Below are 245117 nucleotides of genomic sequence, written 5' to 3'. Positions count from 1 at the left end.
AAGATATCTGGATTAAGAGGTTGCTTTTTCTTTGCACAGCATGAAAGAAAGACCAAATGAATGTGCTGTGATTTTTAAGCAGAGGTCAATAATTTGTATGGCCCTCGGAGGATGTTGAAAACATTGAAATGGCCCTTGAGAGGAAAAAGGTTCGCCACCCCTGATCTAAATGGTCTGCTACGCGATAGACTAAGGGGTGGGACATCTCTACGCAGTTGACTAATCACAACAGATCCCGCCAGCTAACCAATCAGAGCAGACTAGGCTCTGGTTTCAGACAGAGGGTGAAAAGATGTGCTGCAGCATGAGAAAAATAAAGAGCTTTTTGAACATTAAAGCATGTAATCATGTCGCAGCAGAGGCACTGAATACACATATGAAAATGAGCATTATAGGGCCCCTTTAAGGCAATATGTGATACAAGAAGTAAAATGAAACAGGACAGCCACTTTATTCTACATCTTCAACAGATACTAAGGTTTTACACCAATAAAGTATCTATAATATACATTTGCTGGCAACTTTGATGATAAATATACAGTAGTTACCAACTGATTTGGTAACCCCATATAAATAAGAAGACTGAATTATAGCATTTTCCAATATTTCACAAAAGCAAAAACGAAAAAAAATATATACATGTGTTAAGCAATTCCTTCTCCCCTGTCACCCAGCCCACCGCTGAGGGACGTGCTCAGAGCACATGATTAAAGACACGATCTCCATACTGTCATTGGGGTCGTGTAACAAAACCCTGCAGTGTGCCCACAGCTGGCAGAGCAGAATGTGAGGGCGACGCCGACGCTGTATGAAGGACCTGGCTCAGAGTGATGTTTGTGCTGGCTTTGCTCCTCCGACCTGACTCATGCTCAGACACACACACACACACACACACACACACACACACACACACACACACACACACACACACACACACACACACACACACACAACACACACACACACACACACACACACACACACACACACACACACACACACACACACACACACACACACACACACACACCACACACAACACACACACACACACACACACACACACACACACACACACACACACACACACACACACACAATAATGACGGTAAAATAAGCTGTTAGTGGGCCGAGGAGGCGCCATCTGCAGCCGTCATTAGGACGGGCTTAAATGCAGATTCATGGCTGGAGATATTCAACAACCTGGCTGCCATAGAGATGAGGAAGATAAACAGGGTTAAGATGCACATTAATCTGTTTTTGATTTGGATAAGCGGCTTGGTGTGGATGTGTGCAGACAGAATAAATAACAAGTGCTATTTTGCCTGCAGCCGCCTCTTATGTTTATGTGCGAGATAAAGACAGGAAGTAATTCTGGATGGAAAAGAGGCAGAACGGCTTTGGGGTTAAGTAAGAGACTGTCAGGCGTAAGAAGATGCTAAACCCCTTGTTGCTTTTTCATAATCTTCTTGAACTTTGGCAGTGTCATTAGGAGATAATGCAGGATAATACCAGAGATCCCCATCGATTGGCCATGCCTGCCAGATGAGGCTGATATCGACCCGAGAACAAGGTTATGATGAGCACTCTTTCATGAGTCTAATTTATCAGCTAATCTCAAAGTTATACAAGAATCAGGACAGATTAATACTATAGTATTAATAGTATTTAAAGTAGTTTATAAGCCGTTTCGTGAGAAAGTTTTGGAAGAAGGATACTTACGTAAGCTTCATGGACTCTTCTCCACTCAGAGGGCATGCTGGTCCTCGGAGCCAAACATTTAAGAGCGCAGGCCGTAATGAATGTTGTTTTGGAGTGCTGCTGCAAGTAACACATCTGTAACTTTCGCAAAGCAACAGAGGAGAGCTGAAGGTCATCCTCAGCTGGGAGTTTAAGAGAAGCTCCAGCAGCCTTAATGAGCAGCGTCCTTGAGAATCACCGAGCTGAGCGAAAAACATCACTCAACCCGCGAGAACAGAGGAAGGAGAGGATGTAAAAGAGATGCTATATCAGGGTGATTGATTGCAGATGGAAAACAGAATCCTGGCACTGTGGATTCTTCCGGTGTTTCGGAATAATAATGAACTGAGTGAGTCACATTTCAAACGGAGACGAGAGGACACGAGAAGAGAGGGCAAGGAGATGTGTGTGTGTGTGAGTTTGTGAGAGAGAGAGATAGCTAGAGGGATTTTTGTGTTGTACAGCAGACAGAGCTGTGAGGAATGGAACCATCCATTGATAAGAGGACTCTCATATCATGCTCATCAGAAGGGAACGTTCCATGCGAAGTGAAGGTCTCCGAGGTTAGACAGTACAACAGTCAGGCGTATTCACACACTGTTTGCTGCCAAAACGAATCTCTTTCCCTCCACTCTTGTGCCCCTCTTCCCGTCTTTCCTCTTACCTGCTGATCGCCTCTCACTTACTGCTCTCCTCTTTCCTATCTGGAAATGTGAGACTATTATTCTATGTTATGATTTAACTTGGCTCTAGAAAATGTTTCCCTAATCCAAAGAGCTATGGAAACGCATCTCCTGGACCTGAACACTTGAAGGTCAGATTGTTTTCTGGCTGCAGATTCAGAAGCTTTGAGCGAGGACTGTAAGGCGGAGGATCGGATGATGGAGAGAGGAGAGGACACTTTTAAACAAACTTTTAACAAACAACTCAGATGTATGTGTGGGACTGAGGATTACTGCCCTTGGAGTTTCTTTTTCAACACCTAATCATTTCACATGGTGGGCCTTCAAGTGGGCTCCAGGTTTTAAACTTGGATCTATTTGTTGTATAAGTTAGAAAACTTTCAAGGTTTTTTTCTTACAAATAAAGTCACAACACTCATCGGCTCATTGCACACTTGCTACCTTAGCATTATCTAACTTTTCTACCTTAAAAACAATTATTGTGATTTAAAGGAAGACTTAATGACACACACACATACTTCTATACGGGCTTTACTATGAACAGAAATAATCACTCCAACAAAGACAGGTTACAGATCCAAACAAGGGTTTCTTTAATGATCATTTGTCTTGTAAAGAATATAATACAATGACAGGACTGGAATTCATAAAGAACATACATCAATAAATATGGATAAATACTTGTGGACCACCTTCACACAGCCGTAGACGGGCTCAGTTGCTGTTATATTTGTCTGGGATCACAGTCGACATGAACACACAGGAAGCTGCAGAATGTTGTGCGGGGAAAAGAGCCAAAGAAGTGAAATGTCTCTGCTGCGTGAAGCATCATCTCACTTCTGGATATCCCGCAGTGTGTGTTGAATGTCTTTGTTTTGTCTTACTGATGCAGCGGTTAAAAACAGCAGGGTGTGTGAGCAGAAGGGAGAAACTAGAGGAGGGAGATGCCTCTTTTTGGATCCACTGAGGCTGTATGAATATGGTCCACAGAGGCTATACACAAAGAACACACCCAGAGTCTAAATGGATTTCTAAAAAAGGAAAACCTCAGAGTATTTACATCACAGAGGAGAAGGAGTGGGTCATTGATTTCTGCTCTGCGTTTGTCTCTTTCATTTCTCATTCTCTCACTGAAACATCTTCCCATTCATCCATCCCAGCAGCATCTCAGCTCAATTTCAGACAGAGACGAAACAGCACTAGTACCTGTGCTTTAGATGCTGAACAGTGAAGAGGCGATGTCAACAGGTTGAACATAATTTGTTTAGTCTGATGGGATGAGGATGATGATGCAAATTAAGAAAAGGCAGCATTAGCAGTCCAGCGGACAGTCGCCGCTATTGTGCCGTCAAAGCCATCGACAGACTTAATAGAAAGACAGACAGCGTAATCATGAAATCAATAGTCTGTCTGTGTGCGACTGAGGACAGCAGCCCTCATCGCTCTTATCAGGTTGTCATTGGCGATGAGAGGAGCATTTGAATGCATCAGGTGTACAGTCACTGACAGTTGTTACAGTACATGTGGGCAACAGAGATTCTCAGTTTGATTTAACACTGTTTGCACAAAGGCCCGCACACACACACAGAAATGTTCCTGTGTCACTTATTTCTCTTGATGATAAAGATGAAAGACACAATGTAAGGAATGGGGTTTCTTTGTTCACTCAGACTTCAGATGCATTCGTTAGCATGTTCAGCTACTTCAAACTGATGGTTAGAGATTTTGCTAAAATAAGAACTAAAGAAGAAGAAGAAGAAAACCCTGTTCCCGACTGACATATCCACCATTGATTTTAGATGCTTTCTCTCTATTCCTCTTTCCTACAATTTTGCATCCCAGCTACCTTAGTTTTACATTTGCCAAACACAAAACCATTTATCTTAAACTGAAACAATTTTTAAAAATGCCAATGGTAGAACAAGAAATCGATCTTTTTGTTTGTCAGACAAAGAGCGTGGTGTTATAAGAGTAACGCCTGTCTGTACGGCTTATTTTTTCAAAGTATACACACGTTTTCAGTGGTGAATCTTCCACTATTATCAAACAGATATTTTCCCATGAGAGAAACTGAAGTTGAACTACATTGAAAACAATGAAGGGGGCTTAACCATCGATCAATTTCTACTCGCTTGCATTTCATCTATTTAAAGATGTGAATCAGGCAAAGTATCCACACACTGCATCAAGAGCCCCGAGCTTCTTGCATTGTGTTAACAGAGATCTTTGTCAGGCATTGTCAAATCACCATCACAAAGAAAATCAAGTGATATAAAAACACATTCATCACTCAGGTGATTGTGATCTCCTCTCAAGTTCTCTTCATTTATATGTCTGGAAGTACTTGTTATTCACTTGGAGGAGGTCTAATTCGTTTTTTGTTGTTGTTCTCTAATATTTAATTTCATACTGAGGTTTTAAGTCAGAGTTGTATAACCCTCTTCCAGGTTTTTCCTCTCAATATGACATTTTGTATTTGTCGTGTTGGGTTTTTCAGTGAATTATATTAATATTAATGAATGCTGCAAATACCTGCTGTTGAGACACAAGCGCACCCAAAGTAAATTCTGTCACAATGATGCAACCAGACACACATTTACAACTAATTTAAACAAGCTGTGCTCCCGTCGGTGCTATCTAGAGGGTAAAACAGTCACACAGTTATCTCCTCTCTGCTGAATACTTGAGCTGTGAGTAAGGGGAATAACCCGTTCACAGTTAGGAGAGGTGGCAGAGCCTGAGAAGAGGCCTGCTGGCTGCAGAGCCGTCCAATGGTTGGCCTGCTGCTCCCCTCAGGCTGCAGAGCTAGGGTTCAGCTGGCAGAAGCCTCCGGTAAGTCACTCATCTTCACAATTAAGACTCACAATTACAAAGCCGGTCTCTGTGTATCTGCTGCCCTCAGGGCTTCCACGAGAGAGACCGAGAGGAGAGGAGAGGGGAGCGAGCCAAGGAGATGAAAAGGAGGAAAAGCAAAGACACTTCTGAGCGCGAGTGTCAGTGTGTTTGAAGTTTGAAGAGCAGCAATGAGTGTGTGTGTTTGCATTAATTCAATGAAAAGAGTGCTGGCTAGAAGCTGTGAGGAAAAGGTTGGCATTTTGAAGAAAAACAAGAGAAAGAGAAAACAACATAGCAGTCCCAGAGGATGGGCCAAAAGCAAACAACACAACACACAGCCCACACATACATTTAGGCTCCTTTGTTGTAGAAGTCAAACTTTTTAGAGTTTAACAAAAAAAAGAATGCATCATCTGAGGGAAATCCTTTCACAACAACTTATTAAGCATAAATCTGTGTCTTTTTAGAAAGCTCGACATCTTTGCAGAAGTAGAAGGCAAGGTATAACAGCAGATTCAACTTCAGTTGCTCACTTAAACATAACCAAAGATTCATTTTTTATCTTAGCTTATTAGTTGTCCAATTGTATTATATTTTATATCCGGCCAAAATTCTGCTTTTCACTCCATAATGTTTTGGAAAGTTTTTAAACGTCACACAGCTGAACGAAATATATACACCGGCAAATATTTAATATAAATACCTTGTGTGTGTGTATAGCTATTGCTTTATCTGATTAATGTTATTTTCATATGAAAGTCCATGATTATAAGTATGCAGTATCATAACTACATCTTTGATGTTTATAAAAAACCAAACCGTTTGAAAATCGGTTGAAAATTGAGCAAGCTATGGTTATTTAAATAGTAAACCATAATGTTATGAATGAGAGCACTGCCTGTAGCAAGATGGCGGCCAAGTGGCAACGTCGGTCTCCATTGGCCAGCAGCGCGTGTGAGCCATCTAGTGTTTATATATCTATGGTGGAGGTGTCCTGAGAGTGGAGGTCTGCACCGGAACTGTCCTGAGAGTGGAGGTCTGCAGGCAGATCCCTCTCAGCGAAGTCGGCGACTGTAAAGTTTTGTTTAGCCATTTTCTCTGTTCTCTCCCCTCACAGACGTAAACTGATGGGAGACACGTGGTTTATGTTTTGTTTACTTGGTGGGTAGGTCCTTAGTGATTTCTCGATGTCCATTGGTCATTTCAGACAATGATGGCTGCCGGCCGAGATTTCCTTGACGGACACACGAATCCACCAATCCCACACAGTGTAAAGTCAAGCTGCTTGAGCGGCCATATTGGCTGCTGTGCCCTGGTTACAGTCTCAAAGGAGATACCACTGGAAAGCTACTCTTCCAGCGATTCCGCGGATATCTGAATCATATTTCTACTCCTTATATCGAAAATATATGATTAATTACGTAAAATTATGCGCACCTGGACGCGCTGGCGTGTCCACCAACTCCAGAGGGTTAAAAACTGTTGAGATTTCTGTGAGGAAAAAGGTGCCAGTTTAGCTACTATATCACACATCCTTCTGATTTAAAGAGGCCCCCTTACCCAGGGCCGGCCCTAGACTTTTGGGGGCCTTAAGCGAGCTTTGGCTTGGGGCCCCCCTTACTCTAGCGCGTTCTCACTACACACAACAATGAACCAACTTTGTCTTATGATGTTAGCATAGGCACCATATTGTAATAAATAAGCATGTTAAAAGCATCAATCTGGTGCACTTTGAGAGCAAAATGAAGAGATCTATGGATACATCTCTCAACACCCATATGAAACAGAACTGTAAACAGATTTTTCTTTATGGATATTTTACAAAACACTTATACTATATTCTTGTCATATAGTATTTCACAACTGTTTTTCATTTATTCTCTCTGGCTGTCCATCTCATAATGTTCATATAGAAACTAGCTGTCAATAGGAATATCATGCAGAAGAATTATAATTTCTTGCAAAAATCTGTCACAAAAAGAGGTTGCACATTTAAATTCAGGTGTTGTTATGGCAACGTCAGTGGCCAAACAGACACATTTACTGCTGCAAATACGTTGAAACATGCTGTTGACATGTAAAGCAGTGGCAACTATGCCACCATTTCAGCTGACTTTTTCTCAGAAATACTGTCAAATAACATCCATATATTTCAGTGCTAGGTTGATGCTTAGCTAAGCTAACTATGAAACACTTTAACTGACAGGACTCCGGATCAACTGTGTACTGTGAGGTAGCTTCTAGCTTCATGTCGAACAGTAAGTCAACATTTCCCAGAGAGCGTCACATTTCACCAGGTGACGCTAAAAAACATTACATTTAGATTGTATGACAAAGTGTTTATTTAATATATCTGGCTAGCTATAGCTACTTGCTAACGGTTTAGCTTACCCCCGCGATTCAAAGTAACGTCAACGTAGCTGTAATTTATGCTTTGCTTACATGTTCGCATAACTTGGAAGTTTACTGACATTTACATACCTTGTTTACCTGGCTCAAGTGGTGGCTCTGGGGTTGTTGTGTGAGCCACCACTTGAGAATTGTCGTATTTTTTAAGAAAATGTATTCTTATGTCCATCTTCAAAAACTGTGAGTCCGACTGACAGTTTATTTTAAACATTGTCATAGCTCACAGTATAGGTACCTGTCAGCCAATAAGACAGATGTTTATTTCCATTCAACTCTCTGGTTGGTCTGGGCTGCAGTCGGATAGTTTAAAAATCAGCTCCTAAGTTCTAACCCTATCGTCTATTCCTGCTGAGTGAAACGTCACGGGGTTAAGGGATAGTGGATAGGAGAATTCAAAAGGACTTAGGAGAAGAGACTGCGGTACTTTAGAGAATCCGAATGCACTTTCACTATCCAACGTGTTTATGATGCGCCAGCGGACGTCATTGTGTGCGTCTGCTGCTGTGGGGAAACTATGGAAACCACAGTTTTCTATACAGCGGATTACAACATGGATGTTTAATAAGAACGAGGGACTACTGTAAACTCATCTAGAGACTCTGCACCGTGCTCTGATGCTGCTGCTTTGCTTTATGAACGTGGACAACAGGGAAACATATTCTTCATGACCAAAGTTGGACTTGAAATAAAAAAGGAAAGTGAAACTTATGCTCGTCACCCTCTCCCTCCGGTCCACATTAATACAAATGATCCCAATACGTATGATTGTATGAACTAAAGATCTTAAAATCAATACAGATGTATTTATTATAAACGTTAGTCCTTAACATCTATCACTGTGTATATCACCATTCAAACATCTTTTAAAAGTTGAACAAACCCCACACAGCTCAGTAAAGACTGAAATGTTGACTTTATTTGATAATTTCAGTGAAAACTAACGTTCATATTTCTCTTTTTGATTATAATACTGATGAACGTTCAAAACAAAGCACTTTGGCAACTTACCACCTATGTTTTAAAATGCTTAATAAGCACCGTAACTTTCATGATATAATTTCTCGGTCATAATCGGTTGTTTCCGTGAACGGCCGACTGTTGAGTGACGGCAAATGCTGCGGCTGCAAGGCATTGTGGGGCAGCATTTTCGCTTCTCCTGTCGGTAGGGAGGTCCAGTGGTTCCTAAGCTAAAGGAGGTTATAAAGGAAGTTTGAAACCTCCTTTCCTATCATTCTCATTCTAGAGAATTCGAACGGCACTTATCATGGCTGCCACTGAGGGACTTCCGGGTAATTTCACTCCTTTAGGAAGGTTCCTAAGCTAATGGACTATTCGACTTCAGCCTTGGTGTCTTGCCTCTGTTGCATTCACCGAACACGGGAATTACAATCCTGCCGTCCTCTCTTGTGTCATGATGAGGTTCAGGTAAAGCCGGTTAATGTATTATATTATTGACTCAATAAATAATACATGACTTTGAGAGTAGGCAATCTAGGCATATTAACACAATTAATTAAACATACTTATTCACGGCGACGGTGTTACTGAGATTTATTTATTAAAAAAAAAAAAAAAAAAAAATTACATTATTTTTTTTGCTATGGGGCCCCTTAAAAAACTGGCCTGGCCGCTTGAGGACGGTTAAGGACGCTTAAACGGGCTACCCGCTGCAGTGGAAATGCGCCATTAGTGGCTGTGGGGCCCTAAGCGGCCGCTTATGTCGCTTGATGGGTCGGGCTGGCTCTGCCCTTACTGTAGTGTGTTTTATAGTGTGCATGCTAAATCAGGGGTGGGGAACTTCCGGTCCCCGGGCCGTATACGGCCCGCGAGACCATTTCATACGTCCCTCGAGGTAATTTATCAACACACGCAAAAAAGAAAACATTTTAAGAATCTAGACCGCAAAATAATTAAACAAGCGAGTGCCTGTTTTTCCTGGCCAAGGTCAGGGTCCTTGAACACAACACGAGCCTAACTGTCATCACGTGGTATATGTCTCGTCTGACAGGGTGCAGTTCTGATCGGTTCTGATGGAGAGCACCGGAACACCGCTCTGCCACTTCAAAAAATGCAGTACCCATAAGGAGCCGTACACATGCTGCAGTTTTTTGCGTGGCTGTGTCTTTAGTTGAAAGCCCAGTCATCTGTCATACTGATCATTCATACAGTCAATAACTTTGTTGTTATTAGCATCTGGTTAGCTAGCTATGCTAACTAATATAAGAAGCTTTTTCTACAACCAGTGAGGTAAAGGCACATCTTTATATGAACATAGTGCCACGGTCCAAACTGTGTACCTGTTTGTTCCCCTGTGTGTGGAGAGGGTGTGGTTTCCCTTGCAGGCAGCAGCCTGATTGCTCTCCCACCTGGCCGGCCGACTCAGCTGTCCCTCATCATCTAATCAGGACACAGTTTATCTACTCCAGTCTCCAGCAACTCACCGCCAGATTGTTTTCTACATCATGGTGAGTACATCCTCCTGGCTGCCCATTCAGTTATCCTGTCTGCATGTAATTCCGTACATTTTGTAACTAGTTTCTCTTGTGTTCCAGTGCAATCCCTTCGGCCATCGTCCACCAGAGCTTCCAGCCAACCTGCCTGCTTCTTCCTGCATCATACCTGCCTGCCTTGTAATCAGTCCAGCCTCTCACTGCCTACCTCCACTCCGGACCTCCATATCACCAAACCTGCCTGAGTCTCCGAAGCAATAAACTATTTAAACATCTTCAGTCCTTGCCTGCGCCTGGGTCCTGTTTAAACATAATCCTAACACATAGTTATAAAAAAACAAAGAATAAAGTAAACAGGTATAAAATACTATATGACAGTAAAAAAAAGTTGTTATTAATAAACAAGAATACAGTTTGAAAGTGGAGTGATTTGTAAAATATCCATAAAGAAAAAATAAATCTGCTTACAGTTCTGTTTCATATGAATGTTGGGAGATGTATCCATAGATCTCTTCATTTTGCTCTCAAAGTGCACCAGATTGTTGGTTTTAACTTCCCGGGGGAGCATGCCCCCCGGACCCCGCTAGAGGTGGTGAGGTCCCCCCCTCTACTTAAAATCATGTTCACATGGATAGGAAACTAAATACATTGCACACATCTTGTGTCCATATATTTCTGTTTGGGTGGTCATGCCACAACCGTGCACGTGAATGCATGAGTCATGGTAAGATATCTGGATTAAGAGGTTGCTTTTTCTTTGCACAGCATGAAAGAAAGACCAAATGAATGTGCTGTGATTTTTAAGCAGAGGTCAATAATTTGTATGGCCCTCGGAGGATGTTGAAAACATTGAAATGGCCCTTGAGAGGAAAAAGGTTCGCCACCCCTGATCTAAATGGTCTGCTACGCGATAGACTAAGGGGTGGGACATCTCTACGCAGTTGACTAATCACAACAGATCCCGCCAGCTAACCAATCAGAGCAGACTAGGCTCTGGTTTCAGACAGAGGGTGAAAAGATGTGCTGCAGCATGAGAAAAATAAAGAGCTTTTTGAACATTAAAGCATGTAATCATGTCGCAGCAGAGGCACTGAATACACATATGAAAATGACCATTATAGGGCCCCCTTTAAGGCAATATGTGATACAAGAAGTAAATGAAACAGGACAGCCACTTTATTCTACATCTTCAACAGATACTAAGGTTTTACACCAATAAGTATCTATAATATACATTTGCTGGCAACTTTGATGATAAATATACAGTAGTTACCAACTGATTTGGTAACCCCATATAAATAAGAAGACTGAATTATAGCATTTTCCAATATTTCACAAAAGCAAAAACGAAAAAAAATATATACATGTGTTAAGCAATTCCTTCTCCCCTGTCACCCAGCCCACCGCTGAGGGACGTGCTCAGAGCACATGATTAAAGACACGATCTCCATACTGTCATTGGGGTCGTGTAACAAAACCCTGCAGTGTGCCCACAGCTGGCAGAGCAGAATGTGAGGGCGACGCCGACGCTGTATGAAGGACCTGGCTCAGAGTGATGTTTGTGCTGGCTTTGCTCCTCCGACCTGACTCATGCTCAGACACACACACACACACAACACACAACACACACACACACACACCACACACACACACACACACACACACACACACACACACACACACACACACACACACACACACACACACACACACACACACACACACACACACACACACACACACACACACACACACACACACACACACACACACACACACACACACACACACACACACACACACACACACACACACACACAATAATGACGGTAAAATAAGCTGTTAGTGGGCCGAGGAGGCGCCATCTGCAGCCGTCATTAGGACGGGCTTAAATGCAGATTCATGGCTGGAGATATTCAACAACCTGGCTGCCATAGAGATGAGGAAGATAAACAGGGTTAAGATGCACATTAATCTGTTTTTGATTTGGATAAGCGGCTTGGTGTGGATGTGTGCAGACAGAATAAATAACAAGTGCTATTTTGCCTGCAGCCTCTTATGTTTATGTGCGAGATAAAGACAGGAAGTAATTCTGGATGGAAAAGAGGCAGAACGGCTTTGGGGTTAAGTAAGAGACTGTCAGGCGTAAGAAGATGCTAAACCCCTTGTTGCTTTTTCATAATCTTCTTGAACTTTGGCAGTGTCATTAGGAGATAATGCAGGATAATACCAGAGATCCCCATCGATTGGCCATGCCTGCCAGATGAGGCTGATATCGACCCGAGAACAAGGTTATGATGAGCACTCTTTCATGAGTCTAATTTATCAGCTAATCTCAAAGTTATACAAGAATCAGGACAGATTAATACTATAGTATTAATAGTATTTAAAGTAGTTTATAAGCCGTTTCGTGAGAAAGTTTTGGAAGAAGGATACTTACGTAAGCTTCATGGACTCTTCTCCACTCAGAGGGCATGCTGGTCCTCGGAGCCAAACATTTAAGAGCGCAGGCCGTAATGAAATGTTGTTTTGGAGTGCTGCTGCAAGTAACACATCTGTAACTTTCGCAAAGCAACAGAGGAGAGCTGAAGGTCATCCTCAGCTGGGAGTTTAAGAGAAGCTCCAGCAGCCTTAATGAGCAGCGTCCTTGAGAATCACCGAGCTGAGCGAAAAACATCACTCAACCCGCGAGAACAGAGGAAGGAGAGGATGTAAAAGAGATGCTATATTCAGGGTGATTGATTGCAGATGGAAAACAGAACCTGGCACTGTGGCTTCTTCCGGTGTTTCGGAATAATAATGAAATGAGTGAGTCACATTTCAAAGGAGACGAGAGGAACGAGAAAGAGAGGCAAGGAGAGTGTGTGTGTGTGTGTGTGTGAGAGAGAGAGATAGATAGAGGATGTTGTGTTTTACAGCAGACAGAGCTGTGAGGAAATGGAACCATCCATTGATAAGAGACTCTCATATTCAGCTCATCAGAGGAAGTTCATGAGAAGTGAAGGTCTCCGAGGTTAGACAGTACAACAGTAGGCGTATTCACAAACCTGTTTGCTGCCAAAACAGAATCTCTTTCCTCCCCTCTTGTGCCCTCTTCCCTTCTTTCCTCTTACCTTTGATCGCTCTCACTTACTCTCTCCTCTTTCCTATCTGGAAATGTGAGCTATTATTCATGTTATTGATACCTTGGCTCTAGAAAAATGTTTCCCCTAATCCAAAGAGCTATGGAAACGCATCTCCTGGACCTGAACACTTGAAGGTCAGATTGTTTTCTGGCTGCAGATTCAGAAGCTTTGAGCGAGACTGTAAGGCGGAGGATCGGATGATGGAGAGAGGAGAGGACACTTTTAAACAAACTTTTAACAAACAACTCAGATGTATGTGTGGACTGAGGATTACTGCCCTTGGAGTTTCTTTTTCAACACCTAATCATTTCAAATGGTTGGCCTTCAAGTGGCTCCAGGTTTTAAACTTGGATCTATTTGTTGTATAAGTTAGAAAACTTTCAAGGTTTTTTCTTACAAATAAAGTCACAACACTCATCGGTCATTGCACACTGCTACCTTAGCATTATCTAACTTTTCTACCTTAAAAACAATTATTGTGATTTAAAGGAAGACTTAATGACACACACACATACTTCTATACTGGCTTTACATGAACAGAAATAATCACTCCAACAAAGACAGGTTACAGATCCAAACAAGGGTTTCTTTAATGATCATTTGTCTTGTAAAGAATATAATACAATGACAGGACTGGAATTCATAAAGAACATACATCAATAAATATGGATAAATACTTGTGGACCACCTTCACACAGCCGTAGACGGGCTCAGTTGCTGTTATATTTGTCTGGGATCACAGTCGACATGAACACACAGGAAGCTGCAGAATGTTGTGCGGGGAAAAGAGCCAAAGAAGTGAAATGTCTCTGCTGCGTGAAGCATCATCTCACTTCTGGATATCCCGCAGTGTGTGTTGAATGTCTTTGTTTTGTCTTACTGATGCAGCGGTTAAAAACAGCAGGGTGTGTGAGCAGAAGGGAGAAACTAGAGGAGGGAGATGCCTCTTTTTGGATCCACTGAGGCTGTATGAATATGGTCCACAGAGGCTATACACAAAGAACACACCCAGAGTCTAAATGGATTTTCTAAAAAAGGAAAACCTCAGAGTATTTACATCACAGAGGAGAAGGAGTGGGTCATTGATTTCTGCTCTGCGTTTGTCTCTTTCATTTCTCATTCTCTCACTGAAACATCTTCCCATTCATCCATCCCAGCAGCATCTCAGCTCAATTTCAGACAGAGACGAAACAGCACTAGTACCTGTGCTTTAGATGCTGAACAGTGAAGAGGCGATGTCAACAGGTTGAACATAATTTTGTTTAGTCTGATGGGATGAGGATGATGATGCAAATTAAGAAAAGGCAGCATTAGCAGTCCAGCGGACAGTCGCCGCTATTGTGCCGTCAAAGCCATCGACAGACTTAATAGAAAGACAGACAGCGTAATCATGAAATCAATAGTCTGTCTGTGTGCGACTGAGGACAGCAGCCCTCATCGCTCTTATCAGGTTGTCATTGGCGATGAGAGGAGCATTTGAATGCATCAGGTGTACAGTCACTGACAGTTGTTACAGTACATGTGGGCAACAGAGATTCTCAGTTTGATTTAACACTGTTTGCACAAAGGCCCGCACACACACACAGAAATGTTCCTGTGTCACTTATTTCTCTTGATGATAAAGATGAAAGACACAATGTAAGGAATGGGGTTTCTTTGTTCACTCAGACTTCAGATGCATTCGTTAGCATGTTCAGCTACTTCAAACTGATGGTTAGAGATTTTGCTAAAATAAGAACTAAAGAAGAAGAAGAAGAAAACCCTGTTCCCGACTGACATATCCACCATTGATTTTAGATGCTTTCTCTCTATTCCTCTTTCCTACAATTTTGCATCCCAGCTACCTTAGTTTTACATTTGCCAAACACAAAACCATTTATCTTAAACTGAAACAATTTTTAAAAATGCCAATGGTAGAACAAGAAATCGATCTTTTTGTTTGTCAGACAAAGAGCGTGGTGTTATAAGAGTAACGCCTGTCTGTACGGCTTATTTTTTCAAAGTATACACACGTTTTCAGTGGTGAATCTTCCACTATTATCAAACAGATATTTTCCCATGAGAGAAACTGAAGTTGAACTACATTGAAAACAATGAAGGGGGCTTAACCATCGATCAATTTCTACTCGCTTGCATTTCATCTATTTAAAGATGTGAATCAGGCAAAGTATCCACACACTGCATCAAGAGCCCCGAGCTTCTTGCATTGTGTTAACAGAGATCTTTGTCAGGCATTGTCAAATCACCATCACAAAGAAAATCAAGTGATATAAAAACACATTCATCACTCAGGTGATTGTGATCTCCTCTCAAGTTCTCTTCATTTATATGTCTGGAAGTACTTGTTATTCACTTGGAGGAGGTCTAATTCGTTTTTTGTTGTTGTTCTCTAATATTTAATTTCATACTGAGGTTTTAAGTCAGAGTTGTATAACCCTCTTCCAGGTTTTTCCTCTCAATATGACATTTTGTATTTGTCGTGTTGGGTTTTTCAGTGAATTATATTAATATTAATGAATGCTGCAAATACCTGCTGTTGAGACACAAGCGCACCCAAAGTAAATTCTGTCACAATGATGCAACCAGACACACATTTACAACTAATTTAAACAAGCTGTGCTCCCGTCGGTGCTATCTAGAGGGTAAAACAGTCACACAGTTATCTCCTCTCTGCTGAATACTTGAGCTGTGAGTAAGGGGAATAACCCGTTCACAGTTAGGAGAGGTGGCAGAGCCTGAGAAGAGGCCTGCTGGCTGCAGAGCCGTCCAATGGTTGGCCTGCTGCTCCCCTCAGGCTGCAGAGCTAGGGTTCAGCTGGCAGAAGCCTCCGGTAAGTCACTCATCTTCACAATTAAGACTCACAATTACAAAGCCGGTCTCTGTGTATCTGCTGCCCTCAGGGCTTCCACGAGAGAGACCGAGAGGAGAGGAGAGGGGAGCGAGCCAAGGAGATGAAAAGGAGGAAAAGCAAAGACACTTCTGAGCGCGAGTGTCAGTGTGTTTGAAGTTTGAAGAGCAGCAATGAGTGTGTGTGTTTGCATTAATTCAATGAAAAGAGTGCTGGCTAGAAGCTGTGAGGAAAAGGTTGGCATTTTGAAGAAAAACAAGAGAAAGAGAAAACAACATAGCAGTCCCAGAGGATGGGCCAAAAGCAAACAACACAACACACAGCCCACACATACATTTAGGCTCCTTTGTTGTAGAAGTCAAACTTTTTAGAGTTTAACAAAAAAAAGAATGCATCATCTGAGGGAAATCCTTTCACAACAACTTATTAAGCATAAATCTGTGTCTTTTTAGAAAGCTCGACATCTTTGCAGAAGTAGAAGGCAAGGTATAACAGCAGATTCAACTTCAGTTGCTCACTTAAACATAACCAAAGATTCATTTTTTATCTTAGCTTATTAGTTGTCCAATTGTATTATATTTTATATCCGGCCAAAATTCTGCTTTTCACTCCATAATGTTTTGGAAAGTTTTAAACGTCACACAGCTGAATCTTTACACAGCAGTAATGACACTGTCTCTTGACATCTGCTCTGATTTGAATAAGTGAGAGGGGCTTCTGTATGCCCTTTCATTCAACCACCAGTGCTCCTTCCATTTTTCACGACAGATAGAAAAAAAAGGGGTCCGTTCACTCCGTTGCAGCCTGACATCTCAGACGACAGACGCTGGACGGCTGTAACGGTTCTCTGGGTCTCCTGTCCGTCACCCTAACCCTTCCCCCGTCACCACAGCTCTGCAGATAATGTAACTTGTTCATTAGGCATGCAGCAGATTAATTAACCTGATACGGAGGTGTCGGTTCACTCTTCTCCGTGAGGAGGAACGTTGTCATTGCCAAGGTGAGGAGGGACAAACAAAGGCAGGGAATTCATGCGCACAGGGTGGAATTTCTTCCCTCAAGCGGCTTTATATAACCCGATCCTGTTCTCTTTATGAGATACATGAAACGAGGCTGAACAACACCAACGTTAGTCTTACACCAATAAAGAGCTGGTAAAACTGGATTTAAGTCCTTCTGCTACTTTTCTATTGTAAAAACTCATCGACAGTGAAAAGAATGGCGAGTGGGGAAGATAAATGAAAAGCAGTAAAGCAAGAGAGGAGAAGCTGAAAAGATAAAAGTGCTGGAGTCAGTGTTTGGGACATAATCCCAGCAGCTTTAACCTCAAGTGCTGGCTTTAAAAAAACACCAATTTAACCCGCAGTGAAAAGGGAAAGAGGAGGAGAGCAAAGCGCTTGTTTTATCCGTCTGGATTCTCTCTTCAAAGCAGGACACGCAGAGGAGCGAGCAGGTGTCGGCCCCAGAAATGGGAAACCTTAATCTTTGCCGACCCTCTCTATCATCATCCTCTTGGACCTCAGCCACTGTCAACACGCTCAATCTTAAACACACACACACGCGCACACGCACACACACACACACACACACACACACACACACACACACACACACACACACACACACACACACACACACACACACACACACACACACACACACACACACACACACACACACACACACACACACACACACACACACACACACACACACACACACACACACACACACACACACTGAGATGAGAGCTTCTGCCTGATGTTCATCCTCACCTTGTGTCATCAACATTAGCTTTTAGTTTTCGTGCCAGTTACCGGTCTCATCCTGGAATAGAGGGAGGGCTCTAGTGTATCAATATACATTGTAAATAACTGAATGTCGCTACATGCCAAGCATCAAACAGAGACAGTTAGCCTGCGTACATGATGTAGCGTTTAGCAGGTACACTCTAAAACATTTCAAACAATAGAAAAAGCACTAAAACAGGGAAGTATTATCTCACTTAATTTACAGAATCAGTTTTGTTTTAGGACATTTCTTTAAGACAGCTAAACGCAATAGTTATTTTAAAAGGACATGTGTTTGTGTAGCTAAACTGTGTGCATGGGCAAGTCATATCTTGTGTTTGACTTATTGACTAGGCGGCTACTCAAATATAGTAGTAATGCTACCAGCTCTGTGTCTCTCATGCCGAGCTGGTAGCATTTATTTTTCCTTATCAGACCAAAGACGTGAAACTCTGTCAATGAGTTAGAGGAGCTTTGACCTGCCGCATCAACTTCATTAAGTCACAGCACATGTTCTTAGTGAGACACAAACTATCAGAAAAGGCAAAGCAAACATAGGATTGCTGAGCTGGGTTGAGACAAACTGACATCAAAGGTTTCAATTAACCCTCGAACATGTCGGGGATGGATGTCTGACACAACAAGAGCTCTGTGAGATCGACACTTCTGAATGCGACTGATGTTTGATGGAACTGAATTGATATGCAATGTGTTTTCCATTTTCCTCTGGGGGTTTAAGCATCTGATCTAAAGTAACTGTCTCACACTGACAAGAAGATACAACGCTAACAATCACATAATTCAATTACAACTGCCTCTGATTCAAAGAAAATCTATTACATCCGTTTCAGAAGAAGTCGCTTTAAGTCAAGTACAATGTCTTACAAAGAAGGAACCAAAAGCAGCAGAAATAAACACTGAGTATTTGTAAAAAATAACATGTGTTCAACAGACAAAAGGCTCAAAGTCAACAACACGGATGTCTCCCTTGACTCGTCTGATTCTGACACGGCATTTTCAGTGATGTCGTCCCTATTTATAGTTAAAACCATCTCTCCGAAGAATGTTCGGTGTGGATCTCAAAGGTTTTTTCCTTTTTTTCTCAAAAACAGGTCAGCGTAGCCCCATGTTTCAGGTCGTCGTTGAGCTCGGAGGGGGGGAGTGTAACTGGGTCGAGTTGGCGGAAAGGTGGGAGAAGGAAAAGGTAAGACGAGAACAGAGAAAAGAAAGTACAAAGGGATTTGATATTGTCCCGGTGACACCTCACAGCATCTCTGCAGGCCTTAGAGCTGACTATGGTACAGGCTGACTCAGAAAGCCAGGGGTGGAGCTAAAGGGGGAGGAAGGGGCAGTGCAGTGTAGGGAGGGGGCTTTGAGTTTTGAGCTGTAAGATGTAAAGTAGTGTTTGGGGAAATTGGGCAGGAGGAAAAGGACGACAGGCAAACCGCAGTTGGCAGCAGAGGAGAGAGTAGGAAAGCGGGTTTTTGGTTCAGACGTGGGCGTGGTTGTGGCCCTGCTCCCCCCCGTGGTGCCCCCCCTCTCTGTGGCCGTGCCTCTTGTGCTTCCTGCGCTCCCTCCTCCCCTTGTGGTGGTGGCGGCGGTAGCGATGGGCTCGTCGGGCTGGTGGAGCAAAACAGAGAAAGACAGAAGGGATAAAAGAAAGGGCGGATTTAGTGAAGAATTCAGAACGGGAGGTGCACTGATGTAAGAGGGAGATAAATCACTGACAAGCTTTCAGACAGATCAGGCGCGGGAAGTTGGAAGCAGGTACGACGAGGGGAAATGGATCAACAACAGGAAGGTCAAAACCGCTTGTTGTTTGCAGAAGGTTTAGCTGCTCACAAAACTCTGACAGAATCTGTTTTATCTCACATTCAGTAAACTGGGCGCCTTTAGCGAGAGCGCACTGAGCTAGCCACCCACACAGCCTCAGCTAAGCTCGATCCGGGTGTTCTGCCAAATTATGTTTCTCTGTTCCTTTCTGGATTTCCCCAACAAAGACATGTCATCTGCAATGAATGATAACAGTAACTCTGGGCCATGAAAACAACTCCGTCCAGAGATAAAGAGTCCACAGGAAAATCATTTGTTATCACTTTCAACAGAGGCTACATTATTTCAGTATTTCATCATTACTGTCACATTGTGAGTGGAGTGAAATGAAACACAAGGCTCCATTTGTTGAATATTTATATATCTCAACCCTTTATATCTACTCTGAAAGATGTAAGATATTATGCAGACAAGTGAAGATATTTATTCCCTTTATTCTGTCGAAATGATTGTGGGAATTTATTGTAAGGCACAAAGGAGCTAAGGTGTGTGAAAGTTGCATAATGAAGACTTTTTTTAGACACTAAGCTAAAATAAGAGGTTGCTTGCATGTCCTGCATTTCCAAGTGTTTTATTCTTTATGCACAAAATCTCATTTATGATATGTTTCTATTTTTACCACACTTTCTTTCTCAGTAGTAGACGGTCACCGGTTGCAAATAATTTGTGTAAAAGTTTGAAAAAAAAGAACCTACCTTAAGCATAAAGCACTTCAAAGAGAATGCTACCACTTCTAAGTAAGGCCAGGGGAAATTCATCCAGTCTGCAACCACATTCATCTTTTTGCTTGCAATTATTCATAATGAGGGAAGAAGAGCCTGAATTAGCAAGGTGACAGCAGCTCCCGAAGGCAGTGAAAGTAGGAGGTTCGTCTACTCTACCTATGGTGGTGTTTATGCTAACAACTACAAATATAAATGCAAAAAGAAACCGTCACATGGAAATACTGCTCTAAGTGTTGCTGTGTGCCGTCCAGTCGTGTAAAAACTTACATTTTGTGCAGACGATTTTGGGCTGGTCCCACTTCCCGTTGGCGCGGCACTTGGCTGTGGGCACGTGGCGCTGCAGGAAGCCGTCGGCACACTGGTAACGCGCTACTGAGTGGATGTCATAGTGGGAGCGTTTCCGACCAATCAGGAAGGCATTATCTACACTGGGCGGGAGGCCACAAAGCACTGCAAGGGGAGAGGAAGGAAACGTCATAGAATGTTAATCAGATTGTCCACTTCTGTTTATCCCTACGACATCTTGTGTAATAAAATGAAATCTCATTATAATGATTTTCTCTTAGATTCAGCTCAGAGATCGGATTATAAACACTTTATTAATCCCAAAAATAAAAGTATGTTATCAATAGAGTATCTTCTGGGTTTACATTATACAAATACACAATACAAAAATATACAGAATAATTGAGAAATCACTGTAACAGACTAGCCTATTACCAAATCAACTATAAACATAGAATATTTGTATTATAAAGTGTGCAAAGTACACACAATTGAACACAAAGAGGTCATGTTGAAGCACAATATGTACACATTTTCAGGGGTTATGGAAGGGAGGAAAACAAGAGTAAACTTTTTTTAATAAAATAAATTAAAGAAACTATGGAGCTGGGAGTTTCCTGCTCGCCAGAGGTGAGGTATTGTACAGGCTTATTGCTTTTGGAAGTCAATATTTTTTATCAGTGATCAAAACAGTTAAATGCATTTTCTGCAATCGGTGTGTAATCTTCCTCCTTCTTTTAGGGCGTTCCCATCTCTTGGAAAAGGCCTCACACAAACATCACAGAGGGGATTTAGTGTCTGCAGGACAGCGTGTCTGTCTACATCTGTGAGTGAGTGGGCCGCTGTCAGAGTCACTGTCAGACACATGAAGAGCAGAATCAGAGAAATGTTTCACAAGCTGAGAGGAGAGAAGACTGACGGCCGGTCAGAGACTGACAGGGTGGACAGCCTCGGGGATTCACTCAGACAACTTCACAGATATTGTAAATTGGAGGGAGCCTGCGGGGGAGGCAGCAGGTGAATGTGTTTCTGTCATCTTTATCAACCGCTAACACCCCGTCATGGGGAAAAGTTGTAGAAGGCAGGTGGAGTAGACAAAACATTTAACACTGCAAGTTTCTTTTGATGTACTTTCCCCTCCAAAGTGCAATAGTTTTAGCACAAATACACCGGAGTCTGCTGCCATATCTACAAGGAGCACGAGAAAAAAACAAGCGTGTTTATATTTTGGATTTGACTGATGTGTTTGTTTGATGAGCATCCCCAGGTTTATTTTCCTTCTTGTCAAAATTCTTTAGTCTAACTTATCTTGTACTTTACTTTTCTTTCTGAATACATTATGCCAACCTGAATCACCAAAGCCTTGCAAAAGCAACAGAGCACTTTGATATTGTTCCAAATATTATTATGAATCATGAAATATTTTTACTCCAGCAGATATTTTGACTTATCATAGCAGGGAGCTCTAATCATTTTAACAATGGCTGACCCTGTTCTACCTATTGCAGTGAAATACAACATTAAACCAGTTATTAGTTACACCCGTGGGGTTGCTGAACATCTGCTGTGAAAAAGCTTTCACACATATTTCCCCCTGGAAGTATTCAATCGTTGTGTAATTAGAGAGGTTTTATTAGCCTGGGTATCACCTGGTAAAACTGGGCACCAATCAACTGTATGTGCTCTTGCAAAGCTGTTAATTCATTACACCATGGATGAGAGTTAACATGCCTGTAGTTTGTTAGTCCCTTTCTCATATTTGTTTTGGTAAAATAAACAATTAGCAAGAAAGAAATTAGCAGCAACAAGTCCAGGTTTCAACGATGGCCGACAGATGCAAAGAAATATGTGCAACGTTAACGAAATCCTGCAAATACAAAACGCTTCAACAATCCCAAAATCCAACGGAACAGGGACACTAAAAAGTGATGCCCACAGCTGGGACTGTTGTGCTTTGTGTTTTGGCACATTAGTGTTTTATATCTGCATTGTTTTTGAAACTGCAGCGTGTATCTTCTAATGGAAGTGTTTTGGGGAGCACATTTGCAGCTGTCGGCCACCGTAGATTTCTGTTTGACATACTGATACATTTCTGATGTTGAGACTGCATGGTCTTATTTTTATCTTGGTTTTATGGAAATTATAGATAGACACCCCTGCGTACATTTAGAGTGAAGGGACGAGACAATCCTTGGTTTTCTGCTGAACTGTCTAGTCTCCTGCATGAGAGAAACAAGGCCTGGGCAAAGGCTAGGAAATCAGGCTCAGAGGTAGAATGGCTGCGTTTTAGGCAGCTAAGAAATAGCTTCACTTCACATGTCAAAAGTGCTAAATCTAAGTATTATCTGTCAGTTACCACAAAGAACCTGAACGACCCTAGAAAATTCTGGTGATATCCGTAATGAGCTACCTCCGTGCCTTACCACAGCATCTGGCACTATATCGGATAGGGCTACCATGTTAAATTGTTTTAATGAGCATTTTGTGTCCTGTGGCTCTCTGTTTCATTCTGTTTCTCTGCTTCTGTGAACACCACAGTCGGTGACTCAGAACAATGTGGTCTGGAAAACCCTTTCAGTTTGACTCCTTTTACTGTTGATGTTGTTCGTGAAGTCTTAACCAAGCTAGATCCTAAAAAGCCGGCTGGTCCGGACAACGTAGAACCTTTCTTTTTAAAGACAGCTGCAGATTTTATTGCTCCACCTGTTACTTCTCTTTTTAACCTCTCCCTCAGCACAAATACAATTCCAAAAGTATGGAAGTCAGCTTATGTCCTGCCACTACTAAAAGGAGGGGAGGCCACCTTATTAAACAATTATAGACCCATCTCTAAATTGTCAGTTCTGGCTAAGGTTCTTGAACGCCTAGTGAGTGAACAAGTAAAGAAGTTTTTATGTACAAATGACATCCTGTCTAAACATCAGTCAGGCTTCAGAAAGCAACACAGCACCATCACTGCCACAATGAAAGTGGTAAATGATATTAAGAGTATTTGAGATAATAAGCAGAGTTGTGCAGCTCTATTTGTTGACCTATCCAAAGCTTTTGATACCGTCAATCATCGCATTTTGAAGCAGAGGCTGGTCAGTATTGGCATATCCAGCCATGCAGTGGGGTGGTTTGTGAACTACCTCTCTGAAAGGTCCCAATGTGTTCAGTTTGATGGGCTGTCTTCTGAGTGGTTAAACATCACTAATGGTGTACCACAAGGTTCAGTTTTAGGTCCGCTATTATTCTCTATCTATATTAATAGTTTAGGTGAAAATGTCGAAGGAGCAACCTTACATTTTTATGCGGACGATACCGTTATGTACTGTGCAGGTCCCTCGATTAACGAGGCTGTTGTTAAATTACAGGCTGTTTTTAACATTATTCAGGCTCAGCTCTCTGAATTAAAGCTTCTTTTAAATGTGGATAAAACCAAGGTAATGCTCTTTTCTAAAGCTAAAGCTAAAAATACACCGGAGACTGCTTTGGATATTGTAACCACGCAAGGAATACAACTTGAAGTGGTTACCTGTTACAAATACTTGGGTATCTGGCTTGATGACTGTCTCACTTTTAAATTGCATGTAAATAACCTGCTTAAAAAGCTGAGGGTTAAGCTAGGTTTCTTTTACAGAAACAAGTCCTGTTTCTCGCTTGAGGCCAGGAAAAGGCTAGTCACTGTGACCTTTTTACCTGTGCTGGACTATGGTGATTTGTTATATATGAATGCACCTGCCAATTACCTGAGCAAGTTAGATGCTGCGTATCACAGTGCACTGAGATTTTTGACAAATTGTAAAGCACTTACGCATCACTGTAGCCTGTGTATACCAAGGCGGTTTTGCCATCACTTACTGTACGGAGGCTCAGTCACTGGTACTTTTTCATTTACAAAGCCATGTTGGATAAACTACCATCTTATATCTGCTCCCTGATCTCTCGGCAAATTGAAAGTACTTATTGCCTGAGATCGCATCCTGTGGTTTTATTAAATGTGCCAAGTGCTAGGACTGTCTTAGGGAAGAAAGCTTTTAGATGTGCAGCTCCACTAACTTGGAACAGTCTGCAAAAAGAATGGAAAATTACCAAGCTAGTACCACTACATGTTTTTAAAGCTCGGTTGGATGCTACAAAATCAGATGCTGTTGGTACCTGTACATGTGGTTAAATATGTAAATTGTAATCCCTGTACATTTTGCTGTATGATGTCCTTCTGTTGTTCTGTTGTTTATGTTTTTATGTCTTCTTGTGGAACCTACTGCTGCAGGTCTCCCTTGAAAAAGAGATCATTGACCTGGATAAATAAAGGTTTTGAATTGAATTGAATTGACTGTACATTTTCAACAAAATATCACAAGTGTTCACATTGATTATCACTCCTTACTATCTACAGTACTACATGTGTATCATCTCTATTTAAATAGTTGGGCCCCTTGATGGCGTCCAATACAAATGTAGATATAGATTACTTTATTGTCCATTAAATTAGCTAAGTTAGTACACAAAGGGCACAACGTATAGTTTACACAGAATACAGTACAATCATGGATCTTAACGTGTAAAAATGCCTAAGTGGCAGTCATAAAAGTCCTAAGTGGATTATTTTTCCACTGGCTTTTGGTCCATTAAAATATCACGCCAGAGCATGATACTCTGTAGTATTACAAATAATACAATTTGACGTTATTGTACGTTTCCAGGTTGAGCTTCTATCAGAGATGATATCTGGCTAACAGTCAGAAGGAATAAAAGTCGTGGAAATGAGTTTGAGGTAAAAACTTCTCTAATTTGCCGACACCAGAGCATTGCTTCCACCCTTGAATGTGATTTACACACTTCAGTGCTACAAGCGGTGATATGAGGTCTTAATCAGCAATCAGAAAATGTTTACAAACCCTCTTAATTCCCTTGTCCTTGTCCTAATACCTCTCAAGTTCTTAATAGGAGAAACAATGTCATTAAATCTGATGAAAGTTGTAATGCCATATATACAGTTTAATGCAATGTGGAAGAAAAGGGGGCGAAAAGCACTTTCCTTCTCACTTGAGACGATCACACACTCAACACAAATGAAAGGCTCAAAGGTAGTTTTCCATTAGCCCTCACCTACACACTGTTGAATGATTACTCGTAGCGGGGGCAGGCAAAGTCAGAAGGTATTGAAGTGGGGATAAAAGAAAATGTCACTAAACTCAGGGAAAGCAAATGGAGCGGTCCGTTTCATTAGCTCCACTGCAATGGAGTTGTGACCTTTAGTGAATACATCAGTATTTGCATACATGGATGTCAGAAGCTGTCATAAGTTGAGTTTTTATACAGTTTTAAGTCACATATTTAAGATACATTCAACATGTATATTTTCAACTTTCTTGTTTATTTCTTGTCTTTAAATTTGTATGTACAATGCCAAGTCTTTTTATGCTGCTAAATTGGGATCAATAAAGTACTATCTTATCTTATACCCATAAGATCATGGTGGTCTTTCACTCTTTAGAGAAGAGAAAAGAAGAGAGGACGCTGAAGAGGAGAGGTGACTTACTCGTGCAGAGGAAATAGGAGATGAGATTTTAGAGTTTCTTAATGTATGTATTCAAATTTAAAATCTAGAAGAAATACACTGTACGTTGCTGAATGTATCACTTACAGATGGCAAAGGTGGGTATCTTTTCATGCAGTTCATTTAAGGTGGTGTACAAGCTGAAACCCCTGCATGCAGGTTACATAAGGTGTGTGTTTTCTGTCTGCCTGTGTCTCCGTGGGTGTGTCACTGAGAGTTAGAGGCTGGTTCCTCTCAGCACTCCGCCATGGCCTCAAAGCATCCGGACACCTACTTAGGATTCTGCTACACTGAATCTGAGAGACTTGAAAGTGTGTGAGCATCTCGTTGAAACAGCTCTGGCAGCGAGGCTCACATGGAAACAGTAGATGTGGATAGATTCAGTGTTGTTTATTAAAAAAAACAACTGCGGGAGATGTTTGTGTGGATGTTTGCTGAAGACACAAAGACACACAGCCCAGACCACCTGCCAGATAAAAAAGTGGAAAATGGTGATGATATGCGATGGACCACAGCGTGTGTTTACCACAGGATATTTAACTTGTATCTCTAAACAGACGTAAGAAGTGCAACATTAAATTAAAAAAATATATCAAAGAGAAAAGCACGATTCCTATAAACTTTATTGAAATAACAGAGCAAACTAACAGACTCCAATGCCCCCAACTTAAGACTTTTCAATATTTAAAAAAATGTTTTCTTCAATATCTAGGAGTGACCATTTTCTGTTAAAGTATTTATTTACATATCTTCCTATGTACTGAATTATTAGATTAGATATACTTTATTGTTCCCAAATAGGTGAATTGTTTTGTCACAGCAGCATTATGCGTTATATACGTCCTATCTGAAGAACGCACAATATAAAATATACAGAAGAAGTTACAATACTCTACAATTGTAGAACCTATCACTAAAAAAGAAAAGCAGAGGAGGATACTACAGTATATACATTATAAAAGTATACCAATTAGTTCAGTTCTCTAAATCTCCACAGATAGTGTTTGGTCAGAGATTGCTGTGAGCCAGTGATAGCAGCTCTGTGGAGGTCGGAGGCCCATCTGTGGAGGTCCCCGCACATCTCCCTGTGGAGGATGTAACGATCTGTAGCAGCGATCAAAAGGATCCCTGAGGGGAAGACTGCTCAGGTGGGTTTGTTCAAGAGGATCTTTATCTCCTCCTTCCTGTCTGAGACTGGAGAGATTCATCGTCAGCACTGATCATAAATCAACACAAGGGCTTTTATATTACATTGGAATTATACGTGTATATTAGGTTTAATAGAGGTGCAGGAATTAGTCTTACAACCTGGAAATTAGTTCGTTTTTTGCTACTGCCAATTGCATTTGTGCTTCAAAAAACGGTGTTTATATGTGTAGAATATACTGCTGAACAAAACATCTACAAATCATAAACGTGTGCTTGCCAAAGATCTTATTTTCTGCCCAATACAAAGTTATAATGGAAAAACCCAATTGACTTTTTGTCTAGGGAACCCTTGCAATGCTTACTTCTCGGTTTGCCTAAAGAAATACATCATCACTGCACCACTCTAAAGGAGTGTTTGTACTTTTTGAGTACACACACACATACTCTCCCTCACCTGTGGCGTCCTCACACACAGGGGAACCTGTTTCCCCCCAAATCCCTTCTGAACTACAATGTCAATTGCTTTAAAGGCTGCTGCACTAGCTAAGACTGGTACAGCTCTATGCACACTCAAACACACACACACAACTGGAAGCATTCACAGTAGCTGGTTGAGTAATTCCTATATAAATAAAAATAGTTTTTCCCCTTACTTTCAAAATACATTTGAGCAATGACAGTTTTACACAAGACACTGTCTATCCAACAATGATTACATTACACACCAACAGACACATCAACTGCTAAAGGCAGAGACGACAGCCTATCATCTCCCAGAGCACTGAGCGCAGAGTCTGTCATGCAAAATTTGATTTCCTGTCTCTGTATATAATGACCCATCAAAACAATGGAACTATTTTGTAATACTTACATGTCCTCTTCTGGGAAAATTCCTTCTCCTCCTCCTCCCTCAAAGAGCTCAGAAGTCTACGTAGAACTTGGTCTGTGCCTCTTTTTGTCCTTAAATCATTTGTTCTTCTTTATAATTCTTTATACAATGTGGATTCAGCAATGAAACACTGCTGATTTTCGTAGTAAAACACTGTATTCAAAACTACAAAATGTATCGCTCATCAATATAAAAGGTCAAAAGTCACTTCAATGCATAACGTTTTCATGTATACATTTTGTGAGGTTTCTGTAATCAGAGGGCCTATAGACCTCAGGTTATGTCTTATTGATCTGGATTGTTTTTGTCCAAAAGGAGACAAAGTCAGATTACATTTTCTACATCATTATGCAGATATTTAGCCAGCTAGATAGCTCAAGATAAAGACATCTGAAGAAATCAGAAGCAGGTTTGACAAGGTTCGCTACAATGTGTGAGTAATATTTGAGGCTTGTGAGAGCGAGTTGTGTAAATACTATGTTTCATGAGTCTGGCTGTCTTTCCCTTAGATCTGACCATCGTCTCATCAGATGTCAGTCTCACCTCTTTTCACTTATATGACAAAAACATCTTCACAATCTGCATGACACATCGCACTGGGTGGCTGGTTGAGGCGTCCGATAGGCTCACACGGTGCTGTTATCGCCTCATCAGGCTGATGAGCAGAGAGAGCGCAGAGAATACTCAGCATGGAGCTCACAAACTCCACTGATAAGACAAGACATTACATGGGGTTACTTAGAGGGAAAGAAGAGGCTGAGGGGAGGCGGGGGGAGATGAAAAGATGCTGGTGATTGTAACTGACTGATTAGGGTCAGAGGTGGGCCGGATGCTGGGGACTTGTGACAGTGTTCAGCAGAGGTGGTGCAACACTGTGTTTGTGAGGGAAATACCTTCCCTTTCATACAAGAATAGAGGATCAGATATGTTCGTCGCCTGAGGCTTCAGAAGTACGCTCTTACGCTTGTATCCTCTGAAGACAAACCATCTGTTAAAGCATGAGTAATTTGCCTAAATTAACATAATGACCATCAGTAAAGCCTTTAAGGCTTTTATGTTAAGGACCATCAAATATAATAATAGAACAGGGACAATGAGGGAGGCAACTTTGTTCATTTCTACAAGTGAGTATAGATGCAACGCTGAAGATAAGCCTGAATGACTATAATTTGAGTCTGGTTAGGGCTCTTCATTATAACCCATTACTACAGACTTCACTGAGAAAGATTTGATTAAGCTTATTATTACCTGAGCAGGTAGCACCTTGTATGGCAACCACTGCCTGCGCATGAATGTGTGTAAATGTGAATGACGACCTTATATGTAAATGTTCTTTGATGGGTTGCAAAGACTGAAAAAGCGCTAAATAAATGCAGCCCATTCACCATTTAGCCGACCAGAAATCTCCTCTGTCATCCATTTTTCCCAGATCATGATGGCATTATCTTGATGATGCCACATGCGTTTATCAAAGTGAAACTTAGAGCGACATTTTGTGTCAAAGCTTCAGGCAAAGTTGTGTTTTTGTGTCCTGCTATTTCTCTAAACCTGCCTGCCTTACGCTTATATTATGTTTGTATTTTTGCCATCGGTCATTAGTCTGACCTATATTCACATGTTTGGCAAAAAGGAGCTGTAATAGGCTCTCAGAGGAGCATGAGGTGACCAACAACAGGGGACATGAAGCCGAGGTAGCAGCGTATAGAAACTTAACCATCCAATGCGTTTGTTCCCTGGTTTTGCTGAGCTAAAGTTTCCTGAGCAGAAAGTACGTTCCGCCTCAAGACGTGCTTCACCTTAGTGAAACAGAACATTTGGCAGAGGAAATGAAACCGTGATGAGAAGAACATGGAGAACTTTTCAAAGTCGTGCTGCAAGATTATGAGAGATATAAGAAGGGGCGCTGAGCTGGAGAGCAGTAATGAGTGTGCATCTGAAGCATGTGGACTGATTGAAGAGGTATGGTGCTAATCTGTTGCGCTGTGTATAATGGTAAGTATTTTATAGCCAGGGTGTTTAGAAGCCATCGATGGAACATGTCGTCTCAGAAATAGGCTGCAACACTTGTAATCCCCTTCAGATAAAAATGAAAAACGGCTTTAAGAACATCCTGTCATCTTTTCTCATTATCCATCTCACGGCTCCCCTTATAGGATTTCAGACTAAAGAACTGACAGCACAGTGAGGTTATTTCTCCTTTGCCCTTTTTTCTCCGTCTCATTGCCTCTTCTGTCCGATTCCTCGCCGTCTCACTGTTTAAATCCGATGTCTCCTCGCAGCCTTTTACAGTTTTACATCCTGCTACTCTGCCTCCTCACCTCTCTGTCAGTCATCTTAATCAGCTGTTGAAGTCTCAGCGTACTTCATGCTCCTCTCTCCTCTCCTCCATCCGCCCGTTGCTCTCACCTGTTCCCTTCTTGCAGACGTAGGGCAGATTGTAATTGCATGGCACGTCGTTCCATTTTCCGTTCTCATGAGCGATCATCACCACGCAGTCTTCTCCTCCAGCAAAGAAGTTGTCTGGCTGGTTCTCACGCCAGTTCTCATATTGCTGCACAAAAAGGAGACAAACATTTAAACAACTATATTTAGTTTTAAAATTTCAACAATTTTTTTCTCAACATCAGATACTCATCTCATGTCTAATTGGCAATGGCAATAAACTCTTTGTGGAACATGATTTATGAATCACTCCTAAATTCATGGTTACTAAATGACCTTGTGATGTTTTTTATTAATTAAACAAAAGCCTCCCGTGTCTGTGCATACTGACTATGTGTTGTCATAGGTAGATTAAGCTGTATTGCAAAATCTTTTTAATGAAATCTCAAGCTATAGGTAACAGTGAAAATGGGAACAGAAATTCATGGATTAGTTTCCCTTCAGTTAACTGCTGTTCAGGATATTTACGGCTGTGTTACTGCAAGCAAATCCAAATGATATACTTCCACTGGGATCTTAAACACTACTGGGATCATCAGCTGACTATGAGAAAAAACAACACACAGTTCCTCACCAGATCCATCTTGTCAGTCCACTGAAAGTCTTCCTCCACTGTGCGATCATTTAACCCGATCCATGTGTTGTCATGGCTTAGACCTGAGAAGAAGGTAACAGGAAATGAATACAGAGGAAATACATACAGTACACACAATTATACACACAGTACACAAACCACAGACAAAGAAATATATAACACCCATTGTTTTCATGGATACACCAACTTTTCCACCTCAGCCAGGTCTAAAAACGTTTTTTTCTGTAAACAAAATGCGTGGATAGTAAATGGAAATACACTTTTTTAAATTGGAATAGATTGGTGTCCAACCTTTGGACTGCAATGTAGTGCTCCAGGGTACAAAACAAAAGCAAGTAGGTCTGTAAAAAGGGGTTTTAATTCCCTTTAATGCATTAGAAATGTATGTTATAATGTACAGTATGGTGCTTACATCATTCAAGTAGAATAGGTCATCATTATGGGGGTTGAGGTTACAATACGGGTACAAAAAACAATAGTAAAGACGCCCTGAAATGTAGTTTCTCGTATGGATAAAGCTCTAAAAATTCTCAAAATCTTTCCCTGAAAGACAAATACTTCTCTGACATCTTCACGTTATCTTATTCATGTGTCAAAAAGGTTTTATAGCGCAGCAGAAAATATAATACAACAGTCTCCGAAGGTTCAGCAATATCCCCCCGACTGGTAAGCTGTTCTTTACTATACGTATAAAGCCACTTTAGTGCTCATTAATGTTACATATTGTGCTGCAGGGTTATTCTTTGTGCAACAGGCTCCAAACACACAGTCCTGGAGCTAAACATCAGCAGGGACCCTCCCTCAGCTGAGAGAAGAACAATAATGGAGATGCACAGTTTCTGTCTGTGGTAAACTGAGGATGAGACTTTTTTTTGTGAAAGAAAAAAATCACTAATGGTGTTTTGGGCTAATCTCATTTGTGTGTTTGGGGGGTCTGTGTGCACGATGCATTGGCGCGTGCACATGCTTGCACATATGTAATGGAATTTCAATCATGGTGTATCTGCTTAACATCATTAACAGGCCCATTAATCTTCCTAATGGCTCTGATCCTCTTATTGCAGGGGTGGAGACTTCCATTTTCGAAGCAATTAAAAACACTTTTTGGTAACCGTGCGTGTATGGAAGAAAGATGGGTGCTAGATAGATGACACTGTCCTGGCATCTGTTCAAAACAGAAGGTGGATTCATTATTAGAGAGGACTGGTGCTTGTGATATAGCCATTTTACAACATGTGGATGAAGAGCACTGCCAGGGGCCAAAAGCTAAGAATAATAAAATAAAGGATTAAGAACAGCATTGAAAATTGGCAAAAAATCGTAAATTGCATTTGGAAATAATTCAGGATAACATGCTTGAAATAGCAGGTCTGTTGATTTCGCTACACATGACAACCATTTAATCAATGAGTCATAAAATACTTTTTTCTTTTTAATACAAGCGTAGAAAAAAATCTTCTTCTGGCATGTGACAATTTAACATCTTTCCCACACAAATCCACCTTAAACTAAATTAAATCAAGCTCTTTTTTTGTCAAATTACTCGGTCTTATTTAGCTCAGTTTCAAATGAGGTTATCTGCACTGTGTGGATTTTTCACCTGTTTCAAGACAAATCGCACCCTAAGAAGGAATATGAAAGTATATTAAATGTTCTGTCACAGACAATGTATCAGAGCCTATAGTACCCATTTATTTGGCTGAACAAACTGGGCTCCTGAGGGTGTTCTTCACAGTCTGTCTGCGCAATACACTTCCTCAAAGGTCGTTCAGAGCAGAACAACACTGACATGTATCACTGGATTATGGAATACACATGAGGAAAGAGCTGCCATTGCCAAGTTATGATAATAATAATGAAGAAGAGTAGATATCACTGATGTGTTGCAGGCAGACAGCTGAAGGAGAGCTGGTTAGATTTGAAAGGATGTGTAAGTGCTATTATTTAAATTGATTGGTGGCTGTAAGAGAAGCAGATATTTTATAGAGATGTGAAGCAACACAGTCAGATCATTTCAGGAGTGTCTATGAGTATATCAGTTACAGAAATGTGCTTTGACATAGTCATTACCCAACAGGACAAGCTGCAATTGCCTTGGCTATATCGTGACTTTTCATCCATCATCAACTCAAACAATTTATATTTGTGTAATAATAAGGTTTTTAGACCAAATAGCTGAAAAATAACGTTGTTTGAGTTTAGTGCTAGTTTTCACATTTTCGTGAGAGGCCTATACAATTTTTCACAATTTGAAGCATGCTAAAATGTTAAAATCAAGCTGTTAATCATAGTTAACATTATACTTGCTAAACATGAATGTGCTACCATTGTCCTTGTGAGCATGTTGTCATGCTAGCATTAGCATTGTAGCGTTTGCTTACAGATATTACAGCCTTTCAAAGCTCCTACCATACGTTGAGACTCTTTGTATTGATCACTAAAGATTCAATTAGGTGATTTAATTGTTTTGAGAAGATTTTTATGAAAATCAAGTCTGGGAAACACTCTAACTAGACATTCCTATCAGGGTTGCCAACTCTCACGCATCTGGTGTGTGACACACGCTCTTACGCTGCCCAAACTATTCTCACGCCAAAAACAAGATGAACCGGCGATAGTTTTTGGTTGGTTATTTACAATGTTGAGTTGACAGCTGCTCAAGCTGCCGATCCGCTCCCTCCCCGCCCCCACCACTCTTAAAGGAATGGTATGCTCATGACACTCATTTTTAAATAATTATCATCCGATAAAACAGACCAGTCTCTGCCAGTCTTTTTTTTTTTTTTAATCCGATGACATTATCAGTGATTTTAAACTGATTATATACCGAAATAACATCAACACTGTGGGCGCCGCCATTTTCCGGACGTGACGTAAACCATGCGTTTGGTTTTCGAAGACACGTTGATCTCCATGTTATTTACTGTAGTTTCTCTCTTCAAATATGCCTCACTGTATCGCGAAATATTGCCACAATTCTGATAGGAACAATCCACGGAATGCTCGGTTCCATCTGTTGCCAAAAGGTAAGCGTAAGAAGTACATTCAGAGGCAGTGGCTAGCGAAATGTGGCCGGCCCGAACCGAAAGATTCACAGGCGACTACTCTGAGAGTATGATAAAACATAACATGGGATTTATGGAACAACCATTACTTAATGGAGATGCAGTACCATCGGTCTTTCTGATGTCATCACCGACCAGGACACCAGTTCGGCCAGTTGAGAAATCGCCCTCTGCAAGTGTGAAGCGACGGAGGAGCAGAAGTAGTGCTCGGAGTAAGAATAAGGTATGTTATAGCGCATTTCCATTGCAGCGGCTAGCCCCGTTTTAACGTCCTTTAGCGTCCAGGCCAGGACAGTTTTTGGTGGCCTTTCCATATAGCGTAGTACCGGCTAGTGTGTATTTCCCCCCAGTTTTTTCCGGCCCCATAAAATCGTGATTCTATGGCCAGGGACAACGAAGCTGAGTATGCTAAACTAGAGAGGGAATCGCTAGCAAGGGTGGTACTACATGCATACATATAGTATCTTATATCATCTTCCCATTATACACACATGCATTTCCAAACATTTGGACTACCTATGTTGCAAATGTATTATCTTTTCAATTTACACACGGCATCTATTGCACATCTGTCCGTCCTGGGAGAGGGATCCCTCCTCTGCTGCTCTCCCTGAGGTTTCTCCCATGTTCCCTTTAAACTGTGGGTTTTCTTCAGAAGTTTTTCCTTGTACGATGTGAGGGTCTAAGGACAGAGGGTGTCGTATTGTCATACTGATATGTATGGCTGAATTCCCCCATCCAATCTCTTCACATTGGTCAAAACTTCTTCCTCTGCTGACGAGTCCGAACTCAAATACTATAGCCATGTTTCCGTGTGTTGACAAAGTGAACGCATGGATGACGTCACGACCATCACGTGACTACTGAAAATGGCAAAAATGGCGGCGGCCAGACGGAATATACAGGTTTTGATAAAAAAGAGCTATAAAATCATTATTTACCGAGGAATATCGCTGATTTCTTCAGGGTATGGTTTAAACATAATGTTTCACTAAATACTGAAGTTTTGATTAATTATCTAATGAGTGGACCATTCCCCAACGTTAACAGACAGCAGAGCAGTGGGAGCCGGTTGGTCAATCTTCGACCTGTATTGCGCATGCGCAGATCTAAGATCCAGTGGAAATTATAACAAAGTAAAAGTCTGCTGCTTATTGTTCTACTAGGCCAAAATATAGTCAAAACGTATATGAGAGTGAGCAGGGACGTGCACAGACATTTGGAGGAGCTATTGCTCTAAACTGGAAAAAGGGCCTCCCCCCGAAAAAAACCATAAGGCATTTTGAAAACTGTAACTTGTTTTTAATGTAAAAGAAACCAAACGATTATTACATCAACTAAATTGAACAGTAATTCACATCTCAAAATAAGGCGACTACTTAATTTTAAAAATGAAAACCAGGGACATTTTTTGTTTTGCGGTCCATATCTCATTAAAATATCTAATGTTAGTAACTATTAAAGACAAAATGGGGACAATCCTGTTTTAATGTAGTTTGACCTTTGTAACTGCTGTGCAGACATTCTGATAAAATAGGGCTTCTAACTAGGCTAATTAGCTCAAATAAACTCACTAATTAATGAAACCAGTTCAATACGCATTATTCTTATTCTTATCATTCTTTACGAGCGCAGTAACGGTAAGGTAGCCTATCTAATTACTTATTTATTTAGTATTCCATAACTTAATAACAGAGATGGTCAAACTAAAGTGGTAGAGACATAGCAGACATCCTACAATGAAGCGGGACATTGAACTGTTCACCCGTGAGAGGGCGATCAAGAAAAGAGAGAGAGCGGCCCCGTTGAGGGAGTTTACAGATGAAAAGACACAGAAAGACAGAAGCACAATAACATGTATATTTAGGTGTTTTTTTTGTAAATAACCGCCGGTATCAAGAGGAAGTAAAGTCCCCTGGGTTGTCCCTTATACCCTAACTGCCATGAGACAACTCAAAATCAAGTTTCCAAAATCCGACACTGAGGTGGTCTTAACGCACCGGCAGATGACAGCGCTGACAAAGTGTGTTTCCCGCAGCGAGACGCTACAATACTAATTATGGGTTTATCATGTTGATTCGGCCACAACAGAAAAAAGAAAAACAAACTCTCGCTCTCTCCAGAGGGGCAGGTCAGCCAAAAAGGCCAAACGGGCCGTTACCCGGGCAACATTAGCCCGTACCTGTGCACGTCCCTGAGAGTGAGAGTGTGTTAATTAATATATTTGGCAGTTTGGAGTAAGTCTGTAGATTTCTCTGTGTGTGTGTGTTTCATGTAGGCCTCTCACGATAATTAATCTGGATGGATACATTTTCCCGGAAATTATTGCGATAAACGATAATATTGTCGGCACCGTTGTATGACTATTTTAGACCACTTACATAATGATAATATATAATAATAATTCAAGTACATCCTTTCAAACTGCTAGTCACATCCTCATGTAAATGGACATTTATTGAGTTCATTTTTATTTATCGTACGATAAGTTAATTAATTACTTAAAGGCACACAATAAAACAGTGGAAACAAACATGTGTTTGACTTTCATTAGTGAATGAAACATTGTGCCCTTTATAGTCTGTGTCCAATATTGTGTATTTGTATATATTGTATATATATCCTATATATATATGCTAAGGTCCCGCTGCTGACATGATAGCAGTCATTTAGTGTGCATATGTGTAATTAAACCCATGATATCAAAATCTCACTCCAGCCAGGTACCCAATGTTGGCAACCCTGTCCTAGGTAACTCTGAACACTTCTATGACTTTGCAAGACATACATTGGTCTGACTTCCTGCAGTGTAATGTATTCAGAAGAAAACATGTACACTTTCTGAGCCAATTTAATTTTCGTTATTGCTTTATACTTGACCTCCACCCACCTCTGATGAAGTTCTGCTCGGCCAGGCTGTGGACACTGGCCAGGTGTCCGCTGTGCTCCCTGCAGTCCTTCTCAGCGTCCTCCCAGGTGTGTCTCCGGCTGAAGTACCTGTAGCAGTGGCCGTGGAACTTCCTCCATGTGTGCTCGCAGCCCTCAGTGTCTGGTGGAAAGGGCAATTTGCAAAAAGAAGGGGGAGGTAATTGAAGAAGACAGCGATTAGACAACGGGAAATCCATCGTAAGAGAAATGTGGGTTTTTTCAAATCGTTAAACATCCACAGAATAACTGCTTTGCACAGGGATGGAGGATTTAGGACTAAGAGGGCAACAGCCATTGTTCTTTTGTATTTGTTTTTGTATCACCACAGCAGATTCCTAATGTCCTGCAGCACGCAAAATCTATATATTGCCTTTCCCCCTCTTTCCCTCTCCTTCTCCTTCAGCACCATCTTGCTTTTAGTGCCCTCTGTGACACTCCTCCCAGTCTCCATCTCTCTCTTCATCTCTTTGATTTGACTGTTAATCCGCAGCAGAGGCAAGCCGGCAGTGAGACAGCTTAGACCAGTGAAAGGGCGTTTTAATCTATTCAAATGACAACAATCCTTAGAAAGTGCTTCCAGTGCACAGCTCTCGCTTGGTAATTAAGCCCTGTCACAGTCCTGTCAGCACACACACTCTCCCTCCACCCATCCTCTCCTCCTCCCTTCATCTCTCTCAACTATCGCCCCTCATCTGTCAGGGGGGTTAGCTGTGTGTTATAAGCTGTACATTTCAGATGTGATGTGTGTGTGTGTGTGTGTGTGTGTGTGGCTTTCTGTTCAGCACTGGATTGTGTATGTGTGCATACGTCTGTGTACCTGAAAATGTGGAAATGAATGGTGGATTGGAGGTGGTTCAGGCTTTATCCGTCAGCTGAGCCAGTGGTTCCCAACCTGGGGGACGCAGGGGGGGTGCCAGGCCTCAGATGATTTGAGGCCAAATATCTTTGACTTTTTATTTTATTTTTTTACATATAATTGTAAAGCAATACATGATTGTCACTAAAAGCCTTGTCTCTACATTACAATAAAACATACAAAATAATTGATTTATTCATTTGAATAAAAATTCAAGTTAGTAGCTATTAAAGGCATAACAAGACAGAAATGTATAATTCTTTCTTTAATATAAATGTTTCTTCTGCCCGTAAAGTGTCCAAACCAGGCTTTTCTGGATAAGCGCATTTTTAAAACATATTGTCCATGCCGGTTTCAGTTGGATTATTTGTCACAGTTGCTCCGATCAGATCGTTCTCCTCCATTTTGTAGTTTATTTACGACTTTTGAATCCACATAAAAATCTGGCTTACTTTGAGCAACAGTTTAATGCCTTTGTGAATTGTTTCCACTTGCGCCGCCGCCGTCCTTTAATTTCTTCATACAGCGGGAATCCAAACGAATTAATCCTGAGTCCAATAACCATCAAAGTCACTCCAATAGTGCTCCTTAATTACGCTTTCATCCTCCTTTAACAAAATACTTCACATTCATCCAGTTTGTGACAGTAGTTGTAGCATTTTTGAGACTTTTACACTTTAATTACTGCTGTTGTACCCCCCCTTGTGTGTGTGTGTGTGTGTGGGAGGGGGGGGGGGCGCAACTTCCAACCGGAGTCATTTGGGGGGGCTCTTGGGAAAAAAGGTTGGGAACCACTGAGCTAAGCAACCTCCGCTCTCCCCCCCTTGTGCCCCCTACCCCTCCCTGCAGTGTGCGGATCAGGGAAAAGGCCTCAGCTTTTCCCCCACCAAATGTGAAGCGACACCAGTAAATTGTGAGGTGCAAATTGGGCCGTATGGGGCCCTGCTTAGTATGCAGAGAGATGCAGAGCAGAGAGGAGTCCATTATGAAAGCCCTTCTACAATGTAATATAAAACAAGGACCTCGAAACCTGCATACTGCATTGAGAAGGTAAGTGCTTTTAAAACCGATACGCTCTGCTCCATTCACCATGTTGTTCAGGGCTGTCTGAGGTACAATGCTGAGAAGTGCAATGACACTCTTTCCCAACATGCAATGCATCGGCTCCCAGAAAATCTGCCTCCTCGGTTCAAGGTCTCGTTGGTGTTATGTTATGTTTTGCAAAACAAACTCAGTCGGACTCGGCATGCAACTTAAATATTTCAACATATATTTATATATTCTTTCTCCCAACTCTTAATATTATCTTGCTCAGAAGATACGGTTAGTGTAAAAGTGATGAACATTGTAACTGAAAGTAATGATGATGAGCGATGTGTAAATATAAATAACCTACAGTTTATCCGACATGCAATAGCATGCTAAGATATTTGACTCTCAGAAGTGGCATGTCTTCTTCATGTCTCATTCAGCTAACATACTGTAAAGCTGAAAGGCTCAAGGTCAGACACAGATAAGTGAGTGATCATTCAAACATTCACATGTGCATGTTGGTTGCAGATAGAAAGAGAGCGATGAAGAATAGAGAGAGAAAAGTTATCTGGGAAATATATGGAGGCAAGTGTCTGTGATTATTCAGTCCTATACAGTCCGTCTGGTGTCCTATAATGTAAAGAAATGTTCTATTACCACTGTTACATTGAGTCATGGGCTGAGTAACTTCAATCAAAGCATCTGAAAACCGTAAAATACCAAAAGCTTTAGTTTTAGTTTGATCACATAATAAGTTATTCAAATCAAAATGTCACAAACTTAAAAGTGTTTTATGAAACCAAAGGTTTTGCATGGCTACTTGTTTTAAAAAATGTTTCTCTTTAAATATGTTTTTGAATTATACAGGTTAAGCCAGGTCTCCACCAAGTATTGTGGTGGTAAGAAATATGGTAATCTTTCTTTACGAAGCATATTTAAGAAATTCTATGCCCTACTAAAGTAAAAATGTGATTGACAAGGCTCGATGACTTTAAAAGAGGCGCCTGGATGTTCGCCAAATCAACTAATACTCACTCAATAATTATTTGCATTTCTTTACATATAAAATGAGGTTCATCACAGACATTTTTGGATCATAAATCCATGTCAGTAAAAAAATGACACTAAGATGCATTCCTGTCATTCTAATCTGAGTATTTACAAACAAGATTTAACATACACGCAGACTGAAGTAGTGAGTCATCACCTCAGGGTTTTGCTCCAGTCGTACTACTTTTAGAAAATGTACGGCGGGTTCTCTTAAAGTAACAAGAACGTAAATACGTGTTCTTCATGTTAATCAAAATCCAGCATGAAAGGTATGAGCTCTTATGTTGAAGCTGCACATGAAAATGATTTAGTTTAATCATTCAATACAGACGTTTAGTGCTTGAGTTCCTTTTTGGACTTCAGCTCAGTAATTGAGGAATTGTAAAATTGTAAAATGGCTACTTCTCCTACTGTATCTATTAATTTCTTCTGAGCAGTAATGCGAGTAGCTCTGACAACGATTATTGTAACTGTGGGTAATTTATCCATTACATGGCCAGCTCAAGTTTCTCATGGTTGTCTGGGGACTGGATCTGATGACCTCAAAACATGCTAATGACATGAAATCCAATTAGCCACTGTAACCTTTTACCCTCCTCTGGGTGGCTCAGTGGCTTTCTGGTTAGCCCCATTTGTTATTGAAAGATGATCCTGGGATTACTTCTTGTTCAGATTGTGCTTGTGAATATGAGTACAGTGTCTGTCTATAGCGCTCGGGTCGAATCAATCCTTGGTTTCCTTCAAATATTTCCTTTGCTTTGACATGATTGAAACCCCTTTATACAAGCTAACACGAGTAAACTCTAATGGATGTTAAAACATGTGCCTTTTTGAGAGGACAGGACAAAACGACTAGGTTAACATTGGGAATTTATCACAGCTTTACAGGACACTGGCTGCTTCAGAGTCAACATTTTGCAGCCAACATGTTCCCTGTAGCACAGACGGTTTGCTTCTGAGCAGAGAGCAGTAGATTAGCATTCGGTAGAACGATGTAACTACGGTAATCTCTGGTCTTATGAGACCAAAAATCAGACCCGGCAGCTGTGATTTGCTCTGCTGACTGCTAATTTACTCACTCCGTCATCTGACCTGGAAGCTACCTGCTCAAAATGTTTGCCCACATGGCAGCTTGTACATTGTGTTGGCATTGGGAGTGGGTCCAGTTTGGCTCATGAAGGTGGACGGTGGTTTATTATCTACAGGGACAGGAGAGTCAGGGTAGGTGTCGCTGAGACAAAACAAATTAAATATGCACACCTTCATTCGATCACACCGACTGCTGTGAATATCTGCTATGTAAGGCCAATGCTGACCACAAAAAAGACCCGACTAATAGCTTAAAACAAGAACTATAAACGACACACATGCAAGCGTGGTGTGATTTCTACTTGGGATTTACATTCATATATAATATCATTTAGTGTACAAGGAAGACAAAGTACATCTAACGCAGTGAAATGCACGGTGGGAGCACTGAAAACAGAGAGACAGACAAATAAAGCAAAGCAGTCACAGAAACAGAGACCAAGAGACGCAGAGAGAAAGAAAATCAGAGGGAAAAAGTAAATAGGCATGTTTTCTCCCCCTCAGATCTTCAACATAGTCTCTGCTGATTTCTTCTCCCACTCGCTGACAGTGAGGCTCAAAGCCCCACATCACATCAACCTCTTCAAATATTTAGACATTACTTAAGTCGTCTTCTCTTTCCTATTTCCCCTCTGTCAGGCAAAGAGAGAGGCGGGGGGTATGTTTCGGCGATTAATATTCCCACAGACTTTAGTGAGCGGCAGTTAGGAAATAAAAGTCTTATACTTCCAGATGACTGATTGGCTCGTTTATCCACATCACCGAGGGACATTTCCACGATTCCTCTTTTTTAGATCCCTGAATGACGAGAATGTGTGTACGTGTGTGTGTGTGTGTGTCATTCTGCCTCCTCCCTGTGTGAAGGCTGACAGCTCAGTGTGCCATTTGCAAGCATTCAGATGACAGCAGTTGACAGAGAGGAGTGAGAAGTGAGAGAGAGATAAATAACCAGCAACAAAAGGTGACAATTTAAGAAGAATGTAAAAAACGGACTGTGGAATAATGAATGGTTGTAACAAGTGCAATATTGATTCATGGAAAATCTTAATAGTGTGATTCTCACAACTAGGAGTTATGTATGTTACAGTAATACAGCTACAAAGCACAACATGAAGGACCAATGCCAGTCTGAAGGCTCATTCTGCATAATGAGTCGATAGATGTGTCTATGCAGATTGATGCTGATGGGGGGGGCAGAGGTAAAAGTGAGGGCAGCGCGGGCAAAAGACAACAAGTCGCTTAATACAAATACAGTGTTTAATTGGTGTAAGGTGAGGAGAGCACACACACTCGACATATGTGTATTTTTGTCTGTTTCAGTTTTGTTCTAGAGATAATACTCTATCAGTGTGCAGCTAATATAAAGCACACACAAGCGATCACACATTCTCAAAGGCAACGTGTTTAGTTATGAAATCACCAGGAGATAAGCACTACCGTTAAGCTAGCAACTGTTTTATTATATCCCTTTTCCAACCACAATTAGCATGTGCATTGGTTTGTTGGTGTCTTACATTTGGGAAAACCTGCTAAAATATTCTTCCTTCCCTTTGCAAATAGATAAGAATAGTCTAGCATAAATGTGGCGGCATCACAGAAAACCTTTTTATAACTACTCGCTGTAGTAATTTAGTAGTTTAACCATCAACTCAGCTGACTACATACAGATATATTACATTACATGTCACTTGTTAGACGCTTTTATCCAAAGCGACTTACATACTCAATACTGTACTGCAGTGGGGTTTGAACCTGTGACCCCTGATGCGAACACCTACGCACAACCCACTGCGCCACACTGTATATACATTATTCAGTACAAATTATAAATAAAATAATGCTTTTTTTCTGCTGAACTCTTATAAATATAAACAATATAAAAATAAGTTGTATAGAGACAGATGACTAGAAAGTCATCTGTCTCTATACAACTTATTTTTATATTGCTTTCTGCATGAAGTCAAGCGACAAAACTAAAACATGTTCCTGTTGTGCAAAGTTCAGGTTCCTAAGCTCCTGAAACTTTCTGTGGTGGAAATAACTGTGAGATAACAGTAAATGTAAGCCCGGCTTTATACCTTGGCCATCAGAGTACTTTTACAGTTTTCTTGGAAATATCAGAAAGCGGTAGAACAGAAGTGAACTGAACCTCCAGCACAGCCCAAAGTACTGCTTCACAGCGCTCCATCAGAAACCTTCATTAATGCACAGCAGAGGAACACTCACTGTTCTCACACTCCTTCTTTTTCTCTTTTCATCTATTGTAAGACCTGCTTCTATGCTTCCTCCCTCTTCTCTACCAGTTTCTTTCTTTTCTGCCTGAACCTCCCGCGACTCAGGAGAGAGAATGACAGTTGCTTCAGGGAAATTGTCTAATTAAGCACCTTGAATGAGAATAAAGTGCTCCTAACTTGCTGTTAGGAGGAGAGTTGGCAAGTCCTGAACACAAAAGCATAAGGAGTGAGTGAGATGCCTCGCTATTAGTCAATTTGAATAGTTTGTTGCCAGACTTAGGCAATACTTTAGGGATGTGTTGTGTGTGCATCTGCCTGAGTCAGTGTTTGTGCACCTGAGTTTCTGTCAGTGTTTGTTCTCTCTTCAGGAGACCCCCGTGTGCGAAGTAAACCAAGATGCTCCAGTTCCCTTTTCTTCTCATTCTTGGCACGTATCCTTCTCGACGTGTTATTAGAATGCATTAATCTTCATTAGCATTAATAGCCTCTAAAGACCCAGAGGACACACAAATAAATGTTGAGACAAACTTTCTGCTGAGTCACCAGTTTACACGGTGGCACTACATTCAGAGACAGAAAAGAAAAGATTAAGAAAGACTGTGAACTCAAGCTGCCTTCCTCCTCAGCCTCTCTGTCAACTCTGAGAGCCGATACTTGATCACAAAAACACCCACTCTTACAACAATGATATACAAAACAAACAAACCAGTAAACAAAGAACTATAAAACTTCACACAGCAGTTTGTAGATGACAAGTTCAGCCAAAGTACTCAGTGTAGTGAGGCTTAACAAGAGTGTAGAGCGTGTGAGGGGAGATACACTTGGAGTGACATGACTAATTGACCAATGGGATTCCAACAATAGCAACCTGTGGTCCAGAAGCAATGGCATGATGAGGGCTGAGTGACTGATACCTTTGAACGCTATATAAATCAAATAATACCTGTCTGATTCGATGTTATAGTTTTTCTTATTCTCTTGGCTTTTTTAATAACTGTTTTTAAAATGTCATTTTATAATGGGTTTCTCCTGCATAAGTTTAGCATTTTTTGTAAAGCACTTTTAAATGCCTTGTGTTGAAATGTGCTACATGAATAAAGTAGTTTATGTAACACTGTTGGACCCAGGATTGTCAGTATAAAAAAATAATAAAACATTTATGAAGCTGAACAAGAGATATCATCTTTTTTTCATGCCACGGATTCTCTTTCTCGTCAAAAGCTGCCAACGTTACACACGAACGGTCGCCAACAGTAAGCATGGAGATCAGCTATTTGATGCTCTTATCGGCTAATTTATCCTGCAGCTATAGCGTGAGCAGCAAGTTAGCGAGGTACGGTAAACTCACTTCTTTCTGACTCCACACCCTAGGATTTCTTTCATTATTAAATGTAGCACTCAAGTGACATTACGTAAAGTTATTTATCTGACTTTGCACAGCACACACCGAAGCCTCAAAATACTTCTTTACAGCTAGTATTTACACATTCAGCAGTACTCCCTTACACTCTGATGTGTCATTAGGGACAAATAATGTAGAGATAGAGTCAGGAATTTGAAACACTTGGGTAAACTGTGTGGTTACGGTGAGAAAGAGAATGTTTATGCGGGTCTGTGAGAGCAAAACTCTGTTCCCCTGCAAATTCAGACATGCCCTCATTAAGATGCACTAAGTCACAGAGATATTGAATGTTAACAAGGAAGTTTGCAATATGGAAGTAGTTCCTGTGGATAAGCTTTTTACATCAGAGGACAGTTTATATGCCAACGCATCATCATACAATCATTTATTTACAGCTAGTGACTTTACATAACAAAAACATTACCTTCACTGTAAGAACATGTATATGTGAGAGACAAGGTAGAATATGAGGTCAGATAAAAGAGAGCACAATGAAGAAGTGACAGAGCGTCTGGAGCTTTCTGAAGCGATTCCCCTCGGCCTGCTCTCCTGCTCATTAGTCTCAGAGTGTCGGCTACAGTTCATTGTCTGCTGGCTGCTTCCAATCTGCAGTTGCTGGTGTTGCTGTTGACATCGACGTACTCAAAAGCCGTCCTATCGGTCTGCCCCAGATTCACCCGCCGTCCTCTTTAGGGGGAGTTTTGCTCTACTTTTCTTTAGGTTTTCTGTAACTCTGTCTTGTTTTGTTTTTCTGTCAAATGACTACTGTGTGCATGCATTTGTATAGTGTGTGTTTGGAAGTGTGTATCATTGCCAGAAGAATGAGTTAGTCACAGGGCCTGAAACCCTATTTTACACTGGATTATATTGGTTTCAGTGGAAAGTGGCGGTATATAATGGTCTCACTGCACTTTCTAAAGCCTGCAAACATAACAATTTTATTTCTAAGCAAAACTCAGGTAAACTCGGTTGTGTTTGCCTGCTAGTGCTGATCACTGCACAACCTTATATAGTCACCTTAATATAAATGATTTGCCAAAAAAAAGCGTCTAACAAATGACACGTAATAACTAATGGTAGAAGGGCACGGAAGAGAGTAAGGGGAGAAGAAGAACAAATAAAGGGCTAGAATGCCTGCGAGTTTTGGGTGAACAGCGTAACATTTGGGATTAATTATCTAGACAATCTCTTTAACACAAGCTTTCTGTATTCAATTTGTAATTATTCGTTTTTTTAAAGGATTATTGTTTCATTTAGCTTTAGTTTATTTTGTAACCAAGAGTTATTAACACTGTAGTTTACTGCTCGGCGTCAAATGTGTTCGACTGCTGAATAAACAGCGAGAACATATTTTGATAATTGAGGACAGATTGATTCGGACATTTGCGTTCTCACATACATGTCCTGCGGTTAATGTCTAGATAAGTTCAGGGTCGCAGTGCATGTGTGAAAGGGACTACAGTGTATGCGTAGCTGTGTGACGGTCTGTTAGGTGCAATATGTCAACTTCACAGCTCGAGGAAATGTTTAAGCATCACATTTCACACACAGTCACAGGAAAACAGCAGATGCGGCCTGCACAGACTACAGGCACACTCACACACATGCAGGCACGCTCACACACAAACAGAAGCAAACACACTTACAGAGAGTGACAAAACCTTCTGCAGTGCACCAGAGATGAGAGGCACGACAAGATGCAAGGAGTGCAGGGTGTGACAGCAGAAAGGTAGGGAGAGAAAGGGAAAGGAAACAACATGAAACAGAGGTGTCTAAAGGAGAGGAATGGCAAAGTATCAAATCCGCACTCTTACACATGCACGTTATGTTGTATTTCTCCCTGGAAAGTCTGAGCGAAACGAATTTCCGAGTGAACGCAGGATGAAAAGCGAGAGTGCAGGAAAGGAGCTGATGAGAATAAACCAGCTAATTCTTCTTCTGTCACTTTTCACTTCTATCAGGCTGCGAGAAATGTGGTTTCTGCTTCCCCAGATTAGGCAGCGAGTCTAAAAGAAGGCAGGACGGACTCAACAGTCAGTTTCAGGGCTGGGAGGAGAGGAGAGTTAAACAACTGAAAGATGTCTCTATTGGTCAAATATCCATTCATTACTGATACAGAACTGTTGAAAAAATAACTGCCACAGGAGGGATTTTTTATTGTTTCCCACAGTTCACACACATTCTCCCACTGCCTGAAAAGGGTCCAAGGGAAGGGACTCCTTTGTTTACTTCCGTAACATAATTTCATCACTTTGTAACCCTCACGCTTCTATTGGCCAGCGCTCTAAGGCCCCGTCCACACGGAGACCTTAGTCGTTTTCAAAAAGGTCTTCCGTCCACACAGAAACGGCTCAAGAAACGTGTAAGTCCACACGAAAACGTTCGAAAACGCAGGAGACGCTGTAGTACATATGCCGGGCCTGTAAGTGGCGCTGTACTTCCGCCACAAAATACACCAAAAGCAGCGAATAAGACTTATTATTATTATTATTATTATTATTATTATTATATTATATTATTATTGTTGCTGATGGTTGTGGTAGAGGAGCTGTAAATGTTGCACTAAAATCTGTATCATGGTCAGTAGCACCTGTAGCATGAACGCAACCCTGTGATCCGCCATTGTTGTTGTTGTTGGCGAAACTCCTTCCGTGTCAACTCAACAGGAGTGACAGTCCGCACACACACAAGACCGCAATTATGGCAGAAGCAAAAGAGCCCAAAATATATAATTATCACTCCGAGTGAGAGGATGATTATTTTTGTATCTATTCCAATTCAAAATCCATCTGTCTTATCTGCAATGCATGCGTGGCTTTATCGAAGATGGGTAATTTAGGAGCGGCATTTCAAAACAGTGCACAAACGCTAAGAGACGGAATTCCCTCCTAATTCTGCCCTACGCTCCCAAAAGGGGAGGGGCCTGAAAGGACAGCTAAATGCACAGCAGTCCATTTTCACCAGGCCCAACAACAAGAGCAAGGCTGCTACCATAGCATTTCATCGTGTCAGTCACGTTCTTGCGAAACACATGAAGTCTTTCAAAGACGGCGAAGTTGTGAAAGAAGCATTCCTGGAGGCTGCCGACGCGCTTTTGGGGGACAGTACAAATAACAGTAGCATTTCAACAGGTTTTTGATATAATAAAAACTCAAGTTAGATACCGTTATTAATCAGCTGTAAGTTTTAGTTTGTTTGAACTTATTCATTATAATTATTGTACAAAACGGTATAAAAATGCAAACTTAAATTGATTATAGTCTATTATCAATTCAGGTTAAGAAACTAGTGTTGCTTGCATCCTATTTTAAAAGGCATTTCTTTTTATACTCTTATACTTTTATAACAAAAAAAGGGTTTGATTCTATTAATTTAGTCTCTTTTATTGCACTTTGGCAGCAGATTCCTGAGTAGCTTCAGATCTGAGTTGTCTTATTAGTAAGCCTAATTTATACTTTTGTAGCAACACTATTTTTATATAATGGCAAAGAAAGGGTTCAGAGTCTTTTCTTTTTTTCCTGTGTCATATGTGGCAGCACTGTTTAATGTTTCTTGAAAGCATTACCCACTGTAGTGACGTGTGAATAAACTCCAACTCTGTATCAACAATACTGTTGTGTAACTTCAGTTAAATACTTGTATGTGTGTAGATTAGAAAGAGGTAAGATAAAGGATAGTATTTTATGAAGTATTAATTGTACAGAGGTCAGTTTTATACAAGTAGAAGTGTGTATTTACCTGGTAGTAGGCTGTCAGTAATGGCTACGCCTCTCTATTTGGACAGGTAGATCTCGGCAGACTGGCAACTTTAAAAGTAGCTCTCAGTTCAAAAAAGGTTGGGCACCCCTGCTCTATCTATTTATTTTACCACTCAAAGCAAGGTAATTAATAAATATATAGAGAGGATAGAAATGATGGCACAACAGCAATTTGATGATGTGCCGTATATGTCTTTATTTTAACGTCACAACGGCATTCTCAAACTTTTTATTTTTTTAGACTAACAATGGTTTGGGGCCCTTTATCTGCAATATCGAGCACTGTAAAAGATAATTTAGCAAATAAAGACCAAGCATAACAACTCATATCCCAGAAAGAATGTGTTTTGAAGGAATCAGGGACGTGCACAGACATTTGGAGGGGCTATTGCTCTAAACTAGAAAAAGGGCCTCCCCCCGAAAACGTAAGAATGAAAACCAGGAAATTGTTATGTTTCGGTCCATATCTCATTAACATATCTAATGTTATTGACTATTAAAGATAACATGCGGACAATTCTGTTGTAATGTAGTTTGACCATTGTAACTGCTGTGCCTCACTAATGAATGAAACCAGTTCAATACGCAAGTAACGGTAATGTATCTAATTACTTATTTATTTAGTATTCCATAACTTAATAACAGAGATGGTCAAACTAAAGTAGAGACATGGCAGAAATCCTACAATGAAGCGGGACAGTGAAGTGTTCTCCTGCAAGAGGACGATCAAGAAAAGAGAGCGAGCGGTGAGGGAGTTTACGGAGCAGATGAAAAGACAGAGAAAGACAGAAGCACAGTAACAAGTATACAGGGTTGCCAACTCTCACGCATCTGGCGTGTGACACACGCTTTCACTCTCAATCTCACGCTCTCACGCTGCCCAAACTATTCTCATGCCAAAACAAGCAATCACAGACAGCAGTTAGTACGATTGATTTCAGCAGCCACTTGTCTGGAAATACCGAAGACTAGAAACGGTTTTGAAAACTTTTGTCAGGTAGTGATCGTCTTCTCAATAGAACATCTTTGATAATGTCTTCTGGCTAATCAGAATCAAGATAACGGCGTGGTGTTGTTGCAGGAAGTCCCGGCGGAGAATACTTTTGCTGTAGTACATCTCTATACATCGATACAACATTACGCGTTGATAGAAATCAACACGTAATGAAATAAGACCCCACGGTGTGATGATTGATAGGTGTGTGGGCTGTCTTTCATTTTGACACACAGCACAATGTGGGCAATCCACCCTTATCCACAATGTAACTTAATTCACAGCCTCTTCCCTCTTCTCTCTGTGAGGAGCAGCAGGTTCAGCTTTCAGAACAAAGTAACACAAAACTAAAATGGCATTCATTCTTTTTAAATGTGTAGTAATAGATGTATTTATTTTTCTTCTCAAGAGAGTACCAGAATGTGTATTTTATGTTAGTATTTCAAAAAAATCTCCTGGGGGAGAATCCCCCCAGACCCCCCTGCAGGGGTTGGGTTTTCAGCATGTCAACTCTTTCACTTGTGGGGAGATTGCAGGATTGGCTCCAGGTCGCCCTTTTTATTTACCAAAAGCAGCGAATAAGACTTATTATTATTATTATTATTATTATTATTATTATTATATTATATTATTATTGTTGCTGATGGTTGTGGTAGAGGAGCTGTAAATGTTGCACTAAAATCTGTATCATGGTCAGTAGCACCTGTAGCATGAACGCAACCCTGTGATCCGCCATTGTTGTTGTTGTTGGCGAAACTCCTTCCGTGTCAACTCAACAGGAGTGACAGTCCGCACACACACAAGACCGCAATTATGGCAGAAGCAAAAGAGCCCAAAATATATAATTATCACTCCGAGTGAGAGGATGATTATTTTTGTATCTATTCCAATTCAAAATCCATCTGTCTCATCTGCAATGCATGCGTGGCTTTATCGAAGATGGGTAATTTAGGAGCGGCATTTCAAAACAGTGCACAAACGCTAAGAGACGGAATTCCCTCCTAATTCTGCCCTACGCTCCCAAAAGGGGAGGGGCCTGAAAGGACAGCTAAATGCACAGCAGTCCATTTTCACCAGGCCCAACAACAAGAGCAAGGCTGCTACCATAGCATTTCATCGTGTCAGTCACGTTCTTGCGAAACACATGAAGTCTTTCAAAGACGGCGAAGTTGTGAAAGAAGCATTCCTGGAGGCTGCCGACGCGCTTTTGGGGGACAGTACAAATAACAGTAGCATTTCAACAGGTTTTTGATATAATAAAAACTCAAGTTAGATACCGTTATTAATCAGCTGTAAGTTTTAGTTTGTTTGAACTTATTCATTATAATTATTGTACAAAACGGTATAAAAATGCAAATCTCCTGGGGGAGAATCCCCCCAGACCCCCCTGCAGGGGTTGGGTTTTCAGCATGTCAACTCTTTCACTTGTGGGGAGATTGCAGGATTGGCTCCAGGTCGCCCTTTTTATTTACTTCAAGACAAATGTGCCTTTTTATTTCATACAGTTCAATTTGGATTGAGACGGAAATAATCTAAACCTCACGCGGGGCGTTTCACTGTCAAGGGGGGCGAAATAGCGTGTATGTAATTACATTGCAAATACTGACTTGAGCCCCACCACTGTATGGGTTAGCCCTACCGTAGATTACCCAACACAAATACTCTGGAGCCGCCACTGCCGACCCGTATTGCGCATGCGCAGATCTAAGATCCAGCAGAAATTATAAAAAAGTAAAAGTCTGCTGCTTATTGTTCTACTAGGCCAAAATAGAGTCAAAGAGTATATGTAAGTCTGTAGATGTGTTTGTGTCTGTGTGTTTCATGTAGGCCTCTCACGATAATTAATTTTGTTGGATACATTTTCCCGGAAATTATTGCGATAAACGATAATATTGTCGGCACCATTGTATGACCATTTTAGACCCCTGACATAATGATAATATATAATAATAATTCAAGTACATCCTTTCAAACTGCTAGTCACATCCTCATGTAAATGGCAATTTATCGAGTTCATTTTTATTTATCAAACCATAAGTCAATTAATTGCTTATCGCCACAGGCAGACAATAAAACAGTGGAAACAAACATGTGTTTGACTTTCATTAGTGAATGAAACGTTGTGCCCTTTATAGTCTGTGACCAATATTGTGTATTTGTATATATATCCTATATATGCTAAGGTCCCGCTGCTGACACGATAGCAGTCATTTCGTGTGCATATGTAATTAAACCCATGATATCAAAATCTCACTCCAGCCAGGTACCCAAAGTTGGCAACCCTGGTATATTTAGGTGGTGTTTTGTAAATAACCGACGGTATCAAGAGGAAGTAAAGTCCCCTGGTTTGTCCCCTATACTCTAACTGTCATGAGAAAACTCAAAATCAATTTAAGCATATTTAAAAACGGGAACATTTCCGGGGACAGATTGACCCGAGGATTGGCCACCAAAGCCAGGCAGGCACATGATCACCATAGCCATATGAGGCCGGACCGGACTCGGAGGGCTTCCCTTTGCTTTCCAGCTGTCAGATTGTAAACAAAGTCACGTGACTGGGGGCAGATGACAGCGCTGACAAGGTGTGTTTGCAGCGAGAATCTACAATACTAATTGTGGGCTTATCATGTTTATTCGGCCACAACAGAAAAAAAGACTTTCGCTCTCTCCAGAGGGGCAGGTCAGCCAAAAAGTTCAAAAGGGCCGTTGCCCGGGCAACATTAGCCCGTACCTGTGCACGTCCCTGGAAGGAATTATATTGGGTGTAAACAACAACGACTGATACTACAAATAAAGTGAACTATTAGTGTATGCTACCTGCAATTTATTGAAGACTTCTTTTGAAGCCAGAATTGGCAAATGGCCAGGGAACATTACAAACATATTCAGTAGTTCAGTCGAACTGAGAAACACCTTGCACATGAAATGAAACAGTTTTCCCGCTAAGATTCTCTGCAGGAACAACTAAAATAATGCCAGCCACAATTCAAATTATTTGAGTTACTGTAATCACATGGCTTTGTTTGATAGTCTTACTTGCGGACGTGTATGTTTACATCTTTATCCCTCAGGTGAGAATCTATATTGCACACATAGTCAGTGAAGGCTGTCCTGGTAGCTAGTAGGGCAGAGTGTGCGCCATTAAAGCCATTACCAAAGATGCCTCCTCTCTTTCATCCTTTCTCTCTCACTATTAAATAAAGCAGAAATGCCAAAAATAAATAAATAAATAAATAGCCATTGAATCTATTCAGCCTCTAAACACTCTCCACCTCCTCTTCAGCACATTCAAAAACATCCAGGAAATGAGACAGCCGGACCACTTCACTGAGACAGGGACCAATTGGATGACATTTAAATAGATGGAGCCTCGGTGGAACGAATGAGTTCATTTCCAGCGTTCATGTCGCGGTTCAGACCCCCCTCTGGATATCTAACTGAGATCACAACGAACTGGCAGAGCAACGCCTGCTGCAAATTGTACTTTTCACAGCTGTTTCCTATATTTCTGCAAGCGGCAAGTGGCGAGAGATAAAGCTTTGGGAAAACAGAGAATTCCGATTTACACAATCAGACCTGCTGCTCCCAATCAGGCATTAAGGCAGCGGCGCAGCAGCAAGAGAGGAAACGTACCGCAGCTCCAGTACATGTCAAATCAAAGGCACTCTGGATGGAGATGTACTTATGTACGTGCCTATTTGTGTGTTTGGAAAGGAGATGAGAGGAGGGGAGAATCAGTATATAGGGGTGTGCAATACTCGAGAAGGAAAATCCAAACTTGTGAGACACAGCAGATAAAGTATTTAATGATCTGCTTTGATTTAAAGAAGCTGTATATTTATTATAACATGTCGTGAGGCACAGTTGTAAACAGCACAACATAAAAATCCATGTACTGTAAAGTCTCTGTGGCTTTTTTACTTTCTTGTTTGTGATCTACACCACAGGAAAGGCATACATATTAAAAAAGGAAGCCATGACCCCGGGGAAATTACAAGTAAGACTTACTGAAGTTACATTTCCTGCAGTGGGAGATCAAAAAGGGCAACTACAGTAAGAGTTAACTAGTATGTGGAATACTGTTAGATTAGAGGGCCATTCGAGCTATTTACTTCATTAGTTAGTGGATTTTTCCTCTCTCCAAGCCACTTAATCCTCTTGTGACTTCTCATATTTATCTACCAACCTTTAGTGAGGTCCAGAGAAAGTTGGTAGTGCATTCATATAAGCTGAAGGAGATTTAATAAACGAGAAAAAGCACAAGGGTGACATATCACCAGTCGGTAGCTGATGTTTGTGTGTGAATGCCTGTGTATGAATTACTAGAAAATAACACACACTAAGGGTTGTGTTGAAAGTAGAATTGAAAATCTTGATGGTTTGCCAGCTACTACAATAAGCCTGCACAAACGAGGCAAAGTGAAAAGTTCATTTGGGGCCTGCCAAACACTACTGTAGTTTCTACAACATCTAGAAGGTCTGTCTGCTGCTTCTCTCTGGCTTCGCTCGGTTTACTCTCTCTTTTATTTCTTCTTTCTCCATCGATTGTTCTGCCCCGAGTCTCTCAGACCACAGAAGAGCCGTACAAACTCTTCTGAGAGTCGAGGTCGGAGGTCACACTAGACCAGTAGATATACAGTTGCTTTTATATATCTCAGAGCAGATTCCTAAATCTCTATTCCCTGTTCTCTCAACCATCTATTACATATGTCTCCTTTACTATTCTCACACTCTCTTTGCCCCTCCAACTTTTCATTCTTACATTTTTAATTGTGCTATTTTATTTCTTGTATTTCAAGGGATGTTGGGGTTTTGCATTAGTCAGAATTGTTAGTTGGGAAGCAAGCTCCAAACTCACTTGTATTCAATTCCCAAAGTATCCCTTTACACTTAAAGGAATTTGTATATCCTGGAATTCAATAATCTAAAGTTAAAAAGGCCACAACTAATAATAATTGTTTGTTTGATTTTGGTTGTTTGTAGAACCATTTCCTCACATAATCTGGCACATACTGTAAAAGGCAGCTCATGTGCACTTCTTCACCATCTCTCCAATCTATTTTTGGAAGCCTTTTCTTTACTGTGAATGTCACAACACCTTGTTAAGTCTCGGGATGTACACTCAAGCTTAAGAAATCTGGGCACTTATCCATCAAATTGTGCAAAAACTTAAATAATCAACCCTAATGTATACAGCTGCTGGTTTCCCTCATTGATGTAACATGCCGTTTGTGAGCAGCCTCCCTGCTAGCGCCCGTCTCACAGGGGAGTTCCCGTAATGAGAAAAGACACCATCTGGTCGCAGGTGTCGTGTACAGAAATGGATACATTATTCCAAAGGGCTTCCCTCCTCCTCTTTGTCTACATTCAGATCCTCTTCCTCCCACCTGCACCGCCTACTCTGTCTCCATTAACCCTGTTGTTCTCTCTCTAACTCTGTCTCCACATCTTGCTCTTATAGCATCATCTTTCTCTTAATGTGTCACCTCCTCGTTCTTCTTTAACTGCTCATCACCCTCTTTATCTTCTGCCTGCTACTTCTACTATCACATCACCTTGCTTCTTATCGACACCAATTTGAACATTTGCATAGTTGTCTGCTCTCACAAAACACACTCCCCTGTGTTGTTATTGATGAGAGAGCAGAGTTTTAGTGCAAATTGTTACCTTTCTCACAAGTCGCTCCTCCGTAGCTGGGCAGACAGAGACACACAAAGGAGTTGATCTCATCGATGCAGGTTCCTCCATTCTGGCATGGGTTAGACTGGCAGTCATCGATGTCTGGAGGGAGAGAAAAGAGGGGGAGGGGGGAGATACGGGTTGAGTCAGGTTGATGCAACACACATTCACACACAGCAAAAGCACTTTCCAACAGAACAGGTACTTTCCAAACTACCGGCAACAGTTTTGACTGAACCCTGGGAGATCAAACTTTTGGACAGATTAGAGGTGTTTTTGAGAAAGGTATAATTAAAGGGAATGGATTGAACTTCATCAGTGAGAGGTTTTGGATGCACTGAAGCGCATGATGCTAATAGCAATGTGTTGGCAGGACGTGCTGCAGTTTTGTAAACCTGAGCTGAAAGAGCAAATTGACGGAGAGGGGTGGAGGGTAGAAAGACCGAGAGACATGGAGGTTAGAGAGTGATCCATCCAACACATTCATGCACAGCGAGTTGTGTGCAAACTGTGTGCAAATCCATTGTCACACGTGCATAAGCGACCAAACAATGCAAGCAGACAGATGCCGTCTTCAAGCTTCGCAATGACCAAATCAAGTCTCGATGTCTGTGCGCATAATGTACACACTCACACAAACAATCACACACACATATTTTGCAGAGGCGTTGCATGGGTGAGAGTTCTCATCCAGTTGAAAAATGGTAACTGTATTTCTCGAGCTGATCTGTGCCGAGGGGCAAAATCATTAAAACGGCAGCTGGCATCCCACAATCCTCTGCCATCACAACATCTCGGTGAGTCCCTGGGGCCATGGCAAGAGGTCATTGGAGTAGAGGTGGAGTGAAACAAGGCGGGGGTGGCAGGAGAAGGTCGGAAGTGACGAAAGATGCAGGGAAGGAAATGCTAAAAAAAACACAGAGTGAAGGAGATGTAATGAAAACAATGGGAGAGGTGATGTAAAGCTGCGACTTTGGGAAGCTGGCAAGTTTCAGGGTTGGATTACAGGGGCTTTGCAGGCACACAGTTTGGGGCGGAGGAGTCTGTTTGGATACAACAGTGTGACAGCACCATTGCTGCTGCTCTGCTTTGGGCTGGCTGATATTAAAAGGCTGAATTTGATGCAGGAGGTACAGACCCAGCCAGAGGAGTCACAACAAGATGGCATTTGTATTGGTTTAGTGTATCGTCGCAAATCCATGTTTAATTCTCTGTCTGACTCATGATGGGGTGGAAATAAAATATAAATAGGGAATAGAACTACACAGCAGGGGCAGCAATTGAGTCACACACACTTCAAAAATCCGTTTGAAGGCAGATGATCTGACATCTAACAGGGGGCTGAGTTTAGGCTCCAGACTTTCATTTTTTTTACGACAGTCAGTCTGCATTACAAAGTAGAGGCAGAGAGGGTCTGATAAAAGATGCTGTTGGATTGCATTATGGGAATTGAATGATCCAACGTGATTTAACCTAGAGACAAAAAATCAGGATACTCATTTGGTTTATTCTAAATCTGTCTCTTTTGAGTCCCTCAACTTTGAAAAAGTTAGATGTGAAATCGCTCGTGACGACCTTTAATCTTGCCGTGTTGCGTGACTAAGGGATCTTTGTTAAGGGGTCCAAAAGTTTGGAGATGAGTAAATTGTTGTTGACAGTCTGCAACATTAATGACAGGGGAATTGCCAAAAGATGAATATTTATAAGAAACTGCATTAGGTTTTCTATGCCAGTCACGTAAGCTGTTGTAATCATATTTTTTTTATTACAGCGTGACATAATGTTATTTTAGATCATTAACGTTTCAATTCACCACTGAGACCCAGCAGTCACCACTAAGTGAAGACATTACTCCACAGGATTATTAGCTAATTGTGACAGTTAACCGCCACAAAACAATTGGCCCCACTCTCTAAAAGGTGCTCTGCAGTGAAGAGAGGCCACGCTCGCTTAATGGTGTTAAATGGTGTGATGTTGAAGTTAAAGGACAAAAAGCTGTATTTTAGTCCAACCAGGCATCAAGTGATCGAAACCCGTCTGGGGTAATTAAACCGCCTGCTGGAGTCCAGGAGTGATGACATAACAAGTACTTATGGCAGGCAGAGCAGGCATCTTCTTCTATGTTTTTTGTAGAAAATAATGTGTGGAATATAATGTTTGAGTATAAAATACTTTTGAGACCACAGCTTTAAGTACAGTATTTCCAGTGCAGATCGACAACAGAGAATGATATAATCCCAAAATATCCCTAATAAATATGACTATACAGATCCCTGAGTGAACGTTTGAGGAAATATAATTAATATAGCATGTATGATGAACGATAGATTACATTACATGTTACTTGTTAGACGCTTTTATCCAAAGCGACTTACATACTCAGTACTGTGGACAATCCCCACAGGAGCAATTTGGGGTGAAGTGTCTTGCCCAGGGACACAACAACATTGCAGTGGGGTTTGAACCTGTGAACCCCTGATGCAAACACCTACGCTCTATCCACTGCGCCACACGCCTCCCGATAGATGTTGCAAATATCCCCCCCTCCCTCTACACCAGGAACCAGATGAGCAGGTTGCCAGTACAGCTGTTCAGAAACAGCTACTGGGGGTAATACGAGCCAGCATCTGGCCTCATTAAGCACTGCAGCACTATAAGGAGTGGTGGAAGCCCCTGGATTTTAGGAGCACTGGGGTCAATAAAGTACACCTCTGAACATCGGCTATTAGAGGGGCCACAGTGGGCATGTGGACATCATCTGTTATAGCAACCAATATAGTGAAACCATCTGTAGACAGTGGCAGCTGGGGTTCACAGACCTTCATCTCGTCAAATTGAGGAAAATTCGAGCACAAAGGTGGTCAATAAATACCAATCTTATCCTTAATGACCAAACACAAGTAGCTTGATAATAGCTCTTTTTACTCTCAACCAATTAGATGGCTGTCCTCGAAAAACGTTATACTGTGGCAACAAGGGATAAACACATGAGGAACTAATCACTTCAGATTTAGTCGCAGTAGGCTTTACTGTATACTGTCTTAATGCAGATAGATATACAGAGTAGGGCTGCTCGATTATGGCAAAAATCATAATCTCGATTATTTGGGTCAATAATTGTAATTGCGATTATTAAATGCGATTATTCATTGACTTTGAAAACATCCATTTATTGGAGAAAGAAAATGTGAACAGTATGTTTTTAACAGTTGATTACCCTGAACTTTAAGTATGATTCAACTGAAAAACCAAAAAAAAAAAAAAAAAATAATTATAACAATAATCGTTTTATTTCGATTACGTTGTTTTCGTAATCGTTGCAAGCCATAATCGTAATCGCGATTAAAATACGATTAATTGAGCAGCCCTAATCCAGAGGATGATGCATCAACATATATTATCTTATTGCAAACATATTCAAATTATGTGCATGTCAGTATTGAGGTAACAAGAAAATTGCAATACAAATATACATAAGTAGCTTTTGAGCATATTTGATACCATGTCTTGATTATAAATTGTGCCTTTCCAGCTGAGAGCTAATACCTGAAAGCTTTAATGATAAAAATGGCTCACTCCAAATTTGACAAACCTTAAGGATTATCATCAGAAATGTTTACTCCTTGTGTGGATGTAGGTCTGAAAACAAAGTTGTTCTGGAATATTGTCATGGAGATGTCGTGATTTGACACAAGCATCAAACTTAAATAAGGATGAAGTTGCAGTAAAAAGTCCTGAGTAAATAAACTATATCCAAGTCAGACATGTTTGAAGATATAAAATAACAGTTTGGGTATTTTACAACATAAAGGTTTACATTTCATAAAGAATATATATCCAAACATTGCTTATTTAATCAACTACTGAACTTCCAATGTCTCCTACAATAATGAAAAGTCCATTCACAGTGTATGTGCTATAAACTGTTGATGTTAGAGAATCCTGTTCACACACACACACACACACACACACACACACACACACACACACACACACACACACACACACACACACACACACACACACACACACACACACACACACACACACACACACACACACACAACACACACACACACACACACACACACACACACACACACACACACACACACACACACACACACACACACACACACACACACACACACACACACACACACACACACACACACACACACACACACACACACACACACACACACACACACACACACACACACACACACACACACACACACACACACGTACAAATCAGATTTAACCTGAGTACACTCTTCTGCAGGATATGTGTTGATCACTCCACAAACAGTATGCCGCTTATACATCCCAATAAAGTGACATCAAGCTTAACATTTTTGTGTGGATTAGGAATTCATGTTCATGCTAAATCTACAGTAAATACTTGATGATATTGTTAAAACTGTGTGGCCGTGACAAAACACTGATCCTTGGTGTCTGTCGGTGTCAACCTCACCTTAACTCAAACAGAGCGAAGAGCGCCAGAGCGCAGCAGGCCTGTCCACTTAAAACCCTCTCAATGTTCACTCCGTCCAACTCGGCTTAATGAAAGAACCATCTAACTTCAGCAGGTGGCAGAGTGTGTGTTTGCGTGACTGTACTTGTGCATTTCTATGTGTGTGTGTGTGTGTGTGGTTGTGAGTCTCTGGCACGTTCGCCAGTACAACAAAATCAGGCCTGGGCACAAGGAAAGTCTCAAGAGAGTCGTGGAGAGCTGTGCTCCACTTATCTGCTGGCAGCTAAATGGATGGAGGGATAAACATGTGCCAGCCACTGTGGTAATTGCTGGGCACAGCTAAAACACAAGCGACGCTACCATCTTTTCTTTAAGCCAGCATTTTTCATTTCAATCTCTCAGGAGAGGCAGTAAATAAATGTGAGCAGTCGATGTGACTAACATAATGACAGAGTTGATACAAATATTAAATTGAGGATTAAATGTGGTTCACTGCTGATTGAAAAATTATGATGTTTTGATGGGAATGTTTGATTGTAGGATAAATATGGAACCAGCTAGTTGTCTATCCCCGCTTCTCTGTGTACTTCTGAGAATAGATGGTGAGGTTGGAGGAGGGGGAAATTCAGATTGAGAAATACGAGGGAGGATAGTAAGATGGCAGCGAGACAAACGGAGGGTGATGTCAGTAGACAGAATATCTGGAGGCTTACTGCAGGCATATGTCGAAAACAGGGAATGAATAATTGAAAAAGGACAGAAAGAAAGAGATGGAGAGCAAACAACATTTTGGGAGAGAAAAAGCCCAACTCATTTCCCTTTTAGGATTATTTGTCAGTTCAATATATCAGTTAAAACGCCTTTTACCTGTATACTCGATCAAAGCTTAGTCTACCTGAAGATCAACTTTATCACCTTCCCGTCCTCCCTGACTCTCTCGTCCTTCTCTAGAGGGTCTTTTTCACAGTGGGATTTATTAGTTTGTAAATGCTCAGGCCAAATAAAAAGTAAACAGCTTCTTTCGGCGTTTTATAAATGAGACCTCAACTGCAATCAGCAATTTCATGGCTTTGAATCCTTGCGGGTTTCGCCAGGAAGAGTCTAGCAGAAAGGGGGAGAGTCCACTCGGAGGGCAATAACGCCTTGGAGAGAGGAATCCATATTTCAGCCAAGGACCGGCATGCATTAAAACATGGTATATTACTTTAGTGGTCTAGTAACTCTGCTATAAAAAGAATGGCATGGTTATACAACCGGAAAAAGGTCAACATCCCAGACTGTAGCTTTCTGCTGGCAACGGGAAACTATTATATTGAAAAGGAGAAACTCTGCCAACAAGACACAAACAATACCAACTACACATTATAAACAGTCGATTCTATTTTCCTTCCACCAATTAGGAAGAAAATAAATAATGAGGCTAGATCAACCAACAAAAAGTGTCTGATTTGTAAAGATGAAAAAGGCTGAAATCAAATATCAGGGCTCTTAGTGAGATTAGAGGATCCTGAGAGGTCTATGGATTCATTAAAACCCCCCTTTAAACACAAACGACAACATAAAAGCACCACTCAAAGGATCTGAAGCCTTTCGGTCATTTCTCACAACACAAATTCCTCGTATTGAGGATGGCAACTGAGTAGAATGAGACATGATGATTTTTGACATTTTCTTAGAAGTTACACCAAGTTAAATAAACAAATCAATACATTCTGAACATTTTCTTTTTTCGGATTCTACTATGAGTGATGGGGGAACACAAACACTCACTTTTTAGTTAACTTCAAACACTTCAAGAGAGTCATATTCATATTAAAATTTTAAATCATAACTCAGAAAGTGTTTCATATTTGATTGTGGTTAATTTTATTATTCAATGTTGTAGATATATAACTGAGGACTTGGGGAACATTCACCGCTGTTTATGTGGATGTCCAATCAGTTGTAAATGTTGATGACTGAAGATATAATTTGCTCAGTTTACTGAAGACATTCACAGTCTGATATTTGTGTCTTCTTGTCTGTCCTTCACGGATTATATAAAATGAACTCTTTCAGACAGACTATTTAAATGCGAACCAGTGAGTTGTGTTGCAAATGTCCTATACTCTCCTCCAAACGCTCATAAATATTCCCCAACAGCATCAAATAAAAGGATATGTCAAAGTGAGAAGCGTTTGAGGTATTTTTGACATTTGTTGCCTTTGACAGACAAATAGCTACAATTTCCTCTGCAGTCTTAAGAGGTTCATTCTGAATGTGATTTAAAGTCATTTTTGTTCCTGTGTTTAGGAGTTGGAGAGAAAGTAAAGAGGCCGACGGCCCATTTCAAACGCCAAACAATAACTATACAACATCCACAAGATTGTATCCATTGTGCTTGTCAACCTAATTGACTGTTTGTCAGAGTGCTGGGAGCAGAGAAATGCAGTGCTAAGTTTGATTTGTATTCTTAAGAGCCATTCAATATTTGAGGGAAAACTCCCTAAAAGACTGAAAGTATCTGTAAAATGCGTGATTGCAACGTCAAAATGGTAACAACTTTGAAAAAACCCCTGTTATTTCTAGTGAAAAGATAAAGAAGGCAATGAACAAAGAAAACGTTACAGAGAGAAAGAAATGTGTTGAATACAGACATCACAACTGTTTTGATTCATTACGAGAGCACATGTGTACAGAAACACAAGTAGAAGGTGGGACGGTGAGCAAAGGAAAATCTCATTATACGCTGTATATGATTCATCCAAACTTCTGCAGGTGGTAGGCAAAGGCATTTGAAAGCCAGCCAGTTTGTTCTAACAGAGCACATGTTAAAAAACGAAATGCTAAATGCCAGGCGTACAGATCAAACCGCAGTCTGATCAATTACACAGAGAACTTTTGAACCAGTAAATGCCACGTGGAGACTTCACATCTGACAGGGTCGTATGGGGGCATGAAGGCACAACATTAATCCAATAGAAGATGTTTTTTCCATCTGTCACATGGAAGAAAACGGAAATTCATGCAAGAAAAATTCGAATCAGTCAATACGCGCAACACACACTGTAGCAAACACACTGGGTGGCAGTCTGCTCCTTTATCAACCGGCAGCAGTGACAGATCTGGTCACTCTTTCTACATTTGCCTAATTGCCTCCAAACCACAGCCGACATTATGTAAAGATAGATTGACAAGGAGTCCTGTAAAATGGACGCTTTGAAATGGAAATGTTTGTCACACAAAGGCTTTTTGCTAAAAGGCTCTTTGTGTTTGTCATCATTCATTGTGCGAGACCCTGGATGATTGACTTCCTTTAGCTAGCTGAGGGGCATTGACATTTCCAAGCCCCTCTACAAAGATGGATACCTTTCTATTGAACCGCCTGCTCGTCCAGACAGCATGCACACTCAATGGAGCGTGTTGTGTTCTGTCAATAACTGAATGCTGGTGTGCGTAAGGCAGCATTAATCAGCATTAGCAATTTTTTTGGAATGGGTTTATATGAATATATGTTTATGTTAGGATTGCGTGTGTGAAGAGTGCAGGAGGGAAAGAGTTTCTTAACCACACTCCACACATGTTTGTATTATGTGTGCATGTCAGCACTGATGTGTGGGTGTAGGTGTGTGTATGAGTGTGTATTGTAAATGTTGTATTTATTTATTTATTTATTATCATGACTTGCTCTTATCTGTATTCAGTGATATCATCTATTGTAAATATGTACAATGGTATAACAATGTTGTGGTATTTTTATTATTGCTTTTAGGATGTCTATCACCATCTGGCAAAGGGACTATCGATGAAAACTAGCCTTTTGGCAAATTCGAGTACTTTTACATGTTTTTAATATGTTGATTAATGTACACTGTCCCTTGTTTTAAATAAATCAATTCAATTCAATGTGTGAGTGTGTGTTGTGTTGGCACAACATGTTTATATTTGCAGAATGGATATCCAGAGCTGCAAGCACACATTTAATGTATGCCTGTGAATGTTGAGTCACTACAGAGAGACTTTTAGGTATAATGACAATTGATAGGTAGGATAAAGAAAAAAAGTTGGAACAGCCGAGCGCAGGGGGTTTGAGAATAAAGTCTAACAGGGGTTGATTTTAAGCTTTTCACTCTATTAACATTTTTTAATTAAATACCTTCCATATTTTGTGCATTTCAAATCTTTGGTCGCAACACGTATACTTTGGAAAGTGAAAATATATGAAAGAGGGAGGACATGGGTTCCATAATGCCTGCAGGATAACTGTTGCGGCTTTCACACCAGCGCTTTTCAGTTTCTAGCTCCGAGCGGGAGCTTTTCTGGTTCAGCTCCGGTTTCCCTTTTCAGCTAGCTCCGCTCTGTGCACACCGCCCACTGGCGCCCCCAGAGCTGCCCTTGCTGCGTCATGACGTCACCGTTTACATCGCTGATTTGCTCCCCAACGGCAGCCATTACGGCGCTCACAACAACAACAACAACAACAACAACGGGGAACTGCGTCGGGTCGATGATCGTGTTGCTTTTAATCACAGAAAGCCAGAATAAATTGAATAACGACTTCTCCAACCTTATGCTTTGCTCCAGAGTGCCGTGGTTCATTGTTTATTAATGTGTTTCTGCAGCATTTACCGACCGCTGCAGTGCTGCTCTTCCACAGGAGTGTATTCTCCGTTAGCTCCCGGTTAGCTCACACTGCAGTAGCCGCTCTAAAGTATTCACTGTCCGACTCACACAAGCAGCTGATGCATATCCCCAGTTCCCCTTAAGTGAATGTGTGTTAGTCTGAATTGACACTGTTTGGTATCACAACGCTGTTATGAAAGTTTCTCTGGTATAAAACGGGTGATGTTAGCATAGCAACCGAAGCTAAACTGACTACTTGCATCCGATAGCTGCAATAATACAAAACAACACGTCTGCCTCTCCACAATGATCGATAACAGTGAACGGATGGTCAAAGTAAGGTACAAATAAACAGAATCACACGAAGCCTGGTTAGTGTTGCCTGACTTTATAAAGTGTGGCAGGCATAACAGTCGACCCATGTTCAGGGGAGGTGGGTTTAGTTTCTTGCACGCCTCGACGTAAGAGAGACGTAAGCGACGTCGCCTCTTAGCTCCAAAGCTCTTGCCTCTGGACCGACAATTTTTTGGAGCTGGAAGTGAACCCGATTCCGGAGCTAAGAGCCGGCGCCGCTGCGGTGTGAACAGGAAAAACCGGCGCTTTTCACGCTCCAGCTCCGAGCCGGAGCTGAAAAAAGCGCTGGTGTGAAAGGGGCATGTGTGGTTTGCTGTAGAATAAGGAGAGGGGATATTATATATTTAGTGTATTACGCCTTGCAGAGTGTTGCTGTCCATGTTCTTCTTAATCGCAGAGATACATGAAGATGATGGCAGAATGTGGGTTGAATTCAGTGGCCATACAAAGAACATAATCCTACATAATGATACCATTTCACCGTACAGAATGTGATATTTCTGCCTAAGAAATAGCAGAAACTGAATCGCAAACTATGATATGTATTGCAAAATGTTTGGAGAAAAACCTCACCTTGCTTTGAGATCCATTAGCAGCTGCTCTGGAGCTTGTGGTCATATTACATTATATTAGCAGATGGATTTTACCTAGGTGTGAAAGCTTGAACCTTGATGTGGGAGTGTCCTTATCATCTGCTGTTTCCAAGAACCAGATACTCTCTCAGTCTTAACTTTTAAGACAAGACATACTCGAAGTCTTTAGAGGAATATCATTGTAATCCCTGAGCTGGGAACAGAACTGGTTTCCACAAAAGATAATGAATGCAGTATTCAAGGTTAAGAATGAATCCTGGTGCCCAACTATAACAACATTTACATTGGTTTTAGAATCAACACATGTAGTAAGTGTTATTCTAAAATACAATACATAAAGCATACATCTGTGTTTCTGCTGGCACCTGTACGTTTATCTGAATGGACAAGTGAGTTGTTTGTGTTTCTCTGTGTGTCTGTATTTAGATGAGTGTTTGTGCTAGCAGTATTCAGTAGAGTCTCGGGCCCTCAGCTGTGTTCGGGTGGGGTTTGTTTGATATAAAGGGATAAGGATCCGCGGGGAGAGAGGAAACAGACACATACAAGAGCATCTCTGGTACAGCCCAAGGCTCAGTGCAACGCTGATCAACCTATCAAAGGATCGAGCGTAGGGAGGAAAGATCACTGGGGTTGTGGTAAATATTGAGAAAATTCTGCATCTATTCCACTTGCCAACATGTTAGAATAGTACCTGAGCGCTAGGCCAGACGCAGTTACATCTTTGAGCCCTGGCGGTGTTTTGAGAGCCAAACAATGCCAAATTGTGTCTGGGTTTCCAGATTCTTTGTGTGTCGAGGGAGGCAAGCAAAGTGAGCCTTACCTTGTAGACAATTCCAAAAAAATCAGTGATATGACATACAGCAAAAGATTTGACTTAATTCATGTATTGCAACATTGCTACTGTAGTGTGGATTCATGCATTAGAGGTGTGTGTGTGCGCGCAGTTTCAGACAGGTCCCAGCTTTGGTTGACAGCACTACTTGCAACACTCATAACAGCCAGGGAAAATGTATGAGGCAAAGTGTCACAACATCTCACATGCGCTTTGCTTGCCCTCCGTTCTGACAGTCTGACTCCAATCACTGTGTGTTTCAGTAGCGTAGGCAGAAATGTACTTTAGGGTGGGCCTGTAAAAAATAGGGTGGGCTAGATTTTCTTCTGCGCATCAGAAAGCTAAACACCAATCCCCGCCGGTACGGTGGCAGATTACTTTTAGATACTTTTGGAAAACAAATAATGTTTGGTGAACAGGAGACACGTATGTTACTGTTTTAATGGCTTATCAAGAGCACAAACACACATCTTGGTGTCATTCTGACAGCTCTCTCATCTGCACCACACATAAAAAACATCACCCATACTGCATTCTTTGTACTGTCTTAAAACCTTTCCTTAGAATATGTTATCAATTGTAAGGTGTCCTTGGGTGCTTTGAAAGGCGCCCCTAAATAGAATGAATTATCATTATTATTATTATTATTATCTGAAACGATGTAATAACTTTTAAAACTTTTTCCAGTTACTTGCCCCATGCATTCAGCAGCAGCAGGCCATTCACTTTGATTTGATCCCGTTATGAAATGTAATCATTTCGACAATAAAGAAATGCATACATAAACGTTATCTTGCACATTTTATCTAACCATCTCCGTTTCTAACTTTCAATATATTTTAAAAGAGATCTCTCTCTCTCATCTGCGTGCGGGGGCGGGGCCTCACAGACACGCTGCATCTCTCTCTCGCTCACAGACATGCTGCAGCGCTGTTCATTAGTGATCTTTGAGCCATCATTTATTTTGCAGGCAGCTCTCTGCCTCTCTCACGTTATTATGGCGCGCGCCGGAACCAACAATCAGTTTTTACCGTAAATGAGTTTGGTTCAGAGGACAAAACACATACAACATTAATTAAACTCGATATTTGTTCACTTGAATTTCACTTTGAATTCTTGGATATTCTCAATGGGTGAATACATTTTTTTATAATAATAATAAAATAATATAAAAAAAAAAAAAGAAAAAAAAAAATTAAATGACACTGAAGCTTTCTCAGGGTGGGCCAATGAGTAAACTTGGCCACCCTGGCGCTATGGTGCTATGCCACTGGTGTGTGTGTGTGTGTGTGTGTGTTGCTCGTGTATTCACTGGCTCCATATTCAGTGTCTGTTTATATTTTGTGTGGAAGAGGCCAGGAAAAAGCAGCCAGGAGCAGAGAAGCCAAGCAAGCTGCCACAGAGCCACAGCGCCACCAGTATTACTACTGCCTCATCTCTTATCCTCCTTTGCCCAGTGGGTCCCACCAGGCTAATTTCTCCTTGGAGACAGCAGGGTTTGCAGGTGTCCCTTTAGGGCTCCTGGTGTTAGCAGTAGCACTTCCTCTGGCATTACATGGTTTGGCCTGTTCTTTGATAACTGTATCTGCCTGAGACAACCCAGGTGAGATCATAACACACACCTCGACTCAGCTTAAAGGAGCTAGACGTCTCCTAAAAGGGATTGTTTATGCTGCTTTTTTAATTTGTCCTTCCTTCACTCTCTATTCCTTTCCACCCGGGTTCTTTCTTCGTGTCCTTTCTCCGTTACCTTTCCTTAACTTTTACCATTAATCCTTCCATTCTCCTTACTCCATTTCCTCTTTTCTTATCTTTCGGTTCTTACTTCTGTCAGCGTACACACTTAAAAAATATATTCTACTTTTAAAGTAGAGCAGTTCCCCAGAGGGGTGAATGACAGGCTATTCTCTGCCTCCTGTCGCTATTTCTGACATATTAAAGAGGAAATAGTAGAGTGGAATTATCTATTTTTTCCTTAGTGCTGTCAGGATCATTTAATCATTGACAGAGAAATTATATAAGGATGTGTTTCTGAGTTAAAGAAGCTCTGATGTTGAATCTTTAGATCTATTTCTGAAAAGAACTGGTTCATGAACCAAACAAACGGCCTCTGGTATATCTAAGGAAAGATTTAGTTTTCTATTTTTTTTTAAGATAATTTGTGTTTGACAGTCAATCACACTCAGGCCTGGTCAAGGGCTGTATCCTTCCAGTCATCTTTTCTGTGTCTCTTTCTCTTTCATGCTATATTTATTGCATCATTTCTCTTTGTCACATTCTTGTCTCTTTTTTCAGAATCTCTGTCCGGCACTGGAAAGGAAAAATATGAAATGACTTTGTACTGTTTGGTATGGGTAGTTCACTTGAGTGTGTACAGCATGTGTACATGCTGTTGTAAATGTATGGACTGTATACATGTGTTTAGACTTCTTCGAGGATCCGTACATCCTTAAAGCCCCTGTCACACTGTCCCGAAATTGACACCCGATGGACACACGATAAAGGAAATGTTCAAATTCGGCTGTGATCGTAGCAACATCGGGCCATTGGTGAGGGCATCTAAGCCATCGTATGACCGCTGGTGGAGTTTCTCAGGCTCCGGCAGCAACTTTGTAAGGCACTCGTGAGGGCATCTTCTCAAATCGTGTCATCTTCGTGTTATCATCGGTGCATTCTCCCTCACTCTGATCGGGGCAAATGCCCGATGGCACAGAGGATAACAAGATGCCCTCACGATGGCCTTACGAAGGGCAAAATGGACACACGAATTCAACACGAAAATGAACCTTCGCAAGGTCCTTCGGCAATTTTTTGGCATGCCAAAGATTTTGCCACCGCTCACGAAGTTGCTGCCGGAGCCTGAGAAACTCCACCAGCGGTCATACGATGGCTTAAGATGCCCTCACGAATGGCCCGATGTTGCTACGATCACAGCCGAATTTGAACATTTCCTTTGTCCATCGGGTTGTTTTATTGCACAACAAAATCATGTACACAACCCAATTTGTGTTCTGTGAAACTAAAAAGGATATAATATATTATTTTGAAGGCGAGTTGACAGAAAGTTGTTGTTGCTATGGAAACAACATGACGGAGAAAACGTAATATCTTCTACATATAAAGACGGATAAAGTAAAGAACAAAGTCTGAACATATCAGTACAGTATCATAGTACTTTAACATAATTGTTTGTGTTACTTTCGTTGCAGTTGTATGTCTTAAATGTAATGTAAATGTTACCTTTGTGTGTGGTTCGGGGCCATCTTCGTGCGAAATTCACAATTCCATATTCGTGTGTCCATCAGGTGTCAATTTCGGGACAGTGTGACAGGGGCTTTAAGAGCATCATGCAAAAGGAAGAACATTTGGTCAATTTACGTTTCTGAAAGAGGCTTTCAAATAAATGGGATGTTTATTTGAGGGCTGATTCACTTGATGAAAACCTTTGATTGTAATAGCAATTATTAGACAATAATAGCATTTGTAGACTACATAACAACTTCAAGTTCTGATATAATTATGTTAATTTGTTATTTAAGTGAGTGAGTCAGATACAAGTCAAACTCAAATTGCGTTTTATAATTGAATATTTATGGATAGATCTGCTAAATAAGATTATTGTAACAACCCTTTTCGTTGCAAGCTCTGCACTGTAGCTGCTCGAGTTAATCTAAGCTAACCTTACATTCTCAGTGCATTTAAGCATCGTTTAAATCTATGTTTGCTAGCGAGCATTTTTCTTCTTCAGTGTCAAATGCAAATGGTTGTTGTTGGCATGTTATCACAAATCAACTGTTGATGTGTGGAATGGGGTGAAAACAACAGCAAGATGTGATTTGTGTTTGATAGCATGCAGAAAACAAAACATGGACACTTATACAATAACATACTGGTAGTGCTAGCAGTGGTCCACAACTCCACAGGATGCCTCTAAAGGGGCACAGGACCATTAGAGCTAGAAAATGTGTGTGCATTGTTGCATGTGTTTTTATGCCACTCATGTGAATGTAGCATTATGTGATCCAGATTCATACCAGATGATATTTGTCCCAGTGTGCAGGTGTTAGTGTGTCTGTATGTGTGGTTTGTTGTGTGAGTGTTTCAAGAACACTGATAAGGCCCCCATGTGTAAAACCCTGCTCCCTCTCTTCATGGGAAATCAATTTGCTCTGCTTTCTACGTGGCCAGCCTTTTATATGCTTCACTTGTCACCCGGTGTATACACAGTCATTGCCTCAATCCATCCAGCACGATACACACACACAGAAACACACACACACACGGGCTGAGCTAAACACACATGCATATTCATTAACTGCAGCCGATACTTCAGCTGAAGACGCAGTTACAAAGAAGAGAAGTAAAGATGAAGCAACTCAAGGTGGCAGGTGTGTGAATGTGTGTGTGTATGTGGGTGTGTGTATGGGAGCTTGGCAAAACAAAGATGAAACATGTGTGATAGCGAGAGAGAGAGAGAGAGAGAGAGAGAGAGAGAGAGAGAGAGAGAGAGAGAGAGAGAGAGAGAGGGAAAGATAAAGAGCGAGAGGTGAGTCCTGGCAACTTGGCCAGCAGCTCATTAATCTGCAGGTGTGTTTATACCAAAAAGATACTGCATGCAGCACACACACACAACACAACACACACACACACACACACACACACACACACACACACAACACACACACACACACCACACACACACACACACCACACACACACACACACAACACACACACACACACACACACACACACACACACACACACACACACACACACACACACACACACACACACACACACACACACACACACACACACACACACACACACACACACACACACACCACACACACACACACACATACATACACACACACACACACAAACAACCACACTGACACACCCGCAGTGCATTCTCATTCAACTCCGCGGGCAGTATGTCCTTTGTTTCTCATTGTCCCGAGGATTTTGGAGAGGAAGGACTCGGAGTAACCACGCTGATTAAGTACGGGGAAATGGTACAGTCCACCCATTTCTTATAAAGTGTTGTATAGAGTATAACTACACACTTGTACACAGCTGCAGGTACTTGAGGTTGCATCCATGTGTTAGCTGTTAGCTGAATGTTGAATATTTGTGTTGTGTCTAAATGTGTACATTTCTATGACTCCATTTGTCTATGTTGAGCAGTTTTGACTATGTGGTTGTGTCTATGTTTCACAGTTTGAGTTAGATTCAGTTATCCTGCTAGTATTGGCAGCATTGCAGTAATGCTGGTGGTATCTTCTGTGGTGGGGGAGGGCACAGCCAATCATAATGTTGATTGAGGAATACGATGGCGTTGATGAATTAATGAGGCATGTGAATACGGGCTGAGCCAGCCAATCATCGCCCTTTAAGAGCTCCTCAGCTGCCGACAAACTGCTGGTCATCAATCTCACCAAAGACACATACTCCGCCTCAAAGCAAACCTCTTGCATGGGTTAACAGAGTCACTGCGCTATGTTGTTATACAAATCATGTAGTTCTAATTGTTTAGAAAACCAGAATATTACACAAAAAGTTACACTTAATTAAATATAAAATCTGCAATGTGGTGTTTCTACAAATCTGTGTTTGCGCATTGCTTGAACAAATGAGATAAACCTTTGCTAATTGGGGCATATTTTGCACCATAGAGCTTTGTTGTTTTGTTATTGACAGAATTGTGTGACTGACAGAAAGAAAGTAAATAAGCACATTTTGGGAAAATAACTACATTTATCTACATAACAAACATCTCATGTTTCTACATTCTACGTTTTTAATTGGAATGAGCTGCTGCAGCTGAACATTTAAATTACTAGCAAAACAATGTTTACACTTAAGTTAAATATATTCAAGATTATGAGGAGAAGTATTTTCACTACAAAAACAAGAATGTTTATATTGTCCCAAAACCTCTGGGTCCCAGGAGGTTTATTGCAGAGAAAAGGGAACAGATTATTTACCAACAAATACCATAATTGCTATTTCCTGTATTTACCCCCACCATCTTTGTAGAGTATGTGCTGTTGTACCATATGTGAGCAGGTCTTCATTACATTATTCATCATTCTAAAGCTGCATTCTTTCACCCTCTGTCTAGCATTCAATCTCATATTGCAGGAAGATTAAAAGCCAAGAAAGGGCAGTAAAACTCTAGACTGTATTGACGTAAGCACTTGAACTTGGAGGACTTGGAGCAAAACACATAAATCCATTCCATCATTAATGAAGGACTGAATGTGATGTCCTGTGTGCTGCAGCAAGGCAGCACTGGCCCTTTCCATCCGTCTTTCTCCACATATCCTTGCAACTCACTGCAAATCTATCATCTGCATCTTTTGTACAACTTGTTTGGCTATAAGTCTGTTTATTTTACATAAATATGTCTAGCTCTCAGCATAGCATTTTCCCTTTCTGCCTAAAACTACATGATTTTGGAGGACAAATATTCGAAAAGCCTGTCTCTACAAAGCACCATTATCCTCATCCATAATCTTGTCCTTCTCATTCTATACCCTTGACCTCATCTCTCCGATCTGTGGACACACTAGTAAGGTGGGTTAGGGGCCAATGATATTAATAGCCGCAACCTCATGAATCTTTCAAGCTCAATCATGTGAGCTGATGTGAGGAGTGGGTCCCAGAGGATGAATGAGCCCAGCAGGAGCTTTTCTCTTGGCCTCTTCAAACATGAGTAATGCATTCAATCTTCATATGTTCTCAGGTAGATATACCTGGCCCAGACAGGTGTGTGTGGGAGGCTGGATCTGTGTGAGAGGAAGAGTCAACACAAAAAAAAGAGGTTAAAGGAGAATATTTTTCATGCACACCCTTGTGAGCCTATTTGGCAATTCGAGTAAGCAGGTGAGTGAGCATGTGAGCTTGAAAAAGTTTCATTTTATGCATGAGTAGAGGCATTTCTGTATGAATAATTGTATTGGCCTTTGACAGGAAAGACAGAGCAAGAGAGAGATACAGAGGGAAGGAGGAGACCGTGGAGAGAAAGAGGGAGAGAGGTTAGGGGTTGTGGGGGAGAGAGGAAGTGTGGCAGGAAATTAAATGTGTTATTTAGGAGAAATGCTGGGGGGCTACAGGCTTGTTTTCACACCCCAATATCTGCACTGCGGAGCAATTTCCAATGCAGTGCTGTAGGTCTTACCAACAGGGTGAGGAGGGGGGAGAGAGAAGGCAGGGAGATGGACTGAACATGAAAGGAGAATAAAAAAACGATTGAAGCGAGACAAAGAAAATGATAGAGAAAGGAAGACGTGGTCAGAGAAATAATGCATAAATGTTCCTATAAAAATGTACCGCACGAGGAAGGTGAGAAGTGGGAGAGAGAACTCAGATCTTATCACATGATTAGAAATGAGGCCAGAGAGAGGGGAGGTGACAAATAATAATAATATAAAAAAGGCATCAGGTGTGCTCCGTGTCGAGCAGAAAATAAACTTGAGGACATTTCTGTGTGCTCAGATAGGAGATGTTGCTATTCAATTTATTGGCTGAAATTGACCTGGGAGTTATTCGAACCACCTGTGAATCTGCCTGAATGTAGTTTGTCACGTTCTGATAGGACAGTGAAGGTGTCTCTGCCTTTTTCAGATGTGTTGCGTTGTGCCCATCTGCCCTCGAAGAGTTGTTAAAAAAAATGTATGAGTGAGAGAACGACATGGAAAAAGAATGGCAGCTCAGGTAGTTTTATGTCCTCTAACTCAAGATGATAACGACGTCGAAAATGGAGGAGGATCCACACAGGTCCCTGAGGAAGATAGTGGAGGGGGCGAGGGACATGCGATTGAAAGACAGGATGAGAGAGTGCGATTAAAAGTAATTTCCTCCTGTGAAGAGGAAGCAACTTACCACCTTGACCTCACTACGTATTCTGCATTTCTAATACAAAAACACGTGTCCTACCAGCTATTTGTTTGGAATCTGTTGCGGATTGCCAAAAATAAAACAATGCTTCTTGTTAGTTGGTCCAGATGCATTGAATGTCTCACAGAAAGTGATTTATCTGCCCTGACTGCTCGCTCCCTCTCTGCTGAATGGTTGTTCTGAAGAACAATCAGCAGTCTAACAGAAATGATTTCCCCTAACTCGTGCTCTGGTATGAATCACGGAGATTTGATTGACCGTCTTCAGCGATAGACTGTGACAGGTTAATGTATTTCCTCCACAACAAACTGCATTTGAACTAAACAAAAATAGCTGCTGCTGTCAACAAGAATGACATTTGATTTTTAAAGATCCACAAAAGAAAACAAGGCCGACAGAATTTAAACATGGCAGCTAATTTTAAATTCTGCTGCAGGCGAAAACCCAGAACCGAGAACAGAGCGCATGTCGGGCAGGATGTTGTGCTCTGGCTTCCTGTAACATTTACACATTGATTGTAAGGTTTTCCTTCTTCTATACAAAGGCCTTAATCTTTGGGACTAAGCTCTATTGCTAACTCCTTTGTTTTCACTGTTTGCCTTCAAGAACATTGCGATCATCTGCTTTGGGTTTTTTTCAGCAACAGCGGAGCAAAAAATCGGAGAAGCAGCCTTTGTCAATAACATCCAAAAACTATAGAGCACAACACCCTACCGGATATCAGAAAAACCAGCTTTCCTAAATATTTAAAGAGAAATTGAAACTCTATTGACTTCGCTATCAACTAGCTGAGGCTTTTTCTTTTTGCACTTTGCTTAGCACTAAAGCACTGCCTGCAATTATCTTCGTTATTTATTATTAATTGTTAAGTTATAATGTACCTGTTCTCATTCATAACACTCCGTTCGATGTCTCACTATGGGATGCGCCTCATCGCGGAGCAAACAGAAGCATCAATCTCATTACGCCAATCCTGATTGGCTGGTGATCTTGACGTCAGCGTCAGGGAATTCACCCCCTATAAGTAGCTTGCGCCACAACGCATGCGTCATTCAAACACCTCTTCTCGCTTCAGAGCACATCTCTACAGTAGCCGGACAAGCTTCACTGTCCACAGACTGAACCCCAAATACCCATTTCGTTCGATGGGCGCTCGCCGGCTACTACTTCTGCTTCGCAGGAAGACGGTAGTACAACGCTGTTAGTATTTAAATCGACCTCGCTCTTCTCTTACCCCGAGAAAGTAAGGTAGGTCAGATTTTTTAAGCTAGCAGCACACCTGTTGCTAGCTCGCCTCCCCTCTCTACCGACACCACGGTAGCGAGGACGTTTTTTCTATTTCTCTTCTTCCACGGAGGAACCACTGTCACACCAGTCAGTATTCTCCGGGAATAAAAGACCCACACTGTCCTTTTCTCCGGATTAAGGACAGGGTGGTAATATCTCTTTCTCCCATCCCACCGTCGGAGAGCGGGCCGCTCTCCACGCCACGAGGCGAACAAGATGGACGCCCCTCTCCCTCACACCAGAGGAGTCAGGGACTCGGTGGCTCGACTCTGCGGACTGGCGTGGTTGAAGATCTCGGGCGCAGACACACACCAGGTCTGTTCGTCCTGCCTCGGGCTGGAACACGCCCGAGGCGCTATCGACAACCCCGGCTCATGCGGACATTGTGTCCGCTTCACCGTTAAGAGCCTCCGCCGACGGTTAGCACGACAAGCTAGCCTGTCGGAACAGGACCCCCCCCATGTCCACGGACCCGCCGGCCGGCAGTCAAGGACCACGGGGGCGTCCGCCACAGAGAGTGAACCCCTCTCCGTGTTGGTCTGGGGCTCATTATCTGCGATGGCCACAGAAACCGGAATCCCGCCCCCTGGCAGGCCGGGACCCGGTGACGACAAGACACGCAGCTTTACCAAGCTGGGGCTCCCGGTTAGACCTCACCATGGTCTCACCCCGCGGAGGATGTCCTCGAGCTGGACTACGAGGAGGACGAAGAGGAGGACGCCCTGGCGTTCCTCCTGTCCGAGTCGGAAGAACAGGAAGAGGACACCTTCATGTCATCGGCCCAGGCTGCAAAGGCCTGGAGCGAGGGCTGCTCTCCCAGGTGATAGCACACCAGCTTCGCCGGTCAGGGCATTGACCTGCAGGCCGGTGCAAACGCGCTGCGGCCAGACTCAACGTCCCGTGGCCTGAAATGGCCAAGGAGACCTCCAGGGTCCCGCTACGAGGGAAAACATCTTCCCCAAGCAGCGGTCTTCCCGGAGATGTTGGATGAGGTGTCGGTACGTGGAGGAGACCGGCCCTTCAGCAACAAGGTCCCAATCCAGGGGTTGCTCCTCCCTAGAACTGCGACGGAATGGAGGAAGCTCGGCCTGCTCCGCATACGCCCAATGGAACCGCATCGGTGCGGGCCCACCTCCTACCGAAGGTGGGCCTGTCACCGAGCAGGAACCCCACGCTGCCCGCAACGTCGGACCGCTTTCAGTCGACAATGACTGAAAGTCCTACACAGCTGCCAGCGTTTGTCCCGGCCAGGGCCTGAACGTGGTCCTCGCTTGCTAACCGCTTACCAAGCGGAAGCTCTGCGAGGGACCTGCGGGTAACCCGGTTTGGGCCGCCACTCTGGACGACTGATTTAGCAGCGGTCACGGACATTTGTCTCGTGTCCAAACCGCTGCACCATCCAGGCCACGGGCAAGGTAAGGTTAATGGGGATCATGGTGGTGCAGGAAGACGCGAAGATGGCTAACCTCACCCAACTCCCTGACCGGGAAAAGGAGGATGTGCTTGATATGCCCATCGTTCCCGAGGGAATTTTCGGCTCCGCTCTCGCCTCCATGCAAAGGAGGTGTGAGACGAAGAAGAAGGAGGACGAGGCACTCCACCTCTGTCTCCCTCGAAGGATCCAGCCGCTGCCTTCGCAGCAGCAGTCCTTCAACCAAGCTGCCTCGAACTCTGCTCGGTTTAAAGCACCGGACAAGCAGAGGTCGCAGCCCACCCCGAGTCCCCAGCCCAGGCTGGAGACAAGGGCAAGCTGGCCTAAAAAATCTCCGGTTCCGGCTGCAGCTCAGGCTCAGCCAACCCGGAATTTCGGCCAGCAGTCGAGGAAGAAGAAGCGAGCGGCGTGACAGCCCCTCCTTCTCCCCTCTGTGACAGAGCTGGAAGTTCATTCCCCGGCTCTGAATGTGTTCCCGCAGCCTCGAGAGATGCCTAAACACCATCCTCAAGTCCGCACAAACACATGTCACACGTTGATTGATTCTTTTGTTATAAAACATTTGCCGCTGACGCATCCAGGCTTCAGGCCGAGGGCGCAGCTCAAACAAATGAAAAGAAAATCAATAAAACCAATAAACAGCCCGTCAATTGTTCCCCTTTTGAGAGCAGCTACGGCATCTCTCAAAAGGCGGATTACTGACGGGTCTGTGAAGGCACCACCGCCACACGCAGTGCCGGCTGGGGCTTTAAGGGCACCGCTGGAGCTGTAAAGGCACCACCGTCACGCGCATGCGCAGTGCCGGCTGGAGCCGTAAGCGTGACATCTCAGCTGGCAGGAGATACTCACGACATCTGCTTGGGCTTCTCAAAACAGTTACACACTATCTGTTTTCACAAGCCCAGAGAGAGTCAACCCATATTCTGGAGAGAGAGATTCTCTCTCTCCTAGAAAGGAGGGTTTTATCTATAATACCGCCGAGCAGAGTCAGATTACGCAGACAAATGTCCTCGTAAAGCACCTGCTCAACATGGGTCTCATAATAAAACTAAACCCCGCGCGCCACGGCGTGCGGAGAGTATTGGTTATTATGTAATGCGTAGTGGCACTACACCCGACTTTTCTAGTACGGGACGCGCCTACGGGTGCTGTCCTTTCACGGAAGGTGGTCACCACGGACGCATGTCAGACAGGCTGATAGGGTATTTACGAAGGTCGCCCGGTGAGGGGTCTCTGGAGCAGAGACCTCCAGCGGGCGCACGTAAATCACCCGGAGCTTTTAGCGGTGTTCCCCACCCTAAAACGCTTCCTGCCTTCTCTCAGAGGACACCATGTCCTCGTGAGGACAGACAACACGATATCGTGTATGAACCGCCATGGGAGGTTGCGTTGTCTCCAGTCACACACACTGGCACACAAACTGATCCCTTGGAGCGGCAGACGTCTCCTCTCTCTGAGAGCGACGCAGGTACCGGGAGTGGTGCACCTCGAGACAGAACTACTGTCCAGAGGTGCACCACTCTATGCAGACTGGACTCCACATCCAAGGATCGTGAGTCCGCTGTGGGTGCGTTACGGCAGAGCCGCGTTAAATCTGTTCGCATAAAGAAAAAATGCTCAATGACAGCTGTTCTCTTTAATGCACGATTTAAACGCACTGTTAGGCGGGGACGCACTCGTACACGATTGACCTCCGGGTCTTCTGTGCGTGTTCCAACCCCTGGCTCTGTTACCCCCAACTCTGGCCAGAGTGAAGGAGCAACGCCACACACTTATCCTGATGGCTCCGCCATAGCCCGCAACGTACGGGCTGGCGGAGATATATCAGCTGTTGTGCGGGCAGCCATGGCAGCCCCCACCACGCAGGGACAGATTGTCTCAGGCGGGGGGGGCGATCCTTCACCCACGCCCAGAGCGCGGGGCACTATGGGCCTGACCCGTGAGTGGTACAATCTGAATACAGTGGGACTCCCTCAGAAGGTGATAAACACTATTCAGAGTGCGAGAGCTTCCTCCACAAGGTCTCTCTATGACTGTAAGTGGAGGGTGTTTGAGGAGTGGTGCCTTCAAGAAGGACACATCTCTTTTAATGTCCTGTCGGGGTGATTTTATCATTTCTACAGGGACTTGATCGATAAACACAGAGCTTTTCTCCACGATCAAGGTGTACCCTGGCTGCTATTGCTGCATGCCATGTGGGCTTTGAGGGTAAGACGGCTAGCGAACAATCCCTTTGGTCTGCCGTTTTATGAAGGGAGCTCGCAGGCTCCTCCCTGTCTCCAGGTCGCTGGTGCCCTTATGGGACCTGGCAGTGGTTTTAAATGGCTCAGAATGACCCCATTTGAACCCCTGGAAGGAGCTGACATGAAACATCTGTCACTCAAGACGGTGCTGTACTGGCCCTGGCATCCGCCAAGCGGGTCAGCGATATTCATGCACTGTCTGTACATCCCTCATGCACTCAGTTCGCCCCAGGGCAAACGAGAGTGGTTGTTGAAACCCAACCCCTGCCTTTACACCAAAGGTGGTTGGTTCGTGTACCCCAATTGACATTGAGGGCATTTCCTCCGAGCTGGTTTCCTCCGGGGAGCAGCAGCAGGATCAGTTGTGTCCAGTCCGGGCTTTACACACATATATGGACAGATCAAAGGAGCTTCGTCTTAATGACCAACTCTTTGTGTCCTGGGCTAACCCTCACAAGGGCAAGCCTGTTACTAAGCAACGGCTCTCCCACTGGATTGTGGAGGCAATTGCTTTGGCCTATACGAGTCAGAGTTGCAAGCACCTTCGGGTCTGCGGGCTCCTCGACTCGGGGCCTGGCTACATCCTGGGCTTGTTCAAGGGTGTTTCCATCCAAGACATCTGTGCAGCGGCGAGCTGGTCCTCGCCGCTCACTTTTGTCCGCTTTTACAGGCTAGACGTCTCCGCTCCAAGCGTGGCCCGAGCAGTGCTGAGCACCTTGTTGAGTCGGGTCTCTACCTGTTAAGTTCTGGTTGGTTGGTGATTTTCGAGATAAGCTCGTCTGGCAATACGGGAGCTACAATTTCCCATAGTGAGACATAGAACGGAGTGTTATGAATGAGAACTATAGGTTACGTAACCCCAGTTCTCAGAGTAACATGAAGTGAGATGTCTCACCAGACGGCCCTCCTTGCTATGGTGAAGCGAGAAGAGGTGCTTATTTTGAATGACGCATGCGTTGTGGCGCAAGCTACTTATAGGGGGGTGATTTCCCCTGACGCTGACGTCAAGATCACCAGCCAATCAGGATTGACGTAATGAGATTGATGCTTCTGTTTGCTCCGCGATGAGGCGCATCCCATAGTGAGACAATCTCACTTCATGTTACTCTGAGCCCTGGGGTTACATAAGTAACCTATAGTTTTTTATCATTACTATCATGATTTTCATACTGAGAATATTAATGTATTGTTACTTTCATTACCAAGTAGTTTTTTCCCTTAAATAAATAGCAGTATATCCCTCATTTTAAGTTCATTTGGTCTATTTAATGTAAAAACAGTCAATTAAAGAATGTAGTGCATGTGTATTTCTCATTAGAGAGTCAGAGATAAATTATACAGTCTATAAAGTGCCTTTTTTTATTATGTTTACATGCCATTTGTACTTTGTATACTTATTTTGTAGAATACAACATCTGGTGGATTTGTTCAATGATGCATCACAGATAGTAAGTGACATGTTGAACTGTGTTGCATACTGTAGCTTGACTGATCTTCAGTACACTTGAAGGCCCTGGACTCCCACACAGGAAGTACATGACGTAACCAAACTCTATGTCCTTCAAATGATCACATTGTAAGTTATCCCATTATCATGAGAGAATACATACCCATACAAATATATATTCCCATAGCAACAGGACCGACTTTCGCTACAACAAGAATGATTAGAGACATTTAGATATAAATATTTGGTTATTTTATCTCAACATAATGACTAGAAGATAACAACCCCCCCAGAGGTGTTTACATCTCTATTCTGGGCTATACTTTATTCTCTCATATCTGTGAACAAATGTTTATTTCAGCTTCTGGGAAAAGAGAATATAATTCATTATTGTATCTCAACACATGGCCATCAAACTGACAGGCTGTATAGTGCCTCATTAATCACACATCCTGCAGCACTATCTAGACTTTAACAAACAATTCTGCTGATTAATGATATATAAAAACCTAAAGCTGAGATTTCGATAAAAAGTGTTACATGGTATTGTCTATGTCTTAACTGACAGCCCTGAATCAATTTAGATCAGGTAAGGAATACAGATGAAGCAAAGGACTAATCTCCGAATCTCGAGGATCTGTGGAGCTGAACACTGAAACGTCCACAGCTTTTCTCCCGTGCTCTCTCTCTCTCTCTTTCCCTCATAAATATTAACCAGAGAACTGCAGTGGAAACACAGGCCATCAATAATGCAGCTCCCTAAAACGCTTCTACCCAAATAATTGCAGCTACAAGCGAAGTCCTGGAAACAGCCTTTTAGGTGTGTTGCATCGGTAGTGCCACTGCCTCATTTCTTACTAAATAACAATTTTATGTGAAGAGCAGAACAGGAGATATTACTTTATTTGCGTCTCTATAGGCTATGACGTGGCTGTGATGTATGAATCTACACTCGTTAGGCACCTAAGGAGAACACATGTGACCTTGGGTCAACCATGAATAACGACCAGGAGAAATAGAAGCTGTAGATGTACAAATAAATGAAGGCACAGTATCGCACAGCACTGTGTTAAGTTGGTTAAATTGTGGTCAAGCATTTGCTGTAAAAAGCAATTAACCTTTTTGCCTATGGCCGTAGAAACATCAGATATGCAGCTGTTGGCAACATAATCAACATCAACACTTTAGTAACACTGGGAAAGGTAATTAAACACTCCTAGGAGAAAACGAGCTGGAGGACAAAGACGTAAGCACAGAAGTAATGAGTAAATAACAAATATTTTATGAATGTGCTTTCCTCCCGACATAACAGTACGTCCACGCGGTTCCATCGCGTTGAAGCTTGCCGGTGGGCGTGTCTGGCGCACGACTAACAACCAATCACATTCATCTCCCGCCACACAAGCACACGGTTTGATTGGCTAGAGCTTGTACTGGCATATGATTTGATTGACTTCCGTCGCCGCTTGAAAAGTTGAACTTTTCTCAACTTTCGAAGCGAGCAACGGAGGCAAAGCGACGCAACGAGAACCACAATGCAGTTCGACAAAGCTTGACGTCACCCCATTCAAAGTGAATGGGAAGGGTCTCCGTTGCGTGCTTGTGGACGTTATGTAAGGCTTAAATGTCCTAATTTATTTTCATCGCATTAGGTTTCAATAACAAACCCAAACCACATCGACTGCAGTGATTCATTAGAAACTACATGTGTGTGTAATTGATGCAGTTTACATACATTTGTCACAAGTTATTGATCCACTGGCAGATTGTTGATTGATCTCCAATGGTTTAAATGCACAGGCACACCTTAATGCTGCATAATATGTACTATTTGCTAAATAATTGAAGGTTATTGATAATCAGACCCAGGACAAAATGTTCCCATATGACCCCTGATCTATGACCTTTCTCCAACAGCATTGACCCTTAAAACCTCAGCTTGGCCTTTGTTCTGCCTACACATGAATATGGATCTCGCAGAGTTCGAGAAGTCAGGACTAGCAAAAGGTATAACATTTATTCTGGACATTTTTATTTCAGGACATCCAGGATATGGAATTCTGATGGTGCATCTGTATAATAACAGTTCACATTTAAAAACAGGAATGGCCTTTGATTTTCTGCAAGGCCTTAGATAGAGCAGATGGAGCTCAGTGCTCAAAACAAGCTTTGGAAAAGAGACAACTGCCGAAGAGAAGCTTTGAAAGCCCAAACATGTGAGACTACAGTTCCAATGGTTCCAAATTACACCACAAAAGTGGGTCGCTTGAGCACGTCATCTAATATTTACTTCAATTCAACCCATGGTTCTTTGGCCTGGACAACGAATCAATGTTCCAGACTGAACGCCGTCAACAACAACAACTTTGAACCAACTGCGATGTGTTTCAGCTCAATGACAACCTACTACCTAGGGTTTATGTCTCGTAACTAAGAAAGTCACTTGATATGTTCTGCCAATGCCACATCTACTTTATTTACAGTTTTCTTCAGCACTTTAATCAGCGGCTACATCCTTCACTGATCCTGATCATGGCTCCTTTGTGGCCAATGTGTCCTTGCGTCTCTTTGCCACACACACACACACACGCAACAAAAACAGTGCACAGCCATTTTCTGAAAGCCGCATTCTTCCCTTCACACAGCTGAGAGGAAGATGAGCTGCCAACTACTCCTGGGGCAGAAGGGGAAAACATGCGTGCACACAGAAACCACACCCACACACACACACACACACACACCACACACACACACACACACACACACACACACACACACACACACACACACACACAACACACACACACACCCACACACACCAACACACACACACACACACACCACACACACACACACACCCACACACACACACACACACACACACAACACACACCCACACACACACACACACACACACACACACACAGCTGAGCACATATAACAAGGGTTCAGCAACCTCTGTCATAACTGGCTGACTTGACGCATACGGATATTCCCAGTTCACTTTCAGTCGGGGAGCTTCAACCAAAACTACTTGGCCTGACAGGAAAATACTCATCTTGGCTTTGAGAGCATTGCATCCAGAGTCCTACCAGCACAAACAAGGAAAGAAAACCCACAAAGGGAACTAGTTGTTGCTTATCTAGAATTCACTGCACAGTCGGGTACATCTGGTAAATGTTATGCCAACATATGCATGTCTCGCTTCCCCTTATTCCACAGCGACACAGCATCCGTGTTCAGCTGCTGACCTCTGACCTCTCCCCGCTCAGCCCGACCCCGCAGTGACTCACCGATCTCGCAGCTCTCTCCAGAGAAGCCCTGAGGACAGTAGCAGCTATAGCCATCCCCCTCCTGCAGGCAGCTCCCTCCATGGAGGCACGGGTTGGTCTGGCATGGGTTATTCTCCACTGCAAAGACAGACAGAGTGGGACAAATGTGAATTATAATTGATTTCGTACAGGGAAAGAGCATTACCAAAGTGCCTCAAATGTTGACAAACTATGACAGGCAGTGAGCCAGCTCTTCAATATCCGGACTGAGCTCATCCTCGAACAGAAAAAGAGTAGAGTGGGCAGACATTATGTAGAGACACGTCCGGGAGTCCATGACTTTCTAAAAGGTGACATATTGGATGTTTTTACGTATGTTGTGCCAGTTTATCATGACGGATGCTCGCCAGGTGAAGGACAGGGTGCTGACTCCACAACCTCCAGCCTCTCATCCTGGGTCCCCCGATGAGCCAAGACCCTCATAAACTAGCTAGTCATCACCCAGCCGTGCATACTGACATGGGCATCTATTTTTATGACACATAACAGCATTGCAAAAGAGGTAATAAACAGATTTTATGTTGCATGGGCTATAACTCTATGCCTTGGTGGGAAACATTTTGCAGGATGAAGGTGGAGATTGAGGAGATTTAAGTCGTAATTATTGCTCTTATATTTTAGGATGGGACGGAGGGAGGATGAGAATTTGACAAGGACGGTTAGACCGCAGAGCGGACGTCAGGAATTTCTATTCTGTGAGCAAAAAGGACCGTAGGGAACTGGCTAGATTAAGTGTCTTTTTATTATCCATCCTGATAGGATTGCAGCCCCTGACCCAATCTGCCAGGCCATCTAATACACTGCATCTTCTCCATAATAACACCCAGACTCACGTAATGATGTATGAGCAGAGCGATGCTTTGCAGAACACAGAGTGCAGTTCCCCTGAAAGTCTGGGAACATTTCTACTTGGACATTGTTTATGCATTGTGGTACATTTGCAATTATACAGTATGTGTGTACAATTGTGGGTGTCTATGTGACCCTGACTCATTGCAACGCTGGAGAGAAATACATTGACGTGGGTGTGTGCTCAATTTCCTGTGAAACGGAGCGATAGGGCAGGGGAGATGGAAAGGCTGCCTTTGAAATGACATACTGTAAAAGGGATTCGTTGAATGAGAAAAGTCATTAGAGACATGCTCTTTTTCTAAATCAACAGCAGAAAGGAGAATGAAAAACACCCTGTGTGTGATTTGAGAACATCATAACATAAAGGGTAATCATGGAGATGGTAAAAAAGTGCTGAGCAGTGAATGACACATATGTTCAATGTATCTGCCTGGTTGGGTTCAAAATGGAAGGTAATGGAGGGGGGGGAATTGGAGAAAATAGGTGAAGGAAAGAAGCTGCTTGAGTCATTATCCATCCATCCATCTATCAATCCGTCCATCCATCAAGAGAGTAATTTATTATTTCAATAGCTAACATTTAAAAGTAGTTTGCCCAACACTGTAAACAACAATAAATCCAAATGTTAATCTGCAGCAGTGTAGACAATATAAAAAAGACTAATATCATTGCTTCAGATTGCTAGCTGTCATGCTTAAATGATTAGTTTGCTGTTGCTACATGTTAACAACCCAACAATGTGCCATATTCAGTCCGTGCATCAAGCAGGCAGGATGAAAGCATGTCACCGACAGCTCCTTCGGTGTGTTTTCATGAGGGAAAAGAGGGGAATGTGGGAGTTTATGAGCGTGAACCTGAATCTACTTTACTCTGCTGCTGACAACAGCAACTGTTCAGTTAAGTAATGTGATATGAAAACCTATTGTGAGTCAGAGTTGGCCTACGCTCACTCTCGATGACATATATAAAAATGTCAAAATGCAACCATTTTGGAAAATAAGCTTTTCAAGGTGGCTTCACGTTTACACAGAAATGGCTCACAGTACCTTCAATTTCATGCGGTCGCTTTCTCTAATCCACTGTGAAATGTAATGTCTTTGTGACATGAACTCCCAAAATTGCCATCATCAGGTGACATTTAATGGCATTTAAATAGTATATGATTGTGTTTGTGTGTGGCATTTAATACATTATAAGCCTAAAATACAGAATATCATTCTAGAAATTAGGCATGAGTATATTTAATGCAAGCAATAATGTAGGAAAAGGGGGAACTAGATAAAAGGTTTAACATTACTGCTGTTTCTAAACCAGAAATAGACTACATTTTGATTATTCATAATTAATTGTCTGAGTTTTAAGTATTTTCTTAAACAATAGATTTAAAACTATGACATATTTTACTCAAAGAAAGTGGCCCTGAAAGTAAATAAGTCTGAAGTATTCATCCTCTGGGGATAGAACATGTTAGGGCCATCCATCAGGTGGACATTAATGTTGAGATAATATTCGCACACTAAGTCTGACCTGTGGGTATCTCTACTTGCAGTTTCAGTTTTACATTTCAGCTCTGTCACAGCACAGGTGGATATGTATCTGCTGCAGTGATGCACACAGTGTGACTGACAGCTGAGGGCGGGTCATCAAGTCGCCTTAGTGAGGGGGGCTTCAGCAGCGAAAAGGCCAAACTTCTTAAGACCACTGCGAGTCAGTCACACCACAGAGGGTAATACTGCAGCTAGGGCTTAATGCTTTATAGTTTGTCGACATGAAAAATGAGAGTGACATATCTTAAAACATAATCAATAAGCTCCTTAGGATTTAAGTGGATGGCATCACCATCTGATAGGACCATTAGAGCATAGCTAGTGTGTGGCAACTGTGTGTGAGCATGCATGTGTTTAACGCCATCTAATCCTTTAGGTCTATTTCTATTGGTCCACTTTCTTAACAAAATAAACAATTTATTTATAAAAGTTAAACAGTTCCAGTAAATTGCCCTTCTAAAGAGATGAAAAGGACCTTTCCTCCAGTAGAATCTGCTCGCGCTGATAAATTGTGGCTGTGCTGTCTGTGGTTATACAGACTGAGAGCTGCAGCAGAATCGCACATTGATCCAATCTGCAGACAATTAGTTACAACTTATTACACACAAATGAGACTGTGTTCTTCACCATCTGCCCACAAACATGAGCCTGCAATCTTAGTGGTGTCATCACATGTACAGTAGACAGAGACGTAATGCATGAATGGATCAACACACGCTCGAATCAGCCCTGAACATGCAGCGCTTTACTGTTTAAATATTCACGTCAGGGCTTTAGATGACATTTTGCGTTTTCATAATTAGGAGGGTGCGCGTGTGTGCAAAGATGTGAAACAAAAAATGAATATGCAAGTGAAGAACAGATTAAAAATGCGACAGAGAGGAGAGGAGGAAGAGGGAGGAAGAACAGAGAGACCCTGGTATTAGGCAGGGAGACAAATTTAAAATGTAGTATAGAGTAGCACAAGTATAAGCGAGAGAAAAAATATCAGCTAGGGAGGGACAGAAAGTTACAGAGGGGGCTATCATACATTTCCTCCTTTCTTAATGCATGCTGCTAGCTTATGATTAATTACACACTGGTCTTAAAATAGGTCTCCTCTTCTATGCAGACGGTGTGTCTTTCTTTTTCTGCGTGAAAGACAGAAATGAAAAGAGAAATGGAGACGAAGGAGGGAAGAACAGTCTGTAGCGCTACAGTTTATTATAGACACAAAAGAGAGATATATTAGGTCTTACAATAGTTCAGCTGTCAGTTCCTTTGCAGGCATATCAAATAGATCATATAAGGTCTTTCCCCCTGACATTGAACAGATGCCACAACGTCTCTTCAATCCTGTGCACAATTTCTTAAAATATGTTCCTACTAAGCGGGAGAAGATGGATGGATGTTCCTACGTGTGACATTTCACTGCTCCATGGGATCATCTGAAGTTTTCCGAAGCCTCCTTCCTAAGAGATTATCTTAGCCTTTTGCCACATTTGGGAAGATACTCCCTGATGTCAACTCATACATGCACCCAGGATTTAGAACGGGCAATGAAAGAGGATTGGGGATAAGGAAAATGTTACGAATCCCATGAAGTACCAAGCTGAGTGGCTAGCAAATTCAACATAATGGACGCCTGCAGAAAAGGCTATTCTGACAGAAACACTGAACTCACAGATAAACGTGTTAAAAACACACACAATTGGAGCAAAACTCCACTCGCACACACTTGCATTTACTGTATATACGCCTGCTTATCAACCGCCGCGATGCTGTGCCTGGACTCACTGAACCTTGTAATAGCTTTGCTGAGAAAGAGATCATGCAATGGCCTGTTTAAGTGTTCCCCTCCATGAGCGTGATAAGACTTCACCTGCGGCCAGAGCTGCCCCGCTCAAATGTTTCCCTCTAAGCTGCTGAGGCACACAGCACAGTTAGCCATATGGATAGCTGTACTAAACTGCAAAGCATGGACTTAATACGGTCCCTGTCGTCATCACTTTGACGTAGTGTGACATATTCATATTGTCACTCGCATGATGACCGCAGTGAACATGTGTTTTATGCGTTGAGCGTTACAGTGCCATACAAGGCATACATAATGCATCAGTGTAAGTGGCTCTGTCAATGCTGAATGTCACCTATGCCTGGTCCAACTATGGAGGTAAGCCTAAATTAATAATTTTCTGCAGACAGTTCCAAATTATGCAGAATCATTATTCATTGTTTTGATGGTGACTTGCAAAAGCACATACAGAACACAGCGACATTGCTACAGCAGGGTAGCAGATAGTATTCATGCAAACAGGAAATGATGGCGAGTGTTCCAGAGATGTTATGGTAATGTGGGACTGGGTGGTTAAAGAAATGATGATACAAGTACAACCAGTACCCATAAAGTGATACTGCAAAATTAGATTTGATACCTGTCATGTCACTACTATGCAATGAAGTCTTTACTTCCAACTCCATGCAATAGACAGCACTCAACTAAACCACACAACAGCCTGTATTGGTTATAGCTGCTGTGGTTGCGGGTCGATCATGTGACTCATTAAATAGAATAACACTTGAGGTGATGTTTCAGAATGTTTGACAACCCTAGATTTCCCGTTTAGCCCCAATCCTGACAATACAAAATGGCTAATGTTGGTGTTGAACATGTGGTCTTAAAGACAATACGGGTCTATTAGTCCAAGAGGTTGCATAGTGTTTTGAAAGTAAAACCCGGATCAAGTGCAGGTATCTTTTTACTGGAGTAGTTTTGATACTCCTTGGTTCTGGTTATCTTAGGTGATGCTTGACTCTTTACCTTAACTATCTGATAAGGGACAACCATTGCAACCTGACCTTGATGAGTATGTCTGTCTTCTTTGTCCCAAACGCAATCACTGTTACCGTTCACCGTGTCATCTGCATGACCCGAGCGTCTCAAAGTTTCCATCCCTTCCCAGACAGGAAGGACTGAGGCAGACTCACAGGAAGGAATATAATCCATGTATCAACGTGTCCCCTGACAGACAAGTCACTCACTGCAGATGAGCTACAATTACTGCCATGGCAAGTTGAACACACACCAGGGGAAAATGAAACCTATTTCTGCTGAAATAGAGATAACACCTCTCTCTTGCACGAAGACGCAAACTCCAATGTGGTCTCAGATTACTTCAAAGTGATTGATTTGCGGAGGTGAGCTGCATGAGGGTTGAAATGGAGGGTGAGGAGGTGGCGGAGGAGAGAAGAAGAGATGGAGAGAGAGACACAGAGGTTAGATTTTGTTGGTGGAGCTGCTCCGGTTGGTGCTGATGATGTCAGCGCCCCAGCCGTCAGTCTGCAGAGTCAGACAATCTAATGTGAGCAGAGCCTGAGCGTCTGCAGTGAGAGCATGACAACACATCGGGGAGGGTCAGCGCGCCTCGCCTCCCTGAATGTAGGCGTCCACCCCTCTCTTTAACCCACTGTTCCAACTGTCAGTCAAAACAAGCACGACAAAAACCTCTGTTTGGAAATGACAGGACAGAAAAGAACCAAACATGGCCTTTCACACTAAAAAAACAAATAAAGGACAGTCAGGTCATTTGATGCCATATATTTTAAGATGTTATTGTTTGTTTTTAAATCTCTTAATGGGCTGGCCCCAGAGTACATCTCTGACCTCTTACAGGTGTACACCCCCTCAAGGGCTTTGAGGTCAGCTGATCAGCTGCGGCTGATAGTCCCAAAAACAAAGAAAAAGACCAGGGGAGACCGAGTGTTCTCATCGGTAGCCCCCAGGCTCTGGAACGACCTGCCCCCTCATGTAAAATTGTCGCCCACTCTTGAAGCTTTTAAGTCCCGCCTAAAGACCCACCTCTTTTCCCTCGCTTACCAGTCAGTCTGAGCTATGTCATACCTATTTGTATGCTTTTACTGTCTGACCATAGCCTTTATGTGCCTTGTATTTATTCTTATGTGTGCCTTTTATCTATTCGTGTAATATTATATTTTATTATAATGTTATGTTCATTGTGAAGCACTTTGGCAAACCCTCTGTTTTTAAACTGTGTTATATAAATAAAGTGGATTGGATGGTTGTTCTGTAAGTCTGTTTTAAGACACTGGTACTGGCCTGCTGTGGATTGATATGATTCTTACTACTTCGTGACCTTGGTTAAACCCTACATTCCAGCATATGCACTTAACTCTGCATTGGCCAATCGGTTAGCTACTGTACTATCTCACTGTGGGGGGGACCCAGTTATCGCCTTAAAAAATCCTGTCTCTTTTCTGTTGGCTCCCGAATGGCAAAATAAGCTACTCTTATATCAGGAGTGCTGAACATGTACAACTCTTTAATCTCAAATGAAAAAACCTGCCTGTTTTGACTGCACCTTGGCCATTAGAACTAACACTTATATTGCACTTATTATAAGTGGCTTTGGATGAAAGTGACAGCTAAATGTACTATAATGTAAGTAGGTTTTATCTATCCGCGGCGGTGTGTGGCGCAGTGGGTTGTGCGTAGCTGTTCGGATCAGAGTGTCACAGGTTCAAACCCCACTGCAGTCAGCATGTCGTTGTGTCCCTGGGCAAGACACTTCACCCCAAATAGCTCCTGTGGGGATTGTCCACAGTATTGAGTATGTAAGTCGCTTTGGATAAAAGCGTCTAACAAGTGACATGTCATGTAAAAAAATGTAAAAATCTACAGTCACAGGCTGTCTTTACCAGTTTAAGCTCTATATTGGCTATGTTTCAGAATGTTTGACAACCTAAGATTTCCCATTTAGCCCCTATCCTAACAATACAAAATGGCTAATGTTGGTGTTGAACATGTGGTCTTAAAGAAAACGACGGTTCTATTAGTCCAAGAGGTTGCATAGTGTTTGAAGAGTGTTGTTGTAAAGAATAATAAAGTATCACTCCATTGATCTCCTCTCCACAGGGAGATCAGAGCACCCGGCTGAGTCTTCCCTGGCTGGCAGGAAGTCAGTTCTCGAGGAAAACTGACAACTTTTAGAAACTGAATCTGGGCTTGATCCCAGCTTGACCACTTGAAAGGCTGCAGTCGCCACCCTGCATCCTCTGGGAATGAGTTCCCGTAGAGCGAGGGTTGTCGATGGAGCAGGTGTAGCTGTGTGATTACTGTCCCGAGCCCAGGCTGAGCGGCCTCTGACAAACTAGGATTGATGAGCTCTGCAGAAGAGGGAGCAGCTATTTCTGTCCGTCTGAACACATGCAGCACCCTGCGTGTGGCTGCTTATAGATGCCTTTATGTATCTGAGAAATGGGAGAGTGCAAACAACACTTGATGTAGACTGCAGTCTGTAAACACTCCATATGTAATCCATTACAGAAGCGCATCTATTATTACTGAGCACGCTGAAAGCTGCTATCAATACTGGATTACTCAAATAACAGAGTCGCTTGCCAGTTTATTTAACTGTTCCATGTTATTATTTATTCACAAAGAGCTAGGATCAGTTTAATGGTGTACATCAATCCTACAGGTGTATGTGACATAAGACATGAAAGATGCAAGAAAAAAAACATTTATAATATAGAAAATATAGTTTGTGTTTATATATAAAAACGAACTATATTTTTGTTACACACATGTATTTGTTTTTATATATAAAGACAAACTATTTCAAACTATTTCCGATTTTCGATTTAGAATCCTCAATATGTTGAGTTTCACCTCTTTTTCAGTTGATGGTTTGCTTCCCCTCGCCAAGCAAGCTCACACAAATGCGCCAATAAGCGTACGTACGTACACACACACACACACACACTGAAAAAGCATGACACTTGCAATTAGTTACTGTGCCAGAAGCCTGAGACAGCAGAAAGCAGCCGATGCGCTCCCAGTGAGTTCCTCAGAGCGTCACACTGGATCAGCCCGGAGAGGGGGGTAAACTGCCCGCAATTCAATACAAGCCAATACAGCGGGCTTGTGCGGTGAGACTTACACAGAAATTGAGGATCTATTGTTACAGGAGCGACACTTGTGGCGTCTCCATTCGTCCTAAATAAATTACATTATCTGCGCTGTCAGAGTGGCGAGAAAATAATCCATCCCGGTTTATCATCACAAACACATTCTATCCACCTTTGATTTTCCCCCCTCTTCTTTTCAATGTCTCTTCACTCTCATATTCAGGGCTTTGTGAAAGGAGAAAATGTAATCAACCGTATTCCACTTTTTTTTCTTATCTAGCAATATTGTATATGTGCTCAAGGCAGACCGTAACAATTACTGCCGGTGATGTGTCATGAATTATTCATATTCCGCCTTACATGATTACGGCATACAACATGTATTGTTACTCGTCAAGTGATGCCACAGTGCCTAATGAACAAACACACTCTTGATTAGTATGCATCCAATTAAGTGTGGGATGTGCACACAGATCAAGGCTGAGTTTCTACTTCCAGTACAATTAGACATGTACTTTACATTTTTATAATGGTGAAAAAAGTGGTGCATAAAAACAAATGGATATGTTCCTGACCTTGAAGTGCACTTTTCCCATCAGTTTGTGTTTTGCATGCCCTGCAAGGCCAGTGAGATGATCAAGTGGGAGATGAGGGGCGCATTTAAGAGAGGGATGCAAATGAATGAGTGCACACTGAGGTGTTTGTATGCTGGCTAACATTGGGTCTGAGAGTCACACAATACAAAATAATCCTGAGAAATAGACATAAACACCTTCATTAGTTACTCTCCAAACACTTTCCAGATATCGAACTAAAAAGTACAACCGTAGAGTGATCACAGCCAGAAGGTGGGTACATCTTTTTGTCATCTGCTATCTCACAACAGCAAACGGAAGCCAACCAGATAGACTGCATCTGTGTATCTGCAGCTTCTACCTGATGAAGTGCTGTGTCAAAATGCCCTAGGATCAACTGTGGGGACTGTAGCTGTATGACATCATACACTACCGACATCAGGCTAATGAAAAACAAACTGCCTCAATCAGCACAGCGTTCATTCTCGCTTTGAATCCAAATGTTTTACGATTGTTACTTGTTCCCTGTTTGTAAAGTGCCCTTGGGTGACACGAAAGGCCCTCATCTTATAATTATTAACATTATGACTGGGGGAAAAACACACAGCACAAGCGAAAAAGTCTCTAAAGATTTTTAAACTGCAGATTAAATTGCAATATATTCCAATTACAACTCTGACTGTCTGACTGGTTTGGTTCAATCTCAATCGGATGGTGCAGGAATGAAGCAGTACATGCACAGAATAGTAAGTATCGATCATTATGATTCAGAAAAAGACCACGCATCACTATGGCAACAATCTGACCAAACCTTCAATAACCCCACAAATATAAATGACACCCACGACGGTGCATCATCCGGTTTGGCAACACATCTGTGCCGCTGTGTATTTGTGTCTTGTAAGTCTGCAGCTCAAAGAAAACAACACTAGTTCCCTATTAGGAAAAGTTGTTTTGCACACTTCTCTTCTCCCTATTTTGGTGAGTCATTGTCATCCTGCCCCACTGTGATTGGCACAGCTGCTTGAAGAGGGATAAGACCACGGAAAAACAGACAATGATTAATCACCCAACCCTCCTATATATATACCTTTCTTGCACATATTATCATGCACAAATACAAACAACAAAAACAAGTATATTTTAACACAACTTTCCTGACCTTGAACACATGACCTTACACGTTGTTCAGCTTGAGCCCCAAGTCAGAAATAAATAAGCCAAACACACTCACTCACACACACATTGTGGATCTCAGACTCCTTTTTCCTGCATGTTTGTATTCCACTGTGGTTTCTATCAAGAAGTTGTTCTGACAGCAGAGCAGAGCTATTAAGAGACGCAAGCTGTTGAGGAGGGTTTTTGCCTGGAGACCAGTTTTCAGCTCAACAAAGAAGAAGTACTTTACGTGACCTCACAGTGCCCCTGCCAGCAGAAACTATGAAAATAGGCTTGCAAATCATTGAAGCAACTATAACAAATACACCCTTTAATCTTTAGAACTCGCAAATTCTATAATTTACACCTTCATATCCACACATCCCACCACCCTAAAAAAAAAGAAACATGCTCTGCTTTTTTCCAGGTCTTTGAATCCTCCCCGCAGGGACATATCTGCTGGTGTGTCTGACATGCCCTACATGAGGAGACCCCCTCAACCCCTACACCCGCTGTGGGCTGGCTGCGGCATGATGCGTTGTGACTGACGCCAGGAGCCAAAGACCCCTGACTCTGCCGTCAGTGAGGGGGAGTAGACTCAGTCAGGCAACGTGGCAGCTCCAAACCCCAGCTGGGCGCACTCATCCTCTCACTGCCATTCCTCGGTAGCTAGAAAATACCTCAATTTAAATCCACTGTTAACCTTGATGGCAGGCGGCTACGTTTTTTCGACGAGCGTGTGTGCATGCATGTGTCTGACTGCAAATGGAGAATAGAAAAATTGTATTTCAGGGACGCTGATGTTTAAATCTTGTCGGGTGAACAGGCATAAAAGCAGTTTCACATTATAATAAGTATATATCCAGATCCTTCTTGTTTAGAGGCAGTGAGAATCTGATCTGAAAGCAACATGGCTGTGTATTTCTAGCTTCCATTCTTTGACCTCTAAGTGGACCGATTTGTTTGATACAGACAGAGAAGGGAAATATCCTTTCCATAACAGGAAACAGATTCCTGACGTCTCATCTGATAGCGCCTGAATGCTCCATTGTAACGATTACCCACACAAACACAAGCAGGTAAGTCTCTCCCGCTCTGCAAAGCCACACAATGACTCCACACAGAGGATTATATTCCTTCTGACAGCCTCCTGCCAAGCTCTCTGTTTCCATCCATCCCTCCCATCATTTTCCAATTGGTGGCACACAGGGGTGATGTTGTTCGTGTCTTTATGAAACTCTATGCACCCTCAGGGGTCCTAAGTCTGTGACTGACAATAAAACTCAGATAGGAATTCATTGTGGAAGAAGTAAGAAGAACAAAAACCTTCCTCAGTGAATTCTGTCTGTGTTTTAATGGGGTGACATATGGCTCTGCACAGGACTTCTCTTATCTGGTTTACAGATAAATGAAAATGACTACAATACAATCAGAGGAGATGAGGATGCCTGAATGCTCCAACAAGCAGTATGGTTATATTTGCTGTTTGGCTGAATGTTATACTATGTAGTTATATTCCTCATTGAGCCTGTGGGTTTGACTGGGTCTTCTCTTAAAGCCAAGAGGAGTACATATTCACTATGCTGGCAGGTTTGGAAAAAGCTACGATTATTGTAAACTTCCAATCCAAAAATGCAATATTATGGAAAGTAACACGTTAGAGACCAGAAATCCTCTCGGAACAATGCTTTATTTATATGTGAGCATAAGGCATTGTCCTATCTAAACAAAGACATGATTATTACAAAGCATATGTTGTGCAGAGGGAAACAGAAATTAAAGCTAGTTAAATTAAAGCTCACAGTTACTGTGTTGCTGAAGTCAACATGGTACAGTATGATCAGCCCCCAAGTTGATCTGGGCTGGGATTAGGGCTGCTTGATTATGGCAAAAATCATAATCTCGATTATTTGGGTCAACAATTGATATCACGATTATTAAAAACGATTATCCATTTAAAAGGAAGGAGTTCAAGTATCTCGGGGTCTTGTTCTCGAGTGAGGGAACAATGGAGCGTGAGATGGGCCGGAGAATCGGAGCAGCGGGAGCGGTACTGCAGTCGCTTTACCGCACCGTTGTGACGAAAAGCGAGCTGAGCCAGAAGGCAAAGCTCTCTGTCTACCGGGCCATTTTCGTTCCTACCCTCACCTATGGTCATGAAGGATGGGTCATCACTGAAAGAACGAGATCGCAGATACAAGCGGCCGAGATGGGTTTTCTCCGCAGGGTGGCTGGTGAGAAGTTCGGTCATCAGGGAGGGACTCGGAGTTGAGCCGCTCCTCCTTCGCGTCGAAAGGAGCCAGTTGAGGTGGTTCTGGCACCTAGTTAGGATGCCACCTGGGCGCCTCCCTAGGGAGGTGTTCCAGGCACGTCCAGCTGGGAAGAGACCAAGGGGTAGACCTAGGACCAGGTGGAGGGATTATATCTCTTCGCTGGCCTGGGAGCGCCTTGGGATCCCCCAGTCAGAGCTGGTTGATGTCGCCAGGGAAAAGAAAGTTTGGGGCTCTCTGCTGGAACTGCTACCCCCGAGACCCGACCACGGATAAGCGGGAGAAGATGGATGGAGAAAAATCATTTGAACAGTATGTTTTTAACAGTTGATTACCCTGAACTTTAAGTATAATTCAACTGAAAAAAACAATTAAAAAAAAGTAATACAAATAAAATAAAAAGTAATAATAATAATAAAAAAATATTCGTTTTATTTCGATTACGTTGTTTTCGTAATCGTTGCAAGCCATAATCGTAATTGCTATTAAAATACGATTAATTGAGCAGCCCTAGCTGGGATGTTAGAAAATATTCATAAAAACTACAATAAAACTTGTTTTGCAGTTCTGCTGTGTATCTGCCAGCAGTGACAGTCAAGAGAGTCATTCATCTGCCATAATGGCAGCTCTGGGTCATACATACAGAAAATAAAATACAGCTGTCTGTGATGGGGCTCCTATAGAGGCTGAATAATCACCATGTTTTGTTGTGGCACCAAAGATAATAAACCATTTTTATCATGCCATAAAAATACCTGTTTAAGTCACCTCTTCTGTTTTTTTCAGGCTCACTGCAGAATATTAAACACAAATGTTGATGGTGCATTAGCTTTACAAACATAGCAGTTTGTTTGATTGACTTTGAATATATAAATCAACATTTTCTATTCCCCAGAACGTCAGTGAACACTGATATTTTTCTGCCGCGTTTGGCCTGCTAAAGAGACATTTCCTTACTGAATTATTTAGTCACTATCTTTAACTTTAACAGCTAAAAAACCAACAGCACTTTGTAAAGCGGCAAATATTTGCCTTTCATATCGCAGCTTGCTGTGATGTTCAGCGACCTTTTCAGGCACAGCACTTGAGTTGGTCCATGGAGAGACTGAGTATCGTATACTGCTGTGCTCACACGCGTCTGTACACAACTTCTTGAATGCTGAAAACTGCTGTGAGAACAAATTAAACATGGCAACTTCGACATTAGTGTCTAACTTCTTAAAATACATTTACACTTCCTACAGATGAATAACTTGTGTGTAACTCTTTATCTCATCCATATTCTTTAACTCTCTTCACAATCTTGATCGTCCCTCCTGTCCATGAAGGTTTTTTCACCCTGGGATTAAACTACTTTATATCAGCAAAGTTGCATTGAATATTCAAAACGATCTTTTGCCTCGAAAGGATTGCCTATGTTGTTGTTGCCATGTTAGTTTAGCTTTAAGCTTCTAGCCCAGCAAGATTAGCCTCAGGTCAAGAGAGAGAAGTGATGATAAAATATACCAGCTCTTCTCTGCCTGTTAGCGCTACTGATAATTCTGCACATAAGGCTGTATGTATCATGTCTGGTCTACAGTCACTCACGCCTGCAACAGTTCTTTGATACCAGCCCTGTTGCCCCACGACACACTCCATTTTTAGGGAACTCCATTATCCACAATATGAGATTAGCATCAGCCAGAGTACAATATTTATCAAGGACCAGGGCTTCCAATATAGAGGCTAATCTGGAGGTATTGGTTTTGCCCAGGGAGAAACAGAAAACACAACAATTCAAGCTTTAGCAACATTGTCATCCAAGTTGGTACCGATAACGTGAAGATTGAGGTGTGTGAGGTCACAAAGGTTAGTCTATCTAGCACATTTAGTTTCTCCAGTATAATTGGTTTCAAACTTGATATCTCTGTGAGATCATGATGTTTCCTGTTTTTCTGTGTTTAACTGGCCTTCTTTCTTGAGAAGCCCTGACCTGATGATAATGGACGCCCTTCACCCTACTGAGAAGGGACCACTTCTTTACCCAGGAATTTAGACAGGTGATTAGAAGAGTTTGACGTAATTAACATAAAGCAGATTCATTGGATTTTTTCTGGTGCCTTTCATTATGAACAATCACTTAATCTCTTCTCACCACAGTGTACTTAAGCTCATTTTCAACACTTAGATTGCTTCCCTTGGTTGACAGGATACAACGAGCCTGTGCTCAGTCAGCATGAGTATCGCCATTTCATCCCACACCACGATGAAGCCCAGTGTCCCTTAAGGCTCTCCTTTAACAAATCCCATTCATTTAATATGCAGCAGCCAATAGCACAGGATTATATTCAGCAGGAGTGTATGATATGGAAAAATGAAGGCATTACACCATGAAAAGAAACTTGGAGACGAGAAGCAGATAGTAGGCTGACAGATTAGGCAGAGGATTTAAGGGAGGTGAGGCTTTTCTAAAAGGTAGTGACAAGGATCCTGCTGAGGCTGAGGATCGTACAGGGGACGGATACAGTTAGATGGCAATTGACTGCTCTTGTATCACGTTGGAGTTCAAGAGGCTATCAAAACATTATGCCAGCGAGAGTCATAACAATGACCAGAGATGTAATAAAAGACATTAAGTCAGGGTGACGGGGAGCAAAGGAGAGCGAAAACAAAAAGAAGAAGCCAGGAAGGGCGAGACAGAGAAAAAGAAGGATGGAGAAAATAAAGGATGGGATACACTTGGAGGGAGAGGCAGACAAATCAATAGACTTCTATATGCAGCATGAGAATGTCTTGCTGCTCCAGACAGCCTATCCAAGGACTCCAACAGCCAAACTGAACATCTATCCAGAGACCCATGCTGATAATATGCCAACCCAGCCTGTCCCTGTCTCCATTTATCTCCTTCTTTCCCCCCTCCATCCCTGACCACCCACACACACACACACACACACACACACACACACACACACACACACACACACACACACACACACACACACACACACACACACACACACACACACACACACACACACACACACACACACACACACACACACACACACACACACACACACACACACACACACACACACACACACACACACACACACACACACACACACACACACACACACACACACGAGGATGCTGGCTGTTCTCCTCCAAATGTAACACTCTAATTTGGGTGAGCGCTGGCTGCTGTGTTATTGATGTTGCCAGAGGTCTGATCTATCTGGAGCCCAGGACAAGGCTTTAGTCAAGATGCCTATAACTCAGAGACATCGTGTTCCCTGTTTGCCAGAGTCTCAAACGGGCGCTGGTCATTAAAAGGCCGGACAGACAGCGCGCCGTACCGTATCCGCCTGCCTTGCTTCGTCACCCTGCGCTGCTGGGTACCAGTACTCTGAGGCATTCGGTGTATTTCCACTCATGTTGGGATTCTCTGCAGTTAAAGCTGCTATTGTAACTTGTTTGTGCTATTCAAACTTGTATAAGAACTGTCTTTAGGATTATACCAAATGGAAATGAAGATATGAGTAATTAAAAAACAAACAAAATGAAATGTGTTTACTTTCTGACAGCATTCACAGTGAAGGATTAAGACATATTGTAAAGTCAAACGGAGCCTAAGGCTTTAATAAATACAAGAGTAAAAACAGACTACAAGTAGTCAGAAAACAAGTCACTAATTAGTAGGTATAGTCAACAGGTTTAAACGATCGCAGGCAGTCCTGCTTCCTCTAGCAAGCTGGGTGCAATCACCCTAATCAGAGAGCCTCAGCTGCAGTAGGAAGAAGGTATTTAAATAGTTGCATTTTTTAAGCTCCAGGGAGACGGAAGCATGCAGACGGGAGGCATTTTTCTACTAAGTCAGGACAGGCAGCCGGTAAGAGCAGATCAAAATGTTGTGTAAGAGCTCCGCAGAGCCGCTGATGTTATGTTCCGTTTGGATTGTTTGCGTGTGTGTCACGTGTCACATCAAAACTCTGCGCAGCATTGCTCAGAGAGTAGGTTTCAGTGTGATGCGCTGGTTGTGGGGGGCATTCTGTGCTTGGATGCTCTGTCGGTTATCTTCGGAGGGATAGGTGGGAGAGAGAGGGATTTATATTTGAAAAGTTTAATTTTTGATTTACTTAGAATCCTGTTGTTTTGACCCACTGAAGAGTCCTGCTAAAAAAGGGGAGAAAGTTATTCATTCATGTTCATTTTGTTAGAAGCATTTGATAGTGAGGTTTATTTACATGTTTGTTTGTTTTGATCACTAAAATGCACCTTTCTTGTTTAAAGGTTTTTCACCTGAATAAAGCTGCTGAATGAAGCTGCTGAATGAAGCTGCTGAATAAAGCTGATGAAAGCTGCTGCATGATAAAAAGTCTAAAAGAAAAGCTGCGGAGTGGAATCCTGTTATTAACATCCAGTAGATGCCTCAAGTCCCTTTCAAGTGGGGAGTCTGCAAAAAACCAGCGGAACTTGGCAGTGAAAAACCGGGAGACCAGGAACTGGAAGAACTCCTGAGACGCTGGACTACAACTCAAGCAGACACCTGAGACCTGATCATCCAAGGTTCCTCGTTCTTGGATCACACCACTCCCCAGGCAAAGGGCAGAATGCCCAAAAGAGGGGACATCACGGCGGATCAAGCGAGAGGAAAGGCGGTGGAGCAACTAAAGGTGGAGAGGACGACGGCAAAGCGGTTAGCCTCTCGACTGGCCAACACCATAACCAGGACTTATAAGGACATGTCTGAAGAAGAACTCAGAGACAGTTTCAAGAAATTCACTAAAGAAGTTGAAAAAGTCATGGAAGAAAATAACGACTTGGAGGCTGGGTTCATCGCAGAGCTGGACACAGCTGAAGAAGCTGAGTTAACGAATCAGCAAAAAGACGACCTACAAGAAACTGCAGAGGAGAGTACGCGGAAGCTTGAGGAGTTGACGAGACTTATTCAAGAAGCTCTGTGGACTAACTTTGGAGAACATGAAGTGTCAGTAGCGCTTCATGCGGCGGAGGCTGAAGGTGAACGTGCTGCTGCGGCAGAGCCTGGTGGTAATCTGGAGGCCTATGACTTCACACTCAACCATCTGAAAGATCTTATGAGGACTGTAAAAGAAGTGCACAGTCGGTGGAGGCAGTGGATCCCTCCAGAAATGCGGGAGGACCTGCAAAGCCAGCTACGGGGGTTTGAACTCCATTTCCCAAGATTGTTCTCCAGGAAGGCAGACTTCATTCAGGCAAACATGAAGAAGGACACTGAAGGAATGCAGATGGCTGCTTCAGCCAGATACCCTGTGGCATCCATTAAATTAAAGCCAACCGCACTTCCCAAGTTCAGTGGCAACAGATGCGAATTCCACAGATGGAGGATGGACTGGGAGGTACTTCAGAGGCAAGGTGAGCCTACTGGATCAAGAGAGGTGAAAAATATCCAACTGCTGGACAGTCTCGAAGACAGAATGACGAGAGATCTTCGCCTCACTAGCTACAACACTGCAGATGATATCTTCCGTGTCCTAGAGAACCGCTATGGGAATCACACATCCATCGCCATCGAAATAGTGGAGGAGATACAGAAGATGCCAGCTGTCAGAGGATATCAGCCACGTAAAATTGTGGAATTGATCCAAACTGTTGAAAAAGCTCTTCAAGATTTGAGTGACCTTAGGGGCACAGGAGCTATAAAAAAATCCACTAGTAAACAAATCCATTGAGAGTAAACTCCCAGATACCCTCAAGAAAGAATGGCTTGTCTATGCCACTGAGAGAAAACGTTCTGGTCCGACACAGAATCGCTTTGACTGTCTCCTGACTTTCTTTAAAGAGCAAGAGAGCATATATGAGCAGCTCGAGCAACTGAGGGAAGAGGAACCATGCAGAATGGAAGCCAAGGCTGATCCAAGGCATACCAGGACCAAGTCTACCAAAATGATCGACGACCAGGCAGGGTGTCTAATCTGTGGAGACGAGAAACACAGGAGAAAGCTCTACTTCTGCAGAAAGTTTAGAGTGCTGGAGCTAACAGAGAAGAAGAGTGCAGTGAGGAAGCTGGGAGCATGCAGGAGATGTCTTGAGGTCCATGATGGAAGCTCATACTGCAAACCTGGCTTTCTGTGTAAGAATCAAGACTGCAGGAATGAGCGTGTTCCCGACCATCACTTCTACCTATGTTCCAACACCAAGGCCAGGAGAAGCCAAGAAAGTCCGAATAAAAGCGGAAATAAAGACAACAGGAGATGTACAGGGTACCAAGAAGACTTCCTCAACAAGCTACCTCCGGAATTGGCTAAGCAGTGTCTGGACGTGTTCTCAAATACTGCATCAAGAACCCTCAGCAATAGAAAAGACAAGTTGGGACTTCTAGAGGAGAATGGATTAGAGGAAGCACCGGTGCTGATGATGATTCTTGAAGTCACAGCCAATGGACAAAAAGTTGGGACTTTAATTGATTTGGCCTCCGACACGAACTATATAACCCACAAGGCTGCAGAGAAACTGAACCTAAGGATTGAAGAAATCACACTTGTCATCCATGGAATTGGAGGGATGAAGGTTTTTGTGGAGACCCGAAGATACCTTCTAAAAATCAGAGTGAATACTCCCAAGGGCACCCTCAAATAGTGCTGCATTATTAATCGAAAAAAGATCGTGATCTCGATTCAGACACCTATGCGATCTCATTTCTAAATTATGGCGATCCTATGACGTCAAGCTGATGACGGATATGACGGAGCTTTTTTTTTTTTTTTTTTTGATTATTTTGCTTCTGAATAATACCAACTTGCAATGTCAATCATACTTAAACGATGTAAAGTAAATATACTCTATACATTTAACATTAAAGTACCATGATCACATCCAAATGGTAGTGTTCTGTCTGTCTCTCCTCCTCTCATGCAGTGTTAACGCTGCAGCCACTAGTGTTGCCAGTTTTTGCGGAAGGAATAAGCAACCAGGTCTATGAAAACAAGCGCAAAAGAACATGAGCACTTTAAACCTATATATGTCGGGTCGGCTATTTGAAAATAACCTATATACAAGCTCACAACCGCAACAACCATTATTACTTGCTACCAAGCAACTTTACAGAAAGATAAGCCCAATGTGGCTTATAATAAGTATACCTGGCAACACTCACTGACTGCAGCACGTGAGGGCAGGATCCGGCAGTATGTTTACAGAAGCGTTAGCATTAGCACTGATTAGCAAAGAGTGACGAGAGCGACTAGTAGTACAGGAAAAACAGAAATGAGTGACACAGAAATGATTGACGAGGAGGTCGAGGACAATGACAACAACACCGATGAAAATCCCGGTGGCGAGAGTGAGAGGGAAGTTGTGCTTGTGCCGAAAAAAGTAGATGGACTGTGCTAGTAGCTAGGCAGCTAGGCTTTATTTACATTTATTCTGAAGCTGTAACTGTATGTTCTGTTCCGTTTTTATATTCAGTACTGACTGCAGTATTTAAGTTAATCCTTTTGATTCAGTGACATTACTACTCAGTGGAGTCTAGCACTTTGTTTAAGTTTATGTTTTTTTCAGTACAAGAACCTTTAAGTGCAGTAGTTGAACTGGGTGCTAGCCGGCTAGGCTTTTTTTATATTATTATTCTAAAGCTGTGACTGTTTTGTTTTTATATTCAGCACTGTGGTGAGGTATTTTGAGTAGCTTAAGTGCATTCCTCCCTGTAACAAACAGGTTGGTGTTGTTGTACAGTAGTTGGGTGTCCACTGTGGACAGGTGCTACTGCAAAGTTTACATTTTGTTATTATAAAGCTGCAAAAATTCTATTTTTTATGTTCAGCACTCAGGCAGCAGCAATATCTTTATTTTAGTTACTGTATGTTTTGTTACCAGAGAGACTTGAGTTTAAGTCAAGCACTTTGTTTAAAGCCACAGTAGTTGGCTGTCAAATTCATTTTAGTTACTCTATGTTTTTGCTACAAGAAACTGAGACTTGGATTTAAGTCAAGCACTTTGATGTTGATGGTGTCTGTTTAAAGCCACAATAGTTGTCTCCAGGTGCCACATTTTGAATGTAGTAATGTTTGTTCAGTATTCAGCAACTAGAGACTAAAGACAAAGTTATGCTTTTGTTACAAGAGAGACAAATGTTGTCTGTTTAAATTCATTGTACTCACATGACGTCTAAGAGTAAGAGTGCGATAAATATTTTCATTGAAACGATGAGAATCGTGATCTCAATTCTTATGGAGGAAAATCGTGATTCACATTTGAGCAAGAATCGTGCAGCACTACCCTCAAATCACATCATTTGGTTTGTTATGGTCTGGACAGCATAGCAGATGTTCAGGGAAGTGTAACTCCAGAGCAACTGCAAAAACTATTTCCAGACATGCCACTCTGTGAACTGAAAAGACCCAGGGAAATAAGTCTGCTGATAAGCCACAGAGAAGGTCAACTAGCACCTCAAAGAATCAGAGCTGTTGGAGACCTAGTCCTATGGGACGGACCTGTGGGGAAGACTGTTGGAGGAACTCACCCTGATCTCTTTGAGGATGTTACTGTGTCGGCTCACATGTCCAAGACACATTTTGCCAGGTCAATGAGGGCAGCTGCTGTCCAATACAAGGAGGTAATTGGAAGACAGTCCCCACCAAACAAACAGGTCGTCTGCAGGTTCTGGGAGTCATGGACTTCAACCAGCAACCAGGACTTCCTAGAGTGGTGGAAATGGGACAGCATTGGTGCAGCTTGTGAGCCAAAATGTGGAGGTTGTCGCTGTGGTAACTGCCAGCCAGGTGGAAAAGAGATGTCTTTGGCTGAGGAAAGAGAACTGGAGGTCATAAAGGACGGCCTTTCTTATATAGCATGTGATGAACACAGCAAAGAACCTCATTGGCACACCAAATATCCATGGGTGGAGGATCCTGTCTCATTGCCAAACAATAAGCGGGCAGTCGAAGCCACATTCCTCAGAACGGAGAAACAACTAGCCAAAGCACCGGACTGGAAAGAGGCCTACACTACACAAGTGCATGAAATGGTCGATCGCAAGGCTGCAATCAAGTTATTTAAGGACACGATCAGCAACTGGGAAGGGCCTGTCTGGTACGTGAGTCACCTCATCGCTCCCAACCCACACTCTGTCACAACTCCAGTAAGACTTGTGTGGAACAGCAGCCAGAGATTCAAGGGCATAAGCATGAACGACCTGCTGATGAAAGGTCCAGACGTCCTCAACCCTATCCGTGCTGTCCTCCTAAGATTTAGGTGTGGAGTTTATGCTGCTCTGGGTGATGTGCAGAGATGGGGTCGTTACTAAAAAAAAGTAATATATTACATATTACATATTACTTTAAAAAAAAGTAATATATTACACTAATTCGTTACTTTACTCGTTACTTTACTCGTTACTTTACTCGCAGGGCCGGCCCGCCCCTCCCTACAGGCAGATCACGCAGACTGCTAAAGTTTCAAATGTTCTCTTTAGTTCAGTTTCCATTGTCGCATAAGACTGATCCAGATAGCTCCTGAATGTTTTCCTATCTGACCATGGCTGTCCTCTGTCTCCTGCTATCTGACCGTGGCTGTCCTCTGTCTCCTGCTATCTGACCGTGGCTGTCCTCTGTCTCCTGCTATCTGACCGTGGCTGTCCTCTGTCTCCTGCTATCTGTATATTTTGCGCAGTCTATCTCTGCTCACGCTGTTGCGTCAGCGTGTTCTCCTGCGTGTTGGCCATGTGTTGCACTGGAGCCAGACTTCAGCCGAGCACGTACGAACTGCGCATGCGTGAGTGGCAATAACTCTCCTTACCAGCAGGCAGCGGTAGTGTGTATTCGTCATTCAAAACAAGCAACAACCGGAAAACAGAGAAGAAGAACTACGTGTGTGTGATATAAATAAACAACAGCTATGTGCGTTAGCTTCACCTAGCATGTGTTCTTTGCAGGTGTTTGTTGAGGTTTGATTATGACTGATTTTAGAAAGTAACGAAGTAACGCGTGTCGGGGCAATGTTAGTAACTGTAGTGTGATTACTGGATTATAAAAGTAGCGCGTTACACTACTCCGTTACCGACAAAGTAATATTATTACAGTAACGCGTTACACCCAACTCTGGTGATGTGAGGAAAATATATAATTCAGTGTGGTTGAAAGACAGAGAGATGCACCTACATAGGTTCCTTTGGAGAGACTCCGAAGATCAAGAGCTGGAGGAATATGCAGTCACCAGGGTAAACATCGGAGATAAACCTGCAGGGTGCATCGCACAGCTAGCCATGCGGGAGACAGCTAACCTGCCTCCTTTCACCCACCTTGAAAAGGAGCGGCAGGTACTTCATCAGGACAGCTACGTCGATGACATACTCACTTCACACAACGATCGTGAGCAGCTGTATACCATCACAGAAAATGTGAAGCAGATCCTAAAGGCCGGAGGGTTTGAGCTCAAGCCATGGGCGTTCTCTGGTCAAAGTGGGAGGAAGAAATGCGTCAACGAGTTGGAATTGGATCAGAGAAAGACCATGGTTCTACCAAACCAAATGTGTGAGGAGAACAATAAGGCGCTTGGTTTGGGATACATGGTGGAAGAGGACAAACTCCATGTCATGGTTGGAATAAACTTTTCCAGGAGAAAGAAAAAGATGCGACTAGGTCAAAACCTTCTAAAGGAGGAAATCCGAGCCTAGACACCAAACCCTCCGACGAGAAGAGAACTGCTGAGCCAAGTGTCAGGACTATATGACCCAGTTGGACTGGTAACTCCTGCTAAACAGAAAGGAGCCATTCTGGAGCGGCGGGCTTTCCAGGAGGCAAGAGGCAAAAGTTGTGCAGTAAAGAACACATGGGACATGGCACTCTCAGATGGGCTCAGGGAAGATGCAATCAAGCTTTTCGAGGAGTATGCCCAACTTGGCAAAGTCAAGTTCAGCAGGGCACTAACCCCCCCAGGCTTAGCAGAGCAACCCTGTGGAATCACACTCTGATGGAAGCGAGCATGCTTACGGAGCAGTACTGTATCTGAGATGGAACATGGACGAAGGCCCGATTGTCAGGCTGGTGGAATCCAAAGCCACACTGACTCCTTTGGACCACAAAGGTGATGCAGTCAAAGCAGAGATGTGTGGAGCCGTGTTTTCCACTCACCTGAAAAAGTACTTTGAGTTACACAGTAGTATCAAAGTGGAAAGGTGGTATCATCTAGTTGATAGCCAAACAGTCCTTGGTGCTATACAAAGGGAAAGCTATGGTTACCAGACTTTCTTTGCAAATCGGATCGGCGAAATCCAGAACAACTCAAATGTACTTGACTGGTGGTGGATTCCTGGTCCATACAACATCGCTGACATAATCACCAGAGGAGCAAGCCCTCAAGACCTGGACGAGAACTCAGAGTGGCAAAATGGGCCAAAGTTTCTGAACTTGCCAGCGAAAGAGTGGCCAATCAAATCTGCAAGGGACCTCGCTGACACTGCCAGAGAAGGCATCAACAGGCTGCAAAAGAAGGCATTTGTTGCTGCAATAACGAGGGCCAAGGCAGAGAAACAGGAACCACCGCAAGAGCAGAACCCGATCCAAACAGAGAGGACCTGCAGGGTCAGCTATCCAGAACCTGGTGAATGTCAAGCAGTTCAATGTGCTGAGCCGATTGGTTAAGACAGTTGCATGGATCTGGGTTCATCAAACCCAGTAAATCTGTGGAAAGGTAGTATCCTCTTCGGGAGTCATCTCTGTAAAGGAGCGAGAAGATGCCCTGAGAGACATTTTACTGTCAGCCCAATCAGGTGTATCATTCTCTAACACCATCACAGACAGACTCGTAGTCTACAGGGACAAGATATCTGGGCTTTTGCTTTGTGGGGGCAGATTCCAAGGTTTCAATGAAGACAAAAGTGGTGTTCCCATTTTACCTTATGATTCCTGGGTATCAATGTTGCTGACTCGAGAGGCGCACAATGCTAGACATGATGGTGTGGCTGGAACCTTGCTTAAAGTGAGAAAGAAGGCATGGATCATACGAGGAAGAAAACTTGATCAAAAGGTTGTTGATGGCTGCATAGACTGCAGAAAAGCCAAAGCAAAGATATGTCAACAAGTTATGGGAGATCTGCCAACAGAAAGAACAGAGCCTGCCTGTCCATTTGAGTTTACAACAGTAGACCTCTTTGGACCCTATCATGTGAAAGATGACGTCAAAAAAAGAACACTGAAGGTCTGGGGAGTGGTCTTCTGTTGCATGGCCAGCAGAGCAATCCACACAGAGCTAGTAAGCACAGTGTCGACTGAAGGGTTCCTCATGGCATATCAAAGATTTACTGCAATCAGAGGGCATCCAAAGAAAATCTGGTCAGACCCAGGAACCAACTTCATTGGAGCAAAGCCGATCTTGGAAGAGTTGTATAGGTTCCTTGACAGCCAGAACAAAGTTGGCCCGGAAGAAACAGCTGCAGGAAATGGAACGGAATGGATATGGAAAATCCATCCGGCTGACTCGCCACACAGGAATGGTGCCGCAGAAGCTGCTGTAAAGACTGTGAAGAGGGCACTCCAGAGTCTTGGAGGGGGAGCTGGGCTCAGCTATAGTGAGTTTCAAACAACCCTTAGCATAGCGGCTAACTTGGCGAATGAGCGCCCGATCGACGCCAGAGAGCAGAGAAGACTTTATCCGCTATGTCCAACACAATCTCACTCCCTAAGCGTCCAATAGCGACGTTTGGTCAGTGTCCGTGGCGTCCAATTGTGACGCTCCTAGGCTCCTTCAGCGTCATAAAGGGACGCAAATAGCTTTCAACTGATTGCAATGTATTCCCATCTGCGTCGGGATTTGACGCTCATGGAAGCACGGCATTCGTTTGTGTCGGCTGCCCTTAAAGGTAATGTGAGCGTCCATTCCCATTGGATAACGGAGAATTGTACACCCGGATGTAAGTATTCCTCTTACTGTCGATTGATTTTACAGTGATATCTGCACTACTCATCGACTAAAAAACACCAGATTATCCTTGTTAATTACACAACATTGATTGGTTTAAATTGTGTGCAATGCTTTTGTATTTTTCCCCTTCGATTCGGAGAAACAAATATTTGTTCTGAGTAAAGGATGGCAGAAGACACTACACTACCCAGAATCCCCAGCTATCGTTTGGACTACACCATGTGCTCTGTTTGACAAACCCCGTGATAGTCCTCAAGCTCTGTGATTGGAGAGTGTGCTCCGAGGGTTAAGCCGATTCTCGAACAGCACTTGAAATGGGATGGAACCACGGCAGACTGTCCACAACTGGATTTGAACGGGTCCACCGCGTCCCCAGAACTACACATGCTGGCTATTCTGTTTCGCAACATGTTCTCTATGGCACGTCTCTACTGGGAGTTGTAGTTTTAAAAGACGTTTTCGTATTTTCCATAATAAGAAGTTGCCAGTATTAAACTGTGTACATCCCTGGAGGTTTAGGGGACAGGAAACACTCACATTTAAAACATATAATTAATAAATGGGTGAAAATTGCTTGTGCCCATTATGGGCAGTATTAATATATATACCCACATGCCAGCTAAGGTCAGAAGAGCTTTATTTAACAGCTGTGATAACATTACATTACATTACATTAATTGATAAGCCTGAAACATGCTTCAGGTCAAGGTTCAGAGGCACATTGTGCAAATATGGCAGTAGCCATCGATCAGCTTAAGATAAGATATACTTTATTGATCCCAAGTTGGAACATTTGCGTTACATCAGCATGTGTAACAGTTAAATATGCAGTTGTGTTTATTTGAAAATCATTTAGTATAATCACACAAATTCTGTGTTTTATATTCAACAATTCTGTGTTCTTTATTTATTGATTGTTCAATACCTGACAAGGCCGGAGATGAAATATCTACATACATATTATAAGAGTATAATACATTATGTATAATATCAGTTAAAATAAGTGCTTCAACATAGTTAACATTGCTGGAGGTATGCACAAATATTGATAGATGTCTTGTAATGCACTGTTGAGGAACCTGCGACCCAAGTTTTTCATTCAGTGCAGAACTACACCACAGTTGTGTAGACCTATATGATATGTCAATAAACCTTAGAAAATCTTGAAATCTTGAAAGGGATGTGCAGAATAGTCATTATATACAGTCTTTAATTAACTATTAGTAGAGAATAACGAGTAATGAATATACTTTATATACTTTATTACATTACATTACATTACATTGCATTTAGCTGACGCTTTTATCCAAAGCGACTTACAATAAGTACATTCGACCAGGAAGACACAACCTTGAAGAAAACAGAATCATATAAGAACATCAGGTTTCAAAGAGCCAATCGTTTCAAGTGCTACTCAACTGGCTTTAGATAAGCCAGTCCTTTATTAGTATATAAGTGCTCTGTTAGCAGTTCTTTGTTAGTCATTCTATCGCTCGAAGTGGAGTCGAAAGAGATGAGTTTTCAGTCTGCGCCGGAAGGTGTGTAAGCTTTCTGCGGTCCTGATTTCAATGGGGAGCTCATTCCACCATTTTGGAGCCAGGATAGCAAACCCACGTGTTTTTGCTGATGGGAACTTGGGTCCCCCTCGCAGCGAGGGTGCAGCGAGCCGTTTGGCTGATGCAGAGCGTAGAGCACGTGCTGGGGTGTACGGTTTAACCATGTCCTGGATGTAGGAAGGGCCAGATCCATTCGCAGCATGGTACGCAAGTACCAGTGTCTTGAAGTGGATTCTAGCAGTTACCGGAAGCCAGTGGAGGGAGCGGAGGAGCGGCGTGGTGTGGGAACATTTTGGAAGGTTGAAGACCAGACGAGCCGCTGCATTCTGGATGAGCTGCAGAGGTCGGATGGCACATGCAGGTAGACCAGCCAGGAGGGAGTTGCAGTAGTCTAGGCGTGAGGTGACGAGAGTCTGGACCAGAACCTGCGTCGATTTCTGGGTCAGCTGTGGGCGTATCTTCCTGATGTTGAAAAGCGTGTATCTGCAGCAGCGGGTTGTAGCAGCGATGTTTTCAGTAAACGACAGGTTGTTATCTAGGGTCACACCCAGATTCCTTGCAGTCTGAGTCGGGGAAACAACAGAGGGGCCGATGTTGATAGTTAGGTCAAGAGAGGGACAATCTTTTCCCGGAAGGAAAAGCACTTCAGTTTTGTCAAGGTTGAGCTTGAGATGATGAGCGGACATCCACTGAGAGATGTCAGCTAAACAAGCAGAGATGCGTGCGACGACCTGGGTCTCTGAGCGGGGAAAGGACAGAATTAATTGGGTGTCGTCAGCGTAGCAGTGGTATGAAAAACCATGCGGGCTAATGACAGATCCGAGCGAGTTTGTGTACAGGGAGAAGAGGAGAGGACCAAGAACAGAGCCCTGAGGGACCCCTGTAGTTAATTGACAAGGGTCGGACTCCGACCCTCTCCAAGTAACCCTGTAGGTGCGGTCTTTGAGGTATGAGGTGAGGAGGGAAAGTGCAGAGCCTGAAACTCCAAGTTCTTGGAGAGTGTGAAGGAGGATCTGATGGTTCACCGTGTCGAATGCAGCAGACAGGTCCAACAGGATGAGGACAGAGGAGAGGGAGGCTGCTTTAGCCGTGTGCAGTTCCTCAGAGACAGCAATGAGATATATACTTTATATCCCCTTCACAGGGTTTGTCAAACCGAGCACATGGCGTAGTCCAAACGATACCTGGGGATTCTGGGTAGTGTAGTGTCTTCTGCCATCCTTTACTCCTGGGAATGGACGCTCACATTACCTTTAAGGGCAGCCGACACGAACGAATGCCATGCTTCCATGAGCGTCAAATCCCGACGCAGATGGGAATACATTGCAATCAGTTGAAAGCTATTTGCGTCCCTTTATGACGCTGAAGGAGCCTAGGAGCGTCACAATTGGACGCCACGGACACTGACCAAACGTCGCTATTGGACGCTTAGGGAGTGAGAGTGTGTTGGCAGACGGGAGGCATTTTTCTACTAAGTCAGGACAGGCAGCCAGTAAGAGCAGATCAAAATGTTGTGTAAGAGCTCCGCAGAGCCGCTGATGTTATGTTCTGTTTGGATTGTTTGTGTGTGTGTCACGTGTCTCATCATAACTCTGCGCAGCATTGCTCAGAGAGTACTAGTAGGTTTCAGTGTGGTGCGCTGGTTGTGGGGGGCATTCTGTGCTTGGATGCTATGTTGGTTATCTTCGGAGGGATAGGTGGGAGAGAGAGGGATTTATATTTGAAAAGTTTAATTTTTGATTTACTTAGAATCCTGTTGTTTTGACCCACTGAAGAGTCCTGCTAAAAAAGGGGAGAAAGTTATTCATTCATGTTCATTTTGTTAGAAGCATTTGATAGTGAGCTTTATTTACATGTTTTGTTTGTTTTGATCACTAAAATGCACCTTTCTTGTTTAAAGGTTTTTCACCTGAATGAAGCTGCTGAATGAAGCTGATTAAAGCTGCTGCATAATCTACTAAATAAAAAGTCTAAAAGAAAAGCTGCGGAGTGGAATCCTGTAGATGCCTCAAGTCCCTTTCAAGTGGGGAGCCTGCAAAAAACCAGCGGAACTTTTTGTGTTTTTGTGTGTGTGTATAATGGTGAAGCATGCGGGCTGGATTATCGAGGTTTACTCCTGAGCAAGTTTGGCATGCTGCTGCTTTTTCACATACATTTAGTTATGTGTGTTCGTGCATACATCCAAGTTCCAACCATCTGTGTGGGTTTAGCTGGAGGCCAGAGCGATGGGGAATTGGAAAGCTGGATGTGCTGTTATCAGTGGCGGCGCCAGGGTATGGCTGGGGTAGGCTACAGCCATACCAAGAAATGGCTTAGCCCCACCATGAAAAATGATGTTAAGGTAAGCAAAAATAAAGTCCGCCAAATCGCGCGGAGTAAATTGCACAGACAGCAGTTAGTAAGATTGATTTCAGTAGCCACTTGTCTGGAAACAGAAACAGTTTTGAAAACTTTTGTCACGTAGTGATCGTCTTCCCAATAGAACATCTTTGATAATGTCTTCTGGCCAATCAGAATCACGATAACGGCGTGGTGTTGTTGCAGGAAGTCCCGATACATCGATACAACATTACGTGTTGATTTCTATCAACACGTAATGAAATAAGACCCCACGGTTTGATGATTGATAGGTGTGTGGGCTGTCTTTCATTTTGACACACAGAACAATGGGGGCTGTCCTCCCTTATCCACAATGTAAAGTCATTCACAGCCTCTTCTCGCTGTGAGGAGCAGCAGGTTCAGCTTTCAGAACAAAGTAACAAAAAACTAAAATGGCATTCATTTTTTTTAAATGTGTAGTAATAGATTTATTTCTTTTTCTTCTCAAGAGAGTACCAGAATGTGTATTTTATGTTAGTATTTCAAAAAATCTCCTCCCCCTGCAGGGGTTGGGTTTTCAGCATGTCAATTGTTTCACTTGTGGGGAAATTGCAGGATTGGCTCCAGGTCGCTTTTTTTATTTAATACAAGACAAATGTGCCTTTTTATTTCATACAGTTCAATTTGGATTGAGACAGGGAAATAATCTAAAACTCATGCGTGTCGTTTCACTGTCAAGGGGAGCGTGTATGTAATTACATTGCAAATACTGACTTGAGCCCCACCACTGTATGGGTTAGCCCTACCATAGATTACCCAACACAAATACTCTGGAGCAGCCACTGGCTGTTATACAGCGGTGTCTTATCACTCTGATATATGGCCAAATAGGACACATAGGGGCTGAGACTGGCCTGATAACAAACGATGAATGAAGGTTGGATGAAGTGTACATTTTTATTTAAACTTTATTTAACCAGATAAAAAGCATTGAGATAAAAACTCATTTGCAATGCTCACCTGGCCAGAAAGATAAAGAAAGGGAGGAGGAAAGGACGGAAGGAAGGAAGGGAAATTGAGGAGGAACAACGTGCTCCCTGGAGGCCCATGCTGTGTAGAGTAGTGTGTGATCATTGATTAAAGAGGTTTATGTACTCCCAACTACAGCCTAGTAGAGGACACGCTCACCCCTCTCTCTTTCTCCCCCATTCTTCCTCCTCAGAGCTGTCTATCCTTCTGCCCTTTCCCTCCTCTCTCTCCATCTCTCCACTGTAATGGGGAGAGAACAATTGTTGTAATTTTCCCTGCACTATAACTGACAACTACAAAAGGTCATTCAGAGGGAGGAGTCTGCTTGTAGTCGCTGCAGTAAACATATTACAATTCAGCAAGTGTCACTGGGCTCCAACTACATAAACCAAATTATTTATTTCTGAAAGAAATCTGAATAATTCTCTATGTTTACGACATAAAAAGACGATATTAGTGTCACAGTCATGCTCCACAGTAAGCATTGTTTACTTTTTATTGGTTAGTGGCTGTCATTTATACCAAAACCACAGTGTTATGAGAAGATGCCCCTTCTGGTTTTACTGAACGGAAGAAGGTAACATTTCTACCAAAAATGGGGCACTTTAGGTAGAAATTACAAATCAATGGAGTTAACCAAGTGGTGATTCTTCCCAGGAGAAGATCTTTGACAAAAATGTGAAAGCAGGTAACAGAAAAGGAATACAGATTTTAAAAAAGTAATTGTGAGTAGTTTTTACAGTGAACATAGCAAGCTAACTTCTGTTCAACATATTGCAAATTGTTAATTTCCCTTTGACAGAAGCACATTCCTGTCTGAATGTTTAAGGTGTTGACTCATTACTAGGGGAACAAAAGGCTTAATGTAAGTGCAGCGACTGAATCCCTACTGGCTCTGACCACTCCATGTATTGACACATAAATAAAAGTTTTACAAATGCACTTTGCTGTGCAGGATGACGAATGATCCGAGCCAGAAGTTTGTAAATGGATTTTCAAAAAACCTGAAAATACCAGATGCACTGAGCCGAAAATGAAAGAATAACATTAGTTTTGGCAGAAACATAAAAGAAATATCGCAGTAATTGAAGACTGATACATAAAACATAAGCAAACACATTGTGTTCGTTGATATTACAAACATAGCGTTTGTTATGTTAATTTACCCTGTGGTTTACTGCCACAGCAGCAGGTCCATTAACTACCAAAATAAATCAATGCGAGCACACTCAATCAGCACATACACTGCTTATACTGTGAACAACAAGTTTGGAGTGCGAGAAGTTCAACTGGCCGCGGAAAAAAATAACAGAGTGAACACGGACAGACTTTAATAATGAGAAAGGAGAAGAGACGGCAGTCAATTACAAGTCCCATCTTGTAGTTTGTGTCTACATTGATTTGATGGGGACTAGGACCTCCGCCTCTCCCCAGTTCACCTAATTGCACTCGCTCTGACCCGCTAATTACTTCACTGGACCCAGTTGGTCTCACGTCAGTGGTCTGCCTCTCTGTCTCGAGCCGTCTCTCTAAACCAACGTGGGAGGATGAGAGAAGAGAGAACAAGCCCGGATTAAGAATGCATGATGCGTGGGAGAGAGAGGGGACATGTAGAATGAAACAACAAGAGACAGCACACGGTAAAAATAAGAGAGGTGTGCATATTTCAGGTGGTTTGCAGAGGCTGTGAACTCAGGTGGAGGATTATTATTGGAGTCAACACACTGATGTTACTGAACTGTATGTCCCCTCAGAACAGAGAGGACGTGAGGGATGATCCTTGCTATCGCTGAGCTGCATACATAATGAAATAAATCGCTACTGATTAGATAATCACTCATAATCACGAGGATAATGGTGACAGTGAAGTACATTCATCAGGAACACTGGGGAAGCTCACTTACCTGATGGGACGAGTCCGAAGGCCCAGTTGGGTATGAGCATGCCGAAAGGGTTGTTTGTGTCTTTGTTGTCTTTTGTAGTTTTATGGTCCTCTGACTTTGGGGTTTTGAAAGGTGTCCACCGACTTCCAACCACGAAGGACTCAGACACGGCAGACCTGGATTCCATTTGTGTGGCGCCAACGTTAGAGTCGGATGCAAAAGTGGTCAACTGAACAACGCCGGTAGTCGTTTGAGATCCGTCGCCGGTTGCGGGAGTCGCTGAGAGGTTGGGTGTTGTTTTCTCCCGGTCTTCCTGAACCCATGAGATGGAAATAGACGACTCCTCGGTGGTGGCGCTCTCTGAGGAGTTTGCTGTGGTGGTTGCTGTGGTGGTAGGACCCGTCCTCTGCGTGTCTCTGGTTGTCAGAAGCTCCACTGTGGTCACTTCAGAGGTTGTCAGCACCTCCATACGAGCTTCAGGTGTAGATGTCACCACCTCCTTTACGCTGGTTTCTTCGCTGTTCTTTGTAGATAAAGGAGTGAAACCTGGATTTGAACTGCTTTCTCCTCTTCGTGAAGGAGCAGAGGAGAGGTGGTCAGTGGGCCTGTGGACGTAGAGGATCTCTCCCCTGGCCTCCTCTGCTGTGTCTGAAGGTGTGGTGGTGGGCTGTGGCACCAGCTGCCAGCGGAAGAGAGTAGTGTGTTCTGCCACAGTCGCAGCCTCAGTCTGGCTGAGTGAAGTCTTGTTGGCTTTCAATCCAAACCCATCAGGAAAGTTGCTCCCCTCACCACTCCCCTCCATCTCCTTCTCCTCCCCTGATGCCACTCTGGCAGCATTAACATCTTCTGCATCCTGGTCCTTCCCCTGACCAGAATAGTTTTCAGGGATGTTCCGTCGAAGGGAGGTGGGCAGGGTCATCACCTCGACTGGCCCACTCTTTGCTTCCATAGGCTCCCAGGTGGGGCGTTTACCCAAAAACGGCGCCTTTCCAGGAGGACCTAGTTTAGAGGCATGCATGGATTTGATGGCCCACCGAAAGTGGTTGTTGGGGTCTGAAGAGAAAGCAGCGCCACCTCTGGGACCCTGAGGCCCGGATACCATGACATGTTCAGTGGGTGGCAATCTCTCGTTGGGACCTGTGGCAGTGAATCCTAAAGGGAACAAAGATACAGAATAGATTAATTAAAACAATTCCATTACAGGGGTGGAGAGCACGGGGGTGGGTTTAATTTTATGGATGTGGAATTGGCAATTAAAACTAAAGCCTGGCTTACATGAGCCCCATATTACACGTACAAGGGGATCAGTTTCCAAATAATCAGGTGGGAGCATTGTCTGGTGATGATTTTCTGTCATGTGAGGATTATGTCACTGATTTGTTTTTAAACATATTTTCTATTTTTTTAGACTTTGTAGAAATTGTGTAGAAACTTGGACCACATCCATTGGGTTTGAGTCCCATCTGTTCATAGAGCTTACCGTGAAACAGACTAGTACTACTGAAAATGAAATGCTTTTCTTTACAACATCATGTATTCTTGACTAAATAGGCAACAACTACAGTTTACGTTTGTCAAAACACAAGACATCATTGAGTTTTATAGTCATCAACAACTGCTCCTTACTACAGGGGCTGAACCTGATTAGGGGCATCTGATTCCTACAATATTTCCTGTAAAATATGTCAATCACTTCAGTTATTATTAACAAATTATACCAGATCAAACTAAATTGATAATAAATCCAAACAATAAAACATTCTTGCAGAAACCTTACTACATGGGAAACTCTACTCTCCAAATTGTCTTTTATATATTAATACAACACATTAACCAATAGCAATTTTCTCTAACATGTGCTTTTTGAAGTATGTTGAAGATATACTGTACATATGCAAATAGAGTTAAACCAAATAAATGTTTATTTTTAGGGATGCTAAATATTAGGAATTATTAGGAATTATGACGTCATCCCGATAAACCGATAACAGTATTAATACTATATAATATTAACGGCTCCTCCCGTTTTGCCAGTACTGTGAGATGGGTCTGTCTGCAGACCGCAGCAAGGAGGCGTTTCCTATAGGGGCGTTTCCTAACTTTTTTTATCCAGCTGCTTTTATAAATCCTCGCAGAAGAAGTCATTGTTCTAGTGATGGGAATTCCGGCTCTTCTTGCTGAGCCGGATCATTTGGCTCACCAAGAAGAGCCGGCTCTTTCGGCTCCCAAAGGGCTCTTCAGTTTACCACATATTATACCTTTTAATTAAATCAAATGTAGCGCTGTTTTGACTAATTATTTATATGTGTACACATATATCACTTAAATTATTCAAGACATCCTTTGTACTAAAGTATTCAAAAGTAAAAATTACATGTTTAATATAAATTATTTGCTGTGGCCAATTGTTTTCATTGCATTTACAGACCCGTGTAACTCTCTGATACCACCCAATTAATGCATTGACTTGCTTGTAGAACCACGCTACACAAAACAGATGGCAACACCTATAAAAACTATTTAAAAAAAGGGGCTACTGTATCAACCTATATAAAGTATATACATATAGTTTTTCTCCCTGCAGGAGAGGGGAGCATGCTTTGAGATCAACTGCTAGGCTGCAGCGGGGAGAAGAGGGGGACAAAAAGTAGGAAGAGAAGTAATGGGTCAGAAACCCTCCTTTTTACGCAGCGGTCCAGACATAGACATCATAGCTACGGCGACATAGTTGCCAGTTACTTTTGGCATTAGGGCAGGGATATCTTTCAAGGTTTGACATAATGAATTGTGCTACTTTTAAAGCAAGCAACGATGTTTTCAAATCTGTAATCAAAAAGCTCCTCAAAAACACTATAGAAGCAGTTCCTGCCGTTGTTACGTTAGTTCAAACAGTAACAACGGCCTACTTTTCTTAGCGGATGCATGTCAATTTAAATCAATACAAAAAACTATTTTTTAAATCAATAAAATCTTTTTCTAAATCCATAAAAGCATTTCAATTATTATTGGGAGTCATGTCGTTACTTTATTGAGAATGTGGCCATGTGTAATAAGCGGGATAATGTCCACATTGCACATTGCATAATGTGCCTTCATGCCGATCTAGATCCCTCCGCAAAAACAAAACAAAAAACGTCTCGTTCGCGGGCGAGAGCCGGCTCCCGTCGTTCACTATAGGAAACGCCCCTATAGGAAACGCCTCCTTTCTGCGGTCTGCAGACAGACTCTATTGGCGAGAGCCGGCTCCCGTCGTTCCCTATAGGAAACGCCCCTATAGGAAACGCCTCCTTGCTGCGGTCTGCAGACAGACTCTATTGAGTACTGTGGTGTTAGTGGTTTAGGAAGAGGGGAGTTCTTCACAAATCCAGCGCTCCCTAATACTTCGAACCTGATCAGTCACCTGAAACATCGCCATCGCTACGATGGTGTGTTAAAAGCGTACGAAGACAATAATACAATACTGTGTGTGTGTGTGTGTGTGTGTGTGTGTGTGTGTGTGTGTGTGTGTGTGTGTGTGTGTGTGTGTGCGTGTGTGTGTGTGTGTGTGTGTGTGTGTGTGTGTGTGTGTGTGTGTGTGTGTGTGTGTGTGCGCGCGCGCGTTGGAGCTATGTGCAACTCAAGGCATATGCTCGAACCGGAGCTGCCTGGACGCTGCAATCATGTTGCTGAGTGTGCTGACTTTTCGTACAATGTCCCGCTGTCTGCTTCCTGCATAAAGTCAAGTGCTCGGCGCAGTTGTGTGGATAGAGCGCTCCTCTGTTTTCATTTAAACAGCTCCTTATATCCGTTAGCGCAGCTAGCTAGCACCAGATGCTAACAACAACAATGCACGTAAGGTCTCTCTCTTGCTCGCTCGGACCACACGTACACACACCCTCCCGGTCCTCCAGATGGCCAGTCGGTGCCTGCCGGTGAGCGTGGAAGTGTGGTCTGCCACAAGCGGGCGGCAGGAGCGGGGCTGTCAGCATCAGCTTGTAGATGGTATTTTAAACTCGATGCGCTCTGAAGCTACGCGGCGGCCGAGGAAAAAAAATACATATGCGTTAATCGCGTTAAAATAATTAGTGGCGTAATTTTAATTTGTATTATCGGTTATCGGTATCGGTCTTGAGAAGCAGGAAGTTATCGGTATCGGTTTCAAAAAACCAATATCGTGCATCCCTATTTATTTTCCTTTTATCCTTCCATTTTTTAAAGGCTCAAGACGGACTGCACTTTTCGGTGAACTGAAAGCAGCCATTATAATTCACTGTAAAGTAGATATTTTAGGCTTCTTTCCTCACCAGTGGAGCGGATCAGTGCGGCTACAAAAGTTCCTGGAGTTTGTAGAGAAAGATGGGAGCCATCCCTCAAACACACTTGTGCACACACACTGACACAAACGCATCAAAAGCTTGGAAGGATGTATTCAAAGTAATTTCACACTTCTCTTCTCTGTCCCCGTTTTCTTATTCCCTGTGGATTCTTTTACCCCAAACCGTCTCCTGCGGGAACACACTTGCCTGTGGTGAGAGAAGCCAAGTGGAAAAACGCAGGAGCACTGGCAACAAGCTCCATCTAGACATGTTTATTTAGATGAAGTGGCCCACTGTACCTTATCAGCTTACGGCTATAAACCAGACACTGTCTACACACCATCAATAATTCATTCAGTCTGCATGTGTGACTTTTTTTTCGGGCCACAGTGCAGTCATGTCCCCGAGAGGCCCGGCTAGTGTTGCTAACATCATCATCATCACCGTTTGGCTGTCCTTAGTTCAGTTAATATGTCGGAAAAGTACAGCAATACTGAAGGGCGTGTGCTACACAACCCAGCACAACAAATTACCACGAGAGGGAGAACATACACAAATATGTCCATGCATGAAATATTAAAATGTGCGTCAATTATTCAAGAGGTCCGCTGTTGCCTTATGCCCAAGCGAGGCTTACGAGTCTGAGGTTCATTTCCATAAGAGACGTGTGGAGAGGCGTAATTGTTCTATTAATAATCCAAATAGCTAATTACATACTTTCTGCTGAAAGTAAGGATAATTAAACACATTCATTTGGTTTGATCATTCATGTAATGACCCATGTTATAAATAAAATGAAACAATTAGGCAACGGTTTGGATGGTTCGAGCACAGTTAAAGTTCAGCTCTGATTCTGTTAATCTGTTGATGGAAAAGCTGCAGCAAAACAAACTTAATAAATAAGATAAATCCTGTTCAGATGGTAATTTTATGCTTCTGCTTTGAGTGGTTCTGCTGTGTTGATTCCACTTTACTGGAGTAAACAGGCTGAGAAAAATCCCTCGGGTCAGGCAGACATGATAAATTGAGAGGATTGAGGCTGAGAATGAGAGAGACACACAGAGAGAGCTGCCACCAATGGCACCTCATCCCACCTGCACTTACTGTATGGCATCCAATAAAAGCTGAGCTGAAGATATTGCATGGCCATGGGAATAATGTCAGGAGCATCTCCACTGAGTGTCAGTGCACAGAACCCCCTGTCTTCTCTCACATGAATGCAGTCTCTGCTATTGAAGAAACTGGTTTAATGACAGAAAGTCGACCCTTAAGAGCTTATTCAAATTCTATATGCGCTCTTCGGAGGCAGATCACTCCACTAGGAGCACTACAAAATAAAACTTAATTCAATAAAATGTTCTAAATATTTTGATTAGCAGGGAAGATTATTTAAATCATTGCTCTACATGCAGAGCCCTTTTCAAAGTAATTTGATTCAACACTTAAATTCTAATCTCTCTTGGACGGGCTGTCTGCAGTGCGAAGCTTTGCACCCTCCTCAATCAAAAGAGGCAACATGGCACCATCAGTTACTGAGGAGTGTTGAGATCCAAGGGATAGCCCGAGGTGTGCAATAACCGAGTGTATTCAGCTCACTGATGCTGGTTTAAGAAGAGACATCAGTTGGGTAGCTTTCCATCATGGCAACATTAAAGACAGGAAGACTTATCCTCGCCCCCCTTTCCTCCATCTTCCCCCCTCTCCCCTCTCCCCTCTTCCTCATCCCCGTCCTGTGATGCTCGTCCTTGCTGTAGTGATCATTACCGCCTACCTTCAGAGAGCCGGGGCCTAATTGGCAGAGACAAAGATGGAGGTGAGAGGGAACGGCGGTGCAGCCCAACCTCCACGTTAATTGGATACGCTTGTGAATAATGCATGTGGAATAAAGCTTGGATTTTCCTTTATACCATGGAGGTTAGCGTTGGATTTCAGGTAGCACAGCAGCATTTATATTAATAAAGCCTGCAATTGGTAGGTGAGAAGAGCCTATCACCTTTATTAAATCATGTTGTGGGAGATACTTGTTTTAATCCTCCCCCATATCGATGTTTTATTCATTTAAAGAAAAGCTTCCTTCTTTCAATGTGTTGTTAAACTTTATTTGGCTTCTGTTTGGTACATTTCTCCACTTTCAGCCTAGGATTAGTTTGTCTGCGTTGAGGGCTCCAAAGCGTGACCATTTTGGTGAAGTGCAACAACAAAACATTGTTACAGTAGATAGGGTCAAATGGAGGATGTCTGTTATTGTTTGTGTATATGTGCATCATTATCCTTTTTGTTCTCCAGCTGCATTCTGCGTACATCCACCTCTACTCTGCAGCTGATTGGATCTGGGCCCTGAGCTCCCCCTCCATGCAAAGAACCGCTTGACCAATTTATGTGGCTTAGATATGATCAAATGGCCAACATTATGCATTGCTTTCATCGCAAGGAGTGCAATCCAAGGCATGGCTGGGATACATTTCGGCGCACCACCATTCCAAAATGAAATGTTATAAAGCACTATGTCTAAAAAAGTAAGTCCTTGAGCCATTCCTCTAATCTTTAGTCGAACTTTACCCCTGCAGTTACACATAAAGAAGTGATCTTGGGTTTGGTGCAAGGCTGGATTCAAGAAGACATGAGAGGTGACCTGGTGACCTTTTCCTTCTTTGGGTGTGTTGCACCGCACTATTCCTGAGGCTAATTCACTCACTTTAGATGTTTCAAAGGGGCTTTCAGGCTCTTCTGCCCACACACATGGACCCAAAACACAAACAATGAACCCCTTCACTTGTCAGGCGTTCTCCTAGTCCCCAGACCGTTTCTCTCTTTATGTCTGAACACAGACTTCTTAAACTTCCATCCATGTCTATTAAAGGTGGGATAGGTAAGTTTCAGAAACCGGCTCGAGATACACTTTTTGTTATATTCCATGGAATGCTCTTAACATCCCGATAGCAATGAATATCTGAAGTGCTTTGACAACAAATCCATAAAAAAATGTCATCTGTAGAAGCCGTAATACTGTAAAAAGCACGACCAATCCGTTTAGCCGGCCCGGCTAACCGGATTGGATGGCCTACCTGCCTGTCAGCCTTCCATCGGGGCACAAACTTATCTCGTGCCCTCATTGGTCATGTGCGCGTGCGTGTGTGTTGGAGGAGGGGCTCTGTAAGGAAGTGGCAGATTTTCTCCGGTTGTGTATTTTCAAATTCTAGTGATCTCGAGCCGGTTTCTCAAACTTACCTACCCCACCTTTAACATTGCTTTGTAATACATTCTCCACACCTAATACCAATCAATTCTTAAGTAAATAAATAAGATGTAATTTGTGATGCAGGTCTGCTATTCTGAACATACATTACATATGTGAGAAAACCTTTTATTGCAAATTACATTAATTCAAGTTTAGCATGTCCTCGCTATGACAGCCTGTACTATAAACAAAGCACTCTGTCGATAAACATGAGGATAAGTGAAGAACAGTCTCCACTCCAACAATTTGAATTGCATGTGGTATGATGTGGTATGCCTCTTTTGTTTGTTTGCAATTACTGTTTGATTAAATCTACAGCAGTACTTCAAATTGCCCTGCGGAGGAATACATTATAGCATACTCCAGGGGAAAGAAGAGAGGGTGGAATAGAGGGTATGATACTGTTTAAAAACCACAACATAAACAGATCCTACATTCACCATCGACGTATTAATGCAACAGGCTTCTAATTGATATAAAACAGCTTCAATTTACCCTAATTTATAATTCAATTTCATACTCAGTTATGAGTTCAAAAGGTTGAAAGGTGAAACAACAAACACACACAGATAAAATCCATTTTTCATACCGTTACTGCTGCTGGATGGAGGGCTGTTAGAAGACGTGCTGGAGGCTGTTTCTCCGGGCTGGGTAGTGGTGTCATCGTTTTGGACTGCAGGCACTAATCGAACCAGTGGCATCACCTCTTTCTCCTGCTCAGACAGACCTTCCTCTGGAGCCTGGAGTCCACTGGTGGGAGTCCTGGAGGATACACTCCTGTGCTCCAGAATAGCATTGTCCATGCTGCCCTTGTTTCCACTCGGTCTCGGTATACTCAGGTTGCTACTGGATGCTTCCCCCTGTGTCTGGTTCTCCCCTTCTTTTTCTTCAAGCACTGAAAGTCTCTTTTCCTCCACCTCCTTACCTGCTGTCAAATACCTAAAGGGCCTTACCAGAGTGTTCATAAGCTCAGCCAACACACTGTTACTAGTCTGTGACTGGGGAGTGGAAGAAGCTATGGAGGATACCGTCGGGGTGTCAGATGAACCATAATAGCCACCATCTTCTTCTTCATGAGCAGACCCCCCATGGTTCTCCTGGTCTGGAAGGCTCATGGCGCTGCTGCTCTTTGGGCCTTCAGACTCTTCCTGGCTCAGTTGACTCGCCTGTTTTTCCTCCCAAACCGCCTCCGGTCTTAAATGGATGACTACGTGCTCTTCAGAGATCTCAGAGGAGTCGTTGTTCCCAGCGATGGAGCCGACTCCTGCGCTGTCCAAGTCAACCAGGCCAGTCCAGGTGGAGGTTTTGGAGAAAGAGGCACTACGCTGGGCTTCAGTGACTGGAGAGATGGGCTCTGCTGCTGGGTCGGGTCCCTGGTACAAAGCCTGCGCCTCCACAGCCTGGACCCCCTCTGGGTGGTGGGCTGCAACACACAACAGTGGTAGTTATTCACCTGATGTACTCTATCTGCTCATCTTTACCTCTCACCTCCCTGGCATTGCTTCTCAAACCATATTAAATTCAGAGCATGCTGCACGACGCTCGGCTGATAAAGTTGTACCACATGTGGCTCTGATTTTTCTTCCATAAAATCCAAACATTTTCAAATGAACAAACATGCATATAGTGTGTTCAAGAGATTCTATTGACAATATTATTTGCATGAGCCATATTGATGCTATTAAGCAAAACATATTACCATTTTTATCTACTTTCAGCTTTCTGAAAGACAATTAGTTTTAAATATTAATGTAAATGTGCATAAAGCTTTGTTGCAATGTCGAGGTTCATCTATCAACGTTTTGTTTGGACGAATGCACTGTGGCTCCGCTCTCATGCTGTTATTGTATATTTAAAATTATTGGGTTATGCAGATGTTTTTGTTCAGTGAAAATGCCATACGCTGAATTTGTGAGAGATGGAATTGCCACCTTTATTTTCCTGTTTGTGAAAATACAAATGTCAAATATTACTCTGCTTCAATCAATAGAAGCCAGAAAAGCTAAATCAAGCAAAATCACAGAAGTGCGCTTATCTTCAAAATACCAGGAAGCCACATACTGATGCTTGGGCAGTTCAATGGGCTGGAGACCACATTGGAGATACTTGAAAGCCCATTTGCTCTCATACAGATGCCCTATTTGTCAGCTTAACTAACTCCAATACTAACCCATCTGTTTCTTCAACAGAGCCAAATCTGTAGTACTAAGAGCGCAGAATCTGCTAAGGAAGGGAGGGGTCAGGTTGCTGTTAAAATAGTCTTTCAGGACTTTCTCCCCAGGGCCAACCAGAGTGCCCTCAATATGTCATGTGACACTACAAAACTTTTTCAAAACTAACCAAGGTTTGTTTTTTGCCTGCATTAACTAATCGCAAACATTCTACGTCAACGCAAAAGCCTGCCGCCCCGGAGGAACGATATCACTGTGGAAGAATGCTGTAAATAAACAACAACAGTGAACAGAATGAGCCGTGAAGTCGATCCAAAGAGAGGATGAAACTAACTTCGTTCAGTCTCAGTTGGCACATGATAAAAGACGAGGTCAGGCACAGAGTCACTGCAAACCCCTGTTGGACTCGTTCACATTCCTGCACTGTCTATCTATCTCTTCCTCTCTGTCCCCTTTCTGTTGGTTTCCCCCTCTCTCAGGCGTCACTAAACACAACATACAGTACAAGCCTTCAAATCCATCAGGGGGGGCTCCAAATGTCAGACAATCTCTTTGCAAGTACTTCATGTGTGACACAAACGGCGTGCTAATTAAAAACCAGAATGGAAAGCAGGTCCCCAGACCCCTCTGTCGTTGCCATGGCAATTACCACAATGATGGTGCATCGTCAATTTTATCAACACAGATTGCAGCGTTACCTCGGTAGCAGTAGGCGTCGTACAGAGCTGTGGTGTCGGGGAAGCCAGTGCGGTCGGGCTTGTTGTAGACGGTCCGCACGCCGGGCTCGTCTCCGCCGCAGTTCTTCCGCGGGACGTTGATGGGGTAGCGGGCGCTGCCGTCAGCGAGCCAGCCGGGGTCACACTGGTCCAGACCGGCCTGCCAGGAGAGGTACAGCTGACCCACGGTGGCCAGCTGGGCTCCCAGGGAGTGACAGTGGGTGGAGGCTGTGGCCAGACTCAACTTCTCCGTCACAGTGGAGTGGAAGACTTCACCTGGGAGGAGAAGAAGGAGAAGAGAGAAATGTGTTAGTGTGAGACAGGAGGCATTTCAGCCGTCAGACTAACATCCAGTTTTAGTTGTGTGGTTTGTTTAGTTGTAAAACACTATGGAACAACATTCGAGTCTCTCGCTTTTTATATTATGTGTGTGCGCATGATTCAAAGTGTCTTCTTTTAGTTTAAAGGAAAAGTTCCATCCATTTACTTTTCCTCCTTATACTACTTTTCCAATGTAATAAGAGTTGGGAACTTGATGTGGTGAGATAAATGTTGCATTTGCTCAGCATAAGAATGCACTATTGTTCGGGTAAAAATCATTTTAAAAAAACATCAGTTTTTCAATGAATAGACTATATAAAGAGAGTCCTTTGAATTCAAAGCAGTTGCAAAGAAGCATCTAAGAGAAAGGCAAGTAGACTGAAGGAGCAGAAGAAAGGAGAAGGGTGGAGATGCCAGAGGCCAGAACTCAAGAGGACCACGATGTCTGTGCAGCACAAATTAAATTTTATGATCAGAAGATCCACTGGCAGCTTGTGTTGAAAATAATATGAGCTGGAGGAGTGGACAGTGGGAATGAAGAGCGGAGAACTGATTAAGCTCGACGTGAGGATCCAGGAGATTTATGCTAAGAGTTGAAAACATGGCGGCTGGTTTGTTGAACTGAGATGGGGAGGTAAAGGGTGAAGAAGCAAACAACATGAAAGAAGAAAGAGGCAGAAGCATATTATCTGAGAAGAGATGTTTGAGGAGGAAGGCTAGAAGATGACGGAGATATTTATTGGAAGGAGAAAAGTTGCTAATTTATACTCGGTCAACGGCCAGTCATGCATTTGGTTTACATCTATTTAATTGTTATCCCCACATATTTTATCCTTATTAGACATTTGTTTAAAATGGTCATATTTAACGTATTCATTTGTTTGTTATGGCAGATAATTCATTTATTTGTGTGCATACTGTATTCCTAAAACTATTTTTTTACTACATTAAAAGTCATCTCCTACAGAAAACCAAACCATGCTGAAATATAATTGGATGTAGAGATATGTAAAGTCTGCTGTAAATGGTGTGTATAGGAAAACAGAGCTTTTAAATTAAACCTCTAGTGTTGTTTTCTTTTTACAGAATAAGAGAGAAAACACCTGCTATGTATCATCTCGTAATTTGAGTTTGATTAAAGACAATTACGCGCTGATCGTTTCAATCAGGTTGCTTATCTCACTTAATTAAATTGTGAACTGCTGGATACAAAGTCAACAGGGGGTCATGCAATCTTCTTTGCTCAACATCTCAGTCACATACAGAACATTCATATCTAAAAATGTACCTCTTGTACCTTGTACCAGTCCTGCTTTTACCACTTCAACACACAAAAGAAATATCGGAAGAGGAGCGAAAGCCAACCACATAGCTGAGTGAATGGGACAATACATGGAAAACACAGTCCTTATGTGGACAGTGATTACATGAAATATACATTGTCATCCTCCTTAACCAAAAGCGGGTTTCAATACATAACAAATCAAAATAGTTTAGATTTTGAATTTGATTTTCATAATGGCTGTGCTTACCACGGATTTATATAGAGAACTGGATACAGCGTTTGAGGAGGGGGGCCAACAGACTTAGGCTAAATCTACATGTGAAAGGTAAACCAGTTGGTGATCTATGATGTACAGGAGTAGGAGACGTAGAAATGAAGAACCAGCACTGTTCCTGATGTAAGAAAATATGCCACCCCTTTACCAGTTAGCATACGAGCTAACCTTTAGCGTCTTACTTTAAAACAACTGCCTTTGGTGCTGCAAAAGTAAAGTTTAAAGGTCACCTATCATGCAACATCCACTTTGTAATGTCTTTTATACATAAACATGTGTCTCCTCTGTGTAAAGAGATTCTGAAAGTTTCAGGAAAAGAGATTCGCTCACTTTTTGTCCCGATCCATGTATATAAAACCTGTCAGATTTTGATCAGATTTTGGCCACTTTATGATGTCATAACGATCTTTTGGCTTGTGTAGCCATTAGCCAATCACCAACCAAGGTAACCTCCCCCCCACCCTTATCACCTGAATCTCCTCCTAGAGCACCATTGTGTTCTTTTTAACCAAATCTCTCTCAGAGGGGCGTGGGGAGGGGCTCCTTATTTTCATCTAAAGTAACAGACAGAGAATCAGCCCTTTTGAAACGGGGCTGAAACAGAGGGGATTATGGGATGCTGCAATGCATGATCTGTTCATGCAAAACTTCATAGACAGGTTTTTTATATATCTGAGACCTATAATATATGCTTAAAAATAGTATAATAGGGGTCCTTTAAGGATAACACAACTGACACACTCGTTGCATGTTTTGCCTAAATAAGGTTGTAACATGACATCTGGATTCAGTGTTGTCTCCCTCTGTCTTACACAAACTCTTCTCTCACGCTGCCCTTTCTCTTCTCTGTGCTAACACAGTTGTGAGTCCCGGTCGCAGCGCTCTCCTGCTTTGTGCATTCCTGCATGACTAAACCCACATGTATGGATGAAGCTCCTGCCCCTACCGTGAAGCTGTTTAGCAAAGCAGTAGACATCAAACAGCTCATCGGATGACCTATCACCGTAGTTACGGACTCCAGGTGAGTCCTCGCGATCGCCATAGCAACCGGGCCGTGGCGACTGGATGGGATACCTGCAGAGAAATCCAAGTGATGGGGACAGAGAGAGAGAGAATCATTTAGCTTGGCAAAGAAAGAGCAGCCACACACACACTTGTCTCCCTGGGGATGAGTCTGTGTTCACACGCATACACAATAAGATAAAAACTGAACAGCACTTTCATCATCTCCTGCTCTAAATACAAGGGGTTTAAGTATATCTTACTCACAGATATTACCAAAATATTTTACCCCTAAGAAAGAAGAGGAAAAATATAAATATCCTCCTGAAACTGGATGTAATGCGTGAGTTATACTGTAACATTCATTACTTGTCAAAACAACCGCAGGACAACAGTTGGAAAGCAATTCAATAAATACAGTATCCTGCTTCCTTTAATTATTCTGCCTGCAGTGAGGGGTTCACAGGGAAATTACCCTACCATTTTACTTTTAATCGTTTTGAAATGTGTTTAATAACTCTGGGAATTTCAGAATTCCAGTAACGCTACAGATAGAGAGAGAGGGAAAGGTAGGTGGAAGCTGGAAGTCAAGGAGAGGTTAAAATAATCCACCTTCAGTGGCTTGTGGGGCAGAGAAAACAGCGATCTATATTCAGGCTCCAACTGAGCAATTATTCCACAAGAACATTGATTTCAGCAGCACCAGGGCACAGGGAAAGAGGCTGATTAAAAGATTACACCGGGCATACAGGGACTATGAAGTATAAGGAACAGACATATACACAGATGCACACACACACACACGCACACACACACACACACACACACACACACACACACACACACACACACACACACACACACACACACACACACACACACACACACACACACACACACACACACACACACACACACACACACACACACACACACACACACACACACACACACACACACACACACACACACACACACACACACACACACACACACACACACACACACACACACACACACACACACATCAAATAAGACACACATGCCTGCCCTGCACATAACCATAAAGCGACCTGTTTTCAGTAAAAACAAGAGAACTAAGTCTTGTAGTTTCTCTGGCCTCAGACTCTTTCTTTCTGCTTGGTGGCTGATGAAGCGAGGCCTGATGTCTGTATTTTCTCCACCATATTAATTGGACACTTCCCTTTTGGCTGATGTGCAGTCAGAGCCTCCTGGATTTGGACCAATTAGATAACTCTTGAGTGAAAACAACAGGAGCGTAGGACGGAACGAGAGAAAGAAAGAAGGAAGCTGCGCCGCAGGAAGGTTGTGAAAAAAGTGTTTTTGCCTGGCGACTGGAGCAACAGAAATTACGATGTGGAAGTGGAGAGCAGCTCTGACTGATGATGGTGAGGGACTTTATGGACACTGGCAGGCTGAGGCACACGCAGACGCCTGACTGACAGCTCAGAGGGGGCAGATGTAGTTAACTGCATTTACAGTGTGCAAACAAGCAATTAGAGCCAATTATTTTTGCACAGCTTTGTGTTTACAGAAAAAGATCAAAATGGCATGCATGCTTTGTTCTCTGTTTTGAGACATATCTTGAGCAGCAGAGTGCATTTATTCTCGTTACGATGTTTGATCATGTGGCGAATTATCGAAAATATAAGGTTGAAATGGAGATTTTAAAATAGCAGCCTGGTCGAGTAAACAAGAGCTGCCAGCAAACCTTGTTACTTTGAGCCTAAGACGGCTAATTGCTATGTACATGTAGAGCAGGGTATTCAGATGCAGCTGCATTGTAAGGGATTGTCAGGGACTGTAGACGTTGTGTTCTGCCCACGGATCGCATCATTTGTTGTTAGCACTAAAGAAAGAAAGGAGTCATTTCACAGCATTTTGAAATTGTAGAGGCCAACATTTCTTCCGGACTTAAAATTGTTTTCAATGACGGCACTGATCTGCATTGCAGTTGTAACCATAGTGACAGTAAAGTTTGTCCTCTCAGTTATTCCAACAAAAATGAATACTTTTTTCTCATTGTTCTCATTTTCTATATAATTATATTTCATTATTGCGTTTAAGAAGAAAAATACAAACCTTTATTCATCCCCAGTTGTTCACTCAGATGTTATTACACACACACACACACACACACACACACACACACACACACACACACACACACACACACACACACACACACACACACACACACACACACACACACACACACACACACACACACACACACACACACACACACACACACACACACACACACACACACACACACACACACACACACACACACACACACACACACACACACACACACACACACACACACACACACACACACCTATACACAGTAGGTTTAAAAACATTGTTGTCTGGCGAGGCGACCCTTCGTTTCCAAGCTTCTCAAGGTTCCCTACAGACTGAGCCAATATGTAAGCACTATATATACTAAAGCTAATTCCTTGTACGTGTCAACTAACGTGGCAAATAAATCTGTTTCTGATTCTGATTCTGAACTCACCGCACAGTCTGGTCAGACAGCCAGCCTGCATCACAGTTGTCGTATCCGTCGGCAAAGGTAGCCTGCAGCTGGCCTGGTGTTGCGATGACTGCCGAGTTCTCCACGCACACTCTCTTGGCGTCAGCAAAGGACAGGGCGTAGCGGTCATGAGGGGCCCGGTAGTGAAATACAACACCTGTAACAAAGAGATACACAATGTGATAACGAGTAGGGAGGATGCTCCAGAAAAGTATTTGCGAGAATTTATGACCTGCAACCTCTGGGTCCCCGTAATATTTATGAACTACAACCTTGAAGCACTAAAACATGACGATTTACACGCTCACATGGAGCCGATCCAGACATACACATCATGCACTGGCAATGTTCCCTCTGTGTAGGAGGAAAAGAAGCATTCAAGGTTCAGCAACCTGTGTACGGGAGTCTCATTTGCATCTGACAGTCGGTCGGCTTATCACTAGAGAAAATAGATGTTGCCCTTGGATACAGCGTATTAAAAAGAGTGGTGATGTTTATTTTTCTGCTTTAACAGCACACACACAATGTCACCCTTCTGCCAGCAAAGACAGCCACCGCACTCATGATGGAAAGACAACGAAGGCAAAGATAGAAACAGAGAAACGCTGCATTCAATGAGATGCATATAGTGGATTCATCGCATATTGAACCACAGAGACAATATACAAAGGTGAGAGGGGGACAGGAATACAAATACGTGAGGGGAAAAATTGGAAGGGAAAAGAAATCAACTGGGAACAAAGTGAGATACGATTCCTTTAGCTGTGAAAGGGTCATATATTCCACTTAAATGGGAAGGGAATAGCTTTAGAAGTGTCCATCTAATGTTCCCTCACCTCCCACCTTTGCCTGTCATTCACACAGTGCTGTTCCCCCGAGGAACATCCAGTGACTTGAAAGCCAGAGGCCGTCTGGCTACTAACACGGATCCTTTATCTTCGCTGGCTTTGTATGGGAGAGTGACAGAGATTCCTGCGAGCTGGAGGCCTGCATGGAAATGTGAGCATTAGCACTCCAGGCTTTGGCCGTAGAAACACAAGCAGGGCCATGTGTGTTTGTGTCACACACAGCAGGAGACAGTTTCCTCAACGACAAAAGGCTATCAAGCCATTGTGTCGTCTTGGTCTTATTCTTCTCTTCACAAAAATGTGGAGCATACTGTAAATCCTGTGTTCTTTCCTCGGTTTCTTTTCTCCTTTTCCATCCTTTCTCCTTGGAGGCTGTGTCCAAACAGAGATGCTAACTCGCTGGCTAATACGTACACAAGAGATAGACAAATTGGTTTGCTGTCGGCTTGGAACAACCCAGACCTATTCCACATGAGGGTTGAATGCCCAATACTTCATGCCTCTATTTTTACCCTCTGCATTTTTACACATCCCCACACAGTCTCCAGAGAACAGGAAGGCACCACTTGTGGGTTGGCCCTGTGCTTTATGACTGCATGTTGCCCCATATTATAGCACCGTTGAGCAGGTGTCCCTCGGTAATATTATTTAGAACACTACACTGCATTATACAGCACAGCAATTACTTTGTTTGAAGTCAAAATGTAATTCGAATAATTCTCACGTTTTGTGTGAAAGTTGCTAATTATTAACTTTAATGATACTATAGTATTTCTCCATTTTTCAAAAGCAGATGAACCTGTTTTTGGACAGATTTGTAGTAACGTTGTCAAAACTCTGATAATGCGGCAGTGTTAGGACATCTGCTGTCAACTAGTATGATGCATAGTTTCCTAAAACATGGTCTAACATTAAAGAACCTACAAAAAAAGGTAACGTAAACACTAAGGGCAGACTTAAAATCGGTTAATATTTAAATCTGCATATGATATGATATACTTTTATTACATACACAGAGTATGATACGATTTTGTTTAAGTTGTGGTACTAATTACAGGTTTCTCTAATGTATTAACAACAGTATGAATAGTCACACATGGTTAGGGATCTACACATGTGTATGCAAACTATAGACTGCATACTGTATACTGTATTCATGACATGAATGTCTGAAACATTTTAGGTTTCAAAGATATACATTGCTATCTGATGAGGAAGTTGTTCAAACAATTAGAATGTGCTCATATTCTATCTATTGTCCTCACAGCAGGTAAAAGTGGGCATCCATATCCCACCTAAAACAACGTCGGGACACAGCCAATTGACCAGTCAATATCAAGAGAAAGAAAGAATATGGAGACTAAACAAGGAATGAGTAAGAGCGAGGCAGCAGGGGAGAAATTAAGAACAAAGATGGCAAGAGAGGAAGGACATCTCATCGGGGCTTAGGCAGGCACGCACAAATTACTCTATGAGAAGAGCACTGTGGATTAATATGATATTGATATAGCTGAGCAGCATCAATACCTGCTAATTAATACGTTAAGCACTCTAGAATTAGAGTGAGGACGGCTGTGGTCTGCCATGTAGCGTGACTGCCAATTAAGACTAAGCCCTGGAGATGGCTACTCCTCGCCAGCTATGTAATTGGTTTCTCTCTGAAGGAGTGGTTTTCATACGGTGTTAATCGATTGGCTAAGATGGGGAGGATGCACTGGTCTCCCATGCATTGTGACCGGGGTCTTGCCCACTAAATGCAGACTGCTCCTATGGAGAAAGATGAAGTGCTCTGCTAGCTTTCAAAAACAGGACAGCATCCTTGTTAATTATAAAGACATTGTGGCACACACACACACACACACACACACACACACACACACACACACACACACACACACACACACACACACACACACACACACACACACACACACACACACACACACACACACACACACACACACACAGGTTAGTGGAAAAATTATCCTTGTTACTCTCAAAGACGGTAACAGAAAAGGGCAACTTGGCCTATGAGCAGATGTTAGCAACACTAGCATGGGTTTGAAGATGAGGAAGAAAAGTGCACATGGATAATGCATCGTGTCATTCCCTGTGGTCATTATGCTAAACGATTATTATTAAAAATAGTGACCTGGAAAGAATCTGACGAAAGCTCAGCAGCTAATATACCCAGAAAAAAGTAATTATTGTTCTCCTCCAGTGAGCTACCGCGTGCCAGTCTGGTAATTCCACAAACGCCTGTGTCCTGGATACAGATCTTACTGTGAATGATCTATTTAGTTAAAGGTCACATGTCATGGTCCTTTCTACTGATCATAATACCATTGTTGAGGGATATTACAATAAAAATACTGTGCAATTTTCCAAACTCAGATTGTTTCGCATACAGCATCTCTGTAAACTACGTGTATTCACTCTCTCCACTAAACGGCTCGTTGGAGCTCTTGCCCCCCTCCCTGTGAGCCCAGTGTGCTCCGATTGACCAATCCACAGACTTCCTCACACACACGCAGCTCAGCTGATGTCTCCTCCGGGCTGCTGCTGATAACAGACAGTTGCGATCGCGGCGAAATTCTCTCTGTAGACCCATTCTCACAGCGTTTATCAACCTTTTTCTTCTCAATATCAAGCCACACTTATTGTTTTTACTTCGGCTGAGACTTTGTGTGTGCTCGGGGTGATTCACAACGTCCGATTGTTTCACGTTGTGAATCGCGCTGAGCTCCCTGGAGGTGTGATTTCCTTGTTTAGCGATACACAGCGAAACACAGCCAAACTCACCCTGAGCACACACATAGTCTCAGCCGAAGTAAAAACAATAAGTGTGGCTTGATATTGAGTAAGAAAAAGGTTGGTAAACGCTGTGAGAATGGGTCTGCAGAGAGAATTTCGCCACGATCCCAACTGTCTGTTATCAGCAGCAGCCCGGAGGAGACATCAGCTGAGCTGCGTGTGTGTGAGGAAGTCCGTGGATTGGTCAATTTGGACCAATCAGCGGGGGCTTAACGTAACGGCTCCACGGATTGGTCCATTTCGTTCCGGTTACAACATGACGTCCTGATGTACCCGGAAGAATCAAATGGATGATGACGTTTCACCAACGAGGCGTTTTGGGGAGTTCTTCTCTGTGTTAGAGTTTTACTCCCTACAGGGTGTACTTTGAGGGTTTTGACTCTGCACACCGTTTACATGCATAAAAACCTTCATAACACACAAGGGGACGGGTAATAACCGGAAAAGCATGACATGTCACCTTTAAGACCAGCGAGAGTCATTCAGAGCCGTCAGAGTAACACCATTTGACAATAGCATACACTGCTGGGTTCCTAGCATTTGGCTTTCAGTGCATGAACAGCACCTGAGTGGCCAAGGTCAGTGATGTTTAATGTGTTCGGGTTCCCTCACCTCTCCACATCATCATACATTGTACGCTAACAGTACACAACCCTGGGTGTAATGGCTGTATTAGCCTGACACAAAAAACAGGGTCATTATTATTCATAATAATGACTGGGGGGGGGCTGCACTCTGCCAAAGCGAGGAGTGTTGATTTGAGACAATTATTCGTGTGGGTGAAAACATGGACAAAACTAAGAGGGAAATAAACTCTGATAATGACTGTGTGTGTGTATATACACACTCATCACTTGATGATACTATAACATTTGCAGAGAAATTATACTGAATCACAGAAATAATGAATGATTGAAAGGTAATTAGCAGATTCTTGCTAACAGTTTAGTGGTGAGACTGTCCAGTGTAAATTCAACAGAAAAACACATTATAATATGTTGAAACAAGACCAGCTATGGGTGCCTACTTGCTAAGTAATGACAGAAAGCTGATTACACTTTCATTAACCCAGAACCCATCGGCTCAAATGTTAAAGACTGGACTAGTGATAGCTTTCACCCCATTTAACATTCTCTCTATTAAAAGGCACACTAAGTCTCCTAAAAGTACTTCAAACTTGTAGCTGGGGTTTAATTTGAATAATATAATATATAGTCGGTTATGTTGGTTTATTTGCAATGCACCTCTCTCCTCACAGTAAAGTTTAAACCTTTAAATGATTTGGTATTTGATAATTACCACAAGAGTTATTGAGCGCAGAAAATGTAACGCTTTACGACCTGTAGACGGTTTAATAGTTCTTTTGGCTTCTCTGATTCATGTAGCTAAAGAACACCTGCTGGAAAGCGGGGAAGAGTACTAGCTTGGAGCTAGGCCCATTGACTACTTATTGCATGTTTAATGAGTTATCCAGGTCCTTGAGGTAGATTTGATATCATAACATTAGTCAGATATCCTGAAGTTTGTTAAATGTGACAAGCTTACAGCTAGGTTTTCTCTATCTTGACGTAAACCACTCCATGTGTGACTTCAATTTAAAGCTTCCTTTATCAGAAAGAAAATGTATTTACCTGTGACCTCCAGGGGAACTGTGTCCTGCTCATCGTTGATGCCCACCACGACCTCACAGCGGTACAGGCCCGAGTCGCTGGAGCGCAGCCCTGACAGAGCAAGACTGGCATTGTAGCGGTTCTCATTGTAACCAGGCAACATCACACGACCCTGAAAGGCCTTCTTCACCTGCAGGGAGAGAGAGAGGGGAGTAAGAATGAGACCACTTCACACCAGATATTTCCCACATGCTTGACTGTTTACTTTACCTTGACCACATTGTCTTTAGCCACCAGGACCGACTGCTCCTTCTGCAGGCCGTCGGAGCCTCTCTGGCCCCAGACCTTGGTCCACTTGATCCGGGGGGGCTCATGGGATGAACTGGCCCCGGGGCGCAGGGTGAAGAGGCAGGGGAGGAGAACAGCTTTGGACATCTCCTCGCTAATGGTCTGATGGGTCACCTTCCGCATATTCACCATGGTGTCTGCGTCGGTTACGCCTGACAAGAGAAAAAACAGAAGAGTCAATCAATGCAGTCTTGTAAATTAAGCCACTTGACGTTGCTTCTCATTACACTGAGAAGTCGTGAGTTAATTGCTTTTTGATGGAGAAAACATGCTCTCCTTCAAGGTTCCTTTGTTCTATCCGATCTTCCAGGTTGTGGAGTAAAGGGGACAGAACAGAGGCTCACTGTGGCGCTCTGCTTATCGGACATTGATCCAACAAACCATTACTGGGCTACCTGAACAGTGGGAGGCAGGGCAGGACCGTGGAGGAGGATATCAAAAGTCCTTTCATAAGCCATACATCAAACCTGGATGTGCATTATGGGATGGATCAATACCAACCCCCTGTTTGCAGCTCAAAGCACCACCACCATAACGATATAAATATTACTTTCATCAAAACAACTGATGACAGAGAGAAACGTTGTCATTATATATACATTCAGAGTGTGGTTTCGTTTCGAAAAGCTCTGGTATCAGACGTTTCTTTCAGTAAAATATTCCACTGCATTTTCCTTTGTTGTAATTTCTTCCAATTTACACTGACGGATTCACATTATACATTATCATCGTAACCTACCCTAATCCTGTGTCACCTTGGCTGAAAAGACAGCGGTGGCTCATTTACATTAGAGAGGGGGGATGTGAATTTCCCTCAGTAAAAACAGTGATACAGGTTATCATCTCTGAGCTCTATCTGTCACGATTATCATGTCATGTCACATTTCTATGTCTAGGTTTGGGTGTTTTTGCTGTTCTCTCTGTCATGTTTTCCTCCTGGGTTATTGTCTGGTCCTTTTCCCTGTGTTTTTCCTCCTGTCGCTAGTTTCCCTGGTGTGTCTAGTTATCTGATTGTGTTCACCTGTGGCCCTTGTGTTTCTCCTCCCCTCCCCCTGTTTCTCGTCTTGTGATTACCCCTCCCTGTATCTAGTCTCTTCCTGTGTTCAGTGTTGGTGCTTCTTTTGTTTGTGACCTGGTTCACCGTAGAGTGTTTTGTCTGTCCAAGTATAATTAAGTCCTTGAAATAAAGGTGTTATCAAGTGCTATCTGCGTGTGGGTCCTACCTGCTTCACACTGCGTATCAGAAAGCACCAACCAAGAAATGGGCCCGGCAGATCCGTCCGAGCTGGAATTATTGAATTTTTCCTTTGTTTTGGCTAACTGCTCGGATCGATGGAAGAGAGCACCCGGAGTTCAGCAGCGAGAGGCTGTGTTATCAGAGGTGCGCCAGATGGCTAGAGAGAAACCAGGTTTGGTGAAATTCTTACCTGGCTGGATTTCAAAGATCCTCCCGGTGTGTGATTCCCGGCCTGCTAGCCCCAGGCATGCTAGCTCCCTGGCTCCCAATTCCAAACCTGGTACCATACGCCTCGGTGGGTTCCGTCTGAAGTCAACCCATGCTTCTGCCGCAGTTCCTGCTCCTGGCCGGGAGTCGTATTCTGGAACTCGTCTGGCTTATGGAGGTTCACGGTGTATTCAGGCGGCTGCTAGGAGAAGGAGTCGCAAGGCCAGGCTAGCAGCCCGAGCCCCAGCAGCCATGGCTCCATGCTCCAGTACCGGCCCACACAGCCATGGTTCCGTGCTCCAGTACCATCCCACACAGCCATGGATCCGTGTTCCGGTTCCGTGCCCAGCAGCCATGGTTCCGGCTACAGAACCGGCCCACACAGCCATTGTCCCGGCCCAAGTTCAGGCCCCAGCAGCCATGGTTCTGGCTACAGAACCGGCCCACACAGCCATGGTTCCAGCCCCAGTCCTAGCCCCAGCAGCCATGGTTCCGGTCCCAGCAGCCATGGTTCCGGCTTCAGTACCGGCCCCAGTAGCCATGGTCCGACTCCAGTTTCGGCTCCAGGACTGGCTTACCGGCCGACGCCAGCTCCCCGAGTCCTGTCGGCGTACCGGCCGATTCCAGCACCTCGTCTCCTGTTGACTCTCCAGCCAACGCCAGCTCCCCGAGACCTGTCGGCGTACCGGCCGACTCCAGCACATCGTCTCCTGTTGGCTCTCCAGCCGACGCCAGCTCTCCGAGTCCTGTCAGCGTACCGGCCAACGCCAGCTCCCCAAGGCCTGTCGGCGTATCGGCCGACTCCAGCACCTCGTCTCCTGCTGGCTCTCCAGCCGACGCCAGCTCCCCGTGTCCTGCCGGCGTACCGACCGACACAAGTTCCTTCTCAAGACCCTTCTCAAGACCCATCTCAAGTCCCCTCTCGACTTCCCTCTCAAGTTCCATCTCAAGTCCCCTCTCAAGTCTCCTCTCCAGTTCCCTCTCGAGTCTCCTCTCAAGTTCCTACCCGAGTCCCCTCTCAAGACACTTCTCAGGTCCCATCTCGAGTCTCTTCTCAAGTCCCATCTCGAGTCCTCTCTCGAGTCCCCTCTCAAGTTCCCTCTCGAGTTCCCTCTCAAGTCTCCCCTCGAGTTCCCTCTCAGGTCCCCTCTCAGGTCTCCTCTCGAGTCCCCTCTCGAGTCCCCTCTCAAGTCATCTCTCGAGTTCCCTCTCAAGTCCCCTATCGAGTCACCTCTCAAGTCACCTCTCGAGTCACCTCTCAAGTTCCCTCTCGAGTCCCCTCTCAAGCCCTCTCTCGAGTCCCCTCTCGAGTCACCTCTCGAGTTCCCTCTCAAGTCACCTCTCGATTCTCCGATCGAGTTCCCTCTCGAGATTCCTCTCAAGTCACCTCTCGAGTTCCCACTCAAGTCCCTACTCAAGTGTCGTTGGAGGTTCCGCTGGGGGTCCTGCCAACTCTATGTCCTGTGCCGTTGGAGGCCCCGCCGACTACTCTTCTGCCGGGGGTCCTGCCAACCCTATGTCCTGTGCCATTGGAAGCCCTGCCGACTACTCTCCTGCCGGGGGTCCTGCCAACCCTGTGTCCTGTCCCGTTGGAGGCCCCGCCGACTACTCTTCTGCCAGGGGTCCTGCTAACCCTAAGTCTTGTGCCGTTGGAGGCCCCGCCGACTACTCTTCTACCGGGGGTCCTGCCAAACCTGTGTCCTGTGCCGTTGTAGGCCCCGCAGACTACTCTTCTGCCGGGGGTCCTGCCAGCCCTATGTCCTGTGCTGTTGGAGGTCCCGCCGACTACTCTTCTGCCGGGGGTCCTGCCAACCCTATGTCCTGTGTCGTTGGAGGTCCCGCCGACTGCTCTCCTGCCGGGGGTACTGCCGGCCCTGTGTCCTGTCCCGTTCGGGGTCCCGCAGACTACTCTTCTACCGGGGGTCCTGCCAACTCTATGTCCTGTGCCGTTGTAGGTCCCGCTGACTACTCTTCCGCTGTGGGTCCTGCCAACTCCATGTCCTGTGCCGTTGGAGGTTCCGTCGACTGCTCTCCTGCCGGGGGTCCTGCCGGCCCTGTGTCCTCTTTCATGGGGAATTTTGCCGACACCTGTCCCACCGGCTCCGGATCCTGTCCGGTCGACACCGGCTCCTGCCCGGCCTCCGGAGCTGTCCGGTCTTCGCCCTCGAGCCCGGTCCCCTGAGTTCGCCCGCTGTGGTCTTCGCCCCTCCTCGGACTCTGCCTTGCCCCCGGGCCGTCCGCCCGAGAACCCCTTTTTGAACTCTGCCTTGCCCCCAGGCCGTCCGCCTGAGACCCCCTCCTCGAACTCTGCCTTGCCCCCGGGCCGTCCGCCCGAGACCCCCTCTTTGAACTCTGCCTTGCCCTGGGCTGTCAGCCAAGGCCCGTCCTCCGGACCCCCTCCACCCACCCTGCTGTACGTTGTTGGATTTTTGTTTTGGTGTTTAGGGACGTCTAGAATCCGTCCCTTGAGGAGGGGGTTCTGTCACGATTATCATGTCATGTCACATTTCTATGTCTAGGTTTGGGTGTTTTTGCTGTTCTCCCCGTCATGTTTTCCTCCTGGGTTATTGTCTGGTCCCTCTCTCTGTGTTTTTCCTCCTGTCGCTAGTTTCCCTGGTGTGTCTAGTTATCTGATTGTGTTCACCTGTGGCCCTTGTGTTTCTCCTTCCCTGCCCGGCTGTTTCTCGTCTTGTGATTACCCCTCCCTGTATTTAGTCTAGTCTCTTCCTGTGTTCAGTGTTGGTGCTTCTTTTGTTTGTGACCTAGTTCACCGTAGAGTGTTTTGTCTGTCCAAGTATAATTAAGTCCTTGAAATAAAGGTGTTATCAAGTGCTATCTGCGTTTGGGTCCTACCTGCTTCACTCTGCGTATCACTATCTGCTTCAGTGTGCACAGTATGTGAATGAGGTTTACCTGTAAAGCCTAATCTGATCCTTCTCTAACCTTATCAGTTACTACTGAAAATTCCAGCCAAAAATGTCAGTACTTTAAATCAAATATGCCTCAAAGCCCAGCATCAATGCATGGGTCTTCAAACAGCTCACCGCTTTTTAGCCACTTAAAGGTGGGGTAGGTGAGAAACCGGCTCGAGATACACTTGTTATATTCCATGGAATGCTCTTAACATCCCGATAGCAATGAATATCTTAAGTGCTTTGACAAAAAATCCATTAAAAAATGTCATCTGTGGAAGCCGTAGAACTGTAAAAAGCACGACCAATCATTTTAGCCGGCCCGGCTAAAATAACTGGATGGCCTACCTGCCTGTCAGCCTTCCATCTGTGCACAAACTTATCTCGTGCCCTCATTGGTCATGTGCGCGTTCGTGTGTGTTGGAGGAGGGGCTCTGTAAGGAAGTGGCAGATTTTTCCCGGCTGTGTATTTTCAAATTCTAGCGCACTCTAGCTGGTTTCTCCAAAATTACCTACCCCACCTTTAAGCATTGTGTGATAGCAGCGACTTTCTGTCAGTTAGTGCAAGATTTTGGTCCAGGTGGATATATTTCAGTAACTGTTAGACAGACTAGCAGGCAATTTAGTCCAGACACTCTCCAGAGGATGACTTCTACTGACTCTGGCTAGCCCCTGACCGTTTTCTCATGTGCAAACATTAGGATGACATTTGTGGTTTTGAGTGAAGCAAGACAGGATGAATAGAAGAGGGAAAAGAATGAAAGTATATAAAGAAGCTCTCCCCAAGAGGGCGGCCCAGTTAAAAGGTGGAGAAAATGTGCTGATTGATTTATTTTCAATTGTGTCAGTTCCCACTGCACAATTTGTGTGTGTCCTGCTCCCTTACTGTGTGTTTGAATGCATGTTAAAACGCTACAGGGACCACTCCTCATGTCTGTAATGAAATGGCAATATTTTTCAAGCGGTCAAATACACACCGCAGAATGAGTCACTCAACCTTTCTGTCCTTCATTCATTCATTGTCCTCCCCCCTTCTCTTTCTCCTCTTCCTCCCCCTCAGTACGACCACCTGCCAGGTTTCAGATGAACATTTCAGTTCTTCATTTATTATTCCTCATTTTGTATCCCTAGCTGTATGGTTAACTTGACTTTTGACGCAGACGTATGGATTGCTGTCATTGCTCCTGCAGCTGTTATGCCATTACAGTTGGTACAGTTAAGGGTTTGAGTGCCTCTTCACTGATAGCTTAACATCAGCCCTCCCATCCTATCTTCTCCTCCCAACAGACGCATGGACACACACACCCTCACATACCCTCTTCTTCCCCTTGCCCCAGTATCATCATCTTAGACAAGCGCTACTTGTCTAACTCCCCCGAAGACTGATCTATGTTGCTCTGCATCGCAGCATCGAAAGGATTTGTGCTCTGAAATGGCCTCTCGTTTCCCACTCGAGAGTATTTCAGCCCGCCAAGTGAGGTGACCTGAAGCAAAATGCATGAGGCTTTCAAAAACAGTGGGATAAGAGGAGAGGAGAGGAGAGGAGAGGAGAGGAGAGGAGAAGAGAAGAATAACAAGGAAAGTGATGTGGATTGGAAAAAATGTCCTTTATCCATTTTTGATTTCTTCTGAGAAAAAAGGCATACTAAAGGAATGGTTCTACATTTCTGGATAAAACTCTTGTGAGGCTGAAATGGAACGTTTTTTTGTATCAGTCTCATGTCGGTCCATCAACGATGACATGTCCCTAAACAAAATACACGTAATTGCACCTGTTTAGGTCACTGGTTGTGATTTTAGAAAAGAACAGAACAAGGTGGGCTGTTTTCACCTATGTCCAGTCTATATGCTAGGTATGCTAGATTTAGCTTCATATTTATTAAACAATCATGAGGGTTTTATCAATCTTTTCATCAAATTCTGAGCAAGAAAGTAAATAAGCATATTTCAAGAAAAGTTGAACTGTTTTCTTATGTTTCCAAGGTTACAGGTTACTGTTAACAAATCAAACTTCCCTAATACCAGTTGCATAGAATCATTATTTCTAATGATAACAGTTTATTTGTCACAATTCAGATCTTGTTGGATTACCATTTCCAGTTTTATGGCACTTCAAATACTTTAGTGCCAACATGTTAAAAAGGACAATTATGTGAGTTACACTTGTTGACCACAAACTAGTGATCTAAAGACAGCTTGTATCCCACATAATCTGCAATAGGAACAGGTGAACAGGAACATGTATTCACTTTTGAAATTGTTTAACTTGAGAGCAGTGGCATTGTATTTTTCTCTCACACTGTCAAAGGAACGCTGCCGGGAAGATAAACTAGCAAAATGGACTGCAGCATAACACAGTGAAGGATTGTGAGCTCCAAGCGATGGATGGATGGAGGTGAGGAGAAATACAAAACAAAACAAATAAAGGAAAAGGCTCAAAATGGGTGAGTAACCGGGAAATGATGAGGTGATGCGATGTGGAAAATAAGTCAAGAGGAGGTGATGGAAAGAGTAAAGATGCACTTTGTGATTCAGCGGGAGGTGTGTTAAACCTGACGTATTGACACATTCATGCTTACACACACACACACACACACACACACACACACACAACACACACACACACACACACACACACACACACACACACACACACACACACACACACACACACACACACACACACACACACACACACACACACACACACACACACACACACACACACACACACACACACACACACACACACACACACACACACACACACACACACACACACACACACACACACACACACACACAGAGCTCCTCTCTGTATCGTCTTGTTTCTGAGAGGTAACAGACCTGGCATCGGGGTCTTTCAGTGACTCAGGGCTCAGATTCTCCGGCGAAGTGATGATGAAAATGGAGCCAACCTCTCTGTCTTTCTGTGTGTTTTGTGTCTGTATGCGGAAACCCTCAGGTTACATCTGCCAGGTATTTTATGCAGCCAACTTCTGAGCGTGCATGATGACTATAGCTCACACACACACACACACACACACACACACACACACACACACACACACACACACACACACACACACACACACACACACACACACACACACACACACACACACACACACACACACACACACACACACACACACACACACACACACACACACACACACACACACACACACACACACACACACACACACACACACACACACACACACACACACACACACACCCTTTATAAAAAGCTATCTCTTTTTGCTCCCTGCTGTCACCCTCTTTGCTTTATCCCCCTTGAGGATGCAGCACTCATTTCTGTTTACCACCCACTCATGCATGTGCCCCTCCCTCTCAAACTCACACACACACACACACACACACACACACACACACACACACACACACACACACACACACACACACACACACACACACACACACACACACACACACACACACACACACACACACACACACACACACACACACACACACACACACACAACAAATACTCTGTACTAGTAAACAAACAAACTGCAATTTCCTAACCACTTTGCCGAGAGCTTGCTATAAACAAAAAGATGTATTCTCCGGCTAAGAAGCATCAATAATGTTTAATCTCCTTGCTAGTTCCTTGCAAGGTTCCACCTGGATAAGCACCATTTGGGTGACATTAAGCTGCTTATGTTGCAAATAGAAAGATAGTGCCACAAATGAAAGCAAACAAGCTCTACAATCACAGTGGCATTTATATCACCTATCCCCCTTTCACTCTTTCTGTCCACTTTATTTGGACAAATGTTCGTTTTTGTTCCTTCGCTGGTGTTGCAATTTGCAACTAAATCAAATGAAATCAATTGGAGATCCCCTTTTGAAAGCCTTCATTATATTATAAAGGAGGCCAGGTGATAAAAAACGAAACAAAAAACATTGTTCTCCTTCTCTGTGCTAATGAATGTAAACTAGCGAGGGCCCCAATGCCAGTGCTATATCAAATCTGCATTTAGATGGAAATATTATCACAAGCTTAACCCCACAGAGGCTGTCTTTTGTGTGGATGTCTATCTGTGTTTCATATTGCTTTGTGTCACCCTTTTCTAAAACAGAGATCACCAGGGTGATTCAAAAAGGGAGGAACTGCTGGAGCAAAACGTCAGTACAAAAGAACAGTGCTAAGAGAAAAAGCGAATATGTGCTCATTGGATAGTGAAATCTAAGCAAGTCTTACGGGTCCTTTTTAAATGTTAACAAGCTATCTTTTATTGACCTTGTGCTGTGTCTGTGTCTGGCTGTGTGAGTGTTGAGAAGGGCAGACTATGAGTGGACACACTTTCAACTCCTGCTATATCCAGTGTCTTTCACATAGAGCCTCGTCTCGTCTCTTTTTGTTCTGCTGGTTCACACAGTGGCATCGACTGTACGTGATCCATCCGTTGGCCCATCTGTCTTTGCTTTAGAGGTGCTCTCAAATGATTAACACAGTCGGAGAGCCTTTACTGTGCCTGGCACAGAGCTGCACACAGGCACAGGGTGGGCGGTAATGGCATTTTCACTGTAATGGAACACAATTGCAAACATCTTTCCTTGTTCTCTCCCTCGTTTTCATATTCTGTCGCCCTCTTTCTCTTCCCCAGGTGCCCGCGATGGGTTATTCTAATGATAAAGGCCTCTTATTTGTCAATTTGCCCTCATCAGACCTGTCAAACTGCCAGTCAAGAGCTACCGGGTCTGATGGAGTGCATCCTCTCCTGTCGGAGCCACTCCACTCCTGCTGCCTGTACGTCAGCTGATTATCTGTGTGTGTGTGTTTGTAGGTCATAAATCATGACAGATGAGGTGTCTGACAGAGGCTTGCTGTAGCTGATCACTATGTTAAGAAATGACAGCTGATACAAGACAAACTGTAGGTGGGTTAAGAGGATTTTGCTATTCAAGAGTTGTTTTTTAATCTAAAGAACGATAGATGCTGTTTGATGAATAAGGGAAATGCAGGGGAAGATGAGTGCATTGACTCGAAAGAGATGCTTTAACAGTTCAATCATTTTTGTATAAAAGTTTCCATAAAATAGCTAAGAGAAGGTAACGGTTAGGCTGAGTAGTCTCCAATTGTGAAACAACTATTAGCAGCTCCTTTATATTAGATGACATCCGTACAGTATAACAAAAGCAAACAATTAGGCTGTTAGAAGTAACACTTTAATTTAATTTCTATTAACAACTCATTCATCAGAAACACCACTTTCAAAATGTTCAGAGGTGGAGTTGTTTTAACTTCATATTGGGTATTTTAATCAATACAAATATGTTTTTATATGACCAGTAGGTATTTTGTGTGTACAATCTGCCATGTCACAAGCAACTACTGCAGTACAGAAACTACAGCTGTCAAATCAATGATGTAAAATAACTAAACTAAAATTGTACTTCAGTAAATAGACCTTGTCATGCTTCTTACTTCTGTCATTAAATGAAATAACAAGTGTCTGGATTTCCCATCCTTCTAACCATGTTTGTAATGCAAGTTAGTAGTCTTATTCTATCATTTAAAGAAATAGAAGAAAACCCGTTATTTTTCCCCGGTACAAACACATTGCATTTTTGTTATGGAGAGGTGTCAGAGCAGTTTTCCAGCACCAGGGAGCCGTTGGATGCTCAGTGCCTCGATCAAGGACATCTCGCTAGTGCCCACGCTCCAAGTTCACAAATCCACATAATCCCTACAGACTGAGCTACTGCCATCCCTAAGGAAATATTACAAACCAAAGATGAAAGGAAGTTGCTGTTAAACTACTTTTCCAACAATATTTCGGGGAAATCTCGGAAGCAGTTGAATCATTTGATGCCATCTGATATGAATAAAAACCACAAAGAACAGTAAGTGTGGGTTTGTTTGCGTTCGGAGCAGAGGGTCTGACAAATTGCTTGCTTTCTTTATTGTTTTGTTGGGATGGGGAAAATGCCTCCATTAAACAAGACATGGATGATGCACAAAGACATGGTGGCGGCCGCTTTCAAACTCAGATGTTCTTTTTCATTTAGAAAGAGCATGCTGAGACTCCCTTGACCAAGCCCAATAAATAACCATGGCAACAGAGGCACCACAAATTGAAGAAATGGGGAAAAGGCTTCTGATCGGGGAAGAAAACACACACACAATCTCACACACACACACACACACACACACACACACACACACACACACACACACACACACACAACACTTTAAAATAGGCTTTAGGGGCGGCGTCTTCAAAGAGCAGATCAGAGACTATGCACTGTATAATGTAAAATGAATGAGGGGGATAGTTTCCCCTTCTTTCTCCACTGTGTTTGATCAGTGTTTCCCTGCTGTGGAGACACTTCTGCCCCACAAGCAGTGCACACACTGTCAAATATGCAAAGATACACACTCTCCTAAATTAGGATAAAAAGTTACAGTTGTGCACACACCAAGATAGTCCCCACTGAAGTGTTTCTGTGACTGTGTGTGTGCGTTTGACACACTCGTGTTGGCTGACTGGGCACAGCAGGTCTGCCAGGCGGACATCACGCAGAGTTTGGAATTGATGCCGTCATGCTGACATTCACTCGCAGACAATATTTCCCCCAAAGCTCCCTTTCACTCCGAGCAGCTCCTTCTCTATTGTGCTCTATCCCTCATCTCAATGCATTCCGTTCTTTCCTTGTTTCGTTTACCTCTCATCTTCCTCTTTTTCCCAGGGTTCCCTTGCGTACATTTAATAAACCTCAAAGACGTTAACAAATAAAACTATGCATTTATTGACCTGCTTGCAACTGCAGAATCACGCTTCTTATGCTGAGCTACAGTAGCTGTAACATCATGAAGCACTGTAGATGTGGTTTAATGTGGGTTATATTTCCTGTTTATGGACTAGCTGTAGGAATTAGTGCAGGAAAAATGTCAGCCATCTAAACCTTCCCGTAATTGTTTGCCAAATGAGAATCACTGCATCAACAACATGTGACGCTTTGGGTGCAAGTTTCAAAACCGAGACATAGGTTAAAGTCTAGCCACTGAATCTCATCACAATGTAAATTCAAAAACGGTGTTTCTCGAAGCTTTATTAATCTACTTTATAACGGAAATCAATATATAAAAACTTATATATTACTATCAATGTTTTTTCTTTCAGCAAAAGGCTTATACTAAAAACGAAATCAACATAAGGGGTCACAGTAACATCTGCGCTTCACCTGGCTCTTTGATGTAGCTGTTTTCCCAATTTCTCAATTTCTTTACACTTGCTTCACACTGCAATCATCCCTTTCGACCCAAACTGCCTCCTCTTGTCTCTCCGTCCTCTCTTGATGACAAATACTAGCCATCCCCCTGCAGCTCTTTGTGTCTGAGCTGACTCCTGCACCCGGCCATGTCAGGCTTCACAGGAACTCCCCGCAGGCTGCTGCCGTGACTAATTCTGCAGCGTCTAAAGATACATTTATCTTGTGTGGCACAGCGCCACCATTTTTAAATTCATAAACAGAGATACACACACAGGAGTGCTTGTAGAAAAGTGCATCACTATCATCAAAACACACACACACACACACACACACACACACACACACACACACACACACACACACACACACACACACACACACACACACACACACACACACACACACACACACACACACACACACACACACACACACACACACACACACACACACACACGAGCAAAAAACTCATCCCTAATCTGTCCTCCTCCACCTCATCCCACCCTCTTTCCAATCTGTGGGCTGTCAAGCAAAGTGTCACAGGGTAAGCATTAGTGCCAATCCGCCCTGTAGTCCTTTACCTCCCATTGACTATATCTAGAGTCACTCAGCCGAGAAACACAAAATGAAGGAATGGAGAGAACGGCAGCAAGAACAGCAGACATTATGCCCTCAAACACTCTCCTGAAGCAGAGGCAGGGAAGGTCTATTTACATGACATATCCCCTTATTAGGCTCCTCAGAGATGCTGTGTGTGTGTGTGTGTGTGTGTGTGTGTGTGTGTGTGTGTGTGTGTGTGTGTGTGTGTGTGTGTGTGTGTGTGTGTGTGTGTGTGTGTGTGTGTGTGTGTGTGTGTGTGTGTGTGTGTGTGTGTGTGTGTGTGTGTGTGTGTGTGTGTGTGTGTGTGTGTGTGTGTGGGAGCTATAGTCATCATGCACGCTCAGAAGTTGGCTGCATAAAATACCTGGCAGATGTAACCTGAGGGTTTCCGCATACAGACACAAAACACACAGAAAGACAGAGAGGTTGGCTCCATTTTCATCATCACTTCGCCGGAGAATCTGAGCCCTGAGTCACTGAAAGACCCCGATGCCAGGTCTGTTACCTCTCAGAAACAAGACGATACAGAGAGGAGCAGACGGTTAGGGAGGCCACAAAGAACAAACAGAAGGTTGTCCAACAAACACACAAACACAGGCTTATATCCACAGATGAAAAGGCAGAAGAATATGAGGAGAGTAGAAAAGGCTACATAAGATTCAGGGATGTGAATTCTTGTATTGCATACATTTCCCTACTGAGTTTTGTAAAATAGACCAAAAAAACTACCAAATAGAAAGATACGGAGGTCGTTGAGCGACACATACAGATTACCAAGTCCTGTAAATCAATGTATGACCCTATCGTCTTAACCCCTCTCTTTTAATGAAGCCCCTTCCATCTTCCCCAGTCCTACTGTCCTTCTCTCAGCTAAATTGTGGGTTTAAAAAGGTCAGTAAAATGATTGTCCAAACAGATGCAGAATGTCACATCTCTCCCCAGAGTTTGGATAACTTGCTGAAATATAATGACAGGATTAAGATCCTAAAGTCCAGCTTATCAGCCAAATCAAAGTGATTTTTAATGAGCACTGCAAAATATACATTAGAAATAAATGTATTTATATGTTATGAAATTGAAAATGTATTTCCCTGGCTAAGAGGATGAATGTTAGCCTTGGGAGATCTCAGATTAGTTATTTGTCTTTATACTCGTGTTTTCGACTATTTTTGGAAGTGCTGTTGGGGAAATTACGAGATAAGTGGAAGAGTAAATGGGCTGGTGGATAAGCTGTGAAGGTCTGACAAGTTGTAAGATATGAGCACTGTTAAAGAGAGAAACAGAAAGAAATGACAAACGGACGGACTAAGGAATTGTCAACACGACTGAGAAGATCTAACAAGTTATTCTCACAACATTAGCTACTGCTGCGGGCTAGGCTGGCTCGGTGTTGCATTCATTCTGCTAAACTGGCTTTCACTCACTCAGGAATATAGTTTTGTTCCCCTCTATTGGACCATGTAGTGTTGGCAAGTGTTACATATAATATTGCCAGTGAGAAAGACAGAATCTGGCATGAGGAATGTTTACAGAAGTGTGGTAATTGCAGTGTTAGAAGAAGATCCTTTACTTTAGTAAGTACCACAATTAAATAGTAAAAAATACTTATTACAAGTAAAATACCTGCATTTTATATCCTACTAAAAATACTAGTATTATCCGCTCATTTAGCAGATACATTGCCACTGTGTCTAATGTATCTATTTTATATACAGTTAGAAAGTTGACTGCAGTGGTTCCCAGAATAGGGATCATGGACTTTTGGACTTTTATTATGTAATGTTTATGCTCTTTGCCTCAAACATTTATTTAAATGAAACCAGATTTGAGAGGTTCAGTGGTGAGATATCTTTGGTATGTTATCTTGTTGTATCATACGTTTCTGATGTAATAGTTTAATATGAAAAGTAGTAACTTCACCTGGCAAATTAATGTTGTGGATTAAAATGTACAATATTTCCTGAAATTGGCAAAATATGGCAATACTGCAGTTCAAGTACATACAAAATGTACACATGTGTAGTGATTCAGTAGATGAACTTCACAGTTTGTTGTCAATATTGTAATGAAAAAGACATGAGCGTTAGAACATACTGTACAGCAAGATCAGGATCTTTCTCACAACATCATCAACACTAGTGTTAATTTCGTCAGCTATTTTTTTATTTAGTTTTAGTCTTAGCCCTGTGTTAAATTTTCTTTTTAGTTTTAGTCATATTTAGTCACCTTCATCCTGTTTTTATTTAGTCAAGTTTTAGTCGACTAAAAGTCTGAGCATTTTAGTCTTATTTTAGTCGACTAAAACAGTAAACATTTTAGTCAAGATTTAGTCGACTAAAAGTCTGAGCATTTTAGTCAAAGAAAACTGTTGAGTCTTTTTTAGTCATCAGATTATATAGAACATTTCAGTCAAACTAGTCTAGCCAAAACCAATAATTTGTCATTTTAGTATATATAAATAAATAAGATTATATCTTGTCCTTATTTGATGAAAAACACAGGTTGAATGATTAAGAATGCAGCTTTGCAGAGAATATCTGGTCTGGTGAGGTGTGTGGTGTTCTCATTCATAACACTCCGTTCGATGTCTCACTATTGCGGCTTTCACACCAGCGCTTTTCAGTTTCTAGCTCCGAGCGGGAGCTTTTCTGGTTCAGCTCCAGTTTCCCTTTTCAGCTCCCGCTCTGTGCACACCGCCCACTGGCGCCCCAGAGCTGCCCTTGCTGCGTCATGACGTCACCGTTTACATCGCTGATTTGCCCACCACCGGCAGCCATTACGGCAGCTCACAACAACAACAACAACAACAACGTCGGGTCGATGATCGTGTTGCTTTTAATCACACGAAGCCAGAATAAATTGAATAACGACTTCTCCAACCTTATACTTTTCTCCAGAGTGCCGTGGTTCATTGTTTATTAATGTGTTTCTGCAGCATTTACCGACCGCTGCAGTGCTGCTCTTCCACAGGAGTTTATTCTCCCGTTAGCTCCCACTGCAGCGGCCGCTCTAAAGTATTCACTGTCCGACTCACACAAGCAGCTGATGCATATCCCCAGTGCCCTTAGCCTAAGTGAATGTGTGTCAGTCTGAATTGACACTGTTTGGTATCACAACGCTGTTATGAAAGTTTCTCTGGTATCAAACGGGTGATGTTAGCATAGCAACCGAAGCTAAACTGACTACTTGCATCCGATAGCTGCAATAATACAAAACAACACGTCTGCCTCTCTCCACAATGATCGATAACAGCGAACGGATGGTCAAAGTAAGGCACGAACAGAATCACACGAAGCCTGGTTAGTGTTGCCTGACTTTATAAAGTGTGTTTATAGGCACTACTGCTTGTAGGCAGGCATAACAGTCGACCCATGGGAGGTGGGTTTAGTTTCCTGCACGCCTCGACGTAAGAGACGTAAGCGACGTCGCTCTTAGCTCCAAAGCTCTTGCCTCTGGACCGACAATTTTCTGGAGCTGGAAATGAAGCGGATTCCGGAGCTAAGAGCCGGCGCAGCTCCGGTGTGAACTGGAAAACCCGGCGCTTTTCAGGCTCTAGCTCCGAGCCGGAGCTGAAAAGGCGCTGGTGTGAAAGGGGCATATGGGATGCGCAGGGTTGGGAGGGTTACTTTGTAAATGTAATCAGTTACTGATTACTGATTACATGGCTCTGAAAGTAAACTCGGACTTCATTTTAAGGACATTTCGGCCAGGGGTGTAGAGCTATATTTGTTTAAGCACCGGATTGGCAAAACAGGAGTGTGTGCACCAGTCTGCCTTGATCTATGAATTCATGTCCGTGACACTCACAGTATCTGCTGCCCACAGCTGTTTTATAGAAGGAAAACCTGCTTCACTTCATGAAATCTCTGCAGCACCAGGAGGCAGCGGGAGGGTTAACTCAGCCTCTGAGAAGACGAGCGCGCCGCCTTCACTGTGTATACCTTCAGAAATAATCATTAGTAAGGCTAAAGACTAAAGAGCGACCGCAGGCTGATCTGTTTTAATCACACACACATATACACACACACGCGATTTAAACGCAGACTTTTGTTCCTCCATGTTTCGTTGTTATTGTTTCACTGAGCGAGCGGACCCGCGATTTTTTTTCAACCGCTTTTTTGGTCCATCTGCGGCGGTAATAGGTTTTGTGGGCTGTGATGATTCGGCTGTACCTACTTGAATATTAAATGTTGAGAGGAAATCTTTCCACCAATAATTCCAATAAGTAATCCAAAATGTATTCACTTCAGGTTTACGAAAGTAACTGTAATCAAATTACTCGTTTTTCAAATGTAACGCGAGCTGAATACAGTTACTTGATTTTTGTATTCCGATTACGTAACGCCGTTATATGTATTCCGTTACAACCCAACCCTGGGGATGCGCCTCATCGCGGAGCAAACAGAAGCATCAATCTCATTACGCCAATCCTGATTGGCTGGTGATCTTGACGTCAACGTCAGGGAATCACCCCCTATAAGTAGCTTGCGCCACGACGCATGCATCATTCAAACACCTCTTCTCGCTTCAGAGCACATCTCTATAGTAGCCGGACAAGCTTAACAGTCGACAGACTGAACCCAAATCCAAAACATTTCGGTCGACGGGCGTTCGCCGGCTACTCCTTCTGCTTCGCAAGAAGACGGTAATACTAACGCCATTTAGTATTAAAATCGACCTCGCCGTTTCTTTCCCCGGAAAGTAAGGTAAGGTTTTGATTTTTCTCAAGCTAGCTACGCACCTGTTGCTAGCTAGCTTCCCCTTACTACCGACACCACGGTAGCGAGGACGCTTTTCTTTTTCTCTCTCATAGAGGAGAAAAGGATTAGAAGTATATTGACACACCAGTCAATATTCTTTGAGAACAAAGGACCCACACCATCCCTTTTTCTCACAACGACGTACCTGTTACGAGCGGGTCCTCTCCACGCCACGAGGCGAACAAGATGGACGCCTCTCCCCCTCACACCAGAGATGTCAGGGACTCGGAGGCTCGGTCATGCGGCTGCGGATTGAAGATAGCAGGCACAGACTCACACCAGGTCTAATCGTCCTGCCTCGGGCTGGAACACGCCCGGGAGGCTATCGACAACCCTGGCTCGTGCGGGCATTGTGCCCGTTTCACCCGAAAGAGCCTCCACCGACGGCTAGCACACCAAGCTAGCTTGTTTGAACAGGACTCCCTCATGTCCACTGATTCGCCGTTTGGCAATCAAGACACGGGGGCGTCCGCCGCAGAGACTGAGCCCCTCACTGTGTCGGTCTAGGGCTCACTAACAGTGGCAGCTGCGGAACCGGGATCCCACGCCGTGTCAGGCCGGGACCCGGTGGCGGCAAGAGACGCGGGAACGGAGCCCCACGCCTCACCAGGCGGGAGCTCCCGGCGAGACCTCACCATGGCCTCGCCCGCGGAGGATGTCCTGGAATTAGACTACATGGAGGACGAAGAGGACACCTCTGAGTCCCTCCTGTCTGATTCGGATGAGCAAGAAGAAGATATCTTCATGTCATCGGCTCAAACGGCAAAGCCGGGAGCGATGGCTGCTCTCCCGGACGATAGCACACCAGCTTCGCCCTGTCTGAGCATGGACCTGCAGGCCGCGTGTCAGCGCACTGCGTCCAGGCTAGACATCCCGTGGCCCGAAATGGCCAAGGAGACCGCCAGGTCCCGTTACGAGGGGAAACATTCTCTCCAAGCAACGAGGACAAGGAGGCAACTCCTCCCGGTCTTCCCGGAGATGTTGGATGAGGTGTCGGTCTCGTGGAGGGACCAACCCTTTAGCAACAAGGCCCCAATCCAGGGTGCCTCCTCCCTAGACTGCGACGGTATGGAGAGGCTCGGCCTGCTCCGCATACCGCCGATGGAACTGCTGGTGGCAGCCCACCTCCTACCGAGGATGGGCCCGTCCCCAAGCAGGAACCCCACGCTGCCAGCGAAGGTGGACCGTTTCCAGTCAACCATGACTGAACGGTCCTACAGCGGACAACGCCGCAGCGGGGCCGGCCCTGTTCTCACTGTAGAAAGTGTAGGTACAACGCTACATTTCCCGCCTCGCCGCAGTCATACAGTAGGCTACGGAGAGCGGCGAGAAACATTTCCTCAGGCATCGAAAAGTGGAACCGAAATTCACATTTCTAAATGATGCCGTTGGAATCGAAATGGTTCTCGGTACCCAGCCCTACTTATAGGGGGTGATTCCCTGATGTTGACGTCAAGATCACCAGCCAATCAGGATTAGCGTAATGAGATTGATGCTTCTGTTTGCTCCGCGATGAGGCGCATCCCATAAGCCACGTTCACACTGCGGTACTTTTCCCACAAAGGTTAATGCGAACTTAGTTCATGCGAACTCTTTAGTTCGCATGAACTAAGTACAGATCGCGTTCACACCAGAAAAAGTCCCTGGGGGTGGATTAGGCAAATGAAGCCGCTGACGTCACTTCTTCTTCTTCTGCTTTGGGTTTACTGGCAGGCCGCAAACCACTTCACGGCGTATACTGCCGCCCAAAGTCCCCGGCCGGAAGTCCCCGGAGTTGGGGACTGGCTTCAGTAGAAGCTGCTGGGAGTCCCAGTAGCTTCTACTGAAGCCTTCCGAGTAAATCACCAGAACGCCGACACTTCCTCATCTCCACCTCTCCCATGTTTTATTTTGTGTTGCCATAAGTTAGTCTCTCTGCGTTTCTGCGCTGGGCTAATGCTAATGCTAATAATGCTAATGCGAGGATAATAAAATGGCGGCTTCACAAAACTTTTTGGGAGTTTTACGGGGCGTGGTTTGCAATTCGCCCAGCCAATCAGGAATATAGCTCTTTTCTCCAAAAAGAGCCGCTCGAAAGTCCCTGCTCTCTAGCAGGGACTTTCGAGGGGGTAAAAAGGGTCGCATGAACTACTTTTAGTACCGGCTCTTTTTGGTGTGAACGCGATCATGAACTAAGTTCGCATGAACCTTTGTGGGAAAAGTACCGCAGTGTGAACGCGGCTATTGTGAGACATCTCACTTCATGTTACTCTGAGGCCTGGGGTTACGTAAGTAACCTATAGTCTTTACCTGTGTTATGGCCACATTTCTTCCCTTCTGATAAAACAATGCATTCGCTTTTTTTCTCCGCCTCATTGTAGCGAAAATGGGCCCAAATATCACATCGTTTCTTTATCCCAAGCAGTGGTGGCTTTAGACTTTTTTGTTGTCAGTCATTTTGACGGACAGGATCATAACATTTCCGTCATAATCCATTATTATCCGTCGAGTGCACAGTTTATCACTCACTCGCGCTGACGGGGGGGGTATTCGGTTAACGCGACTGCGACCACTGCTCCAAAGCCCTGTTGTTGCCATTTTATTTTCTGTTAAATAAGGTTAGTTAGACCATGAGTTAGACCCGAGTCTTTCACGTTAGGAGTGTGCCGCTGCCCGGTGTAATTCAAATCTACCGCCACGCGCAGCACAGACACACACAGCTGCTGCCCTGCCAGTGCCGCAGCACCGGAAATGGAACTGCTGGGAGAAAAACTAACTATCAGAGATGTAACGTTATCTTTGATAATATTTCGTCTCCTCATTTTTCGTCAACGATATTGCATGATGATTTCGTTACAGTTATTGTTTACTGCCGTCGGTGCCGTCTCGTCATCGTCTCGTTTTCGTCATGGAAAAAAAGGTCGTTGGCGAACATATTTCGTCATAGTTTTAGTCAACGAAATTAACACCAATCAACACTAATACAAAGGTGCAGGGAAAGGTGTTAGGAGGAGCAGCAAAACTTCAATGTGAGATAAAAAAAAGTGTTTCAGCTTGTGGTCTCATTAAAACACCTTGTTACCACAGCAACATTATTCTTAATCCGGTGACGGTTGCTGAAGCAGTTTTGACCTCTAAAGAGCATACCAAACTTGCAAATGGATACATGAGCCTTGAATTATTCAGCGTGAATACAATAGTTTGATAACGTTTTCACAAGATATTATAAAAAAGGTGGATTACGACTTACTGTTGGGCCTCCAGAAGGTTATTTGGCTTTTGCTTATCTTTAATTGGAAAGACACCCATGATTACCTTTATCACACATCACTCTGCCTCTCATACAGTCCCTCTGCTTCCCTACATGCTCCACAACCAGATTTTTAGGCAGATATATCCATCCCAGTTTAATTACACCGCAGACATCATTTATCACATTATGTGCATTGAAGAGGGTGTGTGACAGAAGGTGGATACAAACTCAGTGTTAACCTCAAGAGGGTGTTTTGAAGGAGAGCAACATTATGATCTGCTTTCAAATGCATAATTAAGTTTCACATGCATTTTCATTTGATTTGTAGCAGTACTTAAAAACTATGAATCATGTGGCTTATTGGCCAAATACAGAATCCGATATATCTGAGGCACTAGAGCGGTGCAGTGATGACGTAATATTGTAGGCCGACGCCAAAAGTTAGCATCTTATTGTTGAAAAAAAGATCTGTGGTGAAAACACCGTTATGATACTTACACGTTTTGTTCAGCAGGATAATCACCACAAAACAACACTTTATGATTTCTTGAGTGTAATTGCAATTGCCTGAAGTGAAACACTAATGTTGGGCTATAAACAAACTACATAACGTTTAAATGGCTGTGCATCAGCACCGCTAACCTAAACAATTAGTGTTTGTGTAATTTAGTAACTTGTAAGCACCAGCTGTTTTTATGACACATATAGAAGTGTTGGATATTCCTGAAAGGGGGTATTTACTGAAGTGTTTTTAGTCGTAAAACAAATTGGAAAATCCTTTAAAATGGTGTTAACCAAAGACCTTCTTTTAGGGATTTGACCCACACAGGTTCAAAGTACTTTTGACTTTGACATTGGGGGAACTGGTAGTAGTAACTCATTCCTGCACCACTCTTTAAAGGTGCCCTATTATATTGTTTTTCATCAATATATTAAAGGTCTCAGATACAAAACATGTCTCTGAAGTGTTTGGCTCGAAATACTAAACACATCAAGCATTGTAGCATCCCATAATCCCCTCTGTTTCAGCCCCGTTTCAGAAGTGCTGATTCTGGGTCTGTTACTTTAGATGAAAATAAGGAGCCACTCTCAACGCCCCTCTGATATTTGGTTAAGAAGAACACAATGGTGCTCTAGGAGGAGATTCAGGTGATAAGGTGTGTGGGGGGGGGGGGGGGGTTACCTTGATTGGTTATTGGCTAATGGTTACACAAGCCAAAAAATCGTTATGACATCATAAAGAGGCAAACATCTGATCAGCTCATTTTCAGACAGGTTTTTTATATAAATGGATCAGGACAGAAAGTGAGCGAATCTTTTTTCCTGAAACTCTCAGAATCTCTTTAAAAAAAACACAGGAAAAAGTGGATTTTGCACAATAGGTGACCTTTAAAACCAGAAAGTGTTAATAGGCTCCTTTGCAACAGAGAGATTGGTAAAAGGTGTGTCGGGGACTCGGTGCAGATGATTATACAGAGTTATGAGCTGTACACAGTCAGCCAGGTGACAGGACTGCCTACAGTTTGACGAGGACTCACCACAGCCCACAGTTTGAAGCAGAAGGAGGGCCAGCAGGGGCTGCAGTCCACACCCAGGCAGAGCGCCCTGCATCATGCTGCACCTGGAGACAGAGAAGAAGAGAGGGGGGGAGCGTGAGTACACAAAGGGAAGTGAAAGCAACACATTACCCTTGTGAGGCTCGCCTGACACACACAGCAGGCTCAGATGAGTCACCAGTTGCAATTCCACTTCATAGGATCTTTTTTTCTCAAAGAGAGCCTTAGGATAGCGGGCAGTCGATTCATTTTTCAGTTTAATTTACCGTTTCATAATGTGGGAGTACTAAAGTCCTCTGGAGCGCTTTGAGACTCTAGCTGTGATTAAAGGCTTGTAATGGCTATACAAACATTCTTCACTTAATGTGACCATTGTGTTTGATCTTTTTCAAGTCAAATAAAGACATTTTATCTTTACTTTAGAGACAAATACAATCCCTAATGAAACGTAATAAAGGATTCATTCGTAATGTCTGTACCACTTATTCCCTCTCAGGATCACAAGGTTAAAGCTATCCTCGCATGTACCCGAGAGAAGGCCGAGTCAAACAGACCGTGGTAGACTGGCAACTTGCCCAGTGTTTCATAGACGCAGATGTTCACTTTATACCCCTGCTGTCCAAAACCACCTGGCTCGCATGTCTTTGGACTGAGATCTACACTCACATGGAGCTCGTTGTGTTACAACACTGAGCCACTATCTTCAAAAATAAAACTTGATAAAAAAGTGTAAAGCATCTTCACTAAGGTACCGTCATTGTAAAAGTTAGATTTTGTGTAACAGAGCTCCTGCCAGTGTTTGAGACAAAATATCTGGAAGGAAAATCCAATAAAAGGTTTGCTTTTTAAATAAAAGCTTGCTTGTTGATATGCGGTGTGGTGAAAAAACAAGATTGTTTTTGGTAAAAACAACGGCACAACAGGGAAACTTACTGATGCATTTCCTCCATAGAAACAGCCCGATAAAAGCATGAGAGCCAAATCTAACAAGATGGACTTCTGATTTCCCTTGTTGCAAACAGCATGCTGAAAGCTCTGCCAAGCAGATACAAATATCAAAGCTGTATTAAAACATAGAACAATCTCACTTTGAGAGCCAGGTTGACAGGAGCCGTCTATGGTATGTCTGCATAGATTTTATTGTCATGGTCTGACACACCCACCTTGTTTTCCCTTTAATTCCCCAAAGAAAGTGACTTGTTTTCACGCGGAGCAAAACAAATAGATCTTGAAGTGACTATCTCAGTGTAAATCGTGGGGCTGAATATTTCTTAGCCGTATTGTATTCAGTGTACTTTTTTTTAATCTGCCTAGGGGTTTGGCTGCTGGTAGTAGAGATGCTGGACACAGATAGCCAGTGTCAGTTACAGCAGTGTTGGTCACTCTGATTCAATCTCAAAGGTAGCCAAGGACTAAAACACTAACCCTGTACCAGACACCTCTGATGTGTCACGCTGAATGGAAGTGTGTGCAGACTTCACATTAAGTCCCTTAGGGGTTTAATATAAATTACAACTGGTCACTTAAATGTATCTTAGTATAAGCTCTTTACATGATACATCTTCATATACAGTAAGGTAAGTATAAGTAGTGTACTTCAATATAGGGCAATTATTGTATAATGGCCCATTAAGGAGGAGATTGATTTTATGTTAGTCTGTTGTCCACGATTTATCTTTCTTTCTGTTAAGAAGATGGCGTGTGTAGTGGCACTGAGGGTGACATATTGGCCTCTTTGGTGTGACCTTTGTTTGCTACGAAAAAGGTTGCTTTATTAACAGCAGTCTTCAAACCTCAAAGAAGCACTGTTGGCCTTACTGGTGCAAGTTTTGTTCTAAGCCTTACATACGTTTTGATTTAGTAGTGTGTTTTCCTACTTTTAACCGACACTTACATTTGTTCTATTTGCCACAACAAGTGAGGCTCTTAACTGCCAACTAAGACTACTCTGACAAAGACTAAACAGGACGTCATTCAAGCACAAAAGCAGAATTCTGGCAAGAGTTTCTCATCATGGTGAAATGTACAGAAAACATTGGCTACCTCAAAGGTGTGAAAACATAGTCTACATTTAAAGCCATGTGTACAATGTACTATGGAAAACCATTGGAATTATTTGGTTTAATCAAGTTCCTGTTGACGTTTCTATAATTGTCATAACAGGGTTATTTCATGACAAAGTTCAATCTGTAAAATGTTGTAACTGTAGTCTTTCTAATGTGTTGCTTTGTGGCAGGGAATACATTATCATGGGGGTAGTCCTAATTAGTGTCAAGATGAAAAACAAGTTTAATATCACATTTGATAGTGTGTTTTTGTTGTTGCCAATATAAGGTTACATGTTGTACCACTATGACGAATTGCCATATACTGTATATTAGAATGTGTTAATACCAACTGCATAGCTTCTCTCTCTTTAGGTCAGCAGATACTCAAGGGTCAGAGTCGTGTTTACTGTGATCTTGCTCTTATACTTAATTCTCTACTCAACATCATCTTTATAGCACTCTTAACCCTGCTATTGATCGTGTCTTCTCTTTGTTTCCCTGCTTCTTTCTTCTGCCTCCTCTTACTGTACATTTGCTGTAATGTAGTGAATTGAAAATGCAACAATATAATAAGCTTTTACTGTTTTATACCTTACTCTCCCATTATCTATTTGAATTTTTCTAGCAAGTTAGCAGTTGTTTCAGCAAGTCTTGCCACTTATCTTTCCTAACACCCCTTTTTCCTGATTTAATATATAAGGTTATCGTTCAATAACTTGTGGAATCAGTTACAAGAATTCTAGGACACATTTTTAAAGTGTGTGAGGTTTACAGTACGTCATGTGACAGACAGTATGTCATGTGACAGGCAACATGCTGTGAGTGTCCTTTCAACACATCCGCTCACTTGCGTCAGACCTGACATACAAACCCACAGAGAGCCTGAATGCAGCTGCTGACACAGTAGCCTCTACAGTACGGATGGGATTTGGCATCCGCTGGACACTGTCCCTGAACAGCGATTGTCCAATCATAGCATAGCATAGCAACCGTAACTAAGCACGGCAGGCCTGTCAAGCTTTGATTTTGCTGAAGCAGTGTGCATGGTGCTGTAAAAGGAGCAATACTTGTCATTTTCAGAGTTTATATTTGTATGCAACACTTGGATGCTATTTTATAAACAAACTCCAAAGCCACACCTGCGTGACGCCTCCGACTGAGCGTCAGGAGGAGCTCTCCTGCTGTTTGTGCGATATCCGCCGGAAATATCTAGCAAGATCTCACCATGTCAGCTCAGTACACTGTTCCCTATCCAGCCTGTGTCACAGGAATGTGGCAGACAGACAGATAGACGGCTATAGACAGACAGGCAGCCTAAAAGACAGATATGCACGCTTAAAAGAATGTACAAAGCCAAGCAGATGCGTTTTTAAGTCAAAGACCTTTACACAGCCTATATCAGCGTTTATGGTAAAATCTGGTCCAGCCCATCTGTCATCTCATCCTTATCTCACCTTTTACCTCATTCTGTCTGTACCCATGACTCCAATTTCTTATGTTTGTTCTTTCCTTTCCTTTGGTCCTCTCAAATTGCCCCGTCACTCTTGCCTCACTGTGGTGCATTATTAAGAGGGATCATGAATCACTCCGGCTGCCCCGCCTGTCACTCCATCAGAGCACACGGCTGTTCCTGATGCACATGCACACATTCGATACACACAATAGCGCCGGTTCCACAGGGGGAGTTAGTCCCATCAATGTATGTGTATAAGGCCCTTAGAGTGAGACATGAGGGAAGCCTTGGAGTGACAAAAGGCTGTTTTCCTTCGGGGGGGATACAACCAGGGTTTCAGGACCTGTCACACCGTGTTATACATAAATGGCTTTCGCGGCTCACATTTCCTGCACTAACAGTTGGTCATGTGTTTGCACCGGTCTTACAGCATGGTGGTTTCTTGTGTAGCTTGGGAGTAACTATACAGAATAAAAGCAACAGCTTAATGGTTGAGCATATTCAATATTATAAATATGGACAGAGGGTGTCGTTTTTCTCATACTGATATTCTGAACAATCTGTGCTGTTGTATTTGCTGTAAAGTGTCTCTACTGTAGGCTAATTTTATTATATGTACAGCACTTTGGCTCGACCAAAAATCGTTTATAAATGTGCTATATAAATAAAACTTGATTTGATTTGATAAAACTTGTATGAGGTGGAGCAGCAGGACACCGTTGCACAAAAAAGGAAGAACAGAACAGGACATGCTATGAAAGAGATAATACTAGATGAGTCATTGCTAACTCACTGAACTACAAAAATACAGTCAAATACAGAGAAAGGAATAAGGACTGGGGATATAGAGAGAGGAAAGGTGAACACAGAGGTGGTGAGTGAAAGAATGATGGAGGTACAGTAAACAAGTGGTGGGATGTGGACAGGAAGCAGGAAATAAAGACAGGAGGGAGTAAGACAAAGAGAGTGAGATTTTAGTCACTATTCCACTTTTTTTCCTCTCACTTTTTTAAAACTATTTTTCTTTTTGTATTACTTTTAACATAGTATATTTTAATATTTTTTTAATATTGTCTGCTTATCTGTATTATTGTGTTGCATTGTTGGAGAAGTCTGTGACCTAAGATTTTCAACGACATAATTACTCTGCAGCTATGTTAGTTTGACAATAAAGAACCTTGAGAGACGGGAAGAGGTACGGGGAAAACCAAAGCTTATTTCCGCCCAACTCAAATGCCAAGCCTGAGAGGGTGGAATCTTAAGCAACCATACATTTCCCCTGATGCTTTGCTAGGCCTGCCGCTGTATGTATACGAATGGGAGCTTGTAGTCCTATGTGAAGGGATACGGCACAGATCCCAACAAGAACAAAACATCATCAGATTCAGAGACCACCGTATGTGTGAGCTAGGGACAGTTTCATTCCACACAACTCACACATTCAGGAAATAACATTTTGCTTCCTGCCTGAGAGGCTGAAGAAGATGCAGGTTATGAGGGAGGAGAACTTGCAATAGCTCTGCATTATAATGAAGTCTGCGATATTATGGAAATGGAATATTTAATGTACAAAATACCTATGGGAATGCAAATGTGCTTGTGTGAATGAAGTCTGAATGACATGGGCAGATGCTCCGTGAGCGTTGAGCACACGCATGCATGCACGTGATATAGACTCATCAGTGCAGACATCTCAACTCAAGACACACTTCAATGCTTTGTAGATGATTTGTACTTTTACTTAAGTGCTTTTATTACATAGGATTTTGGTTTTATTTGTATATTATTTCCCCTTTGTTATATTTCAATTGAAGCATTTTATTTAATTCAAAGCCCTGGGTAATTGTTATTTGGAAAGGTACAATACAAATGCAGATTATTATTAACACTCTGCTATGCCTGAATGAGAAGCTACTCGTGCTCACTTGAAAAGGTGCAGTTAATCAGGAGTTTTGCAAAGACGGATGGAGAGATGAGAGAAAGGAAGGAGAGAGGAAGGAATGGATGAGATGAGACTGTTCTCGCTCCAGCGCTATCGCCATGGAGCTGAAAAGTGCTGTCAATTACTGTGAAGTGTTTCGCTGCACAGTCTGCGCCCAAACCCACACATAGTGCATTTATTAAGTGCTTGTGTTGGTTCAGATGCTTTTTGCTTTATGTCTCCAATTTGAATAAACATGATGGTCCACATGGCAAAGGGAAAGAGAGAGAGAGAGAGAAAGAGAGACTAGCTGCTGACCAGCTCCACCACACAAAGCGGGGGTGACATTGCTGAACACCCTGATGTTGCAGAGGGGGAATACGCCTCAGGGCTGCCCAGAACTATATAGAAACCCATTACTTACAGCTGAAAGCCACCCAGGTCTCTCTCATTCATACAGCGATCCCGCCCACCAGCCAGCAGCCAGCAGCCAGCTCCCTGTATAATGGTCGGCTGGAAGCAGAGCATCACCTCTTCCTTTCTGTGAAACATATTACCTAGCTCTCTGTGGCCAGAAAGGGTGAGCTCATCCTAAATTACATGTGGATAAAAAAGGCATAAGGAAAGAGAATGATACGGAGCGAAATATTCTCCACTGAGAAAAGAAAAGGGGAAAAAAGTAAAGGGATGAAGAGAATGAGGGACGGAGAGAGAGATTCCTCTGAAAAATGAGGTTGCAGAAAGCTTTTTACGTGCAGGAAAGGGTGGCCAGGCAATTTCCAAATGTCTGAGACTTCTCATTTGCCGGGCTGCAAAGCCACTTTATACGGTGGCATGTTAAACTTGTTCTGGGAACATCACGGTCCCCTTGGCCGGCTGCATGTCGTCCCCCGGAATATAAATGTGGCTTGAGATGAGGGGACAGGAATAAAATTGTTTCGACACCTCTAGAGTTTCAAAAGTCAGAGTGGGATATCTTTAAGGTTCACACTGACAAAAGGCTGTCTTATTCCGCGCATATGTGTATGGAGATTTGGATGAAGGTAACATTTGAGAATGATTCACTGTTCAGTCTCAGTGCTGCATGCTTTTGACTGGATAAATGTTCGAGCGTGCAATCATTGTACTTATCAATCCTGTCAATTAACAAATTCATTTTTTGTAAATTTAATCTACGAATGGTTTAAAAAGCGACAAATACTCAATGCAGGTTCCCAAAGTCCAAGGTAACATGTTCAGATTGTTTCATTTCAACCCAATATCCCAAACCTGACAAAGAATTAATTTTTTTCTTGAAAAATCGTCCATTTTTTTCAACATTGTTTGACATTTTTAACATTAAAACATGTTGTCAATTTCCTATCGGCCCACTACTCAATTAAAAAGAGTGAACTCATCTGTGACCTCGACAATTCAACATTTAAAAACCTTTGTTTCAATGACTAAAAATGCTGTCTTCCTTTTTAAATTGGAACGCAGGACGTGTTTGCACTCCTGCGTTCCAATTAAATTAAAGTTGCTGTAAAAAATCATGTAAATGAATAATAAATGGTATAAAGACAGAATCCTGCAACAGTGACTATAACACATAATTGGCTAAACTCAGCTCACCCGTAAAAGGTGCACTGATGCAATTACAAGGGGCGTGACAACTGGAAGATATAATGGTACGGTCTGTATTGTGGTTTGTCCTAATCAATATTTTTCACACATAGCAAGACCACACACAGGCCATAAGTCACACAACGCAGCATGAAGACATTACATGATGATCTCCTCTGTGACCGCCCCTGGCCACTCAACACAAGACCCCTCACATCACCACACACTCCAACATAAACCATTTACAGATGTACACATTTGTGGTGAAAGGATGCTATCCATTTTTTACAGGAGGTCTGGGTGCAGGACATATGTTCTGGGACAGCTGCCAGGTTTTTCCTCTCTTCATTTCCCTCTCACTCTTATTCTCTCTTCTCTCCATTGTTTCTTTTCTTTGAATCTCTGCATTTCCACTCTCTCCCTTTGTTTTACTGTCTGGCAGGATCAAGGGACGTATACAGTAGGGTACCGTAAATCTTTGCTGCAAGGACTCCTCCGTTAATCAAAGTCGGTGGTGCGGGGATATTGAATCATGCAGGGGCAAAGGCCTGGGGGCCGGTTAGTAAAGCGTCACCATCAACCCCGCACCAGATCCCCCATCAGAATAAATAGAGTGGCAGCCTATAGATCAGCGGGATCGTACCATATGTGTAGTGTCACAAGTGTAATCGAGCTTGGCTCTTGACCTGCAAGCACACAGGCGTGTTGTTTTTGTAGCAGTACAGAGAGGGTCGAGGGATAAGTCAATACTACAGTTCATTGTCTCTCAGTGGTACTTATCACATCATACTTATCACATGCTTAACACCATTTGCTAATTGGTCAAAAGTGCAGAGTACAGCTAAGGCTTTTTCTTTTTTGCAGAGCGTACTGTATATGTGGAAAATGGTAATCTATCTAATAATTGTTACATCCTTTAACAACATTTTTTAATCCATAATATAGTTGAGATATTTTATTTCAAGATGGTGGATTGGAAAAACTCAATGCCATCTCTAGAGCCATGATGGATTCAAGAACTAGAGCGAAAAGTGTAACTATTTATCAGCTCTGCTTTGTGAAGTCACAAGGCCATGTAATAAGAACATCATGCATGGGTTAAAGAAAGGAATTTCTTCCTTTCCCATTCCTGCAAACGCCCTCAAACTACCCCCTTCATCACTCCATTCCGAGACACCAAACTAATAAACAAAGAGATGAGAGCTGCCTGTCTTTCAGAGAACTCGTCCAATCTACCCTTTTGTTTTCACCAATTAGGTTAAGAGGCCTGAATGACGAGTGAGGAGGGTCAAAAAAGAGAGATGGAATGTACGTAGAAAACTAGAGAGATATGCATTTATACTGTCGATACCTACAGAAAAGTGTTGGGGAAATATTTTCCAAGGCCCATAACTTTGACCCAGTTTATCAGTTCATGCTGTCCTGACTGAGCACACGCACTTGTAACCTTGGCTGCTGTGCTCTCAGTGTTTTGTCTCCCTGTTCCTGCCTGTTGGCGTCAGCTGATCGAGGTGTTATGATTCTATCTTGTTATGCAGCATGTTGATGATTCTCTCTGAACTAGCTAAATACACGGGTCTGGGGTAGAGTTCTTCAGAATTGACGTGGCAACTCTACCGTGAAGTCAGAACCTCTGGCTCTTGGACTTGTTGTGAATTCTCCGGCCGAAGCTTCTAAATAAACCATCAGTGTTTGACATCAGAGCTCCTGCTGTCTCCTTCCTGAGTCGGTGACTCCCACTGCATTGCTACACAGAAGTGTCTCCCACAAAAAAGTATAGTGTGTGTGTGTGTGTGTGTGTGTGTGTGTGTGTGTGTGTGTGTGTGTGTGTGTGTGCGTGCGTGCGTGCGTGTGTGTGTGTGTGTGTGTGTGTGTGTGTGTGTGTGCGCATGTGTGTGTGTGTCTGTTTTGTATTTCTGTTTCCTCCCCGTCCACAATCCCTGTTCCAATATGTTCCAAATTCAATCCATTCCACTTATATTGCTCATTAAATCATCTCACAAATCACTACACACTGAGAAGCATATGTGGCCTCAATGTGCTTGACACACACACACGCACGCACGCACGCACGCACGCACACACACACACACACACACACACACAAAGAAAATGACAACAAACGTCTATTGGCAGAGTAAAACTGCTGCTTTGAATGCCAGTGATTGATATGTATTGCACCTTGGATGACACACACACACACACACACACACACACACACACACACACACACACACACACACACACACACGGACATGAAGTGACAAGGATGCAGGCAGCCAGATGGTGTGTTTACTTAGCCTCATCCATCACTGCGGCCACCTGAGAAGCAGCTTCTGACCAATTAGGACCCAGACAACAACTCTACACTCTGCCTCCAACAACCCAGCACAAGATGGTGAGACAGTTAAAATAAGTCATGATTGATTAAACAATTGCAGGATAAATTGTAATATAGAGAGAAAAGCTCAAACAATCCTCATCAAAAGGTTTAAAACGACACTGAGGGTCTGCTGCAGTGCTGTCAGCTCTGTGAGGCTGAACTTACTCTAAGCTGCGTTCATGCTAAAAGCTAACGATAGCATGCTTACATACTACATAATTAGATCGATAACATGCAATGACAATAAAGTTGAATCTAATCTAATATTTAGAAGATTTGATGTTAACGACCTTTGATAATTGTTTTAACCTGATAGTGTCAGATGAAATGTTCGGACTTCACCAGAATGGTTACATTTCATCCTGTGGTGGGAATAAGATTGCTGTAATATTTAATATCTATTCAATCCATCCGGTATTTGTTGAGACCTTTAGTTTGGACAAAAATAAAGGACCAACAACCCACTTTTACCATCCCTAGTGCACAGCTCAAAGTACGGCTGAAAATACCCTTTGGTAAAACAATTACATTCATTTAAACAGAGAGAAAAGTAAAGACAGTTAACTGAAAGATTATGAAAAAACAAACATAAGTGTGTTTCTTTGATGAATTATCTGTAACCACTTTATCTGCACTAAAAAGTACATCATAATGCTACAGCTCTGCTTATTATTATTTTTAGAATACTACTATTCAACAACTATTGGCTTCGCCATACAATCAAAATAATAAATTGGTTAATGTATGGTAGTCAGATGCGACTGGATTTCAAGGCTGGAAAGGAAGATAGGAGATGTGTCTTAGAGACAGACAAAGAGAAAGAGGAGAGACGGTGAGATGTGTGATTACACCTTGATGCCTCAGCTCGGACAGAAAGTCAGCTTGTGGATATGAGGGAATGGAAAGGAACTGCAATTTGGGGAGGGTAAAATGACAGAACATCTGATGAGAGAGAAAGACGAGCACAATGAATAAATTAGGAGGAAGTTGGAGGGCACGGAGAAAGAAAAGAAAAAAACACATTTTGACAGAGGTGTAAGAATAGATAGAGCATGGAGTAGAAAGACACTGGGCTGTGATAACTGCGAGAATGAAAGAGGAAGAAAATGAAACGCTCAAAAGCAACAAAAAAAGAAACACTGGGGGGAAGGCAAGCACGACAATAGTGGCAGCAGCTTCAGTTTTTTCTGTGCTTAATACATAATCACACTTAGAATGGCTAATGAGTCATGAATGTCTGCAGATGTTTTTAGTATCGTGTTAGGAGCGGCAAAACAGAGAGTGTGCATCTGAAGTGTAAATAAGGAGGGGGAGGAAGGTGTGAGATGCTGTGAGTGCAGCCATAGGGCATGCAGAGAAGAGGAACGACCGTGGAGAGAGTTAACACAACTCGGGGGGAAAAAAGATAACAGATATTGAGGAGGGGGGAGGAGTGAGGATTCCGGCTATTTCCAGCTTTATAGCTAAGAGAGGCTTAGTGCGGGCAAGATTCCTTGGTAAGATTGAGACAGACTGGGATCCCCTAGGTTTATCGATTCGTAGGTACACTCATTTGGGAGAATAAGAATAGATGAGACCTGCCCAGGGCCACGGTTTATTTACTTATTCACCTGGTGCCTGTTCCGGCCTTGGCCCTATCCATCTGAGAATAAAGGGCTACCTGCTGGGGCCAAGCGGCTCCCAATGTACAGGCAAGGCAACTCATTTGTGTGGAGAGAAAGGGGGAGAGATACTAAGCATGCAGCAGGCCACCTACACGGTGCACACGCACCATAAATCAAGAGGAGGCAGCCAACACAAATTGACATTTCACAGAGGGGCATAGTTGCATTTGATGTGCACTTGATTGTTAGTTTTAGGCTGTTTTTGCAATTTCATTATGAGTCAGTCAGACTGCTACCAGAGGGATCAATCTGAATGTGCTTTACTCCCTACCGCATGTTTAGTCTTAAATAGTTTGAGATTTGTAATCAACAATGAGGATATCCAGAGGCTTCTTCTCACTTTGACATCTTTTGACACTTTGAAAGACTATTACTTGACTAGGAAAAGTGAGGTAGTTGGGTTTTTTATACTTCGGTTTTTCAATGGATTAACTGATTTGGAATAACATGTAAATTGGTGCGATTTACTGATGCTGGTAGCTCATTTCCCATGTTTCATTCTTTACGCTAAACTAAGGTTAAAGGCTTAATTAATGTATAAACATCAAAGTGGTTTCAATCACCACCTTCATCTCTCCGCCACGAAGCAAATTTCAAAAATGTTGAATTATTGCTTTAAGCCTCTGGTGACTTAAGGCAAATAAACCAAAAAGCCCCAAATAGTGTCTTAACTCATCTCTAATGAAGGTTTTCCGTCAATAATATTTCTGGTATCTCACAGCCAGACAGTGCGTTTCCACCGGTGTTGCTATCTCTCAGCCCTCCCGATTCTCCCCTTGTCGCCGCCCCAATCTTGTAAGCTACACAGACTTCCTGATAATTGGATTTTAACGGCGGCATAACATAATTAGCGACAAACCTCAGAATCAATCTCAGGCATAGCGATCATCTCTCTCTGGCCTGGCAGGTCTCAATGGGGGTGCGACGGGAAAATGCATCATATTGGTTTAACACAGTTTGAAGCTTTTTGTGCGCCTGCTGCGTGAGTGAAAAGGCGTGACTCGGGAAGCACATTTCCATGAATCTGCATTTAAGTTTGGGTGCACTAAAGTGAATGAAATGTATGTTTGCTTTGTGATCTGGACACAAATGTGTGTGTGTGTGTGTGTGTGTGTGTGTGTGTGTGTGTGTGTGTGTGTGTGTGTGTGTGTGTGTGTGTGTGTGTGTGTGTGTGTGTGTGTGTGTGTGTGTGTGTGTGTGTTGGCAGTGATGAGACGAGCTGCTCATGACTGAACCAGATGTAATAGGGCATTGATACTCCCCTTCCCCCATCCCTTGAGACGGTAACAAAGAGGCCAGAATACATCAGGCAGGCCTTTGATCCGCCCAACTCTATCGTGGTTCCTATCAGTAATTCACAACCCTCAAATCTTATGGAGGCTTCTTGCATGAAGTCTCCATGTGCTCTGATATAAGGCCTTCGTATTCCATGTAGACAACATGCAGTGGTTATGAAACAACTGCCTTTTTGTCCATGTTGTGAAGGAAATGTGGAGCATTGACGATGATGAGATATATGATGATATACTAGAGGTGTTTAGTTCCAAGACAAATGAATCACCATCCATCCTCAAGCACAGCCATTCTCAGTCCTTAAACATGGCCTGCAGTGAGCTCCTTTATCTAAAATGTGAGTCTTTTTGCCAAAAACTCAAATCTTTGTGAAAACAACACATTTATCATCACTGTCTACAACTTTCTATCTCCTTTACCTCGTCTCCCAAATAACACCAGCCAGTGACAATCTTAAGTCTTGTCAGTTTTTGGCACACAGCGTTGAATGTCTATGTTATGTGACTATGTTCGGGAGAGAAATACTTGACCCTGTGATAAATGCGACCCAAGACCTTTTTTAATGATTCCTAACATCAAATATCAAAAGTTGCAGATGTCTAATGTTTGAATATTTCAATTAAAGTACATGGATAGATAGGAATTAGCTCAAGGGTTAGGGTTAAATTACTTAACCCTCCTATTGTCTTCATTCCCCCCCCCTTACTTTGGTGTTTTAACTGCTATTACATTAACACAAAAACCATTAATCATCACCAAATTTCATTTAACACCCTTTCAAACTGTAAATATTGTATCAGTACATAAACAACTAAATATACAAAGAACAGACACTGAACATGTATTGCGTGTGCCAGGTGTGATCCATGTGGGGGGATGGGCACATAAGGGGGGGAAACACATCTAGTGTGTGTATCTATGTGTGTATGTGGATGTGTATGTGTGTGTGTGTGTGTGTGTGTGTGTGTGTGTGTGTGTGTGTGTGTGTGTGTGTGTGTGTGTGTGTGTGTGTGTGTGTGTGTGTGTGTGTGTGTGTGTGTGTGTGTGTGTGTGTGTGTGTGTGTGTGTGTGTGTGTGTGTGTGTGTGTGTGTTGCAGCATCTGATATTTAAGAAGTGTGTTACATTTGAAAAAGGCAGAAAGTCTTGTTGCAATTTCCAGATATTAAAAGAGGTCCTTTGAGTTCCTCTGGTAATTATCAAATAGTAGCAGTTAAGTGAATACTGTTCAAACAATACCTATGTTTGTGTTTTATATTGAGTTATCTGTTTCATCCTTTCATAAATGTGAGGACCAAAATGGCGGTAGACCAAGGGCTGGTAAGGGTTTTATTGCTGTGGGGGAGCTGGAACAAGACCCCACTGTGGTCTCTGGAATGTGATGGGGGGATGTGTATATGTGTAGAGGCTGCAGAAACTGGAGACAGTGAGGGTCAGAGGTGTTTGTTTGAGATGACTGGAAAAGACGACCAGTTGTCCTTAAACTCCACCCCTTCCTGTATCATTTGGTATGAAAGCCTATCCAGCTTGCTGTTCTGTCTCTCTCTCCTCGCGCCGCTCGGACTGGAACGTCGTGGCGGCCCGTGGGCAGGGGCCAGGGGTGGGCCCACTTCTGACATTATGCATATGAAATGATATGGTCTTGTATGGTAATGTATTGATTGTATTGCATTGTATATTACCATTAAAGTGGATTATTGTTTAACGGTTAATTGTATGCTCTGGATTTCCTTCATGTAAGATAACAGCTTGTTTAGGGACGCGAGGAGATTTGAGAAAGCGGACTAATTATCCATTCAAATCTCCTAACAGAGTGTGTGTGTGTGTGTGTGTGTGTGTGTGTGTGTGTGTGTGTGTGTGTGTGTGTGTGTGTGTGTGTGTGTGTGTGTGTGTGTGTGTGTGTGTGTGTGTGTGTGTGTGTGTGTGTGTGTGTGTGTGTGTGTGTGTGTGTGTGTGTGTGTGTGTGTGTGTGTGTGTGTGTGTGTGTGTGTGTGTGTGTGTTTTATCTGATCCGGATGGTTACTAATTCCTTTTCCTTGTGGCGGTCATTTTTGACCGGGAACACCATGGGTGTTACAAAGTTGACTAAATCATCCAAAATTCAATCGAAGTGGTGATCAGCAATTGTATGTTCAAATGTCTACTAGGATATCATAAAGCCTTAATGCAATCGAATGTAAAACAAAAAAGTTATAATTGATGAAAGTAGTAAATCGGTCAGATTTGACCCAAAGACAACAGGAGGGTTAAAGGGGCCCCGTGATGCACATTTTCAGGTTCATATTTGTATGTTGTGCCTCTACTGTGACATGTTTACACGCTTTAATGTTCAAAAAGCTATTTATTTGTCTCATACTGCCTGTGCTGCAGCACCTCTTTTCACCCTCTGTCTGAAACCAGAGCCCACTCTGCTCTGATTGGTCATCCAATAGAAGCGCAAGTGTTACATAGTAATATCACTATGTTACAAAAGTAAACAAAGGAGTCCAATCAAGGCATTTCAGGCAGAGTGGGAGAGAAAATCTCTCTCTCTAGGGAACTTTGGGATTTTAGCCTTTGCAAACCATTTACATGCACACAAAAACATATAACACACTAAAGAAAATAGTAAAAACCCATACAATAGTGCCCCTTATAGGGCTCATACTACATGCAACATCTTAAGGGTTTTGGGCAAAGCAGACCCCCGTATCCGCACAATTTCCCATGTGGCCTTATCGACTGAGTTAATGTATTGAAACAAATTACTACCTGCAGCTTTAAAACTTGTCCAGGGAAAATTAGAGATAGCCATAAAGTGCTTATTCATCTTCACAGAATCAGCCTTCAGAAGTAAAGGCAGGGAGTAAATGCAGGAGCTCCAACCTGAATTTAAAGTGATAAAGTGATTTAGTTTCTACTGCTGCTTTATTGGAACCAAATTAACCTGCTTTACAGAGGAGAACGGTGTTAGCCGCCTGCAAATTTGATCACATTTATTATATTTCGTCTTGCTTTGGAGAATACAAAGGGAGACTTTATCATTTTACTCTGGGAGTTGACTGCGAATGATTTCACAATCGCAGCGCTAAACCCATTCACACAGGCAAGCTGTTTCTTCTTGAAGAGTCAACAGTGTGTTTTCCCAACAAAACTTCACACCATATGACAAACACACACGCAGATAGAAGTGCACATCTGCTGGGTTCCTCAGTTATAACAATTAAAACCAAACAAATAAAAAAGATGTATTGTAAATGATAGTCACTCATTTTTAATTCAGCCTTATTACAAGCCGCCATTCAGACAAAAATGAAGCGTGTTTGATAGAAGCTTAATGGACACGATTGTTGTTGAACAGTGGAGTTGGAGTGTAAAGCTATTAGCCTGTCATACATCAAGTCCTCAGTGTCATGTGTAATGGCTTTTGAACCAACTGGCTCATGGCGGCATGAATCTTCCTGAAGGCTGGTGATTATTAACGATAGTGGCATCGCGGAGCAGCCACCTTCAATCACACTGCAGGTAAATCCTGGAAGAAACACGGAGGCAGAGAAGGGCCCTTTAATTCCTTTTTTGCCGGGAATTAATCAGCCACGTTTCTAATTTCTCACACCACCGATGTTAATGCCTTTCCTGTGTGATACTCTAAATAAGAGATTAGACGGCACATATGCACGCATACGCACACACGCCATTGAACTGGTGACAAACGAGGACGCAGCCGCTCATTTGAATATCAGAGAGAAAGAGTGCTAGCGTGCCAAAATAACCTCCTCCAGCCTGTACAGTAATTACTCTGGAACACAAGAGGAACACACGCTTCATGTAGCGTCAGAGGAGGCAGGTTTGAAGATAAATGGAGCTGAAGGTGAAGTAGCTCTAGCAGGGACGTGCAGACATTTGGAGGGGCTATTGCTCTAAACTAGAAAAAGGGCCGCCCGACCCCCTTGAACACGTAAGAACTTGTTATTAAAAAATGAAAACCAGGGGAAAAAATTGTTTGCGGTCCATATCTCATTAACATATCTAATGTTAGTAACTATTAAAGATAAAATGCGGACAATTCTGTTTTAATGTAGTTTGACCATTGTAACTGCTGTGCCTTAAATAAAATCACTAATTGATTAAACCAGTTCAATACGCATTATTCTTATTCTTATCATTCATTATGAGCGTTGTAACAGTAAGGTATATAATTACTTATGTATTTAGTATTCCATAACTTAATAACAGAGATGGTCAAACTAAAGTAGAGACATGGCAGAAATCCTACAATGAAGCGGGACAGTGAAGTGTTCTCCCGTATGTGAGAGAGGGCAATCAAGAAAAGAGAGAGAGGGAATTTACGGAGCAGATGAAAAGACACAGAAAGACAGAAACACAATAACAAGTATATTTAGTTTTTTTTTTTGTGAATAGCCGACGGTGTAAAGAGGAAGTAAAGTCCCTGGTGTGTCCCCTATACTCTAACTGCCATGAGAAAACTCAAAATCAATTTAAGCATATTTAAAAACGGGAACATTTTCGGGGACAGATTGACCCGAGGATTGGCCACCAAAGCCAGGCAGGCACATGATCACCATAGCCATATGAGGCCGGACCGGACTCGGAGGACTTCCCTTTGCTTTCCAGCTGTCAGATTGTAAACAAAGGCACGTGACTGGGGGCAGATGACAGCGCTGACAAGGTGTGTTTTATCGCAGCGAGACTCTACAATACTAATTGTGGGCTTATCATGTTTATTCGGCCACAACAGAAAAAAAAGACTTTCACTCTCTCCAGAGGGGCAGGTCAGCCAAAAAGTTCAAAAGGGCCGTTGCCCGGGCAACATTAGCCCGGGTACCTGTGCACGTCCCTGAGCTCTAGGAGCATTGTGACGGAAAGACAGGTAGGAGGAGCAGAAAACAGAGGCAGAAAGTGAATTAAAAAAGGAACAGAAGAGAAGTTAAGAACATTGGGGCTGATTTAGAGCCAGTGAGCTCAAAACATCACCATCGTTGTCTTCTTTATAGGACAGAGATGCAGGGCAGCTCCTCGGACCATCTGTAACGTGAGGACCCAATTGTACAAAATGGCCGTAGATGAAAAGCAGCCATTGCTCTGGATGACGCTTTACAGATTGGGTAGTTTAGGTATCTGTAAAAATGTACAGAAATGTCTCTCTTTCATAATCATGTTTCTGGCTTTATTTGCATTATTCTTTATTCCTGCCTTCTAGTGTACATCTCTTGTGAAGTATTTAAAGGGTTAGTGTACTGTCTGTCCAGTTTGCATCACCCAACATCCCCTTGTTGTGTGTTGTTGCCTTCAAAGATGTATCTGTATTTGGGGTTGCCATTCAGACACTATCCACAAATACCTCCTCCTTTTGGGGTGCCTAAGCTTTAATATGCTACTTGTCCCTTTGCTTGGAAAATCAATCAATTGGCTGACCATAGGTGGTAACTTGTCAAGAATGTGTTAAAAAACTAAAAGTGATGTGAAAAATGAACAAACTGCAAAGACATGGTTTTCTGGTGAGAACATTGTTCATAATAAATCACTGTAAAGACATTTGGCATCCTGTGTCTCTCTAGCAAACAGAAGGCTTTTAAAAGAGGATCTTTCAAGTAAGCCATTTGTTTTACAAATACTTTTCTTCCAATTCAGGCTGTTTACTTGAAATTGGACCTACAGAAAAAATATGACAAACTATATTGATGTATGTATGAGTGAAACAAAAAAGCATTTCCATCAGCATCATTGTGAAATTCTTTGGGCAGATTACCATTCCCATTACCCCCTCTCATGACACGTTATATACGGTTATTAATGTGGATCTACTAGTTTCGGATTTTTCTTTTTATCTTTACCTTCGTATTTCCACATTTCACTCCTCTTCTCTCTCCTCAACCCCTCTTTATCTCTCTCTCCTATTTCCGGCCAATTCCCACCTCTCTGTGGGAGCACTGATGAGAGACTTGGCAGTGAAGGTCTCACTCCAGGGGCCTGGGAGAATTTCTTCAAGGCCACGCACGCACGCGCATGCACGCACGAGCACACACACACACACACACACACACACACACACACACACACACACACACACACACACACACACACACACACACACACACACACACACACACACACACACACGTATACATCACTTCAGGGGACATTACATTGACTTACATGCATTTCCTGGAGACTTATCCTAACCTTAACCAAAACCAACACATGCCTTACCCTAACCCTAACCCTTACCCTAACCCTAATCCTAACCAAGTCTTCACCCTAAAATGAATGATTACCCTCATGGGGACCTCCAATTTGTCCCCATAAGGGAAGCCAGTCCCCACATGTGACTATGTAAACAGATGTAGGTCCCCACAAGTATAGTAATGCTAGACCACACACACACACACACACACACACACACACACACACACACACACACACACACACACACACACACACACACACACACACACACACACACACACACACACACACACACACACACACACACACACACACACACACACACACACACACACACACACCATCATACTATAGTGAGAATGGACTGTATGATAAACACATCTCACCGACTTACAGTAGTCTTACTTTTTGTTTAGCTTATCAATAATAAATTGAACAGTTTTAAACAAGAGTTGATAGCTTTCTGCCTCCCTCCTCTCTCCCTGCTGCTCACTCTTCTCTTTGCGACTCAGCAGGTGACAGCTCTCGCTTCCAACTCAACACTTAATGACTAAATTGGAGCGATTAATTACCCTGATCGGTGATGTTAACCTCCACCTCTGCCACCTGGTCTCTTGCCGATGCAAACAAAGCCGCTGATGAATACCGTAGCCTTGCCCCTGCTTGCCGCAGCAGTATTAAAAGGAACTGTTTACCCTAACATATTGACAACTACTTTGAATAACACAAATGGGAAGACATAATGTAAACAAAGGGAGGAAGTTTCACTTGAGGCCAGGAAAAGGCTAGTCACTGTGACCTTTTTACCTGTACTGGACTATGGTGATCTGATCTATATGAATGCACCTGCCCAAGTTACCTGATCAAGTTACTGTAGATGCCGCCTATCACAGTGCACTGAGATTTGTGACAAACTGTAAAGTATTAACCCATCACTGTACCCTGTATGCAAGGGCAGGTTTGCTTTCACTAACTAACGGAGGCTCAGTCACCGGTACATCTTTATATACAAAGTATTACAAGCTGGCTCTGCTTGTAACATAAGGACAACAGTTCCACACCAGAGTTGCTCAAAACAATCATTTATTTTATCCAACACAGTGGTTACAACCAACAATAAAACAGAACAAAGGAGCGGTGTCCTGCTGCACCGAGCAGGGCAGCTGAGAGAGAGCGAGAGCCTGTTCTGTAGTGATGTTACGTATTGCGCCGAGGCTTCGGACCGTGTTTCGAGTAATCCCCGAAGCTTTTTGTGAAGCATGTATCGAGGCTTGTATCGTTTTGGGCCAGTGACGTCATCGATGACAAACGAAGCCTCGCTGCCTGTCGATACCACGTGACTGCTTCAGGAAGCGATTCAGATCGGTTGAACCGTTATACCTGGATGTATAATAAGAACCATATTACCCCTCCTGTACCCGGGCCCGGTGACACGATGGAATCAAGAGAGCTCAGACCCTCACTTATATAGAGATCGGAACATGTCATAAGTATAAATAGATACAAGCATAAATAGATGTAGGAATAAAAACATGAATAAATAAATGAATAAATATGCTGCAGTGTTTTCAGTGAGATGTGACAGATGAGACAGTGTGTGTGCTGCGGCTCAGATGGAAAGCAGTTGACTCACGACCGCAGGGTCTCTGGTTCAAGGACTGGTCAATACGTATTTGTTGTTGTTTATAAAAGCTACAGCTAAATGAGATAATGTAGTTAATAAATGTATTCTTTGATATGGTTTAGCCTTTCTCCGGCTACAACATGGTTAAGTTTATTAATATTATTAAGGAATACTATACAAATCCCTCTTTGCAATGTTTACCAGCCTCCTTAGGCTTTTCAATCACAATCATTCAACTGGAATAAAAACAATATTGTTAACATGAAAATATGATTACATGTTCGTTGTTTAGAGTTATTCTAAGGCTTTACTCATTGGGAACTCGGTATGAGATACAGCACACTGTTGAGATGTCCAATCTGCCTGTTTTACACACTTTGACCAACAGGGGGGTTTGTGTTCAAATGAAGCCCATGATGAAGCCTCATGAGATGAACCCTTTTGCGAACCAATTGGCTGGAAAGCTTCAAAGCTTCATAAGGCTTCATCTCGCCATCACTACTGTTCTGCAGCCCTCTTATATCCTGGAATCAAGTGCCACAGGTAGGTCCCATCACAACAAACACACAGGTTACAGCAGCACCACCTGGTGGACAACCACAGGGTAGTCACACCCCCCCCCCATAAAAGAAGTGTCCCCAAGACACTGAAACATCCAAACCAATAACAGAGCTTATACTTACAGCTAATACATGAAACAAAGCTTACCCGGGTGTAAATATTACCCTAGTTTACCACTGCCTACTTTCCACATTCGCCAACTCAGCAACCCGGCACCCTGGAAGCAATTAAAGAGCAGGAAAACGCTGGAAAAAAGATGTGAAAACAGGAACAAAACCACCTTAAGGTACTGCTCTCGACAAAGCATCAGCCATCACATTTTCGGAACCTTTGAGATGTCGGATGTCCAAATGGAAAGGCTGTAGAAATAGGGACCATCTCATTAACCGCTGGTTTGGGTTCTGCAAAGACTGTAGAAAGGTCAGGGGATTGTGATCTGTGTATATCACTATTGGCCTATAACCACTCCCTATATACACTTCGAAGTGCTGCAATGCCCAGATCAATGCCAGTGCCTCCTTCTCTACAATCGAGTAGTTCAACTGGTAGGAGTTCAACTTGCGTGAGAAGTAACTGACCGGGAGCTCCATACCAGAGGCATCTTGCTGTAATAACACGGCACCGGCACCCGTATTACATGCATCCACTTTAAGATGAAAAAGTTCCTCAAGACGCGGGGCTCTCAGCACTGGAGCACCACTTAGAAGATCCTTAACATCCTTGAAAGCCTTCTGACACTGAACTGACCAGTTAAACTTCATCCTTGGACTTATCAGGTCAGTCAAGGGAGCAACAACCGAGGAGAAGTTTTCACAAAAACAACGGTAATAACCTACCATGCCAAGAAAACGAGCCAACTCCTTCCTGGTGGTAGGCGGAGGAAACCTCTCAACGGCTTTTGCCCTTACTGGACGCACAGTACCCTGACCAACGACCTTACCCAGATATGTCACTGTGGCCTTAGCAAAATCACACTTGGCCAAGTTCACAGTGAGATTTGCCCAGACCAGGCGATCAAACGGGGCCTGGATGCGCTGTAGGTGCCCTGACCATGTGTCACTGTACACCACCAAATCATCTAAATACATGGCACACCCTTGTAACCCAGAAACCACGCGGTTCATCAAGCGCTGGAATGTAGCCGGTGCGTTTCTAAGACCAAATTGCATGACCGTGTAAGAGTATAACCCTGTAGGCGTTATAAAGGATGCAATTTCCCTGGCCCGTGGGGTCAGTGGTACTTGCCAGTAACCTGGGACAAGAGCTCCTGCAAAGTTGGATCCTCCTGCACCACTGTAGTTAACCTTAAACGCTCCATTTCAGTTTCCTGTTCACGAGCTCTAGCCCGGTCCTCACGAGCACTTGCTCGTTCCTCACGTTCACTGTCTTGTTGGTCCCGGACGAAATGTCACAAAAGCCATGTTAGGGAAAATTCCATCCTACATCTGCTCCCTGATCTCACGGCGAATTGTAAGTGGCTCCTGCCTGAGATCGAATGCTGTGGTTTTATTAAATGTGCCAACTGCTAGGACTGTCTTAGGGAAGATAGCTTTTAGATGCGCAGCTCCTCTGTCTTGGAACAGTCTGCAAAAGGAATGGAAGCTGAGCAATTTGGTTCCACTAAATGTTTTTAAAGCAAGGATAGATGCTATCCAATCGGAAACTGTTGGAACCTGTAAATGTTACTAGCTATGTAAACTGTAGATGCTGTAAATATGCTGTATGATGTCCTTTTAGTTTTTCTGTTATGTTTATATGTATTCATGTGGAACCTACTTGCAATGGGATTCACTTGCATAAATAAAGGTTTGAAATTAAAGGAAGTTCAGATTAGCCTTGAGTAAGAGATGAAACAGAGAGATATGCATGATTGAATAGATGTGGATCAACCTTGAATTTTACAGGCTACAATAACCTCTCCTCATCTCTCCTCTCCACTGACCTCACTCCTGGCTCATCGCCCTTCATCTCGCATGCACCTGCAGCACTTTGTCAGGCTGCTTTGGCTAATTACACATCTCATCACAACCACATACAGCCAGAGGCTCTCAGCAGTCCTCATGCATTACTACTGTAGTGGGACTTTACAGGCACGATCTGAGCCTGACGGAGAAGTCACGCGTCGAATAAGAGGTCCCAGTGCAACAGCTGAGGCAAATTACAGACATGGACTGTAATTACCTCCAGGAAAAACAACCCGCTTCTCATATTTCACAGCCAATGATGGGTTTAATATCGGGATTATATTTGTGAATATTTATCAGTGCAGCCTGCTCTCTCCATCGGCTCATACCTGGTAACCTACTGTTGCCCATCAAGCGCTGATGGATGCTGTCCTGTCAGCGCAGCCAACTGTTCAAGCAATGGCTGCCTCTCTTCCCTCCATGCCCTCTCTCTCCCCAGATGCAGCACTGGCAGCCCGGGGACACATTTTGATTTTATGAGCTGCTTCGCACATGTTGAATTGATTTCTGTTAGGCTGATGTTGTAAAATATCTACTTTGGACTGGTTAAACATCTTGAAAAGACCAAACGGCAAGTTTAACACCCTTTGAATTTGCATTTCTAAAGCATGTTCTCTCTTTTCTTGCTTTGACTGTTCTGACCCAACAGTTGGTGGATAAATGAATTGGCTGGAAGAAAAGAGGATCTCAAAGGCAGAGCCCAAAGGTGTGAAGGATGCATTGACGAAAAGAATCACAGAGACATATTTTTCGGCCTGTGGTGTGGGTAATGTGTTCCTGATAGCAGTTCAATCTCAGTCTGCAGACTCTTGACGCATAATAAGTAACATCTAACAGAAAGAGGCAGGAAGCAGTTTGGAAAAAGTGTCACAATGTTGAGAGACACAAATTAAAGTAGATGACAATAATTGCTATTTCAACAAGACTGCGATTTATTAAAAAGGTAATTCAACATTTTGGCAGATACACTTTTTCGCTTGTATTTCTGAGTCAGATGAGGAAGTTGATGTTGTATCCATCCATTAAATACAAAACAATAACTTTATACTCTCTATTCAAGGAGCAGAGAGAGCATTGTGTTCCTTTTATTACAAATCTTGTTTTTATTCCTAATTTCACCTGCTTTCCAGTTCATGCCAACTCAAAACCTGCTCCTCCAACTATTCTGTGCGGCTCTCATCTCCCTGAATACAACTTGCAGGCAACTTTTCTTTCTTTCAATTTCTATCTCATTTTTAATATTAAAAAGATTTTGCAGATATGGGTCGGTCATTTTGTTTCTGAGAATATGTTTCCCCCTAGCCACTGTGACAGCTACAAGACCCAATACCTACTATCACCTGACAAGAGAGGAAGAGGAGGTACAGTTCCTGCATGTGGGGTAAAGGAAATGCTACTTCTCTGAGGAATAAACACAGAGGGAAAATGGTGTGACCGGTGGTGCGAAGTGTTCTGGTGCAGTGTGTCCGCACACATATAATACAGGTATACGTCTTGACATGTGAGATGGCATCAGTGTGTTTGAAAGTGTGGGATGAAAGACATGAGATTGGGAGTTATGGATTTTTTTTTAAAGAGTTATTTATAAGAAATGAAAGCTTTTGTTTACAGTGTCTTGTTACTGTTTTGTTGCAGACTCCCCCCTCCGGTGTGAAAGAGACTTAAACAAAGAATCAAGAAGCATTAAGACAAAAGCTTAGAACACAAGCTTCCCATGTTAATGCTTAGAGCTCCTAAGATGCTCATTTGTTGCGTATGCTTTGTGTAATTAATGACAATGAACAAAAAAAGCCAGGCTGCTCTGATATAATGAGTCACAGGAGAAGGTAGCTGCACACCGAGGCTAAATCCAGACCAAGAGAGATTGAAATATTACCTGAGGACAAAACACAGCATCACAAAAGCCACAAAGCACTGAAGTGTGAACAGTCTTAAGAATTCTCTTAAAGGTCAGCTATCATGCTATTTTTAAGGCAATAGCATCTCTGATATATAAAAAATATATATAAAAAACATGTCTATGAAGTGTTTTGCTCCATATACCAAACAGATCACCCATTCTAGCCATGCCTATTTCACTTCCTGTTTCAAAAGTGCTGATTTGGGGTATAAAGCTTTAAAAAAATAAAAGATTGATAACAAATTTAAAATAAGGGGGCTGAGCTCATGCGGGACCTGGTAGCTACTGTGTAAACTACACTGAACAAAAATATAAACGCAACACTTTGTTTTTGCTCCCATTTTTCATGAGATGAACTCAAAGATCTAAAACATTTTCTATATACACAAAATAACCATTTCTCTCAAATATTGTTCACAAATCTGAACAAATCTGTGATAGTGAGCACTTCTCCTTTGCCGAGATAATCCATCCCACCTCACAGGTGTGGCATATCAAGATGCTGATTAGACAGCATGATTATTGCACAGGTGTGCCTTAGGCTGGCCACAATAAAAGGCCACTCTAAAATGTTCAGTTTTATCACACAGCACAATGCCACAGATGTCGCAAGTTTTGAGGGAGCGTGCAATTGGCATGATGACAGCAGGAATGTCCACCAGAGCTGTTGCCCGTGAATTGAATGTTCATTTCTCTACCATAAGCCGTCTCCAAAGGCGTTTCAGAGAATTTGGCAGTACATCCAACCGGCCTCACAACCGCAGACCACGTGTAACCACACCAGCCCAGGACCAGCTCTGAGTGTTAGCGATGCTAATGTAAACACTGACCATATTACGTCCAAAACAGTCGGGCATTGTTTCTGATAGCAACGTTTCTGATAGTGCCGTGGGTCCACATTTCTGATATTACATCATATCGGACGCAAATCTGGATCAGCTCCGTTATACCCCCGTTTTAAGAGATTTGGGTACGGAGGAATGCTGCGTGAGTTCCCTGACACACCGGGGACACATATTTATGTATAAAAGACGTACAAAAGTGCATTTTGCATAATAGGTGCCCTTTAACTACAACCTCATCAAAGAAGAGACCATGAACTCCATGAATGAATCCAAAATCATCGTATTTCAGCCTCTCAAGTTACGTAGTTCTTCTCATTAAGATGCCTCCTCTTTGAAGGAGAAAGCATCGGCAAAGTTATTTCAAGTCATCAAACAGTGTTTACAGAGAGGGGAAAAATAAACGCATGCCGCTTATATAAAAATATACTTCCACACAGAGACTGAGCCGAGTGATGGGGGGGGGGGGTTGGTAAAGTAAATGATCAGCCAGAAGGTCTAATTGAAAGGAACGGAAGAGGGAGAGAACATTGGAGCTGTGGATGAATGGATGAGTGGAGGGTTGATGTAGTATGGAGGAGTAAACAAATACAAAACATCTGTTAACTGAGGGAGACCTGCAGACACAACAAAGAGATATTTTGAATGACACAAAACAAAGAAGTGAGAAAGGTTCATAGGTAGACGCAAGACCAGGCTAAGCCATGAGTAGATTTCTCCAAAAGCCCAGTTGTTTTTGTATTTTCCTAATAAAAGTGTGTGTGGAAATGCATTTGAAATCCAGTTATTCGAGACCTTTGTTGCATGTCATCCCTTTGTCAGATTTCCATATAAAAGGCCTACATGGAAAACAAAAAACAAACAACCAAATCAGTGACAGATTCATAACATCTCTCACTAATGAGTATTTATCCCATTGACATTGGTCTAACTCCTCGGTTAACAGATATATATATAATACAATGGATAAACCTATATTATTATATTTACTTATATATATGTGCTATATGTGCAATATATATATATATATATATGCCGTTAATAACTGTGTAATTTATACCTGGCTGCTAAATCCTTAGAACCGTTACAAGGTGTGTTTTTTTGCATTTTGTAAATTGTGTAACTTGCTGCTGTTCAATACCATCAAACTAGCTATATGTGCAATATATACATTATTATATACATGCCATTAATAACTGTGTAATATATACCTGTCTGCTAAATCCTATGAACTGTTACAGGATTTGTATTTTGAAAAGTATTTATTTTACTTTTATTTTTTTATTATATTTTTTATTATATCATAACTTAGTACTTTTTTTCAACATATGTAACATTAAGCTGTCTGTGGCTCTTTCCTGCTGTAACGATGCAAATGTCCCCTCTGTGGGACTAATAAAGGTATTCTGATTCTGATTATATATAACACTGCATCCACTTTATTCTAATCTTTCACAGCAAACACACATTGTATGTTACTTCATTATTACTGTCAGACTAAGTCAGACTATGCCACATAGCCTTTTAATGTCCATACATGAATAGATACTGAGCCATTTCACCCAAAACTAAAGTCAGGTTATTGTCAGAGTAATTCTGACTCGTTTTCTTAGAAGTAAATGTTGAAATAGTTCACTGATAAACTGAAAATGTTGAGCTGCTGGTGTTGATGCGTGTGCCATATTCAAGGCAACTCATACAATTACAGTCAGACTGACTGAGAAAGCCTTCTAAGGATTGAAAGCAAATATTGAAATACTCAAGCTCGCTGATAGTCAGTTTCCTAAAGCAATTATGCAGCATATGCACTTTCAATTAATGTTAGTTCGGAATGTAATTATTTCACTGAAATTCTTTGCTTTTGATAACTCTTCTTTATAATGTGTACATCTTTGTTGAACCTTCCATACATGCACAAAGGTTTTAAATATCCATTACCGTTGTACAAAAAGAGGATAATTAGATGAAATATTCACCTGATGGATTAGTCAGTGGACTTTCATCATCTAGAGCAGTGAAACCAGTGGCTGTGGGGATAGTTTGAACCCATCTACATACTTATAGACAGCTTTGGGAGATGTTTGGCACTAAGCTAAAGCATATTGGTGGGTAATGGGCTGACACATTCAGAGCTGATGGCCCTTTAAAGAGCTGAGGTTTGAGCCACATCAACAGAGCCCCCTTTCCTCAGCGAAGCCACCCTTGTTGACCTTCTGAAAGGTACCGCTCTGCCAAAGAAAAGCAAACACCTCATTTATCTTGCAGCCAATGCAAAGAGCAGATGCCACAGGAGGCCCGGGGAGCTGGCAGTATGATCCGCGGATGTGACAAGATGAGAAGCCTGAGCTCCTGGCTTTAAGAAAAGACAAAAGCCACTTGGACATAAACCGCTGCTGGATGGTACGCAGGTGGGCAGTGTAAATAAAGCTCAGCTCGGACATAAACACCACCCTGAGCAGGGGACCAACAACACTGAGAGAACAGGAGCATATCCATCTTGAAACCGTAGTTTATAAATAAATTAAATCACAATCTTGAGAATTCATTTACATCGCTAATTTCAGTCTGCTTTTAAAAAAGCGCTAATAATCCTGAGTGTCCTCTTCAACCGCAGCAGTGTAGTCGAGGGAGAAAGAGCAGCCAATTAAGGTTGTTTGTAGTAATACATAAGAAACGACAAATGCAGTGATTGCTGCGCTGTGAGGGAGTGGGCTGTTTAAGAAGCTGTCCTGTCTGAGATCCTGATTACAAATAAACAGCGCAATCAAGGGCGTGATTGCAGAGAACTGGCCTCTCTAAAGTGAAATGACCTTGATGCGTTCAGAGAGATGCATAGGAGGAGGAGGAGGAAGGAGACAGAAGAAAGAATGGGTGCTGTTTTTCTTCTATGACACATACACCAATTCATGACTTCTTTAGCAATGATCTACTGTGAATCTCAAATGGCCACTTTAAATCCACTCCAAATTGCTCTCCTGCCACCTCAGCACTGAGTGCATTGAGTCTGCACCCAAACTCTGCACCCATACAGTAGATTCTAAAGTAACAACGTGAAGGTGGGCGGTCTGAAGAAATGTTTTCCTAATAAATCACCAGGGAGCATTTAAAAACAGTGTACATTGCGGCGGGGAGTATTTCTTTCTCCATTCCCTCTGAGAACACCTGAAGCACACGCAGCTTGACTGCTAATGGCTCCGTGCTAAATCACATCACGCGCTGTGGAGCTGACTCGCTATTTGGACCATCTAGCAATGCTTGTGTATAGCACTAGCGCGCGCACGCACACACACACACACACACACACACACACACACACACACACGCACGCACGCACACTGAGTTGAGTGTGATAACACCCAGTCCAAGGCTTCAGACAGCTTTGACCCTTTTGGAAAGGGAGGCAGCTAATGGCTGCACGCACATGCCTCCTCCACGGTGGTTTGACATGGAGGGAAGGGGAGAGGAGATAACCTCGGCTTGGTGTGTTTCCCTCTGATCCCCCTTCTGTCAAAACAATAAAGGTCACGCTAAGACGAGGCCCAATTAGGGTCTGGTCTCAAACGCCTGAGGTGCCTGCAGTCCTGCAAGCCCTCAAAAGCCTTGCGTTTTTCTGTGTGTGTGTGTTTTATGAGTCATGCGGACAGTTTGTGTATGACACAATCACAAGTCATAAAGAAGAACCACTTTACAATAAGACTACCCTTATAAAGGATTCATAAAGGGTTTATAATTAGGTTATGAATTAGGTTGTAAACACTTTATTAATCATTAAGAACCATTTATGAACCAGTTCTATACATCAACACAGGCTTCAAATGGCTCTTACAATGACTCACGGCCCGTCCACACAGCGGCGTGCGCTGACGCTTGCCGGCGGGCGTGTCTGAAACTCGACCAACAACCAATCACATGAATCTCCCGCCCCTGACACACAAGCAGCGGTTTGATTGGCTAGAGCTTGTACTGGCATATGATTCGATTGGCTGACGCCTCACCGAGGCGTCAAAAGTTGAACATTGCTCAACTTTTGCAGCGAGCCACGCCAGCTACGCTCCACGTCGCTTCCCACGATGCATTTCGGCTAAAAGTGATGTCACCCCATTCAAAGTGAATGGGGAAGCATCAACGCACGCCGCTGTGTGGACGGGCCGTAAGCCTTATATTGGCTACTTAGAGAGAATCAACTCAGTGAGCAACAGATACCAAGGACGCTGGCTGATGAAGAAGACGAAGTAAGCTAAGTAGCCAATATAAGGCTTAGCAGTACAGATACATGTGGGCTCACTATTTGGCAAGCAACCGGTCACAGTTGCCCTGTTTATTTCATGTCTTGTAAAATCTTATTAACCTCTTAATGATTTATAAAGTGTTCACAACCTAATTAATAGATGAATTACAAACTATTCATAAACTCTTTATAAGGGTAGTCTTGTTGTAAAGTGGTACCAGAAGAAGTAAGCATAGAATACAATTACGCCTTAAAAAAGCTTTTTTCTGCTGCTCTTCAATTACGCCCAATGGACACTGCTAGAATGGGCAGGTAAAAACCAATAAGAACAGTCAGGGATAACCATCATTATCTATAAGGAACGCAGTGCAGCTACAGTAACCCCCAGCACTCTGACAGACAGTAGTCAGTGATCAACAGCTAAGCCAATAGTCCAGTGCAGAGACTGATCCATCACAGACAGCAATCAATCCAGCTCAGAGCTGGACACTTGGGGATAGCAATGCTCGCAGACAAGGCTCTCTATCACACACATACACAGACACACACGCCAAGTCTAAGGCAACCACAGTCACTAGAGGTGCCCTGACAACAGTTCTTAGAGCAGTTGCCAAATGTATCAAAGATGTCCGGGAGCACACCGGAGGGCACCAGCACCACACACCAAGGGTAATTATCAGGACGGACAGAAAGACAGATAGACAGACAACCTCATTTATTGAAGCCGAGAGAATGGGGGCAGAGAAAGGACGCAAGGGGACGCAGTTCATCTTGTTATGAAGGGTCCAGGGAGCTGAATGTGGGATTAAGAAAGCACACATCAGTTTAAAAGGAGATGTCTGCACTTTACATTTGATTACAAAACAAAGAGAAAAACAGTCATGCAAAACAAAGACAGTTGACCGATATCATTCTTGACTCTTGATTGAGTGTCTCTTCGTTTTCTGCATTTTCCACAACTTCTTTCTGGTCTATTAATTGTGCGCCTTGACACTTAATTACAAAACAGAACTGGTAAACAGCCCAACAGTTCATTTAGAATTAGCCAGAGCAGAGCGGAGAAGCTACTCTAAACCACTGAGGGGAATGGTGTGGGGAGCTTCTGCCACAAAAGGGTAATTGTCTAACAGTCTGGTACATTAACTTCTGTAACCTCCATATTCAGTCGGGCTATTGGCTGACGGGGTGACTGACTTGGTTTTCTTGTGATTTGAAAAGCAAACATTTAATTATATTTCTTTGCTTGCTCTATGTTGACAAAACGCAGTGAAAGCAATTTGAATGGAAATAACACCTTAAAATGCAATGTCTTGTGAACAAAGCAAGGTAAACTGGCAAAATAAATTCCCTTGCTACTAAAAGTTGTTGGTACATTGATAAAGTCTCACAATAGGCACAGTCCTTGAGCAAAGTCTCCACCCGTTATTGCTCACACATACACACCTGCGCCCTAGTCTACTGCCATCGACTCTAATGCCTCAGAGCTTTGAAGGCGGCATGCTTCACAGCTCCATGTAAAAACCACTTTGGCAATCTTATTACTGACTGCAAAACGACTAGCGACTCTACTGGCAAGACATCTGACCCGCTAAGAGTCTAACAAATTCCGTATTAAAATCAATTGGATGGTCCTGTACCTAAAGCTGTACGGAGGAGATGAAGTGAAATTTCGATGTGAAATCAAAGAATTGGCAACAAAAGAACTGAGTAACACACAATATGTTCACTTCAGCTTATTAAAGAGTGGAGACGGTGCTTACTGTACATATGAAGACAGATCTCACGTTGGCCTTTTCACCCTCTCTATAAGCTTCCTGGCTCAACGTCTTCAGCTCAGCACATCTTTGGATCGCTCTGTCCACTCTCACAACACACATGTGCACACTCAAACACTCATTAACTCACACATAACTGCACAGGGTCAAACCCTTTGAAGGAGAATATTTGCTGATATCTGTCGGGTGGCTAAACCGGCATGGACCACAAAACCAAAAAGGCTGAGTTTCGACACAATTGACCAAATCCACTGAGGGCTGCAGGTTGACCAGTGGCTGATGCTTTCTCTGTCAAACTGTGTCTGTATCTCGGTCTGTGTCTCTTCAGTTTACATCTCAAGAGATGGCTTTTTCGCCAAAGTGCTTCACTCTTTGATGTTTTTAGACATCCATGGGCTAGATTATTGGGATGGCAATGTTAAACTGGAACCAGTCTATCACTTTGGACTGGACTGAAATGTTTTAATAGCATTTAGATGGATTTCCATTCAAGTTTTTATTCACATTCTTGGTTCCCAGAGGATGAATCCTAATGTCTTTAGTGAACTCCTTACTTTCCTCCAGTGTAATACTTGTTTGTTCCGCGAAAACGGATTGGATGTGTCTGCCTTATGAGTATGTTTGAAGCGGCAATATCATGAAAACAATATTGAGTGATGTGAAAACATCAAAAGGCAGTATTACCACAAAAATAAAAACCTTTAAGACAAATGGGATTCACAGCAATGCGCCTACAGGGAGACAGACTGGAGGATCAAAGAGACCTGTTTTTTCTGGTTTGTATATGGAATAAAAGCAGAGCTGATTTTTTTCCTATCAACAAAACACACCAACAACAAACCTTTTGAAGCCACAATATTTTACAGAAATTATGCACTGAGGCATTTTGCGCTCAATGCTCTTTTGGCATTCAGTATTTGTTTGAATAACACAAAGGAGGGAAAGTCACATGATGTGTTACTTTGTGTGACCAAAATGATTAACCAATATCAACAGCAACAGAAGTCAAATACTGCACTCACTCAGTACTCAAACCCTGTACACCAGGGGTCCCCAAACTTTTTCCTGTGAGGGCCACATAACTTTTCCCTTCTCTGATGGGGCCCGGGGTCAGTTTGTAACAGAAAAAGTGTGACGATCGCAGGGGTGCCTAAACGTAAACATTTATTGTTTTCTAGAAAGCCACACATAACCAAATATTAATAACCCTTTCCGGGATCTTCACAGAAAAAAGAGTCAGGAAATAAATAATAACACTATTAATGAAATAAATAACACTATTTATGAAATAAATAATAACCAAATAACCCTCTCTGGGTTCTTCACAGAAAAAAAGTCCATTGAACATTAACTTTCTGTTGTGCCGTGTCCCATGAGACTGTTGGGCTTGAATGCGTCTTTCAGAACATCACAGTTCTGTAACTCGGCCAACTCAAACTGATAAGAAGGCTGGGCTTCATCGATGTCGGCAAGAAAGGGGTTCTGGAAAAGACGGATTTATTTTGCATTAACATGTAGTATCCAGAATCGCACACCGAACTCCGCCTTCAGCATTTCCAGTGCTTCCACACACTTTTCAGCTGGGAACGGGACCGCTGGGTTCTCTGCAGAGAGCTTTTGGGTAGCAGGGAGATGGATGAAGTTGTGCTTTTTCACTTGTTCCAAAAGCAGCGCAAGTTTCACCTCAAATGCTTTTATGTGAGAATACATGTCGCAAATGAGTTTCCCTTGGCCTTGTAGCTGCAAGTTAAGGCTGTTCAGCATTTCTGTCACGTCTGTTAAAAATGCGAGGTGCCATTTCCATTCTGGGTCGATCAGCTCTGGGACCGTTTTGTCTTTGAATGAAGAAATGCGTTAATTTCGGGTAGCAGCTCGTAAAAACGCCTCAAAACTCTGCCCCGGCTCAACCATCGGACCTCTGTGTAGTACAGCACATCGCCGTGCGCAGACTTGTTGGAACAGGAATTGTTGGAACTACCTGTGTTTAAGTCCCTTTGCTCTGATGAAGTTTATGCATGACACCACAACCTTCATGACAGAATCCCACTTCAACACTTTGCAGCACAGTGCTTGCTGGTGAATTAGGCAGTGGACTTGTAGCGGGGCGGTGAGACCCCGTTCTTCCATCTCCCGGTTCATGCGTCCTATTAGACCCCGAGACGCGCCCACCATACTAGGAGCCCCGTCAGTCGTGATGCTGGCAAGCTTTGACCCGTCTAGGTCCAACTCTTCCATGGTTTGGCATACTTTGCCGAAAATATCCTCCCCCGTTGTAGTCCCTTTGAGACTTTGGAGGGTTGCCAGCTCCTCGCACATCTCAAAGTTTGCGCTAACTCCACGAATAAAAATGAGCAGCTGCGCTGTGTCTTGCACGTCCGTGCTCTCATCCAGTGCTAATGAAAACAAGTCAAATTCTTTCGTCTTCTGCTGCAGCTGGGCATATACATTTCTTCAATGCGTCTGGTGATTGTACTTGCAGACAGACTCACGGTATTAAAGACATCTTTCTTCTCGGGACACACCTCTTCCGCGACAGCATTCAAACATTTCTTGACAAACTCTCCATCAGTGAAAAGTTTACCGCTGCTTGCTATCAGTTGAGCAACCCGAAAGCTGGCCCAAACGGATGACTGGTTCAGCTGAGCTTGGCGTACAAATGTATTCTGCTGATCTAACAGTCCACTTTTTAGCTTTGAGAGTTTGTCTGCTCACATTTGGCCTTGCAAGTTATCATACTTGGTACTTCCGGTGAGGGCAGCGCCATGTAGAGACGGAGTTTTGTTGAGCTCCTCATGAGAACGACTAATGTCAGAATATTGCTCTTTTAAAACCACTTGAACGGACTCCAAGCGACTTGATACACAAGTTATATCCATAGCCAGACGATTGCTGAGTAAATATGCCAACAAATCGCCAGGGAAACAACAAGTTGGGGCCGGCGGCGGAGGCTAGCGCTAATGCTAACCTGGCAGACGACGCAGACATCAACAACCATCACGTGGTACTTAACGCTATTGCGTCTCTTAAACAGGACCTGGTGGCGAACATTGAAGAAAAGGCCATAGCCCAATCGGCGGAACTCAAAATACAGACTACCCAGATTCGGACGGAATTACGAAGTGTGGTGGAACAAGTCAACAAAAGAATTGAAGTAACGGAGGGCCGAGTATCTGAGCTGGAGGCTGAGGTTAGCAACCACTCGGACTCAATCACCTGCATGACATCAGATGTTACTGATATGAAAAAAGAACTGGCCACACTGAGGGACCGTTGCGAGGATTTGGAGGCAAGATCACGTCGCTGTAATATCCGCATTATAGGAGTGAAGGAAGGACGGGAGCATGGGAAGCACCCATCTCAGTTTGTGGCTGATATGCTAAAAGTTTCCCTTGGTCTCGACAAGCCCCCGACCCTGGACCGGGCACACCGCGCTCTCCGCAGCAGAGCGACACAAGACGGGCTCCCACCGCGGGCTTTTATTGTGAAATTCCACTATCTCTCCGAAAAAGAATCGTTGCTAAAGAAAGCAATAGAGATGAAATCAGTGACGACCCCCGACGGTGACCAGATCCGGCTTCTGCCGGACTTCACTCAGGCGGTGAGTAAACAGCGGGCAGCCTTTACCGAGGTGAGAGGGCTGCTGCGGAGCTGCGAGGGAGTGCGCTACGGCCTGAAATACCCTGCCATACTGATGATCACAACATCGGGGGGCCACGAGGCAAGTTTCAGCGATCCAAAACTGGCAAAGGAGTTCGTTCTTAACAAGGTGGTGCGCAAGGCTTCATAATGGACATGTTTTGGTGAGTATTGGCCAAGGGCTAAAATTCCAGCTCCATATGCTGTTGATGGAGACGAGAAACAACTCGGCCGGACAATATATATGTGGTTATGTTTGGGAGATATATATATATATTTTTTTCTCCATATCTAAAATTCCGGATTTCCCATTTGATAACGTATCTTTTTTCTGTATTGTTCTTGCTGGGAATAAATGTGAGGCAAGCCACGCCACGGACAATCATATCATTGTGTAACCATATGGGACATTAACGTTTTATTTTATTGAGCCATAACATGTTCAGGGCTGTTACATTACCTAGCTGATATTTCAAACTAGGATGTAGCTCTATTCAGCATTGCCTGGTCAGCTGAAGAGAAGGAGCTATATTGAGTTAATTGTTCAGTTCTCATGGGGGGCTCGCATGGTAAGCAGTTTAGGAGAAGAGATTTACTGGAAGTGCAAGCAGTCTCCATGCGGGAGACAAGCATAACGTTTGTCGTGTTCTCATTGTGTTTTATGTTTGTGAAAATGTATGTGTATAAGTGCTCATCCTCCCCTTCCCACCCTTTTTTGTTTTGTTTTTGGTTTTTTGGCTACAACCCTTTTACCAAACTCAGGGACTCCCCAATGCAGTATCATAATATGAAGGACCATATCGATGGCTTCTGTAGATAAAGGTATAGGCAGGGCGGACACCACGGTGGTGAGTTGGAATGTAAGGGGATTGAATCACCCGGTTAAGCGAAGCAAGGTGTTTTCTCATCTAAACAAATTAAAAACTGAAATAGCATATTTACAGGAAACTCATTTATTAAATAAAGACCAGCTAATGCTTCAAAGAGCAGGATTTACACAGGTTTTCCAGAGTCAAGAGTTTGAAGAGTCAAAATTCATAAGGGACAAAAATGGTCGTTACATAATTATTCAAGGTAAACTGTTCAATAAGCCAGTAGTGCTTGCGAATGTGTATGCCCCAAATTGGGATGACGTTGATTTCTTCAGGAATCTTTTCTCACTGTTGCCAGGCCTAGACTCGCATGAATTAATATTAGGGGGGGACCTAAATGGTGTCCTAGACTCTGTGCTAGATCGTTCTGGCAGTAAGGTCACCACACCTAATAAATCCGCAAGCTGCATAAATACATTCATTCAAGCCTACGGAGTGATTGACCCCTGGAGTTTTAAATACCCGACTTCCAAACAGTTCTCTTTTTCTCCCCAGTACACCAAACCTAGTCTAGAATGTTTTTTAATAGACCAAAAATTATTGCCCATAACTACACAGGTGGAATACAACAGTATAGTCATATCAGACCATTGCCCAGTACTTTTGAAGCTCCGTTTTTCGGAAAATACACTCCGTCAACGTGTATGGCGCCTTAATCCTAGACTGCTTGCGGAAAAAAACTTTGTTGACTTTATAAACACACAAATTGATTTCTTTCTCGAAACCAATGAGTCCCCAGAGATAAGTTATTTCACACTATGGGAAACCATAAAAGCATATGTAAGGGGGCAAGTGATATCTAAAATAAAAGGAAATTGAAACGAGCTACAGAATTGATTGATAGGATTAAAGTGATTGACAGATTACATTCAGTATCGCCTTCGGAGAATCTTTACAAGGAGAGAATTTCGCTTCAGACAGAATTTGATTCTCTGTCCAATGGGGACACTGTAGATCTTCACTTAAAATCACACTTTAATTTCTACGAACATGGGGAGCGTGCCAGCAAGCTTTTGTGCCATCAGCTTAAACAGTCAGCAACAGCAGGTTTTATATCTGCAATAAAAGATGAGGAAGGTAATATTGTCACAGACCAAAAAAACATTAATGCCCAGTTCCAGTCTTTCTATGAGAATCTGTACACCTCGGGGGCAAGTAGCAAGGAATTAGTAGATGACTTCTTCAGTCAAATTGAAATGCCCTCCTTGGATGAATCAGACAAATCTGGACTGGAGAGAAATATAACTTTAACAGAGATTGACAACGCAATTAAAAAAATGAAGCCTGGAAAAGCACCAGGCCCTGATGGTTATTCAAGTGAATTTTTGAAGAAGTTTGCCCCTAAACTACTGCCGCTATTAGTAAAGGTATTCGAGGAGGTCCTGGTTAGGAAGGCTCTTCCTCCAACTATGACGCAGGCCTCTATCTCACTATTACTCAAAAAGAATAAAGATCCGTTGTTGTGTGAATCATATCGCCCGATTAGTCTTTTATGTTGCAACTATAAAATTCGAACCAAGGTCCTAGCAGGGAGAAAATTATGTCTAAATTGATACATCCATATCAGACTGGTTTCATTGTGGGTAGACAACTTTCAAGCCGTGTGTTCAATGTTATCTACCAGCCCAACAATGTCGAACCTGAACTTATTATATCCTTGGATGCACAGAAGGCATTTGATAGGATTGAATACAATTACCTGTTCACTGCGCTCGAGAAGTTCGGCTTCGGCCCTACTTTTTGTTGGCTGATCAAGATCCTTTATACAGCGCCTAAAGCTTCAATTCGAACTAATGGGATAATGTCTCATTATTTCCCACTTTTCCGTGGGACACGACAGGGTTGTCCACTGAGCCCCCAGATATTCGATATTGCTATAGAGCCCCAGAGACCGCTAGTCTAACTGGAGTGCAAAGGGGGGGAGAATTGCATAAGTTGTCGCTCTATGCGGATGATCTTCTTCTTTTTCTTTCAGATCCCCATGCCACTATACCTATTGCCTTGGAACTTATCGCCGAGTTTAGCCGGGTGTCAGGCTATAAACTAAACCTGAGTAAAAGTGTTCTATTCCCCATAAATGATAAAGCACGTCAAATCTAATGGACAATAATTTTTAAATAGTGCTTGATAAGGCTAAACTGGACATGGAGAGATGGTCGACTCTCCCCCTGTCACTAGCTGGCAGGGTTCATTCTGTTAAAATGACAATCATGCCCAGGTTCTTATTTCTGTTTCAGGCAATCCCAATCTTCATCCCTAAATCCTTCTTTAGGTAATTAAATAAATGCACTTCCACTTTCATTTGGAATAAAACTGTACCTCGAATTAGGAAGGAGTATTTGGAAAGGCCAAAGGGGGAGGGTGGTTTGTCCTTACCCAATTATTTGTATTATTATTGGGCTGCCAACATCCACAAGCTGATGTTTTGGGTTGATGTGACGGACGAATCCCCAGTTTGGTCTGCAATGGAGCAGCATTCAAGTAATCCAGTGTCACTTTGCTCTTTAATTTGCGCTCCACTACCCTTGAGTAAAAACTACTGGACGAATAACCCAGTCATCCAAGGCTCTCTAAAGATATGGACTCAGTTTAGAATTCATTTCAAACACAAACAGGCACTTGTTGCTTCCCCAATTCTGGCAAATGTACATTTTTCTCCATCTCTCACTGATCCATCTTTTCGGTTATGGCATGGGAGAGGGATTAGGTGTGTTAAAGATCTTTTTAAAAATGGACACTTTATTTCTTTTGAGCAGTTAAAGAAGGATTTCAATATCCCACGGTCATGTTTCTTCAGATATTTGCAGATACGTAGTTATGTCAGGACCCACTTCTCTCTAGCAGCCCCACAGAGTACCTGGATTGATGACTGTTTAAATATGGATCCCTGTGACAGGGGTCTGGTGTCTGTATTATATTACAATATTCAGAGGGTCGCCGCTCCGTCGCTTAATCACTTAATGAGGCAATGGGAGGAAGAGCTGGGAATAACTATATCAGATACTATTTGGCAGGCAGCAATTCGGTTTGTCCACTCATCCTCAATGTGCATTAGACATGGGCTGCTACAATTTAAGGTTTTGCATAGGTTACATCTATCTGCAAGTAAACTGGCCAGATTTTACCCAGGTCTAGACCCAACCTGCATCAGGTGCAGTCGGGACCCGGCCAGCCTAAGTCACATGTTTTGGCTCTGTCCAAAACTGGCCCCTTTTTGGACTGGTATATTTAAAACCTGTTCGTACATGTGTAACACGGCGGTGGATGCTAACCCATTGACGGCATTATTTGGCGTGGTCACACAGGAGACACGAATAACAACTGATCAGGCTGAGGCTGTGGCATTCTCTACCCTACTTGCTAGGCGTCTGATACTCTTTAGTTGGAAGAAGGCTGCACCACCGTCTCACAAGCGTTGGGTAGAGGAAGTAATGTCCCATCTGAAACTTGAGCAGCTAAAACACACTACCCGGGGCTCCATCGCAAAGTACTATAAGGTCTGGCAACCATTTCTGTCCTACTTTGAGAACGAATTCTCTAACATTGAAATAACGTAGCCAACGTAGCCCCCCCCCACACATTGTTTTTTATTCATTTATGTTTTCATTTTTACTTTTGGTTATTTAACCATGTAGTTTTTAATTTCATAATTTATGTGTACTTTTACTTTCTATATACATATTTTGTATCTCCTCTGGATGTCAATTGATATTTTGTATACTTTCTGTGTGTGCTGTATTTTTGAATGCTGAGTGCTGCTGTTTGTTATATGTGGAAAATCAATACAAATATTTGAATAATAATAAAGCATTAAAAAAAAATAAAGTTATCATACTTGTCTTTGTGACGGGATTCATAGTGTTGGCGCAGATTGTATTCTTTGAATACCGCCACCGCCTCTTGACAGATGAGACAAACAGCCTTTTCTTTGCATTGAACAAAACGTTTGACCACTGCAGGTTAAATACCCTGCATTCTGAATGCATTTTTCTCTTACCTAACCTTTTCGCCATTATTCCGTTTGTTACGTGCCAGGCAGGCTGTACTGTGTTTCTCTCTTCTCCTTGTCTTCTGCACAGCTAATCGGTATCCAGTGATGTACCTGAACGCGTTCAATGAACGATCGTTCATGAACGCGTTCATATTTTGGGCGAACGTGAACTGAACGTACTGTATTCCCGCTAGATGAACGTAATTGAGAACGCGTTCATTCTCAGCGCTGTATAACGGCGTTCAAAAGTGCGTTCATTCTCAGCACTGTATTATAACGGCGTTCAAAAGTGTGCCAGATTTCATATGCCTTTCAGCCGAAAACCCAGTTAAAACACACCGTAAACAGGCTTCAAAATAATGCGGAAAACCACCCAATTTGGCAACAGCAAGCTGCCTGTGACGCGTACGCGCCTGTCACCCCTGGCTGTCGCACTAAAATATAAATATACTAAATATATCAGACTCCTCACAACAAACAATGTGGAACCGCGGAACCGGCGAGCATTGAATGAATTAGTATGGACGAAGCCGAGAGCAGCTGCAGCAGCACTCGCTCAGAGTGAGAGTCTACGGCAGGGGTGGGGAACCTCCGGCCTCCGTATACGGCCCGCGAGACAATTTGGTACGGCCCTCGAGGTAATTTATAAACACACGCAAAAAATAAAAAAATGAAAGAAATCTAGACCGCAAACAAATTAAACAAGCGAGTGCCTGTTTTTCCTGGCCAAGATCAGGGTCCTTGAACACAACACGAGCCTAACGTGTCATCACGTGGTATATGTCTCGACTGACAGGGGTGCAGTTCTGACGGAGAGCACCAGAACGCCACTCCAGCACTTCAGAAATTGCAGAAAGTCCATACACATGCCGCAGTTTCTGCGTGTCTGTGTCTTTAGTTGAAAGCCCAGAGGCGATCTGCTCATCTGTCATACAGTCAATAACTTTGTTGTTATCATTAGCATCTGGTTAGCTAGCTATGCTAACGAATATAAGAAGCTTTGTCTACAACCAGTGAGGTAAAGGCACATCTTTATATGATCATTATAGTTATAAAAAAAATAAGAGAATAAAGTAAACAGGTATAAAATACTATATGACAGTTATTAATAAAGAAGAATACAGTTTGAAAGGGGAGTGATTTGTCAAATATCCATAAATTAAAAGTAAATCTGTACAGTTCTGTTTCATCTGGGTGTTGAGAGATGTGTCCATCGATCTCCTAATGTTGCTCTCAAAGTGCACCAGATTGATGCTTTTAACTTCAACATTTAAAAAAAATCTAAACTAAATACATTTGCACACATCTTGTGTCCAGATCTTTCTGTTTTGGTGGTCACGCCACACCCTGCACGTGCATGCATACGCGAGTCATGGTGAGATATCTGGATTAAGAGGTTGCTTTTTCTTTGCACAGAATGAAATGAATGGGCTGTGATTTTAGTTTTTTTAAGCAGAGGTCAATAACTTGTACGGCCCTCTGAGGATATTGTAAAAATTGAAATGGCCCATTAACATCGTACAGGAGACAAATAATAGTTCGCAGCAACGTATTGAAAAAATAACTATGAACTATAAATTAGTTCATTTTTGAAACCATGAACTTTAGTTCAACATTTTGAATTATGAACTATGAACTGAACTAGTTCATTTTAAAATATGTGAACTGTGAACTGAACTAGTTCATGTAGAAAGTGAACTTTCCCAACACTGTCGGTATCTGCCTGTGCACCTGAGTCTGATGGCTGATTGGATCCTCTCACCCTCAGCTGGCCTATCAGCAGCCAGGGCCGACCATAAAGGAGGCACCCAGGAAGTCTTCTCTCTCTCACTCTGGGCCTGTTGCTGATTGAGGAGCCTGCAATTGACTGCAGTGTTTAGCAACTCATGCTCCTTGTATTGTCTGACCCTTTTGAAAGTGTGTGTGTGTTGAGAGGTGGAGGAGTTAGGTAAGTCTGGGGTACCCTGTACATTTCTCACCACGTAGCTAACTAATGTTTAGACACACTAGGTTAGCGGATTGTTGCCACCCCTGTATTTTGTTTTTTCCAGCTCTGAGTAGTTTAGTTAGTGAGGGTTTTTGTTTGAGTTTTGGTTTCAAAGGATAGAGAGGCCTGGTTTTGTTATGCTTGTTTCTTTTGTTTGGCTCAATCTCCTCCTCCTCCTCCTCCTCCTCCTCCTCCTCCTCCTCCTCCTACAAAGAGTATTTCTGTTAAACTTCGGTTCAGTTAGGTTGTTCAAGGAATAAACCTTTTGTCAACCTTTACGCTGACTCCCTCATTATTATTGGTTGTGATGTGTTATTGTCTCCAGGTCCCCTAGACCTTAGTGGGGACGTAACACCGTTCTATTTGACAGGGGCTAGTCTAGGATTCGCGTGGCCAGACTGAAAAAAAATCATAATGCGTCTCTGGTATTGTTCAGGGGGCCGGGCCTTATCCGGCCCGCGGGCCTTATCCGGCCCGCGGGCCTTAGTTTGGGGACCACTGCTGTACACAAACAAAGCCATCACACAAAATATAAAGTGCATGGATAAGCCCAACCTGGGTGTAAGGGTTCTGAATGAAATTCATTATACAACTTTTATATTCTCTCCCATAAATCCATGTGATTGGTTTCTGCAACCCCAGAGCTAGTCTCTGATTAGCGAGGGGAGCTTTATAAGTATGGTGCCTCTGCTTCGTGAAAAGCCCTGCTGTGTTGAATCTAGGCAGGCAGTGTGAGCTAGAGGAAGACCGACAGAAATCCCTCTCAGTAACCATGGCTTACCTTTCTCTTCTTCTATCCACGTAGCTCTCGCTCCTATTTTTCTTAGATCCCGGGGATTCCTTTGTACCATAATAAATACAAATTGAGCACTTTCGCACACAAAATGAGTTTCTCCTTTGGGAAGTATGACACACTAGACTGGAAAACATTGGCCATCTGTAGGCTTCTCAAGCACTCTATGTATCCAGTTCATCAGAATGTGACAGACAGAGCCTGAACTAGGGCTGCTCAATTAATCGTATTTTAATCGCAATTACGATTTTGGCTTGCAAAGATTATGAAAACATCATAATCGAAATAAAACGATTATTTTTTATTTTTTTTTATTGGTTTTTCAGTTGAAGTTCAGGGTAATCAACTGTTAAAAATATACTGTTTTTTCAATAAATTGATGTTTTCAAATGAATGGATAATCGTTTTTGACCCAAATAATCGAGATTATGATTTTTGCCATAATCGAGCAGCCCTAGCCTGTACAACAATGATGCCAACATACTTGATATTGATATCCATGAGGGATGCATCTTTTAGTACCTCACTGTCTGTGAGGATGTGCCCTGTTGAGTTTTTGTTCATGAGATATGAAAAAACAACGAGGTAAAAAACAGGCGAACGCTTTAAGAGCTGTCCGGTGCTGACACCACATTCTTTTCATGAGGATTAACTCATAGGGCATCATGTTGAAACAAACAGATTTCTAGTGTTTGCTTCCACATCATGGTGATTTAAGAGGTGGATAAATGAGACGCAATCCAATTCAGATGTACTGACAAGCCAGCTGATTTTAACAAAGGAAGGAAGCATCGCACCCAACCAACCAACCAACCAACCAGAGAGACAATGGAAAGGCCAGGACAGGAAAGGTATAACTGAAAGAAAATCCACCCTTAACACCCACTCATCCAATCACTGGAAAATACTCATATGCCCTGTCATTAATTCAGCAGACAAAAACTGTAACCAGATGTCATTATTTATTTATAGTATTTAATAGGGGAAAATGCTTCCTTTGAATAATACATTTTGTGGGAGAGGGGTGTAGATCTGGGTTTGGGCAAGACAGGGGGGGTCATTGATGAATATTCAAGAGGTGCGTCTGGAGGGACTGTGGTAAACTACCTTTTTCTCTGCCTCTGTGCCTCCTGGGCTTTGTCTGCTCTGCCACTGGACCAGCTGTGCTGCTCATTTGCTTGGCTCTGGGAGCGGTGGCTAGTTCAATATGGCAAATGCCAGACTATTATATTATTAGCCAAGGCAAAGCTAACCGCGGCTCATTTAGGATCGGCTCCATCTGCTCGCCAGTGTCAGGACACAGAGCTGTCGATCAAGCAGATTGTCGTCCTTTGGTGAGCAGGATCCCTGCACCTACCAAGAGTTGAAAGCACAGACTTTCTCGATCATTAATACAGACAGAATTGAAAGTGTGTGTCGGATGCTGTGAGTGTTTTCACTGCTTAATTGGATCAGGGTTATCTGCTTCTGTAAATTCGTCTCTCTGCAGGAATCTTCAGAATCCCTCCCACTCCTTCCATCACTACAGCCAAACTAACTTCATCCATTTGTAACATATAAAGTGAGAAGACGGCACTGAACTCCCAGTTAAATCGCAAAAATAGAAATGTTTCTTTTCTACTTTAGAATTAGGAGGATTAAAGCCATTAGCCAAAAAGCAGCCACGACTCATAGCACAAGCTTCCAACAATGGGATTTGTAGCTGGAGGCCCTCACCAGTCAAACAGCATAACTGGAGCCCAGAGATCCTCTGTACTGATACGGTGCCGATACTTGGCTGCTCTCCCTTGTTTCATCTCAAAGCTGGCTTTGTCTGTTTTAGGCATAACAGAAGTTTCATTGTAGGAATATTAATGTCTTACATTTGTGAAATGTCCTATTCCTCATTCACGTGCCTGGATACTACTCAAGTGCAAAATTGAATTCTTGTCCATTCACGTCTTCCGCTACAAGTTTCTGCACTAAGCTGAGCGCAGCCAAGCACACAAGGCACATTATTGAAATATGTGCCGACGCAACCTTGTGCAAAGAGAAGATCATTCTGTCAAAGTCTCCCACCATGTCACCTCCTTCTCTTTCTTTAATTGGTTCTCTGAGATGTGATGACTGATGGTTTCTAATCTGCTGCTGGCCCTGACCAGTTGGAGTAGAGCCCCTGAGAAGCAATGCACTTCTCTCTAAAAGGCATATTGTTCATCCATTGTAATGCCTCACCACCACCACCACACAGATGATGTGAAAGTGGGGGTAGTGAAGTGGCAATACCACCGAAAGATATACCTCTTCTGAGAACAATGGTGTTAACAGTAGAGACTGCGATTCGGTGCAAGAGTGATAAAGTTGAGCAGAGCGAGGCGAGAGAAAGAAACAGACAGATGAGAAGAGAGACAGAAAGACACACATAGAGACCTTGTACAATATGCATGAGAGTGCAAGTGGCAGAAAGAAGCGACAGCCAGCAGAACAACTTAAAAGAGCAGTCAAATCTGAAGCCACATCCAATTAACATGAGCTTTATTTACCAACACAATTCAGGAGCCACACACACACACACACACACACACACACACACACACACACACACACACACACACACACACACACACACACACACACACACACACACTATATCTATAGTCATTAATGGGCAAAAATAAAGCTGGACGTGTTCTGATCTCTTCTGCAACAGAAGCTTCTGATCCATCAGCCAGCCTTTCTGCAAATTCTGGTTCACTGTGCCAACACTAAGGTCAAATGGAGGATCACATGTGTGTGGGGCGATGGGAGGGATACACTATCAGAGAACAGGAGTGTGGGATCAATTCCACCAAAGACAGCTTGTGGATATTAGAAATGGGTGTGTTTCACCCATTTATTTGCAAATACCAGACAAATACATCGAAGAAAGGGCTATCAGAGCGCAAAAGAGGGAGCGGGAGAGACTAGTAACCATTGCACAAACTGCGTGGTTGAATCTCTGCTTAATTTCCCAGGGGGTCATGAGCAGCTCCGCTACGCTACCATCCTCTATTTGACGACATGCCATCGCTCGGAAATGTGAAGACAAGCAGACGAAAAGCAAAATCCGAAGTTGTTTTCTTTTCCCCTCTCCCCAAAATCAATCATTGCAGTGGCCTGACCTCCTCCACATGAATCAAGTAGCCTAGAGATGCTAGTTCCCTTAAACAAAAACAATGGAGGGACCCATTTAAGTGTTAGTGCCATCCAAGATAAAGCTTAGGTTGCCCTCTCTGGTTCACTGACAGCCCTGCGCTGCGACTCTCAGCCAAGCCAACAGCTCCCTCTGTCCCTATCTGCCTCACCTGAAGGCTTACAGCAGGAAGACGGGGGTTTGCTACAACAGGGGGCGTGATGGTCCTACAAGTCTGGACCCTACAGTGACCTTGTTAGACTAAAAACTTTTTTGTTTCTTTAGATGCTCATCATAACTGGCTTCCCAACAGAAGAAAGAGGAAGAAGAAAAGAGGGAATCGTGTTAAGACCTGCTACAGTATATGTTAAAGGTTGCAGCATAACTGGACAGTCATTGCATGCAAAGGGGGAGAACATTTACAAAATGGTATGTTTCTAATGGAAAAGCCTTATTTACATAACAAAATGATATATTGGGGGAAAAAAGTGTCTTCCATCAAATCTAATATCTTAAATTGAATGTCCAACATGGCAAAACGGTACATCTCTCTGAAAACGAGCCTCATACGACATATAAACTGATTACAGGAATAAATGACCCATACTCTTAAACTACACACTCAAGTCTCTGAAGTGCACTTGTAATTCTGATAATAGCCATGGACTATATCTTTGTCTTAGTATTCACAAGCTCATTTCCAATTCATCAACATAAGCTGTTAACACCATATTCCTTTGGTGTATGGGAGTTCCTCAACGCTCAATTGATTACATATTCTAATTATGTCGTCAAAATGCCGAAAAGCAGCTTTTCAAAACTCGCCTTCACCTTTTTAGACGAGGTCCGGTCCACAGGAATGTAGAGCGATGCAGCAGCCTGACAGGAGCGTCGGTCTGATACGGTACGGTGCAGGTGCTATAGCGCCACAGATACGGAGAGCTGAACCATCCAACGACGCGTAAAAAGCACTTCAAGTGCGGCAGAAAACGAAGCAGATTCGCAAAACTGATCGGGTGTCACGGGGTCTCTTGTGCATGCAAGGTATGAATGTCTCGAACAGTGTCCGCGTTTCTTTCGGAGAGGAGCCGCGATGAGTGCAGAGCGCGAAGTGGTGCTCACCTCTCCAGCAGCTGAGCGCTACTGAACAAAAGAGTCCTCCGCAGGCTCTCTATTCAAATAGCAGGAGAGGGACGGGGGGGGACGGGGGGGGGGAGGAGGACCGGAGAGACGAGGAGGAAGAGGAGGGTGCTTTTTAGGTTGACGTAAAGACCCGAAGTTCCTGCATCCATCAAATCGCAAAACTTAATTCAAAAGCGCCTCTTATAACTACATTTACGCAGTCTGTGTGAGGAGGACCCGCTGATGTGTCATTGTTCGTTCAGTGTGATAAATGATCTGATGCGGGACACAACACCCACAGAGCCCGGATGCCCTGCTGTAATTTATGAGACACGAAAGGAGGGAGAGGGTTTGTTTGGACAGACATGATTTGGCATTTCAGCCACTGCAGGCACGATAATCCCGTTCTGCCTCTGTCTAAAAACGCTGTAATTAACAACCTAGAATTACCTTGTTTGGCAGTGTGGCAACGACCTGAGATTGACTAACATCGGCTTTCAAATTAGATTTACCTAATACTGAAATTGCCACGCTTTTAGTTTGCAGTTTGCATGGCAGATTACATAAAGATGATTATGGTCCTTAAAAAGTGCACTTGCAGACTGGTGCCTATAGAGTCTTTTAAAAAAGCTTGCAAAAGTGTTGTTGGTATTTGTTCATATAGGCAGTGTGAGCGACCCACCGCTTTGTTGCATACAGTATAAAGAATAATGATCCCCCAGACTCCGAGCCCCTTGCAGGCAGATTAACGCTTTGTTCAGCAGAGTTGTATAATTTAAGCAGAGCATGGGCTGCTTTCATTATTTTTTTGTTGGTTTAACATTTCTTTCTTTATGCTATAAATGTATTTTTACAAGCATTGTTATAGCTTGAGATGAGATGTTGTAATGAAGTGAGATGAGATGAGATGTTGTAATGAAGTGTAAAAAAAGAGTGCATCAGTGCAGCCTCTAAAGACTCGAGGAGCTGTCTGTGGTGCTGAACCCGCTTAGTGTAATATATATAATATATATAATATAATATATATATAATATAACAATATAAGTGTGCGTTCACATGGAAAACATGTGCCCAGGGTATACCTCGAATATATCTGTCACGATCTGTCTGTGTTGTGTTTTGTCTTGTCTAGATCTGTCTTTGGTTTCCTGTCTGTGGCCGTTTCTCAATCTCGAGGATACTGGCTTCCAAGCCAATATTTCAAAGATGCTACGTCATCGAGTGCCGCCGAAGGACTGTTCCAATCTCCATCATACTTGGAATTCCACCTGGCCGCGTCCTTGGTTTGGGGGAAATTTCGAGGCTGCACATGGGTAGACTTCGCGTCCTTAAAATCCCCACAATGCTTTTCAATTTAAAAAAAAAACTTGCGGAGAATTGCTGAACCGACGCAGCACACATTTAAATGTAAGTATGTAGTGGCGTAGAACATGTGTTGGTAAATATGTTACTTTGTTACATTTGTTATCATCAAAAATGTGTTGCAAGTTCATAATTAGATAGACATCGTGAGGTATTTATTTTCGGTATAGTTATATATAGGTAGTTCCATTCTTCTTCGTTTTCCAAAGCCGTGGCTTGGAAGCATACTTGCTTTGTTTCTGAAGGAAGTGACTTGGAAGTACGCGACTACCAAGCCAGCATCCTCAAGATTGAGAAACGGCCTGTGAGTTCCCTCCTACCTGTTTTCCTGATTGTGTTCACCTGGTGCCCCCGTGTTTTCTCCTCCCTCCTCACCTGTCTCTTGATTCCTTGATTAGTCCCGTGTGTATTTAAGTTCTGGTTTTTCGGTCTGTCTTTGTTAGATCGTTGTTTGTCTGTGTTCACATGGTAGTGTTCTGTTTTGTCACCTAAACCTTGAAATAAAGGTATTTTTCTGTTCAATCTGCATTTGGGTCCTGCCTGCATCACTCACCCAACAAGATCATCGCCATCTCACTCATAAATGTTGCATGGTGAAATGTCATCCATCATATTAGTTTCAAAAGGCTCTTTTTGACTATAAAAAGTCTTACCTGCTGGGTAAAAAACAATGTCCTTTGGTATTTAAAAATAACATTTTCTTAAGAGTCAACATGAAAAACACTTTGCATCAGTTTTCACTGTAGAACATTTTGTTCCAGAAACAAAAACATCTGACTATTTAGCATACATTATAGTAAGTAAAGCAAACACAGCACAAGTTACCCGCTCACATGGATTTATAAAATACCAAAAGTAAAACTGCACTGGTGAACTATGTGTAATAATTTACAACAATGTACTGTCTGTCCGGGTCTTTACATTTATTCTGACATAAAAAGGTTTCCTATTTAGAACACAACTCTATAAATAAACACCCAACCAGTGGAACATTTCCAGAAATGATACTAAAAACTGCAGCCTGAAAATGCACCATATAACGAGCAATAACACATTGAATTGATTGCATTTTCAATCTCACATATACAACAACATTAAAAAGGACTTTTCTTGTCAATGAGTCTGTTAAACCAGCCTAAAGCTAATGGTTATGTACCTGAACGGTGCAGCAAAAGTTGATTCCTAATGACTTTGTTCTCCTGAACTTTTGTTGGAATGTTCTCTTGATATGGTCCATGGAACTGTTTTTTTTATCTAAAACAAAAAACTACCATAAGTAAGCAATTGGAAAGCAAATATATTTGTAAAAGAACAATAAGAAATACGAACATGTGATATAAGTGCTTAATGCTGACATTGTCTGACAACATTATATTTAAGCATCTATCGTACGGCGTTATGTAAATACTTTGCTGACACATATACCTTGAAATTGTTCAAAGACGTCAGCAGGTTGTGATGACCGCAGGTTCCCTGGTTGGCTTTCCTAGAGGTGATGACCATGGCACTGAAGCCTGCTTCAACACATGCATGTAGTGCAGCCCCAGGCCACAGCTAAAAGGTCAAACACTCTGGACAGGAGATGAAGACTACTGAGACAGTGCATCCTTTCTCGCTGCTTTTCACTTCCCGGGATGACCAAAAGGCAATCATCTACAAGCAAGGGAGTAAACACAGAAGCAGCTTATATCGATCCCTGGGCTTTATAGCTCTGAGTAAATGTGTTTATCTTGTGTAGCCACTGCATTATACTCAGATTAAATACATATTTGATGTGGAGGCTGGAGCTATAACGCAATGCGCTGCTTGGAAGCATCCTCTGGCAAGAGTTTATTACATTTTGTTAATACCTTAATTAGGCACACCATAAGAGAAATTAATCCCTGGATAATTCTCTTTTAAAACATCGTCCAGCCACCCCTGAAACCCAACAGAACAATTAGACGTAGCAGAGGAATGTGTGTGTCCCCGAGAGGATTTTAGAATAAAGTTGACTCCTACCTCCTCGTCTGAGACAGAGGCTGCGCTTTTGTTTCACTCGAAGATTAAATTATGAAGGCGTAACAATCATAAAGCCCAAATCAGCTTTAATGACAACAATAGAGCATTTCACATTCCCGCTAACTTCATGAAAATAGCTCCACATACAGTATGTAGGCGAGGATCTCAAATGTAGGTGAACAAAGTCATCAAAACAATGCACAACAAAGCCATGACATTCGTTTATAATAAAATCAAATCAAGTTTTATTTATATAGCACATTTATAAACTATTTTTGGTCGAGCCAAAGTGCTGTACATATAATAAAAATAGCCTACAGTAGAGACACTTTACAGCAAATACAACAACACAGATTGTTCAGAATATCAGTATGAGAAAAACGACACCCTCTATCCTTAGACCCTCACATCGTACAAAGAAAAACTTCCAGAGAAAACCCACAGTTTAAGGAGAACATGGGAGAAACCTCGGGGAGAGCAACAGAGGAGGGATCCCTCTCCCAGGACGGACAGACGTGCAATCGATGCCGTGTGTAAATCGAAGAGATAATACATTTTACAGCATATCGACCGAATGTTAGGAAATGCATGTGTCTGTAATAAGAAGATGAATCCACGAGGATGCCAGGAAGCCATCAGGGAGGCAGCAAGACGAGACCCAAGGCAGGACCGCAGAGACAGGTTCAGCCACGACCCGAAGTCCACGACGTAATCCAGAACTCAGGATAGAGGATCCAAGACACAGGACTACAGCAAGAGGATCAGCCTCGACTCCGGATCCCGGCGTAGATATAGATACAAAACGAGAAAAAAGACAACATATTTGTTAGGAAATGGACTGTTTTTGACTTGTTTTATGTCTGTGAGGGAGTGGATAGAATAAAAACAGTCAGCTGACGTAGAGACGCCCAGCGAGACTGCTGCTCTTCAAGCTTTATTTTCACTTTTGTTAAACAAATCTCAAATGCTGTCTTCTCTGCAGCCTCAATCAAACTGTTAGCAAAATGCTAACATTAGCATACCAACATGCTCACCCGGACCATGCCATTACAGGATGTTTATCAACACTTTAGTTCGTCATCATGCTCAAATCTGCTCAATACAGTAACACTAAGAAAGAGCACACAAGTGGCTAATGGAAATGTGATAAACCAAATCATTTATAAAATGAACTTTGGGGGATTAGGGATCACCAAAAACACAACATGTCATAATAGTTAGGACCTGAGTGTGTTTACTAATGTCCATAACAATACATCAAATAGTTGTGGAGTGTTTTTAATCAACATATGTACTGCTAAGAAAAAAATGGGGTCTCCAAACGATATAAATAGTTTTGGTAATCCATTCAAAAAGGTCAATGTCAATCTCATTGTTTTGCTTGATGAAAAGTCAATGAATAACCAAAGCAGGGTTCATCCTCTGGGGACCATTAATGTCTCAGGGTATATGCAGGAATCCTGAAGTCAAATGTAATACCCTTTAAGACCTTTTTAAAGACCCTTTTTTATTTTATTTTATTTTATTTATCCTTTATTTAGTTTGAACCGGTTACATTGGCGACACACTTTACCTCACATTTACTACAGTATTGATTGTCCTTCCTCCTTATCTTCCAACCATTTGGACGCAAACTTTCATAAATTGATTTATCAACTTTTAATACTTTTTAAGACCCCGCGGACACCCTGTGTCTGGACCAGAGTGATGGAACAAAACACTAGCATGGCTCAAAAAACACTATCTGTTTTAGTGAGTTTAAATATGTGTTGTTGACACTCTGCTGCTCCCAATTACCCTAAGAAATCCTTGCATTTTGGAAACAAATGTAATAATTTACATAAGCATCCTGAGGAGCTGATGTTAATCTTTTGGAGGGCAGAAGACAGACTCACACCATCTGCCTTCATTTAAATAAAACTAAAAACATATTGATGCACATTCAGCAAGGGTAAACACACATTTAAATGGTGGAGGAGGTTATCCTTGCTTGCAATGCATTTCAATATGTGTGTGTATATATGTGAACAGACTTGATCATAACTGCCTGAATTAGACATGTGTTATTTATTTTCCATTGACACAATGAACCATTTGTTTATGATAGTTATGTTGCCTTAAGCCTATTCTCTGCTTGTACTTCTCTCTGGGCGGCTTGCCTGCTAAGTACTAAACAAGGTCAGTGGGAAAAAAGCAAACCAACCTTAACACAGAAACAGATGGAGATGTATTTTAAACGGGGCACTGAAAGGTGCATGGACTCCGTGCCAATAATTGTAGGCGTTATTTTTTTAATTATTGGCTTTTTGGAATCCTTGGAGAAACTTGTGGTTAGCAATTCAACAGAAAAATGGATTCCTGGGTTAAGGTTAAAAACTGTAAACGTGTGTAAGAGACAAAGTGAGGTATATGCGAGTATCGAACGTGAGGTTACTCATGGTGCCGATGCAGATTTTCACATCTCACGAACCCACAAATGACTGCCTTACCACTAACAGCCTATCGACAAACTGCATTCCCTCATTGGTCATCGATGAGGATGACCGACTGCATGAAGGGTTGAAATTGCCTGATGGAGAAAATAGAAAAGAAAGGATGGGGGGTGGAGAGTGGTGGATAGGATGTAAGGGGAGGCAGACAAAGAGGGGGGGAACACTGGTGGGGGTTGAGACCACGGCACGGGGAGGATCAGTGTGGAAAAAAACAAATAGTCAGCAGACCGGAGAGGCTGCAAATGAGGGAGTAATGAAGCCGTGCAGGTGGGAGCAGGTGATCTATAATGAATGAAGCTTAGAGGGGAGGAGACGCGAGGGTCTTAGCTGGGCTTTTATTGGTCTATAATAAAGAGATGACCAATCAGAGAACCCCTGGGTGACCTGGTGGAGTGGCAAGGGGCAGGGGAGGTTTGGCTTTGTGTTTAATGATGTTCTAAAGCAAATAAGCACAAAGCAGGGAGGGCTGAGAGGGTTTAAAATAATGGCCATTATCAATGTCCTGCATTTCCCTCCCAAAGCAGCTTACATCAATGTGTTATGTAGAGCAAATGAAGAGGGGTGGACATAATAATGAAATCAGCAATGAACTGTACAGCTTTATAAACATTTTTTAAAAAAAAGGGTTTTGAGTTAAATCTCAGTCTCATTTCAATTTCAATTTCAAACCTTTATTTATGCGGGTGAATCCCATTGAGATCATTGATCTCTTTTTAAAGGGTGACCTGCTGGGTCCATGTACGTGTTTTTCTCCTAACTCTCAGTTTCTACAGTCAGCTGTCAGGCCTGATATGTCCACAATTACCCACAATCAATTATAAAAGTTGGGAACATGTGCACAATTGTAACCTTTAAAATGTTAAGGCAAGGCAAGTTTATTTATATAGCACCTTTCAACACAAGGCAATTCAAAGTGCTTTACAAACATGAAAGACTTTAAGAAAATGGCATTTAAAAAGTCATTAAAAAGCAAAGATAATAAAAGAAACATTAAAAGAGAAAATACATGGATAAAAGTTTAAGATATGAATATATCAATTAAAAGCAGCGACAAAAAGAAAAGTCTTCTTGCTGGATTTAAAAGTAGTCAGAGTTGCAGCGGACCTGCAGGTTTCTGGGAGTTTGTTCCAGATATTTGGAGCATAATAACTGAACGCTGCTTCTCCAGGTTTAGTTCTGACTCTGGGGACAGAAAGCTGACCAGTCCCTGAGTGGTTCATAAATTAGCAGGAGGTCAGAAATGTATTTTGGGCCTAAACCATTCAGTGCTTTATAAACCAGCAGCAGTATTTTGAAATCTATTCTTTGACACACAGGAAGCCAGTGTAAAGACTTCATAACAGGAGTGATGTGATCCACTTTCTTAGTGTTAGTGAGGACTCGAACAGCAGCGTTCTGAATCAGCTGCAGCTTCCTAATAGATTTTTTAGTGAGACCTGTGAAGACACCATTGCAGTAGTCGAGTCTACTGAAGATAAAAGCATGGACAAGTTTTTCCAAATCCTGCTGTGACATTAGTCTTTTAATCCTAGATATATTCTTTAGGTGATAGTAGGCTGATTTAGTAACTGTTGTAATGTGACTGTTGAAACTCAGGTCAGAGTCCATGACTACACCTAGATTTCTGGCTTTATCTGTTGTTTCGAACATTGCAGACTGAAGCTCAGCGCTAACTTTTATACGTTAAGCAAGAAACTTGAATAAATGCAGTTGTCGCTGGTCTTGGTGCTACGGTATATCTAGTATTGTGACATCCCTTAATCGAGATGGTCACAAAGGAAAAAGTGTGGAAACTCCTTCAAAGTGTGTCATATATGAATAAGATCATGACCTTGTGGTTTAAAGTTTAGATTATTTTTGTTTAACTATTATTTCCAAAAAAAGAATTAAGCTTGAAGGAACACTGAATATTTTGCTGACAAATCCAAATCCAGCAATGTTATAGATGACAGACCTGTCATGTTTCAGCATATTTATCCAGATGGGTCTTATGGCATTCAAACGGTAACATCTTTCTCAATTTCGAGGGACATTTTTGTATCCACTTTACGGTTTCTATTGGCAGCCCTTTTTATAAAAACAAGCAACAGTTCTCCCCCTGTTTGTCTCGTCAGGTAAACAGATGAACAGTACGATCAGACAAAATAACACCCTGTGCTTAAAATGCTGAACTATAGAGCCGTGGAAATAGACTGTCTCATCATTGTAAGAGAAACTCAGTGATGAGAGAACAACGTGCAAACTTTTTAAATATTTTGATTCAATGTGCGCCAAGCCGATATTATCTTGTGCCCTTGTCAAAGCAATTACATGTTAATGAGGCTTAATAGCATTAGTCATACCACAATGAATGCGGCCCCATTGGAACAAGAGGATTACAAAAAATTGCGTAAGGGGTTTTACGATATATTGAAGAGTTCCATAAACAATTACACAACTCTGTAGTGACCAATTTCATAAATTACTTGTGTTTATTTGTGCTGACCAAACTCAATTTCAAAACAGCTGTGAGCAGAGAGGCAATGTCATGATCAAAGACTGCTAAAAACTAACAAGTCTAAACTAAAGAAGGAGATGCTTGTCTTCAACAGGGTTCAACAGGCTTCAACAGCCGCGACCCAGAGACCCCTTCATCATTTTATTGTTTAAAAGGGGCCTTGTCACCCAAACAACTGCCCCATTGGAGAGGGCAGGACCTCCTCATCCTCCAGCACATGGCCTTTAAATGCACATGTGCTGACTGTTACAAAGATAACAGTAAAGAGGAGAGTTCAGTGAAAAGGGCAGTAATTGTGTCGGGTCTGTCACGGTCCAGTGGCTGGGAGCTTGATGATGAATCGAGAAGGTTTGGAGAAGACAATGGAAAGACCTGGTTCCAGTGTTTCAGTTTTCCTTCAGGATATCAACACACTGGTCAAGTCCTCTTTGCGTAAGTCTAGGCTGCTGCTGCCCATAATGAAATTCTGACTATTTAATAATGTAATATATGTATGATCAGTGGGCATTTTCTGGCATTCGGTTGTACAAATTGTATCTTGAAGGGATTGCAAAGTAGCAGTAAAGTTGAAGTAAAGTCACTGCAGTAGTTTGCATAATTTAGTGCATTAAATACAACTTGCATATGTTTCACTGCTAACCATCTTCTTAAGTATTTTAAGACTGATTTCTTGCATTCCAGATGAACAGTTTCAATTGAATTTAATATGCAGATTTATTTAGGAATATAAAATTCAGAGAAATTCAACCATGCAATTTACTATGTTGTTAAATTAAAACTGCTTATTTAATCCAGATTGTTTCTTTATCAACGTCTGGTTTGAGTAGTGCCCCTCATAAGGACATGCCCACAAAGACCCAACCCATTTACAGTTCCCCTCAGATCTACAGAGCATCTTTAAGTTTATTATCTTTAGATGTATGGCCGACAACTTAAATGTTTTTGGTTCGCTCTCAATCATTTTCAACCAGATATTTCTCTCAAGAGTGGAGACCGAAACAAAGCCATGGATACAGAAAATACTGAATATATGTCGACTTAAGTGTGATGTGATTGGAAATAAACCCTGAAATGAAGGCTAATGTCTGTGGGATGTGTAAACAAATAAATGAATGTCAACTTTAAACTTTAAAAAGTGATAACATGTTAATGTTATGTTATGACTTCAGGGCCAATAGGCGCATTCACACCGCAGTACTTTTCCCACAAAAGGTTCATCAGAACTTAGTTCATGTTGAGAACTCTTTAGTTCGCATGAACTAAGTACAGATCGCATTCACACCGGAATAAGTCCCTGGGGGAGGATTAGGAAAATGAAGCCGCTGTCGTCACTTCTTCTTCTTCTGCTTTGGGTTTACTGGCAGGCCGCAAACCACTTCACGGCGTATACTGCCGCCCAAAGTCCCCGGCCGGAAGTCCCCGGAGTTGGGGACTGGCTTCAGTAGAAGCTGCTGGGACTCCCAGCAGCTTCTACTGAAGCCTTCCGAGTAAATCGCCAGAACGCCGACACCTCCTCATCTCCACCGCTCCCATGTTTTATTTTGTGTTGCCATAAATTAGTCTCTCTGCGTTTCTGCGCTGGGCTAACGCTAAAGCTAATGCGAGGATAATAAAATGGCAGCTTCACAAAACTTTTTGGGAGTTTTACGGGGCGTGGTTTGCAATCCGCCCAGCCAATCAGACATAGGAACCTTTTTCTCCCACGAAAGTCCCTGCTCTCTAGCAGGGACGGAAAAGGGGGTGAAAAGGTTCTCATGAACTAATTTTAGTTCCGGCTCTTTTTGGTGTGAACGCAACATTTCGGAACTATATCGGAACTAAAGTGGGAAAAGTACTGCAGTGTGAACGTGCCTAATGCACGCGTAGTGTCTTTATTCAAAAAGTGAAAAGACACTGTGGGTGACAGCAATCCACCTGCAGAGAAATGTAATTTAATAGAGGTAATTACCAGATTTGCATACGTTTGCCGAGGTTTGATTACTGACAACAGTGCTAATGAACGTGGTACCATTCAGTAGCTGACTATCAAATCCTGAATGTCATAGTATCCCCAAAACACCAAACACACAAAATGTGGCTGACTACATATTCTCTGTGATGGATGGCCTATCTGAAGTAGTTTCTTAAGTTATTAGTCTCTAATTTACATATGGTGCTGGATGCACAGACTGGAGAGTAGCTATTTAAAGTTATGGTTTAGAAAATGGCCAGCATTATTATTAAATCAGCCAAACCACAGTCTAGGTACTTGAGTGGTTTATTTTCATACCTTTATTATATTTCATTTTCCTAAAATAATTCTAGAATGAGAATTGCATTTGACAAAGCTTCACTGAGCCTTCCTGAAGCGGCGAGAGAGTAACGCTAACATCATGTCTTTTAATGGAGCCAACTCTCCCCCCCCCCCTACAGTCAGTCAAAAGCACTGCCCTGCTATAAAGCATTATAATGAGGCATACATCAGCATTAATTAGCATATGGGTTACGGGCACACAGTAAGATACATAACTGCATGTGACATATTCTCCATTATAGACTTGCATAGAGTAGCAGCAATCACCACCTCATCTCTCGCTCTACGCCAGCTCATCATTATCAGCAATCAGTGTACTGTGGGACTTGCAGACGATGTGTGCCGCTGTTTAGTACTGCAGAAGACTTTTTCACAAACACGGCATTGACTCTGATCAGGTAGAGGGTAAGTAAAATGTGTCTAAAAATATGTGATAAAAGGAAGTAAACACTAGACAGTATTTAGCATTGCTTACTGCACTGAACATGCTGGCAGTAGTTCAGCTAGGCTCCAGGGAAAAACTGATTTTGTTATATAAAAAGGGTGATTTTTTATACAATTCTTTAACTAAGTGTAGTATGTCCCTTTATCATAGATTTCCTGTGTGAACTTTTCTCTCTTTCTTCTTCTATCCTTTCTCCCCCATATATTTTCCCGATCCCCACAGGGAGCTCAGTCAATGTGTTTTGAGTGTCGCAGTTCTGTCAGTGACGCTTGGGTGCTGGACGGCACACACACAGCGCATAGAGGCTCAGCAGTGATCTGTCTGCTGAAGCGTCTCCAAATGCCTCTCGCAGTCTGCCACGCGGCACAATCAAGCCTCCAAACGCACCACACCCCCCTGCCGTGTGTAGATGGACCAGCGCAAAGAACAATTTGTACAGTCGGGGGCCAGAAAAAGAGTGGATATGAATTTCAGCCCCAAGGCCTGATGTCTAGCTGTAGGGCCGCTCATTCATTTGGGATTGGGAGGCGGTTGGCTCTATTCATCTGTTCACTTCAGACTATAATTACCTCCTGCATATCATTTCACTCCTACCCTCTTTCTCACTTCTCTTGCATCACACTGTACTTTTCTCTGACCTCCAGCAATTCCTGCCACTTCAGTCAGTCTCTGATTAATCATAAATTCAACCTACAAGCCATAACGTCAAACAACCTTTGTAGTTAAATGTGATGATGAATAAGTGTTGGTACAAATACAAAAACGAAAAATACAGAATTTTGTTTTTTATGAGACAGATAGATGAGATCATTATCTATCCATCCATCTATCCCTTTACTTTCCCAAATGAAGAGATTCTCCTCTACAATCAAGCTTATAGAAGCCCACTGATAACCAGCATACTAAGCTGCACATTACTTCAAACCAAATAATCGTGCTCTATTAGTTTCCATACAGAGGCAGGCATAATAATCACAGTTTCCTATGCATATTTTAGCATGAGAAGCATGCCTGGGGCTTTATGAGTTTGCCTCTTTTTCATGTTGTTCTTTCTCTTGTCTACTGGAGTTAAACAAAAACAAAAGAGCAGACAAGCTGCTATTTTAGTGGCTCCATTATGGTGATGCCACTGTTAACGGAAGGGTGATGCAGTAATGTGTCAGATGTCATACATCTGCAGAAAAGGGTGCTCAAGTGAGCTGTTCAGGCAAAAAGAGACAAAGCAAAACATGTTCTGTTTTGAAACACACTTATGGGCTGACGACTTCAGGACAAATTGCAACCTTTTTGCTTTCTTTCAGACACGAACGTCTGTGTATTGAGGACATTTTTAATAAAGGTGATGGCGCTCGCTTGCACCACTATTGCATGTCATTGTTATTCGGCTCTTGTATTTTCCTTTGTAGTGTGATGTTTTTAACTTGAAAGATATTCATTGCAAGCCATTTTGACCCCTGTTGGTGCTCAAAATACCTTGCATCTATGTTGTCACTAATATTAAACCCACAAATGAAAAAATGTTAGGAGAAAAAAAACAGTTTCCAAATTGAACTGTCACTTCGTTATATATGGCCCTCAAGTCAATGCCATGCATCCGAAACACATGGAGAAAGCCGACTGTTAGGGTCTCCCAGGATCTTTATTTAAATAATGGGCCGAGCTGAGCAGAAGTCGTGTCCATATGGCCGCCTCCAGCTCTTCCTTCTCTAATGATCTCAGTGGAGAATAGATATCAGGACTCAGATGCTCACAGGGGGAGAGGCTCAGAGATAAAGCTGTGAGCACTCTACTTTCTCAGGGAGGGATTTATGCCTCGTGGAGCTAAACAGGCTCAATCGACACCTTTAGGAAAGCAGGTGTAAGCTTAACCAAAGCCGGAAGACGACATTTGTTCTTAACTTAAACAAAAACCAAGGCAAATAAAATGATTGTGGTTTTTGTATTGAAAAAGCTCCACAGTCTCTCTCTCACACACACACACACACACACACACACACACACACACACACACACACACACACACACACACACACACACATTTCATCCCACATCTTTAGAAGTGACATTTTCTCAAATAGATGTTCCCTCTTCATCTGCCTTTTGCTAACCCGACAGCTTCTCTTATACATAACCTTTGAAATTCCCCAAGCTCGAGTTAAATGTCTCGTATATGTGAAGTGTGTCGTGAGTTACATCTCTGGGACTGACGATGGCTTATTGCAAAAGGAAACTTGATGTCATTTATGACTCTGTGCCTTGAGTATTAAATGTCATGTTTAAAGCATTATAATACTGTCCCTCGTATAATCAATGTCACAATTATTTTTAAAAAACACTGAAGAAATGCCTGAAAATCTCTCTTTAAGATATGTCGGTAATAATATGTGTGCAAATATTTGTGTTTTAAAAAAGGCATGAGCTTTTTTGTTCCACCCACTAAATCCATTTGCGGTATGGATGAAGCTGACCTTTAGTATTTCCTCAAAGTGAAAAATTATTCCAAAAAATATTTTGTACAAATGTTTGGCATGCATGATAAATGAAAAAATTGAAAACCATCTAAAGGAAAGCTTACCTCCATTTAAACTTAACAATCTCAGTAGAAACGTTTCTATTGTATTCACAGGATAAGTGACAATTTTGACCAACCACAAATATCTAAAAGTGAACGCCATTATTTGGAAAGTGTGAAAACTAAGAGACTCACAATGCAAGACGGACAGAGAGAGATAGAAAGGAGAGAAGAAGCTTGAGGGGAGCTGAAGGGGAGCAAACAAACACTGCTGGCTGGGAATAGATGGCAGAGAGAAAAGAAACAGAGTGAAGAAAGGAGATGAATAAGAGGTTAGGTGGCAGGGGACTTGGTTTGGGGTAGTGGAGGGAGAGAGAAGGGCAAAGGGCAAAGAGTTAGTGAGACAGAAGTGGCAGAAGGGAATCCACAATGTGGCTCCACTGGGACCAGCATTAGTCTTTGTAGTCCTGTCCTGAAACAGCCATACTGTTGTGGGTGTCTCCCTGACTTGTTAAACTCCAGGCAACCTCAGTTTTCTGTCAAATCAACATAGCTTTAATCTTGCGCGCAGGTCCCCTCTCACACTGTATTTCACCTCATCTTAGCATTGTGTTATAATCAGGAGAGAGGTCTGGCATGCAGTGTTTTTCAGGGCAAACCAAAATGACGTGTTTACATCACAGTTTAAATCCTTGTTCTTTTATCAACCATGGCTAGTGTGCATACCTCAAAACAATATGCGCTAAAGCCTTACAGCTTTTCACTTGAAGCGATTATTTAAATCCTTGTAAGTACCCACAATTCCTATTGTAAAATCAATCATTTTGAAAGTCACTCACTCTATTATAAGAGAGGAAGTAGAAGGTGGCCGTTCATCTATGTGCTGGATTATGCAATAGCATATTTAGAGTGGATCATATTAAACCCTGCATTTTAAGTTATTGTTGCTTCTCTTATGCATTTTCTATTCTCACACTGAACATATTTAGGTTACAATGTCAGTATGGGCAGTTGTATCCCTCTAAAGTCTAAACATTTGAAGAAACTATGATTGGAGTATTGGAGTTAGCAAACGGACAAATACCAGATTAAAGCATCAACAAAACACTCTTGGCCAGATTACCACAAAGCGTCTATTTGTGTCTCACTGTATGGCAGAGACAAGACAAGACCAAACTGGTTGCTATAGAGTAGGTTCAGCCCAATTATGAGATCACATTGTATTTAGGTATTGAGCCCCAACATAAAAGGCATGATGCATGAAAGAGAAGCGGCCATAACCAAAAACCCATTTACGGCTAGCGGTCATTAATTTGAACACAATGTGTTGCTTAGTAGTGAAATGGGCTGTTACTGTAGGTAATCCAATTGAGTTGATTAAAGGTGGTACACGGAGCAAAAGAAGCTCATTACAGAAGCTCTGCTCATGCAAGAAAATGATCATGCATAGACACACTGGCAACAGCCCTGCAGACAATTTGCCAGAAGTCCATTAGCACGGGAGTTTTTCATTAATTGGCGAAGAAAACTTGTCTGTCGCTGCCACCCTTTACTAGCATAACAACTTTGTGTCTCATTTATTATTGAAAGTGTTGGTGAAGTAGATGATTGGTACCACTTGAAATCAGCTGCTTGTAATTGCCACAAGACAGCTGTGATGTAGTTCTTGGCGGACTGATGATGAATCAGTATGGTGATGTGGTGAAGCTACAGAGAAGAATCAGAGACTGTGGGTGTTTCGCAATGTCGAGGACGCTTGCTTGGTAGCACATGTCTACCGAGTCACTTGTTTCAGAAGCGAGGCAAGAATCCCTCCTAGCCTCGGAAAACGAAGAATGGTGGAACAGACTAACAGGTGTGCAGGTGTGCGTCATATGCGAGGCCCCGCCTTAAATGGAGCGCGATTTCCGCCACAGATTTGGAAATTGGTTCGTGTGCAAAGCATTGTGGGGATTTTAAGACCGTGGAGTCTACACATGTGCAGCCTCGAAATATTTCGCTACGAAGTACGCCGGCCTCGGTAGAATTCCAAGTATCCTGGACATTGGAACAGTCCATCGGCGGCACTCGATGACGTAGTATGCTTGAAATAGTGGCTCTGGAGCAGCCTTCCTTGACATTGAGAAACACCCCGAAGGCTAACTAGAAAGCTAGTGGTACATTCAGACACATAGGCAAAAGTAGATAATGTATGTGTCTTTTCAAGCCACTGCTGTAAAAAATACTCTCATGGTTTCCTGAAGTATAATCTGACTTAATACTGTATAAGCGAAAAAATATGTTGAAGCTGAAATAATAATTTGAGTGTATTCTTCTGCTTCTTATTTGTGGTGGAAAAAGCCATAGAGAGTAATTAAACTTGTAATCAATCCTCCATACGAAGGACTGTACTCACCACAGGGGCTCCTGTCTGGGCAACCTCATTATCCGACTTCAAGTCAGAAATTCAATGTTAAGATTTAATTGAGTTTGAATTCTTAATTGGCTCCACCACTGGGGGTAATTAGACAAATGGTTTCTTTAAACAAAGATCTTTCGATTGGGCGAGAGACAAAGGAACCATACAGCATCTGCTTGAGTTACTGGAAGTATTATACAAAGTGCTGCACAAGGTTTCTTAGCCGGGGTTGGAGGAGTGAGTGATCAAAATATCATAAGGATTGCTTCTATCCATCATCAGTTTGTTTATTTGTGATCATCTGTTTGAACCTAGAAATTGTTTGGGCACACCACCTCCCTACTTTTCTTTCTTTGTCGTCCTGTCATGAAATCTCTGCCTGATTTATTTGTAGTTGTTGTTATTTATTCAAGTGTATACAGCACATTGTTGAGCTCCTTTTGAAATTAAGGATGAAGTCTCTTTCAAGGTGCCATCTCATTCACCATGTACCGTTCTGTTTGATGTTGGCAGAGCAGGACAATTAGGGTGTATGAAACTTGCTTTCTCTTGTCTTTCCTTTTTTCTCCTGCTCTTTATCTGTCGCTCATTATCCTCTCTCTAGCACACACACACACATACTGTACAAACATTGCCAACGCTGCAGCAATCAGATCAATTCGGAGAAAATGATCAAATTGTATCTGGCACCATAATGTGGTATAGTTCTGATAAGTGTTTAGCTGTCTACATATATCTGGCTCCTGTCAAAAATATATATCCATTTCTAAATGACAGAGTAACAGAGGCCATGTCACAGCTTATGTTTGCTAGCAGACACAACCACTGATCTCAACAACTTGATATGCATGCGTCTGAGCTGGGGAAGTTACACGGCAGCACAGACATAACACATCAAACTGCATATATACATCCGTGATCAGACTCCTGCAACCCAAGTGCTTTAATACATCACATTTCTAACACACCTGAAGCAGTGCCATGTCCTTGTGTGTGTCGAAAATAAGAAGAGTTAGGTTGGGAAATTCCTTGTTTCTAATGATGCTAAAAGAAAAGCAATGCTCGATACATGTTGATGAATGGCATTTTTAATTGCTTTTTCTCACTGTTTGACTAGATTCATGGCAGCACAGTCATTACTATTGATCTTAAGAAGTTAAATGATTGATGATGTTGAATGATCTTTACTACCATTGCCATTTATTACCTCAACAAAAGCCCTTCATATTGCTTATATATATATATATATATATATATGCAATCCTAGAATTATTGTGTGTAAAATGCACATGAACTTATTCATTCAAATGATTGTGATGGCTGAAGGCTTTGTCTGTAGAAATCTTAAACAATACCAATGTTCACCGTTGCAAATGTCAAACAAATTGTATCAGGCAGCATGCAGTGAGTGGTTCTTGATATTGCAACCAAACTGAGGATGTTAACAGCTGAAATATAGTATAATAATTGTACATTTCCAAATAAGGAGTTTTTTTGCATGCTATATGGTTTAAGAAACAATCTCAATGTATCCAAGAATGTATTATTTTTCTCTCCAAAACTCACAGCTGTGCAATGTTAATGTGTGTATTTACCATATCATGGGGAGAAAGACTATGAGAAGTAAACAAATTAGTAACCAAAGAACCCTAAAATGAGTTTTCCTTTTCCTTAAACCCTGCTGCATTATCCCTGCAGCCCTGCGTATCTGTTGAAAGACTCACAAATGTAAGTGGGCACATCTATAAGTGAGATCAAGAGTTATCCAATTTGAAAAAATATATGAGTCAAATAACTGATTAGTCAATCAAAAGAAACGAGTATAAGAGTAATTAACACACAAAGACACCAACAGAAATGGCTAAATGTAGCAATGACGAGATTTAAGAATTTCCGTCGGTTTGGACTTACACAATCTTGCCAGAATAATCAAGGAACAACAAGCGACTCGGTTTCTAAGCAAATTCAAGTAGGATAGGTGACTAAGGCAGTGTTTCCCATACATTTATTTATTTGTGGCCCGCCACAATTAAATATGGTCCACCACAAATGGATCTCATAAAAAAAAAAAAAAATTATTACTATTCTTTTTTTTTTTTTTTTTGTGGTCTAATGGATAGTGAGGTGGGCTGATGATCGGAAGGTTGCGAGTTCAAATCCCGCCTGGAACACCACTACTAGTGTGCCCTTGAGTAAGGCACTTAGCCCTCAGTTACTCCAGGGAGAATGTCCCTGTAATTGGTCATTGTAAATCGCTTTGGAATAAGGCGTCTGCTAAATGCCTAAATTGTAAATTATATTTTTGGGAGAATAAACCCCACAGATCCTCAACTCCGGTGTGTTTCACTCATTAACAACGCTACACAGAGCAACAAGAACGTTGTCTAGCCATGAACTCGCATGTATTATCTTATTTGAGGGGGGGGGGGTGGATGCGTGGACCACCCGAGTAGGTTAAGGGGCCTTTGGCTTTTCTTGCCGGGGGAGGTGCGGTGCCCCCACAAATAGAATCAAATTATGTGGGTCATGTACTCTCTCTTCCTCATCCGGGAGGGGACTCAGAGTTGAACCGCTCCTCCTTCGCGTCGGAAAGGAGCCAGTTGAGGTGGTTCGTGCACCTAGTTAGGATGCCACCTGGGCGCCTCCCTAGGGAGGTGTTCCAGGCACGTCCAGCTGGGAAGAGACCAAGGGGTAGACCTAGGACCAGGTGGAGGGATTATATCTCTTCGCTGGCCTGGGAGCGCCTTGGGATCCCCCAGTCAGAGCTGGTTGATGTGGCCAGGGAAAAGAAAGTTTGGGGCTCTCTGCTGGAACTGCTGGAACTGCTACCCCCGTGACCCGACCATGGATAAGCGGGAGAAGATGGATGGATGGATGATGTACTCTCTCTTGCAAACTCTACCCAGGTGCCACCCCTCGCCTAAACTGAGCATTTCTAGGAATTGAGAACATTTGGCGCAAGGCAAGTTTATTTATATAGCACCTTTCAACACAAGGCAATTCAAAGTGCTTTACAAAAAACGAAAGACATTAAGAAAATGGCATTTAAAACCAGTCATTAAAAAGAAAAGATAATAAAATAAACATTAAAAGAAAAAATACATGGATAAAAGTTACAGTGCAGTTTAAGATGTGAATAGTTCAGATAGTTGTTCCAGATATTTGGAGCATAATAACTGAACGCTGCTTCTCCATGTTTAGTTCTGACTCTGGGGACAGAAAGCTGACCAGTCCCTGAAGACCTGAGAGATCTGGATGGTTCATAATTTAGCAGGAGGTCAGAAATGTATTTTGGGCCTAAACCATTCAGTGCTTTATAAACCAGCAGCAGTATTTTGAAATCTATTCTTTGACACACAGGAAGCCAGTGTAAAGACTTCAGAACAGGAGTGATGTGATCCACTTTCTTAGTGTTAGTGAGGACTCGAACAGCAGCGTTCTGAATCAGCTGCAGCTTCCTAATAGATTTTTTAGTGAGACCTGTGAAGACACCATTGCAGTAGTCAGGTCTACTGAAGATAAAGGCATGGACAAGTTTTTCCAAATCCTGCTGTGACATTAGTCTTTTAATCCTAGATATATTCTTTAGGTGATAGTAGGCTGATTTAGTAACTGTTTTAATGTGACTGTTGAAACTCAGGTCAGAGTCCATGACTACACCTAGATTTCTGGCTTTATCTGTTGTTTTGAACATTGCAGACTGAAGCTCAGCGCTAACTTTTATACATTCTGCCTTGGCTCCAAAAACCATTACCTCAGTTTTATCTTTGTTTAATTGGAGAAAGTTCTGACACATCCAGTCATTGATTTGTTCAATGCCCCAAGATGGAGTCTTGAGGTACCCCACATGTCATATTTGTCAACTCAGATGTGTATTTACTAGGGCTGTCAAGTTAACGCGTTAACGCAAAAAAAAATTAACGCCACTAATTATTTTAACGCGATTAGCGCATGTGTATTTTTTTTCCTCGGCCGCCCCGTAGTTTCAGAGCGCATGGAGTTTAAAATACCATCTACAAGCTGATGCTGACAGCCCTGCTCCTGCCGCCCGCTTGAGGCAGACCACACTTCCACGCTCACCGGCAGGCACCAACTGGCTATTGGGAGGACCGGGAGGGTGTGTGTATGTGTGGCTCGAGCGAGCAAGAGAGAGACCTTACGTGCATTGTTGTTGTTAGCATCTGGTGCTAGCTAGCTGCGCTAACGGATATAAGGAGCTGTTTAAATGAAAACAGAGGAGCGACGTTTCGCCACAACTGCGCCGAGAACTTGACTTTATGCAGGAAGCCAGACAGTGGGACATTGTACGAAAAGTCAGCACACTCAGCAACATGATTGCAGCGTCCAGGCAGCTCCCGTTCGAGCATATTATGCCTTGAGTTGCACATAGCTCCAACGATCCATCACACACACACACACACGCTGAGTGTGCTGTGTGACTGTGAGATCGCCCTGATCATCTTCAACAGCACCAACCGTCTGTTCCAGTACGCCAGCACAGACATGGACAAAGTGCTTCTCAAGTACACGGAGTACAGCGAGCCGCACGAGAGTCGCACCAACACGGACATACTGGAGGTACTGTGCACGCTGCTATTAAAGGAGATGACGGAGAAGCATTATTCAATACAAAATAATACATTGGTTCAGAGCAGGGAGCTTTAACATTGCATTCAGGTTTCAAAAATCCTTTATATGTTACCTTTCTAAGTCTTCCTGATAACATTGTGGGTCATTTTCTACATGCACTTTCTCTTCTGTTTCAGACCCTGCGCAGGAAAGGCCTCGGTTTGGAAGCCTCAGAGCTGGAGAGTGAGGAGAGCATGCAGGTGGCTGCAGACAGATATCCTCTCAGCGAGGGCATGGATCTCTCTGTGGCTCGCCAACGCTTCTATGTCAGTCCACACACACTTCTGCTATTGCACATTCACCACACACACACACACACACACACACACACACACACACACACACACACACACACACACACACACACACACACACACACACACACACACACACACACACACCTAACCCCACCAGCCTACAGACATCTGCACATGTACGTCCCCTGACTGCTGAATTGTATTATTGTATGAGAGAGGTTCCAGGTTGAATTGAGGCGAATATTTGTAATGTTCAGAGGTTTATTTGTCCACTCATATGTTGATAAGAGTATTAAAAACTTGAAAAATATTCCTCTAAGGTACATTTAGAACAGATCAAAAATGTGCGATTAATTTGCGATTAATCGCGATTAAATATTTTAATCGACTGATAGCCCAAGTATTTGCCTTTAGAAACAAAGTTTTTTCTGTCCTTTAAGTAGGATTCAAACCAATTTAGAACTGTTTCCGAAAGTCCCACCCAGTTTTCCAGTCGGTCGAGTAATATGCTGTGGTCAACAGTGTCAAACGCAGCACTGAGATCTAATAATACTAACACTGAAGTTTTGCCACTGTCTGTGTTTAAGTGGATGTCATTGAAGACCTTTACAAGAGCAGTCTCAGTGCTGTGGTTTGGACGAAAGCCTGACTGGAACACATCCAAACAGTTATTTAAATGCAAGAAATTACTCAACTGTTGAAAAACCACTTTTTCAATGATTTTACCTAGAAATAGGAGGTTTGATATGGGCCTGTAATTGTTCATTACTGAAGCATCTAGATTATTCTTTTTTAAGAGCGGTTTAATGCAGTTTTCAGGGCCTGTGGAAAAACACCTGAGTGAAGAGACTTGTTGACTATATGAAGTAGATCTGAGGCCATGCAACGAAAAACATCTTTGAAAAATCCTGTTTGAATAATATCAAGGCAGCAGGAGGAGGACTTCAGAAGTTGTATAATGTCCTCTAGGTTTTTATCATTAATCTGATGGAATTGTGTCATGGTGTTTGAATTGATGTTAAGTGGACATAGGGACAACACATTTGCTGTTCCTGATGCAGAGGCACTGACTGCTTGTCTGATTTTCTGAATTTTGTCAGTGAAAAAGGAGGCAAAATCATTGCACGCCCTGGTGAATAGAAATTCAGAGGCTACTGACACTGGGGGGTTAGTTAGTCTGTCGACGGTAGCAAACAAGGCACGTGCGTTGTTTTTGGTAATGATGTCAGAGAAGAAAGATTGTCGTGCGTTTTTCAATTCCAAATTATAAAGGCCAAGTCTCTATTTATAGATTTCAAAGTGAACCTGGAGATTTGTTTTTCGCCACCTACGTTCAGCTTTTCGACACTCTTTTTTCTGCTCTCACGGTCATGGCCTTTCTCCATGGAGATATTTTCTTCCCAGTCACTTCCTTTACCTTAGTTGGAGCAATGGCATCTATAACATTTTTTATTTTTGAATTAAAATGATCTACTAGCTCATTTACTGAGATGTTAGCAGGGGCAAGTGTGGAAGAAAAATTCTGAGTAAACATTTCCCTAGTATTTTCAGTTAAATATCGCTTTGTGGTTACCTCTTTTTGAACATTTTTGTGAACAGAAATAGAGCTCTCAAAGAAAACACAGGAATGATCAGAGAGTGCAACATCAGTCACCACAACCTTAGAGATATTCAGACCCTTTGAGATAATTAAGTCCAGAGTGTGCCCCTTATTGTGCGTGGGCTCCGTCACATGCTGAGTCAGTCCATAGTTATCAAGAACACAAAACAGTTCTTTAGCCCCTCTGTCCTGGGGGTTGTCAACATGGATGTTAAAATCACCAACAATGACTAGACGATCAAAGTCAATACACACTATAGACAGCAGTTCAGTAAAGTCATCAAAAAAGCTTGCACAGTATTTGGGTGGTCTATAGATATTTAGGAACAGACCTTGAGAGGAACATTTCAGCTGAAGGGCCACATATTCAAAAGAAGCAAAGTTCCGATAAGATGTCTTCCTGCATTGAATGGAATCATTGAACAAAACATCTCCTGTTGTGCTTCATGTGTGAAGGGAAAACTCAGGACAAATTACAAACCATATTTTCACATATTGAGAAAAGGGCCACCAATAGACCAGACTTCACTTGGCTCGCTTTACAGGAATGCAAATGGCTAAACTGAGCTAAATGAAAACAAATGGGACATGAGAATAAATACAGTCTGACGTTGGGGTACCACAGGCTTTCTATATAGCCTCTCATCCCTCAGGTCTTGTCAGTCTGTGTATTGCCTCAAAATTACTTCAAATCGAATTACCTTCCTGCCTTTTATGATGCAATTGCCAAAGCCTCAGTCTGTTACTAAGACTAAAAAGCTATTTTCTGAAATAATGTACCTTCAAGGTGTTATTTAGCGTTACATAAGATGACAGTTGGTATTTGAAATCAACCCATACCCCAGGGTGACTACAAAGTGGAATGGATGGCTCGGGTGATTTGTACCAAGCCTCAGTCAAGTGAGCTCCATTCGGGTTACTGGCCCTCGTAAGGTTTTTACAGGTTGTACATGAGCAAAGGGAAATGGCCTGTGGTTGAAAGGATGTGGAGTAAAGATAAGAGAAATGAGCCAAAACATGCCATTACTTTCCTCTGGTCTCCAATAATTGACAATTCATTAAACATCAACATAATAAAATGTCTGTGGTGAGGTAGTTACTGTTTTTATGGTATTTTAGGGCTATTTGATCGAGAAAGAGCACATCTATGAGAAAGAGAGAGACAATAACAGAAGGATTGTTTAGTAGTCTTTACAGCAGATGTACCATGTGATGCAGCTTTAGCTTTTCTGAACCACAGGAGTTTCACAAAATGTTATACTAGTGCCATTTCAAACCTTTTGTTGGGCTGCAATGATCATTAAAGTTTTAGAAAGCTGGATTTAATATCAAAGCACAAACAAAACATTGCTTTTCTCTGAACTATAGCATGAACCTCAGTCTCTGGAGAAATGAAACTGCAAATCCAATTTCTCTTGATAATCTTATTCGCTACTGAGGAACGCTGAGCTCCAGATCCATCTGAAATGTCTTTGCCATACTAAGCATATTCTTCACTACTTCCTGTAGATGTGAGGTACATCAAGTTATTTCTTCTTTCTTTTGTATCACTTTACCCACGGTCCACATCCACCATCTGGTAAATGGGCCATGGCTGGCCCATTTACAGTTTATTTTCATTTGAGTGAGTTGGGAACTTATTTCTACAGATAGAGAGAAAATCATATTTCCCCAGCAGATCCCAGTGCTGCCTGACATTGATGTATTACTCTGGTCGAAGCATTCCCATTCACTTCTCAAGTAATTACGTTTGGATTCCAGCACCTGCATACTGGAAGAAAAATCTGAAATGTAAACAAACCAGAAACATATTATCTAATATCCAGTTTTTGAAAATGTGCCTGAGGGAGCTCAAATTAGATCATACTGTCTAAGACAACATGAAGTTTGATTGCAGCAGACTGACACTCACATCAACGCAAAGCATGCATTGTGTGCTGTGCTCAAAGAGAACATGCATGAACATCCACTGTTCTTTCTCTGCCACGATAATCATGCATTTAGTGATAACAAGCCTATAATTATCTGTAAGGGTTCAACAGTACATTATTTTCATTACTGATTTAAAAAAATATATGTTGACAGCATATGTGCCTTTCTTTGATAGTAAACAGTTGCCATAGAGATTGCCGGCTAGAATGAAAGCAGAGATGTTGCAGTTAAGCCCCTTTAATCATTTGTCCTATCAGGATTACCAGCCAATTACTTTTTCGCTAATTTCAATCAATTGTTAAGCCTATATTGGTTATTCTACACCCTTGGAAAGGCAGGGGGGGGTTTTCAATGAATTGCAATCCGCAGCCTCACCACAAGATGCCACAACATCCCATACACTGGTCTTTTAATTAAAAATCAATCAATCAGCTTTTTTATGAGCTAACTGTGTGAACATAGATTCCTTGATGACGATGAAGAGTTAATCCGTTCTGCATACATGCAGTGAATCCAATTCAACTTGTACCCATGAAATGAGTCCACAGACCTGATGAGATAAATATTAATGTCCGTGTAAAATGGCTTTTATTCTCTCAGGAGTGGATATGACTGTCACATATTTATGATTTCAGCTGGCTGTGTATGAGAAAGCAATGTGCGGTGTTGCACTATGTCGGAAGTGGTCAGCACGGTCGCATCACAGCACTAAATGTCATGGTTCAAAACGCTGGTGTCCTCCCACAGACACGCAGGTCAGGTTGATTGGCAACGCAAACAAAATGTGCCCCTCGGATTGAATGCTTGTCTGTCTCTGTGTGATTGACTGTCGACCCGTCCAGGGTTCACCCCGCCTCTTGCCCCGTGTCAGCTGGGTTCGGATCCGGCCCCTGCTACCCTCAGGATTAACGTCGGGGTTCAACTGATGGATGGGTTTATATTAGTCACACGGCTCTAGGGATGGCGTATGGTCTGTCAGTCCAGTACTGAAATGTTACATTGATCTCCATGAGATGTTGACATTCAGAGGAAACATTGTATTTCATTTTGTGATCCCTTAACTTTTACTCTTTTAGTGCCGCCATCAAGACAACATTTACATTTCACCAATAACTAGATAACTCAAATCATTCCAATCAATCCTTGCTGCACTTTCTGTTTATGAGTTTAATGGTAATTGGCAAATGATAGCAAACTAACATGCAAAACCAAAATGGTTATAAATGACAATGCTAGGATCTTACTTTAGAATGCTAGCATAGCTGTAGACTCGTTGCCTTTTATCAAACTGAAATACTCAAGCAAACTCAAGATTCAAGTCCATCAAAGGACTTTGTTGCATGCCACTGCATATTGTTCTCCTTCCATTTTCTCCCTCTTCTATCCAGTCATCAATACATGTATGACAATGTTCCCTAAACTTTAAAAACATGTAATAATGTGATGCGTATACAGCCGAGTTTTCAAATGAAGACTGCTTGTTTCTGTAAGGAGGAGAAGGACCCAGAAACAGGAGATGAAGGAGATCCAAACCACCACAACAACATTGGCTGTACATTCTGTGGTTTCATGTCAAAGTAGGAGAGAAGTAATTAGCTGCTCTCCCATAGATCATGTTCCACTCTGACACTTTAAGTCCAGGCCCTTCTGTTCATAAATCCTCTTCCAATTTCTGTTAGGAAAAAACCCACATGGTTTACAACTTAGAGCGGAGCAGATTCCCATTAGAAGAAAATCATGAAACATTTAATGCCAGTGAATGTTTCAGTACAATAAAGCGTAATGAGTTCATGTGTGAACATTCATACTTCAGAGGACGGATTCGAAACTTGATTAGAGCTCGCTTGAATTGACTTCCACAAGTTCACAATTAAAATCTAAATCACTGTGTTCAATAAGTAAAATAAATACAATTTGACTTGTATATAAAGTAGTATAATCATTCAAAAAAAAAGGCACACATTTGTCATCTTTACGAAGAATAAAGATGTCAAATATACATGACTTTTACCCTAAAGGTATTTGATACAGAATGTACTGACTATGGATAAAAAGTGACTGAGCTGATTTGACATTTTCCGACTAAAAATATCCCTTTTGTTCCTTATTATTCTCTAAATGAGGTGTGCATTTAGTGCGATTAAAGATAAAACAGCGCTATAAACTCTTTGTTCTGCCTTTTAATGAGTGACAGCAGCAAATTCCAGTTAAACAACCTGACCTGCGATTACGAATAAAGACACAAAGCCTTTAATGTGATATCTATTAGCCACAGTAACTGTGTGCTTTCCTGTCACTGTTTAGCAATGTGACACACAGCAAGTGTTTTACAGGAAACCTTATCAGACGAAAAGCTCCAAGTGGTAGCAAATAAGTTGGACATGTAATTAAAGTGAACAGATCGGCCCTCTGCCTTGCTGCCATCATTGCACTTCTGTAAGCCTCACTGCTTCAGTAGCTAAGTTACATGTGCTACTCGTGCAATACAGTACTCTGACTGTATGTTCTGCAGGATGACCAGAGAAGGATGGATCTCTTAACCACTTCTGCTGATGGACAACTCATTTGCTTTTTGTCACAGTGGGTAATTAGGCTTGACCAAGCACCCTGTCTCTGTTGGCCAACGAGCAGAGCTCTGCAGAATGCCTGACCCAATGATAAATCATGTCAGTTACTGCTAGTCAGCTTTGTTAGAGATACGGTAGTTGCTTTAAATGACCATGTGTCATTTTGCCTTTTATTCAAAAAGGATGGCAGTGTTTTTTCCACCCCTATCTATCTGTTTATTTGGTATTACATCAAAATAAGCAATCAGAATGTACCGATACAATTTGTGCCAATGAAATTGAATACTGCGGCCTACTCACTTGCATACAGTCCATTTTATGACAACCTTTCCGACAGACATCTCCCTAACAGTTGCGTAATAAGCAATGCTTTTCCAATTTAAAATATGCTTCCATTGTGAACACGTTCAAACGGAAGCACTCTCCTCCACTAGCTTTAACATTAAAAGAACCTGACAGGGAGAGATGGGGAGAGAGGGGAGCGGAGGGGACCAGAGGGAGCTGTTGAGTGTCTGCTGATGGGCTAACTCAATTTCAGGGAATACAATGGAGCCAGAGGCTGATTTCCAAAAGGCACATTGTCATTCTGAGCTGTATGGCACCTGTCTGGTGAGTTCATCTCGTGCGCGGTGGTTGTACTCGAGAGAGGAGGCCGGGACCAGAGGAGAGGACCACATTACGGCGGGCCCTTCGAATGAGAGGGAATTGAAAGTGAAACTGTTTGAAATGCGTTTGAAATGCATTGAAATGAAAAGCGAGCAGCCTCTTATGGCTGTCATTGGAATTCGTTCAGAAAGGCACTCAATTGGTTTTGACCAGATTGAGTAGGTGAACAGGAGGGGATCGAGTGAATCGATCCAGACAATGATGCTGTTGCCTCGGTGACGGCTCCAGGAACCCGAGATCCCCAGGACTGCTGCCGCCAGTTGTTGTACTCTCAGAAAATTCCATTAATAAAAAAAATACAATTTAACACATTTATAAAGCCTTGAAGATCTACATTTTTCGTGTTCAGTAGAGATGTCTAATTCCCATGACTCGGACCCTTAATGCATTAATCAATTGATAATAAATGAGCGGCTGACTGTGGACGTGGGGACTGAGCTGATTTTACAACAAAATAATCCCAATTATTCCTAAAATAATATCCTTTTGTTCCTTAATATTCTTTAAATGGTGTGCATTAGTGAGATTAATGACAAAACAGCAGAATAAACTCTGCCGTATAAAAGGTCTGCTGCCACCAGTCGTTGTTCTCTCAGAAACATCCACCCCCCCGCGTACACCCATCCTCCACCTCTATTATTTCTCCATCTTTCAGAAGGTGGGTGTACCATCAGCTGCAAGTCCCCCCTCTTTGTTCGATGCTCCAATTACAGAGCTGCCTGCACCGATTAAAGAGGCAGCCCATCTGACAGCAGCTAAACACACACACACACACACACACACACACACACACACACACACACACACACACACACACACACACACACACACACACACACACACACTATTCTGTGCAAAGCAAACGGTACACCTAACCCCATCAGCCTACAGACATCTGCACACGTACGTCCCCTGACTGCTCTGCTGTATAGTGTAACAACTTACCTTACACACTCAGCAACACATTCGTCCACACACATCTGTCAGCGCAACAAACCTGACCCTAACAACGGCATATAAACACCTACACAAACACACAAAAACACAGCACACCGCAGGTGTTTGCCGCTGCTGTCTGTCACATCCAGGAAGAAACAACAAGCCATAATGAGAATGGGAGCTCCTAATTGAAGGTGTCATCTTTTTTTAATGGTTGGAGAAACAATTTGCCGGTTTAGACGAAGTGGCTGTTCAGGCGTCTACACAATCACGGCTGGCAGGAGGTTGTGTCCCTGACCTCGCTCGGTGGCAGGTCCTCCAACACTGAGACTCGACCTCGGGAGAGCAGGCTAATCTTTTCACTATTACAGTCTTTTTATGTTCCCATTATTCTCCACCCGTCTTTACATCATTATCTACTTCATGTGTGAATAACTGCACTGTGCTTGGAAAAACAATTTACCTCGTTTGCCCCTCCATTTCTTCAGCTCAATACTACTATGCTTAGTATTAGTAAATCATAGTGAGATAACAAATACAGGTGAATGTAGGAAGTCTTATAACTTCTGCTATCTATAGAGGAGGTAAGAGATTAAAGTTGTCCTTCCTATGTAATTTATCAAATTGAAGGATTATTGTTGTGCGATAATTAGAAAAGGTATAGCCATCTATAAAATATAATATTTATTTATTTAGAGACATTTAAAACACAACTTGGGAAGCAGACGTTATGTAACTTCCTTAACTTTTGCTTTTTAAAATGTTTGTACATGATCTCTAAAGTGTGTTCATGCTGTATTGTAATGACATGTTTTGCATTCTGACAGTATAACAACCACAACAAACCAGTATTGATTTCCCTGTCATAAAGTGATTTACTAATAAATATATACTACAGACAAAGACACCTAACCTCGGGTGTTTTACAGAAGCTGGCAAGAGTTTTCCCTTTTTTATTGTGTTGTAAGTATCTTTTTGTAACACACACACACACACACACACACACACACACACACACACACACACACACACACACACACACACACTTTCTGGCAGTACAAATAAAAAGTGTACATTATCACTAGAGGTGCATGTGGATAATGTTATTAGTCAGCAGATTCAGCTTGTAATGGTGGTATAACTGAACCCAAAGCTTACGAAACATCTGAGCTCAAGCAGGTAAATAAAGTCAAAGGAACCAGCACTTAAGATTTCTGCTTCGTCTAACAACAACAACTACTTTTATCCAACACTACACACCAGCAGCAATGATCCAGTCTGACACTGAGAACAACAACTGACAAAAGGTGATCTCTGCCGATGTAGCGCTTTGCCTCTTCTTACCTTGAGAAAACAGGCAAGGAGGAGGGTGTGTGAAGTGCTGCTCTGATGCTCAGCTGCTCATGTTCACAAGGTGTGTTCCTGCGAATAAAGTGAGACAAGGAGATTAACAGGATGGGAGGTGGAGTCATGCTTGCAGCTGTGCCAGCCCGCTGGAATACAGAGCACGAGGATTAGTCCTCCTGCTCGTCTAGACTGTTGGAGCTGAATAGAGGTGAAAACGACAATGTGTAGGACTTCAAAGAACACCACTTATAAACATAGTAACATCTGAATGTCACAGCACTGTTGAGCCAACGTACTTCCATTCTAGTTTTAAACTTTAACCTGAACATGTAAGTGAAATCGGCTCAAACGTAATATTGCTGGCTATTCCTCACAAATCCCCGTGACCTCACCGTGAAATGATACGCTCCGGTTTCTCTTTGCACTGCTGTCTTCTGTGAGCGCCTGCCAGTGCTCAGTCATTACCGAAGGCCCATTTCCTTGCTGAGATATCAGAGGCCTGTAGCGAGGCTGCGAGGGGTGAGCGAGGCATGTCCTGTGGGCCCAAACCACATCATGAGCAGGCAGGGATTCTGACTGCTGGAGCATGAAGCAGAAGCAGCCACACTTCATAAATCCTGCTCATCGCGGGGCTGCACAGGATGCTGTGGGAACAACATAATTGCAGTTCTTACTTGTTGTGTTCAGCTATAGGTAGTGGTGGGCATACACCTGAAGTGTAGTCTCTTATCATCAGCCAGCAGAATTATACATTGCTAATTGCTATATCTTGCCTTTGTAAACAAGTTCTGATTCATTAAAACCTACATCTGAAGCTCTGTATTTGCTTGAAATGACAGGTTGTTCCCTCTCTTCTGTAAAGAAAAGTGTGTCCAACCTCCTGGACACAAAACTAAGAGAAAACTAGAGTTCCATTATGCTCCTGACATCCATCAATCTTTCAGTCATTTCAAGCTCTGAAAGCTTGCATGTCCACCTTTGCACTGCCTGGAAGCGAAACACACAACGAATATCGCAGAGACAGATACAGAGCTACAAAAAACAATCGCCCATTTTGAGTGAATGAATTACAAGTGATTGTGCTTTGTAATGAAGGCAGCGGAGCATATTGTGCAAATGCTCTGCTTTTTAATGGTTTCATTAGAGAACCTCAGTCAAAGTGGAGCAGAACATTTGAACATGGAGATGAGCGAGGAGCGCTGCCAGAAAACAGCACCGCGACTCAAGAGCCCGTGTTAATTGCTGCAGCGGTCGACAGATGTGCCTCACGTTTCCGCCCATTTTCTGCTTTATCAAAATTAGTTAGCCCACGAAAATGCCGTTGTCTTCCTAAACTAAATGATTTACGACCGCTAAGATGCATCATGTCGTTATCATTTCCGACATTCTTTATTCGGTTTAGAGAGCATGCTGTCTGCGGCCTCAGGCAGTTGAACGTGTGTTGAATCATTAACTACAGCTACTGATTTGTCCCAAATTACACATTTAAAAAAGGTACAACTTCAAACAACCTCTTTCAGAGGTTTCAGATCTATTTTGTTAAGCCTCAACTCACCTAGTATTTTAACACCAACTGACTCCCCAATCCCCACAAAGTTTCATTTTTTAAGGCCGACTATCAAAGTAAACTATAAAGTCAGTCCGTCTTGTGGACCTGAAGGAGGGACAGCCCGATGTGCTGAGGTGCCCCAGCCTGAAAACAGTCTCCCTCCGCTGACAGCCGCACAGCCATTAATCAGCAAACTCATTAAGACGATCTGCACCGAGTGCCCACAGCTCATAAACTCTGGAATAGACCATAGTGGCTTTTACCTCCTGAAGCATCTGCTTATTTACTTCTCAGTACAGTCAAGCAGCCCATTGCAGATGACGAAGGCTGTTTATCTGCATTATATTTATTCATAGCACACAGTCTTTCTTCAGGTATGCGAGAACAAAAAAAGCAAAATCCTAATCAATAACATTGGTGACCGAGGAATTGCACTGAAATCGTAAAGGGTAATACGAGACAGAAACGTATTCTTAACATTGATTCACTTCTGTCGAGAACAATACACTATTGTAATGAATAAAAAATGAGCAATACATCCTAATTCTGTTTCAGAGGCTGGAGAGAATTGCTGGAGGTAAACTGCAGAGTGTAGCCTAAATACTGAACATTTCCATTATGTAAAATATAAATATTTACGAGGCTTTGTTTATGCAGAGCGGAGAAAGCTCACACACAAAAAGACAGCTCACAAACAATAGTGCACTCAAGGTCCCATCCAGGGACAATGTGCATGCTTTCCAAATTAGACAATATTTCATGGTCACATTGAGGCTATGAAAATATGTTCCTGCTCACACGGAGAGCCTTATGTTCTCCTACGGCTCCATTTAAAAAGGAACACTACAGGTGCAATCTCCCACTCGTAAGTTAGGTAAAAAGATCACTTTGGTAGAGGCGCTCTTGATAAGTGAGTGTGAAAATAGACTGTAAAAAGTGTTAACAAGTTTTAACACCTAGGGTAAGGGAGGCGTGTGGTGCAGTGGGAGGTGCGTTGGTGTTCGGATCAGGAGGTCAAACAGGTTCAAACCCCACTGCAGTCAGCATGTCGTTGTGTCCCTGGGCAAGACACTTCACCCCAAATTGCTCCAGTGGGGATTGGCCACAGTATTGAGTATGGAAGTCGCTTTGGATAGAAGCGTCTAACAAGTGACATGTAATGTAATGTGATATGGTAGAAAAAGGTTTTATTCTCGAAAAACCTGTGTGAAGTTGCCTGAAGCCTCTCACATGAGCAATGGCATTCTCTACTTGTCAGGGAATCATTCTGTATACATGTTTGCCTTTTGCCCTCTGACGCAGATGCCCAATCTCCCTTAAGGAGGGGCTGCCCAAGCATTTTGTTGTTGTTACCAGTTTATGACCGGGCAATTCTCGGTCAGAAATAGTTATTGTTGTGGGACACCTGGAACACATCCTTCTCGGGGCGTAGATGACTCCGAGCCATAAGCGACAACAAATGTGATTCAGTGTCCTCAGCTGTTTAGTCCATCTATTGAAGAATGTTGATTATTACACTCTGAACTAGTTAAAACCTAGAACTACAGGAGGGTTCTTGAGAATCGATTGTGGCATCTCAACCGTGTGGTCAACTCGTGGCCCGTGACATGTCTTGTGAATTCTCCGGCCGAAGCTCCAAATAAACTGTCAGCGTTTGCCATCAAAGCTCCAGCTCTCCACGCGTCTCTCTACGTCCTGACTCTCCATTGCTACAGAAGTTTCCCCCCACACTACTGTATATCCTTTCTCTTCTCAAGGCAACATTTCCATGTTGAAATCAATGGCCCGTAGGTTACGTGTACAACTTAAGTTGCCATGGTGATGGGAGCCTGGTTATGTGTTAAAATAGTGGAACAAACTTGAAAGAAACACGTTTAGCGTAGGTTGAGACCGTCCATCCCATAGAAACAAAATGTCAGAAATGTTTTATGTTAGGAAAGATACCCTTGAGATCTATCAAATGCTTTTATCATGGCAACAATAGGACAATGTGTGAAAGAATCAACAGTTCAATTCCTATAATATCTGGAAACAAGTATGTTTGCGTAATAACCATTTGTTTGGACATTTGTACATTCAACTTTTCAGTTAGAGGCATGCAGGGAATGGGATGCAACATCATTTATTCCGATTGATACTCTCCAAAAATGTGTTGGGGCTTCATATTCTTGGCAGCACATTTTTGAGCAATAGCATTCAGTTCCAAATTGTCAGTGTCGTCCTGTTGAATTTGCAGGACAAGTAGTCTATTCAGCCTTGTTTGTGAAATTATGCTTCTCAAATATGTCTTACGCCGTCTGAGTGATGAGAAGCTCCCCTCGGCTGAGGCTGATGAGCTTGGCAAGGCCAACAGTATTTTCAGCAGAGTCCTGGCCTCACTGAAAAGCCTCCAAGCTTCTCTGAGATTTTGTATTTTAGCAATTGCCAACTTCACCACCTCAGTGGTGCCTGTGTTTGGGTTGATATTGATCGGGTAAGGAAAGATGCTCAGTTCAAGTTTATTTTTCTTTAGAGCTGCCTTCACACGATAAGATGTGCTCTTTGCTCACAGTGAGGTAGATGCAGAGCCATGAGGTAAAGACAGCTAGTTAGTTTAGTTTTTTGGTTACCTTCCCTGGTTGCCGGGGCCCTTCATGCCGCTTTCATATTATTGGTTTCCCTTTGAAAGATCAGCAACAATCGAGGTCAGAATTGAAATATTTCCAACTTCAAGCACTGCGCTCTTCTACAATTTAAAGCGGTGCTTGAGCCTAGTTGGTTGGAGTAAACAATAAACCATAGGAAAACAACGACAAAGCCAGCGGAGAGCATTGCCTTGCTGAATAACTCTGATCTTGAGAATACATTTATGCAAATGTTCACGCCAAATAACATTTCAAAAGATTGGAATTTCTTTGCCAGACCAGCTAAATGACTTCCAGCAGGTCCTTTGTCATGTTCTGAGATGTCCTGCAGAGCCTCATGCAAAGCTTGGTCATTGTCAAGTACACTTCTGATAGAGGAATTCTGGCGGGTGCACCTTGTGGGGCTTAGGCTGCGGCCACACGAGGACGAATTCGGTCGTTTGCGTTACTGTTTAGTGTCATATAGACCGTTCGGCCACACGAGGACGACCGAATACGGCACTAAACGACTGAGGAAACGATAACGGGTCCCAAGGTGGATAGAAAGGCATACGCAACTCTCTGGGGGTCAAACGGCTCCGTGTGTGCGCCCTATCCGAACATTTTCAGATCACTGATAGTGATTGCGCAATAGCCCCGCCTCTCCCCACCTCTTCTGCTCACCTCCGCTTACCCCGCGCCATTGCTGAAGTGTTTCGCCACCAACAACAACAACAATGGCGGATCGCAGAGTTGCTATCGTGCTCCGGACGCTATTGACCATGCTACAGTTGTTTGTGCAACATCTACAGCAATAATGATGAGGCAATAGCCCCGCCTCTCCCCACCTCTGCTGCTCACCCCCACGTCAAAGTAAACTGCACCCTGAATTCAGATTATTTATCTTTCTCTCGCGAGTGAAGTCTAATCTGACAGGACGGAGACACGCAGCTCTGCTCACCTGCAGCTCCTCCCGCTGCAGCAAAACACACACTTCAAGTCAGATCATCACCCTTAGCTATTTTAATTACCTCTCAAACTCCCTAAACTAGTTATAAATATGTTTATTTTTACAGTCGGCCGGGTCACTGATTACTGGATGAGCTGCTGCATGAGACAGACACTGACGCTGTCCGAAGAGAGGGAGGAAAAAGAGAGGCTCCGTGTATTTTATTATTATAATATATAGAGTCGTTATTCATTTGTTTTAAAGCTCAATAAATAACAAAGAAGACCTTTGACCGGCACTTTTATAATTTTGTCCGGAAGATTTAAACTTTAATACACGTTGACTGGCGAAAAACTCTGCCCGGTTCCCTCGGCCCCCACCGCGGAGAATAAACAGAAGGGCAACCATGACAACCATGCTTCTTCGCTGCTTTTGTGGAGGAAGTTACAGCGCCACGTACAGGCTCCTGCATATGTACTGCAGCTTCTCCAGCGGTTGGAGCTAAACGGAGTGGTCTCGTGTGGACAGACACTATCCGGATAACTATTGCGTGTGGACGGAAGCTTGTTTGTGATTGCGTTTGCGTTAATCCTATGCGTTTAGCCGTTTTCGTCCCCGTGTGGCCGCAGCCTTAGTGTGCGAGGTGTTCATAACTCCACACGTGTTGGACTAAAGAACCTGGCAGGATGCTTTAAACTACTTGTGACAAAGTTCACTTTATCCTGGAAAAGGTCAAATGTGTCCAGTACAAGATGTACCTCATGTGTGACATCCTGTAATATCAAATTAAGGACATTGTATCCGAAGTGCACAAAAAATGTTACATTTCTTTCCATTTGAACTGGCCTCTCTCCTCGTCTGACTCACTGCAGCTCCACCTGTCTCTCCCCTGACTCTTAAGATTCATTTTCCTTAAAGGACGATTGATAATCAGAATCGTAACTTAATAGTAAGTTACTGTCAATAATGATACTTGGTGCTTTTCTCCTGGTTATATTTATTTTTGTTTGTCGCAGCCTAATGTTAGCTGAAATTAAAACACATTAGTTCCTACTAGGGCATTGCGTTCCAAGAATGCAGGGTTGTTGGTTGTTCCTAGAGTCTCTAAAAGTACAATGGGAGCCAGAGCCTTTTCTTATCAAGCTCCACATTTGTGGAATCAGCTTCCAGTTTGTGTTGGGGCGGCAGACACCCTATCCGTTTTTAAGAGTGCGCTTAAGACCTTCCTTTTTGATAAAGCTTATAGTTAGGGCTGATTAGATTCAGCCCCTAGTTTTGCTGATATAGGCTTAGTTTGTCGGTGGACATCTTATTTACATTACATTACATTTAGCTGACGCTTTTATCCAAAGCGACTTACAATAAGTGCGTTCGACCAACAAAATACAAACTTGAAGAAAACAGAATCATATAAGTACATCAGGCTTCATAGAGCAAAAACATTTCAAGTGCTACTCAACTGGCTTTAGGTAAGCCAGTCCTTTATTAGTATATAAGTGCTTTGTTAATAGTTCTATCGGTCAAAGTGGAGTCGAAAGAGATGAGTTTTCAGTCTGCGCCGGAAGGTGTGTAAGCCATCTGCTGTCCTGATGTCAATGGGGAGCTCATTCCACCATTTTGGAGCCAGGATAGCAAACCCACGTGTTTTTGCTGATGGGAACTTGGGTCCCCCTCGCAGCGATGGTGCAGCGAGCCGTTTGGTTGATGCAGAGCGGAGTGCACGTGCTGGGGTGTACGGTTTAACCATGTCCTGGATGTAGGAAGGGCCAGATCCATTCGCAGCATGGTACGCAAGTACCATTGTCTTGAAGTGGATTCTAGCAGTTACCGGAAGCCAGCGGAGGAGCGGCGTGGTGTGGGAGAATTTAGGAAGGTACTTCTTCCTTCTCTCTGTCTATACCTGTGTACTCTCATGTTCCGATTAACCCAGCTTCCCCAAATGTCTTTCTTTTTGGTGTCTATATACGCCGGGATCCGGAGTCATGGATGATCCTGCGGTCCTGTGTCCTGGATCGCGAGCCCTGGATCTTGAGTCGTGGCTATGGTCCTGGATCATCGGTCCTGGATGGATATCCTCGTGGATTCATCTTCCTATTATACACACATGCATTTCCAAACATTTGGTCTACCTATGTTGCAAATGTATTATCTTTTCAATTTACACACGGCATCTATTGCACGTCTGTCCGTCCTGGGAGAGGGATCCCTCCTCTGTTGCTCTCCCAGAGGTTTCTCCCATGTTCCCCTTTAAACTGTGGGTTTTCTTCTGAGGTTTTTCCTTGTACGATGTGAGGGTCTAAGGACCGAGGGTGTCGTATTGTCATACTGATATTCTGTACAAACTGTGAAGTCCACTGAGACAAATGTAACATTTGTGATATTGGGCTATATAAATAAACATTGATTGATTGATTGATTGATTGATTGATTGATTGATTGATTGATTGATTGATTGATTGATTGATTGATTGATTGATTGGTAATGGGCACTTTGGCTATTTTCAGGCAGCAGGCTTTCAGTTCCCTGATGTTGCCAAACGAGCATTACTAGCAGACCTTGAATTAATAATGCAATATTCACTCAAATATTGACAAGCCAATTATCCCTTAATTCAGGCTAATATTTAGATTATTTCTATAAAGTGGTCCACTTTGCATTTTGTTTTTGTTTCTTAATTGGTGTGATATTGTGATATTTGACGTGAGGATAATGTCTGTTGTTCCCCACTCAGATCCCTCCCTGCAATAGGAATAAAGTTCTTATAACTTTGGCCGGATTACTTTCTCAACAGTTGTTCTGGGTCAATGTTTCTAAAACCACTTCAGGAGAGCTCCACCTGAGAAATAGCCCTTGCTCGCCGGATGTGCTGAGCTCAGGGTTGCACTGGTTTTAGACGGTTGTGGTGAAGGGTTAGATGGGAAACATGCTGAACAAGGGGTTCATGCTCTAATAGAGGTTTAGAGCAGGTTCAGGGCGAGGGAGAGAGCGTGGCAGCAAATTATCCTCATATTAGACATAATTGGACAAAACACAGAGGTTATGTAGAGGAGGTAAAGTAAAGGTGGTAACACTATTAACGTCAGCTAAACAAAAGTAATTATTACGTTATAAAAAAGGTGTGTAAAGGTGCTTTTAAAGGTCCAAGCCAGCTTGAGTTTTTTTTTTATTATTACCTGTTTTTGTGAGTTTCTTGAAATCGTAAAATGATCATTTATACGGGCTGCTTAAAACAAAATAGCATGACAATGATATTTATTTTTCCTAAAAGTAGTGTAGTAACGTTAAAGCTGTATTCGCCCTAAGTGTGCTACACTTGGTCTATTGCTCAGTTGCATTACTGCAGTGAGACCAAAAAGCCAGCTTAGGTTAAGCCCAAAGTTAGTTTGCTCAGCGCTTATCCTGCCTTATGGGACATAACCCAGAAACAGAGGTGACAAAAACTGAGAGCAAAGAGGTGAAGATAATCCTCTAACAAGCTCAGTGAGCGAGAAAGGACAAAAATGTTTCATCAAAGTTGACCATGAGACCATTAGACAGGAGATGTAAAACATAGCTGCTTTTCTGTGTGGCAGCCCCCACCCTCTGAAACGCTCTCCCTGCGGAGAGTCGCAACATCCCCACACTGGACGCCTTCAAAAGGGCCCTCAAGTCCCATCTGTTTGCCAAGGCATGTTTTGTTATGTTTGTTTTTTGCCCGACTACTTGTAAAGCGACCTTGGGTCCCTTGAAAGGTGCTATATAAATCAAAGCTATTATTATTATTATTATTATTATAGTTCAGCTTAAAGCATACAGACTGGAGACAGGAGGAAATAGCTAGACCAGCTCTTTCCGAAGGTAACAAAATCTGACTACAAACGCCTTTCAAACTCAGACTGAACACTATATCTAATTTGCTTGACGACTACAAAAAACAAAGTGTGGTTAGATTGC

The 245117-nt window shown here is 42.7% G+C and overlaps 2 protein-coding genes across 4 annotated transcripts; one reads left to right on the top strand and one right to left on the bottom strand.

Moving 5' to 3' along the window:
* Window positions 1–17801: 17801 nt before the first annotated feature.
* On the bottom strand, window positions 17802–206129 carry ncanb (neurocan b). 3 transcript variants are annotated; one of them, XM_034080376.2, is made up of 16 exons: window positions 205855–206129; window positions 159134–159216; window positions 137319–137548; window positions 137070–137238; window positions 131759–131933; window positions 129158–129285; window positions 126314–126607; window positions 124034–124867; window positions 115933–117063; window positions 83898–84014; window positions 55419–55532; window positions 37299–37457; window positions 31323–31405; window positions 30713–30857; window positions 20706–20888; window positions 17802–19500 (listed from the first exon to the last, which is right to left on the bottom strand). In XM_034080376.2, exons 2-16 carry the CDS (start codon window positions 159207–159209, stop codon window positions 19370–19372), a joined length of 3969 nt encoding a protein of 1322 aa, XP_033936267.1. In that variant the 5' UTR covers window positions 159210–159216; window positions 205855–206129; the 3' UTR covers window positions 17802–19369. The 3 variants fall into 3 exon arrangements, with proteins under 3 accessions (XP_033936267.1, XP_033936268.1, XP_033936269.1); XM_034080377.2 differs by lacking the exon at window positions 205855–206129 and adding an exon at window positions 162339–162417; XM_034080378.2 differs by lacking the exons at window positions 159134–159216; window positions 205855–206129 and adding an exon at window positions 148974–149061.
* Window positions 206130–221582: 15453 nt separating this feature from the next.
* LOC117445526 (myocyte-specific enhancer factor 2B-like) lies at window positions 221583–229563 on the top strand. Its single transcript, XM_071202974.1, has 4 exons — window positions 221583–221610; window positions 226536–226723; window positions 226912–227040; window positions 229477–229563. Exons 1-4 carry the CDS (start codon window positions 221583–221585, stop codon window positions 229561–229563), a joined length of 432 nt encoding a protein of 143 aa, XP_071059075.1.
* Window positions 229564–245117: the final 15554 nt, after the last annotated feature.

Source organism: Pseudochaenichthys georgianus, chromosome 4, assembly GCF_902827115.2.
Source record: "Pseudochaenichthys georgianus chromosome 4, fPseGeo1.2, whole genome shotgun sequence".
NCBI classification, from domain to species: domain Eukaryota; kingdom Metazoa; phylum Chordata; class Actinopteri; order Perciformes; family Channichthyidae; genus Pseudochaenichthys; species Pseudochaenichthys georgianus.
The sequence above is the reverse complement of the archived record's forward strand: the minus strand, read 5'-3'. Positions and strand labels throughout refer to the sequence as shown.

Bases quoted from the DNA above. Each gene is read 5' to 3' on its own strand.
- ncanb (XM_034080376.2), bottom strand. From the start codon at position 159,209: ATGATGCAGGGCGCTCTGCCTGGGTGTGGACTGCAGCCCCTGCTGGCC. The intron at 37,458-55,418 runs GTAACAATTTGC...CCTTTCCACCAG, and splicing joins AGGAGCGACTTGTGAGAAAG to ACACTGAGGGCTGCGAGCAC. The intron at 19,501-20,705 runs GTAAGTTTTTAC...TTGCTCCACCAG, and splicing joins CAAAATCGTCTGCACAAAAT to CCCGACGAGCCCATCGCTAC.
- LOC117445526 (XM_071202974.1), top strand. From the start codon at position 221,583: ATGGTGGAACAGACTAACAGGTGTGCAG. The intron at 226,724-226,911 runs GTACTGTGCACG...CTTCTGTTTCAG, and splicing joins CCAACACGGACATACTGGAG to ACCCTGCGCAGGAAAGGCCT. The intron at 227,041-229,476 runs GTCAGTCCACAC...CCCATACCCCAG, and splicing joins TGGCTCGCCAACGCTTCTAT to GGTGACTACAAAGTGGAATG.